The 266,516-nt window shown below is 43.1% G+C and overlaps 2 long non-coding RNA genes across 2 annotated transcripts; one reads left to right on the top strand and one right to left on the bottom strand.

Moving 5' to 3' along the window:
• Positions 1-35,754: 35,754 nt before the first annotated feature.
• Positions 35,755-53,973, top strand: LOC115468011. Its single transcript, XR_003941802.1, has 3 exons — positions 35,755-35,855; positions 36,804-36,813; positions 53,963-53,973. It is a non-coding gene; the product is annotated as an uncharacterized LOC115468011 (long non-coding RNA).
• LOC115468010 lies at positions 46,803-225,078 on the bottom strand. The gene is made up of 4 exons (XR_003941801.1): positions 224,917-225,078; positions 116,390-116,445; positions 60,778-60,870; positions 46,803-47,216 (listed from the first exon to the last, which is right to left on the bottom strand). It is a non-coding gene; the product is annotated as an uncharacterized LOC115468010 (long non-coding RNA).
• Positions 225,079-266,516: the final 41,438 nt, after the last annotated feature.

The following is a 266,516-nucleotide window of genomic DNA, read 5'->3' as shown; positions in this document are numbered from 1 at the left end:
AATGTAACATCAGGAGCGCTAGGGAGGTAAAATTCCTAGATATAATGAATGATTGCTTCTTCGAGCAACTGGTCCAAGAACGGACAAGAGGGGAGCCGATTTAGATCTAGTCCTTAGTGGAATGCAGAGCATGGTATGAGAGGTAATGGTTTAATGATCCGTTGGGAAACAGTGATCATAACATAAAGAAGGCTAAAAGGGAATATGAAAAAAACTTGCCGCTTAGACAAAAACTCATAGTAACAACTTTTTCAGGTACACCAGAAGCAGAAAGCTTGTGAGAGAATCTGTGGTACCGTTTGATCATGAAGGACCAAAAGGGGAATTAAGGCAGGACAAGGCCATAGCAGAGATATTGAATGAATTATTTGCTTTGATCTTTAAGGAAGAAGATGTAAGAGATATACCTTACAAGAAATGGTTTTCACGGGTGAAGATGCGGAGGAACTGAAAGAAATCTTGATGAGCCTGGAAGACGTACTGAGCTAAATCAACAAGTTAAATAGTGATAAATTACCTGGACTGGATGGCATACACCCCCCCCAGGGTACTGAAAGAACTAAAACATGAAATTGCTGATCTGCTATTAGTGATCTGTAACCTGTCGTTAAAATCATCTGTAGTACCTGAAGATTGGAGAGTGGCCAATATAATGCTAATTTTTAAAAAGGGTTCCATGAGTGATCCAGAAAATTACAGACTGGTAAGCCTGACTTCAGTGCTGGGGAAAATAGTAGAAACTATTATAAAAATAAAATTATGGAACACATAGACAAATAGGGTTTAATGAGACAGAGTGGGTGAGTGCATGGGTTCAGCCAAGGGAAGTCTTGCCTCACCAATTTGCTTCATTTCTTTGAAGGCATGAATAAACATGTCGATAAAGGTGAGCCAGTTGATGTAGATTTTCAGAAAGCTTTTGACAAATTTCATCATGAGAGACTCCTGAAAAAAATAAAAAGTCATGGGATAGGAGGCAATGTCCTCCTGTGGAATAGGAATTGGCTATTGGACAGAAAGCAGAGGGTAGGATTAAATGGCCATTTCTCTCAATGGAGGAGGGTGAACAGTAGAGTGCCACAGGGATCTGTACTGGGACTGGGAATTTTCTCATAATAAGGGTTTTCTTCAGTCAAAGCAGGTACCCCAGAGTGGAAGAAACAAGTCTTATCCTCTCAATGCATCACGTGGTCTCCTCCTTCCAGATCATTTATAAATATTTTAAATAGCACAAGACGTGTTTCTTCCACTCTGGGGTACCTGCTTTGACTGAAGAAAACCCTTATTATGAGAAAATTCCTCACCTACCTGTGGTTAAGATCATATGGACAAATATTTGTGTGCATCGTGGGGTGAGATGTCCAGCAAAGGACTAAAAAAAGAGAAGGCAAAATCATGTCAGGCAGACAACAAGATGGAGGGTGCCATGCTAATGCCAGATCAACAGTTATTGCAACATACTGAAGCCATCGGCTATGAGCTCGAACCACACTTTGCACTGCTCACCAGTGTTGAGGCACTTCTGGTGGACACTAATTGGTGAACAAGAGAGCTGGAACAATGAGTGTCCACTCTGAGGCTGTCATAGCTGTGCTAGAAAAACAAGTTTGTGACTACACAGAGAAACTTGATGACCTTTAGAACCTGTCACATAGGAGTATCCTGCGGATTGTTGGCCTTCCTGAGCAGATTGCAGAGTGGTCTTTGTCTTCAATTCTTGAGTGCTGGCTCTCCACAAAATGTGCACAGTCTGATAGCATGGGACCATTGTGCCTCTAGAGAGCACATTGTATTGGCCACATGCAGGAAGGTAGGAGGAGGCCTAGAGTGGTAATTATTAAAAAAACACAGTGGCCTAGTGGTTAGGGTGGTGGACTTTGGTCCTGGGGAACTGAGGAACTGAGTTTGATTCCCACTTCAGGCACAGGCAGCTCCTTGTGACTCTGGGAAAGTCACTTAACCCTCCATTGCCCCATGTAAGCTGCATTGAGCCTGCCATGAGTGGGAAAGAGCGGGGTACATATGTAACAAAAATAAAAAATGTGCACAAAGTGGGGATACTGTGGGGATACCTCCAGAAATGGGATACCCTCCAATATGAAGCGTAACCTATCAAAATCTTCCAAGATTATTCAGTATCTTTGCAGGAGAGGCAGCGGATGTTTGCCCCTTTATGCTCCGTTCTCCATAAGAAGAACGTTCGTTTCATGTTGCTATATCCTGCCACTCTCAAAATCTACATTAATTAGTGGCTGGCTTGTGATTCTTTTGGAGTAGCCCAGGATTATGTTAACCAGCTTCAAGAACCACTCCGGAGGCTGTTTGATATTTCCATGCTCTATACTTTGAACACTATGAGGTCAATTTTCAGACCATGGAAGTTAGACTGGCTAATTCCAGCAGTCAATACTGAGTCCAAATATTCAATGCTGGACCATTTTCGGTGACTAGCATTGAATATCTGGTTTTTTTTGGCCAGTTTCAAGACGCCAGCTAAGTCGATATCAGATTTAGCCAGTTATCTTGAAACCGACCAAAGATATTCTACGTTTTCATGTGGCCAAATATGGCCACCAAACTCCCTTTAAAAATTGGTGGATAGTCAGTTTTATCACGTGATATAACCAGCTAGCCACTAGCCACTACCGGGGATATTCAGTGGAGGATAGCCGGTTATCAGCGGATAGCCGTATAAGCGCTATTTAACTGGTCAGCAGCCTTTCTGGCCAGTTAAATAGTGCTCAGTACTGGGTTGTATGACTTCAGTGCTCATACTTTAAACTGTTATATGCTTTCTTTTTTAAAATTTTAATTTATAAATTTGTAACAGAGCTCACGGGTGTTAACTATTTTTAAGACTGTGGGTGCAGAGCAGAGAATTCTTATTGGGTTTATGGCCCTACCCGATTTGATAGATCCTTCTATCCTGGGTTGCTTCAAAGACTCCTTCCTTACTCTGATAAGTTTCTGATAGTGATAGGACCTATAAATCTTGTGATGGACCCAAAGGTTAATAACAAATCTCCACAGCAGGGTTCTGGGAGGGCCAGCCATTGAATCCTCCCTTCTTTCACAATGGGTCTGGACCTTGTTGATACCTGGCATCTTTTGCATCTGTCTGACTTTGACTACATGCAAACGCCTTTACAGTACTATGTAAGCCACATTGAGCCTGCAAAGGTGGGAAAATGTGAGATACAAATGTAACAAATAAATAAAATAATACGTTTTCTCACCTAGGCTATGTCCTGATTAAGCGTGAATTGTTTGAGTTGGTTAGCTCTGTTGTGGTGGGACTCAAGGCTGTATCAGACCAAGCAAAAGTCTGGATTGTACTTGAGGCTCCCTCCCACTGCGGGGAGTTCCCTCTGCCGCATCTGGCCTTTGCAAAAGGAAGTTGCTTCAGACAGGGCCGGACACGGCAGACTGGGAAGAGACCCAGAGTGCCTGTGTGAATCGCGAATGGCCTGAAAATGTAAGCTGCAAGCACTGCAGCGGAGGCGGGGCAAGGAGAAGGAAGTGGCAGCAATCTTGGACTTGCAGGAAGGAAGGTAGTGAGCGATGCTGGATTTAGGGAAGGCAGAGGTGTGCTGGTGTGAGAGGAAGGGGCTGCAGGGAAAGGGAGACCCATTTGGGGGGGGGGGGGTGGAGACCCATGTGGGAGGGGATATGGACTGGAGACTTCTGTGTCCAGGGGGGTACCACGGAAACCCATGTGATGGGGGGATGTGTGGCTGGAGAGGGATGCCGCAAACCGAAACATTTTGGGAACCCCTGGGTTAAATACATAGGGGCTGATATTCAGCTGGCGGGAGGCAGCCTGCATAAGTGCCATGGTCAGCGCTGACTCCAAATATTCAATGCCAGGCCGTTTCTGGTGACTGGCATTGAATATCCAGGTTTTTTTGGCTGGCTCTAACTTGACTGGTTAAGTGAATATTCAGCACTGGCCGATTAAGTTAATGGCAGAGAAAGATAGAACTGCATAAATAGCTGGGCAGTGCTGAATATTCATGGCTATCTGCTGAGAATATTCAGCAGAGATAACCAGTTATCTCCTGCTAAATATTAGCAGTTAGCAGCCTGATACTATTGTGTAACTTTATAAAATACAGGGTTAAGTGAATTATTTGATTGCTGGCTGCCAGTGAATGAATTATTTTTTTTTAATATCAGCCTGAAAGAAAATAAACAATGCTGATTTTCAAAGCTGGCTAGAAGCAGCTACATTAGAATTACACCTGCCCTGCAAGCTCCCAGTGTTTTAGTGAAATCTCCTTCTGATTTTATGCTGGATACTCCCTCACTTTCAGTTCTGGAAAAAAATGGCAAATCTATTAATCTCCTGCAAATTCCTGAAACATTTCCAGCACAGTTCTGAAAAATTCACTCACTGGATCACAAAAGAGCGAACATTTAAAATGGACAAATTCTGCTCTTTATACAAGTGACACAATTGACCATAAAAGGAAAAGAATTTTTAAAAAAACTAGTACAACATTCAGTACTGAAAATTCTATGCACTATCCCACCTCTTTCGCTTTCTTTTTATCCCCTTGTGCTATTTATATTTCCTTGGCAGGTTTTGGATACCTTTTTATTTTGGAGGATAATAATCAGCCAGTGGTGATCAGCATTTTGCTGACTGCCGGTCACGGTTAAATCCAGACGTTCAATGCCAAGCCATGTCTGGGCTTCGGTATTGAATATCCATTTAACTGGATATGAGTTACCGCATAAAAATAGGTCTGACTTTTAGGTGATCCTATTTATGTGGTTACATTGGCAGTTAAGTGCTGATAATCGGCACTTAACTGGCCAAGAGCTGACTCCGCCTCTGGAATGCCCCAAAGTTGCCAGTTTTCATTTCAACACTATTCGGTTATTTTCAGTGGCACTAACCAATTAAGTGGTGCTGAAAATTCATGGTTATCCCTGAACAGGCAATTTAAGCGGCCTGGAGCCATTTTCTGGCCAGTAAAAATCACTTTAAATCAGACCTGCCAAGTCTCTCGCTGTAACCTGCTTTCACAGGTCATTTCCCACCGAGTGGCCTCCCATCTAGCCACAGTCATAATGCACCATCTCCTGCTTCTGCTGATCCCACACCCCACAGGAGATGATGTTTTATGCAGGCGTTTCCTGCTGCCGCTGAACAGTGAAACAACCCTTGTAGCCACTGGCCATGAATCAGCTGGCCAGAGTTGTGAGTGGAGCTGGGTAGAGCAATGGGCAGGGGAGGGCGGGGCTGAGGCTGGACTGAGGTAGGCTGAGGTGGGCCCTATATCTCATGTTGAGTGGATCGTCCCCCTTGATAGCTCTGTTAAATATTGTGTAAATATAGAAAAAAAAGCCGGGTAGACAGAATACCAATGGTGACATATTGTCCCGACTACATGAATCAGAGGCTGGGGGAGATGGTGGTGCTGAATCCTGGATAGTGGAGGCAAACGAGATTCAGCAGCGGTTCCAAGCCCAAAGCCAAAACATCCATGCTGGAGCCAATAGCCCTCCTGTGAGAGAACCAGAGTCTGAAGTTACGGACCAAGAAAGGGCTGGGTGTCGTCGTCGATAACACACTGAAACCTTCTGCTCAGTGTGCTGCTGCGGCTAGGAAAGCGAATAGAATATTGGGTATTATTAGGAAAGGTATGGAAAACAGGTGTGAGGATGTTATAATGCCGTTGTATAGCTCCATGGTGCGACCGCACCTTGAGTATTGTGTTCAATTCTAGTCACCGCATCTCAAGAAAGATATAGTAGAATTGGAAAAGGTGCAGCGAAGGGCCACTAAAATGATAGCGGGGATGGGACGACTTCCCTATGAAGAAAGACTAAGGAGGCTAGGGCTATTCAGCTTGGAGAAGAGACAGCTGAGGGGAGACATTATAGAGGTATAAAATAATGAGTGGAATGGAACAGGTGGATGTGAAGCGTCTGTTCACGCTTTCCAAAAATACTAGGACTAGGGGGCATGCGATTAAACTACAGTGTAGTAAATTTAAAGCAAATCGGAGAAAATCTTTCTTCACCCAACGTGTAATTAAACTCTGGAATTCATTGCTGGAAAATGTGGTGAAGGCGGTTAGCTTAGCAGAGTTTAAAAAGGGGTTGGACAGTTTCCTAAAGGACACGTCCATAAACCGCTACTAAACGGACTTGGAAAAATCCAAAATCCCAGGAATAACATGTATAGAATGTTTGTATGTTTGGGAAGCTTGCCAGGTGCCCTTGGCCTGGATTGGCCGCTGTCGTGGACAAGATGCTGGCTCGATGGACCCTTGGTCTTTTCCCAGTATGACATTACTTATGTACTTATGAAGTGTTCTACCTGTCTGACCTCACTGTGAGAGCTACAGAGAACAGATTGCACCTTAAACCCCATAATCAAAGCTCTTTTGAGTGCCAGGACAGAAAATTTTGAGACTTGGTCCGAAGACAGCAAAAAGTTTTGGAAAATGCGAGAGAGACTGAAGTTGGAAGATGGCCTCTTATACAGAGTGATTAAGAACCCCAGAGACCAAGAGCTAATTGATCAGTTAGTAGTCCCAGAGTGTTTGAAAGCAGAAATCTTGTCCACCTACCTGATGAGATGGGACACAGAGCTGAGGAGGCAGTGACAAGAGCCATCCAAAGAAATATTATTGGTTGCAAATTCATGATGATGTCCGAAAGAGGGGACGAGACTGTAAACACTGTCTCTTGGCAAGAGATGTGGCACCCAGAGAGAAGGTCCCTCTAAATTGTTTCAATACTTCATACCCATTAGAAGTCCTTGCACTAGATTTCATAGTTCTGGAACCAGAAGATAGTGGGGCTGAAACTGTTCTGATTATAACCGACATGTTCACCCGGTATACTGTGGCAATCCCTACTAGAGACCAGACTGCATTGACTGCCGCCAGAGCCCTAGTCGAACACTGGATAGTCCACTATGGTGCCCCAAAATGACTACACTCAGACCAGGGCCGGGCTTTCGAATTGGAGGTGGTCAAGAACCTCTGCCAGTTATATGGGATAAGAAAGAGCCAAACAACGCCCTATCACCTTCAAGGTAATGGGCAGTGTGAGCGCTTCAATTGAACCCTATATGAGATGCTGAGAACGCTACCACCCTCCAAGAAGAGACATTGGGGTGACTACCTATCTGAACTGATGCTTGCCTACAATAGTCAGGTTCACCAGTCGACAGGCACTCCATTCTACCTCATGTTTGGGAGAGATCCACGAATGTTCTCAGATGTGTTTGCTAGAGAAGAGGATGGCACCGCAACGAACTTGGATGACTGGGTCAAACAACATCATGACAAGATGGCCTTGTCATGGGAAATCGCCAGGCAGGTGGCTGAGAAGAAGGGACAGATCTGGAAGAGGTGCTACGACTGGAGTTCAAAGGGGGCCCTACTAAAGAAAGGAGACAGGGTTGCTGCGAGTCCAGAGGTTTGCCGGCCGCCACAAGATTCAGTACCTGTGGGATGACAGAATATACGTAATAGACCAGGTGAATGAGCCTGGGGAAAGTAGCCTGAAAGTGGTCCCTGAGGAAGGTGGTCCTGTCAAAGTAGTGCACAGAAACCATGTGAAGGTGTTACCCGATGCCATGTGTGATTTAGGGTCCACTTTGGGGTTACCTGATATCAGATATTGGAGATAGTGAAAATGGTGATGATGAAAATGACAGTGTACTGTATTTATTGTTGGGAGAGCCTGGTACTTACGTTGCCAGGGAAGTTACAGTCCCAAACAGGGAAGTGCCAGATTTAGGGATGGAGCCTGATGTAGAAGGGGAAGTAGAACCTGAAGTAATAAGAGAGGAGGCTAGTGTTGGCCCTCAGGAATACCTGTATCCCCCAGGAGGTCCTCCCAATCAAATAAAGGGTACCCTTCCAGCTATCTGTCAGATAATTACTACCTGTATTGAGACAGGCAGAGTAATGGGGGAAGAAGTGTTACTGTGGTGGGCCTAACCTAAAAACTGTGAATGTGATGTATGATGAAGTGTTAGGAGAAATGTTGGGGAAACATTTGTGTACCCCAGGAGCAGTGTAAATATAGAAAAAAAAAAGAAGCCTTTACCTTGTCTCCCCCCTTTCTCCCTGAGAGGGGGGGGGGCATCTTGCAGAGGACAGGAAGGTACAGAGGTCTCAGGGCAGCCCAGCAACAGCACTGACACCTTTTTGTTAAGATGTTTAAAGTGTGTAAAATGCTCCAGCACTGTTATAAAACAAATAACTCAGGGCCCATAGATGCCAGAGGTGTGCTCTGACTTTCTTTGTTGAAGTTTTAACCATAAAATGTTACAAATTGTGAGTTCCCTGGTTAGGGTTTTAAAAAATGCTTTCACACACACTCTGAAGCAGTAAGAGGGTGGGTTGAAGAGTCAGACAAAGGATGAGTGAAATCTGTTACAAGGCTCCCGATTTGCTGTCTGAGGCCCCAGAGCAAGCTGGGAACTAGAGGAGGGACATTGTGGAAGACAGCCAATAGGAGCCAGGATCTACAAAAGGGCACGAATTTGGACCAATGAGGTGGCAGGAGGCAGTCTGACCCATAGATTGGCGCAAATTTCAAGCCAATCCAGGGGACAGGAGGGGTGGAACAAAGAACTAGTTTTGCAGTCCAGAGGCAGCCTGAGAAGAAGGAAGACAAGCCCAGGAAAAGAATGGAGGCTTCAAGCATGTCTGAGGGAAAAAAAATCGATCCAGGCAGGAGTGTGCAAGCTCAGGGACAGAGGAGGCATGCTGCAGGCTGATGAAGAGGGAGAAAACTGGTGAGTCCTATAAAGGGGCCGGGGACTGAAGCAGACAGGAACAGAAGAGGAGGAGAAGGGGTCTGGAGCATGCTGGGGCAAAAGAGGAGCTGTAGCAGGACCCACAGAGGCCATTCTTCAGACAGAGAGAGAGAAGCAGAGGAGGAAGAAGGGAACACACTGGGAAGCTGAGACGTGTTGGGAGCAGTGTAGAACTGAATAGAATACCAGGAAGTCCACCCAGTGCATCTGTGTGTGTGTGTTTGCCTGCCCACAGAGAAGAGAGAGCCGGCCGTGTGACCGCCTGTCCCGTAAAGAAGAGACCTATCCAGAAAGGGAAGAAGCCCCACAAAGAGAAGAGAGACACCCCCCCGCACTGAGTGCCCAGACTCCAAAGGAACTTTTTTTTTGAGTACCTGCCAGAGAGTGTCTGCTCAGGAGAATCCAGACAGAAGCCTGCCCTGGGGAAAAAAGCTGGCCAGCCTATGACTCGAGTCCTGTGAGTGCCTGCCTTTAGGAGATTTAGTTTAGCAGTCCATCATGTGATTAGAGGGTGGTTGTATAGCAGAACAAAAGAAAAGGGGTCATGTTTTGGGAGGGTTAGATAGAAATTTCCCCTGCTTATTTTTATTTGAATTTAGTTAGCTCACAAGGTCCTTTGCCAAAGAAAATACTAATTGAGGTCAGCACACACACTGAGCACATGGAGTCAGGGTTTTTCTTTTTTGGTTTTTTTTTGAGTCAGAGCAGTAGGTATCCTGGAGTTCCTGAGCCGGTGAGCTGACCTCACCAACCGAGGAGACGTGGATGTGGTACCCAACACAAGAGGTACCAAGGTACCCAACGCAAGAGAGCTGCGATGCTAGTGAAGATTTGATATACCGGTAACATTATTGTGTGCACACAAACTGAAAAATATATATCAGATCTGAGTACACTAATTAGAGCTGTGTACATGTTTGGGATGTTTTATGGTATTGCAGATGTGGGGTTGGGGTCTTGGTAACTGTAATTGTAGTTTTGAATATGTTATTGCCTTTATTTCCTTTGTAACTTATCACAAAGCATGTAACACCTTGCACTAGTTTTATTTAATACCATCAAATTGGTACCAACTTTAAGGAACATATCCCAGTGTTTCTATTTACTTTACCCTTTAATAAAATCTTTAATATTTCTTTTCTTGTTAAATCCCTTGGTTGTGTGGAGTTTATTTGAGAACCCTATTTGAAACTGTGACATTTCTATATATTTATTTCTTTAATTATTGTGTATTTACCTGCTCCATGACTAGGGGGTTTACAATTGTCCCCTTTGTCTTCTGAGACCCCTCTTCCCATCATTGCTTTTAAACTTTAGCTGTATGCAGTCTTCCACCACTGTGTACGTTTCTGACAACATTCTCCTAGCAGTGTCCTAAATTACTTGCTTGCTGAGTGGTAGGTGTGCCTGAATATGAGGCATTTTCAAAATGTATGAAATAACAATCAGAAGGCTTTGTGGGCTGTCTCAGTGATGTTATTGTTCTAACTGCTTAGTGAATGTGAAAACATCTTTCCAGCATCACTGCTACTTTCAGATGAGGGTGCCACCCTCCAAGTCGGGTAGAGATGAGATTTATGTTTTTGGCAAGACACTTAATCCTGTGATAAAGTGCAAGAACAGGCAAGAAACTGAATAAGGGAATCATGACTGAGGCCTCAGAGCTGGAGGCAAGAGAGCACAAACATTGAAAGTGGAGTAGGACTGTCATTAAACACAAAGCCAACCGAGGCCGCTCTAGCCACGTCATTAATGACGTTGGCTGAGATCCCAGAAGTTAATGACTTATGTTTAGGTTTGTTAAGATGCTAATTGACAGCTGCTGACTGAGAGATTTGCTTTGATTACCTTATTGTGGGCATGAAAATCTTTCTTACCTTTGGAAAGGAAGTAGCTGTTCTGGGGGACCATTCTGTTGCTTTTTCATCTACTTCAGCTCAACTAAATAACTCTAGTGCAATTCTGAAGGTCTGAGTTTCCATAGCTGCCTTGGGTATAACGCACACCCTCCCTTCAAGGCTCTGATTTGTTAAAATCTCCTGAGTAATATTTTATTTTTGTTGTTGGAAGCTCCAGTATATTCATCTCCTGGGATTCAGTACAAGGTAAGGATCAGCAACCCCTGCCCTATGTGTAACCAAGAACACCACAACTTTCAGTTAAAAAACCTAAAAGCCTGACAAAGCCATGTTTCACCCACACAAGGGTTGTGACAGGGGCATACAGAAGCTGTTAACAAATGCATAAACACACATGTTAGTAAAAATATGAACTGAACTGAATTAATATGGTATTTGTTAATTTATTTATTTATGCACTTATACCCTATTGGTAGGTTCAATGTGGCTTACAGGTGTTCAGAGTAAATGGTTACAATATGTATAGAACACTGTTGCAATTTATATAGAGCAATGAGGTTTACATTGGTCTTGAATTTGACACATTGTATGTGTTTTAGAGTTGTCTCTGATAAATGTGTGAGGTTTTTGAGGTTCTAGGGCTATCTGGAACCCCTTGGGGTCATGCCTCTATGTTGCATATTGCTGGGCTCTGAGTCTGAGGATCTAAGTTAAAATACACAAAGAAGTGAGCTACTGCACAACCGTGAAGATCATTTAAAAAAAACCTACACAAATGTATATACAATATCACAAATTAATATAGGGGAAACAAACTCTAAACTTTACACTGGTATTTGTTTTTATCATTGGTCATAAAAACCCATAAGAACATAGGAATAGCCATACTGGGTCAGACCACAATGGTCCATCAAGCCCAGTATCCTGCTTCCAACACTGGCCAATCCAGGTCATAAGTAATTGACAACCCAAAGAGCAGCAAGATTATATTTATGCTATTACCCATTATTGTCTTACATATCTCTAAATAAACCCAACTATGATACTTAAGATTCAGGCTCATGATCCATCTGATGGACAATATTAGGTAACAAAATAAAGAAAAGAGTTTTGTTACCTAATATTGTCCATTTTTATGACCAATTATAATAACAAATACCAAGGGTTTTTCGGAGGCCTCCCCCTATGTTTAGTACAATATTTTGTGCTATTTGTAAATGCATTTGTGAGTGTGTGTTTTTTTTTAATTCTTGAGAGTGTTCTAGCAGGCTTCTGGGATCCCTGGATAGAACCATCAGCACAGACCCAAGGATAAGCCATTAGGAGGTCATAGCAATTTATGAGCAGCTTTGTATAAATGGAAGACTTCCTGCAGGGTGCTAGAGAATGCATACCAGATACTTGCCTTGTGCACATCTGCCAGAGTTAGCTGGCATTTGTTGCACTGAAAGTGACCCTACTGTTAATTATTTATAGTGTGATTTACCACTGCTATTTACTTGCTGGGGGGTAGAGTGATTTAGTTTCATGAGCATTGAGCTCCACACTAAAGAACTCTACATTGCTCTTAGAGATTTCCTTTCCAGGCTGGCATAAGCCCGAGCTGGCGTGCTGCCTCCCATTATAATCTATTAGTACACTTTGGACACTTTTACAACTTTGTTCTGCCTGCACAGAAATAGGACATTTCAGCTACAAGAAATCTTCTTTAACAGAATGGAGGCGAAGCCTAATGGTTAGAGCTGTGTGGACTAAGAACCAGCAAAGGCCAGGTGACCCCTTGTGACCTCGGGCAAGTCATGCAACCCTCCATCACCTCAGGGGTAAAATGGGTCGATGCTCAAAATGTAACGTCAGCCCTAGCGGTGATAAGCGCTGTGTCAGCAATCGTTGTCTAGGGTTGGTCCCCGTTTCATATTAATAAAGTATGTCCAGCAATAATTTTGACTTCCAGCAATCCTGACACGCTGGACTAGCACCATCGTTAGAGAGGGCAGAATGGGCAGAAGGTTTTAGTGCACAGGGGCTAAACAACCCTATAAAACGTAAAAACTGTTCAGTATATTTCAAGCGTTTAAATGCTGATATAATCCTTATTCAAGAAACTCACCTTAATAGATCAGATTGTATGAAATTGCAAGATAAATGTTTTTCTATTGCTGGTTTCTCACCTGCCTTTCATAAACGTAATGGAGCAGCAATTTTAATCCGCAAGTCCTTGCAATTTTCTATTGAAAATGAAGGCAGATGGATAATACTTATGTTATCTCTACAAAATTCAAATCTCTTGATAGTTAACTTGTATGCTCCAAATGTGAATTCACCTCTGTTTTTTCATAATGTAATTTCAGAGATTATCTCATGTGGTTCTAATAATATTGTAAAAGGTGGTGATTTTAATCAAGTTCAAGACCTTATCCTAGACAGGAAATCTAACTGTCCCCATAGATCTACCAAATCTTTAGCAAAGATTAAGATTTAAAATCTACTCTAGGATTAGTTGATCCGTGGCTCCTTTTTCACCCCAGGGAGCGTGATTACACTTTTTACTCAGCTCCACACAGTAGCTATTCTAGAATTGGTCTCATTTCCTCCTCGCTCGTGTCCTTTACAAATAACGCTGAAATTCTTAGCAAAATCTTGTCTGATCATTCTCCTATATCTTTCTCCCTTGATGATATAATGGTTAATCACCATAAGCTATCATGGAGATTCAACTCCAAAATGCTACAAGATGATAAATTTGTTCAATACATCAAAACCAAAATTCTAGAATACTATAAATTTAACCCTATTGGAGACTATAAAGCTCTCATATGGTGGGATGCATTCAAAGCCAATATAAGAGGACACATTATTAGCTTTTCGGCTGGGAAAAATCGTGAACGTAAAAAGGGTCTGTCAGACAAAATCTCTAATATTAAAAACTTAGAAAACAGATTTCTGGTTGATAATGACCCAGCCACTCTCTTCACTTTACAAACAATGAAATATGACCTTAATACGGCTTTTTTTAAGGAAGCTCTAGAACTGATACACCTTCAAAAATCTACCATATTTGCAGAAAATAATAAAGTCACCTTTTAGCTCAATATCTTAAAGCTAGACTGAATAGGACTAGAATATCTCAAATCATTGATTCTACAGACATCACACACACTAGTGACAACGATATTGCTCAACAATTCCAAAACTATTATAAGCAACTTTATAATTCGGAAATCCATTTTTCAAAGACTCCTTCCAACAGTTTGTAAAAGATTCTCAACATCCTCTGGTCACCTCTTCCCAGAACTCTATGCTGGATAAACCTTTCTCTCTGCAAGAAATATTGGATGCTATTAAATCTCTTCTCAAAGGGAAAGCTCCCGGAAAAGATGACTTTACTACCGAATTTTACCAAGTATTTGCAGATCTACTGATTCCTAAGTTGAATATTATTTATAAATCTTTAATCTCTGAAAGTCATCAAACCGGTTTCCTTTTTCAATCCACTATAATTGTTATTCCGAAATCTGATAGAGATTCAACTAAAGTTGCCAACTATCGTCCTATTTCATTAATTAATATAGATAACAAAATATATGCAAAAATCCTAGCTCTATGCTTACAAAATGTTCTCCCTGATATAATACATAGAGATCAGAATGGTTTTATTTTTATTTATTTATTACATTTGTACCCCGTGCTTTTCCACACATGGCAGGCTCAATGCGGCTTACATAATAACAATATGAAGAATTAAAAAGTCGTAAAAAAGAATATACAATTTGTAGTAAACGCAATATTAATGGGGTTAATGGGTAAGTAAATTGAACATAGGAGGAATTGGGTGCAGAAGGAAATGAGCGTTAGAAGGTAGGTGTAGGAAGATTTTACTCCTAATAGGCTCCCTAATGATAACTCAAGACTCTTCTGGAATATTCCCGCATATGCCGAAAATATCAAGGAACCTTTTGTTGCCTTTTCACTTGATGCAGAAAAGACATTTGATAGAATTGAATGGCCTTATCTTTTCCATGTATTACACTGGTCTAATTTTAGCCCTCTTTCTATTAAGATGGTTCAACTTCTCTATAGTAACCCAGTAGCTTCAATTGCAGTTAACGGTACTTTATCACAATTCTTCAATCTCAATAGAGGTACCAAACAGGGATGCCCATTATCTCCTTTGTTTTTAATATTGCTTTGAAACCCCTAACTCTCGCTATTAGAGCTAATTCCAGCATAGTTGGAATCTTCCCTGATATCGAAGTATATAAAATCTCCATATACGCTGACGATATATTAGTGTATACCACACCAAATTCTCTCCCATCACTGCTGAAGGTAATAGATTCTTTTTTTCCACTTTCAGGATACAAAATCAACTGGACCAAATCAGCAGTTATGCCTTTGAACTCCTTTGTCAAAACATCAAATATCACATTTACCATTCACCTGGGAACCCAACAAAATTAAATACCTCAGTACATGGTATTCCAACTCAATTCACAAGTCAATGTCTCAGATCAGGGATCACATTGAGGGGCATTTTCAAAAGAAACGTCCAAGTTGAGATTTGGACGTCTTTGCAAAATGTCCAAATCCAGGGGCGGGGAAACCCGTATTTTCGAAAAAAAGATGTACGTCCATCTTTCATTTTGAAAATACCGTCAGAGACATCCAAATCCTTAAATTTGGATGTCCCTAGATTTGTACGTCCCTAGACATGGACATTTCTGACTTTCGGCGATTTTCGAAACCAAAGATGTCCATGTCAAAAACGTCCAAATGCAAGCCATTTGGACATGGGAGGAGCCAGCATTTCTAGTGCACTGGTCCCCCTGACATGCCAGGACACCAACCGGGCACCCTAGGGGCACTGCATGGACTTCATAAATTGCTCCCAGGAACATAGCTCCCTTACCTTGTGTGCTGAGCCCCACAAAACCCACTACCCACAAGTGTACACCACTACCATAGCCCTTACGGGTGAAGGGAGCACCTATATGTGGGTTTGTGGTGGGTTTTGGAGAGCTCGCTGTTTCCTCCACAAATGTAACAGGTCTGGGCCTGGGTCCGCCCGTCTGGAGTGCACTGCAGTACCCACTAAAACTGCTCCCGGGACCTGCATGCGCTGTCATGGACCTGAGTATCACATCTGTGGCTGGCATAGAGACTGGCACAAAATATTTTAAAGATGTTTTTTGATGATGGAGGGGGGTTAGTGACCACTGGGGGAGTAACGGGAGGTCATCCCGATTCCCTCCGGTGGTCATCTGGTTATTTCAGGCACCCTTTTGTGCCTTATTTGTAAAAAAAAAAACACATCCAGGTGAAAACGTCCAAGTGTTCGTCAGGGACGTCCTTGCTTTTTTCGATTATGGGTCAAAGATGTCCAAGTGTTAGGCACACCCAAGTCCCACCTTCGCTATGCCTCCGACACGCCCCCTTGAAATTTGGACGTCCTTGCGACGGACTGCAGTTGGAGACATCCAAAATCAGGTTTTGATTATACTGATTTGGACATCTTTGGGAGAAGGACGTCCATCTTCTGTTTTATGTTGAAAGAGGGATGTCCTTCTCTTTCGAAAATAAGCCCCATTCTCTCTTTAACCACTTCTATTCTAAATACATGGTCCCCTCTATATATCACTTGGTGGGGCAGAAATGAAGCTATTAAGATGGTTCTAGTTCCCAAATTGAATTACATCTTCAGTATGACCCCCCTTCCTTTTACAAACTCCATATACAAAAGTATTGATTCCTTATTGAACAAGTTTAGGTGGAAGCAAAAACCTCCCCGTATAACCCTCAAAAAAACTCAAATTAGCTAAAGATAAAGGAGGTCTTAACATCCCTGATTTCAAAAATTACCATATGGCCTTTAGATTGGCACAATCTCTATTTTGGCTCCAAAAGGATGCATCTCTAGATACTCCTAGATGGATCTCATTTGAAGCCTCTCTGATTCATCATCTTCTCCCTTTTATGGATAAGTATCCTTATACTAGATCCTTTTATTAAAGGCTTCAGCATGTGTTAAATGAGTTTAAAACAGGTCTTAACCATAAACTGATACTTTAGAAGATACGCCAATATGGTATAACTCAATTTTAATTTTACTCCATTATCTCACTATGAATATGAGTGGAAAAAAGGGTATACGGTCTTTATCTCAATTATATTTATCTAGTAATTTACTGTCTATGTGAGCTATCTCATTATTATACCACATCTCTATTATAGACTCTGAGTTATGGAAACGTATCTCCTCTTACATCTCCTCATTCCAAGCATCCAACTCTCTTTCTCCAACCTCTTCTACATTTTTATCCCTTTGTCAAAGCATAATCTTGGGGAAAAAAGCCTCAACGATCTACAAAAAACTACAAGAAGCGAACAATACAAATGAAACTCCAACAGAACTAGCCTGGGAACGTGAACTTGACATATCATCATCAATTTTGATTGGTGTGCTTTCTGGACTAAAACTCTTCGCCCTACAAAGTCTGCAGCCATATCTCAATCCTCCTTTTTTATTATGCATCATGCTTATTGGACCCCTTCACATTTGGCTAAGATTACCAAGAAATCATCCTCCTCGAATTGCTGGTCATGTCTTGCTAATAATGGTGACTTGTCTCATATGATTTTCCATTGTAAAAATGTAAGAGCTTATTGGAATCTAATATGGTCTCGTATTCTCCTTATATTCCATTTACCTATGAACCTCACCATCACTTATAAAATTGTAATCTTGCGTTCATCTCACCTGACATTAATCTCCCAATCTCTGAAATGAAACTATTTGATTCAATGTTAGCTGTAGCTACTCATCTTATAATTTGTAATTGGAAAAATAACTCTAATTTATGCTTTAATGAATGGTGGAGCTATATATGTATAATCAGAAAATATGAAACATTATTAGCCTATAAACTTTAGGGTCAAAATGGCATCTAAGATCTGGGCTCCTCTTCACTCTTTTTGTCTTCAAACTCAAATTGAGTATCAAGGTTGAATTTTGAATTTCTATATAGTCTTCTCTTTTCCAAGATACTATACAGGGTGATGTGTTTGTACATGCTGATTATTATTGAAGCCATTGTTAACTGTTTATCTTCTTACACGTTAAGTTGTGATCTACTTTATTTGTAATTGATAAATCTCCTAATAAAAATATGCAAACAAAAGAAATAAACTGGTGGCAAGCAGCTTCAATACTTACATTTATGCAGATGACGTAACCATATGCACCCCCTTTGTAAACAACATTATGGATGCAATAGGAGACACCAAACGAGTGCTTGATCTGATGGAAACTTGGGCCACAACATTTAAACTAAAACTCAACAAAGAAAAGAGAACATTTATGACAATAACCAGCCCATTCAAACCAACACACAACCAAACCAAATACTCTTTAGACACCAACACCAAAGTGTTGGGAATAACACTTGACAAACACCTAACGTTAGAACCACAAATGTCAGCCCTAACATCAAAAATATTCAGATCGCTATGGCAACTACAACGACTAACACCTATCGCATCTTGATCCAAAGCTATGTTATATCCCAGATAGATTACTGTAACGTAGTCTATGCAGGCTGCAAAGCATACAGCCTCAGAAAACAAACAATACAAAACACCGCCACATGTCTGATCTACGGCGAATCTAAATTGACCATGCCACACCACTATTGCAGTCCTTACATTGGCTACCAATAAGAGTGAGAGTGATTTTCAAAATATGCTCTTTCATATAGCGATTGTCCACGGCAATGCACCCAGCTATATGATGTTACTAGTTGAGCTACCACCACCAAATCTCAAGGAGAAGTTGAGAGGCCAACTGTCTACCTCCCGAGCTGTAAAGGGGTCATCTATAAATCGGTCTACACTGCAGGCTTACCATACAGCGCGGTGAAATGGTGGAATACACTGTCCAACGACATACGACATGACAACAACTACGAAAATTTCCATTAAATACTGAAAACATTCCTATACAAGAAATTCTTGCTAACAGATAAACATAGAATCATATTTGCAAGGCACACCGACATTCATTTATTCAATTTTCTCATTCACTGCATATGGGCCACACCTCCAGCAGTACACCCCATTTGATACCTCCCCCTTCTTGTAATTTTAACTATACAGATCTCTGCCTCACTATGTATTGTTGATCTGTAGTTCAGCATCTGCTGTAATTTATGTAAGTCACATAGAACTGAGTACACAACTTGGATAATGTGGGGTACAAATCCAATAAACTGAAATGGAATTGAACTGAATTCTTTTACATCACTAGGACATATTAATTTACAGACATCTCTTGAGGTATTTATTTGATTTTTGTATGTATTGTTTTCTGTTCTCTTTTCTTTCATTATACAATATCATTATAAATGATATGGTAATCGGAATGATGAATGAGGTGATCAAATTTGCAGATGATACAAAACTATTCAAGGTTGTTAAAACACGTGTAGACTGTGAAATATTGCATGAAGAGCTTAGGAAATTGGAAGACTGGGCATCCAAATGGCAGATGAAATGTAATGTGGACAAATGCTAGGTGATGCATATTGGAAAGAATAATCTGAATCATAGTTACCTGATGCTAGGGTTCACCTTGGGGTCAGGGCTCAAGAAAAAGAACTGGATGTCGTTGTAGATAATACGTTGAAATCTTCTGTCCAGTGTGTGGTGGTGGCCAAAAAAGCAAACAGGATGCTACGATTAGGAAAGGGATGGTGATAAGAATGAAAATACTATAATGCCTTTGTATCATTCCATGGTGCATCTGCACCTTAAGTATTGTGTTCAGTTCTGATCACTGTATCTCAAAAAGATATAGCGGAATTAGAAAAGATTCAAAGAGAGCAACCAAAATGATAAAGGGGATGGAACTCCTCTCATATGAGGAAAGGATAAAGAGGTTAGGGCTCGTCTGCTTAGAAAAGAGACGGATAGAGGAGATATGATTGAGATCTACAAAATTCTGTGTGGTGTAGAATGAGTAGAAGTAAATCGATTTTTTTACTCGTTCCAAAAGTACAAAGACTAGGGGACACTCAAGGAAGTTACATGAAATACTTTTAAAATAGGTAGGCGGAAATATTTTTTTTCCTCAATGAATAGTTAGGATCTGGAACTCTTTGCCAGAGGAGGATGTGTTAACAGCTGTTAGCGTAGCTGGTTTAAAAAAAGGTTGGACAAATTCCTGGAGGAAAAGTCCATAGTCAGCTATTGGGACAGACCATGGAAGCAACGTCATGCTCTGATAGTTGTAGTATGGGAGTGTTGCCACTATTTGGGTTTCCTGCCAGGTACTTGTGACCTGGCTTGGCCACTGTTTGGAAAACAGGATACTGGGCTAGATGGACCACTGGTCTGACCCATTGTGGCTACTCTTATGTTCTTATGAATCTAAGATAGAAATATTATTTTGTTTATCATTTACCTGAACTATTTGTTTACTATCTATACATCATGATTATGTTGAAACTTATAATTGTGATATTGGTATTGGGGTTTTAATATATTTCTGAGGTAGACTCTTTATTAATATCTGTTAGCATAGAAATTTGGTATTTTAACCTATTGTGTAATTATTCCTTTTAATTATCATTAATTATTGTCATACTTTAGGATCAACCTATCTGTTGGGGAAAAATACTTGAAAATCTCTGAAACCCTTGTTGCAAAGACATTAAAGACATTATAATTACAGTTCTACTTCTGATTTCAAGCTTGTGTTAAGATGGGAGAAGCTGATGACCATATTGAGGAGAATTATTATTTTCTCTTCTAGTTATAGCACTTCAACAAGAAAACATTGTGCAATGTGGCAGAGCTTGAGAGGAAAATACTGAATTAGAGGAAAGGCATAAAAGATTGCTCTAAGACTAGAACTTGAACTTGGCACACAATGAGCTTAAAGCATTACAGACATCTAAAATTGAGAAATCTGTAACATTTAGTAAACAAAAATATTATGAACAAGGAGGTAAAAGTGAATTGTCAGATGGAGCTCTGTGATGTTCACAATGCTATTTGATTACTTAGATTTTGACATCAATTCTGCCTTAATTACTCTTCTTCTTTGTATTCTGAATATGGATGTGGATAAGCACAGTATCAAACCCTTATTCACACTCTTATCTCCTCTCACATAGGCTATTGCAACTTGTTTCTAACAGGTCTCCCACTAAGCCATCTCTCTCCCTTCATTCTGTTCAAAATTCTGCTGCAGGAGTTATATTCCACCAGTGCCACTATGCTCATATCAGCGGCGTAGCCAGACTGCCAATTTGGGTGGGCCTGAACCCAAAGTGGGTGGGCACAAAATTTTCTCTCTACCCCCCTCCCCCAGCAAAATTTAGTCACACTTTTCAGTGAGCTTTCAGAGGCCAAAACCTCCTGCCTCAGGTCAGTATAATGCTGTTACGATATCCTCTCTTGACCTAAGGAAGGAAGTATTGGTCTCTGAAACTTTAGTAACACAGGTACCATATTACTTTATCCTAAATTAAAAATAAATTATTTTCTTACCTTTGTTGTATGGCCATTTACTTTTTCTCATTGTGTTGCTCCCAGTCTCTAGATTCTGCTTCCTTCGTCTTTCTCTTGCCAGGGTTTCCTGTCCGTTCATCACCTATGGCTTTCATCTTTTCCTCACCCTTGTTCTCCACATGCCCCTTCCTCTTATTCTCCAGTCTTTCCCTACTCTGTCCTCTCCCTCTTCCATCCAGCAGCTCCCTCTTTCTATCCCCATCCTTCCAGTGTCTCCCCTCTTTCTTTTGCATCCAGCGTCTCCTTTTTCTCCCTACCCTTCCATCCAGTGTCTTCCCTCTTTCTCTCCTTATCCTTCCACTCATCTACCCTCTCTCCTGATCCTTCCATCTAGTGTCTCTATCTCCCCTCTCCTTCTATCCAGTGGTCTTATCGCTCTAAACCCTTTTCTGTTCAGTCTCCTCCCTCTCTCCACATCCTTCTAGTTTCTCCCCTTTCTCTCTGCATCCTATCATCCATCTCCCCTCTTTCCTCTCCCTATCCTCCCATGTCCAGCAGCTCTCTTCCCTCTAGTCCCTTCTTCCTCTTCCTTCCTTGTCCAGCAGCTCTCCAGCCCCTTCCTCCTCTCTCCCTCCCATGTCCAGTAGCTCTCTCCCTTCCCGCCAGTCCCTCCCATGTCCCAGCAGCTCTCCCTTCCCGTCAGTCCCTTCTTCCTCTCCCTCCCATGTCCAGCAGCTCTCTCCCTCCCCTCCAGTCCCTTCTTCCTCTCCCTCCCATGTCCAGTAGCTCTCTCCCATCCAATCCCCTCCTCCTCTCCATCCCATGTCCAGCAGCTCTCTCCCTTCTCTCCATTCCCTTCTTCCTCTCCCTCCCATGTCCAGTAGCTCTCTCCCTTCCTCCTCTCCCTCCCATGTCCCAGCAGCTCAGCCATTTTCCCTCCAGCCCGCCCATCCACAACCTTCCCGCTGCCCTTTTGTCCCGCGGAGGCAGCGTTTCCTTCCTGCCCTGTCTTTTCCCCAAGCTCCGCTGCATCGCCCCAAGTGGAATCCTTCTTCTTTTCGGCCGTCACGCTGCGCTGACGTTCACACAGGCAGCTTCGCTCCTCCCCCACCGCGTTCATCCGGCCCTAACAGGAAGTGCATCAGAGAGGGCCAGAATGGACGCGGGGGAGGAGCGAAGCTGCCTGTGTGAACGGCAGCGCAGCGTGACGGCCGAAAAGAAGAAGGATTCCATTTGCAGGGACGATGCAGCGGAGCTTGGGGAAAAGACAGGGTAGGAAGGAAACGCTGAACGCTGCCTCCGCGGGACAAAAGGGCAGCGACAGCGTGCGAAGGATGGGCAGGCCTGGAGGGAAAATGGGTGGGCCTGGGCCCGTCCAGGCCCACCCGTGGCTATGCCCCTGGCTCATATTAGCCCTCTCCTCAAGTCACTTCATTGGCTCCCTATTCATTTCCTCATACAGTTCAAACTCCTCTTATTGACTTACAAGCAGGGGCTTAGCTAGGTGTGGCCACGGGGGCATGGGCCCCCTCAGATTTAGTCTGGGCCCCCTCCACTTTCGACCCTCCCTCGCCACTTTCAACCTCTTAAAGGAATGTGCAGGACGTGCTGGACGTTAGGATTCACAGCACAGATTAGCGAAGTGAGCAAATGGGCCAGAGACTGGCGCTGAAGAAGACTAAGGCTGGCGGGGGTTGGGGATCCCCGTCAGCAAAGGTACCTTGCAACCACGGTGGGGGGGGGGGTCGAAAATGGTGGGAGAGGTTGGCAGGAGGGGGGTCGAATGTGGTGGGGGAGGTCAGTGGCTGGGGGAGGCGGGCTAAAATGTGCCCCCCCCACCTTGGACTCTGGACCCCCCTCCCGCTGAGGTCTGGCTACACCCCTGCTTACAAGTGCATTCACTCTGCAGCTCCTCAGTACCTCTCCACTCTTATCTCTTCCTACACTCCTTCCCGGGAATTCTGTTCATTGGATAAGTCTCTCTTATATGTATTCTTCTCCTCTACTGCAAACTCCAGACTCCATTCCTTTTATCTTGCTGCACCATACACCTGGAATAGACTTCTTGAGCCAGTACATCAAGCTCTATCTCTGGCCATTTTCAAATCTAGGCTAAAAGTCCACCTTTTTGAGGCTGCTTTTATCTCCTAACCTCTATTCACTTGTTCAGTACCCATGTCTGTTTTATCATTCTCACCTTAAGTAATTCCCTTATCCCTTGTTTGTCTTGCCTGTCTGTCCTGATTAGTTTGTAAGCTCTGTCAAACAGGAACTGTCTCTTCACGTTCAAGTGTACAGTGCTGCATACATCTAGTAGCACTATAGGAATGATAAGTAGTAGTAGTAATAGTCTTTGGGATTCTGTAATCTTGCTACTTTTTGGGATTCCTGAATCTTGATATTATTTGGGATCTTCAGTTTGGAGAAAAGATGGCTGAGGGGAGATATGATAGAGGTCTATAAAATACTGAATGGAATGGAACGGGTAGACATGAATTGCTTGTTTACCTCTTTCCAAAATACTAGGACTAGGGGGCACGCAATGAAGCTACAAAGTAGTAAATTTAAACAAATCAGAGAAAATATTTCTTCACTCAACGTGTAATTAAACTCTCGAATTCATTGCCAGAGAATGTGGCAAAAGCAGTTAGCTTAGCGGGGTTAAAAAAAGGTTTGGATAGCTTCCTAAAAGAACAGTTCATGAGCCATTATTAAGATGGACTTGGGAATAATCCACTGCTTATTTCTAGGATAAGCAGCATAAAATGTATTGTACTGTTTGGGATCTTGCCAAGTACTTGTAACCTAGATTGCCCACTGTTGGAAACAGGATGCTGGGCTTGATGGACTTCAGTCCTGTCCCAGTATGGCAACCCTTATGAACGTATGTACCTTGGAAGTCTTCTCTCTTACAAGCACTCAGCCCTGGAATTCCTTCACACATAAGCTTCAGACTTCTCATTCAACATACAAGGTCTGTCCAGGGCCACACTTCTTCCCTGGAACTCCACCTGGTACTATAGCCTAAGCCATATCACCTTATGAGGATTCTTGCCCTCAGGATCTCTCCTGGAGACCTCTTGCCTTGGGGCCACCCTGATCCGCTCTGCTCCAGGGCATTTAACAACTTCCACGTCTGATCCCCGCCCCTCTGACGCAGCCTGTGAGATGACAGGTTTAGTGCCACCTCCTGTAAACTGTAGGGTTGCCAAATAGTTCCAGATTCACCCTACAGGGTTGATCCAGTCCTGGGCTTACCCCAATGCATGCAGGGACTTGTAGCCTAGCTTCTCTTACAGATTCCAATGGGGAAACCAGAACCACAAATCCCTGCATATAATGGAGTAAGGCCAGGAGTGGATCAACCTTGTTGAGTGAATTGGGATCTAGTTGGCAACCCTAGTAAGGTGGCTAAACTGGAACTTCAGTAAGAGAGTGTTCCTAGGGGCACCTGCCGCTGTACTACTCACTCCTTCACAGTGCTTTCAGATAAGCTATCTGGATAGAAGCTAAATATGTCACCAGCACACCAATCTAGATATTCAGTTATCTGGATACTGTCACTGAATGGTGGCCAATGTTTAAATAATAAGCTGACCACCATGAGCTTAGTACCAGGGGGTATATTTTTCAAAAAGTCTATGCTATACCTAAACTTATGTTTCTTTCTTTTATACCTCGTAAGTCTTGACTCATTGCTGTTCTTTCAAGTGGAGTATCATCTATTCCACAGTCCAGTCACTTTCTCTCCCACATATTCTATTGTCGTGCAGACTTGATGTTTGGTTGAACAGATACAACTTTCCCTTTCCATTCTGACTTTGAGTGACTCATTAAAATGGGTGGGTATTGTTTGTAGTTTTCTATGTGGTCTAGCACTTCTATCAGACCATTTGTCTGTAGATATCTTTTCTTGTGAGTCACTGGGATTACAACTCACAGCTCAGCGGCGGCCAGTAGGCCCAAGGGATACCAACTCATGCACTTACTTGGAATAACAATAATAGAGAAAATATGCATGATGACTTCAAAGCTAGATGAATTCTTTCCATTCCTGTCTGACCAGCCTTAGAGGATCCTGACACAGCTTTTTTTCTCCCCATTAGTTTACTGATTATTTGTTAGTTCTTTTTACATGTGTAGTCACTGCTCAGTGAAAAGAAACATCAAAGCTCAAGGTGTTTTTCTCTAATTGCTCTCATGTCCTTTGACCTTGTGTACTTAGTGAGAAGTAATTAAAAATAGGAAGGTAATAAAATCACGAAGGCAACATTCACATTTCAAAACTAACTGAACAACAAAATAACAATTGTTTGAAATTTGTAACAAATTTTTCACTTGATTATGGTTAGGTTCAGCATAGAACTCCATGTCGAGGGGATAAGCTTAACCACTGCATAGAGTAGCTGGAGATTCTCTGTTGATTGTTTTTTTTTGGGGGGGGGGGGGGATAAATGAGTTTAAAACTCAAAAGGACATCTCCATGCATGCAATGGAGAAAAAGCATTCTAGCTCAATCAACTGATTCAGCCTATACCCCTTGAGATATTGTCTAGGGTCTCCCTAATTATGGTACAGTCTAAGCCAGTGGTTCTGAAATCTGATCCTGAAAGCACCCCAGCCAGTCAGGTTTTCAGGATTACTACTACTACTATTTAACATTTCTAAAGCACTACCAGGGTTGCGCAGCACTGTACAATTAACAAAGAAGGATAGTCCCTGCTCAAAGGAGCTTACAATCTAAAGGACAAAAAGTGCAGAATGATATTCTGAAAACCTGATATCCACAATGAATATTCATTGTGGGTATCCTGAAAACCTGACTAGCCTCCAGGACCAGGTTTGGGAACCATTGGTCTAAGATATGATTGTGTGTGTTTTAGAATTTCTATAACTATACAAACATGATCATGATACAAAGCTGCCTAATGCCTGTGAGATAGGGAAAGGGGTGCCTTCTTTTAACTTTGACATTTGAAATCTTGTATACCATGATGCTACTGGAGGTAGAAGCTGTTTCACAGTTTAGATGGGATGTGAGTTCTTCAATGAAATGGTTAGGGGGTGTTTTCATAATTTAGTAGGGACATGTATCTAGTAAGCAGTGAGCAGAAGAAATTTTTCTAATCACTTGGGCTAGTCTCAGAGGAAAGTTGAGCAAATTTTGTCTAGGTCCAGTCCACAGGTGTTTCCTCTAGGGGTGGATCTAGTTCGTCGTCTATGAAGGTGTCAAGGTTGGTGTCTTCCTGAGGTTGATTTTTTCTTAAGTTGATTATCTTTTCTTTGAAATATTTGGCTAGTTCCTCTGCTGGTGGGAGGTCTTCACTCATTGTTGTCACTTTTGATGTCTAGTAGATTGTTTACAAACTTGTATAGTTTACAAACAAGTTTACTTGTACAAGTTTACAAACTTGTATAGTTTCTTTGTGTCTTTATAGTCGGAAATTATTTGTTCTTTATAGAATTTTCTTTTGGCTTGTCTTATTTTGTGTTTGTACCTCTTTTGGGTTTCCTTCCATGTGGTTATTGAATATTCATTTTTATTTTTTCTCCATGCTCTTGTTCTTGTCTCCTGCATTGTGTTTTTAGTTCTTCCAATTCTTCATTGTACCATGGGATTGTGTTGCATTTTTGTGAGGTTTTGGTTCGCATGGGTTCTATTTTATCTAGGATGGTAGTGCATCTTTTGTCCCATTCCATGAGAAATTCTATGGAGGTGATTGGTGATGACCATTAATTTTCATACATGGATTGCCAGAATGCTGTTGAGTCAACTTTCCCTCTTGTTTTGTATGAGGTTCGGCTTTGTGTTTGGCGAGCTCCCTTCTCTTTCCAGTAGAGGGTTATATTTAGTCTGAGGTGATCAGACCAAGGAGTTTCTGTCCATTTTTGGTTCTTTTTGGAAGATCTGGTCTGTTGAGAATTTGTACGCTAGTAGGTCTAGTGTGTGACCTTTTACATGGGTTGAGTACACTTGTACCCATTGGAATTCCTATAGTTGAAGAAATTCATTGAACTCTCTTGTGCAGTTTGTCTTTTGATCTTCTAGATATAGGTTATTGTCTCCTATTAGTAACACATTTGGGTTTGCTATACATGTGTTTTATATAAAGTCCATAAGGTTTGTCTGGGCTTTTCTCCAGTTTCCCGGGGGTCTGCAGAATATGATGCAGCACGGATGGTTAAGTAGAGACTTGTCTTTTATCCTGATCAGAGGTGATTTCAATTTGCAGTGTCAAGGATTCAGCAGTGGTTTCTGTTGGAAGAGGGATCTGTTTATTAATGCAATGCCGCCTCCCTCTTTCCCTTTCTGGTCCAGTATAGAATTTTATATCCTGGAGGACAGAGGTCCAAGATTACAGGGTCTTCTTTGTTGTGAATCCATGTTTCGTTAAGGAAAACTAGTCCGAGGTCTTCCTCCATAATCCAGTCCTTTATAGTTTTTGTTTTGTTCACAGCTGATTTGGTGTTTATGTATCCCACTCAAATTAGTAGGTAGTTTTCTTCTATTGTGATTTTGGGAATTTTTACCAGTTATCATCTGTTTGTCTTGAGTTGGTTTGGTCCCTTTTTTTTGTCATCTGCTGTGTTTGGTTTGTGGATGAATCTCTTCTTTTGATTGATCATTTTTTTACATGATGGAAGGTGGTGTGTCTGGGTGTGTGGTGTATGTTGCATAGTATGGGTATAATGTTGTGGCATCTGGAGGTAGAGCTCCTGTTGTGGTAGTTACTGTTAAGATTTAGAGACCTAGGAGGAGTTTTATGGTGTGCATTGTGTCTTCTTTTTGTGTAGTATAGATTTTTTTTTTTGGGGGGGGGGGGGTTAGTGGTATGAATTACTTTGATTTTTTCTGTATATCATGAAGTATGTCAGACCAATTAGTTTACAATCTTATCAGTCATGTAGTTTGGTTTCTGTAGACTGTAGCTATTGCATACAATTATCAGTTTTGGGTTCTTTGTAAAGTGATGGTATTGACACTTTCATTTTTGCTTGGAGAGAGATGTATCTAGTCAAGCCAAAATTTATGTCAGATTTAGCACCCTAGACATGCAAGTTAGGTTCTTCTACAGTTACTTACCACCTTTCTGGTCCTGTTGACTGTGTCCTGTGTTTTGTTGTCAGGTGTCCCATTGCTGGTCTTGCTACGGCTCTGGTCTGGTGGCCGTGTCTAGGAGTAGTGATGCATGGGAGTAACCTGTCTTCCTGTCCTTTTGTTTGGCACAGGGGAGGAGTCTGTATTGGTGCTAACCACTCATGTGGATTCAGAACTGAAGGCAGCATATTCCGGGCTAAGGTTCCGGTGTGTTGTGCTATGGTTCAACAGATGTGCTGTAGGTACGTTGTGTTGATCTGGTCTTTAGTCTAGCATGTCTAGCTGGTGTTCTCTCCTTTGGGTGATGTTGGTTGTTGTACATTGGAAGTTCCACATGCCCAGGAAGTCCATTAGGTCTTGGGTGTTCCTATCATTCTGACAGTCTAGGTGTAAATTAGTGTCACCAAGAATAACCATGCTGTCATTGTAAGTACAGGTGTTTTTGATAAACTTCACAAAATCATCCTGTGCATTTGTCCAGTTTCCAGATGGGTGATAGAATAGGGTAAAGCAGATATTTCCCTGGAGTGAGTGGTCATTGAGTTTACAAGTCATGATTTCCAGATAAAGGGTTATGAGGTCAGATGTGCATTCAAGGTTGAAGAAAGATTTGTAGATAATGGCAATTCCACCCCCTCTCTTAGCGGTCCAGGTTTTGTGTGAGATTTTGTGTCCTGGTGGGCATATGTCTCTGATAACCAGGTCATCGGGCAATCTTATCCATGTTTCGGTTATGTAGGCCCAGCCAGTTGTTCCTCCTCTAGCCAGTCTCTGATGGTTTCTGTTTTGTTTACTGTGGACCTTGCTTTGATGTATCCAATGGGTATTGGTTGTGTGGAATTGGTATGCTGTTTCACGCATTCTATTCAGACTAGCTGATATTTTGGACCCATTATTATCATGTCTAGTGAGCTTTTCAGTTGGTAGTGGTTGTTCTGTGTTGGGTATTAGCAAGGAGGCCTAACACTGTTGTTTTTCATGGACAGGCTCTTGTGTTATCAGAATTGGTATATTTTGTCCGCTGCTGAAGACATCTGTCTGCAGGGCCAGTGTTAGACATGCTGGGGCTCAGGGCAGAAATTAAGGAAGGGGCCCCCAATCCCCTATCTTCCCTGCCCCCTCCCTTAATTTCCCTACCCATCATTACTACCATATATAAAGCAACCTTATATGACTTCTTCACAACCAAAACACAGACAGACCTTCACCAAATATGGAACAAAGGATCACAGATTAGAAATATGAACACCAAAAGAACTGGGAACCCCAAGAAGTTAAACTCAGCAAGTACTTCAACACTAGAGAAATAAAAGTAGAAATGCATTTCATTTTCTTCTGATTGCAATCAGTGGCATAACCATGAATGGGGGCAGAGAACTTAGCCCCCTCCCAAAAAAAAATTTACATCTCTCTTGCTGTGGCTGGTGGGGCTCCCCAAGCCTCACCAGTTGATGATCACCTCCTTCCCCTCCTCAGGTTCAGTGACAAAAACTCTTGAAGCTCTGTAGCTAGCAGCAGTATTCCCCCCCCCCCCCCCCCAACATGTTCATCTTTCACATATTCATGAAATCTGAACATGCATGGTGGTGTGGTGGGGAAGGTAGCGGTGATTTGGGGATACTGCCCTCAACTGCAGAGCTTGGAGATTTCTGGCTGCCAGATTGGAAGAGGACGTTTCAGTTGGTGGGCTTGGAGATCCCTGCCAACTCAAGTATTTATATTTTGCATTCTGATGGGGAGAAACTTTGGTGCCCACCCATTTTGGGCTCAAGCCCCCTCTCTCCCCCAAATCAGCCATCTGGCTACGCCACAAAATACAATACAAAAAACAGCTGTGATGCACATATCCCAAAGTTAACATATTCCAGTTAATAAATTCAAAATAAAACATCTTTTTCTACCTTTGTTCTCTGGTCATTTTGTGTTTCCATCTTAGTCCCAGTTTATCTTTTTCTGCTTTCTTGTCTGTCTTCTGCTAATTCTCTTTCCAGTGTCTGCTGTCCATTTTTATTTTCTCCTTTCTTGTTCCATTCCCTCACTACACCTGTCTCTAATATATTGATTTTTCTCTTTCAGCTATTTCTTCCCTTTTTTCCTTTTCTGCCTCTGTCCACTCAAATTTCACTCTCTCTAGCTCACCCTTCTTCTTTTTAATTTTCAGCTACCTAACAATTTGCCATCTCCTCTCAGTTCCTAGCTCTCTCATTTTCTCACTCTTTCCCCATCCTTCTGTTTCCTTCCATCTACTTCCTATTATCACATTTCTACCTCTGTACTGACTATTCACCTCTCACTCATCTTCTTTCCACCTCCCTTTGACTTCTACCACATGGTTCCACCATTTCCAGAATCTCCTCTCCCTCTCTCCACTTTTGTAGCCTACCCCAGTCTCATTGCCTGATATCTCCCTGCCCCTTTTCCAGTGTCCCTAAGCATCTTTCCCTCCTGCCCCTCCCCATGGTCCATCTCTCCTCCTCTCTCTCTCCCCCACTACACGGTCCAACATTATTCCCTCTCTTTTATGTTCTTCTTCCCTCCCCTCTTGATGTTGCATCTCTTTCCTCCCCCAGTCCCATTGTTCAGCATCTATCCCTTCCTTCGACCCCTAGATTCAACATTTCTCCTTCTCTTCCCTCCCTCCTATCCCCAGTTCCAGCTTCTTTCTCTTTCTTTCAGAATACCCTCCCATTCAGCATCTCTCATTCCTTCCACACCAACCCGGGTCCACCATCTCCCACTTTCTCTTTGCAACTGCCCTCCAATCTAGTATCTCTCCCCCCCTTCACACCACCCCCAGGTCTATCATCTTTTCCTTTCTCTTCCCAACTGCCCTCCCATCCAGTATCTCTGTCCCCTCCCTCCATACCCTGGGTCCAACGCCAAGCTTCAAAAAGGTGGCAGAACTGACCACACGACCACCGGAAGGAATCGGGGATGACCTCCCCGTACTCCCCCAGTGGCCACCAACCCCCTCCTAGCATAAAAAACAGGTTACAAATACTTTTTTGCCAGCCTCTATGCCAGCCTCAAATGCCGTACCCACCTCCATGACAGCAGAATGTGTTCTGTCCTCCGACAGCCTTTGCCTGCTTGTGATGTGGCTCTGGGGTGAGTGTGGCACCGTTTCTGTTATTTGCACTGCAGAGTCACATCAGCAATGCATTGTGGTGGGTGTAGGGTACTGGGCTCTACTCCCATGGAGCTTTTCCCCCCTGCTAACTGGGATCAGAGTGTGCCCTGTTTTGTTTCTGGTAGTCCATGAGGTAGTGGCCATTTTTGTAAGCCAGTTGTAGATCCCTTGCATGTGTCACCCATGTTAGAAACGTTATTACCTTGAATATGGCTGGAAGAGGGCATTGTACACTATTCTGCCAGCTCTGACCTACTGCTAATCTCAGTACCAGGGAGACTATTTGCCAGTGGGGCACAACCTCTGATCTGCAGTTAACTGTGAATAAACGTGCTTATTCAAATAAAGGACTTGTTCAGAGAGATTAGTCTTCAGGTATGAACTGGTGTGCCAAAGCTATACAGCAGCAATAAGTCCTAGAGGCTGTATGCAGGTCCCTGGAGCAGTTTTAGTGGGTGCAGTACATTTGTGGGTAGTGGGTTTTGGGGGGGTTGGGGGGCTCAGCTCCCAAAGTAAGGGAGCTATGCACGTGGGAGCTTTTCTGAAGTCCACCGCAGTGACCCCTAGGGAGCCCGGTTGGTGTCCTGGCATGTCAGGGGGGCCAGTGCACTAAAAATGCTGGCTCCTCCCACGGCCAAATGCCTTGAATTTGGCTGGGGTTTGAGATGGTCGACATAACTTTCCATTATCGCTAAAAAACGAAGCCGGCCATCTCAAACCCCGGCCAAATCCAATGCATTTGGCTGGCCAGAACCGTATTATCGAAATAAAAGATGTCCGGCCATCTTTTTTGAAATACGGGTCTGGCCAGCTGTTTGCGGTGCCGCCAAAATACATCGCCGGCCATCTATTTCGCCGGCGCCATTCGATTATTCCCCTCCACGTTACTCATATTCTTGTGTTATTATTATCAATTGTATTTCTATTCAGCCTTGGCAATAGCCAGGGCAGAGCAATGTAAGCCACATTGAACCTGCAAATAGGTGGGAAAATGTGGGATACAAATGCAATAAATAAATAAATAAGTTCCGTGGAATAACAGACAAGGTTAAAAGTCAAAATACAGTATTACAGACTTGAGGAGTCATAAGAGAAAGGAATGGCCAAAATACAATCTAGTATCTGTAGCAGTGAAAAACTATTCTCAAATAACATTTAAAGTTATTCAATGGAGACTGCATCAGTGAGAAGTGATCAGATAGAAGAGAGGTAGCTAGCATATAAAAACAATACCTGCAGCAGTGAAAAATTGCCATTTAGTAACAGTCATGGCTAAAAGATAAAATGAGTCTGCCCAAACAAAACTGAGCAGGTCAGGAGCGGCACTGGGGAGGAGCCCCAGGTTATGCGGGTGCTGGCAAATTCAGTGCTGTTTCCTGCATAGCTAAGCAGCTTCATTTAGGACAGCTCTCCTAAATAAGACCACTTAGCTATGTGGGTGCCATCTCTGAATATCAGGCCAGCATCCACCCTGCAAGTACCCCTGCCCCCAACCATGAAGGTAAGCCCCCAGGCTTGGCTACACCCCTGGTGGTTCAGCAGAGTTGTTAGGGGCAGGAGCAAATCCCCCTTGCTCCTGCCCCTTGCAGTGCCTCTGCATAATGGCTGCCGTGACCTCTCCTGGCAGCCATTTTACAGAGCACCGTAAGGGGCAGGAATGAGGGGGCTGCGCTCTGGCCCCAACAACCCTGCTGGACCTCCAGAGATGTATGGTTGGGGGGGGCAAGGGTCTAGCTGGGGACTCTTAAAGCAGGCTTGGGGGAGGGAAGGAGGGAAAGAGGAGACATTGGAATGGGGGGGGGGGGTGAGACAGTGCTCAGGTGCTTTTTTTTTTTTTTTTTAATAAAAACAAAACAAAAAGTTATGTTGCTCCTGCCTGATATTCAACCGGGGCCATATAACCCTTATGCGGCTCCAGCTGAATATTGGTCAGGCCTGCATAACCTCTGGGCCTACTTGCCCCAAATTATCCCCTGATATTCAGTGCTGGTGCCCGGACATGGACTGGCACTGAATATCGGGAGACAGTTTAGCCGGCGACAATCAGCCTGCTGAAAATTGGGGGAAATGGAATAAAGAAGGAGGGTAGGACAGGGTGCAGAGTGGAGAAGTAGCCTAATGGTTAGTGCAGCTCTCTGTGACCTGGGGCGTCAGTTGATCATCTATTGCTCCAGGTGCAAAAACTTAGATTGTGAGCCCACTTGGGACAGAGGAAGTACCTGCATATAATGTGTACAGCACTGCATATGTCTAGTAGCACTATAGAAATTATTAGTAGTAGAGTCAAGACAAGCATGATGGATAAAGTTAGGAAACCCTTTAGCTGTCCTAACTGTATGCCCTTGCTTAACCAGTTAGCAGATTGAATATCATTACTAAGTGCCAGTTCTAGAGTACCCCAACATTAACTAGACATGGTCACATGCAATATTTATCAGCACTACCTGCTTAAGTGGCGGATAGCCAGCTCATCTGGGTTTAACGGGGCAGGAGCCTCTCCTGGCCTGTTAAACTCTTTTGAGTATCAGTCTCTTGCATTTTTAATGTGATTTCTAATAGAATAAGAAATTACTAAAAATGTTCTCCTCAGAGACCCAACACAACCTCTGAGAATGAAGGGCTGCCAAACCAGAAACCCAATTCAAGCGTAGTGAAGTGAGAGAATAGGCCTCTTGTAATAACTCCCTGTACCTATGACTCAAAAAGGAGTAAAGATTAAGATTTTGTTTGTCTAATATGATGAGCTCAGTTTGTGCTTTGGTACCTACTGCTATGTGAATGACAATTGAACACCTCTCAGTTTTAAATACTGTGTTGCCCTTAGAGACTTTGTTGAAATATTGTTCCTCTCTGTGGGTTCATTTCCACATCTATATGACTAGATTTATGTATCCCTGACTCACATCCTAACAAAACAGGTAACCCCATTGAAACCCCAGTCAAGCATATTTCAATTAATAAAGTTTCTGTGGATAAGTTTTGGGCTTTTGGAACCCAGAAAGTTCATGTAAACATGGGACCTTTAACTTGTAAGCCATTCTCTGCAACTTCCAAGGCACATTTTCTCAGTTTATTCATGGAAAATTGTTGTCTTAAGAGAGAGAGAAAGAGAGAGACAGAGAGAAGGAAGTATGGTTTACTCTATGAAACACTAGCTGTGCTTCCCACCCATTAGATAAATTGTTGATACCTTTGTAATGATGCCAAAAATCAGAATCCAACTTTTTTTTTCATAGAGAGGGTCTTTACTAGGAAGAAACAGTGCAGAAAAATACATTTGTTGGAACCTATGGAAATACTTGAAAGTCACCATGTGAAATGGAACCCAAAGTCTCCTTTTTTGTTTAGAGAAACTCACTTTAAAAGATAAGAGCATAAGTATTACCATACTGGGACAGACTGAAGGTCCATCAAGCCCAGCATCCTGTTTCCATCAGTTGCCACTTCAGGTTACAAGTACCTGGCAAAATCCCAAAACAGTACATCTTATGCTGCTTATCCTAGAGTGCACCAACCTGCCTAAGATAAGCGTTGTGTGTATTTTTTGAATTAAGAATGTTGTACAAGCTTATAGTCATGAATTAATGATAGAAATAGGATGGTGGAGGCTGAGTCAATGATTAAGCTATGAACACGAGTTAGTTATTCACCTATTGAGTGAGAAAATATTACCGTGTTGAATATATGAGACTCTACCTCACTTTACAACAACTACTTAGTCTCTACGTTCATTATATTTGCATTCATACACTTTGTGTATATTTTGTTTGCGATTTTTTATCCTAGAAATAAGCAGTGGATTTTCCCCAAGTCCACTTTAATAATGGCTTGGACTTTTCTTTAGGAAGCTATCCAAACTTTTTTAAACCTCACTAAGCGAACTGCATTGACTACATTCTCTGACAAAGAATTCCAAGTTTAATTACAAGTTGAGTAAAGAAATATTTTATCTGATTCATTTGAAATGTATTACTTTGTAGTACTTTGTAGTTTCATTGAATGCCCCCTAGTCCTGGTATTATTGGAAAGAGTAAACAAGCAATTCACGTCTACCTGTTCCATTCCACTCATTATTTTATAGACCACTATCATATCTTGCCTCAGCCCTCTTTTCTCCAAGCTGAAGAGCCCTAGCCACTTTAGCCTTTCCTCATAGGGAAGTCATTCCATCTCCTTTATTATTTTCATTGCCCTTCTCTGTACCTTTTCTAATTCCACTATATCTTTTTTGAGATGCAGTAACCAGAATTGAACACAATATTAGAGGTGCGGTCGCACCATGGAGAGATACAAAGGCATTATAACGTCCTCATTTTTGTTTTTTATTCCTTTCCTAATAATACCTAACATTCTATTTGCTTTCTTTGCCGCTGCAACACATTGAGCAGAGGGTTTCAATGTACCATCAACGATGACACCTAGATCCATTTCCTCGTCGGTGACTCCTATTGGGAAACCTTGCATTATGTAGCTATAGTTGGGGTTCCTCTTTCCCACATGCATCACTTTACACTTGTTCACATTAACATCATCTGCCATTTGCATGCCCAGTCTCTCAGTCTTGTAATGTCCTCTTGTAATTTTTCACAATCTTCTTGCGATTTAAGAACCTTGAATAACTTTGTGTCATCAGAAAATTTAATTACCTCATTAGTTACTCCCATCTCTAGATCATTTATAAATATGTTAAAAAGCAGCAATCTCAGCACAGACCCCTGGGGAACCCCACTATCTACTCTTCTAAAGAGGTATTAGGGAGGAGGTATTGTTCCTACCCTCCTGCCTCCTACTTTTTAAGGTACAGGAGGGGGGGGGGTCACTAGACCACCAGCAAGATTTTTGCTGGGGGGTGTCAGAGTCCACTGGATCACCAGGGATTTATTGCATGGAGGGCCGGGGGTGGCGGGGTCCACCAGACCACAATGGATTTGTGGTTGGGGGTGCAGGGATGGTGGGAAGGGGTGCCAGGGTGTTGGGTCCATCAAACCACCAGGGATTTGTGCTTGGGCAAGCTGTCAGATGCATCTCACAACTTCGAGCCAGAAACAGCGACCGATGCACAAAAAGGGACCATGCATTCATTTGCATGCAATCCCCTTTGTGCATCAGTCGCTGTTTGCGACTCAGTAAGTTTTACCATGGCACCCATAATTAATGGGTGCCTCTGTGCCTAAGGTGCTTAAATAGGTAAGTGCTACTTTTTCACACATAGATGTGGACAAAGGGGCATCCAGTCTCAATTACCTAGTTATAGAATTGCCCTTCACATGCATATAAAATGGATCCTACAAAATAGCAGGAGGCACAAGAACAGCAAAGGTGGTCCAGGAAGGAGGAACAACCAATGATGCAAGCAACATACTTTTACTGAAGAAGGAGCCAACTTGACCAAATTGGGTCCATCTTCAATAAAAGTAACTACTTGGTCTCTTAATCAGGTGGCCTGTTATAAGATTACCCTCACATGTTTAGTCAATGCTGTTGACTATATGTGTAGCTGTGCTGAATTTTTTTATTAATGTAAATGCCAGCACCAGCATTTAAGGGAATGTGATGGCCACCATTGCTGAATATTGGCCCAAATGTTTTCTAAACAGGAGGCTTTCCTGAACCTTTGGGAAGATATTTTATCTCTTTGTACCTGAGTTTCTCAGACTGTGAAAACTGGATTCAAAGGAATGGCATAGAAAGCTTTGCTGGGAAGGTTTACATAAATCAATTCCCATGACAAAGGCTGTGATTTCAGTACAGTCAATATTTCAATTGGAAGTGGTCTCTGGTGATTATTTTTTAGAAAGTGAGTGGGGGAGAAGTGCAGGGCCTATGAGATGCCATGAATGAATTCTGCAAAGGAAAATGAGATGGCCTTAGGCCAATGACAAAACACTGTTTTGAGACTTTTCTTTTTCGTTACTTTCCAATGTATGTGGACATTTTACTTTTTTGTTCCTTTCCAGAGTATATATTTTTATGCTTGCAAGAGGTTAAATAGTTGATCTATGCCCATGAACTCAAATCCTTGTCCAGAGGAAAATCCATTCTTGCAGCAGATTGTGAAAAGCATACATAAACTTCTCTGAAAGTAATTCTGGATATAGCTTTACCTCATAAAAAGCGATCCATGCGTAATAGGACACATTTCATGCTAAACACAAAACAATTTCTTTCAGTGTGACCCCCATGCCCGTAACTTGCATGGTTTGTGCAATTTTTCAGTGACAGATGTGGTAAATTAAGGACAAAACATCTGGTCTTGGGATTGTGTGTTTGTGTGTGTGTGCACGTTGATTTCATCTCTGGATAGGAGAAGAGCCTGTTGTTGAGTTCCCTTGTTTTCCCTTTCTTTGAAACACTTATGAGAAAGCTTATTAGCTTCTGTAACTGGAAATTTACATGACTAAGGCTTCCCTGCCTCTGCTCCTACCCTCCCTTCTCTTCTCCTGTCCCCTGTGAGTTAGCTGTAAAGGCTGCTAACAGTTTTCCTACCTTCTCTTCTACCTCAAGCAGTGAAAATAATGCCCACTAGGTTTCCCTCAGGGTACAGAGCATGCCAGAGCTTTCCAAGAATCTTTGCTCTTTGCCGGGAAGGGAATTCCAAAAGGAAACAGGAACCGTCAATGCCAACTACTCAGACAATATCCTCCTGGAGCAGCTTGGCTTTTAATGAATGTCTCCATTCAAAAAGACATTTTCCCATTGCATCCTGACAAAACAGAATTTGTCATCATCCTGTAAGCATTAAATCCTTACAGTATTTAAAATTTGGTTCTTCAGCACTAAAATGTAATTATTTTGAAGGCTTTAAATAGTAAGCTGAGTATTATAGGCGCTCATGGTCATGGCACCAGCGGCGTAGCAAGGGGGGGGGGGGGGGGGAATGCAAAGGGAGCGATTGCTCCCTGAAATGGATTTTGGATGGAAATGGCGCCTATGTGGATTTTAGAAATATGGTACTGTTTTTCGTGGTTTCCAAATATTTCCCTGATATGACTTCCACTAGTCCACTTGTTCGATTGCTTCAAAAACTGTCACAGCATCATGGCTGTGTCTTTGCCTTCTCCCATACACCCTGCATAGCTTTAGCACTTCCCTCTCATCTGGCCCCTCAGCCTCCCACTTGCACCAGTTTTACAAAAGTCTGTTCCCCCTAATGCCAAAACCTGGTTATGCCTCTGCATGGCATTGCAAACAAACAGCTCCAGGTTTCAAATTAAGCAGAGAAGGCACATGCCTAAGGGTCCTGCAGTGAAAGAGGCACCCCCTCCACAATTCCCATCATCCTCTGTACCAATACAGAACAACCTATGCAACAGAATCTTATTAGACCCATCCCATTAAAAGTGCATTGGAAGACTGAAAGATGCTGAGAACATGTGGAGAGTGATGAAGATAAAATGAACGTACTAAACAAATACTTCGGTGATCAGAGAAGAAAATCCTAGAGAAGGACTGTGGTCGGCTGCTGAGGGTATATCTGGGAATGGAGTGGATATTGCATCGTTTACAGAAGAAAGCGTTTATAAACAACTGGAAAATTTGAAAGTGGACAAAGCAATGGAGTCAGATGGGCTATATCCAAGGATACTGAGGGAGCTCAGAGAAATCCTAGCAGGATCTCTTAAGGATTTGTATAACAGATCTTTAGAGATGGGAGACGTTCTGCGGGATTGGCGATGAGCGGGAACAGGGAAGAAGTGGGAAACTACAGGCCAGTAAGCCTCATGGTTATGGCAGAAAAAATAATGGAGTCACAGTTGAAGGCAAGGATAGTTAGCTTTCTATAATCCAACGGGTTGCAGGATCTGAGGCAATATGGCTTTTCCAAAGGAAAATCCTGCCAAAGAATCTGTCTGATTTCTTTGACTGAGTAATCAAACAAGTGGATGAAGGACATGCACTAGATGTAATCTATTTGGATTTCAACAAAGCCTTTGATATGGTTCTACAACCTTTCTGTGGTTTTTGCAACTACATTCAAGGTGGTTTACATAGTATATACAGGTACTTATTTGTACCTGGGGTAATGGAGGGTTGAGTGACTTGCACAGAGTCACAAGAAGCTGCAATGAGAATCAAACCCAGTTCTCTATGAACAAAGTCCACTACACTAACCACTAGGCTACTCCTCCATGCCAAAGGAAAGAGATGTAAGTAGTGGAGTGTCTCAGGGTTGGTACTTGGGTCTAGTCTATTCTATTCTATCCTATGACTTTTATACCACTTTTAACAAAACTTCAAAGCAGTTCACAGCAAGAATAAATATCTCATTCAGATATAATATATAAGTTCTATATATAGTTAGTTCTTTAAAAAAAAGATCTAATATTATAAGGAGTGCAAATATGATTTTAAAATGTTCTGAAAAAGATATAATTAGATATTAATTGTATAGACACTAGTAAACTATTCCATATTTTTGAGCCCTGAAATACAAAAGAATGTTCCTAGCCAGATTTCAATTTCATTTTTCTTATGGAAGGAATGTCAAGGGTCAGATTTTTTGAACTCCTCAGATGTCCCCTAAGACCTGAAGATGATATTAAATTTCCTGCCATAACAGAATTCATGCCGTAAACACATTTATAAATCTGACAAGCTATTTTAAAATGTATTCGAGATTCTAATCTTAACCAATGTAAATTGTCCAAAAGAGGATTGACTTCACTGAATTTTCCTAAACCAAATATCAATCGAGTGATTCTGTTTAATAAATTTGTAAGAGACATTGTTGAAGGGTTAGAGGGGAAAGTTTGCCTTTTTGTGGATGACACAAAGATAGCAAATAGAGTAGAAATCCCGGAGGGAGTAGAAACCATGAGAAGAGATTTCCAAAAATTAGAAGAATTGTCAAAGGTCTGACAGTTCAAATTTAATGCTCTTGGGGTGCAGAAATCCAAAGGAGATGCACCAGATAGGTGGAGAAAGATTGATAAACACAGCTCAGGAGAGGGACCTTAGGGTGATAGTGTCTGAGGATCTCAAGGTGACAAACAATGCAACAAGGTGGTGGCCAGAAGGATGCTAGGCTGCATAGAGGGGGTATAACCAGCAGAAGAAAGGAGGTGTTGATGCCCCTCTAAAAGTTGTTGGTGAGGACACACATGGAGTATTGAGTTTTTGAGGCTGCATCTTGCTAAGGACATAAAAAGTCTTGAAGCAGTTCAGAGAAAAGAGACCATAATGGTATGTGGATTGCATTACGAGACGTATGAGGAGAGACTTGAGGACCTGAACATGTATACCCTGGAGAAAAGGAGAGACAGGGTTGATATGGTACAGGCATACAAATATTTGAAAGGTATTAATTTACAAATAAACCTTTTCCAGAGACCGGAAATTGGTAGAACTAGAGGACATGAATTAAGGTTGCAGGGGGTGCCAACTCAGGAATAATGTCAGGAAGCACTTTTTCACGGAGAGGTTGGTACATACCTAGAATGCCCTCCCGCGGGAGGTGGTAGAGATGAAAATGGTAACAGAATTCAAAAATGCTTGGGATAAACATAAAGGAATCCTGTATAGAAGGCATGGAACCAAATAAGCTTAGTGGTAATTAGATGGCAACACCAGTAATTGGGAAGTGAAGCCAGTGCTAGGCAGACTTCTAAGATCTGTGCCCTGATCGTGGTTGGACAGATTCATCTTCTGTAACTGGAGAACAAGACCAGTGCCAGGCAGAGGTCTACGGTCTGCACCTGATAATGGCAAGGAGAAATCAGCATCAAGTATTACATCATACCTTATGCTATGAGTTTATCTTGTTGGGCAGACTGGATGGACTGTACAGGTCTGTATCTGCTGCTATCTACTATGTTACTATAAGCCATAAAGGGGAAGGAGGGCCAGTTGCCATGAGTCTGCTGCTATACCTTTAGGAGGGTGGACCTGGGATGTGCCACTCAGATTTAGCAGTGCTCGGGAGAAATAGCTACAGATCCTGAGGAAGAGGCATCCCTATCACTGCTGCATATCTTTGGAGGGGAATTCTCTCATCTCTGGAGGGGTTATCCTCTCCCCACTCCTGTTCCTAGAAGCACTTATGAGGAAAAATGATTCCACAAAAAGGGTAGGAACCAAAACCCAAATATATAGGATCCGATTTTCAGACTGCAGAAAGTTGCCAGGATGCCTCCTGCGGTCAGCATTGAGCCTGGATATTCAGTGCTGGGCCATTTCCAGTGACTGGCATTGAATATCCCGGTGTTTTTTGGCTGGTTTAAATTTAACCAGCTAATATTCAGCACTGCTTGGTTATGTTTAAACCTTTCAAAGATATACCTACTATTTTAGCAGACTAATTTGGCCACCAAACTTAACTGGCAATGCGCTGAATATCGACGGATGGCTGGTTATATCAAGTGATACAACCAGCTATCTGCTAAGCACTAACCGGCAATATTCAGCAGGAGATAGCCAGCTATCTCCTGCTGAATATTGCCAGATAGCTGGTTAAGTGCCGTTTAACCAGCCTGGAGCGGTTTCTGGCTGGTTAAATGGTTTTAAATATCGGACAGATAATGCAAATACAGGGGAAAAAAAAGTTTACCTTGTGTCCCCTCTTTGGGTGGTTGCCAGCATTGGGGAAGTCCCAGGGGAGGGATTCAAGATGGAAGAGGGAAGTGGAGCATCGTTAGGCAGGCTGCTGGCTCTGGGAGGAACCAGCAGTGAAGATAGGGAGACAGGACAGCAACACCCGCGAACCCAGAAGTGCTGCAGATCATGACTTACGGCTACACTCTGGGCCATGGGAAAGGGAAGAGGCAGGCAGAGCAGCCGAGTTAGCCACCACACTCACTGGTGATATGGCAAAGAGGGGGTACGCTGGGAAGAGAGCCACAGCACCCAGAAGAGGGCCACTGGTGCAAGGCCAGTTGCAGGGAGAGGAGCAGAGGCAGCCAAAAAGGAGGACTGGTGTGAAATCAGAGTCAATTGGAGGAGAAGAAAGGAAGAGCAATCCCAGAAGTGGGCAATACCTAGAGGGAGTATGCCAGAGAGTTGCAGGAGAGAGAAAGAAAGAGAGAGAGAGAGAAAGAGAGAGAGACAGCTGGGCTACAGAGAAGGCACAAGCAGAGAAAGGCACAACAGCAGCAGAGACAAGCCCGGGCAAGCCCAGAAGAGGAGAGAGGGAGCTGCAGATTGAATCCCCTGGAGGGGGAAGGGAGAGAGAGAGAGAGAGCCCTTGTGAACAAAGGTGAGTCCTGAGGAAGTGGGGCAGGGCAGAAAATATCTGGGCAGAGCTGCAGAGCCCTGGACAGTACTGGACGGTGGTTGAGCTGAGAAGAAAAGGACAGAAAACAGGCTCTGGCAAGGGATGCAATGGTCAGAAGTATGAGGAGAGCACCTGGTAACAGAACACTCACAAGGCCGTGCTGGTGAGCACTGAGAATGGCTGGGCAGAAAGTAGTACTGTACTGTGGAGCTGTACTATGCTGGGAATAGGCCAAATCTGTACTGGGAACAGTGCAGAGTTGTACTGGGAGCATTGTTGGGCAGTAAAAAGCAGTGCAGTCCCGAGCAGAGCTTAAGAGAGCTGGGAAAGAGCAAGAAGCTGGAAGGGAGCTGCATGGCTGGAGCCCCAAAACAGTGAGAAGCTGAGTGTCTGTCAGCATGAGTGCTTGTCCTGAGAAGATGAAGCCTGCTGTGCAAATGCCTGCACCTGATGGCCCACTGTGAGTGTCCACCTGCACCTAATGGGAAAGAGATCCTATATCTGAGTGGATTTAGTGTGAGGGCCTACCATTTCAAGTGCCTGTCTTGAACAAAAGAGCCTGCCCTGAGAAGAAGCAGTCTAGTCTTAGCTTCTATACCTGTGAGGGGTATCTTTTACTAAAGCTTAGCTCGAGTTACCTGCAGCAGGGCCCATTGTATTCCTATGGACCCTGCTGCAGATAATTCAAGCTAAACTTTATTAAAAGACCCCCCTAAGTGTCTATCTGCACCAGAAGAAGCCTACCAATTTAAGTGCCTGTCCTGAAGAGAAAAGCCTGCAATCATGAATGTCTGAGAAGGAAATCTGAAGTGAGTGCTCTCATCAGAAAGCATGCCTCTGTGAGTGCCTTCAACTAGAGGCCTGCCTCTAGGAAGGTTAGTTTAACTGCCTGTCAGTTCAAGTAGTGGGTATAAAACAGGTGGAAAAAGAAAACAAGAAAGGGGATATGTGCTGGGAGAGTTAGATAGAAATTCCCTTTGCTTATCCTTTAATTTAAATTCAGTTAGTTCACAAGGCTCTGTTGCCAAGGAAGATACTGACAAAGGTTAAGATGCATAGACCGAGGATAGGGAGTCAAGGTTTTCCCTTTTTGAGTTTTGTTTGAGTCAGGCTTGTAGGTAACCTGGAGTTCTTGAGTCAGTGAGCTGACACTGACACCTGAGGAGATGTGGATGTGGAGACGCCAAAAGTACCCACTACAAGACAGCTGCAACGCTAGAAAAGACTTATTATTACAGCAATATCATTGTGTGCACATGAATTTATTTCAATAAGAAAACCTCAGATCTGAGTATACTAACTACCAGGGCCGCCAACAGACATAGCCAGGCCCGGGTTAGAGCCGGACTGCCACAGCCCCCCACTCGCGCCGCCGCCCTCCCCATACTCACTTTGCTGCCCCCACACTCGTACTGCCATAGCTGCCCACCCCCTTACCTTTCTGTCTTTGCCTCCAAGGGGGAGGGGGCCCAGACCTGGCACCGGCAAGCCACTTTTTGCGTGCCTACTCCCATGATCTATCCTCTCCTGCTCCTGTCTGAACCCGGAGTCAGAACCCGGATGATTGCATTAATGCAATATCGCGCTAATGCAATCATCTGGGTCCTGGGCGACACACAGAAGCAGGGGAGGACAGACCCAGAAGCAGGCGGCAAGAAGAAGCTTGCCGGCGCTGGGCCCGGGACTCCCCTTGGAGGTCAGGCCCAGGGAATTTTGCCCCCCTTGCCCAACTCTCGGTGGTCCTCCTAACTACTGGTACACACCCGCTGTAAAATATTTACCTGAGGGAAGTCAGGATGTGTGTGAATCCGCTAAAACCTATAAAGTAAAATTAAGATTTGAGAACAAATTTTGTGTTATTACAGAAGTTAAATTGAAATGTCGGTAACTTTAATTGCAAAACTTAAGCATCTTACTGCCTTTGTAATTTATTACAAAGTATTTAACACCTTGTGCCATTCTCTTTAGTACCATCTAACTTTAACAATTGGTACCAACTTAAAGAAGCATATCCAAGTGTTTCCATTTATTATTACTACGTAATAAAATATCTAAAAAAAAGTTTTTCTCAAATCCTTTGGTTGCATGGAGTTTATTTGGGAACCCTACTAGAAACCGTGACATTTCTATCAAACTATTTATTTATTGTAATTTTTTACTCCGCCACTAGGGGGTGACAATATCAACAGACTACAGTCTTGATCAAAGTAATGAACATTTATTCCATACCACAATATCAATATTTTATTTCATCTATGAACTTTTATCAGAGTAGGATTGAAATTTGGATATTTGGATATGCAATATTCTTAAGATAAATATTTCCTACTTTATTTATGATTAGTTAACCTGATAATAGCTTCTAAAATGTTCCATTTATGTGCAGTGTGAGTATAGAACAAACGGGAGAAAATATTCCTTCTCTCAACATATAATTAAACTCTGGAGTTTGTTGCCAGAGAATGTGGCAAAAGCAGTTACCTTGGCAGGGTTTAAAAGAGATTTGGATAATTTCCTAAAACAAATGTCTGTAAGCCATTATGAAGATTAACTTGGGAAAATCCACAACTTTTTTATAGGATAAGCAGCATAAAATCTGTTTACTCTTTGGTATATTGTCAGGTACTTGTGACCTGGACTGGTCACTGTTGGAAATAGGATACTGGGCTTGATGGACCTTTGGTCTGTTCCAGTATGGCAAGGCTTATATACTTACGATATAACTGAGAAATAACTGATGTTATGTCATGTTAAATACCCAGGCTAATATGACTCCTTTAGACTTAAAAATCTCAATCAATATACTTTGGAAGAAAGGCAGGAGAGGGGACATATGATAGAGACATTTAAATACCTACAGAGCCTAAATGCACAGGAGGCGATTCTCTTTCAGCAGAAAGGAAGCTCTGGAATGAAGGGGCATAGGATTAAGGTGAAAGGGGATAGACTCTGAAGTAATCTGAGGAAATACTTCCTCATGGATAGGGTGGTGAATTCATCGAACGGCCTCCTTGTGGAAGTGCTGGAGACGAAAACAATGTCTGAATTCAAAAGAGTTTGGAACAAGTACAGAGGATCTCTAAGAGAGTGAGAGTAAATGGCATAGATGAGCAGACTGGATAGGCCATGTGGTCTTTATCTGCCTACATTTTTCTATGTTCCTCTGTTTCTATGATAACCAGAGCTGATATTGTGATGTCATAATGACTCATTCCACCAATGTCTAAGAGCCAACCACTTCAGTGATGTCACAGTGGCTCAATTGCCCTATACTTGGCTCATATTTATTACATATAGAAGTGATTTCAATTTCTAGAGATATTTCTTTTTTTCTTTAATTAGGAGGGGAAATTATCAGTATGGGCTACTGTTATATGTGTTATTTTACTTTTAACCTGGGTTATTAGTAACTAGGTCCCATTGTTTCAAATGGGACCTTTGCTAAAATAGTATGAGTCCATGGAAAATAACATGTCTTAATAGTAGCCCATATTGATAAGTATACTCCTTAGTTATCCGAGCACTGATCTAAATATTGACCTGCTCTTGGATAACTGCCGGCAGCCATACATGACTGAAATATTCAAAGCTGGTGCCCAGATTAGGCCCTGCATCGACAATCAAGGTCTAATTTAGCACATCAGTGGCTTTAAAATTGCTGATTGTTATGAGTTGAATATCAAGGAGTAAATTTGTACCTGAGGCAATGGAAGGTTGAGTAACTTGCCCAAGATTACTAAGAGCAGCAGTGGTATTTGAGACTGACTTCCTTGGTTCTCAGCCTGTTCCTCTACCATTAGTCTACTCCTGATTTTGAACATGTAATTCTTGAATATTGACCCCTATGAAATTTTAAGACCCTAATATTTAATTTGAAAAATGAGTAATTTTGTTTGTTGTGCAAACTGAAAACGAGTCCAGTCTAAGTCTTTTCCTTTAAGATCATACCATATTCACTTCTTCTTACAAAAAGGCTAAAGTTTTACAAAACAAGTAGTCCCGGTAAATAGCAGAGGGGTAAAGCATAGAGAGACTCTGAGGCCCTGGTAGTTAGTATACTCAGATCTGAGGTTTTCTTATTGAAATAAATTCATGTGCACACAATGATATTGCTGTTATATTGAGTCTGTGTGTCTAACGCCACAAGCACAAAGATAGCATGGGCCCAGACAGAGATGGGGCCGTGCCATCAATTAAAGCATTACTGAGTTTAGCACACCAGCTGTTTATTAATCAAATTCATGTTTTACAGATAGTGGTCTCCTGTCATTTATAGGTCATTTCATATTTGTTAAGAATTCATTGCATGCTTTCTAGCTCACATTGCAACAGTTTTGATTAATCCCTCTATACTGTAAGGAAGTGGATAAGCATGAGCATGTTAATGCAGCACCATTAGAAATTCATGTGTCTTATCAACAATCAGTGGGCATGCAGGATACTACCCTGAGAAGCTATAACATGAAGACCTTTCCCCCAGCAGTACATCCCTTCACTCTTTTTTCCCTGTTGGTGGTCTCAACCTCCTTAGTCTGAGACCCCAGTTTCAGTCAGGGCAGCTCTTTGTTCCAGATGCTGACAAATCCATTTCCAGATGTGAAGCATGCTGGCATTTCCTCCTGGAAGACAAATTAAAATACCATTTATGAGAAGAAAAAAAACGGATGAAAAAAAAAGTAAGGCGGAACAATCAATAACATGCAGTAAATGGAAGAGATGTCAGTGGGTGTAAGAAAAGTACATTAGTCCAGTTTGGCTGCTTTTGTTACCATTGTTTGACTCCAACATTGGTGGCTGGCATTGCAGTCTCTTTGGGGACAATACTCAAAAGGTTTTATGAGGGCAAGCATGCATTTATCTGCATAAAAATGCCATTTGAATATACATAGAGACTTCATTTTCAAATTTCTGTGTGTACCTGTCCATACTTTGGACTTGTTTTCATGCAGACGGGAAGTACACAGACTCCCATTGTTTGGGCCAGTTACATTTTCAAAAGGTGTTTTCCTTGGAACATGAGATATAGTCCCAGGGAGAGTATGAAACTTGTCCTTCCCATGTAATAAAGCATAGAGCTCTAGCAGCTATAGTGGTCCCTAAGTAAACTGGACTCTTTGCTGGTTGTAATTTCTTTTACTAGACCAATCTCCATATCATGAGCCCCTTACTGCTCTCCAGCCCCTTAATTTGTTTTTTAAATCAGAAGCTCCTCTATAGTCTGAAGCTGCACCCCTCCCTATCCCCCTGGACATCCATAGACCCCCTCTTCATTCCTGGGACTTACCTGGGGGAGCTCCGTGGTGCTAGTAGGATGGGGCTGGAGCAATCCTTTTTTCGCTCCTGCCCCATCACTTCTTGGTCTAAAAATGGCAACATCCCTAGTTTGGGGGTTTTGGGAGGTCTGAGCCTGGGGAAGGGAGGGAGGAGTGGAGCTTCAGACTATGGAGGGGCTTCTAATTTAAAGATGAATTTAGGGGGAGTCAGAGATCAGAGGGGGGTCATGGTAAGCGGATTGGGGTGATCCAACATGGGGGGACCATTGGAACTAGGGTGTGTGGATAAACAGTGCAGAGCGATTGGGGGAGCATGGAAAGTGGGGCATTGGCTCATCAACCCAGAAGGTATTCAGGAGTCGGCCAATATTCAGTGTCAGCATCTACATAACTTCTCCCTGACTCTGTTCATGAACGTCTCTCCGGCTTGGTTTTGACTTGGCTAGTTGGTGCCAACATTCAGCTGCACTGCCTGGTTAAGTGCTGCTGAATACCAGTGATCGGCCTATGAAGCATGATTTTAAATGGGCAGAAGCCTCGCCTGCCTGCTTAAATCACTTTGAAATCAGGCCCTACATATTACTCTACTATGCTCATTTTCAAAGCATATAGATGTGTCAAAAGGCCAAAACGGATGTCCATGTACTTCAAATGTCAAAATCCTGATTTTGTAAAGGCAAAATAAGGACGTCCAACACTGCAGTATATCCAAATAGCATGGGGTGGTGGTGGGGGGGGTGGGGGGGGGGGGGGGGGGGGGTTCTGGGTATGTTTCGGATGGGACTAGCAATTACTGAAGGAGAAGAAACATCCATGTCTAAAAAGAAGGATGTCTTTATTTAAACCTGTTTCAGGAATACCCAGGTTACAGAAAGGAGCTCTGATTGAGCAGTTATTCAGTGGAGGTATTAAACCAAGCAAATCAGAGGGAAACAGCAACACAAATAATTGTGGAACGGCGACAGTGCATAGAGCCACAGATGGAACAGTAAGGCAGAGCCAGAATTCAGAGGAAGCAATTTATTGTAAGACCCGATATAGCCCATGTTTCGGCAAATGCCTGGTTTAAGGGTCTGCATAAATAAAAATACAACAATTAAAAAACAATACACTAAAATAAAATTGCATGCTATACACATACAAACACCAGAGCTGAGTTACAGCACAGTATGTCTTCTCCACTGTGACACCTCCTTAATCCCCCAGTGGTTGTTGTCCCCCTTCCTGTCCCCTGAAAGTGAAACCAGCAGAACATACCAGGCTCCATGACAGCTTCAGGTATTATTTATTTATTTGGATTTTGCTCATACCTTTTCACTAGTAGCGCAAGGTGAGTTACATTCAGGTACAGTGGGTATTTCTCTGTCCCTGGAGGGCTCACAATCTAAGTTTGTACCTGAGGCAATGGAGAGTTAAGTCAGTGACTTGCCCAAATTCATAAGGAGCAGCAGTGGGATTTGAACTGGCCACCTCTGACTGTCAAGATGGGTACCCTAACCATTAGGCCACTCCTCCACTCTTCCTTAACAGAATAGGAAGCAGATCTGAGGGGTAGGCTAGTGGTTAATGCAGTGGACTATAAACCAAGGGACCCAGATTTAAATCCAACTTTAACTCTTTTTTTGTTTTTAATTGTGAGCCCTCCAGAAACAGAATACCTACTGACCTTCTGCTCTGCATGGATGTCTATGTGGCCATTTTCTAAGAATGCTGCTATACAGACATCCATACGCCTTGTTTTCTTCCATTCAAACTTTAAGCATTTTAGTTTGTAAAATGGATGTTCATGGTGGATGTTTTTAGTGCATGGACGTCCATCTCACTTATTTTTGAACAGGCTATATATCCTGTTCGAAAATACATATGAGATGAAAGTCCATTTTGGATGTTCTGACTTGGCCGTCCTTTCAAAATGCCTTTCTATGCATATTAAAATAAGTGGATTGTAGTAGTGACAGGGTGAAACAGAGAGAACTGACTGCCATACTTTTCTCCACCCTGTGTCATCCATACTTTTTCCCAATTATTTTCCCATAGTTTGTCCACAACCATATTTCTCTTAAACTTGATGGAGTTTAATAGTTTATAAAATTGGAAGTCTGCAGTGACTAGAATCCACTCACCATACAGCTCTTCCATAACTCAGAAACAAACGCTCATAATAACCAGATTGTTTTTAATCCCTAATATTAAAGGTTCAATGGCAATGTTAATTAACCAGGGAGAAAGAGGGCATCCCTGCCTAGTCCCCTTAAAGAGGTATATTAGTGTCAAGAGAAGCACATTGACAAGGGGGACAAGCAACAGGACATGGATATTCAACTTGTCTTCCTGAAGCAGCGAGTTTCTAGCATAAAACAAGGCGCTCTTGTAGAAGAATGAGGAATCTAAGAGTGACTTAACTTTGACCATGTTTTATATAGAAGGAGATCAGACGTTGAGCACGGGGAAACCGGAAGAATCCTGGAGTCTGCTGAAAACCGGTAAATAGTGAATGGTGAAGGAATCAGCAGCAGTGGGGAGAAGTGAAAGCCATAAACAGAAGCGGAAAAGAACTTAAGAAGGATCTGTTCTTTTGCAGCTAAGTGAAGTGGTGCACCACTTGTGGGATGGTTGTGTTAAATATTCCCTGCTTGCTTAAATACAGTGGTCGGGTTCAAATAGTTAGAATTAGATTATATATTTTTGTAGTACTGTAGTTTTGAGAGATTCGGACACTTTTTCTCACAGATATTCATTATTTGATCATAAGGTTTTTTGGAGGAACTAATGATTTTTCTCCATAACGGGAGTTTTTTTCATTGGTTTGTTTTTTACCCTATATAGAATAACATATGGACCAATGATATAACTTTGCTCCTGATACAGTGGGGACATAATCAACAAGGGAGGAATCGTTCAGGAATGAACAGTCTCACTAGGAAGCTTTGAGGTCCTTGTATTTGTAAAAAAAGGTTCTTTATGTATCTATGAGTGAAATGGTCCAAATACAAACTGGCTTTTGAGAAAGTCTAGTGGTAATGGTACCAGTTTGATCCCATTTTTGAATAGTATGAAAACATTACTCCCATTCCATGTTATCAAAAGCCTTCTTCACATTCAGTGACATTGCTAACTCCAAGTCCTCCTGGTGTAAGGCAATTTGAAGGAGGTCACACAAAAACCATATGTTATCAGTAGAGGATCTCCCAATCATAAACCCAGTTTGCTCCTCTCCAAACCTTTGACAGCACCCTACTCAGCACTGTGGCCAGAATATATCTTACAGTCTGTATTAATCAATGAGATTGGGTGATACCATTTTGTACCATTTTGGACTCATACTTCTAATACCACTAGAGCATTAAAATAATACGCCAACTTCCCAATAACATCCTGTAGAACTCCATGGAAAACCCATCATGGCCAAGTGATTTATGTGGTAGAAAAGTTTGCATAGCATAGAGGATCGTCTGTGCTATTTTGGGCACTTCAAGTGTCTCCCTCTGTCTCTTGTCCAATCTAAGGTGAGGAATTTCACTCAAACATCAGGTAATTATGTCCTGAACTCCTCTTGTGTTCACAGTGTGCAATGCATATAATAACTGATAAATGTTGATAATATCTCTTCATGAGTGAAAACTTGTTGACTTTGCTCTATTGTTAAAGCAGGGATCCTCCCTTACACCCATAGAGTTAAAAATGTAAAATAGTAACACAGGAGATGTATGATAGGAGAGAGATTGATCAGCAGAGCTCAGCAGAGGAACCCTGGGGTGATGGTGTTTAAGGATCTTAAGGTAACAAAACAATGCGACAAGGCAGTGGCCATGGCAACTCTAGTAATTGGGAAACAAGGCTAGTGCTAGGTAGACTTCTACAGTCTGTGCCCTGATCATGGCTGGACAGATTTGGATGAACTGAAGTGGGTCTTTGATGACAACTTCAGTATTTGGAGAACAAGGTCAGTGCTGGGCAGATTTCAACAGTCTGTGCCCTGAAAATGGCAAGGACAAATCAAGATCCAGTATACATATGTAATATCACATTATACTTTATACTATGAGTTTATCTTGTTGGGCAGTCTGGATGGACCTTACAGGTCTTTATCTGCGATCATCTACTATGTTATTGTGTTACTATGTTATGCTTAGCTTGCTCAATTGCCCTCTTCATAGTAATATGCCTTTTGCTGGAAGACAGAATTACTAGATTGCGTACTATAAAGCTGGTTGTATTGACACCTGAAGTTTTAAGTGTACTTGGAATTCTTTTATGAATATCGTCTCAGCCTCCAGTTACTGGAGTTGGCCCTGCTGCTGTTTGTGGAACCCTGCATAAATGCAATTACGGTACCTCTAATTGTAGCTTTGAAGGCATATTGCTAAGGGGATATTGGCAGCCACACTCACTCAAATAAGCTTGTATTACTTTTTCCATATACTGCTGAAACCCCTGCACTTTGAGCAGACCACAGTTAAAATTCCACCGTCATGAGTAATCCAACTCCACAAAGCTACTTAGCATGCAAGAAATTGTGGCATGGTCTGAAATCACAATTGAGTAAATCTCAGACAACTACATTGAATAATAATTGCTTGGTGACCAGAAAGAAATCCATTTGTGAATATGTGTTATGAGGTGGTGAATAAAAAGTGTAATCCTTCTCACTGGGATGATAAATTCTCTAGACATCCTCTAAACCCATAGCTCCCATTATTGCAAAACTTGTCTGGCTTAGAGGCTTTCAATGGTGATCCTGACTTCTTGTTCAGTAAAATGCCTAAGATCATATTGAAATCACTTCCCACCACTAGTGGTGTGTCTTCTTGTTTGATTATTATCTCTACCAGAGTCTTAAAAAAGGAGATGCTCTGCTATTGGGGCATAGATTTTGAACAACCCAAAGCTCTGGCCTCTTAGGACTATTATGATATAAATCCATCTGCTTTCCTTGTCAGCACACTGGGAGACAACCGTATATTATAAAACTTATGTATCAGTACTGCCATGCTACATTTTTTCACCATGTCATACCACCTAGCCATTCAGAGTCTTTGAAATTTAAATATGCCTCTTATATATAGATTGCACATGCATAAGCTAATATTTTCATGTTCTTGATTGGATTGTTCAATCCCCTAATGTTCTAGGACAGGACTTTTAAATCAAAAGCTGTACCTGTCTCTTTAACCTGTCTTCAAAAGCATTATTCTGAGGTTTAGCTTCTTCAGGATTCTGGTGTGAGCAAGGAAGGGCTTTTTAGTATCCCATGGGTGACCTCTTACTAGACCCACATTCTGGAAACTATAAGCCTGATACAACCTGTTAACAATAACCTTAGCAACATGCTGCTTAAAAAAATACAATTATTACCCTGTGCCTAGTGAGCATGCCCAATCAAGCTCCATGTTCACCATCCTCCTTCCTTTTACCCTAACCGGTGTCCTGAAGTTCCTGGCAGTGTGGCTGCCAAATCTATTACATGTTACATTTTACCAAGCTGCGGGAAAAAGGGCCCTGCGCTGGTGGCGGGGGACGTTTTTCCCGTACACAAGGGACCTTTTTACCACTGCGGGAAAAAAAGCCCCCAGTACACATGGTCATGTGACCGGAGCCCTTACTGACACCCATTGAAGTGGCAGTAAGGGCTCCCGCGCTAACCCAGCAGTAACCAGGCAGTGTGTGTAATCGAGGGCCCGTTTACTAAACTGTGGTAAAAAGTGGCCTGTGCTAGTGTGGGTGCATGAAATTGGTGTGAGCTGGGCCATTTGTTACCACAGCGGGTAAAAAGGCCTTTTATAAATGGGGCAGTAAATGGTCGTGTGCTAATATTAAAAGTATCACGTGGCTATTTACTGCCTGAGCCCTTACCACCACCTATTTATTTGAAAATAAGGACTCACGTGCTACTCATGTGGTAAACAGGCAGCGTACGGCAATATGGCTGTGCTGCCAATTACTGCCAGGAATGCCCCCATGGTTGAAAATATAAAATTATTTTCTATGCAGGAAACAGCGCATGCCAACTTTGGAATTACTGCTGGATGCCCATTCTACCCCGGTGGTAGTGCGCAGTAGCCCTACAGTGGCTTAATAAAAGGGCCCCTAAGCCTTTTCTAAAATAACATCAAAACTGCTGACCTGATGTCTCAATTATCATCTCTACATTTTATGTAAAATGGGGTCTATATCTGCAAAGTTTGTGGAGTGAAATGTACACATCTGTATTCACCACTGTGCACAGTTATAAACCCTCATTACCCTCATTACCCAAAGGAAATGTCTTTGTAGGGGTGTGCACAGACATTTTTGTCTATTTTTGTTTGATTTCTCAACAAAACAAAACAAAAAGCAATCAATGGGATTTTTAAAAAAATACTTAAGGATTGACAATCTTATTTGCAATATTCAACAAAACAAAAAACCTACTCTGAGTATAGTACTAACTACGCAGAACTATTGATATTTAAATTTCTTTCTTATATTGCTACTGGAATGTTTTTCTTTTCTTTTCTTGATGCTTTCCTGTTAGCGGACTTTAATATTGAAAATTTCAATAAAGAAAAAGAAAAAAAACTATTGATACTCTGCTGAGGGAAAAGCTGAGCTTATTCACCATTTTTGCTCAATGCTCCCACTGCAATTTGTTCTGAGTCTCCTCTCTGTACTTCAGCCTTACTACAGTATATGTAATGAATTTACTGGGTCTGCTCTTGAAATTCATTATATGGGTCCAGCTATTTGGTGGCTCTCCAGGCCTTGATTTTGCCCAGTCTTTCTTGCTATCTGCTCTTTCCCCTCCTTCTCTAATTTCTTATTCTGTTTGTATTTTTCTACCCTTCTGAGGGAGCATGGTTAGAACTCAATTGCTCTTGCTTTCTGAGCTCATAATAACATAATAGATGACAGCAGATAAAGACTTAATGAGACCTTTTACTAAGCCGCATAAGCGTCTACGCACACCCGCCAAAATGGAGTTACCGCCTGGCTACCATGTGCCTCTTGTGGTAACTTCATTTTTCGTACGCGTCCGATACGTGCATCTGAAAAATGCATTTTATTTTCGGACACGCGTATTGGGCGTATGCCAAGTGGCATTTGACGCTCGTAGGTCATTACTACCCAGTTACTGTGTGAGACTTTACTGCTAGGTCAATGGCTGGCGGTAAGGTCTCAGACCCAAAATGGATGCACGGCAATTTTCATTTTGCCGCATGTCCATTTTCTGAAAAAATTTTAAAAAGGCATTTTTTACAGGTGCGCTGAAAGATGATTCTGCACATGCCCAAAACACGCGTCTACACTACTGCAGGCCATTTTTCAGTGCACCTTTGTAAAAGGGCACCTAAATGGCCTTCTAGTTTGCCCTGTAAGGTGATAAGGGTTGTGAAGTCCACCCAGGGATTTCTTTTTCTCTTCCTTGCCAGAAGTCCATGGCTGTTTTTCTTACTGCTCAACTTTATTTGATATCTTTTGTGCTTGGGTTAATACCAGCTGCCTGATTGATTTTTTCTACCTCTCCGTCTTGTGTATACTTGGTCACAGACTTACAGAATTATTTTCTCCTGCAAAAAAGTGCAGAGTGATACATTTTAATGCTATGCACCTACAGAGACCATTTCAACCTAGTCAGTTCCTGTTCATCTGCAGTGTTTTACAGCTTTGCTATAAATCTGTTTCTAATTGTAGATTGTCTTCATGCCAAAAATGCTAGCAAGCAATAATGTGCTGGAAAGAGATGCTTGGGGCTGTAAGATGCCCCTTTCTCAATTACTTTATGAAAACAAAACATGCATCCATAAGTGGAACACGGCAGGAAAGAGCCCCTTGGCAAGACATTATTTGGTAGTTAAGGGCCACAGGGCACCATTTATTGATGTTACAACTAAGGGCCAGTGGGATACAATATCTAAGCCAGAGCTGTCATGGGGACCCCACAGTCAGGTTTTCAGGATATGCACAATGAATATGCAAGAGAAAATTTGCATATAAAGAGACCTCTAGTGTATTTACCAGTCAAAAGGAGTGCTATTGTCAATACTTACAGAACCTTCCAAGACCTGGAAAGTATCTAAAAGAGTAGGAGTTTGGACCAAAAATGGAAGGAATTATGATCTTATAAATAGCAAAGCCTTGGACAAAGTTATTGTTTTTGGCTGGCTAAGTCACTATACCACAGAGGTTTGTTGTTTCTGGCTTATTAAAGCCATTACACTACCATGTTTTTGAGTAAGGAGTGGAAGGCCAGAGGAGGCCTTTGAAGTAGAAAGAAAAGGAACTCCTCTGAGGTTCTGAAGAGAGTGTAAGGAGTCAGAAGATTCCAAGGACCAATGCAAAGTGAACCACGGAAGGAAAGACTACCGAGACCCGTCCAAATGCCAGAGTTGTCACAGTGACCATGAGGTTTAGCCTGTGGTTCTCAAATGTGTATTCTGCAGTCATGCCATTTATAAGTCTTAGAATTCCTTGGACACGCTGCCAGTCAATAGCCAGAGGACCCAGGAGGAAACAAGATTCAAAGCATGGCCCTTGGACTAAGTCACCAGCTACTGGTGTAGAAAGCTCAGTGGAGCTGAGTGCCAATCAGTGTTCATCTGTGCTGTTGGGCACTAAAAGCAGAGTAAATCAAGGTGCTACTCTAAGGAGTGCTGAGACCCAATCAGCTGCTGTGAAAGGGGTGAGTATTGGGGAGGGGGATGCCTTTCCCCCAAAATTCATTTGTGCCCTGGGTCTGCTAGGAGTTGGGAGCTGAAGGAGATCCACCACCAGCACTTTCCCCCATATGTGAAAATGGCAGTAGATGAAGAAGCAGAAACCTTCAATTAAGGTCTTCTATATGACCAAGCACAGAAGAGGAAGATGTTCCAAAGGTCCAGGGTCAGGGAAGGGTTACCATTCAATGCATATATGAAGAGATGTCAGGAGAGGTCCCACCACTTGAAAGGTGGTTATTATCCATGTCACCACTCACCTAGGCCAACTGTGTTGAAGAGTGCGAAAGTTAGAGAATGCCTGGATTAGAGACTGTTTCTCTGTCTAGTACATGTCTGTGGTTCATCAAGAAGGACAAGAGCACAGATTGCCTGTTTTGGAGACCAAGCTAGATTTTGTCTGCTTAGCCTTGGGGTTGCTTGTTGATGAACCTTCCTTGGGAGTATCCTCAAGATGGTCTTGAACCCTGAATTGAATGGGGTGGCCAAAGCAGTAGACCATGTTTTCACTTGGAAAAATAACAGGATGAGTGTAGAAGCAAAGCTGAACCAGGATAGAGCCTTTTATGCCCAGGAAGATGAAGAACAAGCCTAGTCCCAAATTGAACACTATATCCAATGGTCAGTGTGGAGATATGGCATGTCTTCTATCCCTACGTTATTTTGCCAGTAATGAGTGAGGTAGGACACAAATGAATAGAGTGAGTCCATGATGAAACTTACGAATGAATGCACTCTGACCTTACAAACTGATTATATTATTGGGACCGTTCCTTAGTGAAGACTATCATACAGGCACAATATTAGTAGTAGCAGGTGGAAAGATCCTTCAGAAAGTCCACAGTGATAGTGGTGGCAGACTTGGAAGGGAATAAGAGAGTTTACCTTGTAAGCCACACACTACTGGGTAGAAACACAGCAAAATAAAAAAAAGCCTGATCTAGCTTGTTATTGATCATGTGGAGGGTAATCCTATAAAGTACATGTTGACTGTTATATACTGATTATCAATGCGCGCTGCGTACGACTGGTAGCGATATGCAAATGATTTATAGTAGTAGTAGTAAATTATTAAAATAATGTCATATACATGTATATGTGTGCATAAATGCAAAACTTCTGCCTAAGCACTATTTTGTAAATACACATGTATCTTACAAAGCATACATTTAATAGGTACACATCTACTATATGTAATCTGTAACATATCATTAAAATCATCTATAGTACCTGAAAATTGGAGGGTGGTCAATGTAATACCAGTTTTCAAAAAGAGTTCCTGGGATGACCAAAGAAATTACAGATTAGTGAGCGTGATGTGTGTGCTGTGTAAAACGTTAGAGAAACTATTATAAACAAACAGTGGCGTTCTTAGGTTGGCTGGCACTTAGGGCAGATTGCTGCTGCTTGTCCCCCTGGCACATCAACCCCCCCCCCCCCCCCCGCTGCATCACCCCCCTCAGTGCATCACATCCCCCCCATGCATCACCTTTCCCGGCGCATCACCTCCTGGGGTGCTGGGAGCAGTCGCGTGGCTGTTGGCTCCGCCAGTTCCCTGCCCTGGTTTGGAAGCAGGGAACCAGCGGGGCTGACAGCCATGCTGCTGCTCCCTGTACCCCACTGCAGCGTGCACATGGGGCAGACCGTCCCCACTGCCCTGCCCTCATTACGCCACTGGTTGTTTATAATAGTTTCTCTAACATTTTACCCAGCACACACCTGCATAGCTAGGCAGGCCAAAGTTAGGACAGCTTCTGAGCTGTCCTAAATCTGGCCACTTATCTATGCGGTTGCTGGCACTGAATATTACTAGCAGTCATATAACCCTAGGCTCTTCCCTAACACTGCCCCCTTTTTTGACAGTGGTCAGAGGTGATATTGACTGACACTGCACACTTTAGTGCCACTGAATATCAGGGGGCAGGCTGTAACAAGTGATTTATGCGGCAGGAGCCTCTCCTACTGTCTTAAATCGCTTTGAATATAAGCTCCTTTGTCTTTGAGGAAGAAAGAAAGTAGATCATTTTGGGGAATGAAGGAAGAATGAGGAAAGCATTGGAAAGCTAAAAGTTTCTTTAAGAACATCCAACAAATTTGAAATCTTATGATTTTCTACCTTGGTGTGGTTTTTTTCTTCAACTGTGCACCTTTTACTACTTTTACAACCTTTCAATATCCATTAAGAAAACCTTGAAACACATGAAATATGATTATAAGAAAACAAAGGCAATGTCATCATTAGTCTTAGGAATGTACAAAAAAAATAATCAAACTAGAATAGACCACATATGGGGAGGGAATCCAACCCATTCTACCAGAAGAAGTTGGACTAACTAAGAAAATGAAACAAGATAATTGCAGTGTAACTGACCTAACCTTTCCAATTATTTAATTAACTTTCTGTAAGCATTTATGGTTCAGAATACTCTTTTGGACTAGACTGTGAATTTTGTTGGAAAAGGTACAGAGAAGGTCGAAAAAAATGATAAAGGGGATGGGATGACTTCCCTATGAGGAAAGGGTAAAGCGGCTAGGGTTATTCAGGTTGGAGAAAAGACAACTGAGTGGCGTGGAACAGGTAGATGTGAATTGCTTGTTTACTCTTTCCAAAAAAACTAGGACAATGAAGCTACAAAGTAGTAAATTAAAAATGAATCAGACAAAATATTTCTTAACTCAATGTGTAATTAAACTCTGGTATTCATTGCCAGAGAATATAGTAAAAGCAGTTAGTTTTTATTAAAATGGACTTGGGAAATCCACTGCTTATTTCTAGGATAGGCAGCATTATACTGTTTTGGGATCTTGCCAGGTACTTGTAACCTGGCCACTGTTGGAAACAGGATGCTGGGCTTGATGGACTTTCAGTCTGTCCCAGTATGGCAATACTTATGTACTTAGATTAAGAGACCCCTTGGCCAATGGCCTCCCAGTGACAACTGGTTCCATCTCAGGACCCCTGATACCAGCAGTTATATTCCTAGTTGTGTTGTGAGCTGCAGCCCCTGAAATGTGTGCAACCAATCTCACTTCAGGCTAGAGGCCCTGAATGGAATCCGGAGACCAAAGGAGTTACACATAAACTGGAGCTACTGCATGCTAATCCCTCATGCATATTGATTGTGGATATCCTTTAAATCTGATTGGTTAAAGGTCCATCGGAGAGTTTTGAGAAGCCCTTATCTTGGCCACTAGAAGTACTGAGGATGATTTCCTCATAGCAAGTCATTAAAAAGATCAATCTGTTCATTTTGTGGCCACTAACATGACTTTATTTAGATGATTTGCAAGTGGTTGTGTTGAAGGTTGGTGCAGCAGTAGATGTGAGTCTATTAGAGCAATGGATGCACTGAGTTCATTCACCGGCTTCAAATTATTGTGTAACCTTTTCATATTAATGTATGACCATTTGATGAAACACATCCCTTGAAACATAATATTAAGAATCTGGATAATACAGCAGTGGCAGAGCATATTGAAATAGTTGGGTCAGTGCATTAAGATTGTGCAATTTGTTGATATACCACTGCCATTAAACACTGAAAGCTCAACCTTTCCCCTTCTCTCCCTCACATAGGTATCCCCATTTGTTCTAACTAGACAGTTGGCCTGCTGGTCTTTTCAGGAATTGGCACAGGACAAACATTGGATTGGAGTGGAATGGGAGTTCACCAGAAGTCTGATTCTAAATATTTATTTTATACAAGCTGTGGACATCTGGATATAACAGCAAACACATGTTGGGGGATGGGGAACAGATGCATTGTGTAAAGAGAAAGAACTCAAAGAAATATATACGGGATGGCTTTGTGAACTGACCGAGGTCTGCTTGGCACAAATGCACAACTCACATAATAAATGTAGTTATAAGTCATAACATTATTCAACCAATCAAATGACTGAGTGGCATATGCTAAAATTAAGGGCCCTCAAGTGATAATTTGGGAAAGAACACTGGGAAATGTTAGGGAGATCAGGAAATGGATACAACTAGGCCCTTGCTTTTTGGGGGGACTCCTTGCATGACAGGGGCTGCTTTGAGATTCATTAATTGAAGAGATTTTCACTCTACACACAGTAATCCCCTCTTCTAATGAGTGCAGCAGGTCACCTCACCATAACTACCCTATCTGCCTATCAGGTTACTGCCCAGGTGTGGTATGCAAGCTGAGACAGGCCTAGGCTAAAATGTGCTCAGGAATTAGAAGCTGCACCTGTTAGACCAAGGTCTGATCTGGAACTTTACCAGCAGGAACTCAAGTGGAATCAGTGTGTGAACTCACACAGACAGAGGCACAGACAGGAACCTGCAAATAAGAAGAAATAATTTGGTAACAGAACTGGAGACAGATCTAGGCTGCAAGTTTTGAACTGGAGTTAGCAGGCAAACCAGGACCCCAGACCTGAATCTGGATTCAGAAAGCAGGTAACAAGGCTGGAATAATGATTGGAAGTGAACTGGAACAGCAGGCCTGCAACTTGAGGTCAGAAGCAGGTAATAGACTGAAGCAGAAAGACTTGACAGCAAGGATTTCTCAAACCAGAGGCTTGACAGCAAGTTAAGGTGGTCAGCCACTGGATTTTTGCCTAAACCCTAGCCAATCCCTTATGGCTAGAGGTGTAGCTTTGGAAGCTCCCTGAAACAGTCTTATTCTCAGCTGTTTCTACTTACTTCAGGTTCCTGGCTGATCTTAAGGCTAAGTATTCCATCCTGAACTCTGGGAATGACCCAATTTTATGTCCCCTTTGGATACTGCCCTGACACTGCCTCCGCCCAAACCGTCTTTGTTGTCACATGTCATGAAAACTGTCACATCCCACTGAGCATGAACCTGGCGTGAACACAGTGGAGCCAAATTAGTTTCGCTTTGCTCATTCTGTCTGCAGTAAGTGACAGGGAGGTAACTCAGATACTGTGGGTTGGTATCTTCCCTCTCCTCTACCTTACCAAATTTTTCATATAATGGGGTAAAAACCTGTGGGGGTCAAATATTTAAATCAGCATATTTTTTTTAATTGTGGCAACAGTGTTTATATATATATCCAAAGAAATTCTGTGAACAGCACTTAAAGTTACATGCCCAATTGTATACACAATTTAATTGAGTAACAAGCAGTGGCGTAGCTATGGGGGCCCATGGGGGCCTGGGCCCCCCAAATTGGCTCTGGGGTTCCCGGTTTGGCTGGTGGGGGGTCCCTAACCTCCGCCAGCTAAAGCAAACATAGTAGATGACGGCAGGAAAAAGACCTGCACGGTCCATCCAGTCTGCCCAACAAGATAAACTCATATGTGCTACTTTTTGTCCCGTGACTGAAACAGAACAGAGCGCAGGCACTGTGAGACCAGTGCGGGACAAACGCTTTAGCTGGCGGGTTGGGGACCCCCACCAGCCAAGATACCTTTTCATTGGTGGTGAGGGGGTGGCAGGAGGGTGGCAGCAGGGATGCGATAGTGGCCGCGGGGGATGGGAGGGCGGCGGCAGAGAGGTGGGCCAAAATGTTGGGTGCAGATCCCAACACTACGCGCTAGTTTATAAATATCATCCAACTCGCAATTCTGCTCAGCACACATTTTTATCACGCCCCATATTCAGGCACCATTTACTGAATTTAGTCCATAATGTATAGTCAACTCTGCTATCTGCACTGAGTGTAGATAGAGATTGCTGATTTCCACCAGCTCTACAGATAGTGGCAATATATAGCCACTATCACTATAGCTAAGCACAGTGATTCCCAAACCAGCCAATCAGCTTTTCAGGATATTCGCAATGAATATTCATGAGAGAGATTTGCATGCACTGCCTCTACTGCAATAATAAAGCATAATGGGAGAATGGAAGGAAGAGATTAGGCACCAGGATCAACAACAGAAATATTTGCACAGGTTAATGGCAAAAATTGGCCTATGTATTATTCTCTATCTAATATCTCTATTGCAAACTACAAAGTACCACACAGTCTTTTGTTAAGAGGTAAGAGACTTCAGATAACCTGGTGCAAATTCATTCTGTATTGAAAAGCACCGCTCCGCTCTGCCGCTGGTCATTGATTTACCCAGTGTGGTTACAGGTGGGCATCCTCATCAGTCTAAAATCCTCTTTATGTTGCTAATTCGCATACACTTTTTAAATTTTAATTGCAGCTATTAGCACTTATCCTTTTGGGCGTTTTCTAGTAGGTTCGCTCTAAGCAAGCTCCTGTTTCGCATTCGCTTCATTAGGAGCTGAACCCCCGCTATTGTTGCCCTCTCGCAGTGTCTGCAGTTTTATCGCTCTCCACCACTGTACTATTCACAAAATGGCGCCTAGCAGCCATATTTTACAGGTAGGGGTACACAATTATTTATTTACTTAGACTTGCTCACACCTTTTTCAGTAGTAGCTCAAGGTGAGTTACATTCAGGTATACTAGGTATACATAGGCCTCTGGAAATCCCTAGGCCCCATGGATACATTACTGTAAGCCGGGAGGGGGTTGAGGGGAACTACAGGAAAGTAGTGTCTGTCAGGGGTAAGAGGGGCTCATCGGTAGGAGTTCTGCTCAGATAGTGTATCTTCTGTGGGTTGTGTTCAGGGGAACTGTCTTTGATGAGGAGACAGGAGAAACAGAGTTTGCTTTGGCCCCATTAATATGGCACCCAGGAGCATCAGGCTACATGTTAGTGATCGAATGCTCCTGGGCAGGAAAAATGATGCCAGCTTATTGCTGGCTATGCCAAATCCTACACTTGCTAAATTGTCCTTAACTTAGTAACTGTATTGACGAAACCACAGCTGAACCATCATTGGGGACTTTCACATGAGCAACATACTCATGGCTCGCCTCTTTTCGTCATCAGTTCAGAACTAATAGTGGTTTTGTTACTTTCCAGCCTATTTAAATTGTATTTATTGCTATAATAATTTATATTACTCTTTATCACTTAAATCGTACTGACAAGTCAAATTTGCTGAAGTAAATACTTATCATTATCAGACCAACTGTCGACATGGGCCATGTTTTGGTTACTGCATCAGGGAGCAGCCCTATGAATATAAAGCAAAAATCACTTCAGAAGATGGTGGTATCATTTTCTGGGAATAACACAGTTTGTAGTATTCACCACAGCTACATCATTCAATATCTCTAATAATGAGATTTTGCATGCATTTAAATGCATCTCATTATTATTAAGATACCAAGAAAAAAACAAACAAAATCACTAACTACCATCCAGTAGCCTCTATCCCTGTGGTGGTCAAAGATGGAACGCATGGTAACCAAACAACTTACAGATTACATAAACAAATTCTCAATATTACACGAATCACAGTCAGGCTTTCACCCCCTCCACAGTATCAAATTCAAACATCATCACCGTGGAAAGCAGACTGTGGAGTACTGCAAGGATCACCGCTATCACCGATCCTGTTCAACTTAATGATGACCCCACTTGTCAAATCCTTATCCAACCATGGCCTTAACCCTTTTATATATGCAGACGATGTCACAATTCCTTACAAAACCAAACTGACAGAAATCACCAATGAAATCAAGCTGCCTGCCCTGAACTTTGACTGTTATTGGATGTTCTCGTTCTCCATCTGCCCTCTGCTTTCCTGGTCCCTGTTCGGGTCAGCTTGGCACCCCGCTGTTCCTGAAGTCCCGTTGACCGCCTGCAGGGGGCTCAACCCTTGGTGAACGGCGGTCGCCGCGGGTGAAGACTTGGGGTTGCACGGCTGTTCTTTAAGGTCCCTCGGGGCCTTACGGGACCTAAGGGCTCACCGTCCTTGCACACAAGACACCTACTAGATATGCCTCCGAGTTGGCAACCCATCTCTAGCAGTGATGACATATTAATTTCCTCCACTCTCGGGGAGTGTAGCCATCTCTCCCTACCAAGCAGAAGGAAAACTGAAGAAGGAAGTGCCATTTCATCAACCCTCCTCGAGGGCAGCAAAATTTAACTGTGCCGCTGCAAAAAGAAATCATCAGCTGTAGTGGAAACATTTCTGTTCATGTTTAAAGCAGTTTAATCTTCTACGGATTCTCAAGCCAGCTGTGGCTGAAAGATCATTACAAAATATGTATGCAAAAAAAAAAATAAAACACAAAGGCTCCTTCTTATCCATTCAGTCGAATACGGCTTCAGTCACTCTATGGATCAGTGTTCTCCATGCCTTCCGATCTCTCGCAGCTTTTTTCAGTTCTGCTACATTCATTCCAGTATCTTTCTTGATAGTATATACCCAGTGAATTCTTGGGAAGCCTTTTTTTCTTTTGACACTAGCCATTCCAAGAATGATGTCTTTTTCAAGGGACTTGCTTCGCATGATGTGACTGTGAAGAAACAGTGTGTTTTAAGCCTGTAAAATGTATTAGGTGTGTTTCTTTGCTGTAAAGCTGTTATAGAGAACTGAATGTTCTTTTTCTTTAACACAAGCAGGAAGCAAGCAGCAGTATACCTTTAAAACTTGTTGACTGGGCTCTGATTGGCCTGGAGTTTGAAATTACCTAGCAGTTGTTCCTGGTTGTTGCTTTAGTTTCAGCCCAGGAGAAGAGAGAGAGAGAGAGAGAGAGAGAGCTCTTTGCTGAAGCCCTGTAAAAACCAGTTATATTTGATAACTGGTGAACAGCTATGTCCTGATCTCCCCAGGTACTTTCTAGGAAATATGCAAATGTTTAGTTAGTTTTCTAATTGATCCATTTTTCAGTTACTTGTTACTGTTTGCTAATTGCAGCTTTTTGTCCACTGTTCCAAGTTCTGAGAATAATACATTTGTTTGTTTGTTCTACCTGTCTGGACTGATAAATAATCCTGGTGGTTTGTGTGTTGGGTCTGTGAGTTTTTTCTGGGAACTGTGGGACCACTGGGAGTGTGGCTTCAGTAACCTAGAAATCAATGGGGATAATTTGAGAGTGGGAGACTCAACCCAGAGGCGGTTGTGACCCAATCGGTGGGAGGAGGGTGCTAGTGTAGAGCATGAGCGGCAGGTGCAGGTGGACCTGAGCTGTGCTAAGGATAGACCTTCTAAGTGGCTGCAGGGCAACCCCAGGTGGGTAGCTAGGCATTTCATGACAGTGACCAAATAGGAGAACTTTTGTTTTGCTACCTTGTCCTACAGTGAGATTTTTTGTTTGATACATTCCAGAACTGCTTGGTTTGTTATTATGGCTGTCCATGAGATGCTAGCAAAAAAGGCTACCAAATTGCTTTCATACAAGTAGCTTGTCTGCATGTATGAAAGCCATCTATAGCATGTGCAGAGCAGCCACGCTTTACGATTGGCTGTTCTGCACATGCTCAGCTGACCAACTGGCTTCCCCCCATCACATGCAAATGAACTGTTCACAAAAGCAGTGAGCAGCTCATTTGCATGTAATTCGCTTTGGGATCCCTCTGCATTTCAAAAATCGGTAAATTTTACCAAGATGGAAATACAGAGAGATTCTTTACGATGACCTTAGTGCATCTGGCTCTCAGTCCACTAACTGGTTAAGTGAGTGGACAAAGGCTGTCCTAACTTTATCTGCCAAGATAACTGCACACCAGTCTGAATAGAGATGGTATGCAAATAGCTTCCGAGTTGGTGCACTAACTCAGGTAGTCAATTCTGGAGGCCGCACATGCCCTAGCACTGAATCTCTGGAGTTAATTCAGCCTGCAGCTGTGAATGGTTTACAGGCTACTTACTGCCATGGGCTGAATATCAACCCAATGGTCTTCCTTTACCCAAACTCTATTCTAAACCCATGATTACAAAATGACATAAAGCCATTGATATATTACATCTGATCGCAATCTCATTGGGAACCTGGTGCACTAGAGATGCAAATGGGAAAAGAAAAATAGGGTGAGAGAAATCACAGGAGAAGCAAAAAATAGAAATGAACTAGAATAGAAGAGGGAAGAAACAAAATCAAAGAAAGACAATACAGAGCAAAGGAAAAAGAAGAAAAAAACAAATAGGAAAAGATGAAAGAAAGAAAGAATTTGAAAAAGAGGAATAAAAGGTGAAAAAAGGCAATAAGGGAAAATAAGAATGAAAGAGAGAGAAAGAGAAAATAAAATTCAGGGAAGAAAAAGATGTATTATGTTTTAATTGCATATCCTATCTTCCCAAGTGTGCGTGGCTCAGTTAAACTCGGCTGTTTGCTTATTAGCAAATCATTACTATTCTGTATTCAAGTGCACTGGTTGGTATCCTGCCATCTTTGTTCTCCTTTTTCTATTTACTTTCATTTTTAAATAGCTATTTGATCTCCTTTCTGGGACACCTTCACCCCAACTGTAATCTCCCTTGGTTTCCAATGTGCTGCCCATGGAATGTTATCCTCCAAGGGCATTGCCAACTCCATTGACCTACACCCCAGGCTTCAGCTCCTAGATTCAAGACTCACTCGGCAACCACTTCAAGCGTTTGCATATAGCAATCAGGCATCAATTCAGATCGAGACACAAACCTTCTCCATTCAACTCTCCCTGCCCTATTCTTAGCACCATTTCATTATTTAGCATTGAAAGGAAAATGTTAAAAAAAAAAAATCCCAGCTTCGAAATGCCCAGACAATAACAGGGAAGAAAAATAAGTGGGGTACAAAGTTTCATGGCAGGGTACTGATGAGGCCAGGAGGTGCTGACAAAGCATTTCTCATTTTCTCAGTCTCTCTGTCTGCACATTCCATCTGCTGGCATGTCGTAGATCTGGCACAGGATATCTGGTCACAATCACACCCTTCCTGGCTTGCATGAAGGCTTTTGCTCCCTCCTCCTCCCTCCATTGTTTCTATGTCTGGCACAAAATAGGAAAAAGCAACAACCGAGCATAGTGAGGTCTATTCACTATGGACCCCTGCCATAGTCATAAAATGAGCAAAGCCTGACTATAAGAGCCTTCAATCAACAATAGAAGCCATATAATCTAGTGGTCAGAGCACTGTGTTGCCATCCATTCAGGACTCAAGACAACACTCTTGAACTGACTATGACCTAAGGCAACTCCCTTTATCTCCTTATTCCTTAGTAGGTCTAAATGCAGTTGGATAATATTACTGTTCCTCCCAACTTTGTCATTGCCACAGTAGATATATTAAATACCCAAATCACGAGAGAAACAGCAACACAACCAAGTCACAGAAGAATAGTGTGTAGTGGCCTAAATGGATGACTTCATATTGTTTCACTTAAGGAAACAATTATATACGACCCCTGATTCAGCAATCAGCAAAAACACAGGTCTTATTGGGTCTTTTAATAACTTTGCTTCCTCCAGTTTGAGGCTCTGCTGTCTTCCTTATCCCATCTGGGCCCATTGTACTATATTCTTGTGTCCATAGTAGATATATAGTGGAATTAGAAAAGGTACAGAGAAGGGTGACGAAAATGATAAAGAGAATAGGATGACTTCCCTATGAGGAAAGGCTAAAGTGGCTTGGGCTCTTCAGCTTAGAGAAGAGGTGTCTGAGGGGAGATATGGTAGAGGTCTATAAAATAATGAGTGGAATGGAATGGGTAGAGGTGAATCGCTTATTTACTCTTTCCAAAAAATACTAGGACTAGGGGGCACGCAATGAATCTACAAAGTAGTACATTTAAAACAAATCGGAGAAAATATTTCTTCACTCTGATCATACCTCCTGTCAATGTGTAATTAAACTCTGGATTCTTTGCCAGATAGTGTAGTAAAAGCAGTTTGCTTAGTGAGGTTTAAAAAAAGGTTTGCATGGCTTCCTAAAAGAAAAGTCCATAAGCCATTATTAAAATTACTTGGGGAAAATCCATTGCTATTTCTAGGATAAGCAGCATAAAATGTATTCAACTTTTTCAGGATCTTGTTAGGGTACTTGTGACCTGGATTGGCCCCTGTTGGAAACAGGATGCTGGGCTTGATGGATCTTTGGTCTGTCCAGTATGGCAATACTTATGTACTTATGTATATCTCCATGATACTATCAAACGTCCAGTTGGCTCCACTTCCCAATATACAAGGTAGTCTTTCAAAAGTAAATGTGTGGGACCAGATGTCACAGTCTAAGAGAAAAGTGGGGAAATGAGAAATAGTTTGAGAAGTGAGACAACCAGAAGCAGACAGAGCTAGTAGTAGTTCACACTGTGCTCAGAACTAGTAGCTCTGAGCTCAGAGAAACATAAAATATGATATGTGAGGGGTAGTTTTATAAGGCTTTTCTGCTGGAAATGTTGTCTATAGTGTATACCCTTGGCTCCCAATTGGAAGTGCTGTTGGCATATCATCACAAATATTTACAAGAGATGATGCTGGAGATAGATTATGCCTGTTTGGTTACTCTGTAGATGGAGGAACTACAAGTAGAGCTCCAAGGTGCAAAATTGAAATTGTGTGTAGTAGGAGTGAGGGAAGTTACTGATAATGTACGATTGTGAGAATTACAATACAAATTTGTGATGAGATTGTCCCCGGGATTCTATATAGAGCAACTTAAGTTGTATGCACAAATCCAGTCATATTCTGGAGCAGTGGCGTAGCCAGAAAACCAATTTTGGGTGGGCCTGAGCCCAAAGTGGGTGGCACAAAAGTTTCTCTTCCTCGCCCTACCTTCACCTCAAAATATAAATACTTTAGCTGATGAGGATCCTCAACTCTGTCAGCTGAAGACTTCCTCTGAAAGTGGCCAGAACTTCCATTTACCAAGCTTGGCAGGCAGTAGCAACATCCCTAAGCGACCGAAGCTGGCACCCCTTGCATCCTTAGTTGTCAGTAACTCATAGATGCTGTTGTCAACTGCAGAGCTTGGTAGAAGCAAGTTCTGACTGCCTTTGGAGGAGGTCCTCAGCTGGGATGCTTGGGGAGCCCCACCAGCTATAAAGCAAGGGTAAGGGCCAGTGTTAGACATGCTCTGGCCCAGGTCAGAAAATAAAGGAGGGCACTCTCTCCAATCCCCCTCTTCCCTGCCTCCCTTCCGATTTCTGTACCTGCCATTACTATCACACTGACAGACCCTCACCAAAACAAACAAGGGATCACAAGTTAGAAATAAAAATATTTACACAAAAATTGAAGTGAGAACCCAAGAAGTTAAACTTAACATGTACTACAACCCTGGAGAAATAAAAACCAAAAGTGCATTTCCTTTCTACTGAACACAATGCAAAGACATTTATTTATTTATTTATTGCATTTGTATCCCACATTTTCCCACCTTTTTGTGGGCTCAGTGTGGCTTACAATACATTATGAATCATGGAAATACAATTTGTTACAACTCGGTTATGGATTACATTGTGATGAGTTATTTGAGTCAAAGTCAAAGTATCGTTAAGGAATATAATAATGGAAAAAGCACTGAAAATTGGAAGGAAACAAGGGAGACAAAAAGGGGCAATATATAATAACAGGAAAACATTTGGTATACATTTTCTGTGAGTAAAGGTATGAGTGTGGTGAGATTTCGGGGGATGAGAGTTCAGAAGTGGCTGTATTGATGCATTACTGAACAGTGAGTGTGGGCTTTATGTGTTTTGGTTCTTTCCGTAAATTTTCTCAAAAAGATGGGTCTTCAGTATTTTGCGGAAGGTGGTTTGCTCGTAGATCGTTTAGGTTGCGCGGCAGTGTGTTCCAGAACTGCGTGCTCATGTAAGAAAAGGTTGATGCGTGCAGCGCCTTGTATTTCAAGCCCTTGCAATTAGGGAAGTGGAGGTTGAGGAAAGTTCGGAATGATCTTTTAGCGATTCTGGGTGGTAAGTCTATTAACTCAGACATGTAGGCTGGGCTTCACAAAGCTAACATATTCCATTTAAACATTCAAATAAAATGCTTTTTCTACCTTTGATGCTGGACATTTTATTTTTTCCATTATGTTGCTTCTAATTTCCTGTCTGTCGTCTACTAATTCTCCTTCAAGTGACTGCTGTCCATTTGTCTTTTCTCCTCTCTACTGTCTATTCCCTCACTACATCTACCTCTGACATACTGATCATTCCTTTTTAGCTCTTTCCTCTTTTTTTTTATTTTTTGCCTGTCAACTCAAATTTTACTCTCTTTCCTTCTTTTTACTTTACAGCTGCCTATCAGATCGCCATCTTCTTCTCTCACCACTACCTCTCCATTACCCAACTCACTCCTTCTCCAGCCATTCCCTTCATCTTTAATCTACTCCCCATTACTAAATTTCTATCCTCTGTAATCACTATCCTCTCATCCATTTTCTTGCCACCTTCTTCCACATGGTTCCACCATTCCCAGCATCTTCCTCCATCCACCCTTCTAGCTCAGTATTACTCCCTCTTTCTTCCCTCCCTGCTCTCGTAGCCCAACATCTCCCTGTCCTTTCTCTTCTCTCCTCCCTGTCCCCCATGGTCCAGCATTTCTCCCCTCTCTTCCTTCACTCCCATTGTCTGGCATCTCTCCATCATCTCATTGCTCCTGGATCCAATATCCCTCCCTCTCCCCTCTCCTATGAATCTCCCCTGCCTCTCATCCAACCCCATGTCCTACATCTCCCCCATTATCCACATCCTTCTTTCCCCCTCCTTGTACCCCAGATCCAATATCTGTCTTCCCCCGCCATCCCATGCAGCATTCTCTTCCTTCCTCCACATGTCCAACATTTCTGCCTCTCTCCCACTGTCCACCATCTCTGTCTCCCCCCTCCCTTGTGCCCCAGAGGTCAATATCTCTTTCTCCTCCTCCCATACAGCATCTCTCCCTTCCTCCCATCCACTGTCATGTCCATCATTTCTCCCTTTCTTCTCTGGGCACCATCTCTCCCTCCCTCTACCCCCATATACAAGATTTCTTCCTTTATTGCCCCCCTCTACCCCTTTGTCTCTCTCTCCCTTCCTCCCCTCCACCCTCATGCACCATCTATCCCTCCCTTCACCTCTGTGTCCAACATTTCTCCCTGTGTTCTCCCTCCCCCTCCGTGCAACATTTCTCCTTCTCCATCCACCCCATTATCTCTTGTCCCTATCCCCCTCTCCCTCCAGGCAGCATTTCTCCCTCTCCTCCGCTATATACAACTGATTTCTCCCTCTGCTCCGCTGCCTGCCCGGTACCTTGGCTGAGCCCAAACTTTTAGCTATGCGCACTTCTTCCCGGGCTCCACTTCGCTGCACGATCGTTGCTCCCTGCATTCTTCTTCTCGCAAGTCACGTTGCACGCAGCGCTGCCATTCATACAGGCAGCTGCGCACTCTCCTTTGCCGCGTCCATCCGGTCCTCTGATGCACTTCCTGTTAGGACCGGATAGATGCGGTAGGGGGGAGCGCAGCTGCATGTGTGAATGGCAGCGCTGCGTGCAGCGTGACAGGCGAGAAGAAGAATGCAGAGCGATGCAGCGAAGCGGAGCTGGGGAGAAAAGGCAGCCAGCGAAGAAGAAGTGGATGGGCGGGCCTTAGGCAAAGTGGGTGGGCCTGGGCCCATCCAGGCCCACCGTGGCTACCCCTGTTCTGGAGTGGAGGAGTAGCCTAGTGGTTAGTGCAGTGGACTTTGATTCTGGGGAACTGAGTTCAATTCCCACTGCAGCTCCTTGGGACTCTGGGCAAGTCACCTCACGCTCCATTGCCCCTGGTACAAAATAAGTACCTGAATATATGTAAACCGCTTTGAATGTAGTTGCAAAAACCTCAGAAAGGTGGTATATCAAGTCCCATTTCCATTTCCCTTAATTAATTAACAAGCCAATCAGTGCCAATAATTGCCACTTAACAAGAGAGATCCTGAGAGGATTCAAACAGAAAAGAGAATCGCTCAAATATGAAGAGGAGTTCATCCTGATTTTTCAGGATTATTCAATGGCGCTTCAGGAGAGGCACCAGAAATTCATCAGGTTTGCTCCACATGTCACACTAAAGGACTGTGTTTCATGTTATTATACCCTATTCCTAAAAATCAACACTGAGGGCCAGAGGCATACTTTTGATTCCTCTACAGCAGCACAGCACTATCATAATGGAATATCATCACCTTTGTGACTGGTAAAAAACAAGACCTGCGAGTCTTCAGTGCCACAGGGTATAAAATTGTTTGTGGGTGCTGACTGGGGATCTTTGTAACTGCAGAGGCAGGAGGTAGCGGGACCCCTTGCTTAGTTTGTGACTTCATTCTGTCCTTACAGAGTATAGGGCAGAAACCAGGGGTTGTAGGGGAGGATGGGGGGGGGGAGACGGAGTGGTCTAAGCACAATAAAGGGAAGGAATGTTCTGGATGGGTTGATGGTGATGTTTTGCGTTTGTGTTATGGGACTGGGAAGATTTGAGTTGAAACATTTTTGGAGTGGCTCCCCCAATGGATGTGGCTATGTAGTGTGGGCACAGAGAATATCCTATAGACTGGGTGAGGGCTGGGCGCCCAGACCAACAGTCAAAGAGGTGCGATATAAATATCATCTTCTCCTGTGGATGTGGGATGCTGACCCCATGTAACAGAATAAGTTGGAATTTAGGGGGTATTACCGCCCCCATGAAAAGGACAAAATCCTAATGAAATTGAGGAGGCATGGGGCTGGCATCGCATGTCTCCAGGAGATGTGGTTAACTGAAGCAGAGCATATGAAGGTCAAAAAATTATGGGTAGGGGAGATTTATTTTGTATCCTCATCTTGGGGGTCATCACTCAAGAAAAATCTGGTTGTAGTTGTAGATAATACACTGAAATCTTCTGCTCAGTGTGCGTCGGCAGCCAAAAAGCAAACAGGATGCTACGAATTATTAGGAAAGGGATGGTGAATAAGAATAATATAATGCCTTTGTATTGCTCCATGGTGAGTCCGCACCTTGAGTATTGCGTTCAGTTCTGGTCGCCGTATCTCAAAAAAAGATATAGCGGAATTAGAAAAGATTCAAAGAAGAGCGACCAAAATGATAAAGGGGATGGAACTTCTCTCATATTTGGAAAGGCTAAAGAGGTTAGGACTCTTCAGCTTGGAAAGAGATGTATGAGGAGAGATATAATTGAGGTCTACAAAATCCTGAGTGGTGTAGAACGTGTAGAAGTAAATCTATTTTTTACTCATTCCAAAAGTACAAAGACTAGGGGGCACTTGAGGAAAGTTACATGGAATACTTTTAAAACAAATAGGAGGAAATATTTTTCTAATCTCTGGAACTCTTTGCCGGAGGATGTAGTAACAGCGGTTAGCGTATCTGGGTTTAAAAAAGGTATGGACAAATTCCTGGAGGAACAGTTCATAGTCTTCTATTGAGATAGACATGGGGAAGCAACTGTTTGCCATGGGATTTATAGCATGGGATGTTGCCATGATTTGGGTTTCTACTAAGTACTTGTGACCTGGCTTGGCCACTGTTTGGAAAACAGGATACTGTGCTAGATGGACCTTTGGTTTGACCAGTATGGCTACTCTTATGTTCTTTATGTGTTCTTAATGTTATATATGTAGCTCCTCTATCAGTGGGGTGAGGATTTGTCCTAGAGAATGTTCAGAAATAGTAGAAAAAAAATCATAATTTTACAGGTTCTAATGGATGGAGGAAAGCAGATGCCCCAAGACCTTTACTAGTCTGCAGCAGTGCGAGCACCTCTTTTGGGCATGCACCAAGCCAGTTGATACCGCATCCTGGAAAAAGGACCTTTTTTAAGGGGCTGGAAAATGGATGTGCAGCAAAATAAAAACCAGCACGCGTACATTTTTGGCCTCAGACCTTACTACCACCCATTGACTTAGTTCTCACTCACTACCCGGGTGGCAGGCATGCAGCACATGCCCACTGTAAGTGCCACACAATAGAAAATATTTTCTACCGTGTGCTTTTGGTGCGCTCCAAATTCAGAATTACCACCCGGGCATGCAGTAGCTGGGTGGTAATGCCAATTTGGCACACGCTGGATGCGTGTAGGCCCTTATGCACACTTTGTAAAAGAGTCCCTTAAAAAGGAATTACAGCACACTAAAATCCTCCAAAGAACTCAGAGTTCACTGCAGGCGAAATCTCAAAAATCAGGCACTTATAGCAAAAATAGAAAGTTATGTTAAAGAAAGTTTAAATTGTTTTTCCTCTACTTATTGTCCTATACATTATGCATAGATTCTATAAATGGTGCTGAGATTTCAGCATCAAACTTTTGACACGGATTGAAGATGTGCATGCAAATCAATTGTTTAATGAGCCTTTACTGGTGAGGGTTTTTCAAGCACATAATTTAGGATATATGCTGTTTATATTGACAGAGGTAAAACAATATCAGTGCTCAGTTATTATTCCCAATCTCCAGTTGTTGATAGGTGGCTCCAGTACAAGATGATAATAAATAGTAGATTGTTATACCCTTTAGTCCTGTATATATGGCAAAGTGTGGTTGTTTAGCAGAAACACAAACTGACATCCATCTCCTTTCTTTTGGGATTTAGTAGGGGTGGACAGGTTCCCCATTCCTGTCCACTAAAACAAGCCAGCAACTGTTTCAGTTGTTTCTTGTCCCTGATCCTTCTTGAATCCTTGCTCATCTTGCAAGTGCCTTTAATAGCCAACTTATGAAAGTATGAACCGGTACTTGCAAGGTCAGAGGCAGAGACAGACCTGAAACAAAGTGGGATAGCAGGGAGTGGGCTTAAATACTCGAGAGAGTGTTCTACTGCCACTAGAACAGTGAAAATACTGAAGACATTTTGGCCTATGTTGTCCTCTCTACTTCATTTTATCCAGTTCCCAATAGTGGCTTACACTAAGGAGAGGAATTTGGGTGAATGTTTGATGAAGAAAAAGTCTACACTGCAATAACAAGAACACAACCTTCTACGAGTATTTAGTAGTAAGGATTACTAAATAGCCCCTGATGTATCCCTGCTGGGCGAACACGGCCTGCGTTGGGCAGTATTTATTATCTGCAACTATATTAATAAAGATTGTGATTTCCACTAATGATCTGCTATGTAAAGATTACATACATAATGGCCATGAATGGACACATAAAATGATACATGTCATGCAAAAACACACATGTACAACAATAGAAATTAGAAATGCTTGGAGTGCACTTAAAAGAATGTGATGCATATGCATAAAATGAATTAAAACACTACTAGTATAATGAAACTGAAACAGTGTTTTATATCTGGTCATTGGCAATAAAGATTTTATCTACTCAGCTTTTGGTGTCCCGCCTGGATTGGTTGCCCCACGTCCCTTCCCTACTCCTTGGAGAACATCTTCCTTTGCACGGGACACTTCTTGATGCGTTTGGCATTTCTGTTCTTCTTCTTTTGCCATGGTCTTTCTTCTACCAGACACCTCTCTTTTTTCATGCGCTGCAGTTTTTAAAGACCTTGTGGCACAGATTTTTTTGCGGTGACTTCCCCACCACTCTACTGACAATTCTGCCTCCTAGACGGGTAGATATTAAGGTGATTTGTTGTCAACCTCTGTGTTATAGTATTCTCACTGCCAAGTTTTTCTGCTTCACTCTATTACCTGCTTCTGACCCCAAGTTGCAGGCCTGCTGTTCTGATTTGACTCTGCTGCCTGTTTTAGCCTTATGAGTTACCTGCTAACTCCAGTTCAAAACCTGCAGCTTGGATCTGATTCCAATTCTATTCCCATACCACTTCTTCCCATATGCAAGTTCCAGTGTGCACCTCTGTCTACATGAGTTCAAGATCTGAGTCTAGTTGGGTTCTGGCTTTTACTATCAGCAATTTCCATGCACTCAATAGCAATAATGCATGTTAGTTTAAGTTACCGTGGGATATATTTATTTTATTTATTTATTTGTTACATTTGTATCCCACATTTTCCCACCTATTTGTAGGCTCAATGTGGATAGTACCGGAGAGGCCTTTGCAGGCTCCGGTGTGAACAAATATAGGGTGATGTTGTGGTAAGATCAAGTTCATGTGGCACAGCCACATTAGGGAAGAGTTGTGTTATGTCCATTACGTGCTTTAGTTTGGTTGTGTTGCAGAGATTAGACATTTAAGTTGGGTCGGTAGGGTATGCCTTTTTAAACAGGTTGGTTTTTAGTGATTTCCGGAATTTTAGGTGGTCGTACGTCATTTTCAAGGCTTTTGGTAATGCATTCCACCGTTGTGTGCTTATGTAGGAAAAACTAGATGCGTAAGTTGTTTTATATTTAAGTCCTTTGCAGCTTGGGTAGTGCAGATTTAGATAAGATCGTGTTGATTCGGATGTATTTCTAATTGGTAAGTTGATCATTTCTGTCATGTAACTCGGGCTTCTCCGTAGATGATTATGTGAACCAGGATGCAGATTTGAAGGCGATGCATTCTTTGATTGGGAGCCAGTGTAGTTTTTCACAGAAGGGTTTTGTGCTTTCAAATCGCGTTTTTCCAATATAAGCCTAGCTGCCGTGTTTTGAGTGGTCTGAAGTTTCTTTAAGGTTTGTTTTTACATCCCGCATAAATTCCATTGCAGTAGTCTAAGTGGCTTAGTACCATTGATTGTATCAGGTTGTGAAATGTTTCCCTCTGGAAGAATTGCTTCACGCGTTTGAGTTTCCACATTGAGTGGAACATTTTCTTTGTTGTGAATGCCACTTGGCTCTCTAGTGTTAAGTTACAGTCCATTGTAACGCCGAGGATTTTCAAGCTGTCTGAGATAGGAAGGGTGTGATCTGGGGTGCTGATACTTGTGGGGATGTCCGCGCTGTGTTGGGATGAGAGGATGAGACAATGAGTTTTTTTTTTATTGAGTTTTAGTTGAAATGCATTTGCCCATGGCTTCAGGTTCCTGTCTTGTGTGCAAGGACGGTGAGCCCTTAGGTCCCGTAAGGCCCCAAGGGACCTTAAAGAACAGCCGTGCAACCCCAAGTCTTCACCCGCGGCGACCGCCGTTCACCAAGGGTTGAGCCCCCAGCTGCAGGCGGTCAACGGGACTTCAGGAACCGCGGGGTGCCAAGCTGACCCGACAGGGACCAGGAAAGCAGAGGGCAGATGGAGAACGAGAACATCCAATAACAGTCAAAGTTCAGGGCAGCAGCAGACAACGAAGGAAAGGTATGGAAAACAGGTGTGAGGATGTTATAATGCCATTGTATCGCTCCATGGTGCGACCGCACCTTGAGTATTGTTCAATTCTGGTCGCCTCTCAAGAAAGATATAGTAGAATTGGAAAAGGTGCAGCGAAGGGCGACTAAAATGATAGCGGGGATGGGACGACTTCCCTATGAAGAAAGACTAAGGAGGCTAGGGCTATACAGCTTGGAGAAGAGACGGCTGAGGGGAGACATGATAGAGGTATATAAAATAATGAGTGGAGTGGAACAGGTGGATGTGAAGCTTCTGTTCACACTTTCCAAAAATACTAGGACTAGGGGCATGCGATGAAAACTACAGTGTAGTATTTAAAACAAATCGGAGAACATTTTTCTTCACCCACGTGTAATTAAACTCTGGAATCGTTGCCGGAGAAAGTGGTGAAGGCGGTTAGCTTAGCAGAGTTTAAAAAGGGTGGAACGGTTTCCTAAAGGACAATTCCATAAACCGCTACTAACGGACTTGGAAAGATCCAAGATTCCAGGAATACAGGTGTGGAATGTTGTACGTTTGGGAAGCTTGCCAGGTGCCCTTGGCCTGGATTGGCCGCTGTCGTGGACAGGATGCTGGGCTCGATGGACCCTTGGTCTTTTCCAGTGTGGCATTACTTATGTACTTATGTAAGATCCGACAAGAGGTCGAGGCAGGCAGTGAGCAGGGAAAAACCCAGGAACAATCCAGAGGTCAAAACCAGAGGAACACGAAACACAGAGGAACATAGGAACAAAATGGAAACGTGGCCTCGGGAACGAACCTGAAGCAAAGTTCTAACTCATTCTCTTCCTTAAGTACTGTTCAGCATCAGCCGCCCCGCCCCCGCAGGTATAGCCGACCAACCCGAACCTGGCTATTGACAAAGCCCCTTCTGATTGGCTCTGTCTTGCCCAATCCAGCACCTCAGAAGCGGAGCTCCGGACCCCACGCCCGGAGAGACGAGGACGCCGGCCATCGCGCCTCGGCACCGCCTCCTCCCGCAGCGCAAACACCGCCCCCACAGCCAGCGACCGCGGAGACCGGCGGCCGCAATCGACGGCCTCTGGCCTCGGCCCCGGATTGGCGGCCATCACCGCGGCCAGGCCCCGGCTCCCCACTGTGGCTTCCAGATCATCGACCCTCGCCAAAGTTGGACGCCGGCTCCCGTCCCCCGCGGCGGAGGAGCCGGAGGGAGCTGCGGACGTGGACAGTAGGTAAAGACAATGAATACTTCAGAACCGACAGGTCCAGACCTTGCGTAAAATTTTCCATGGTAAAGGTAGGGGCTGCTTCTATGCATCACTGGAAAACGTCTGTGTATCGCTTTGCATGCACATTTGTATGGTAATTAGCTCATTCTAATAGCTTTGCATACAATTTCATTAGCTGCTACCGTGACAGGAAAAGAGCTCATAGAACCCTTTGTGTATGTCTCCTGAACTCCATGCTCGCTAAACCAGCTAGAAACCAGTGTAAAACCCATAATGCTGGCTCATTAGGTTTTGTGCATTTGGCCCTGAATACAACCTGGTTAAGAGCTGGCTATGCCCATACACTATTACCAGACTGCCCTAACCAAGTTGGTGAGTGCTTTGGTGGACAGAGGGAATAATCAGCAGTATTCAGTGCACCCAAGGCAAGATGATGCTGAGGCAAGATGCTGCTTCCCCCCCCCCCCCCCCCCCGGGCCAACTTCTGGTGTCTTCCCTTTTCTTCCTCGCCCCCATTCCCCGATTTACCCTCTTTTTACATTTTTTAAAAAGATGCAGTGGCAGTGATTTCCATACACTGCCCTGCTGGCTGGCACTGGCCTCTTTCTACTGCAGCCTCCTCTGGGGAAACAGGAAGTTACAACAGAGAGGCAGCCACAGTAAAGGGAAGAGGGGGGTGCCAACAGCAGGGCATCATATGGGAATCTCTGCCGCCACCGTCTTTTAAAAAACTTAAAAAGAAAGTAAAAATCAGGGAACGGGATAGAGGAAGGAAAGGGGGAGATGCCACTCCTGAAACAGTGTTTGCCTGAGGCGCCGCCTCAGATGGCCTAATGCTTGAGCCATTCCTGGAAGTACTATCCAGTTAACTGCTGCTGAATATCCTAGGAATAGCCAGTTCAGTGAGGTTTACCAGGTAGAAGCATCTCCTGCCTGTTTGAACCCTTTTGACTAGCAACCCCTATGTGTTTATTAGGTATGCAGAAAAAGGCAGCCAATCAGACTTAGCAGCAAGTTTCCTTCCCAGTGGCGTAGGAAGGGGGGGGGTGGGGGCGGTCCGCCCCGGGTGCACGCCGCTGTGGGGGTGTCGGCTCGCTGGTTCCCTGCTCTTTCTGCCCTGGAACAGGCTACTTCCGGTTCAGAGGCAAAGAAAGCAGGGAAGCAGCTGAGCCGACGCAGCTGCCCAGTGACGTGCACTGGGGGCGGATCGGCCCTCCCGCCTGCCCTCCGCTGCAAGGTAAGGGGCGTTTCACGGGGGGGAGGGTGCGTTTCGGGGGGGGGGGGGCGCTCCGGAGGGGGGGTGCGCCGTGCCCGCAGGTGTTGGCACCCTCGTCTACGGCACTGTGCCTTCCTTCTTGTCCTGCTAGTTTGACAACTGTTATGGAGTACTAAAAATCCATAAGAATCACTTGGCATGTTGTTTATATTTGCTGTGGACAGCGATTAACTTATTGTGGCAGCTGTGGCTTCCAATTGACAATTGATATCTAGTGTTGGCAGGTTCACAACTCAGTTGATAATGGACTTTTTGATCCTAAACCTAGATTCTCCTTGTGAGAGTAGCAGACTCCATGACACAGGCCCTATCACCAGAAACATGACCGTGTCGAGTCAGATTAGGGAATTGTTATTAAAGATTTCCAGCCACTTTCATCACATCCACTGTTGTTCATTGTCTGTTTGCTGTGGGTGGAGTATGGACTCTTGCTTGCTTGGTACTAAAATCCCTACAAGAAGCTGCATAGGGGTTCAATGAGTTCATTCCCCAGAGATCTCACAGTCTAAATGGGTACTAGAGATTGCAGAGACTCAAACTGAAGGCAGGCTTTCTTCATTAACTGTGAAATATAACAGTATTCAGGTGGCAGTGATTAGCATTTTTTTTAACACTGGCTGCTGCCAGCTGAATTAGACCTGGATATGAGTGGTCACTGGGAAGTACCTAGATACTGCCAGTATTTAATATAAAGGCTGTCCTAAGTTTATTTAGATTTGCTCACACCTTTTTCAGTAGTAGATCAAGGTGAGTTACATTCAGGTATACTGGGTATTTCCCTGTCCCTGGAGGGCTCACAATCTAAGTTTGTACTAAGGCAACAGAGGGTTAAGTAACTTGCCCAAGATCACAAGGAGCAGCAATGGGGATTTGAATTGGCCACCTCTGGATGTCAAGACCAGTGCTCTAACCAGTAGGCCACTCATCCACTCCTTGTTGTTGTTGACATTGGTAGCTATCTAGGTACTATTGCTGATTATCACTGGCTCAGCTCCAGCTCCACCCACGGACCCAACTCCACCCACAGACCACCCGGGCACTAACCAGAGAGCAGAGCGCAAACTCTCCAATTAAATGTATTGAATATCTGCTCCCGGCCCAATCAACATGGCTCGTGGGCAGGAGCCTTCCAGCCCTGTTAAACTGTGCTAAATAGTAACCCCAACTTTTATTCTCATTACATAAATGGGACCTGTGGTAAAATACTATGAGTTAGTGGTAAAATAATATATGTTAACGGTAGCCCACATTGATAACTACACCTCTTAGATTACAAGCTCTCTAGGGAAAGGAAAATACCTACTGTACCTGAGTATAACTCATTTTAAGCTGCAAGTGAAAAAGGTGTGAGCTAAATCCAAAAAAGTGTAATATGGAAAAGGACTGACTGTTTCTTTATTTGAGAATAAGAAGTGGTCTTAATTACAGCATGGGAGATTTAGATCAGATTTTAGAAAAATCTTTCTAAATGTAAGGTGGTCAAGCACTGGAAACTGTTAACTTGGACGATGGTAGATTCTACAATTGATGTTTTCAACAGTAGGTTCAACGAGCATTTGTCTGGAATGATACAGATAGAGGAATCTTCCTTGAAATTATTTTGAATTTATGAATCACTCTGTGAAGCTTCCCTCACTCATGACTGATGAAAAGTGGCGTTTGGGCAGCCAACCATTGTGTGCTTTTGTTTATGGAACAATTAAAACCAGGCTAAAATAATAAGAAATCAGGTAGCACGGGGCCCTGTTATCAATGGGACTAATTTGGGTTGAATTAAATCCTGTCTGTGCCAATCAGGCTGGATAAGATCTCAGCTGATTGTATCAAGTCTACCTCTAGACTTCTTTCTTTCTTTCTTTTTTCTTTCTTTCTTCTTTCTTTCTTTCTTTCTTTCTTCTTTCTTTCTTTTCTTTCTTTCTTGCTTTCTTCTTTCTCTCTCTGCCTTCCTTTTTGACTTGATCTTATTAGTCTCTGTTTTGAACTTTATTGAGTAGGATGTTTTCCATTTTATACCTATAAAAATAATCTTAGCTAATAAAGCTCTTTTAGGGAAATTCTCTAGAATGGCACTTCAGTTTATGTGCTCCAATGCCATACACATAACCCTGGATTCCATACAGTGCGCTTAGATTTAGAAATCAGCGTGGATTCTATAACACTGCGTGTAACATAATGACTTTAACAAGCTAATAAGCTCTGATAACAGCACTTAACAAGCAATAATCAGCACTAATTGGCACTGATTAGAATTTAGGCACATAACTCACTAAGCATATTCTGTAATGATATGTGCCAAACTTCTAATGTGCAGAGGCAAAAATGGGCATGGTTATAGGCGGGGAAATGGGTGTTTCATGGGCATTCCAAACTTTGGGCACCTAGTTATAGAATATGGCCCAGTGCGCCTAAATTTACGTGCTGAGATTTACACCAGGTTTTCATTGGTGCAAATGCATGCACGCAGATATCGATGCTGAAATATAAACTAAGCATATTCTATAATCGGAGCCTAAATCTAGGTGCCGATTTAAAATACACTTAGTTGGCACTGATTCACCACCAATTTTTTAGGTGCCATATATAGAATCTCCTCCATAGCGCCAGTTTATATAATGGATTCTTTGTACCAAGATTCTATTATAGAATACTAATGTATGTTGGCATTGGTGTGCTCATATTTAGGTGCGTTCTCTTGCACCATGTTATAGGCAGGTGTAAGTTGGTGTACGTACACCAGTGACATGCATAATTTATAGCAGCACCATCAATTGGGAGGTATATCCATGGCCCGCCCATTATCTATATGTTCCCCCTTGCAGCTAGGCACTATGGCACTTAGGCACTACTTTTATAGCATAGCACCTACTGCACATAGGTTGCCTATCAATCAATGGTGCTTTTGATGCATGTAAGTGGCGTATACCTCTGGGCTCCAGTTTATATAATTAGCCCATTTGTCTTTCCCAAATTGTCTTTCTGTCTGTGTGTTCTGCTTCTCCTCTTCCATCTTTATTTTTCTATTTCATTCTTTCTGTGAGCTCCTGACCCTAATTGCTCTCTCTATATATACACATCCCCTACCCCAAATTTTTCAATTGTCAAATGTTTGCTGTTTCTTGGAATCCAGGTAGTGTTAAGTTTGTGATTGTATAAACAATCTTGAAAGGTCACATTCCCTCCTCCTCTTCCATTTGCCTGCAAAGGAATAAAATAAAAAAAAACAAGACTCTCAAATTAACAACCAAACTGATGTAAACATGGCCTTTAAGAAAACCATATGAGGGAAACCCTCTATTATTCCTCAACCTCAAAACACCGAGAGCTTTGTGTCTTGTTTACATTTCTTGATGTGACAAAAAAAAAAAAAGAAAGATAAATTGTATGTTTTGTTTGATTTGAAAGATGCAGAGAAAAGACTTCAGGCATACAGGGTAGGGTAAGGTAAAAATCCAGGCTTCTTACTCCAGGGTATACAGTGGGAACAGGGAGAGTTAACTTTCAAGGCCCTACGTCTGTGGGGTGTTGTCTTCCTCCTCTGGCTGAACTAATTCGTTCATACCTTAGGCACACTGCAGTTTCATTGTCCACATGTCTTTGAATAAAAATACAACTGTGGTGATTTCTTCAAAGTAAAATGCCACCATACAAGAGTGGAACACGAAACAAAATCTTCTAATTTTTCTTAACTGATTTCCAATTCTAGCCATCTCCTCCTTGATCTTCTACTCCTTCTGGTTCCCTTTTCTTGGGATCTGTAATGCATAATCCCTGTTTCTCCTTCCTCACTGGAGTTCTCTCATACTCCTATTCTCAATTGCAAGCAACTTCCAGCCCAGTGAACCATCACTATGAGATCCAGGTGCCCTCCTTTGGCTCAGGCTGCTCACCAACAATAGAGGACTCCTCCCAGGATTTCCATCTTTGTCTCTGGCACACTTCAGCTTAGCAACCGCTTACTCCATGAGTCCTAGTTGCCCTCAGTAGACCCTTAACTCCTCCTTATCAGAGTTATATACTACTGCATTACATCACTGCAGTACTTCTCATTTGGAAATGTCATACACCATATTTCTTCCAGCATGCAGATCTTGTGGTGGATCAAATGCCAATCAAAGGTTATGGGCACACCCTTCCTTCTGGGAATACAGAGAGAGAAAAAAAAACACGGAGGAACCTTAGCCAATACACCACAGGGACAGCAATAGGATAGCAGGAAGTGACACCTCTGTATATATATGTGTGTCCGTCAGCTCTTTGTTTGAAATCCAGGACTTTTGAGTTTTGTGTGGGTGCACTCCACTTTAGATAATATATCAAATCACACTATGTGATGATCACTACTGCCAAGTGGGCATTCACTTTTCCCAATTTGTGAACACCAGATCCAGTTTTACCCTTTCTCTTGTGGTTCTGTCACCATTTGTCTGAGCAGAGCATTTGAAAGCCAGCCTCAATCTCTTGACTTCTTTCAATTATGCAGATGGGACTTTCCAATCTGCATCTGGCAGGTTGAAATATCCCAGCAACAGCACCTTCCCTTTCATTTCTAACTTGTGGATATCTATGAAAATATCTTTGTCAAAGCTTCTCTGTTTTTGTCAGATGATGATCCATATTGCTTCTTTTATCCCCCCAGGGCCCCCTGCATTTCGATCACTTTAATATTGTGTCAAACCATGGAGCAACTGCCATCTGCATGTGCAGTTTTGGTAGCTTTATCTCAAGAAATCAAAATGGAACTAGAAAAAGGTAATAAATCATTAAGGGATGGAACAGCTCCTGTTTGGAGAAAGGTTAAAGAAGTTAGGGTTCTTCAGTTTACAGAACATAACTGAAAGGAGACATAAATAAGTTCTATAAAATCACGAGTGAGGTGGAGTGGATAAGTAGAGAAAATTGTTCATCATTTGAAATGGTAATAGATAACACTTTTATAATTAATTGAGGAAGTACAAGTTCACCCAACACATGACTATGTTGTGGAATTGTTGCCAGAAGACGGTGAAAGAAGTTAACATAGGTAGGTTTAAAAAGGGGTTAAATAAGTTTCTGGAGAAAAGGTCCCCTCTGAAAAAGATTTAATTAGCCAGATAGTCTTGGGAAAGGTTGATTCTTTGGGATATTGCTAGGTGCATTTGACTTGGATTGGTTAGAAACAGGATACTGAACTTGATCGACCTTTGGTCTGACCCAATATGGTATATTATTGTTCTTGTGTTAAACAAGAGGTTGAATTCAATTGGCCACCCACCTTGATCAATTATGAAGTACACTAAGTATGTTGTAATGAGATCTTGTAACAGTATTCTCTATTATGTCATAACACTAGAAAATCAAGGAAACTGCAACCTTACTGTTGTATAAAGGTTCATCTATTAGAACTATCTTGGCACCTCAATTCCATCTCAGAACACCATCTGCTGTACTGTGTATGAGGAGAAACCTTGGTGCTGTGAGATTGGCGGTGTACCACTAGCTTCACTCCCCATGGTGACATAATCACTAATGGCGTCCCTGATTTAAATATGCCAAGTTCTGAGACATGCTACCTCAGCTGTGCTGCTAAAGGGGCTGCCTAAGGGGTGAGACCTGCCCCTAATGTACCTTTTGGGACACTTGTGGGATAACTTTTAATCTTACTTTTTAATTTCATCATTTTTTATTTTAAGCTTTAGCCATCTTGTTAATTTTCTGTTTAGATACTGCTATGAGGTTTGAAACTTTTATAATTTTGGGACTTTTTTCAGTTGCTCTAACATGTACTAAATCAGGTAGTTTTAGCATAGATGACCATATTTTTAGATCATTATATTTAATTCCTACTCATTGTTTTTATACAGGACCACGGTGTACAACTAACCTAATTGACTGTGGTGTATTAGTCCAAAACAAATCAGTTCCTACTATCTTAGGGCTTGGTAAGTATAGGAATAATATAATTATTAAGAGAAGTAAAGTTGTAAGACCTAGAACATTAATTCATATTAAATCTTCTCTTCAGATCTCTGAGACCCCTTCTACTCCCATGCCCTGCACCATTTTTAATGTTAGAAAAGTTGGAAACAAATTGGTCATCATATGAGATTTAGTAGAAGACTCTTAACTATGGAATGTTTTTTGTTACTGAGACTTGGCTCACTATCCATAAAGGTCCCAGACTAAACCTTCTATGTCCACTGGGATACAAAATTTCTTATTATTCTAAAACACCTCAAAAAGGTGGAGGGATACTAGTATACTTTAAGCCTGGTTATCAGTTAGGATACTTCAGAGTCATTCAGAAGAAGGAATAGAATATATTTCCTTAGGTCTGAGCTCTGTTGAAAGTCACGAGCAAATTGGTTGTCTACTGATTTGTGATTCACCAGAAACCTCTAGAAATTCACTACATCTAGTTTTGGAAATTATTCATCAACACTGTTTACATTTCATTACCAATCTTGCTTAGGTGATGTTAATTTACATTTGAAGGTCCCCATGATATGAATACAAATTATTTTAAAGATTTTATGTTATCTATAAACATGTATTGGTACCAACTCTTGCTACTCTTAAGCTGGCCTTGCCTTCAGTGCTCTATTTCAGTGCTTCTCAACCCAATCATTGAGGCACACGTAGGCCCGTCAGGTTTTCAGGATATCCACAGTGAATGTGCATGAGGTAGATTTACATACATGGAGACAGTGCATGCAAATCTATCTCATGCATATTCATTGTGGATATCCTGAAAACCTGATGGGACAGGAGAGCCTCAAGGACAGGGTTGAGAAGCACTGGTCTATCTGTCTCCTCCACACTGAATTTATTACTTTAATTGATGATTTTATAGCAACTCATAATTTAGTCTGATAACTATATGAATGAATTCACTTTTCATTTAAAAATACAGCCTACTAAATCTATAAAACACAACAGGGGAAATGGACAGGGAAAACCTTGATAAAGAGCTTTTCAACTAAGCTAGTCATATTTTTCATCTGTAGATTGTAGTTCTATACAAGATATAGAGGGGCATAATCGAACGTGAACGCCCATCTCCATGGGCGTCTATCTCCTAGAACGGGTACATGAAGGGGCGGGGGCAAACCGTATTTGGAAGAAAATGGGCGGTCCATCTTTTTTCCGATCCTACGGTTTGTGCCAGCCAAATGCATCGGATTTGTACGGATTTGAGCTGGGTGGTATGTTTCCAGTAATAATGGAAACCGAAGGCGCCCAGTTCAAAAATGACCAAATCCAAGGCATTGGGTCATGGGAGGGGCCAGGATTCGTAGTGCACTGGTCCCCCTCACATGCCAGGACACCAACCGGGCACCTAGGGGGCACTTGTAACAATTAAAAAAATTAAGTTAACTACATCTAAAAGTCCATAGCTCCCTTCCCTTGGGTGCTGAGCCCCCCAAATCCCCCCCAAAACCCACTCCCTACAACTCTACACCATCACCATAGCACTTTTGGCTGAAGGGGGGCACCTAGATGTGGGTACAGTGGGTTTTGGGGGCGGTTTGGAGGGCTCCCATTTACCACCACAAGTGTAATAGGTAGGGGGATGACCTGGGTCCACCTGGCTGAAGTCCATTGCACCCACTAACAACTGCTCCAGGGACCTGCATACTGCTGTGATAGAGCTGGATATGACATTTGAGGCTGGCATACAGGCTGGAAAAAATTTTTTTTACCAAAAAAGTGACCCCAAATTCGCGCTAAAAACACCTTTCTTTTTCGATTATCGGCCAAGGACGCCCATCTCTCCTCGGCCGATAAACACACCCCAGTCCCGCCTTCATCATGCCTCCGACATGCCCCCGTCAACTTTGGCCGTTTCCGCGACAGATTGCAGTTGAAGACGCCCAAAATCGGCTTTCGATTACACTGATTTGGGCGCCCATGGGAGAAAGACGCCCATCTCCCGATTTGGGTCGAAATCTGGGCGCCCATCACTTTCAAAAATAAGGCGGATAATCTCCTTTTCAAACAAAACATTATATCAAAACTCTCACAAAAAAAGTTTTTTAATTGGATCCCCAGACGGTGAGCTCAATCAAAGATCACAGTGTTGGCCAATCACCATATTCCTCATAGGTCCATTTTTTATCTCAGAAAATCGCTTAAGGGTCTTTTACAAAGCTGCAGTAAGCACTAATGTGCCACTGGCATGTTAAAAAATAAAATGTATTTTATCCCATGGGGGTGTGTGTGTGTTTGGAGTGGAGAGCAGGCATGTCTGTGTATGAAACTCCATTGACTCCCAATTAAAGAACGAGTCAACTTTAAGGCCATCAACATTAATCCACAAGATTATCCATGGAGTATCACCAAGTTACATCATCAATCTATTAAACCTTCCGACCAGAAACATGTCAACATCTTCACGATCATACCTTAAACTGCACCTTCCCAACTGCAAGGACTAAAGTCAAACCTACCATGTATCTAACTTTCCCTACCTGGGATCCCAACTCTGGAATGCTCTGCCCAGATAGCATTCGTCAATTAGTGAATATCTCCTTTAGGAAACTATTGAAAACCCATCTATTCAAAACAGGTTTACCCGAATGCAATCCATCTATTCCCGGTTCAACTAATCATTAACAACAACGACTCAGAAAATATCTCCTACCAACCTTCTATCCTCCATGCTCTTACCAACTTCTCCTTTATCACCCACTTCCTTACCTACCCTTATCCTTTCTCTCACATCTCTCTATTCCATTTACTTCTTGTTCATTTGTCCTATCACATACCTCCTGTGTTGATTCTGATACTACAGATTGTATTTTCTTGTTACTATGTAAGCCGCATCGAGCCTGCGATGAGCGGGAAAGCGCGGGATACAAATGTAATAAATAAATAATCAGTTAACTCAGCCATATTGCCGCACCCTAGCTAATTAGTGTTGGGAACCTTACTGCCAACAAGTGGGTGCTGGTAAGGGCCCACATGGTAATGGCCAAATGCTAATAACAACATTGATGCAGAAATAGAAAATCAGTCATTTCCTGGGCATGGCAAAATTGTCCTTAGTGCTTGGGAAAGGCTCATGTTAGGGTGAGGAAAGACCACTTTTTGCCGCAGGTAAAAAGGCCCCTTAATTAAAAAAAAATTCTGCCAAAATTATTATTGTGTGTACTTATTTATTAACTATTTTTCACATTTATAGATTGCTTAAGTGATTTACTGTAAAAACATACAAAATAAAATACACAAATCACCAATAAAATGCATACATCATTATTCATTGCAGCAAAAAACTGTACCCATACATGCAAGATTTCTATAAATGCCTCCACAAATAATGCAGTCTCAATAGCCATTTAAACTGCAAAATTCCAGCACATAGGGGCCCTAGGTTCTACACACATGCAGTACACATGCACTGGTTTTAATTTTGCCACACATCCAGTTTCAACCACAAAAAAAGCCTTTTTTTCAGGCACGCTGAAAAGTTGACCTGTGCACATCCAAAACACATGCCTACACCAGCGCAGGCCACTTTTAGGCGCGCCTCAGCAAAGGGTCCCTTAGTGAGTTGTGTACGTAAATTGTAATTATTGCCAATTATTGCTCATTATTGCTTGTTAAGTGCTGTTAAAAGTGTCGATGGGCTTATTAAGCCAATTAACTTGCGTGCCTAGTTATAGAATAGAATGCGCCTGGATTTTGGTGTGAATCTCTAGGCACACTATAAAGAATCCCCAGGTAAACGCTAGACACCCATAGGTGCTAGTGCACCTATACCATGGCTTAGTAAACAGGGCCCTAAGTATATTCTGAAAAGTGATATGTGCAAATTCTAATGCGTGGATCACAAAAGGGGCATGGCCTTGTGTGAGTCATGGGTGTTCCTGAAAATTACATGCACTGTTACAGAAGATGCCTGATCCACACCTAAATAAGGCGTGGGCATTTGCACCAGGTTTCAGTTGGCATAAATGGTTACGCCTAAATTTTAGTCATGGGAACGGCCACCACATATATTCTATAAACTATGCCTAACTTTAGGTGGGGTTTATAGAATAGCGCTAAGCGTGTTTTTTCAGCACTGACTTTCTTTTGGTGCCACATATAGAATCTGGTCCTTAGTGTGCTTAGTTGATGAAACAGCCCCTTTAGAACGAACAAGAGCTAGAATATTCCCATCCCCCATTATACTTCTGCTCTATTGTTTCAGAAATGTTAATGTAGAAAATCTGAAAGGGTTTGATGCAAAATACGCCTTGAGGCGGATAGATTAATATGGAAAGATAATATCAGCAATACAAGATTAAGATTTTATTAGCAAAAAAATTATCTTATTACACTATTAAAATAAAAATCACTCAAGGGAGAAATGAGTCCTGCAACTTATTTTTACAAAAAACAAACACTGTTCACAAAAGTACTCAGTATTCAATATCTGGCTCAACTGCTGTTGAATTATGTGAATTTTTTCAGGAAAATATTAAGATCATTGAAGACCAACTATTATTTCTTGGGAGAAGATCTGGAAACAAAAATGTTTCTATCCATAATGATTCCACTGATATCCCAGGCCATTGTTTTTGGATTCATTTTAATCCTGTCAATGTGGAATATAACATGACATAACATAACAGTCCATTCTTATATTTTGCAATTACCTCAATGAAGTTCTATGTGGACTACAGACAAAAGAATGGTTCAGAATAACCAGTAAGTGCATGATAAAAATAAAAGTAAAAACTGTACATTATTAATTACAAAGAAAATAAAATAAAAAATATCTAATGATTCAACAGAAATTTCTGAAACAAAAAAGTCTTCAAATCTGTTTTAAAATGAGTGTAATTCATGGAGGGGCATAATCGAACGTGGGCTTCTATGTCCGAAAACGGGTATGTGAAGAGGCGGGACAGACCGTATTATCGAAAAAGATGGGCGTCCATCTTTCGTTTCGAAAATATGGTTTGGATGGACCAAATGCCATGGATCTGGTCCCTTCTGCGATGGTTTTTTTTTTTTTTGTGATAATGGAAACTAAAAATGCCCAGCTCAGAAACATCTCAATCCAAGCCATTTGGTCGTGGGAGGGACAAATGTACAACACTACCATAGCTCTTAGGGGTGAAGGGGTACAGTGGGTTTTAGAGGCCTCCCATTTACCACCACAAGTGTTACGGGTGGGGGGGGGGGGGGCTGGGTCTGCCTGCCTGAAGTGCACTGCAGTACCCACTAAAAGTGCTCCAGGGACAGGACTTGTTGCTGGTGTATAACCTTGGCACAGCAGTTGACACCTGAAGACTAATCTCGCTGAAAACGTCCTTTATTTGAATAAGCACCTTTACTCACAGTTAACTGCAGATCAGAGGTTGTGCCCCACTGGCAACGAGTCTCGCTGGTACTGAGATTAGCAGTAGGTCCGAGCTGGCAGAATGGTGTACAATGCCCTCTTTCAGCAACATTCAAGGTAAGAACTAAGTGCTGTAATGTGGCTAACACATGAAAGGGATCTAAAAGTGTCTTACACAAATGGCCACTACCTCATGGACTACCGGAAACAAAACAGGGCACACTCTGACCCAGTAAGCAGAGGGAAAAGCACCATGGGAGTAGAGCCTACCAACTACCAACATCGTGAGCATCTAACACAAGCTAGTGGAATCACAGAGCCCAATACCCTACACCCACCACAATTCATTGCTGATGTGACTCTGCAGTGCCCTTAACAGAAAAGGTGTCACACTCACCTGAGACCCACATCAGAACCAGGGAAAGGCTGTCAGAGGATAGAACACATTCTGCTGTCATGGAGGTGGGTACGGCATTTGAGGCTGGCATACAGGCTGGCAAAAAAAAGTTTGTAAAGTGTTTTTTTTTTTGGTGGGAGGGGGTTAGTGACCACTGGGGGAGTCAGGGGAGGTCATCCCAATTCCCTTCGGTGGTCATCTGGTCAGTTGGGGCACTTTTTTGGGACTTGGACCTGAAAAAATAGGGTCCAAATAAAGCGGACCAAATTCTCGTCAAAAACGCCCTTCTTGTTTTGATTATCAGCTAAAGACGCCCATCTCTCCTCGGCCGATAACCACGCCCCAGTCCCACCTTCGCCACGCCTCCAACATGCCCCAGTGATCTTTGTTTGTCTCCATGACGGACTGCAGTTGAGGATGCCAAAAATCGGGTTTCGATTATACTGATTTGGGTGCCCACGGGAAACGGACGCCCATCTCCCAATTTGGGTCGCAATATGGGCATCTTTCTCTTTCGATTATAAGGCGGATAGTAGATCACAAGGACAGAGGTAATTTGTTCCAATGAATTGCGCCCTGATAGGAAAATAATCGGTTAAACAATGTTTTAAATCTTATCCCTTTAGGATTATGGTAAGCAATAAAATAAAATAATAAAGTCACGAAGTGAATATAGAGCATTAGTGTTTCTACCAGGGGCATAGCTAAGTGGGTTCATGGGGGCATGGGCCACCACAGATTACACCCTGGCCCCCTCTACATTTGAACCCCTGCCGCCGCCGCCGCCGCCCGCCCTGCCACCAGATCAGGTACCTTGTTTGCTGGCGTGGGTCCCCAATCCCCGCCAGCCAAAGAGTCTTCTTCAGCACCGGTCAACTCCGGCGCTTTCGTGGTGTGATCATCTGTTTCTGATGCCTTATGTCCTGCACCGTGCACGTAGCCCCTTGCAGGATGTAAGGCGTCAGAAACAGATGATCACACCACGAAGGTGCCGGAGTCAACCGGCGCTGAAGAAGACTCTTCAGCTGGTGGGGATTGGGGACCCCTGCCAGCAAACAAGGTACCTGATGTGGCGGCGGGGTAGGGGGCGGGCAGTGGTGGCGGGGGGGTTGCAGTCCAAAGTGACAGGGGGTCGGCGGCAAAACAGTGCCCCCCCACCTCGGGCTCTGGCCTCCCCCTCCCGCCAAGGTCTGTCTACGCCCCTGGCTTAAACATGTAATACTCTTATACATATAGAGGGTCTTTTACAAAGGCACACTAGCAGTTTTAGAGTGCGCTAATTATTATCATCTGCTAAACACTTATAGGCATATATGAGTGTCTCTAGCATTTAGCACATGCTTATTTTTAGCACGTGCTAAAAACATTAGCACGCCTTTGTAAAAGTGCCCCATAATTTAGAGCCTGACCATTTCAAAGTTTAAAAAACAAACAATAAAATTTAAAACAGATCCATAGGAAGCCAATGTAATTGGGAAAGATAAGTAGATTTAGAAAGAGAAAAGACCAGATGAAGAGCTTTGTTTTGAATAGTTTGGCAATCCAAAAAATAATATTACAATAATCAAACACTGACAATAATAAAGACTGAGTCAACAATCTAACCCCTCCTGTTTATAAAGCCGTGCTAGCGGCTGCCACGTGGCATTGCCAACACAGTCCATTCAAAGTGAAGAGGCTGTGTCAGCAGTACTGAACTGCCAGCCGCTAGCGCCGCTTTGTAAACAGGGGCCTATAAGTACATTCCTTAAAAAATGTATGGATCTGTCTCATCTTTCTCATCTGAAAGAATGATTTTTTTTAACCAAATTATTTAACTACGATTCCAGAGAAAATGTCTGATCTAAAATAACACCAAGTATTTTATAGATGATAACGTGTATTCAGTACTCTCTATTTTAAGAGACTTAACTGAGTCACTACCTTGTCTTCCTATCAGTAAAAATTTTGTTTTTTCCTTGTATAACTTTAACTGATAGTTTCATATCCAAGTCTCAATAACATTGTTGCACCATACCTAAAGGTATAGACGACTGCAAAAAAAAAAATAAAAAAGTAATAATGACTGTTGACTGATTACATTAAAACATTTTTTCTAAGGTTTTTTGTATCTTGACACTTGCCTTGCTGCCATGTTAAGACTTCTGCCATCTGAAGGTATAAACTGGCTGCTGTCTTTTTTCAATCAGATTTTGAAGGAAGGCTGCTTCCCTAAGGAATTAGAAACAATTATTTTGACACCTATTATAAAGGATACAACAAAATCAACTGACTTCTGCTCCAATTATCAACCAACTACCAGATCTCCTTCTTGGCAAACGTTTCAGGGCCCTGTTTAATAAGGTAAGCTAGCATTTTTAGCACATGCTAAAAATTAGCACGCACTAACACTAAAGACACCCATTGGAATGTATGGGTGCAGTGGCGTGGCCTGGGTGGGCCAGGGCCCACCCACTTTGGACTCAGGCCCACCCAAAATTGTGACATTCTTGCTGTGGCTGGTGGGGATCCCCAGACCTTGCCAGCTGAATATTTTTTCTCCTTGGGCAGCCCTCACTCTTCCAAATGTCAGCTAACAGCACTTGCCTTGAGCTGATGCTGAGACCGGCCCGGCCCCTCTGCACATGCTCAGTTTTTGCACATACAAAAGCACTGAGCATGCACGGCCTGCTGGTAGCAGCATCAGTTTGAGGCAAGTGCTGCTGGCTGCCGGCTGCCGTTTGGAAGAGTGCTGGCTCCTCGAGAAGCAGAAGGAAATCTTCAACTGGCAGGATTTGGGGATCCCCATCAGCTCAAGTATTTAATATTTGGGGTTTGTGGGCAGGGAGGGGTGGAGAGAGGAGCAAACCAGAGGGGGATGGGGATGAATTCTATGTCCACCCACCTTGGGCTCAGGCCCACCCAAAATTGTCCATCTGGCTACACCCCTGTTTGGGTGTCTCTAGCATTATTGTGTGCTAAAAATGCTAGTGTGCCTACAGCCTGGCTTAGTAAACAGGGCCGTCAGAGTCTTTAGTCTGCCACCAACTTCAAGAATGTTTAGACCAATTTGCTAGATCCCATTCTGTCAGGATTTAGTTCTGAAACATGCTTTTTGGCCTTGATGATAGAATTGAGATCATTACTAGATAAAGGAACTCTTGCTCTGCTGATCTAAATTTATCAGCTGCTTTTGATTTAGTCAACCATAACTTACTGCTGGGGAAATTAGAGGATATTGGCATTGTTCATTCAGTTATATCATGGTTTTCTGCATTTTTGATGAATAATCACAGTTATGTGGTAAAAAGGCATAGGAAATCTCTCTTATTTGGGTCCCTGATCCAGGGGTGCCCCAGGGTACTCCATTTTCCCCATTCACTGTTTTTTTTTTTCAGCTCCTTGGGAAATAAACTTGAATCTTTGGGTTTGCTCTACTATATTTAAGCAGATGATGTGCAAATTATTTTTCCTGTGGTTTCATCACTTGTGGAAACTTATCAGTTTATGATACATTCTTTTCAACACATCTCTAAATGAATGACAAATCGTTTACGTATGTTAAATTCATAGAAAACAACAATTCTTCGTGCATTTATTGGTCCTATATTAGAAGGCAAATCTATTTCACTTCTGGATAAATTTTGAAGTTTGGCAATTTGGATAGACTCTCAGTTAAATGGACAAGCCCAAGTCTGCTGTTTGGTGTCATTTGGTATCTGCTGTTTGGTATTTTGTGTTTTTCTCTAGACAACTTGCAGAAGCTGGTACATGCTTTTATTATTTTTTTTTTTTCATGACAGGATTATTGCAACTGTCTTTATTTGGGTCTTTCTAAATCTCTACAATCAAGGCTACAACTCTTGCAAAATACTGCAGCCAAGATTATTATGTTTGATCTAGTCTCCCCAGTTCTTAAAGATCTATATTGGTTGCCGTTGGCTGCCCATATAGAATTCAAAGTATTTGTCTTGTCTTCAGTATATTGTATGTGGGCTGTGCTTCATATCTCATGCTTTCACTAAGGGTCTGACCAAATATAATCTGTCAACATTCAGTACATTCATATAAGTTGCTTCTCAAACTCACTTTTTTTTCATTTTGAAATTATTCATTATTGCTTGTTCTCATTGATGGAATGCTCTACCTTTAGAAGTTAGAGATCAACAAAACCATCATATTTTTATTTTTTTTTACATTTGTATCCCGCGCTTTCCCACTCATGGCAGGCTCAATGCGGTGGGCAATGGAGGGTTAAGTAACTTGCCCAGAGTCACAAGGAGCTACCTGTGCCAGGAATTGAACTCAGCTCCTCAGGACCAAAGTCCACCACCCTAACCACTAGGCCACTCCTCCACTTTCCTCTGGAGTCTTTCATGAGGTACTTTGTCAAACGCCTTCTGAAAATCCAGATACACAATATCAACCGGCTCACCTTTATCCTTAGATTTTGGAGATTGCTAAAGACAAGGTTAATTTCGAAATATTTTCATTAAAATTGTCTTGTGTTTTGGACTCAGTGTATCCTTATTAGGTTTGTTTTTATTTATAATATTTGTATTACAATTTCATCATTATTCAGTTATGTTTCAAAATGGTAAATCTGTCCATTCTTTCTTTTTTAAAGACTGTAAACAACAGAATGACACAGGGACAAAGTTTGTCCCCATCCCAGTGGGTTCTCTCTCCGTTCCCACCCTTTCCCCACAGGTTCTTCCATCCCTCCCCATTCCCTCAGGCTATGTCTCTGTGCCTGCCCAATCCACGTGGGCCCTGTCTCCATCCCTGCCCCATCCCCACCCCATCTCCATGGATTCTGTCCTCATCTGCAGAAGCCTCGAACACTTATGATTTTATAAATCTTTTTATTAAAGTATATAAAGGAACAATATGCTGTGCAACTGTTGTTTCTAAATCACAAATAGAAAACAATAGTAAAAATGAGCAACTTATCTTCTTAGAAGATGTGCAGGTAGCAGGAATGTACAGAATCCTCCATGCAAATTTTGCTAGTTGTGGCCAACATGTTTGCTTGTTTTTCCCCAAAAAAATCAAAATATCATCATCTGTATCACTCAAGCAAGTCCATTAACAGTCTTCAAAGTAGAAAATGACACAGGGACAAAGTTTGTCCCCATCCTCATGGGATCTGTCTCCAGGGGAGATCCGGGAAATTATAGACTGGTGAGGCTTACGTCAGTGCCGGGCAAAATGGTAGAGACTAAATTACAGAGCATATTCAAAAGCATGGATTAATGAGACAAAGCCAACATGATTTAGTGAAGGGAAATCTTGCCTCACCAATCTATTACATTTCTTTGAAGGGGTGAACAAACATGTGGATAAAGGTGAGCCGGTTGATATTGTGTATCTAGATTTTCAGAAGGCGTTTGACAAAGTACCTCATGAAAGACTCCAGAGGAAATTGGAGAGTCATGGGATAGGAGGTAGTATCTATTGTGGATTAAAAACTGGTTAAAAGATAGAAAACAGAGTAGGGTTAAATAGTCAGTATTCTCAATGGAGAAGTGTAGTTAGTGGGGATCCCCAGGGGTCTGTGCTGGGACCACTGCTTTTTAACATATTTATAAATGACCTAGAGATGGGGGTAGCTAGTGAGGTAATTAAATTTGCTGACAACATAAAGTTATTCAAAGTAGTTAAATCACGGGAGGATTGTGAAAAGTTACAAGAGGACCTTACTAGACTGGGAGACTGGGTGTCTAAATGGCAGATGACATTTAATGTAAGCAAGTGCAAAGTGATGCATGTGGGAAAGAGGAACCCAAATTATAGCTACATCGTGCAAGGTTCCACGTTAGGAGTCACGGACCAAGAAAGGGATCTAGGTGTCGTCGTTGATGATATGTTGAAACCTTTTGCTCAGTGAGATGCAGCAGCTAAGAAAGTAAATGTTAGGTATTATTAGGAAAGGAATGGAAACCAAAAGTGAATACGTTAATACCTTTGTACTGGTCCATGGTGCGACTGCACCTCGAATATTGTGTTCAATTCTGGTCACCGCATCTCAAAAAACATATAGTGGAATTAGAAATAGTACAGAGAAGGGCGACGAAAATGATAAAGGAGATGGGATGACTTCCCTATGAGAAAAGGCTGAAGCATCTAGGGCTCCAGCTTGGAGAAAAGATGGCTGAGGGGAGATATGATAGAGGTCTATAAAATAATGAGTGGAGTGGAACGGGTAGAAGTGAAGCATCTGTTTACGCTTTCCAAAAATACTAGGACTAGGGGGCATGCAATGAAGCTACAAAGTAGTAAATTTAAAACAAATCGGAGAAAAGTTTTCTTCACTCAACATGTAATTCAACTCTGGAATTCGTTGCCAGAAAATGTGTTAAGGCGATTAGCTTAGCAGAGTTTTAAAAAGGTTTGGACAGCTTCCTAAAGGAAAAGTCCATAGACCATTATTAAATTGGGGAAAATATTTCTGGGATAAGCAGCATAAAATGTTTTGTTCTTTTTTTGGGATCTTGCCAGGTATTTGTGACCTGGATTGACCACTGTTGGAAACAGGATGCTGGGCTTGATGGACCTTTGGTCTGTCTCAGTATGGCAATATGTTTGTACTTATATGTACTTATTCCCGCCCCATCCCCGCAGACTCTGTCCCCGCTCCATCCCCATGGGCTCCGTCCCCATCCCCATCCCCACAGTTACCGCGGGTCCCTGTCCCCATGTCATTCTCTACTGTAAACCTTCCTGAGCTATAAGGAGATAACAGTATATTAAAATAGGTTTATTATTGTTTTTTATTTTATTATTATTACCTCTCTCACTGTGTCTATGAAGCACAAAAATGCAATTTTGGCCAATTCACAAAGATAGTGGTGCACTACACTGTGACCATCCAGACCCTTTATTCAGCCAACCCCTCAGGTCTTTCAAGTGTAACCCTGTAATGGTGAAGAAATAATTAGGAAAAGTTTGTGATTCTGTTGTCATTTTTATAACTGGTAGACTTTTACTGTAATTATAATTAATCATTTATTATCTCTTTGATGTGGCAATACACAGTTTTGCCACATTGCGGCACCAAACAATTTAAAATAAGCATCACTGTGTGCCTATCTCTGCTCAGGGGCTCTCAGGTCCTATTTGCTTAGCTAACTAGTTAAAGATTCACATGCCAGCCTTAAGCATTCACAGGAGAGTATGGGGAGGAAAAGGAGATGTCTGCATTCATTTCTAACTGAAAATTCACTAGTACCATAAATATGTTTGCAAATGGTATTCCAGGGCTAAATAGAAAAATAGTTTTCTTCTTAAAGAAGATATACAGTAAATCTCCAAAACCACCTTTTTAATCTCAGTCTGTTTACAGTGCTATTAATTTATTTTCACATGACCTTTTGATTGGAACATCCTAACCCTGTGTGCGGAAATTGTTAGGTGATGTCTTGAAAGGAAAGAATACAGAATAGGTTTAATAACTTCTTCAGTGAATCAAGTGTTGTGGTTGACTTGTTATTCCACTTTGATATATAAAAATGTATTTATTTATTTAATATAACTGAGATCCTACCTATCAAGTGCTGTACTAGGCAAATAACAATAAATCATTAACAAATAAAACTATGACAATAAAGCAAAATACATATTGTGCAAAAACTAGGATACCGGTAAACACAACAGCCACTGAAACAGCAGGAATTAAAGGAAACATGCCTTTACCTGCTTTCAGGAAAAAAAAAAAAAACAGAACATCTGAGTAGGTCCAAGATCAAAAGGTAAAGTATTCAACAAATCTTCCTTCCTTCCTTATCCGATTAGTCGAGTACAGCTCTCGGTCACTCTATGGATCAGTGTTCTCCATGTCTTCTGATCTCTCACAACTTCTTTCAGTTCTGCTATGTTCATTCCAGTATCTTCCTTGATAGTAACTATCCAGCGAATTCTTGGGCGGCCTCTTTTTATTTTGCCACTAACCATTCCAAGCATGATGTCTTTTTCAAGGGACTTGCTTCACATGATGTGACCAAAATAGGAGAGCTTTTGTTTTGGTACCGTGGCCTCCAGTGAGATTTTTGGTTTGATACATTCCAGAAGTGCTTGGTTTATTATTTTGGCTGTCCATGGGTTGCATAACAGTTGTCTCCAGCACCACAATTCAAATCATCAATTTTTTTGCCTGTCTGCCTTTCTCAATGTCCAAGATTCGCAGCCATACGTTGCTATTGGGAAGATAATTGCACTGACCAATCTATATTTGGTTGCCAGGCTGATGTCCTTGCTCTTCCAGATGTTGTTCATGCTGACCATACATAGTAACGTGGTAACATAGTAGATGATGACAGATAAAGACCTGTACGGTCCATCCAGTCTGCCCAACAATATAAACTGATATGTGCTGCTTTATATGTATACCTGACCTTGATTTATCCTTGCCATTTTCGGGGCATACACGGTAGAAATCTGCCCAGTACTTGCCCCGCCTCTCAACCACCGGTGCTGCCACCCAATCTCTGATAAGCTTCTGAGGATCCATTCCTTCTGAACAGGATTCCTTTATGTTTATCCCATGCATTTTTTAATTCCGTTACTGTTTTCATCTCCACCACATCCCATGGAAGGGCATTCCAAGTATCCACCACTCTCTCCGTAAAAAATACTTCCTGACATTTTTCTTGAGTCTGCCCCCCTTCAACCTCATTTCATTTCCTCTAGTTCTACCGCCTTCCCATCTCCAGAAAAGATTTATTTGCGGATTAATACCATTGCACTTCTTGCAAGTGTCAACAAATCTTTTCTAGTCTAATCTAATCTATGGATTTCTAGACTGCAAAATCCAAATGGTCCTATGTGGTTTATGATATTACTAGCCATTGAGCCCGTTAAAACGGGCTGGTGGGTCGCCGCCCCCCTCCCCCCGAGTTCGCCACCCCCGCCGCCCCTCCACCCGGCCGTCTCTTCGCTATTCAACTTACATCTCTGCAGCAAGCAGAGATCAGGTGAGCTCCCGTCGGCCTTCCTTCTCTGCCTGTGTCCCGCCCTCGTGTGACGTAATGTCAGCGAGGGCGGGACACAGGCAGGGAAGGAAGGCCAACGGCAGCTCAGCTGATCTGCCTGCTGCGGAGATGTAAGTTGAATAGCGAAGAGACGACCGGGTGGAGGGGTGGTGGCAGCGGCGACTCTGGGGGGGGGTACCAGTGGTGGCGACCTCGGGGGGGGGGTAGCGATGGCGACCTCGGCAGTTCCCTCCCCTTCGCGCAGTTTCCCTCTCTGTCCCCCCCCCCATCATCACATATTGATGCGGGGGCGGGACAGACAGGGAAGTCTCTACTACGCATTTGCGAGTGAGTACGGTCACTCGCCGTTTATATGTTTGATAGGACTATCATATAGAACTTAGACCAAAAACCAGTAATAGTCAAAATAAAAGATACGGTGAATTCAATTATAGTTTAGTAATTACACAGACAAAACTTTCTCAAAAAGATACGTTTTCAATCTTTTCCTAGAACAATAATATGAAGAGTCCAACCTAAACGCCAAAGGCAAATCATTCCAAACTTAGACAGAAAAAATAGAAGCTTCCCCATGTTTACTGTATCTTAATCCAACAGGAGAAGAATAAAAAAGGTTAAAAAAAATTCTTAGAATCATGTATGTTATTAAAGGAAGGTGAAGACAATTTCAATTGGTTAACCAAAGAATCAGGAGCAGAACCATGAATTGCCTTATGGATAAAACAAATAACTTAAACTTCAAACTATATAAAGCGGAAAGGTCCCACTTAACTTTCTTTCTGAGAAGTTCTAAGAGAAGAGAACATTTCTCTGGTAAGTGAACATTATTTTGCTTTGGGAACTTAAAGATTGGGGTTTAAAGGAGGAATTGTAGGTTAGTGATAGGCAGAATAAAAATATAAAAAAGCAAACTTTATCAACTAATCTCCATACTTCCCCCCCCCCCCCCCTAGTTTTAAAACTTGAACTTTGTACTACAGCATTCACAGATAGCCTCTAGCAGGCAATGCAGGACCTAGTTTAGTCTTCGTCCTGCCCAACCCTACCCAACATTTATAGTCAGTTATTGTAATTAGGATAACAAGTGAGGAGTTTTAATTACATTTCATTACTTTCTAAGAAGAAAACACTAAATAAATCATACAATATACCATATAAACTAAAGGCATTTTTATAATAGGCTAATATCCTTAATACCTTAGCAAGCTTTAAATTATTGAAAAACTCAAAAATACTAAGATGGTGTCAGTAGTCTAGCAGCAAGAGGGGTGCTATCCAGTCTTTTGCATTGAGTGTCACATGTATGATTATCTCCCAGTTGGTGAGATGTCATACAGTGGTGGAAATAAGTATTTGATCCCTTGCTGATTTTGTAAGTTTGCCCACTGACAAAGACATGAGCAGCCCATAATTGAAGGGTAGGTTATTGGTAACAGTGAGAGATAGCACATCACAAATTAAATCCGGAAAATCACATTGTGGAAAGTATATGAATTTATTTGCATTCTGCAGAGGGAAATAAGTATTTAATCCCTCTGGCAAACAAGACCTAATACTTGGTGGCAAAACCCTTGTTGGCAAGCACAGCGGTCAGACGTCTTCTGTAGTTGATGATGAGGTTTGCACACATGTCAGGAGGAATTTTGGTCCACTCCTCTTTGCAGATCATCTCTAAATCATTAAGAGTTCTGGGCTGTCGCTTGGCAACTCGCAGCTTCAGCTCCCTCCATAAGTTTTCAATGGGATTAAGGTCTGGTGACTGGCTAGGCCACTCCATGACCCTAATGTGCTTCTTCCTGAGCCACTCCTTTGTTGCCTTGGCTGTATGTTTTGGGTCATTGTCGTGCTGGAAGACCCAGCCACGACCCATTTTTAAGGCCCTGGCGGAGGGAAGGAGGTTGTCACTCAGAATTGTACGGTACATGGCCCCATCCATTCTCCCATTGATGCGGTGAAGTAGTCCTGTGCCCTTAGCAGAGAAACACCCCCAAAACATAACATTTCCACCTCCATGCTTGACAGTGGGGACGGTGTTCTTTGGGTCATAGGCAGCATTTCTCTTCCTCCAAACACGGCGAGTTGAGTTCATGCCAAAGAGCTCAATTTTTGTCTCATCTGACCACAGCACCTTCTCCCAATCACTCTCGGCATCATCCAGGTGTTCACTGGCAAACTTCAGACGGGCCGTCACATGTGCCTTCCGGAGCAGGGGGACCTTGCGGGCACTGCAGGATTGCAATCCGTTATGTCGTAATGTGTTACCAATGGTTTTCGTGGTGACAGTGGTCCCAGCTGCCTTGAGATCATTGACAAGTTCCCCCCTTGTAGTTGTAGGCTGATTTCTAACCTTCCTCATGATCAAGGATACCCCACGAGGTGAGATTTTGCGTGGAGCCCCAGATCTTTGTCGATTGACAGTCATTTTGTACTTCTTCCATTTTCTTACTATGGCACCAACAGTTGTCTCCTTCTCGCCCAGCGTCTTACTGATGGTTTTGTAGCCCATTCCAGCCTTGTGCAGGTGTATGATCTTGTCCCTGACATCCTTAGACAGCTCCTTGCTCTTGGCCATTTTGTAGAGGTTAGAGTCTGACTGATTCACTGAGTCTGTGGACAGGTGTCTTTCATACAGGTGACCATTGCCGACAGCTGTCTGTCATGCAGGTAACGAGTTGATTTGGAGCATCTACCTGGTCTGTAGGGGCCAGATCTCTTACTGGTTGGTGGGGGATCAAATACTTATTTCCCTCTGCAGAATGCAAATAAATTCATATACTTTCCACAATGTGATTTTCCGGATTTAATTTGTGATGTGCTATCTCTCACTGTTACCAATAACCTACCCTTCAATTATGGGCTGCTCATGTCTTTGTCAGTGGGCAAACTTACAAAATCAGCAAGGGATCAAATACTTATTTCCACCACTGTATGTGTGTGTCCGATGCAAAGAGCTCCTAGATCTCAGAGAACGGGTCTGTTCTCTTGAGTCTAGAGTAGCGGAGCTGAGAGAGACAGAGAGGTACATAGAGGAGACCTACAGGGATGTTGTAGTGAAGTCCCACCTTTAGTCTGGCAGCCCTTGTGCTGCCTTGGAGGAGGGAGTTCTCCTAGAAGGAGAGCATTATCCTGGTGAAGTAGAAAGTACTCCTGTAGCCAGGACCTGCCCACCAGGGGATGTATTATCTTCTCGCACCGAGGATATGTCTCCAAGTGCTGACCGGGAGGGAAAGGTTAGGAGAGCTGTTGTAGTTGGTGATTCGATCATTAGGCATATAGATAGCTGGGTGGCTGGTGGACGTGAGGATCACCTGGTGACTTGCCTGCCTGGTGCGAAGGTGGCGGACCTCACACGTCACCTAGGCAGGATCTAAATAGTGCTGGGGAGACCTGGCTGTCTTGGTACATGTGGGAACCAATGAAATAGGAAAATATGGGAGGGAGGTTCTGGAAGCCAAATTTAGGCTCTTAGGTAGAAAGCTGAAGTCCAGTTCCTCCAGGGTAGCATTTTCAGAGATGCTCTGCATTCAACGCACAGGAACCAAAAGGCAAGTAGAACTCCACAGTCTCAATGCAGCACGGGGAAGTCTTCTGGCTCAGCTGGAAGCAGCATCAGCAATTCTTACATGTGTTGGAATGTAATTGTATTTTACATGCATTGCCTGTCACCTATTATTTCTCTGTGATTACTCTGTGACCTCTGATGTGAATTACTTAGAGAGGTCACACAGCTATGCAACTTCCTGTGGGGGTTAGATGCAGCACATGCAGCACATGGAGCACATGGAGCTCATGATCTCTCCTAACCTGAGAGGATCTATGGTGGTGTGAGCATCCATTACCATCTAAGCACATGGAAGGAGCTGATAATACAAATGTATAGTAATATGTATATATAAGCCTGTCTGATTATAATCTAACTACAAACTGTGAGTAAACAGATGTTTTGTTACTTCAACTTTAAAGTGACTCAGCAGTGAATTATTCTGGGGTGTATGAGAGAGAGATGAAGAAAGAAATTAACATTTCTAAAGCTGAAGCTGTGTGTACTAAAATCTGCTAATTATTTACTACAAATAATCCAACAAAAGGGTTATGGGCCCAGGGTCCAGGAATTGAAAAAGAAGAGAAATATTACCAGGCAGAAAAAAAGGCCACATTTTTCTCTTAAGTTTTAAAGGAAAGATTCAGTCTGTCTCTCTCTCCCCCCCACACAGCAGACAGAAGGCTAAGAAAATGGCTGAGGGAAGAAATTCACCATTGTTCTATTCTCTCAAGGTGCCTAAATTAACTGAGTTTAATTATCAGCAGTGGGAACTAAGATTCATATGTCTCCTTCGAGCAAAAAGATTAGATATATGCTTAGACCAAGACAGAACAGCTGAAAATATGGCTGAATGGGACAATGCAAACTATTATGTGAAGTGCATGCTTTTGGAAGCTCTCTCAGAGAAACAAGCCATATTAGTGGAGGGAAAAGATACACCAAAGGACATTTTATATAAACTGAGAACTATGTATGCAACTACATATGCAAAGCAGCAACCAATTTGGCTGGCAGAGTTGAATGAAACCAAATTAAGGGATAAAAGTAAATGTAATGATCACATTATGCATCTTATGTCTTCATTTCAAAAGCTAGAACTTTCTGGAATTCCCATGTGTGATGCATTGAAAAGAGCATTTCTTTTTACCTCACTATCAAAGAAGTTTGATGTTTTTAGGTCTGTAAATGAGGCCATTGAAGGGCAATCTTTTGAACAGGCAACATCAAAACTAAGGCAGGAATGCATAATAAATGATTCTGAGGAGATGTGTTCTCAAAGCAAGTCAGAGAGAAATGAAACAAATTTCTTGGCAAAGAACAGAGGAAGGCGGAGCTATGGGAAAACTCCACCCAAGGGCAAGCTGATTTGCTACTCAAGTGGAAAGGAGGGACATGTATCTAAATGGTGTAAGGAAACACAAAACACTCCCTCTAGCTCACCTAAGCCAATGGAACTAAAGAATTTTCAAACCAGGAAATGTATGAAGGACAAAGATAAACACAAGGGCTTTCTAATGGCAGAAAAATCTTTGACTATGGTAAATAATAATTCAAATGAAAGTACTTGGATTTTGGATTCGGGGAGCACATGCCATTTAACCAATTGTAAGAATTTCTTTCAGGAAATGTGTCCAGAGGAAGGTATTCTTAAAACTGCAAACGCAGGGACTGCTAAGATCCAAGCAAAAGGTATTGGATTCTTAAAATGCAAAGTATCTAATGAAGTTAAAGAAATTCCTGTAAGTGATGTCTTGTATATTCCCCAAGCAGTTTGCAATATGCTTAGTGTATCTACATTAGATAAGAAGGGATTTGTGATTCATTTTGAAAACAGTAAGTGCACAATCTCTAAAAATGATGAAGTGTATGCTGAAGCTTTTATGCATAATGATGTTTATAAGCTGAACATTTCAGGTGAAGCCTCACATATGGCGCAAGTAAGGAAGAATGATGGTAAATGTAGTCCGGAAATCTGGCACCGCCGCCTGGGACATCGTGATTCTAAGGTGATCCAGGATCTTTACAGTAAGCAACTGGCCACCGGCATTCAGATAAGTGCAGATGCTGGTAAAATGGAGAAATGCATAGACTATGTCACTCAAAAGGGTGTGAGACCCTCATTTCCTGCATACACAGGAAATAGGAGTAATAAAGTGCTGGACTTAATACACAGTGACTTATGTGGACCGTTTAATATCCCATCATTGGGAAATAACAGATTTGTGCTAATATTATTGGATGATTTCTCTAGATACTGTGTGGTCTATTTGCTGAAAGAAAAAAGTCAAGTCACAGACATGCTGAAGAAATACGTAGCCATGGTGAGCAATAAATTTGAAAGAAAACCAAAGGTTCTTCAGACCGACAATGGTGGTGAGTTCACTTCACAAAGCATGCGCACATTTCTAGAACAAGAAGGCATTCAGCATATCACAACAGTAGCTTATACACCAGAGCAAAATTCTGTTGCAGAGAGAAAATTTAGGTCACTTGTGGAAATGACCAGATGTATGCTGTCAGATAGCAATCTCCCTAAAAGACTATGGGGGGAAGCCATTCTCACAGCAGTGTACCTACAAAACAGAATGCCAACTAAAGGCGCTGAGCGCACACCACATGAGACATGGCATGGTAGGAAGCCAAACCTGTCACACATAAGAACATTTGGAAGTACAGCATATGCTCATATACCAAAGCAAAGAAGGCATAAGCTGGATTCCACAACAGAAAGGGGCATTTTAGTTGGCTATGCTCCAGGACACAAAGGATATAGAATTTTGAATCTGAAAACTGGCATTGTTGGCATAAGACATGTTACATATTTTGATGAAAACAAAAGGGTTGATAAAGGCTGGATTATCCCAGATGAGCCTTATCATCCAGAATATGAAACTAGAACCATAATAGACATGCCAGTGTATATAAATGCCATACCAAGGCAGATGTCTGAAAGCAACTCATCTGTATCTAACGAGGAACAGGCAGAGGAAGCAGACACAGAAAGGATCATTGAAGAAGACAGTACAGTTGGAGAAGGGGAATCAATTGGAGAAGGACTCTCAGATATAGAGGATGCAGAAAGGTCAGACCAACCTGTTGTCAGACGCTCATCCAGGGAAAACAAAGGTGTTCCACCCCCAAGACTGTCTTACCTAACAAAAGTCAGCAGAAGCTCAAGAGCCCTTAACATGGGATGAGATTGAGAAAATGTCAGCAGAAGAAGCTGCTGAATGGCATAAAGCTGCACAAGAAGAAATTGATGCATTGGATAAAAATAATACTTGGATTCTTACAAAATTACCTCCTGGCAAGAAAGCTATAGGATGCAAATGGGTATTCAAGTTAAAAAGGAATGCACAAGGAAAAGTGGAAAGGTATAAAGCCAGATTAGTGGCAAAGGGATATCTTCAAAAATATGGAGAAGATTTTGATGAAGTGTTTGCACCTGTAGTGAAACACACGACAATAAGAACACTTCTGAGCATTGCAGTCTCAAAAGGCATGCAAGTCAACCACATTGATGTGAAAACAGCGTTTCTTCATGGAGAAATAACTGAAGACTTGTACATGGAACAGCCAACAGGTTTCATAAATACAAAACAAAGACAGCTAGTGTGTAAATTAAACAAAGGTCTTTATGGATTAAAGCAAAGTGCAGAATGTTGGAATGATAAATTGCATGAAATATTGACAAATTTAGGATTTAAGCAAGGTGAAGCAGATAAATGCTTGTACACTAGGTGCAGAAATGGACAATATGCATACATTTTAGCTTTTGTTGATGATCTGCTCATTGCAAGCAAAAGTGAGCAAGAGTACAAGGACATTGTAAAGTGTTTAAACCACAATGTTGAGATAAAAGAACTTGGTAATGTGTCATACTATCTTGGTATAGAAATTGAGAAACAAAATGATGGTTCTTATCTTCTAAGCCAGAAGCAGAAAATAAATGAGCTTATTGAAAGTTTAGGTATGCAAGATGCCCAAGTTGTAAGCACTCCCATGATCACTGATTTTCTGAAGGATGAAACAGTAAGAGAACCTTTACCAGATAACATCCAATATAGATCAGCCATAGGTAAGCTTTTATATCTAGCTACCACATACAGGGCTGATATAGCAAATGCAGTAGGAATTTTGAGCAGAAGGGTCAGCTCACCTACCAAATCAGATTGGACTGCAGTTAAAAGGATGGTAAGGTATTTAAAGGGTACCATTGATTGTAAATTAAAGATTTCAGCCAATAGTAATCCAAAACTAATATGTTACTGTGATTCAGATTGGGCAGGGGATCATTCTGATTATAAATCCACAAGTGGATATGTGTTTATGTATGGAAATGTACAAATTTCATGGGCCAGTCATAAACAAAGTATTGTGAGTTTGTCTTCTACAGAAGCTGAATATGTGGCAGTATCGGAAGCGTGCAGAGAACTGATGTGGATTGAAAAACTTTTGCTGGATTTCGGAATAGCTGAAAAGAGACCAATCCAGATAATGGAAGATAATCAGAGCTGCATCCGACTGTCACAGAATGACAAGGTTCAGTCACGTACCAAGCACATCGCAACGAAATACCACAACGTGCGAGAGTTGGCGAAAGAAGGGGTCATCAGTCTACACTATTGTCACACCAGTGAGATGACAGCTGACATCATGACCAAACCGTTACCCAGAGAACATTTTGTGAATCTGCGTATAAAGCTTGGACTTTGTATGAATAAATAATTGCATGACAGTTATGCATGAGAAGGGGTTTGTTGGAATGTAATTGTATTTTACATGCATTGCCTGTCACCTATTATTTCTCTGTGATTACTCTGTGACCTCTGATGTGAATTACTTAGAGAGGTCACACAGCTATGCAACTTCCTGTGGGGGTTAGATGCAGCACATGCAGCACATGGAGCACATGGAGCTCATGATCTCTCCTAACCTGAGAGGATCTATGGTGGTGTGAGCATCCATTACCATCTAAGCACATGGAAGGAGCTGATAATACAAATGTATAGTAATATGTATATATAAGCCTGTCTGATTATAATCTAACTACAAACTGTGAGTAAACAGATGTTTTGTTACTTCAACTTTAAAGTGACTCAGCAGTGAATTATTCTGGGGTGTATGAGAGAGAGATGAAGAAAGAAATTAACATTTCTAAAGCTGAAGCTGTGTGTACTAAAATCTGCTAATTATTTACTACAAATAATCCAACAACATGCTGCCAGTAACCCTTTAAACTAGCATAGTTGAAGAGCGAAGGCTTCCGGGTAAGCCAGCAGCAGCGGTAGTGATTCTTATATGCTGCTGGCAACCCTTTTGAATGGAAGCAGCTGCAGAGGGAAGACAGACGTGGGAGCCTAGCTTGCTTCATCATTGGCAAGGGTGCATCACTGCTGGGTGGGCCTGAGCCCAAACTACGCCCCTGCTGCTGAGTACGACGCTGGCAGCCTTCATCGCTTCACTGGCTGGCAGGCAGGCAGGCAGTGGAGAAGGAGGATGGGCTGAAGGAAGGAGGATGGGCTGGGGAAGAAGAATCGCTGGACATGGATGAGAGGGGATGGCAGGGGAGAGAGGAGAATTGCTGGATTTTGATTGGAGGGCAGGGGAGAGGAGAATCACTGCACATCGATGGGAGGGAAGAGCAGGTAAGAGAGAATTGCTGGACATGGAGGGGAGAGAGGAGAATCGCTGGACATGGATGGGAGGGGAGGGCAGGGAAGAGAGAATTCCTGGACATGGATGGAAGAGGTGGGCAGGGAAGAGAGAATTGCTGGACATGGATGGGAGAGGAGGGCAGGGGAGCGAGGAGAATTGCTGGACATGGATGGGAGGGGAGGGCAGGGGAGACAGGAGACATGCTGGACATGGATGGAGGGGAGGGAAGAGGAAGGAGATGCACATGGATGGGAGGGAAGGGCAGGGAAGAGAGGAAAACTGCTGGAAATGGATGGAGAGGAGAGCAGAAGATAGAGGAGAATTGCTGGACATGGATGGATGGAGGGGTTGGTGGGGAGAGAGAAGAAATGCTGGACTTGGATGGAGGAGAGGGGAAAGATAGAATTATTGCTTTATATGGATACAGGGGAGGGAAGAGAGAGGAGAAATGCTGAACATGGATGGAGGAGAGGAGAGAGGAGAAGTGCTGGACATGGATGGAGGGGAGGAAAGAAAAAAAAAGAAGATGCACATGGATGGAGATGAGGGAAACAGGAAATTGAAACAAAGTAGGCAGGACTCGCAGAGGGAAGCTCCGACGCTGCCAGCCTCTCTCAATCGCTGCACCATTTGTGCTGCTGAGTCTGTAAAAAAAAAAACAGTAAGCAGGAGAGAGAGAGGAAGGGTGCAGGACTCACCGGGGAAAAAAAGGTGCCGGTGCGCCGTACCGGTGTGTACCGGCACAAAAAAAGCCCTGGTTATAGATAACATGCTAACATTTTCTGCTTAGTGTATGGCGGCGGCCAAAAAAGCAAACAGGATGATAGGAAATACTACTACTTACTACTTATCATTTCTAAAGCGCTACTAGACGTATTGTTAGGAAAGGGATGGCGAATAAGACTGAAAATACTATCATGCCTTTGTATCGCTCCATGGTGCATCTGCACCTTGAGTAATGCATTCAGTTCTGGTCGCTGTATCTTAAAAAATATATAGCAGAATTAGAAAAAGTTCAAAGAAGAGTGACCAAAATGATAAAGGGGATGGAACTTCTCTCGTATGAGGAAAGGCTAAAGAGGTTAGGGCTCTTCAGCTTGGAAAAGAGATGGATTAGGGGAGATATGATTGAGGTGAGAGGTCTACAAAATCCTAAGTGGACCACTGGTGTGACTCAGTATATCTACTCTTATGTTCTTATGTTCTACAAGGGAAATATGTTCTTATCCTGTATATAGGAAATATTTAAATCCTTTTTACTGTTAGCCACATTGAACCTCACGGTATATGTGGACCTCAAGACTATTTTGTATTGTATTGTTAGAGCTATGGGTTGAAAGAGAAGAAAGACTGTACATTCCACAAAGACTCTATAGCAGAGGTGGGCAACCTTGGTCCTCAAGGGCCGTAACCAGTCGAGTTTTCAGAATTTCCCCAATGAATATGCATGAGATCTATTTGCATGTACTATCTCCATTGTATGAAAATAGGTTTCATTCATATTCATTGAGGAAATACTGATAACCTGACTGGGTTGCAGCCCTCGAGGACCAAGGTTGCCCACTGCTGCTCTATTGCTTCAGGTACAGGTCAAAATTCAGAGGGAAATGTCTAGACATTTCCCTTAGCTGTGGCTATTCAGATAGTGCTGCTGAACATCCTTATAGTCCTTCTAGTATTATCCAGGCAGTGCTGGGGTTATCTGTGGGCAGGGCAGAGGTGGAGTTTGCTGTTATCTGGTTAGCAGTGATATATTAGTCTGCTAACTGGACAAGTCTCTAGATAAAGTTAGGACAGGAAACTGGCTGTCCAAAGTTTATCTAGACAGCTGACTGAGGTGCCAATGCACAAAGCTTACCATGGTTGCAACGTTTGCTTTAGACCAGTTGTAGCCAGCCTAAAACAAATGTTAAGTAGCATCTAATGCACAACGGGGTTTTGCGTGGCTTTATCTGTGTGCCGTAGCAGCTACTGAGAATATGGACAAAATGTCCAGGCCAAAAAATAGGATATTTTTGTCTAGACCTGTTTCAAGAACAACTAAGTGCTCAAAGATGTCCAAACTGACCAGATCACCATTGTAGGGATGAAGGCATGATCCCTCTTAATCCCCCACTAGTCTCGGACCCCTTCCCTTCCCACTCCCCTAAGAAGTGTAAGTGACAGCACATATCAGGCTTAATGACAGTAGCAGACAGCTTTCCTCTTAGAGCAGCAGGCAGGTCCCTGGAGCAGTCTAGTGGTTTGTGCAGTGGACTGTAGAGAAAGTCAGGGCCGCCAAGAGACTATGCTGGGCATGGGGCAGGGCTGCTGTTGCTGCTTCCCCCCGATCGTCATCCCCCCCAAGATTTTTGCTCCCACCCCCCTCCCCCCAGGATTGACACTGCCGCAACTGAGGTACCTTGGGGCTCTTCACTCCATGCCTGCCCTGCCCCTGCTTTTTTCTCTCCTTGCACATGCTCGGTTTCAAAATCTCCTCTCCAGCGATCTCTTCTCTTCCCCTGCCCTCCCCTCCTCTCTATGTCCAGCGATCTGTTCTCTTCCCCCTGCCCTCCCCTCGCCTCCATGTCCAGCGATTCTCCCTGCCCTCCCTCAGCTCCCCGACAGCCCTCCTCTCCATTCCTTCCTGCCCCCCCAAGCGTTTAACCCTTTTACTTTCCATGGCAGCGATGTCAGTAAAGAAGAAGGCACTGCAGGCTCGCCTCCAGCTTCTCCCTTCCCTCTTCACACAGTGTCCTGCCCTCGCGGAAACAGGAAATGCATCATCGGCGAAGGCGGGACACTGTGTGAAGAGGAAAGGGAGAAACTGGAGCCAGAGGCGAGCCTGCAGAGCCTTCTTCCTCACTGACATCGATGCCATGGAAGGTAAAACACACACACGCGTGCGCGCGCGCATGCAGGGGGGGGGGGGGCTGCCAGTCAGGGAGCTGAGTCGGGAGGTCGGAGCCCTGTGCCTGTGGGGGCAGCAGGGGAAGGTCACGGTTGGGCTGGGAAGGCTTAGCCTCCCCAAGCCTCCTATACAGGGCGCCTATGAATCTGCCCTACCCTTCCCTACCCCCCCCCCCCCCCCACCAGTAGCCTAGCGTCAGCCAAGCCCTGCCTCCTACCTATCCCCCATAGTCTGGCATCTCTCCTGCCCTTCCCAATATCTCTACCCCTCCCCTTCCTGATGCACACATCCTTGGTACTACAGAATCCACCCGCATCATCCAGAAAGAAACCCACCAGAATTTATATTTAATGTTGGTGGATTTCTGGGTGGGAGTGAGCTCTACAATGCCCAGGTTAAAAAAAAAAAAGTTTTATATTTAAATACTTTTTTTTAAACCTGGGTAGTGCAGAGCTGACCCCCACCCAGTAGCCCACCAGCAATACACATATTAAAACTCTTTTTTGTTGTTACCTGGCCTTGAGCTTACTATAGAAGTCTACTGCTCCCAATGATTCTGCATGTAGGAGTCCGGTTTCTAGGAGCACATTGTTCAGTACTCACACACTGTGTCTTCCTGGTATGGGGGAAGACCCGAGCCGTGGCAGACCAGTGTGCACAGGCGGGCCATGAGGGGAGACTGGCGCTGTGTACGTGGGCCATGGGGGAGATGAGCAGTATTCGCAGGCTGCAGGGAGAGATAGGTGGGGTGTACGTGGACTGCGGGGAAAGAGTGGCGCTATGTGCGCCGGCTGCAGGGGCAGAGAGGCACTATGTGTATGGGCCACGAGGGGAGACATTGGTGCTGTGTGTGCAGGCTACAGCTACCAGCATGCAGTAGCAGCAGTCTTGATGACAGAGGTAAATACAGATGCGTACCAGAGCAAGTCCCAATGCCTGATTTTCCGAGCGCTGCAGCAAGAATCTAAAAGGCAGGCAGGAGAGCTTTTCTTTGCTTGCTGCCTCTGTGATGGAGGCTTCCACATGGCTGCATGCTGTTGTGCAGCCTAACCGGCACCTAAGAAGATAGGTATCGATTGGTGGGCCTGTGATTGGGTGGGCCTGGGCCCACCCAGGCCCACCCGTATCTATGCCCCTGCTACATGTATTACAGTACAGAATAGATTCAATTTTCTTATAATGTATACATAGAGCTAAAACTATTGGAAAAAGGGATACATAAAATGTCCACTGAGGAATGGAGAAGAGAATAAAAAAATAGGATTCCCATGATTAATGGGTTAAATCCTCCGTGGAAAGTATCATTTTTTCTCTAATGATACACTTCCTTTCCTAGTTCTGTTTGATCTCTTCAGTTTTTCTCTTTCTCTCTCTGTCTTTTCCTTTCGGTCTGTCTCTTATACTTTTGAGGGAAAACCCAGTTCAAGCATCTTGAAAGATGCTGCCCCACAGGGATCCAATTGAAATACTTAGTTAAATAATAGAACAAGATATTTCTTCTTGTACAGTGCCTGTCTAGACCTTTCCATGCCTGCACTACAACAGTCAATTGACCATTCTCAGTCGAGAGTGGAATGCAGAGAAGTGCCAAAGAAATCTAAGCCAAAGGAAACCCGAGTTGGACAGATTTCCCTCTAGAGCTGTTGCTGCTGCTTCCCATACTTATCAGAGCATTAGAATAACAGGTTTCTTTGGTCTGAAGAAAACCCCATCCTTTTGAAGATTTGTGTTTCTCTAAATGATGGTATGGCAGCCCAGCCAGAGGGTTTTTGAAACTTTATAATTAGCATATTGCATATCCCTTCCCAGTCTTTTAATTTTGAGCTGTTAATGTGCAACTTCCGAAATGACAGGTTTTCATAATGTGTATACATACATGCATAATATATGAGAAGGTGAAACCCACACATCTTGGCAGAGTTATAGGATTTCAACTTGGTTAGACTAACGGTCAATGTCTTGCTAAGTTTTTGAGCTATCTACCATGAGGAAGAGTTGGGGACAGGGAGGAAACATATATGAATAAAGCCTAGATTGATGGTCCCAAAAATTGTCTTTGGATATCCCCAGCCATTCAGGTTTTCAGGACAGCCAAAAAGAACATGTGTGAGATATTTTTGCATATATTGTCTCTAATATATGCAAATGTTTTCACAAATAATCATTATGGATACCTTGAAAACCCAATTAGCTGTAGTTTCCCAATGACAGGCTTGGAAACAACCATGTGTCTCTTACATTGACATGTATATTACTTTGAAAGACATGCGAAATGTAAAGGCCATTTCTTTTGTCATTTCATATTGTTTCTAACTAAGAATCACAGAAATAAACCCTGAAATATCAGGTTTATTTCCAGTGTTAAACTTCACCTCCCCCCCTTCCCCAGCTAGCCTTAAACATGTGACCCTTAGATTAGAGGCAGCTGCCTTCCAGGAGGAGCTACTCTGCCTTTTGAAAGTCTGCTATAGCCAGTCCATTCCTAGCTGTGTCTTGTATTTCTGGTAATATTATTTCTTGTTTCCTGACTGGCCCATCAGGAACCTGCTCAGGGCAGGTTTGGCATGTTGCTCCATCTAGGGGCTTGTTTCCTGTTACTCCAGTGTTGTTGTTCCGAGGATTGTACCTGGAAAAGCAGTATATGACATATTGCACATTAGACTAGAGCAAGACAAAAACTAGGATACCTTGAACAATCATTATTTTTGTCTTCTAGTATATATAATGCATATTATTAAATGCAAAATGTGTGAAGAAGTATGTTATGTTGGTGAGGCAGGCCAGATGGTAAAGACAAGAATCAACCTACAGACACCATATCAAACACCACAGTGCTAACCAGGGTAACACCTCTTTAGAACAACATTTTGCAAGACTAGAGCAGTGCATTAATAATTTTTGGTGAGAATACTAAAAGTAAATGTGATACTTCTGTGTTTTTGCACTGTTCAGATATCTTTTAATAAATAAAGTTTTTTAAATATTCAGGAGCGTAAAACCAGTGGAAATGACCAATTGAACAGTATAGTAACCAATGATGTGATAATGACTTTATTGATTGTTTTCAGTACTGGCTCGACATGGGCTGTGTTTTGGCTGAATGACCTACTTCAGGTGTCTGACATGATAATGAATAATGGCAGATATAGTCACTGTGATATATTGGTAAATTCAAACCAACAGAGCACTGCTATGGTCATAAATTCAACGAATAACAGATATTCAAAGTCATAAAATTGCAGTGCTCAAATTCGCATTGGCGTTATTAGAGAAGTACATTCATTTGAAATGACAAGGGAAATGGAAAATACATTTTCCTCATTGTTTCATATCATTTCTAAGCCAAAAGGACAAGAAAAAAACTGAAAATAAGTTTATTTCCAGTGTCATTAAATTTCAACCTTTTCTCTCAGATACTAGCCAGCCTTGAATCTGTGAAACTTTCAGATTGGAAAGCAGCTGCCTTCCAGGAAAAGGTATTCTGCCTCTTTAGAGTTTGCTATTCCCAGTCAATGCATAGTTGGATTTCTGTTCATCTTAGTTCCTGTTTCCTGATTGGTTCTTTGCTTTTGCTAAACCTTGTATACCCCTTTGTGCTGGATGTACTTGGAGGTACAATGATATTAAGACTTACCTTAAGCAATCCTCATTCTTTTCTTATTGTAGTCTAGAATTCAGGCCTCAGAGTTCCTGCAAGGGACAGAATGAAGCAGCCAAAGTAAGGTTACTGAAAGATTAACAGGTTCCATACTTCAATAAAGACTGCTTTTCCCTCTTGGTTCAGGGTTCCTGCACCTTGTTCCAGACAGAGGCATCACAGAGTAAATATATCATTTCTTCTTAACTTAGGCTCTTGTAATGTCTCTCTTATACACTTCACAGGGTTAGTTAACGTTTACTTTCTTAACTCTGAGGTTCAAGGAAACTTCTCCTACCTGACTGAAGCTTGACCTGCTGGCAATTACAGGATTTTGGGAGTCTTCTGCACTCAGGTTCCATTTCGCTCTCTCTTGGAAACCTCTGTATCGGGGCTTCTTGCTCAGGGAATTTAATCTTTTCCTTGCCTGAGCCTCACCCCTCTGATATAGCAGGTTTAGCACCACCTGCTATAAGGGAGTGTTTCTAGGGACGCCTGTCACTATGTCACTTCCTCACATACCCTACCCCTCAGCTCAACCATACTAGGTTGAGTGCTTGCCAATACCTGGGTCACCCTATCTAGGGATTGGAGGGAAGCACTCACTAGGGTATCTGGGGCTCTCACTGACACCTGGGGACTACCAATCTGTCCTTAGGACAAACCCAGAAACCTATCCTGAACAGGCACTGTGCCCATCACTTCCATATGGACAGGGTACAGTAAGCACAGTAGGCACTGGGCCCCATCACACCAATGACCTTGCATCATTAGGACTCAACCATCCATCCCCTGTGGACCTGTGTCTTCAGGTGCTCGACTCAGTGGACAGAGTAACTTTCCACAGTGATGCCTGTCCTTCTCTCCATAGCACTGCCATCATCTCCATGAAGAACCTCATTCCACAAGTCAACAGTCTTAACTGTTGCCCCCACCTCTGGGGTGTCAGATTGTCCATCCTCCTCAGTATCAGTAAGGTTATACTCTTCCTGATCTGACACTATCAGCCTCAAAATCATCATCTGCTCTTGGGATTTCAACTCACAGTGCTTTTGAGGCAGCACGAACTCTGGGCTAGCAATCTGTACCAGTTGCCTTTCCTTCCTCTTCCTTCTGGCCTCTCTCAATTGTTCCTCCAGACTCTTCTTATACTCCAGCAACATAGCCTTTGTTTGAAACTCCTTTTTAAGCTGGGCCTTCAAACTCTCCACTTCTTGTACAGTTTGAGATGAAACTTCAACATAAAACTCATAGGTTTCCCACTCTCTGAGAACTTCACCATCATGTCCATTAGCTGCTTCATGGTGGCTTCCTCATAGACCTATAGCAACTCACTTAATACTCCCACATTCATGGCGACTGTTCTTCAGAACCCAAGGGCACTGGACTGGTCCTCCTCACTACTGGTCAGGCTACTCTCTATTCAGTGTGACCCTTCTGATACTGGTTGCCCCCTTGCCACACTCTTGATTCTCCACTGAACCAAATCTGAAACTGCTTGGAGTAGAGCCCCCTGGTGTATATCGTTCATTCCCAGGGCATTTTGCACCAGAGCCCTCTCAAGCTCTTGGTTGACCATCTGTAAGGCATCGGCAAAGGCTCTTTGTGATTCCTAATTCTTTCTCCAGTTGTCTCTTAAAATCTTCCATTTGGAGAGACATCTCCCTGGTGTGAGTCAGGATATGAGCCCTTTGCATTCACTGCTTTTCTTTTGCTTGCCTCTTGACTTCTCTAAGTTGGTTATCTAGCCGAACCCTTGTCTGAGTAGTTTTCTTGAGCTGGGTAGCCATATATCAATATTAAGTAAGCTAATTCTATAAGAATATTTATGCACATGTATCCTTATTGAATACTGCTATGGCTCATGTAAATCCAATTTTAAGATTATTGCTCTGACCCACAAGATCAACCACTCCAACACACCTTTATATCTTGCACAACATCTGGTCCCTTACACTCCTCCCAGGTCCCTACACTCTTCCTCCTCAAACTTGCTGTAAACACTGTCTCGGTTTGGCTCATGGATCACAGATTAATTCTCAAAAAGCAAAAAAACAGTTGCCTGTTGGTTCACAGGAGGTCATGCTGCTCCTTGCTCCCTGTTAAATCTTTTCAATACTTCTATTACACCTGTTGCATCATTCCATTACCTTGGAGTAATTTTGGATTCTCACTTGTCTTTCTCTGCCCACATTTCTCAGGTCTGCAAATCAGGTTTTTTTTTTTTTTTGGTCTTAGACAGTTACGTTCTGTCTGGCGATATTTTGATCATGACTCCTTCCATGGCCTTACCTTGTCACTGCTCACTACCCGACTCGATTACTGTAATATCATCTATCTCGGTTGCAATTGTTCACTCTTGAAAACGCTACAATCTCTCCAAAATACTGCTTTGAGACTCCTCTGTCATGCCTGTTGCCATAATCATAGTTCCTCCTTATTCAGGTCCCATCACTGGCTCCCCATCGAGCAGTGTATTAGTTTAAAACTTCTTTTCATCACTTTTAAGGCTTTCAGGATCGGCTTACCTCTCTGCTCTCACCATTCCATACTCCCCCTGCCACACTTTTCTCACTAAATGACCATAGACTTGTCCTTCCTAGCCCTAAGTGTGCCACTCTGGAATCTACCAGACATCAAACATTCTTCTTTGTAACCCCGGCCCTATGGAACTATTTGCCTCTCACTATTTGCTCTGAACTATCCCTGAAACAAATTTAAGACTTTGGTTAAAACATGGCTCTTTCTTACCATCAAACTGGGTGTTGTGTCAATTTTATTTTCACACTCTTCCTCTTGTTACCTCCTTTTCTCTCTTCCTTCCCTTCTGTTGTTGTAATGTCAATTAATGTTATCATGTGTGCAAGTTTCTCTTGTTCTTTCCTATCGACCATTCTAGATCCTTACTTTACTTTGACTACTGTTTTATGACTATGAACTATAACCTCAGTGAGGGAGGGAGCTCATTTTCAAAAGAGAAAAACATCCAAAAAGTGACATAAATCTGCATTTGGTACTTAGTTGTTACTTGTATGGACAAGATGGCCGCTGACTAACGGGCTGGCGATCCATCGGCTCCCAATCACCTCTCGGAGCTCACCCGTTGTCTAGCAGGGCACTGGCCCGAATCTGATCTTTGGGGTCTGTGAAGATCTGGGGCTCCTCTTACCACCTGTCTTGGAGCAAGCTGTGTCAGGGGGCCGCTGGCGATCTTCCAGTTTTCGGTGCCAGTGGACGGCCTGTTCACTTTGCCAGAGCGGTTGTGGGTGCCAGGTCGGGCGGGGTGCTCGATTAGGCTGGTGATTTCTGTCTTCGGGCTCCCTTGGTTCGTCCGTGCCGCCGGTTTCCTCCGCTCTGCGGGACTGGCCTGCCGTGCTCTGCCTGAGCCCTGTCGCTGCCGGGCAGACCGTTGACTGCTGGGTGCTGCGCTGTTGCCTTTCCCCTGCTCGTCATCTCATCCATCGGGGAGTCTGCTGCCTTTGTATCCTCCTGCCCGCCTGTCGGATTTGTACCCTGGTTCTTCTCTTTGGCTGGCCTGATGGAGGGCAGTGGAGGAGGTCTCTGGCTTGGAAAGCCTCGACGGTTGGTGCTGCGGAGGACTACCGTTTGGTCCGCCATCTTGACTCCTGCGCCACTGACTCCATCGCAGAGGAAACCTGCCTCCAGCGTCGTCCTGCCTCTTCATGCTGCTGCTGTTTCTTCAGATCGTCATTCGTCTTGCTGGACCTGTTCTTGTTAGGCTGGATTTCCATCATCTCTCTTGGCCCACCTGGACTTCTGCTGCCCATCTTTGTCTCCCTTACCTTTCCCTTTCCCTTCTCATTCTGCTCTCCCGCCCTATTGAAATGTAAATGTATTTAATTTATTTTATTGGTTCATTGTAAGCCGCTTTGGGGCTGCAAACCTGTGGCAAAAGGCGAGGTATAAATGTCCTAAAATAAATAAAATAAATAAATTTGGACATTTTTCTCACAAAAACGTCCAATTTGGTATTTTTTAAACCAATTTTTAGATGTTTTTCTTTGAAGTCTGTCAGAATTGTATTCAAATTACAAAGGGGCGTGTTATAGGTGGGATCTGGGCGTTCCTATCACTTGGACATTTTTCTGCCCTAATGGAACAAAACAAAAACTTCCAGGGCTATAAGTTGGACATTTTGGTCTAGACCTGTTTTATTAATGAATAAGCCACACAAAAGTGCCCTAAATGGACCAGATGACCACTGGAAGGAATCAGGGTTAACCTCCTCTTCGTCCTTTAGTGGTCACTAACACCCTCCCCCTCCCCCCCAAAAAAATGATTAAAAACATTGCTTACCAGCCTCTATGCCAGCCTCAGATATTATACTCAGGTCCTTTAGAGTAGCATACAGGTCCCTTGGATAGTGTAGTGTTGGGTGCAGTGCATTGCAGACACGTGGACCCAGGCCCCTATCTCCTCCTACCTGTTACACTTGTGGTAGAAACTATGAGCCCTCCAAAACGCACCAGAAACCCACTGTACCCATATATAGGTGCCACATTCACCCATAAGGGTTATTGTAGTGGTGTACAGTTCAGGGTAGTGGGTTTGGGGGGTTGGAGGGCCCAGCAGACAAGGTAAGGGAGCAACGGTGAGATGTGTACTAGGAGCATTTATTTGAAGTCCTGCACTGCCCCTTAGGGTGCCCATTGCTCTCCTAGGATGTCTGTGTGGCCAGTCTGCTAAGAATGCTGGTTCCTCCTACATCCCAATAGCTTGATTCTGTACGTTTTCACTTGGACTTTTTTGTTTTCGAAAATGGACCAAAAAAATAAATGCACAGAGCACAAAAACATCTAGCAAATAGCCATTTTCAAAAAAAAAAAAAAAAGATAGACTTTTTCTGTTTTGAAAATGGCTATATTCCCACTTGAAGTTTGGACTGTTAGACTTAGACATCATATTAGTACATAAGTACATAAGTAATGCCCAGCATCCTGTCCACGACAGCGGCCAATCCAGGGCAAGGGCACCTGGCAAGCTTCCCAAACGTACAAACATTCTATACATGTTATTCCTGGAATTGTGGATTTTTCCCCAGTCCATTTAGTAGCGGTTTATGGACTTGTCCTTTAGAAAACCGTCCAACCCCCTTTTAAACTCTGCTAAGCTAACCGCCTTCACCACTTTCTCCGGCAACGAATTCCAGAGTTTAATTATACGTTGGGTTAAGAAAAATGTTCTCCGATTTGTTTTAAATTTACTACACTGTAGTTTCATCGCATGCCCCCTAGTCCTAGTATTTTTGGAAAGCGTGAATAGACGCTTCACATCCACCTGTTCCACTCCACTCATTATTTTATATACCTCTATCATATCTCCCCTCAGCCGTCTCTTCTCCAAGCTGAATAGCCCTAGCCTCCTTAATCTTTCTTCATAGGGAAGTCGTCCCATCCCCGCTATCATTTTAGTCGCCCTTCGCTGCACCTTTTCCAATTCTACTATATCTTTCTTGAGATGCAGCGACCAGAATTGAACACAATACTCAAGGAGCGGTCGCACCATGGAGCGATACAACGGCATTATAACATCCTCACACCTGTTTTCCATACCTTTCCTAATAATACCCAACATTCTATTCACTTTCCTAGTCGCAGCAGCACACTGAGCAGAAGGTTTCAGTGTACTATCGACGACGACACCCAGATCCCTTTCTTGGTCCGTAACTCCTAACGTGGAACCTTGCATGACGTAGCTATAATTCGGGTTCTTTTTTCCCACATGCATCACCTTGCACTTGCTCACATTAAACGTCATCTGCCATTTAGCCGCCCAGTCTCCCAGTCTCGTAAGGTCCCCTTGTAATTTTTCACAATCCTGTCACGATTTAACAACTTTGAATAACTTTGTGTCATCAGCAAATTTAATTACCTCGCTAGTTACTCCCATCTCTAAATCATTTATAAATATATTAACAAGCAGCGGTCCTAGCACAGACCCCTGAGGAATTCCACTAACTACCCTTCTCCATTGTGAATACTGCCCATTTAACCCCGCTCTCTGTTTCCTATCCTTCAACCAGTTTTTAATCCACAATAGGACATTTCCTCCTATCCCATGACCCTCCAATTTCCTCTGTAGCCTTTCATGAGGTATCTTGTCAAATGCCTTTTGAAAATCCAGATACACAATATCAACCGGTTCCCCTTTGTCCACATGTTTGTTTACTCCTTCAAAGAATTGAAGTAAATTGGTCAGGCAAGATTTCCCCACACAAAAGCCGTGCTGACTCGGTCTTAGTAATCCATGTCCTCAGATGTGCTCTATAATTTTGTTTTTAATAATAGCCTTTACCATTTTCCCCGGCACTGACTCAGACTCACCGGTCTATAATTTCCCGGATCTCCCCTGGAGCCTTTTTTAAAAATCGGCATTACATTGGCCACCCTCCAATCTTCCGGTACCACGCTTGATTTTAAGGATAAGTTGCATATCACTAGCAGTAGCTCCGCAAGCTCATTTTTCAGTTCTATCAGTACTCTAGGATGAATACCATCCGGTCCAGGAGATTTGCTACTCTTCAGTTTGCTGAACTGCCCCATTACATCCTCCAGGTTTACCGTGAAGTCAATAAGTTTCTACGACTCGTCCGCTTGAAATACCATTTCCGACACTGGTATCCCACCCAAATCTTCCTCGGTGAAGACTGAAACAAAGAATTTATTCAGTTTCTCCGCTACGTCTTTGTCTTCCTTGATCGCCCCTTTTACCCCTCGGTCATCCAGCGGCCCAACCGATTCTTTTGCCGGCTTCCTGCTTTTAATATACTGAAAAAAAATTTTACTATGTTTTTTTTGCCTCTAATGCTATCTTTTTTTCGTAATCCCTCATGGCCTTCTTTATCTGCGCCTTGCATTTGCTTTGACACTCCTTATGCTGCTTCTTGTTATTTTCAGACGGTTCCTTCTTCCATTTTCTGAAGGCGTTTCTTTTAGCCCTAATAGCTTCCTTCACCTCACTTTTCAACCAGGCCGGCTGTCTTTTGGACTTCTGTCTTTCTTTTCTAATTCGCGGAATATGTTTGGCCTGGGCCTCCAGGATGGTATTTTTGAACAGCATCCACGCCTGTTGTACAGTTTTTACTCTCTCAGTTGCCCCCATAAGTTTTTATTTTTACCGTTCTTCTCATTTTATCATAGTCTCCTTTTTTAAAGTTAAACGCTAACGTATTTCTGTGTACAGTTACTTCAAGGTCGATATCAAAACTGATCATATTATGATCACTGTTATCAAGCGGCCCCAGTACCATAACGTTCCTCACCAGATCATGCGCTCCACTAAAGGCCAAGTCTAGAATTTTTCCTTCTCTCGTCGGCTCCTGCACCAGCTGCTCCATAAAGCTGTCCTTGATTTCATCAAGGAATTGTACCTCTGTAGCGTGTCCCGATGTTACATTTACCCAGTCTATATTTGGATAATTGAAGTCACCCATTATTATCACATTGCCCATTTTGTTCGCGTCTCTGATTTCTTTTATCATTTCTGCGTCTACCTGCTCATCCTGGCGAGGCGGACGGTAGTACACTCCTATCACCGTTTTTTTCCCTTTTATACATGAAATTTCAACCCACAATGATTCAAAGGTGTGATTTGTGTCCTGCTGAATTTGTAATCTATCTGAGTCAAGGCTCTCGTTAATATACAATGCAACTCCTCCACCAGTCCGGTCCACCCTATCACTACGATATACTTTGTACCCCGGTATGACAGTGTCCCACTGGTTATCCTCCTTCCACATCACTCACTCCCTCTCAGGCAGTTACTGATGATGTTTGGTTAAGTACTGCTGAATATCAGTGAATAGATAGGCCCAAACGCTCAAGCCAAATGATAACAACCAAGGATCTGGGGACTGTGTTAGCTGTGAAACCACTCTCCAATGCTATATTAAAACACATCACTACACATCTGCTTTGCAATAAACCCTTTCTACTAGACCAGATGACTGCTTTAGCAATGGGTAGAGAAAAGGTGGGGGAGGGGGCAGGAGGGCTAGTACAAAATACTTTAAAAGAAATAAAGGGTGTCTTTTAGTAAGGCACACTACCGTTTTTAGCTCATGATAATCATTAGTGTGTGCTAAACACTAGAGAAGCCCATAGGAATATATGGGTATCTCTAGTGTCTAGCGCATTCTTATTTTTAGGCTGCTAAAAAAACTAGTGCATCTTCGTAAAAGGGCCCAATGTTAAGTAGGAGAGACATAGATACTAAATATCTAATTTTTACCGAGACCAGTGGTAAACAATCAAATATCAGAGATTTAACAGTTTTTAAGATAGTATAAGCAATGCACAAGGTTTAGAGCAAGATAAAAGTCCCAGAAATGTCTCAAGAAATGATACAAAACAAAACTTTTCTGGCTGCCCAGCCCTGATAATTGATTAGCCCTGCTTCACTCATAGGAAGGCTCCCTGGGAACCTGTGGCAATTTTATTATTGCACTATGCCATGGGGCCTGATTAACCAAGAGTTTTGTCTTCTTTTCATCCTATGGGGAACATTTTTATAAATCAAACCAATAATAGGGTAGCAATATGGCTGATCCAGGAGAATGCAGAATTCTCTAACTGATTTTATAAATATACTGGAAGAAATCAACATGTAGGGCACTCGATGAAAGCATGGTTGTATCCATTTGAATCATCATTTGGTTAGAGTATTTGTACTGGAAAGTAACTAATTCTTATGCTGTCTCTTTTCTAATTGCATTGCATAAATAGCCTCTCCCTAGGAAAGGGAAATGTTTGTGAAATGAGCTCAAGGAGCAGCATCTCCCTTTCAAAAAAAAAAAAGAGAAGAAGAAGCAATTAAAAAGCTGATAGCTTGTGAGGAAATTGTTTTAATCGAAAGCATCCGAAAATTTGAACTCCCCCAGGGCTTTGTGGCAAGCATGGTAAACAGAATGCAATGGGAATGTTATTTAGGCTGCTATTGAAACTCACACTTCCTGGCTTTCATCGACTAAAGAAGCCACTTCTTTACCACAGCAGCAGCCAGGAGCCAAGACCCAAAGATTGGTTCAGGGGATGTCATAAATAAAAAATCAGAAAATGGATATAAGGCAAAGATGAAGGGAGGGGACAGGAAGAGAGAGGGAGACAGAGGCCATATTCCACCTTTAGCTAAATTTATTTATGTACCTTCAGGAAAAGAATAGATTTTGCTTCATCTGCTGTGTTTGTGAACTCCCTCCATACCTTTAGCCAGTGATTTATAAAAGAGTTCAGCAGTGAGCATTTGAACAGTGAAACTGAAAGATTATTGATGGGATGTGTGTGATGTATTATTATTATTTTTGATGTATTATTATTATTTATTGCATTTGTATCCCACATTTTCCCACCTATTTGCAGGCTCAAAGTGGCTTACAATATTTCATGGATAAGGGAAATGAGAAAAGAATATATATTTGGTGTTACAGAAGGATTTTGGGTTGTAAGGAAATACATAATAATAATAAAGCAGAAGGCATTATTAGACATTTCTGGATGTAAGTGGGGTATTTCACATGTGTTGATCTTTGTGGTATGTTTTGTCAAAGAGATGGGTCTTCAGTAGTTTGTGGAAGTTGGTCAGTTCATAGATCGCTCTTAGGTTGCATGGCAACGCGTTCCAGAATTGCGTGCTCATGTAGGAAAAGGTTGATGCGTGCATTAGTTTGTATTTTAGACCTTGAAACTCATGAAACCAGATGGGGGCTGAAGGATGCATAGGCAGCTGTCTCTAGTGTCAAATACCAGAGCCTGCTTCCACTTGCATTAGATAGGAAATCCACAAGGTAGAGGAACAAAAACACCAGTACAAAATGTCACAGAAAAAAACAAGGGAGTAGGGTATCCAATGGTACGTCCAACAGAAAACCAGGAAACATGGAATTCATTGTGGTAGAAAATTTACTATGGTGAGTGCACCTCTACGACTCAACACAATGCTGTGTTTTGGTGTTTCTACCTGTGTCAGGAGTCTGTAGAGAGTGCAGCCTCAAGTGTGTTTAGTATTCAACAGGAGACTTCTTTAGACATTGCAAAATACAGCACTTACCCCCCTTTTACTAAGTCGTGCTAGCAGCTGCTGCATGCAGTAATGACACAGCCCATTCAAAGTGAATGGGCTGTGTCGGTATTACCGCACCGACAGCTCTTAGTGCAGCTTAGTAAACAAGGGGGTTAGTTTGTTAGGCAATAGTAGGAAATTTGATCATATTACACTGCTATATTTGAAATATCATTGGCTATCAGTTCTTTAAAGAATAAGATTTAAGACTCACAAGGCATATTACTTATTATAGCCAGGGTATTTAAATTCATAAACCACTCCTGGTTGGGTTCTGAGGTCTTTACTGGACCATAGATTAATAGTTCCTTTACTATAAAGAGCTAGATTAAATTCAACTAGGACTCGAGCTTTTTAAAATTTAGCTCCTTCTTTATGGAATCCCCTGCCCCCTCTCCAGCCACCCAGCGATTCTCCTTTTTCCCTTGCCCCCCCTCCAGCCACCCAGCGAATCTCCTCTTTCCCCTGCCCCCCTCCAGCCACCCAGTGATCCTCCTGTCTCCCCTGCTCCCACTCCAGCCAGCCAGCGATTGTCCTATCTCCCCTGCCCCCCTCCAGCCACCCAGCGATTCTCTTTCCCCTTACAGCACCATACTGCCCAAGTCTCTGCCCTTCTGCCAACTGCCCAACCTCCACTGCCGTGCACAGCTCAGCATGCACGCCCACTGAAAGGTAGAGCCAATCGCCGCCGTGTGCCCACCCTCCCAAATGTGGTTGGTCAGTGCTGCGTGTGACGTACCTGGAGGTACGCTGACGTCACTTCAGGAGATGGATACAGCTTTAGAGAGAGCACGAATGCTTCAATGCTTCACTTTCTCAGCTTCAGAACGTTGGATGTGCATTTTATTATATAGGAGATATATATATATATATATATATACCCACACACACAGCTTGGGAAGGGACACTGCAGCCTTTGTTCACACATTGCCCCATCAAAGAAAAATGCAAGCTCCCATCCCATCCTATCCCTCATACCATTCTCCTCTCTCTCTCTCTCTCTCTCTCACTCACTCACACACACACTCACATACACACATATACTGCCCCACCACCAAACAGATACATTAAAGGTAGTGGCAATTCAAACTTAATCAAGTGCGGCAACAGACTTAAGTGAAACTTGGACTACTGACCTAGTGGTGAAAGTATTTCCAAACGTGTACCAAATGCATTAGGCTATCCAGCTCCCAATAATAGACTCCCTGCTTACCACGTTATTTCCATAGGTAGTTTATAAATATGTATTGAATTAACAGATTTGAAAACTCCCGATTAGTAAAACAGCAATATAGCAAAAGGTCACTCACTGCAGTCACCCTTAAAGGGCTGCATCAGGGGTATAAAATACTAGGTATTTCTGGGATGCCCACTTCATTGAGTCCGCCCCCCCCCCCCCCCCCCCCCATCTTGTTAAAGCTAGTAATCTAATGTTCATGCTGTGATTGTTTCAATAAAAGACCTTGTTAAAATTTTAAAAAGTAAGTTTTTTTGACATCTAGAACTTTCACTTTTGCATAAACCCTCTCCTCTCATGTCTTTATATTGATCCAGACCATCGTGCGATCACTAGATGCCACTACAACATTCAATTTAATTCAAATCAATTCTTGTATACCACTAATATCCCCTTTCCAGGGTTCAGTGTGGTTTACAATATAGGTGAGACAAAAGCAGATAGTGTTAGTGTGAGGTATGAGAAAATTGGATATCATTGATGTAATGTATGAGATCAAAAATATTATAAGAAAGGATAGAGGGTGGTACTAGGAGGTCGAAGGCATAATGGATTATTATGAAGCTGCCTTTGGGAAGAAAAAGGTTTTTAGCCTCTTCCTGAAGCTAAGGTTGCTGTTTTCCGTTCTGATGGAAATAGGTAGAGAGTTCCATATTTTAACTCCAAGTACGGGGAATACAGAACTGTAAATCTTTTGAAATGGTGATGCTAGCATCAGTTGTTCTTTCAGTCTGTTAGACTGGACCAGATGTAGCGAAGCGGTCTTAGCAGTTTCGAGGTGAAACCCTGTAGGATATGAAAAACTAAACAAGCAGCTTTGAACCTGAGTCTTTCTGCAATGGGGAGCCAGTTTACTGCTTCCATAGGGATGGATTTGAGTAGATATTTGGGGCATTGATCCAGGGAGCAGTTAGCTCGGTAGCATTTCAACAGGAGTGATCTTACATCCTCAACTGTTAGTGGTTAAAAAGATTCCCAGTTTTGGTCAGTTTTGAGTCCTTGGATTGTAGGATCTCTGGTGATTAAGGCTGAACTATGGGTTGGACTATTTTCCTCAGAGTAGTTCTAGATAGTTCGGACCTAATTTGGGGGATCTTATTGGAGAAATGATCAGCTAGGTCTTGGGCAGTGGGACATATTTTCTGTGAATGTTCATCATCATTTTGGAAGTTAGTTTTTTAACTAATGAGAAGTTTTTTGTTGTCAAGATCATCGTGACCTATTAGGCTGCTATAGTACTGGCGTTTTGAGTCAGCTACCTTCTTTTTGTAGCATCAGAATGCTGACTTCCATTTAGATTTATCAGTAGTGTCTTTGTTCTTTCTCCATTGCTTTTCAAGGTGTCAACATTCCCTTTTTAGGATGGATAGTTCTTCTGTAAACCATGATTTCTGAATGTTTTCACCTTTTTAGTGGAAAATGGAGCAACACTCTCCCCATTCATAAGCACCAGATCCAATATGGCTGCATCCTGCATTACCAACTGCTGGAACAGTTGTATTTTTAGAGAATCCAGGATCTTTCTGCTTCTAGATGACCCCACAACAGGGACACCACAATCAATGTCTAGCATATTAAAATCATCTATTAGTAATACTTTCCCTTTCATAGATATAGTGTGAATGTTCTCAATTAAATCTCTATCTTTCTATGAAGGAGGTCTACATATCACACCAATGTAAGTAGATTTTCCATTTCCTCTTTTCAGATTAAACCACAGTGCCTCTTCCTTACCACATAAGTCCTACAACTCTGTCACTTTAATTTTATCTTTAACATATTATGCCACTCCTCCCTTTTCCTACTCTCTACTTCCTGAGAATATTATAGCCTGGTATAACTACATCTTAGTATGGTTCTCTGTGAACCATGTCATCATGAACACTGCTAAATCCAAGGCAGCCTCTTCTATCAGAGCCTCTAGATCCAAAACCTTATTTCCCATACTAGCCTGCTTATAATTGAAAGAGAAAAACGCCTATATAGTGACCCAAATCGGGACATAGACGTTTATCTCACAAAAACGAATAAAGCGGTATAATCGGAAGCCGAATTTGGACGTTTTCAACTGCACTCCGTCGCGGATGTGGACAAAGTTGATGGGGGTGTGTCGAAGGCGTGGTGAAGGTGGAACTGGGGCGTGGTTATCGGCCGATCAGAGATGGGCGCCTTTCGCCAATAATGGAAAAAAAATATGCGTTTTTAGCGAGAATTTAGGGCACTTTTCCTGGACCCTGTTTTTCCACAAATAAGGCCCCAAAAAGTGCCCTAAATGACCAGATGACCACTGGAGGGAATCAGGGATGTCCTCCCCTGACTCCCCCAGTGGTCACAAACCCCCTCCCACCACAAAATATGCCGTTTCACAACTTTTTATTTCACCCTCAAATGTCATACCCACCTCCCTGGCAGCAGTATGCAGGTCACTGGAGCAGTTATTAGGGGGTGCAGTGTACTTCAGGCAGATGGACCCAGGCCCATCCCCCCCACCTGTTACACTTGTGCTGGTAAATGGGAGCCCTCCAAACCCCCCCCCCCCAAACCCACTGTACCCACATGTAGGTGCCCCCCTTCACCCCTTAGGGCTATAGTAATGGTGTAGACTTGTGGGCAGTGGGTTTTGAAGGGGATTTGGGGGGCTCAACACACAAGGGAAGGGTGCTATGCACCTGGGAGCTCTTTTACCTTTTTGTTTGGTTTTGTAAAAGTGCCCCCTAGGGTGCCCGGTTGGTGTCCTGGCATGTGAGGGGGACCAGAGCACTATGAATCCTGGCCCCTCCCACGAACAAATGCCTTGGATTTATTCGTTTTTGAGCTGGGCGCTTTCATTTTCCATTATCGCTGAAAAACAAAAACGCCCAGCTCACAAATTGTCGAATAAAACATGGACGTCTATTTTTTGCGAAAATACGGTTCGGTTCGCCCCTTCACGGACCCGTTCTTGGAGATAAACGCCCATGGAGATAGACGTTTTCATTCAATTATGCCCCTCTAGGTGTGTTAGTACAATCACATTTCAAGATGCTGTCCTTCATTTCTTTAGAAGGTGTCCAAATTCAGTCCTCGAGGACTGGAATCCAGTCAGGTTTTCAGGATTTCCCCAACGATTAAGAATGAGATCTATTTGCATGCATTGCCTCCATTGTATGCAAATATATCTCATGCATATTCATAGTGGAAATCTTGAAAAGCAGACCTGGTGAAGGCTGATGTTTGACATCCCCACTCTAGAGGTATTTAGTGTTAGGACTATTCAGAGAAGAGATGGGGGGGGGGGGGGGAATATATGATCAAAATCCTGAGTGGAGTACAATGGGTAAATGTGAATCAAGTGTTTACTCTTTCAAAAAGTACAAAGACTAGGGGACACTCAATAAAGTTCCATGTTAAAACTTTTAAAACAAATAGGAGAAAATATTTTTTCATTCACCAAATAGTTAAACTGGGGAACTTGTTGCCAAAGGATGAAGTAACCGCATTTACTGTATATGAATTCATAAAGGTTTGGACAATTTCCTGGAGGAAAAGATCATAATCTGCTATTAAGATAAGATAATATAACAATTTCAGATTTATAGTCTGCCATACCTTACATTTCTTAGCAATCACAAGAAGCTGGCAACCAGGGAATACAAAAAAAGAATATAATCATAAAACCATCACTAATCTATGATAATCCATTGCCAATTTTTGTTACCCAATACATATTGTTGAAAGAGGAATGTTTTGTTCTGTCTAAACATTTTAAAGGTCAATGAAATAGCTAAGGGAAACATTTCGCAACCTGATACAATCAATGGTACCAAGCCACGTAGACTACTGCAATGGAATTTATGCGGGATGCAAAGAACAAACCTTAAAGAAATTTCAGACCACTCAAAACACTGCAGCCAGGTTTATATTTGGAAAAACACGATTTGAAAGCACAAAACCCCTCTGCGAAAAACTACACTGGCTCCCAATCAAAGAATGTATTGCTTTCAAAATATGCACCCTGGTTCACAAAATTATCTTCGGTGAAGCCCCGGGATACATGACAGACCTCATTGACCTACCAACCAGAAACACATCCGAATCAACACAAACATATCTAAATCTGCACTACCCAAGCTGCAAAGGACTTAAATACAAATCAACTTACGCATCCAGTTTTTCCTACATAAGCACACAACTGTGGAACGCACTACCAAAAGCCTTGAAAAAAACGCACGACCAGAAATCACTAAAAACCAACCTGTTTAAAAAGGCATACCCTACCGACCCAACTTAAATGCCTGATCTCTGCAACACAACAAAACTAAAGTACGTAATGGACATAACACAACTCTTCCGCTTTACGATTCCCTAATGTGACTGTTCCACATGAACTTTATCTTACCATAACAACACTTTGTATTTGTTCACACCCGAGTCTGCAAACGCCTCTCCGGTACTATGTAAGCCACATTGAGCCTGCAAATAGGTGGGAAAATGTGGGATACAAATGTAACAAATAAATAAATAAAAGAGTGGAGATCTGCTTATTAAATTTTGCTTCCTGATACACCAAACGTTTCTCAGACAGTTTCAATCTCTTTATGCCTTTAGAAGTTGGAAAAAGAAAAAAAATTGGTCTCCTATAAGACTTAAATTAATTAGAAAATAAATTATGGTCATACCTGTAATGAGGAGCTAATCCATTTACCCCCAAATTCTATAAAGTGTGCCTACTAATTTGGTACTTAACAACCAATTAGCAGCACTAAATGCCTTTAATTAGAATTTATGCATACAACTTTCTAGGCGTATTGTTCAACATGCTGTGCATAAATTCTAATGCGTACAGCCAAAAAGGGGATGTGGCCATGGGCGTGGAATGGGCAGATTGGAATGGCCAATCTATGCCTAGGTTAGGCGAGGTATTTAGACCTGGTTTTAGGTGGCCTAAATGGGAGCACCTAAATTTTAGCCGCAAGAGCAATTGAGCATATTGTATAAACTACGCCTAATTTTAGATGTAGTTTATAGAATCACTCTAAGCGCATGGTTTTTCTGCGCTGCTTTTTAAGGCACCATTTATAGAATTTGGACCTTGGGGCCCTGTTTACTAAGGCACACAAGTGTTTTTAGCATGCACTAACTGCTAGAGACACGACTTTTGCATTTAGTGCATTCTAAAAATGCTAGCATGCCCTTAGCGCCGCTTAGTAAAGAGGGCCCTTACAATCTTGAATAAAAACATGCCAATTTAAATAAAAATCTTTGTCTCTGCTGGAAGCCAGTGTAGTTTAATGTAAAAATGAGAAACTTTATCATATCTTTTTAATAAAAAGATAACTCTCATAGCCGTGTTTTGAATAGACTTAAACTTTTTCAAAACCAGTTTAGGACAACCTAAATAAATTATATTGTGATAGTCTAGTTGACTTAATAGAAGAGCTTGTAGCTTTTCCTCAAATAATTTATGAAATACACAAACTTTCTCAGTAATATGAAAAATTTCTTAATTAAATGATTAACCTGATGTTCTAATGATAAAGTACTATGCAGATAAATTCCCAGTATTCTAATAACCAATTCAAGCTTCAATATTTAAAGAGACATTAGGGTTAGGATGATCATCAAGATATAGGGGTCCTTTTACTAAGGTGCGCTGACAAGTGGTCTGCGCTAGTGTAGGCGCATGTTTTGGACGCATGCAGATCCATTTTTCAGCTCACTTGTAAAAAGTGCCTTTTCTGGGGGGACCAAAAATGGACGTGCGGCAAAATTTAAATTGACGTGTGTCCAATTTGGGTCTGAGTCCTTACCTTCACCCATTCACTTAGCGCGTAGTGGACATGTGTAAAAAATGAAATTACCATCCGGGCCACATGGTAGCCAGGCGGTAATTCCAAATTGACACACGTTGGGCGCATAGGCACCTATGTGGCTTAGTAAAAGGGCACCATAAAAATGTTGTTTTCTCGATATCCAATTTCAATTTATGAACAGGCAACCAATCTTCCACCAAATTAATGGCCTTTTTGATATTCAAAGTCTCTAACTGAATAGAATGTGTAAAAGGAATCAGAATGGTGATATTGTCTGCATAACTATAAGATAAACAACATGTTCCTGACACATCAAACCCAAAGAATACATAAACACGTTGAACAATATGGGCAATACAGATGAGCCCTACGAAACACCACAGAAGTAATACCATTGCTCTGAAAGACAGCTTGACATCTTGACTGTATGACTGCTTAGCAAGGAACCCATGAAACTATTCGTAGACTTGGCCTGTTATTCCTATGTTCTCAAGTGTATCTAACAAAATATCATGATTCACAAGATCCAACACACTTGAGAGATCAAATTGAAGGACAATAGCAGTTTTATCCTTGCGGCCATGCGGCAAGTAAAGCACTTGCCGGCGGCCATTTCGGGGGGAGCCGTGCGGCCATTGAGGTGGCGGTAAGGGCTCCCGCACTAACCCGGCGGTAACCGGACAGCATACGGCACTGCCCAATTAGTACATATGTACATAAGTAATGCCATACTGGGAAAAGACCAAGGGTCCATCGAGCCCAGCATCCTGTCCACGACAGCGGCCAATCCAGGCCAAGGGCACCTGGCAAGCTTCCCAAACGTACAAACATTCTATACATGTTATTCCTGGAATTTTGGATTTTTCCAAGTCGGTTTAGTAGCGGTTTATGGACTTGTCCTTTAGGAAACCGTCCAACCCCTTTTTAAACTCTGCTAAGCTAACCGCCTTCACCACTTTCTCCGGCAACGAATTCCAGAGTTTAATTACATGTTGGGTGAAGAAAATTTTTCTCCGATTTGTTTTAAATTTACTACACTGTAGTTTCATCGCATTCCCCCTAGTCCTAGTATTTTTGGAAAGCGTGAACAGACGCTTCACATCCACCTGTTCCACTCCACTCATTATTTTATATACCTCTATCATGTCTCCCCTCAGCCGTCTCTTCTCCAAGCTGAATAGCCCTAGCCTCCTTAGTCTTTCTTCATAGGGAAGTCGTCCCATCCCCGCTATCATTTTAGTCGCCCTTCGCTGCACCTTTTCCAATTCTACTATATCTTTCTTGAGATGTGGCGACCAGAATTGAACACAATACTCAAGGTGCGGTCGCACCATGGAGCGATACAACAGCATTATAACATCCTCACACCTGTTTTCCATACCTTTCCTAATAATACCCAACATTCTATTCGCTTTCTTAGCCACAGCAGCACACTGAGCAGAAGGTTTCAGTGTGTTATCGACGACGACACCCAGATCCCTTTCTTGGTCCGTAACTCCTAACGTGGAACCTTGCATGACGTAGCACTTGCTCACATTAAACATCATCTGCCATTTAGCCGCCCAGTCTCCCAGTCTCGTAAGGTCCTCTTGTAATTTTTCGCAATCCTGTCGCGAGTTAACGACTTTGAATAACTTTGTGTCATCAGCAAATTTAATTACCTCGCTAGTTACTCCCATCTCTAAATCATTTATAAATATATTAACAAGCAGCGGACCCCTGAGGAACCCCACTAACTACCCTTCTCCATTGTGAATACTGCCCATTTAACCCCACTCTCTGTTTCCTATCCTTCAACCAGTTTTTAATCCACAATAGGACATTTCCTCCTATCCCATGACCCTCCAATTTCCTCTGTAGCCTTTCATGAGGTACCTTGTCAAACGCCTTTTGAAAATCCAGATACACAATATCAACCGACTCCCCTTTGTCCACATGTTTGTTCACTCCTTCAAAGAATTGAAGTAAATTGGTCAGGCAAGATTTCCCCACACAAAGCCGTGCTGACTTGGTCTCAGTAATCCATGTCCTCGGATGTGCTCTGTAATTTTGTTTTTAACAATAGCCTCTACCATTTTCCCCGGCACCGACGTCAGACTCACCGGTCTATAATTTCCCGGATCTCCCCTGGAGCCTTTTTTAAAAATGGGCGTTACATTGGCCACCCTCCAATCTTCCGGTACCACGCTCGATTTTAAGGATAAGTTGCATATCACTAGCAGTAGCTCCACAAGCTCGTTTTCAGTTCTATCAGTACTCTAGGATAAATACCATCCAGTCCAGGAGATTTGCTACTCTTCAGTTTGCCGAACTGCCCCATTAAGTCCTCCAGGTTTACCATGAAGTCAGTAAGTTTCTCTGATTCGTCCACTTGAAATACCATTTCCGACACCGGTATCCCTCCCAAATATTCCTCAGTGAAGACCAAAGCAAAGAATTCATTCAATCTCTCCGCTACGTCTTTGTCTTCCTTGATCGCCCCTTTTACCCCTCGGTCATCCAGCGGCCCAACCGATTCTTTTGCCGGCTTCCTGCTTTTAATATACCGAAAAAAATTTTTACTATGTTTTTTTGCCTCTAATGCTATCTTTTTTTCGTACTCCCTCTTGGCCTTCTTAATCTGTGCCTTGCATTTGCTTTGACACTCCTTATGCTGTTTCTTGTTATTTTCAGATGGTTCCTTCTTCCATTTTCTGAAGGCGTTTCTTTTAGCCCTAATAGCTTCCTTCACCTCACTTTTCAACCAGGCTGGGTGTCTTTTGGACTTCCGTCTTTCTTTTCTAATTCGCGGAATATGTATGGCCTGGGCCTCCAGGATGGTATTTTTGAACAGCGTCCACGCCTGTTGTACAGTTTTTACTCTCTCAGTTGCCCCCCTAAGTTTTTTTTTTACCGTTCTTCTCATTTTATCATAGTCTCCTTTTTTAAAGTTAAACGCTAACGTATTTGACTTTCTGTGTACAGTTACTTCAAGGTCAATGTCAAAACTGATCATATTATGGTCACTGTTATCAAGCGGCCCCAGTACCATAACGTCCCTCACCAGATCATGCGCTCCACGAAGGACCAAGTCTAGAATTTTTCCTTCTCTCGTCGGCTCCTGCACCAGCTGCTCCATAAAGCTGTCCTTGATTTCATCAAGGAATTGTATCTCTGTAGCATGTCCCGATGTTACATTTACCCAGTCTATATTTGGATAATTGAAGTCACCCATTATTATCACATTGCCCATTTTGTTCGCATCTCTGATTTCTTTTATCATTTCTGTGTCTACCTGCTCATCCTGGCGAGGCGGACGGTAGTACACTCCTATCACCAATTTTTTTCCTTTTATACATGGAATTTCAACCCACAATGATTCGAAGGTGTGATTTGTGTCCTGCTGAATTTGTAATCTATCTGAGTCAAGGCTCTCGTTAATATACAATGCTACCCCTCCACCAGTCCGGTCCACCCTATCATTACGATATACTTTGTACCCCGGTATGACAGTGTCCCACTGGTTATCCTCCTTCCACCAGGTCTCAGTAATGCCTATTATATCCAATTTTTCATTTAGTGCAATATATTCCAACTCTCCTATCTTATTTCTTAGACTCCTAGCATTTGCATATAGACATTTCAGAGTATGTTTGTTGTTCTTATTTGCATGATGCTTAGTACCTGACACTATTGATTTGACATCTTTTGTCTGATCTTTAGTTGTATTTAAGGGCACCTGGCCTACCACGGTCTGTTGTGCAACCTCACTATCCAGAAACCCTATCTTCCCTGTTTGTGAGGTATCTTTGCAAGATACCTTTTCCCGAACCATGCGCTTTTGAGCGATTGTCGGCCTTCCCCCCATTTCTAGTTTAAAAGCTGCTCTATCTCCTTTTTAAATGCCGACGCCAGCAGCCTGCCGGGTACACACTGTCACTACAAAAATAAATATATTTTCATAGCACCAAATATGACAGCACGCTGGGGGTGGGAAGTACCGCTGGGTAGCCCGGCGGTACTTCCTTTGTAGCGAGCTGTAAGCCCGCATTGGGCTTAGCACTGCTTTGTAAAAGGGGCCTTAAGGATTTTACGTGTTTAGCCCAAAAGAGAACCTACTACTGTATCCATAATATGCTCAGATCTAAAGTCAGATTGAGATACATGCAAAATGATGTAATGTTGAAGATAATCAGTAAACTGAGATGTAACTAATCCCTCTAATAGTTTGACAAAAAAGGTATGGATGGATGCTGTAATTAGACGGTAAGTCGTGCTTCTTTTATATTCTTCAAAATAGGAATAACTAACAATATGAGGAAAGGCTAAAGCGGCTAGGGCTCTTCAGCTTGGAGAAAAGGTGGCTGAGGGGAGATATGATAGAGGTTTATAAAATAATGAGTGGAGTTGAACCGGTAGATGTGAAGTGTCTGTTCACGCTTTCCAAAAATACTAGAACTAGGGGGCATGCGATGAAGCTACAATTAAAACAAATCAGAGAAAATGTTTCTTCACTCAACGTGTAATTAAACTCTGGAATTCATTGCCAGAGAATGTGGTAAAGGTGGTTAGCTTAGCGGAGTTTTAAAAAGGTTTGGACGGATTCCTAAAGGAAAAGTCCATAAACTTATTAAATGGACTTAGGGAAAATCCACTATTTCTGAGATAAGCAGTATAAAATGTTTTGTACTTTTTTGGGATCTCGCCAGGTATTTGTGATCTGGTTTGGCCACTGTTGGAAACAGGATGCTGGGCTTGATGGACCTTTGGTCTTTCCCAGTATGGCAATACTTCTGAACTTATGTACTTATAACCAAAATGTGAGAAATAGTAAACCCAATAATAACATAAAGCTCAGAGCTTGACTGAAAAATATATACTGATCCTCATGCATATAGAAACATAAAAATCAAATGGAGGAAAAATACCTCAATAACTGGAAAGCAGCAATGATTTCTTTTTGCTTAAATCACTGGTTCCATGTTCATCATCGGTCATAAAAAAAAACCTCCACTGAGAATTTTACTTGATTACAAAAGCTATTTTAATATTCATAAATTAAATTCAATGACACCAAAAAATTAATCCAAAAGGAAGTAATCAATCACTTATCTGTTTAATAATCCCAATGGAACCCGTTTCACCCAGCACATTGTCTTCTTTAGGGGTTTCTGAATTTCCAAGTTTGTTTCATATAACAAGATAAGTGTTTTAACTTCAGATTTTCATTTCCTTAAAACCTATATTCAATGGGTATAAACAGTATCAAAGTTGCTGCTATACTGGAATTCAAACATAAGCCACTGTGAACAGCAGTCTGCTGCTTTCTAGTTATTGAGGTTTTTTTGCTCCATTTGATTTTTATGATTCCATATGCATGAGGATCAGTACATATTTTTAAACCCTGAGATTTATGTTAATAACAATAATTTCCCCAAGTTCTGAGGGAAAAAGACTCTGAGACAATAAAAACTGTAGCCATTTAAAAAGATGGAAATGAAAATTCTGTGAAGTCAATTTCATAAGGACGGATGGACAACTGTCCAATTGATGATAAAATTTAGTGTATTTGACAAATAATTTGTTAAACATATCCCACTTCAAAATAGAGAAGGTTATCCAAAGCCTATCTACAGGGATAGACTCCTGCTAGTATGATAGATTTTCAGACATATAATAAGTATTTTGATTATCAAACTGTGAATTAGTTTCAATATTTTTTTTATTGATGACAATCATAATACAAAACATTCAAATTATGGCCTAAATAGAAATGCCAGCAGCAAAACATCCATAATCGAACTAAAGGATAACATCCGTCATCAAACAATTTAACATTTTTCACCCCACCCCCTATCCCTCCCTCCCTCCCTTCCCCAGTGTTCTTAATTTTTTTTTGTCATTTTTATTAATGATGCTCCAAAAATATTACTATACATAATCAAGATACACTAGCTTCCAGTGGTAATATAGTCAACACCATAATAACCTAGAATAGATTATCATTAATCTGTTTTCTCCCCTCCCGCCTCTCCCCCTTTCCACCTCCTTCAATATACATCTAGTAATTTGACAGTTTTATTACAGTCACTCATCACTTACCACACCTTAACCGCAATCTTATTAACCAGATCCTATGCTTCATTTTCTCCTCTTCCCCTCTCCCCCTCCCTCCTGTTAGCATGGGTCAGACTTAACTCAATCTATCTTCCCCACTTCCCAAGGCAACCCATTGAGCACTTGGCTTCTTGCTCTCGGTGAAATCATGTTTATATATTGTCTCCAGACAGTCAAAAACCGCGCTTGCCGTTTTGGCGTCACTCTCGCCCCTCTCGCCTCCCATAACATCAATTGGTGCATCTTATTCCGCCAGTACCAGTAAGAGGGGGGTGTGCCCGATATCCAATGATTCATAATATATTTTTCCCCACTATACAGGATTTGCTCAGGAACACTCTTTCTCCCTGAGTCCCTACACCCCATTGTTCAGGTACACTCAGCAGCATTCTGTCAAATGTAATGAAAACCTGTGAGCCTAGGACCTCCCTTGCGAATTTACCTATTCTCCACCAGAATGCCTTTATGGGCTTACACTGCCATATGCAGTGTGCTAAGTTAGCACTGCCCTGCCCACATTTTAGGCACTCATCCGTCCCTGTCACCCGTGCATGAAATGCCCTCCTGGGAGAGAGGTAAGCCCTATGTAATATTCTGTATTGACACTCTTGCAACTCTGCACTGTATATCACCCTCTGTATGCCCCTCAATTGCGTTCAGAAATAGGCCTATGAATTTCAGTTTCCCACTTCATCGCCACTTCTGTCACCTGCTTCTCCGGTTGCCCTTTCTCTCGTTCTCTAAAAAACCAAGATATGGATACCTGTCCCAACGCATCCCCCTCCAAGAACTCCCGCAACTTAATCTCAAATCTATGGGTCAGCCCTTCTTTGGGGATACTATGTATGTAATGAGAAAGCTGGTGATAAGCCAGGATCCCTAAAGACTCCCCTGAGTATTTACTTTGAAAGTCAGCTAAGGAAATTACAGTGTCATCGTCCTTAAGAAAACTGCCCAATAGCTCCACACCTTGGCCATGTAGCTTGCGAAACACTGCATTATTACTTCCCGGTGTGAAATCCCTATTCCCGACCAGAGGGAGGAGTCGACTAGCCGCTGGGTCCTGGCCCCACCGTTGTGCCAATTCCCGCCATGTATGCCATAATGGTCCCAGCAACATGCTATCTCTAATTTTTTCAGGCATTTGTCCTTTTCTCCTAACATGTATTAAATAATTCAGGTGCCAAGGATAAAAGTATGCCCTTTCTAGACCTACATCTGTCTACGTGTGTGTATCAAGGATCCAATCTCTCAAGTGCCGCAAGAGACATGCCTGATTATATGTCCTCATATCTGGGATGCCTAACCCTCCCTGCCTCCAATTCCCAATAAGGTATTGCCACTTCATCCTAGGTTTCCTACCAGCCCAGCAATATTTCACTACTAATCTCCGCAATGCCACCAGCTCCCGCCTTCCCAGGCGTAACGGTAGCGCCTGCAGTACATAAAGCCAACGTGGGAATACTATCATTCGAAATAGCTGTATCCGACCCATAAGTGACACAGGTAGCCCTGACCAACGGGATAATTGTTCCTGAGTGTCCTTTAGCAACTTGGCGATATTCAGGTGATATATTTGCCTGGTATCCATAGGGAGCTGTATTCCCAGATACCTAAAGGAACCCCTTGCCCACCGTATAGGGAATCTATCTCCCCACTCCCCCTCAAGTTCTACATTGCTAGCTAGAGCTTCAGATTTCATAAGGTTCAGTCGGAACCCTGAGAAGTCCCCATATTCCTCCAAACTTTCCATAAGATGCGGCAGAGATCGCTTTGGATCAGTGATTAATACCAACAGATCATCTGCAAAAGCTGCTGTTTTAAAGCTATGGTCACGTATCATAACTCCCTGAATATCTGTATTGTGTTGGATTTCTCTGAGGAGGGGGTCCAATGCCAATATAAAGAGTAGTGGCGATAATGGACACCCCTGTCTCATGCCTCTCTTTATCGGGAACCAGGCGGACCTTAAACCATTGGCAAATATCTGAGCCTGCGGGTCCGTGTACAAAGTTCTGACTGCCCTTGCATATAATCCTGTGATCCCATAAGCCTTCAACACTGCAAACAAATAGTTCCAATCTACTCGGTCAAATGCCTTTTCGGCATCAAAACTAATAAGAAGAGCTGGGTTCCTATCATGTCTTATTTTCTCCAGAGCAACCCAGATTCTACGCATATTCTTAGCTATTACTCTCCCTCACGTAAACCCCACTTGTGAATCTATTATTAGAGATGGTAGAAATCTGGCTAGCCGATTTGCTATTATCTTTGCAAATAGTTTTAATGCAGTATTCAGCAACGATATCGGCCTATACGAGTCTGGTTTATCTGCTGGCTTACCTGGTTTCGGCAATAAGCTAATTTGCGCTCTATTGAGATATCTGGGCATCTGTCCCTGTTGTATGGTGTCATTAAACACTACAGTCAATATGGGGCTGATCTCACTATTCAGAAGCTTGTAAAATTCGTTCCGCAGACCATCCGGCCCTGGTGCCTTCCCCAATTTGCTCCATCTAATTACTAGGTCTACCTCCTCTTCTGTAATTGGTGCATTTAACACCTCTGCATCCTCTTCTGAGATCTGTGGCAGTTGTACACTATGAAGATAAGTCTCGCTTGGTCTCACTAGGTCTTTTTGTTTTGCATACAGGTGACCAAAAAAGTCCCCCAATATTTTAACTGTACTTTCATCCGTAGTTACCCGCTTTCCCATGCTATCCTCCATTACAAGTATTTTTTTGGCATTGAGTCGCCTATGAGCAATCCTGGCTAGGAATCTACCACTTTTATTAGCAAACCTATATAGCTGATACTTATAGTATATGTTCGTTTTCTGCGCCTTCTCATGTAAAAGTTCATTTAGGGCCTGTTGCGCCTCCAGTAATTGTCTTTTGAATCGCAACTCATGATGTACCCCATATTTCTTCCGCAGCTCTACTACCTGTCTTTCCAGCCTCATCACCTCCCTATTTCTGACCCGTTTTTTAAAAGCTAGATAAGATATTATATCTCCCCGAAGCACTGCCTTCGCCGTTTCCCAAAAGAGCACAGGGTCTATCCTATGTTGTGCATTGGTACTACTATAATCCCTCCATTTCTCCACCAGGAAAGGCAGGAACTGGGGATCACGGTAGAGATAGGCTAGAAAACGCCATGCCCCCATCTGAAATCCTCCTTCTCCTACCGTAATCTGTACTCTCACCCAAGCGTGATCAGAGATCATAATGGGGCCTATCTGTGCCTCCTCCACTTTTGTTAGTAGCTCCCTTGAGATCCAAATATAGTCTATTCTAGACAATGTTTGATGTGCTCTGGAGAAGTGTGAGAAATCCTTGTCTGTCGGATGTAGTGTTCTCCACACATCCACCAGTTCTAATATGTCACAGATTCTAGAGTTACCTTTCTCCCTTCTAGCCAGATCCCTCCCAGTTGGGTGCAGGGGCATAGCTACAGGTGGGCCTGGGTGGGCCCGGGCCCACCCGATCTCGGCTCAGGCTCACCCAGTTTTACAGCAGCTGAGCAGCCACAGCCTTAGTTTCTGCCCAATCTGCTGTCGGCCCGCTCAGCCACTCCCACCTGGTTTTCTCAGCAATCGCACTGGCAGCTCCTCCTCCTCGGCCAGACGCCGGGCCGCATGTAATCTCGCGCGAAAGTCTTGCGGAGTTGCAACCGGCACCACGCACGCATGCGCGCTGGCGCCACGCACGCCACCACACTACCGTCTCCGCCCCCCGCCTGGCCGGGGCCCACAATGTGCAGTTGCGCAAAGCACGATGGCGCTACGTCACGTCACACATAACGCCGCATGGGAAAGGTCGCGGTCGCGGCTCCAAGTCCACCCTGTGCCCTGTCCTGCCGGCTGGGTCTATGCACAGTCACAGCAGCAGCACTCCCCCGCTGCCCCACACAGCTACGGGAGCCAGGTAATAAATACATATGTATTTTAAAATATTTTTTAACGTGTCATGTTTTGATTTGCGTTTTTGTCTGAAAATACTTGCTGGTGGTGGTGGGCTTCTGGGTGGGGTAAGCACTTCACTGCCTAAGGCAAAAAAGGTATATTTAATTATTAAAATATACCTTTTTTTGGCCCTAGGTAGTGAAGAGCCCACCACCAGCGAGCATTTTGATTACTCTTGTAACCAAAATAATGGCTCTGGTGGTGGGCTTCTGGGTGCCCACCCATATTAGCTCTGGAACCACCCAAAAAGTCAAGTCTGGCTACGCCACTGGTTGGGTGAGACCTATCCCATGCCAGGTCCAATACATCATTCAGATCTCCTCCCACCACTATGGGAATATCACCCAGTATGTGGATTTTACGTGTGATTTGATTAACAAACTTCTTATCATAGGTATTGGGTGCATAGATGTTGCATAGCAGAAGTGGCTGCCTCTCCACAACCACTGAGGCTAGAACATACCTTCCCCCTCTATCGACCACCACCTTCTTGACCTCTACATTCAGGTTTTTCCGTATCAATATCACCACTCCTCCCTTTTTTCCGACTGCTGGCGCACCATATAGCTCCCCTACCCACCAGGTTTTCAATTTCTCATGTTCATCCTTTGTAAGATGCGTTTCCTGCAAAAATGCTATAGACACTTTTTTATCATTCAACACTTCCAATATTTTTTGCCTCTTAATCGGGGAGTGAATGCCTCCCACATTCCATGTTATGCACTGCAAAGTAGTCATGTCACTCCTCTCTCTGTTCTGTGTTTTGATTGTGAGACTTTATAAACACTCTTTTTCCTTGTGTGCAGAGAGAGCGTCCCAGCCTCCGCCCCCTCCGCCCCCAAGGATTCCTCCGTCGCTCTCCTTTGGGTCACCCCTAGGTTCCCTTTCACACTTCTCCCTTTCCCACCCCATGCATACAGGAATGTCCCCATCCCATCCCCCCACTCTCCCTCCCGTCCACCCCCCTCCCCCCACCCACCATCTCTCCCTCCCCCTCTATACCCACCATCTGTTGCCCCTTGCCTGTTGGCATACTTCCAGCTTTCCAAGGCTAAGGCACCTCCTGGGTCTATGACTATCCCCACCCACCCAACCCATCTCCAGGACTTTTTCTCACCAAACCTCTTGTGTTAAATCAAGATCCACGATATTGTCCCTTCTGTTCATGTCCATCGTGGGTACACTCAGTTCTCCTCAGGCTAGCCGCCATGCCAGCCCCTCTCTGTTCATTTGGTAGGTTGTGGCCCAACTAATTCCATGTCTCCTGATGCTAACAACAACATTTATCCACTTTACTTGGAACTACAACTTCATAGCCCTGCAGGCCACCGGCTCTCCCTCTGTAAGGTACTCAAAACTGCTTTTTCCCCAAAGCTTTGTAATGGTGTCTCCATCGTATGGGCTCCGTGCCCTCATGCTGCTCTCAGGTATTGTGTGTCTCATTACATCAATTTGGGCTGGCTGAGTAGCGGAGACCCAACCTGTATCTGAGCCCGGGCAGCTCGGAACATGACAAGTCAAAGGTCCAAGTGATCACAATCCACATCAGCCATGCCCATTGCTCCTCTGTCTTGTACCGGTTAGCATCTGTTTGCTATGCCAAGTATCCTTACGGTTGCCAGCAGCTGGGCCCACTGCAGACTGCAAATTCTCTAAAAACAGACAATAGGGGTTGGCAGTGACCCAGAGGGCGGTGTTCCTTATTATGAACCAGTCAAACTTTATTGTAACTTGCAACTTGGGTATCGATACTCCTTAAACCCAAACATATCAGTAACTTACGTTTATAGGCACCAGTCAAACTCCGCTGGGGCTGTTAACTTATGAACGATACTCTGGGAGCTCAAACTCCTTCTCGGTCTCAGCTCTCACGCCCCTCAGCCAGCATTCAGTCTACATACTTAGTGCTTCTACTTTCTTGAAGTATACTGCTTGTCCGTTTTCCAGCAGTTTGAGCTTAGCTGGGTAAAGGAGGCTGAATCTGTACTTGAGCCCAAAACGTTTTGTGCACAGCGGTGCAAAGCCTTTTCGCGCTGCAGACACTGCAGTTGAATAGTCCTGAAAACAGAGGATTTTTTTGCCTTTATATTCCAGCTGCTTGCCTGCCCACAGTTCTTGTAAGATAAGTATTTTGTGGGCATAGTTCAGGATCTTAAAAATCACCACTCGGGATCTTCCTGTGTCCTCCCTCCTTGTGCCAAGTCTATGTGCTCATTCCACCCTTAGCGCCGCCGCCAACTCCGCGTTGCCAAGCGCCTCTGGGAGCCATTTTTCCAGGAATACACAAAGGTTCCGCTCAGGCAAAGTTTCAGGCAGCCCTACGAGGCGTAAATTGTTCCTTCTTGAACGATTTTCAAGGTCGTCGAGCTTTGCCTCCACCTCCGCTAGCTACGCCTGTATTCTGGGTTGTTCCTCTGAGACCTTTTGTATATCCTCCTCCGCCTGCCCAACTCGCTGCTGCACCGCCTAAAGTTCATTAAACAGTTACGTGTGCCTCTCCGTCAGCCCTTCTAATTTGTCCAATATTAGCTGCAGTTTATTACCCACCGCTTGCTCTACCGCGGACTTCACTTCTTCCGTGATCTCGGCCGCCCACGATGGACTAGGCGATGGCGATGCTGGAGCGGCCCTGTCCACCATTTTGTTCTCCGCAGCGCGGGCTTTGTCTTTCAAGTCTTTACGGGCCGTTTTTGCAGCCATCCGCGTCTCCTCAGCCGCCACCAACAGCCAGTTCATGAGCAATATGCCTCCGCTGGTTTATTCTTCTGTTTTTGGGTGGGTGCGCGATTCTACGAGCGCAGATTTAAATAGGTGCCCCGGAGCAGCTCTGTTTCACGTCCTCACTGCTCCATGCCTCCACCGGAAGTCCAAACTGTGAATTAATAGACATTATTTTAGTTCAAAAGTAGTCAGCTAATTAAAAAAAGGTAGGTTTTTTATCACCTGAGGCACCCAAGTATGAACAGGTGTCTGTTAAGTCATTAAGGGGCTCTTTTATTATCCAGTTCATTTTCAAAAGTGATCGCCGGCGATCTTCCGACACAAATCTGGAAATCGCCGGCGATCTCCTGATCCTGGCCAAATCGGTATTATCGAAAGCCGATTTTGGCCGGCCACAACTGCTTTTTCATCGCTGCGCCAGCCAACCTTCAAGGGGGCGTGTTGGTATGGTAGTGAAGGCGGGACAGGGGGCAGGGCGGGGGCATGGGTACGAGATGGCCGGCTTCGCCTTATAATGGAAAAAAAGTGGCCGGTTCGAACGAGCATTTCGCCAGGTGGACTTGGTTCATTCATTTTTAGGACCAAGTCTCAAAAAAATGCCCCAATTGACCAAATGACCACTAGAGGGAAGCGGGGATCACCTCCCCTTACTCCCCCAGTGGTCACCAACCCCCTCCCACCCCAAAAAAAATAAAATAAAACATTTTTTGCCAGCCTGTATGCCAGCCTGAAATGTCATACCCAGCTCCTTGACAGCAGTATGCAGGTCCCTGGAACAGTATTTAGTGGGTGCAGTGCACTTCAGGCAGGTGGACCCAGGCCCATCCCCCCCACCTACTACAGTTGTGGTGATAAATATTGAGCCCTTCAAAACACCTCAAAACCCACTGTACCCACATCTAGGTGCCCCCCTTCACCCCTTAGGGCTATGGTAATGGTGTAGAGTTGTTGCGAGTGGGTTTTGGGGGCAAATTGGGGGGCTCAGCACACAAGATAAGGGAGCTATACTCCTGGCACCTATTTTTTGTTTTTTTTAAAAATATATTTAGAAGTGCCCCCTAGGGTGCCCGGTTGGTATCCTGGGATGTCAGGGGGACCAGTGCACTAGAAATGCTGGTTCCTCCCACGACCAAATGGCTTGCATTTTGCCAGGTTTGAGATGGCCGGGCCCGGTTTCCATTATGACTGGAAAACAAAGCCGGCCATCTCATGTAAACCCGGCGATCGATTTACATAGTAACATAGTAGATGACGGCAGAAAAAGACCTGTACAGTCCATCCAGTCTGCCCAACAAGATAAACTCATATGTGTATCCTTACCTTGATTTGTACCTGCCTTTTTCAGGGCATAGACCGTACAAGTCTGCCCAGCAGTATTTCCCGCCTCCCAACCACCAGTCCCGCCTCCCATCACCGGCTCTGGCACAGACCGTATAAGTCTGCCCTCCTCTATCCTCGCCTCCCAACCACCACCCCCTCTTCCCCCCACCTGCTCCGCCACCCAATTTCAGCTAAGCTTCTGAGGATCCATTCCTTCTGCACAGGATTCCTCTATGCATATCACACGCATGTTTGAATTCTGTTACCGTTTTCATCTCCCGCGGGAGGGCATTCCAAGCGTCCACCACCCTCTCTGTGAAAAAATACTTCCTGACATCTTTCCTGAGTCTGCTTCCCTTCAATCTCATTTCATGTCCTCTCGTTCTACCGCCTTCCCATTTCCGGAAAAGATTTGTTTGCGGATTAATACCTTTCAAATATTTGAACGTCTATATCATATCACCCCTGTTCCTCCTTTCCTCCAGGGCATACATGTTCAGGTCAGCAAGTCTCTCTTCATACGTCTTGGAACGCAAATCCCATACCATTCTCGTAGCTTTTCTTTGCACCGCTTCCATTTTTTAAACATCCTTCGCAAGGTACGGCCTCCAAAACTGAACACAATACTCCAGGTGGGGCCTCACCAACGGCTTGTACAGGGGCATCAACACTTCCTTTCTTCTGCTGATCACACCTCTCTCTATACAGCCTAGCAACCTTCTCGCTACGGCCATCGCCTTGTCACACTGTTTCGTCGCCTTCAGATCCTCGGATACTATCACCCCAAGATCCCTCTCCCCCTCAATACTTATCAGACTCTCACAGCCTAACACATAAGTCTCTCGTGGGTTTCTACTCCCTAAATGCATCACTTTGCATTTCTTCGCATTGAATTTTAATTGCCAAACCTTAGACTATTCTTCTAGCTTCCTCAGATCCTGTTTCATGCTTTACACTCCCTCCCGGGTGTCCACTCTGTTGCAAATCTTAGTATCATCCGCAAATAAGCAAACTTTACCTTCTAACCCTTCGGCAATGTCACTCACAAATATATTGAACAGAATCGGCCCCAGCACCGATCCCTGAGGCACTCCACTACTCACCTTTCCCTCCTCCGAGCGAACTCCATTCACCACCACCCTCTGGCGTCTGTCCATCAACCAGTTCCTAATCCAGTTCACCACTTCGGGACCTAGCTTCAGCCCATCGAGTTTATTTAAGAGCCTCCTGTGGGGTACCGTGTCAAAAGCTTTGCTAAAATCTAAGTAGATTACCTCTATAGCACGTCGATGATTCAATTCTCCAGTTACCCAATCAAAGAATTCAATGAGATTCGTTTGGCACGATTTCCCTTTGGTAAAACCATGTTGTCTCGGATCTTGCAACTTATTGGCTTCCAGGAAATTCACTATCCTTTCCTTCAACATCGTTTCCATCACTTTTCCAATAACCGAAGTGAGGCTTACCGGCCTATAGTTTCCAGCTTCTTCCCTATCACCACTTTTGTGAAGAGGGACCACCTCCGCCGTTTTCCAATCCCTCGGAACCACTCCCGTCTCCAAGGATTTATTAAACAAATCTTTAAGAGGACCCGCCAGAATCTCTCTGAGCTCCCTCAATATTCTGGGGTGGATCCCATCTGGTCCCATGGCTTTGTCCACCTTTAGCTTTCCAAGTTGTTGATACACACTCTCTTCCGTGAACGGTGCTATATCCATTCCATTCTCAGGTGTACTTTTGCCAGTCCCTCGCGGTCCTTCCCCAGGATTTTCTTCAGTGAAAACAGAACAAAAGTATCTATTTAGCAAATTGGCTTTTTCTTCATCATTATCTACATAGCGGTTCGCAGTATCTTTTAGTCTCACAATTCCCTTTTTAGTCATTCTCCTTTCACTAATATACCTGAAGACATTTTTGTCGCCCCTCCTTACATTTCTAGCCATTTGTTCTTCCGCTTGTGCCTTCGCCAGACGTACCTCTCTCTTGGCTTCTTTCAGTTTCATCCGGTATTCCTCCCCGTGTTCCTGTTCTTGAGATTTTCTATATTTCTGGAACGCTAATTCTTTAGCCTTTATTTTGTCAGCCATTTGCTTGGAGAACCATATCGGTTTCCTTTTTCTCTTGCTTTTATTTACTCTCCTTACATAAAGGTCTGTGGCCCTATTTATTACTTCTTTCAGCCTGGACCACTGCCCTTCCACTTCTCGTACGTCCTCCCAGCCCATCAGCTCCTTCCTCAGGTATTCCCCCATTTTAGTAAAGTCAGCACGCTTGAAATCCAGGACTTTGAGTTTAGAGTTGCCGCCCTCCACTTCAGCCGTCATATCAAACCAAACCGTTTGATGGTCACTGCTTCCCAGGTGTGCACCCACTCGGACATTTGACACACTATCCCCATTTGTGAGCACCAGATCCAGCGTTGCTCCCTCCCTTGTGGGTTCTGTCACTATTTGTCTGAGCAGAGCACTTTGGAAAGCATCCACGATCTCTCTACTTCTTTCCGATTTGGCAGACAGAACCTTCCAATCTACAACCGGCAGATTGAAATCTCCCATCAAGAGAACCTCTTTTTTCTTTCCTAATTTTTGAATATCTGCGATCAGATCTTTATCTAGTTCCTCTAATTGTGTCGGGGGTCTGTAGACAACATCCACGTGGACAGAGGTTCTATCATCTCTTTTTAAGGTGATCCATATTGCTTCTTCCTTTCCCCAGGTCCCTGTCATTTCAGTCGCTGTGATATCATTCCTCACATACAGAGCTACTCCTCCACCTTTACGACCCTCTCTATCCTTCCTAAATAGATTTAGCCGGCCCCAACCGTATTTCGAAAATACGGTTTGCTCCGCCCCTTTGCGGAGCCGGCCCTGAAGATGGATGGCCATCGATTTGGCCGGCATCATTCGATTATGCCCTTCCACGCAGCTCGGGAGCCAGGTGGTAGTTCCGGCTTCCAGCACATACGGTTTCTGGTGCTAGAAATTTTTTTAAAAATTTCTAGCGCCAGGAGCATGCTGGTTACCACCGGGTTAACACCAGAGCCCTCACCACCTCCTACAATGGAAGCTCCCTCCCTACCCATTTTCAAATCTCTGCTTAAAACTCACCTCTTCAATGCCGCGTTCGGCACCTAACCTCTCATGAAATACAGTATTACCTACCAGACGGACTCTACACTTGTCTTTAGATTGTACACCTGTCTTTTTAGATTGTAAGCTCCTTGAGCAGGGACTGTCCTTCCATGTTAAATTGTACAGCGCTGCGTAACCCTAGTAGTGCTTTAGAAATGTTAAGTAGTAGTAGTAGCAGTAAGGGCTTCCCTAGCAAATGACCACATACTAATGTGTTTTGTTAGTGCACAGCCATTTAATGGCCCTTTAAAGAAAATTACCTTTTACCCACGGCTGTAAAAGATGGCCTCGGTACGCAGCAATCCCATGTGCTGATGCCACCACAAACCTTTTATTGCCATTTGGTAAAAGGATCCCTAACTAATTTAAATAAGTTTTGGGTGTTTGAAACATCAGTACTTACTAATATAGAATAATATTCTCTCCATTTTGATTTACACAAAACCTTGTGATCATGAATAGCACTTCTCCAGTTAGTTTTATTTGTCAGTCTTATTTTTATGCAAAAAGCATTCCAATTTTGTACAATTTCTTTTAGCTGCTACTAGTTCAGCATCAAACAATTTATTGGTACGTCATCCTAAAGGGCAAATCTCATTAATAAGAGGATCTTCATCTGATGTCAGCCAAATTTTGTTTAAAAAGAAATAGCCTGGCTGATTATCCTTAATTCACTCCCTAATGATCTGAGTCTTGTTCCCCACTGAATGGATATTTGTATATGCCCAGGGGAATAAGGATAAGGATAATAGGGGCATCAACAACAGTATTCTGAGGCACCACTTTTAAATTATGTCTGATATGCATGGTTTTTTGTGATGACGAAGAAATGTATATAGATAGATAGGTAGAAAGATAGATAGATAGATATAGATAAGTAACTGGTCTGTGGCCAATTTCAGTTTCAATCCTATTTAAAAACTGTTATGAACAGTCCAATAACTCCCAAGTATGATGAAATCCTTGTATATAAATTTTGAATATTTAAAATTCAATTGAATTACAGGAATCTGATTACCACAAATTACTTAATAAAAATTAATACCCCATCCATTCAAACAAACAAAAAAAAATACCAGCTTTAAGCATTCCATAGTAAGTAAACCTCTAGTCTATCAGCAACAAATAAATTATCATAATAATATACAAACTTGCCATATGGCGCACTCAGTGGTGAACAAAGGAGCAGGGTGTGCCTCTTTGGCATGCCCCTTTGGTGCAACACCTGAGACATAAATAGGTGGGAAAATGTGAGATACAAATGTAACAAATAACAAATAATGTCTCAGAAGCTAGTGAGATTTTATATTGAGAGGATAGTGACATCATCAACTGTCAACATGATCATGAATGCTACTTCTGCCACAGTTGGTATTACAAAGCAAAGTCTTTCTCTCATATAGAAGTAGCACAGTGGAGACTGATGGGTAACAGCAAAACACCTCAGAAGCTATTGAGATTTTATGTCAAGAGATAGTGATATCATCAACTATTGCCATGGTCATGATCGCTGCATCTCTCACAGTTGGTATTACAAAGCAAAGTCTCTCTCTCAGACGGAAGTAGCACAGTGAAGACTGGTGGGTAATAGCAAAATGCCTCAGAAGCTAGATAGACATGGCGGGGAAAGCCATTACTTATCCCTGTGGATAGTAGCACTACCTGGATTGGCCACTCTTGGGAGGAGGATACTGAGCTGGATGGACCATTAATTGAGATCCATTATGGCTATTTCTATGTTCCTATGTTTTAACTGCGCCTGCCTAGCTATGTTGGTGCTGGCCTTGAATAATAGCCAGCACCTGCATAACTTCTGAGTACCAGGCTGAAGTGTTCTAATCCACTCATTTACACCTCTCTGCCCCACTGAAGAGCAACAGACATCCCTTTCTGATCATCACTCCTACCCTCAGAACTGCAACTGACTCCCTCTTCTCCCTCCCATCCCCCTGAAACAGCAACAGACGCCCCTTATGATCCCCTTCCCTCCCTCAGAACAGCAACAGATCCCATCTTCCAATCCTCCTCTAAAACCTCCCAGAACTGCAACAGACTCCCCTTCTGATCCCCCTTCCTCACTCCACCCCCAAGAGCAGCAACAGATCCCCCTTCCAACCACCCAGAACTGCAACAGAACCCTCCTTCCAATCCTCCTTCCCTCCCTCTCACTTCATTTGGGAACTGACTAACACAGGATCATTATGGGTGCGGAGTCAGGGAGGAGCCGGCAGTTATGTTGATGCCGGTAATATTCAGTGCCAGTGCCTGCATATCTATGCAGGAATATAAGAAAACATAAAAAGCAGTCCTAACTATGTTGCTTAGCTATGTGGGTGCTGACACTGAATATTGGCCAGCACTCACATAATTTCCAGGTACAGTCCTGAAGTATTTTAAGCCTCACCCCTCCCACCCACTGTAACAAGCGCCTCCTCTTATCCCCCCTCCCTCTCTCTCTCCAACCCCTTGGAATAGCAATAGACCCTGTTTATTGATCCCTCTCCCTCCCACCCTCCAGAACAGCAACAGACTCTCTTCCAATACAACCCCCTCACTTTCTGGGAGCAGCAACAGCCCCAACCCTTCTAATCCCCCTCCCTGCCTCTCACCCCTTCAGACCAGCAATTGACCCCTCTTCAAGAATCCCCCAGGCCTACCTTCTTGATCCCTGATGGTCTAGCAATAGAAAGGGCAGGAGTAATGCTCACTTGCTCCTGCCCATCATAACTTCCCCTTCAAAATAGCTGTTGTGACCTTTAACAGCAGTCTTATGGAACTTCAGTAGTACTACAAGGCTGTCACTAAGGTCATGGCATCAATTTTGAAGTGGAAGCTGTGATGGGCAGGAGCGAGTGGGTATCCCTCCTGCCCTTTCAACCACTAGACTACCAGGAGCTGAGAAGGTAGGCCCAGGGAGACCTATACAGGTAGAAGGGGGAATCCATGGGGGGGGGGGGTCAGTTGCTGTCCAGGGGTTTGGGAGGGAGTGAGGGAGATCAGAAAAGGAGTTCTGAAGCTGTTACAGAATAGAAGGAAGGGAGGGGGATCGGAATCGGGAGGGGAGTGCTTGAGACAGTGGCGTAGCCAGACCTGAGATTTTGGGTGGGCCCAGAGCTAATATGGGTGGGCACGCACTGTCTATATAAGTTTGAGTAGCGTCTCTTGGGATCCTACAAAATAATGCCTAAGAATTCACTTGATGATGGATTTCTAAGTAGTCTGCCCAACAGCTGCCCTGCATCAGTATAACCACATACATACTTAATGGAAAAATTGATATTTTTAAATATAATTACATTATCCCACAATCTCTCCACTGCAAAATGCTATACACAAACTTGTGCAAAAACACACTCATATCCTTACTAAACCATAACAGCACTAATTCCAAGGACAGGACGAGCTACAACCTTATGCTTGAAAAGGCAGAACTAATTACACTAGGCTCTAAAACACCAATACACTACTTCGTGGAAAAACAAAAAAGCAAAACAAAAAGGGCAGCAAATACTACATGCTAGCAGAATACTGCACCTTGATCACACATGAAAAACACATGACACAACAGACATGACACAAGGAACTAGAAATCAAAAAATATGAAGGCAAAATACTGAACTGGAAAGTTAACTCAAGAAGTCAGACTCAGCATGCAGCAATACCAGAAAAATTGAAACTTACATGCTAAATATCACAGATTCACATTTCCAAAAGCTGACATATTCCAATTAATAAATTCTGAATAAAATACTTTTTTCTACCTTTGTTGTCTGATCATTTAGTTTTTCTATTTGCTTTGGTCCCAGTGTCTTCTGTTTTATGCAGTGTCTTCTTTCCATCTGATATTTTTTCTCTCACCATGTCCACCATCCTCCTGTGTCCTATCTACCATCTGTAGCCCTGTCCCTATCCTTCCTCGAGTTTCAGTATCTGCCCTCAATGTGTTCCAAACCAGCCCTTAAACTCAGCAGTTTTCCCTCCATCCATATCCAGCATTTCTCCTTACTCCCCTCCATCCATGTGCTTCTACTTCCTCTGTCTTCCCTCCCCTCCATCCTTGTCCAACATTTTTCCTTCTCTTCCCTGTCCTCCACTCCATCCATGTCCAGCATTTCTCCTCTCTTCCCTCCCCTCCATCCATACGCATCTCCTCCCTGACTTCTCTCCCTTCCCTCCATCCATCCAGCAACTCTCCATTCTCCCCTGCTCTCTCCTCCATCCACCCATATCCAGCAAATGTCCTCTGTCCCCTGCATTCATCCATCCATGTTCAGCAATTCTCCTCTCTCCTCTGCCCTCCCCTCCATCCATCCATACCCAGCAAATTTCCTCTCTCCCCTTTCCCCTCCATCCATCCATGTCCAGCAATTCTCCTCCTTCCCCTGCCCTCCGCTCCGTCCAGCAATTCTCCTCTCTCCTCTGCCCTCCCCTCCATCCATCCATCTCCAGCCAATTTCCTCTCTCCCCTTTTCCCTCCATCTAGCCATGTCCAGCAATTCTCCTCCTTCCCCTGCCCTCCGCTCCATCCAGCAACTCTCCATTCTCCCCTGCCCTCTCCTCCATCCAACCATACCCAGCAAATTTCCTCTCTCCCCTTTTCCCTCCATCCATCCATGTCCAGGAATTCTCCTCCTTCCCCTGCCCTCCGCTCCGTCCAGCAACTCTCCATTCTCCCCTGCCCTCTCCTCCATCCATCCATCTCCAGCCAATTTCCTCTCTCCCCTTTTCCCTCCATCTAGCCATGTCCAGCAATTCTCCTCCTTCCCCTTCCCCTGCCCTCCGCTCCGTCCAGCAACTCTCCATTCTCCACTGCCCTCTCCTCCATCCATCCATCTCCAGCCAATTTCCTCTCTCCCCTTTTCCCTCCACCTAGCCATGTCCAACAATTCTCCTCCTTCCCCTTCCCCTGCCCTCCGCTCCGTCCAGCAACTCTCCATTCTCCCCTGCCCTCTCCTCCATCCATCTATCTCCAGCCAATTTCCTCTCTCCCTTTTTCCCTCCATCTAGCCATGTCCAGCAATTCTCCTCCTTCCCCTTCCCTCCGCTCCATCCAGCAACTCTCCATTCTCCCCTGCCTTCTCCTCCATCCATCTCCAGCAAATTTCCTCTCTCCCTTGCCCCCTCCATCAATCCCTGTTTTCCGGCAATTCTCCTCTCTTCCCTGCCCATCCTGTTTATTTCAATCCCCTTCCCCATTCTATCTGGCATCTCCCCTGCCCCCCCCTCAAAAGAACGACAACGTGGATGCAGCAGCTCACAGGTTTGCTTGCCCTGTGTTTTGAGCGAACGGCGATGGCTGCGCGGAGGAGTGGAAACCAAATCGCTTCTTTCTGGCTGGCTCACTTCCACTCCCGAAGTTGCAGCGTAAAAGCAGCAAGCAGCGAGCCAGTCTCGACTCCGTCCTTCGCTTCCTGCCCTCTCTCTGTGCCATCCCGCCTTCCTCTGATGTCATTTCCTTTCAGGCGGGCGAGACGCTGAGAGGGCAGGAAGCGAAGGACGCGGAGTCGAGACTGGCTCGCTGCTTGCTACTTTTACGCCCGCTGGCTGCTGCGGGCAAAAAAACGAAGTCATCGTCGTCATGGTAGGTGAGGGTCCCAAAAGACTGGGCGGGCCCAGGCCGAGATTGGGTGGGCCTGGGCCCACCCAGGCCCACCCGTAGCTACGCCCCTGGCTTGAGACCTGCCAAACATCCTTATGCAGGTCCAGGCCAGTTATCAGCTGGGACCTGTATAACTCTGTCTCGCTCAATTCTGTTCTTCTCTGTCCTATGTTTAATGGAGTTTCTGCTTCTTCTCTCCTCCCCATCACCTTCCTTTCTCACTGTGTGAACCACTCTGATGGCCTGTGCCCTAGGGCAGTATAGCAAAAGTTAAATAAGCTTGAAATAAACTTCCTTCCTATCCAGTCAGGCTCGGATATTCAATATTGCTGCCTGCACATGGCCCAGTATTGAATGTGCAAGTCTAACTTAGCCAGCGATGATAAACATTTAAAAAACACTCACTATCACCAGCTGAATATTGACCAGATAACTTTTAAGAAGCTTAGGATCTAAGAGACAGCAAGAGAAATTAAACAGCCAAAAATTATTTAAAATATAGTAAACTTATCCATAGAGCTTTTTCCACCAAACCACAGGAGACAAAGAGATTTTAGTACATATTTTTTGTATCGGTCTTGGGACAGAACACTCTGTCTTAAAGCAACAATGCTAGCAGTAATGATGTAGATAATTCATTTGGCAGTTAAACAATCATTAAGTTTCATCTTGTTCATTCTGAATTTTGTTTTGTGCCTGTGGAGACATTAATATTTTAAATGCTTTGAAAGCTTTTTTTATTTGACTCTTCTCCAGTATTATGGATCTTATTTATTTATTTGGACTTGGCTCATACCTTTTTCAGTAGTAAAGTAAGTTACATTCAGGTGCACTAGGAGTACACTAGGAGAGTTTATAACTAAGGGGCCAATGCATAAAGCCATAGTGTGGTCGGTCTACTATATAAGGGAATTTATCCCTTATATAGTAAAGAGACCCCACTCAGGGCTTTGAGCTGCTATTTTGCAGATGACAGTACTCGAAGGCAGGAGCGAGTGGGCATTGTTCCTGCCTCTTTCCATGTACAGGGTCAGGAGGCTTGGGTTGGGGTCACAGAGTAAGGTGGGCCCAGGGTGGTTTTGTTTATAGGAGTGGGGGGGGGGGGGGGAGGATGGAGAAGACCCTAGACCGCCAAAGAGTTTGTGAGGCAGGGGGATCTTTTTTTTTTTTTACATTGGGGGAGTGAGGGGTGCCGAGTTAGGTCAGAGGAGGTGGTCAGGGTCAGTGCCGCTAGACACAAGGGATATTTTTGGGGGTGGCAGGAAGAGGTGGCAGCTTGGTAGTTGGGGTAAGCATGCTGCAGCATGTGGAGGTTATTTTCCTAAATATCAAATTTCTTGTCAGTGCTGTGGCTATTTTTTGGGCTAATTTCACAGTAGAGTGAAGACTTTACTGTGAATCTTTAAGCATTGACCTCTAATTTTATACCTGAGGTAATGGAGAGTTAAATGACTTCCGCAGGATCACAAGGAGCAGCAGCAGGAATTGAATCAGGGCCTCCCCTGTTTTCTTTTAGAGCCCTGTACAAGCACCATACTGATACACATAAGATCTGGGATACAGCATGGGCGGCAGTATAGTGAACCCAGAATTTTAAAATCCATGGATATAACTATGATTAGGAATGTACTTTTATTATTCCCCAAAAAAGTGTTAAAATTTACGAGAGTACAGATTTATAAAAGAAAAAGCATTAGAGGCCTTAATGCCAGAAACTTTCCTGAAAGCAGGTGAACAGTAACCACGTAAATGCCAAATAACTTTCTGTAAATATGTGCATATCTCACATAATACATATTATACTATCGGTACACATGGACAGCATCTGGGCAGAGCATAGGTGGGACTCACACTTGTGTCAGTAACTTATAGAATTATGTATAGCTCTATGGCTGGAATAAGTACTCGCATCTGACTTATACATTTGTATATTTATTTATTTATTTATTGGGATTTATTAACCACCTTTATGGAGAGATTCACCCAAGACGGTGTACATCAGGTACAGTTTAACATAAAACTTACAATCATGTTAACAGTATAACAATAGTAAAATGACCAAGTATAAACATAAATACAATAAGGGCCTCTTTTACTAAGAAGTGCTAACATTTTTAGTGCATGCTAATAATTAGGGCAAGCTAAATGTTACAGACGTCCATAGGAATATATGGATGTCTCTAACGTTTAGTGCATCCTAAATATTAACGCATGCTAGAAACACTATCATGCCTTAGTAAAAGACTCCCTGTATGAGGTAAACTGGAAAACAGCAAATTGAAACCTAATAATCGGACTACCATTGAACAGGATCAAAAATATACACATTTAACAACACTGAAATTCAAATAACCGAGATATAGTACAATGTTAGCATAATACTAATGAAACATCTAATAAGCATGCATTAGAACATTCAACTAACATAGATATGATGCTAATGGTTTTCCACAATACAGCCTACCATATAGCAGAGGGGCCAAGTTCAGATATATGATGGGAACAAAATGCATGGTACAGAGTCAGTTGGGATAATTTGATGGTTAGCTAAACTCAAGGCAAGTTCTTTGTACAGTTAAACAAGATATAAGAAACTGATCTATGTTACAGTGTGTGTATCAAGCTAGTCCAGGTGCAGAATGGGTGTATAGTCAGTCACCCTATGTATTAAAGCCTTGGGAGAAGAGCCAGGCTTCTACCTTTCTACCTGCTTCCTGAAGTAGAGGTAGTCTCGAGTTATATATCTGGTTATGCTAATATTCTGTAAAGAAAAGTGGGCGACTGTATATAGGCAACACTGTGATAGAACTGGCCTTTGTCTGTTTGGATTCAGTTGCTGATTCTCAATTCTCATTCTTAATTCTAGGCTGTGTCTGCGTATTTATTAGAGCTTTATCCTGGGTTATTATCTGCCTACTATTTTGGTGCAGTTCTGCAGTACCCTTCATAATTCTGCTGCTAGATTTCTTTGTAAAGCCAAGCATTTTGACCATGTTACTCCTCTCTTCATCAAGTTGTATTGGTTACCTATCTCTTATAGATGCTGGTTCTAAGTTCTCTGTTTCACTCATAAAGCACTTCACCTCAGATCCCCATCTTATCTCTCCTCTGCTACAGTTCTTTATACCTCATCACGCTCGTTACGTTCATTGGACTCCCACCAATTAATTCTTCCTTCCTCTAAGTTAGCTCATTGTTTATTTATTTAGATTTTGCTCACACCTTTTCAGGGTCCTTTTACCAAGATGCGGTAAAAGGGGGCCTGCACTGGCATCAGCATGTGTTTTTAATGTGCGCTGAGGCCCCCTTTTACTGCTGCAAGTAAAAGGCTGTCTTTTTTTTTTTTTTTTAAAGAAATGGCAATGCGGCAAGTGAATCATTTGCTGCATGGCCATTTCGTGGGGGAGCACTTACTGCCACCCATTGAGGTGGCGCTGAGGACTCCTGCACTAACCCAGCAGTAACCAGGCAGCACACGGCACTACCTGATTAACACCGGAAGTGGCACAGCTAGGGGTGGGAACTACCACTGGGCTGTTGCAGTAGCCCGGTAGTAGTTCCAGATTAGCGAGCAGTAAGCGCATGTTGGGCTTACCACTGCTTCATAAAAGACCCCCTATGAGTCTGTTCGTTCATCTGCCTGTTTCTTTTTGTCAATGAGAAAAGAAGAAGTCTGCCCCCCAAAGCACAACCCAAGAACAAAGAAAAACAATTGGGGGAGACCAATTTAATTCCAACCAGAGGAAACAATTTATTGATAATACTAAAAATATGTAAGGTATAAAGGCTGATAAGTCCAAAATATCAAGAAGACTGAATGGACTTGACACCCTTTTGAAGACCCACTTCTTTGATCAAGCTTTTGGTGTTGTCCCTAAGTCTTCCTGAGGGACTGTAATGTTGCAATGGTCACATATCTTCAGTATGTAGTGTTTGTGTTATGATTCTGCCGGTTTGGCTGAGGGGGGGGGGGGGGGGACGTCTCTTCTGATTGGCTGCCAGGGGTTGTGCTGACGTCAGGGGATAGTACTTTAGCCTGCAGCTGAAGAGTTTCTCTGCTTTTGCGTTACTTACTTGGTGGTAACAGGAAAGCCTGATAGCTTTCTCTCAGAATGTGCTCTAGGTTCTGACAGGGATCTGTGTTGTATTAGAGTATTCTTTTCCTTCCCTCTGGGTTAGCTGCTGCTGTGTGTGTGTGTGTGTAGCACTGTAAGCAGGGTCAGTTGCTCATTTGTTTAGTGGGGGCTGGGCATTGCTCAGCCTCCGGGGCTCTGGGCTGAGTGAGAGTGTTCTCCTTTGTTTGTTTGTTTTAAGGATTTCTCTTCCCAGTATCCCGGCCTGCTGGCTCAGTGAGTTTAACCCTTTGTGTACTGTGTGTATTGTATTTCTGCCTCTGCCAGTGTGTTTGTTGGATGGGCCCCGCTCCCTCTCGGGAGGGGAAGCATTCTCTCTGATTGTTTGTTGATTTATGGCACTCTCTCTGTGCTGGCTGTACAAGCTTAACCCTTTGTGTTCTGTGTGCCTCTGTCTACAGTGGGTTTGAGGCAAAGGCTTTCTGCCTTCCTTTTGTGTCTGGTTCCTCTGGCTTCTGCCTGGGGCTCCTACCCTGGTGGGGGGGAGGGGGTTGCTGTGTTAGTTCCCCTGTCCTGCGCTAGTCCCCTGGGTGGGCGTGGCCTACTCTGGTCCTTTGTTTCCCCCTCTGCCCTATTGCTGGTGTTCAGCGCGTGTCTGGCATCTTGGGGCCCTCTGGGTTCTTTCACCCCTCCCTGTGTGTGATTGGGTTCCAGTTCAGCCGTGAGGCTCGCACGAGTGGCTCTGTGTGCGTGGGTTCCGGTTCGGCCACGAGGCCCGCCTGTATGCCTATTTCCCTTCTTCCTGAGGGACTGTGGGGAGGGGTAGCTTAAGGGGTATTGTGTAGCTGGGGTGTGCGGTGGTGGGTCGGTCTCTCCTTGGCCTGGGTCGGCGCCCTGCTGGCCTCGGCCAGGGCCCAAGGGCTCACGACCAACCCAATGGATTACAGTTTGCCTCTGTCTTTCTTCTGGTTTGATTGGCCTACTCCTTTCTTATATTATATTTGTCATTCTTTTCCAAATTTAATAAAAATTTTTATTGTAAGCTGCTATGATATGGGCGCATTATTAGCGGGATAGCAAGTATTTTAACAAACATGAACATACCAGCAGATTAGAACTCTGCAACTGCCTTTATTTCAGAATATCGAAGCACTCCTCAGCGCATTCATACCAGACACTACATGTTCCCACATCCCCTTCAATAAAGCCCTAGCTGTAAGGAGGGAATCTATATATGGTGCCTTAAAAACTGGTGCTGAAAAACCACGTGGTTAGCGTGATTCTATAAACTACGCCTAAAGTTATGTGTAGTTTATAGAATACACTCACATACTGTTCTTGTGACTAAACGTTAGGTGCACCCATGTAGGCCACATAAAACCAAGCCTAAATACTTGCATCTGAGATTAGGAGTATTCTATAATGGTGTGCATAGTGTTTTTGAAATGCCCACAACCCACCTATTCCATGCCCATGGCCATGCTCCCTTTTTGACTGCACACATTAGAATTTACACGCACTGCATTATAGAATATGCCTAGAAAGTTGTGAGCATTAATTGTAATTAAATCTAATTAGTGCCACTAATTGGTTGTTAAGTACTAATTATCAGCACTGATTGGTTTGTTAATCAAGTTGTGCTTGCAATTTGGCCATGCGGTTAAATTAGTATGCACAACTTAAGGCGCCATATATAGGCTTCGGGGGTACGTCATTATCTAATTGCTGCAAGAACACGGCAAACTCCTATTCCTCTAAGTCTCTCAGCTGTTAAGTGCTCCATTTTCAGACATTACAATGAAAAAAAAAAATGTAACCTCTTCCATAAGCCCTGCCTGATACATGATCCTTCAATTAACTCCTTTGAGGATATGTTTTACGGATTTGGGGGAGAGCTAGCAGAACAATGCTATTAGCTCCAAATTTGTCTAGACAAACACATCCTGCTTTTTGTTCCCCAGTAATCATAATTTGTGGCGTGGAATGCATCAACTGTGCTAAAGACTTCAAGAAGAGATTCCCTAATGCCGCCTACTGTTAGTTAACATGTTACCGTACATCGCTTGTCTCTGTGAAGTGCCTCTAATTATATATGATATGTAACTTGGAAAAAATGAGATTCATGGCTCCCTTAGGGATGTTTGGTCTGAGATTCCCAGGCTACATTTACTCTATTCAATCAGTAAATCACCAGCAATGTAGAAGCATGACAGCAGATAAGGAATATAACAAAGTCCATCTTGTCTGCACAACTTACTTCCTCACTGCCACAGACCCCAGCTGATTTCTGACTTTCACTCCACTCCTTTGCAATTAAGTCTACTCTGTATATCCTAAGCTTTCTTGAACTCTGCAGTTTACTTCCACCAACTCTCTTGGGAGGCTGATCCATGTTCCACTAACCCTTCTCTGAAGAAATATTTTTTTAATATCAATCCTGAGTTTTCAGTGTCTCATATTATGCCCACAAAATAGCCAGTTTTGGCTTGGGGGTGCTAACCGGGCATTTTCATCAGCACTGTCTGGTTAATTGCTACTGAAAATTCCTGGCTAGCCCCAGGCAGGCAATTTAAATGGCCAGGAGTCAATTTTGTTTATTTATAATTTTGTTATATTTTTTTAAAAATTATTTTTATCTTACCTTGAGGCCAGCTGCATTAGGCAGTAACAGGCACCTAATGTAGCTAAAAATGATGCACTGCAGGACATGCTCAGATGTCCAGTGGTAAGTGTCAAATGTGCATGTGCTAACCATGTCCTAAATGGGGTTTCTTTTTCCATTTTTTTTGTTTGAGGGGGCAGAGAGTGGGCATTCCTATGCTAGTCAGTTAGGGGGCCTTTTAATAAGTCACAGTAGGCCTAATGTGGGCCTACCGCATGCTAAAAGGGCACTACTGCAGGACACACTGAGGCATCCTATGGTAGTTTCCCATTTAGTGGATGCTAATCCCGCGATGGAAAATATTTTTATTTTTCACCATGGGAGGCATGCTCATGAGTGGAGAGTAGGCGTGCCTTCACTAATCAGGTAGGAAATGGTAAGGACTCCCCATGGAAGTGGCCATGTGGCAAGTATAGACTTACCATACAGTCATTTCCTTTTTCTTCACAAAATAGGCCTCAGCGCGTAGCAAATCCATGAGCCGAGGACACTGCAGAGCCCCTTTTGTCGCAGTGTAGTAAAAGGGCCCCTTAACCAACTATGTTTTCATTGCCTCTGTATACCCAGAAATTCAATGCTGGTGCCTGGATGTGGCTTGACATTGAATTTCCAGGAATAACACTGGCAGTGGTCAGAAAAACGCTGATCACCACCAGCCAATATTGAGCCCATAGGGGTTGATATTCAGTGGGACTTATCTGTGTAGGAATGACTCCTTCCTGGTCATTCCTGGATTTTCAGTAGTATTATCCAGATGATACTACTGAATATTGTCAGCATTCGTTGTCTAGGTATGGTCCCAGGTCCAATCCGTAGAGGCAGTGGGTTTCGAAGAATGCATAATCCACACGGGTTTGGATATATATATTTTTTTTTTTTTTGCATATATAGGCTCACAGCACTTAGTACAGATACATTTTGCAATGCTGTAACTGTGTATGTGTTTAGATGGGAATCAATGAGAGAAAAGTAAGGATAGGGGTGTTGCACATACGATGTTCCGCCTCCTAATATTTGTGTATGTACATACAGCTGAGCCCAAGTAGATCTTTATCACCAGTGTATGCATATGGTTCCATTGTGATACCACCACATATTCCTCTTGGGGATATAATGGGTGTAAACGGTATGGTCTGAACACATTTAAAACACTTTAAAATATTTATAGCATTTTCAAGTGCATATATAAAAAAAGATAAATTATTTTGAAGCCAAGTTTATTATACTGAGACTATCTGGATAGTGCCTTGGTGGACGGGGGGGCGGGGGGGGGGGGGTAGAGGCAAAGGCAGAGCTAGGAGTTACACATTCAGCAGCGGTATTCAGTCTGCTAACCAAGGCACTATTTGTTTACAGTTAGGATAGCAAAAACACAGTATGTTACATGCACATAGGAGAGTCTCTCTTAGGACCAACCCATGCTTTGCCTCCATGTATACCCCCTTGCATTCTGTAAGTTAAGCAGGTATTTGTAGAATAGTTCACACCCAGCAATTACCCCCTAGATAATTACCATCTAACTAATAATTTCCCCCTAACTAATTCCCCCTCCACCCCCCAGCAAGGACAATTCCCCTCCATAACGTTTATAAGGCAAATATGCTTCTAACACAGGGTATATCTCAAGAAAAAAGAATATTACCTACATGTAACCAATTATGATACAAATGCATAGTGGAAGCAGAAAGTGCTTAATCACTGGCAGACCAAATAAAGAAAACTTGTGATTATAAACCAACAGATCAAAAAACTTTTATACCTATGTAGTGAAAAACACTAATTATGCTGACAAACAATGCAAGTACACCCACGAGAGGAACCTAAAAATGTGTGCACATAAGCCACAAATCAGTCAAAAATGCCAGTAATAAACCTGTAATTATACAAGTGAATAAAAGAAGCAAAAACTACAATAATGAAAACGATCCAACCATTAATAGTATTTTACAATAGTATTTCATGTAATAAAACTGCAGATGATATAGCAAAAAAAGGGAGGATTCACTTGCATCATGAAGCACTAAATTGAACAGCCCAGGAGCCAAAATACTCAGTGATGTCAATATTAATGAACGTACTCTTGCCTTCAGATATCGGGGAAAATTAGTGGATGGGTGGGTAGGATCTACTAGGGGGAATTCTGCAGGTGGGAATTGGTTAGGGGGAAATTAACCTAGATGGTAATTATCCAGGAGGTAATTGGTGCGTGGGAATTATCCAGGGGAAATTGTCCAAATGGGAACTCTACGCATACCATTTAGGTGCCCTGCTAGTGTTTACACAGGAATGTTTGTACATATGCACATAAGGGAATTCTATATATGGTGCCTAGTGTTATGAGCGATTTCTGAGCCAACAAATTGGTGCCAAAAAGCACCAAAATAGAACTACACTTATGTGTCCAGCTATAGAATAGCACCTAAGTGTTTCTGTTCAGATCTGAAAAGGGGGATGTACCAATGGGAGGGACATGGGCAGGTCAGGGGTGTTTCCTTAAATGCGCGCAGTGTTCTAGAATTCAGGGGACCCATGCCCAAATTGTGTGCCAGGATTTGCACCTGGTTTCAGTTGGTGTAAATGCTTGTTCCCAAAGTTGGGCATGGATTCCGGCGTTACACAAGATTCTATAAAGGGTGCCCATCCCTGATTGCCTTTATAGAATACTGTTCAGTGCTGATTTTTTTAGTGCCATTACTGAATCTAGCCCAAAGTGTGTGTAAATATGAAAACCTAGGTTATAGAATTAGCCTTTGTGATGGCGTGACTTGGCAAGGTGGAATGGAACCTTTAGAAAACACACCAGAGAACAGAGTAAGGTAAAAAAGGAAAACTTTATTACAATGTACAAAGGAAATAAACAAGCCTGTTTACTCACAGGCTCAATACCCTTCATGGAAGTCTCTCAAGCACAATCTCATTTTCAATAGCCCTTCTCTGGCATGGGTACTCTCTTCCATAAACAATATCTTCATTACTCATAACCATAGTACAGCAACAAGGGATTCTGAGCCTACCTTGGCAGTCTTCTCTCTTACAAGCACTCAACCCTGGAATTTCTTCAAGCTTAGGCTTCAGACTTCTCAATCAGCATACATGGTCTCAGCTAGGGCTACCCTTCTTCCCTCGAACTCCGCCAGGTACTATAGCCTATGCCAGATCACCTTGTGGTGATCTTTGCCCTCAGGACCTCTGCAGGAGACTTTCTGTCCTCAGGACCCTCTTCCTCTACACTATCTAAGGTCATTCAATTCCATTCTAGCCTGAGCCCCACCCTTCTGACTCAGCTTCTCAGTTTCTGGCCTGAGCCCCACCCTTCTGACTCAGCTTCTCAGATGGCTGTTTAGCACCACCTGCTGTATGGAGGCCTAACTGTACCACCATTGAGGGAGTGGTCTTGGGGATACCTGTTGTCATACCACTCACTCCTTCACAGCCTTCTAGTTCTGAAAGTCACTGCTGCTACTACTACTACTACTACTATTTAACATTTCTAAAGTGCTGCAAGGGTTACGCAGCGCTGAACAATTTAACAAAGAAGGACAGTCCCTGCTCAAAGGAGCTTACAATCTAAAGGACAAAAAATGCAGTCAATCAAATTGGGGCACTCTGGATTTCATGGGTAGAGGTCCAATGGTTAGGTGCCGAAAGCGACATTGAAGAGGTGGGCTTTAAGCAAGGATTTGAAGATGGGCAGGGAGGGGGCTTGGCGTATGGGCTCAGGGAGTTTATTCCAAGCATAGGGTGAGGCGAGGCAGCAAGAGTGGAGCCTGGAGTTGGCGGTGGTGGAGAAGGGTACTGAGAGGAGGGATTTGTCCTGTAAGCGGAGGTTACGGGTAGGGGCGTAGGGGGAGATGAGGGTAGAGAGGTAATGGGGGGCTGCAGATTGAGTGCATTTGTAGGTTAGTAGGAGAAGCTTGAATTGTATGCGGTACCTGATCGGAAGCCAGTGAAATGACTTGAGGAGAGGGGTGATATGAGCATATCGGTCTAGGCGGAAGATAAGACGGGCAGCAGAGTTCTGAACGGATTGAAGGGAGGATAGATGATTAAGAGGGAGGCCAGTGAGGTGTAGGTTGCAGTAGTCAAGGCGAGAGGTGATGAGAGAGTGGATGAGAGTTCGAGTTGGCAAATAAGCTCCAAGTTTTATTTGCCAACCCTAAATCCTGTCCTTCACTTTTAAGGGTCATAGAAATACTAAGGTTAAAATTAAGGATTTTGTTGTTAATGGGCATTAAAGGCTAAATTTAAAGCATGTTAGATGGGGAAGGGGGACGTAATGCTTTTAAGTTAAATGAAGTGTAGTCTCATTTGCTGCATGAGAATCGCTAGCACGGCTTTGTAAATGAAGCCCAAAATTTGTATAAACATAACAGGAAACATTTCCTTCAGAACCAAACAACCCATGGAAATAATAAAAATATATATATAAAAGTATATATATATATATATATATATATATATATATATATATAAAAGTATATATATATATATAAAAGTAAAATTTAAAAAAAAACCTCCAAAAGTGGAAACAAATACTTTGCTATAGTTAGAAAAAAAAACAAGAGAAATTAAAATATGGTTACAGAGAAATTAAAAATGAATTTATATAAATACTAGTATAACATTTCACCAGGAGAAAGGAGAGAAAGACAATGCTGGGTGAGGTGGAGATGGTGAAAGTGAGCAGAGAGGAAAAATACTGTATAGGAGGAGGAGAGAGATAGATAGAGAGGGGTAGTGCTAAATGGTGGAAGAGAGACTGGCAGGGGCAATGCTGTGTGGTGCAGGAGGGAGGAAAGACAAGAGTAAAGCTGCATGCAAGGAGGAGACAGACAGAGAAGAGATATTGGATGGGGGGAAATACAGAGGCAATACTGCAAGGAGAGAGAGAGAAAGATCAGGTGAGTCATGCATAAAATTCTGATTGATTTTGATGCAGTATGTCAAAAACAATGTTTATGTTACAGATAGAGCAATTGTAAAGGCTACATTTCACAACCAGGTCTGTCTCCCATGTACGAGGTACAATATCAATTTGGTTGTGTCTCATGCATTGGACCCTAAGCCCATTGCGGATAATTCACCATTTTGACCAGTTATTGAGCTAATTACAACTTGCAAATAAACTGTCACTAGGATTAAGTGCACCTGTCTACAACGCAATTTGGAAGCAACATTAAAGCAGGTTGTTTCTACACTGACAATGCTTAAATCTATCTCATAAAATCTGGAACACTTGAAGTTACTCGCTGACAGTGCAAAAGACCGCATACTTACCAAGCAACTCTTGCTTGTAATTGAGGACTTCTTTCGGATGTAATTTAAGGCAGTTGCACCTTTTGGTGATGTGACAAGACTCGTTTCATCTGATTAGACACCAACATTGCATCTAGTAGTTGTTGTTCATGTGAATCTGGCAAAAAATCTTTTAATCCTTGGTGATGAAGCTGAACTATGTCATTTTCTTTACAGCCATTTCCCTTTGCATGAACTCCACTATATGATTGCCCTTATGGATCCCCACCCAAAGCATAATACTAACCTCTTGGAATCTGAAAAATGACAGGCTGCCATGGAGAGCATCCATAAGATCGTCCTGTCACTGATTTGATGGAGAACTCCTCAACTGTTGATGAAGAAATCAAACCACCTTCTTCTAAAAAACTGAAGCTAGGTGATGATCATTTTCTTGGCGACTTGTTTGTTATTTCTGTAGAGCCAGAATCTGATGAGTTGGATTTGTATTTGGCTTCCACAGATTCATCAGACAAAGCTGATGTCTGGCCAAAACTTTCATCTGTTGCCAAAATTATCTTGGCAATTCCAGCCACACAAACATCTTCTGAACGTATGTTCTCATTAGCTGGTCATACAATTGAGGATTGGTGGACTCAGTTAAACATGGAGATAGTGAATAATTTACTGTTTCTTCATGGATTGAAAAAATGAACCATATTATTATTATTATTATGTCATTATCAATATTAAATATTGTTTCACTTTCAATATTAAATATTTGTATTTGTCTTTTAGACTATAGGCCTAAATTGTTTATTTACAATGCCTGTTAGGCCCATAAAATTTAATAAAATCTTTCTTTCAGCTTTGAGCGGGGAGATGTGAGGAATAAAATTAAGACTGTGGGGATGGTGAGGGATGGGGGATGGGGATGGAGAATGCAGGAACAGTGAGGGAATGAGGGTAGCCTCTGTCACCTGGGGGAAACAAAGATCAAAGACATGGGTGTGTGTAGCAAGTCTTTGGAGGGTGAGGGGAAGGGGGCACAGGGGGAGGACCAGCTGCTAGTGATTTGCCCTTGGTCAAAGTTTTGATAGATTTCTGAGTGCTGAAGTAGATATGTGTCATTGCAGGACCCTGGGTCCGAGCAGACATATCCATTATCTCCACATAGGCATCACACACCATTTACATGTTCATAAAGTGATAGGATTTCCTATTCCTATAAGTGTCCTCCTGTTCAAATCCCACTGCTGATTCTTGTGATCTTGGGAAGTCACTTAACCCTCCATTGCCTCAGGTACAAACTTAGATTGTGAGCCCTCCTGGGACAGAGAAATATCCAGAGTACCTGAATGTAACTCACCTTGAGCTACTACTGAAAAAGGTGTGAGCAAAATCTAAATAAATAAATAAATAAATTTAGGTCGACCTTGGAGATGGTCATCCTTAGAGATGGCCGTTCCCGGTTTTCGGAGATAATGGAAACTGAGAACGCCCATCTATAAATGACCAAATCCAAGCCATTTGGTCGTGGGAGGGGCCAGCATCCGTAGTGCACTGGTCCCCCTCACATGCCAGGACACCAACCGGGCACCCTAGCGGGCACTGCAGTGGACTTCACAAATTGCTCCCAGGTGCATAGTTCCCCCACCTTGGGTGCGGAGCCCCCAACCCCCCCCTCGAAACCCACTCCCCACAACTGTACACCACTACCATAGCCCTTAGGGGTGAAGGGGGGCACCTACATGTGGGTACAATGGGTTTCTGGTGGGTTTTGAAGGGCTCACATTTACCACCACGTGTAACAGGTAGGGGGGGTGGGCCTGGGTCCGCCTGGCTGAAGTGCACTGCACCCACTAAAACTGCTCCAGGAACCTGCATACTGCTGTCAGGGAGCTGGGTATCACATTTGAGGCTGGCATAGAGGCTGGCAAAAAATATTTAAAATGTTTTTTTTTAGGGAGGGAGGGGGTTAGTGACCACTGGGGGAGTAAGGGGAGGTCATCCCCGATTCCCTCCGGTAGTCATCTGGTCAGTTCGGGCACCTTTTTGAGGCTTGGTCATAAGAAAAAATGGACCAAGTAAAGTCGCCCAAGTGCTCGTCAGGGATGCCCTTCTTTTTTCCATTATCGGTCAAGGATGCCCATGTGTTAGGCACGCCACAGTCCCGCCTTCGCTATGCTTCCAACACGCCGCATTGAACTTTGGTCGTCCCCACGACGGAAAGCAGTTGAGGACGCCCAAAATTGGCTTTTGATTATGCTGATTTGGGCGACCCTGGGAGAAGGACACCCATCTCCTGATTTGTGTCAAAAGATGGGCGCCCTTCTCTTTCAAAAATAAGCCTGCTAGCATTCTTGTCTTATTTACCATCCGTTTCCTAATAATTCCTAGCACCCTGTTTGCTTTTTTGGCCGCCACTGAACACCAAACAGAATATTTCAGTAAAGGGAGGGAGGTGTGGGTATTTGAGTAAGGAACAGAGCAAAGGGGGAAATGAGCCTAAGAGACAGCAAGGGATGGGTGGGGGTGGGGGCTAGCAGGTGTGGTGAGGGGGTTTAGAAGGTGAAATAGAGGAGAGACGAGGTAAGAAATATGGGGGGGGGGGGGAGACAAAGGTTTCAGATTGGGACAGACAAAACAACAAACAAACCAATCAGCAACTCTTCACACCAGGGGCATAGCCAGACCTTGCGGTGGGAGGGGGCCCAGAGTCCGAGGTGGGGGGTACATTTTAGTCTGCCACCTCACTGCCTCACCCCCCCCCCCCACTGCCTCACTGCTACCCCCTCTGCACCCCACAGCAGCAAATACCTTTGCTGGTGGGGGTCCCCAACCCCCGCCAGCTGAAGCCTTCTTCAGCGCCAGTCTCTGGTGCTGCCACATTCGCTGCCCTACTCTTTCTTCCTCCTGACATCCTGTGCACTTAAAGGAATGTGCAGGACCTCAGGAGGAAGAAAGAGCACGAGGCAGGGAATGTGGCGTGCCTGAGACCGGCGCTGAAGAAGGCTTCAGCAGGTGGGGGATGTGGACCCCCGTCAGCAAAACCAGGGGCCCAGATGAAATTTGGGAGGCCCAGGCCCCTGTGGCCCCACCTAGCTATGCCACTGCTCCACACTCCTTGACACCAGGACCAGATCCACCTTTCCACTCTCCAACTCAGGAAAAGCACATATGGGTCCAAAGACAGGTTGTGACTTCACTTGTTTGCATTTATAGCAGGTCTAAATTGGGACATTTTCATTTCCACCTCAGGACATCACCCTGATATCCTTTATGCTAGAAGATGCCCATTCCATACCACCACCCATAACATGCTCCCAAAATGCCCCTTCTCTAAACATATTTTTCTGAGCAGCTTGCCTCTTGGACATTTTCTGAGCATGTGTTTTGATTATGGCAATTTGGGCCAATTCACCAGAATGCCCATCTGGCCCTTTTCAGACATTTGTCTGTTTTGAAAATGAGCAGCATAGTGACTTTTGTAGCATGAGTTGCTTGAGCAAGTTGTTTTTTATGAATTATGTTTCCCTTTCTAGCAATTCTTGGACAAAATTGGTGCTGTTTGAAAACCAAGCAAGCAAACCGCATAAGCTTTCTAGTTTTTTTCCAGTATGGACCCGAATTCCCAGCTTATCAACCAATTTACCCAGTGCATGCTTTTGCAGCTCTGTTTACAACCCTCAAACCCTCTAAAAGTTGGGATTCTTGTCTTATTATGAACAGCTGCTTCAATTTTCATCATGGTAGGACAGAATGTAAGGGGGAAACCACTCATTTTATTGCTTCTGGTGGATTTATATGGGAAGATGACAGTTAAGAGCTCTGCCTGGTTTGACCTGCAACCAGCATTCAAGGCCTTTTTTAAAACTTGACACAGCTTCAAAAAGTGTTGGATCAGATTCTAGCCTCATGATGTGGTTAAACAGAAAGAGATTTTTTTTTCTTAAGACAGAATTTTTACAGCCCTGAGTTTCATGACACTAACTTTGCCCATCTGTGGATATTGATCAGTAAAAAGTGCCAAAACTAGGCTGCTAGCATTCCTCTTCCATATTCTTTCTGTGTTCCTCTCCAAACACATCACAAAGTAAGAGTGCCAGTCACAGCTGTCTTTAGCATGTGGAGCCAATGCACAAAACCACTTGAAAGCATCTTTATATGCTGTTAAAAGTTTGCATAAGCATGAGACTTTACCTGCTTCAAGACTCAAAATACGCGCGATCAAAAACTATTTTACATGCTAGTTATAATTAGCTGCTAAGTGTAGATTTTGTTCTTCTGCTCATGACATTGTGAAGAAACATGCTGATTGACCATTGTTCAGTGTTACCAAGGACAAGTTGAAATGTCCTTGGTAAGTGGTTGAAATGCAGTTTTAGCTGGGAGCAAAAGTTGAGAAGGACTATATGCTACAGGATAAGTCGTGTGTCATATAATAGTTTATGGTTTATTTGACTTTGGGGCTCATTTTCAAAGCACTTAGAAATGCTAAGTACCATAGTAACCTATGGTACTTTCAGGCTTATTTTTGAAAGAGAAGGGCGCCCATCTTTCGACACAAATCGGGAGATGGGCGTCATCTCAGGGTCGCCCAAATCGGCATAATCAAAAGCCAATTTTGGGCGTCCCCAACTGCTTCCCATCACGGGGACGACCAAAGTTCCCGGGGGCGTGTTGGAGGCGTAGCGAAGGCGGGACTGGGGCGTGCCTAACAGATGGGCGTCCTCGAGAGATAATGGAAGAAAGAAGGGCGTCCCTGACAAGCAATTGGCCGACTTTACTTGGTCCATTTTTTCTTACGACCAAGCCTCAAAAAGGTGTGCGAACTGACCAGATGACCACCGGAGGGAATCGGGGATGACCTCCCCTGACTCCCCCAGTGGTGACTAACTCCCTCCCACCCTGAAAAAACAACTTTAAAAACTTTTGTTGCCAGCCTAAAATGTCATACTCAGGTCCATCGCAGCAGTATGCAGGTCCCTGGGAGGGGAGGTATGCGTGTGTCAGCGGAGGCATAGCGAAGGCGTAGACGTCCTTCTTTCAAACATTTTGGATGTCCTGAACTGCCCTCCCCCACAGAGATGGCCAAGTTTCAAGGAAGTGGAGTGGAGGAGTGGCCTAGTGGTTAGAGCACTGGTATTGCAATCCAGAGGTGGTTGGTTTAAATCCCACTGCTACTACTTATGATCCAAATAAATAAAGGGGGTGTCAGAGGCATAGCAGGCATGGACATCCTACTCACAGAACCATCCAGGCATGGACGTCCTTTTCACAGCAACATCCACATTTTGGACGTCCTCAACTGCCGTCCCTGAGGAGCACTTGGACATTTTCATCTGGTATTTTTCTAAGGTTATAGATGGCAATTTATTTAAGGTTGTAGACGGTTATTATACACGCAGCTTGTCTGCATGTATGAAGCCGTCTTTGGCATGCGCAGAGCAGTCACGAATAATGCTTGGCTGCTCTGCACTGGCTTCCCCTCCTTAGGAAGGAAATCTTGTGCAAATGAGCTAACAGTGAGCAGCTCATTTGCATGCGATTTCCTTCATGCATGCCCATTCCTTTCTGAATCGCTAAGGGATCGGTAAAGGAAGGGCTTTTTCCGTTCAGTTAGTGCATCAGTTACTCCACTGCAGTGCCCCCTAGGGTGCCTGGTTGGTGTCCTGGCATTTCAGGGGGACTAGTGCACTATGAATACTGGCTCCTCCCATGACCAAAGGAAAACTTGGGCGCCCCGTTCAATTATGCCCCTCTTTGTGTGCCAAATACCTTTCCTTTGTAAATTGTAGTACTGTCTGATTAAGTCAAAAAAAATTCGATTTGGTACGATTCGATTCTTTTTTAAAAATGTGTTTTTTTTTATTCGATTTGATTCAATTTAACTTGATTGAAATAGTGAGGCCCACATGCTAATATTATAACACACAGGGTAAAAAAAATTAAAAAAAAAAAACAGGTAGCAGCAATTGAACAAAGTCAAACTTTAGTATGAGCATGCCATGCAGAGTTACATCATGTGAAAAGTGAAGTTCAAGAACTACATCTTCCAATTTTTATTAAGAAAAATCATTTTGTCCACTTTGCCTGGCTTAAGACAACTGCGTCTTGCAGCTATAATTTGTCCATCAGCAGAAAAAAAATTCTTTCTGAGGGCATAGAGGTAGCTGGCGTACAAACAGAAACTTCTGTGCAAGACGGTTCAGTATTGACAATTTCATTTGACTTTGCTGCCAGAAACAAAAAACATCACCGCCAGTTTCCAAAGGATGTTTGTGTTTATAGCAAGCAAGTTCTGCACTGCATCTGATTCAAATATCGCTATCATAGTCTGGTTGTGATGGAAGTCTGGCTTTCTTAGCTGAAACATTTGAATATTCCACTGTTTCCCAGAAACTGTGTTTTTGTCGAGGCACAGCCACATCATGTGTTCCAAACTCTAGAACAGTTGATAATGTCTGAGTGATCTCCACGGCAGTGCTGCTGCTGACTGGCAATGGTACATCAGGGCTTTGCATTTTTATGATGTCTTGAGCTGCAACTGCAATGACATCTGGTACTTCACCATAGGATTCAGGAAGCTGCACAATCTATAGAAATTATCAAATAATGTATCTTGAAATCTGTGGAGTAAACTTTTCTTCAGCTCTTCTTTCAAGCCAGAGATAACTTTCAGGTTTGCTGATTCTGTATCTTCATCATCGATATCAACTTCCTCTCCTGAGTCTTCCCCGTATGTTATATCAATTGAATTAATCAGGTGTTCAACCAGTGGATGAACAACAGACACAGTAACATGCTGTTCTCCAGATGCAATTGTTGTGGTTTCCTCAAAAGCCTGCAAAACACCAACAAGGTTTTGGGCAAGATCATAGTCACGATCGGCAGGTGCACCTTTCTTTGTGATTTTATTGCTGCTGCTCAAAGCTAAGCCAATGGGTTGCTTCAATTCAACTGCACTTCACAACATAATGCAAATACTGTTCCAATGTGTTTTCACATCACCAATCAGCTTCTTCACTGGCATTCCCAGCATTTCTTGAGCAGTTTTCAAGCTTTCTGTAAGTATAGTACTGTGATGGAAAGTGCTGACGATATCACGGAATTTATTGATGATATCAGAGATTGCTGGACGAGACTGCAGCCCATTTTCCACACATAACTGCAGAGTGTGTCTGAAGCAGCAACAGTGAGTGGTACAGATTCCTTTTCAAATAAGTTTCCCTGCTGCTTTTTTCATTGATGCAGCATTATTGGTAACAATTGCAAAAACTTTGCCTTCTAGCTGCCATTTCTTCACTGCACTTTCCACGGCATCTGCTATATTGTCACCTGTATGTCTCTCTCTGGTATGTACTGTGTATCCAGCACAATATTCATTGCATGAAAGTCATCATCTATGCCAGTGCAGTAATTGTAATATAAGCCGCCATGGTTCTACTGGTTCAGAGATCTGTGATAATGCTTGCATATCTCACACTTTGAAGCTGACTCAAAATGTAGATGGACATATCATCATATTTAGCTTCAATCATTCTGCCTAAAGTTTGACCTGATGGCACGGCATGACATCCGTTAAGAAACTGAGAATAGGCCAAAAACCCTTCATCTGTAACAACACTAAATGTTTGCATATCTTTAACAATAAAATACATGAGGGCAGTGTTAATTTTTTTCTTATCTGCTGGGGAAGTGGCTTGTGGAAAAAGCATGAAACCCGGACTTGAGAAGAGGCTGCTCATACTTTAGGCTTTGTGGCCACAAATGTGTCAAACATTTAGGGCTATTTCAGTTGAATATAGAGGGTGAAAGCCAGATTGAAGTGGATCAAGAATAGCTTGAGATGAAAGAAAGTGAAGACAACAGCAGTGAACAGCATGTTGAAGTAACTTGCTTAGGAAAGGGAGGAGGAAAATGGGACGATAATTGGAAGGGCAGATAGGGTCCAATGAAGATGCGTGAATTTTAGAATACTGTAATTTGCAGGCATATCTGCATACTCTGCCCAAACTTGACTCATGAACATGCCCGCTGACAAAGTACGCACCATCAAAACATGGCATGTACTTCTCCTGTAGTCAGTACTCTAAAAGAGGTCATTTACACGTAATTCCATAGTTTATACAATATCCACCTAATTCCACAAACTTGTGTGCACAGTTTACGCTTACTGCTCAAAGTTGCATGCACAAGTTATAGAATACTGTCAGTTAACGTAAGATCATAAACTTTGCCATACTGGGACAGACTGAAGGTCCATCAAGCCCAGCATCTAACAGTGGCCAATCTAGGTCACAAATACCTGACAAAATCCTAGAACAGTAAAACAGTCTTTATACTGTTTATCCTTGAAATAAGCAATGAATTTTCCCCAAGTCCATCTTAATAATGGCTTGTGGACTTTTTTCTCTTTTAGAAAAGTATACAAACCTTTTGAAAACCCTGCTAAGCTAACTGCTTTTACCACATTTTTTGCCAATGAATTCAAGTTTAATTACACGTTGAATGAAGAAACATTTTCTCCTATTCGTTTTCAGTTTACTACTTAGTAGCTTCATTGCATACCCCCTAGTCCTAGTGTTTTTGGAAAGAGTAAACAAGCAACTCACATGCACCTGTTCCACTCCACTCCGTATTTTATAGACAAACAGTAACCCCAGACCTCACAATGGGAATCAAACCCACATCCCCTGTATTCAGGGAGCACAGCCCTAACCCCTACGCCAAAAACACACCTGTGTACAGTAATATAATAACTAGATGCTGATTGGTTGTACAATTATATAACTAGCTGCTGATTGGTGCTAAAGACCAATTATTGACAATAATTGTTGTGAATTGGTACTAAATAACAGTTTTGTGCACTAATAGCAACATTAGCACATATCCCCTGTTGTTTATATTAAGCAGATATCTCTCCCAAATACAAATATTAAGGTCCCATTGGCATATTATGCAATAATATCCATGGTTTGAGGAATTTCCAATGATAGCTTACAAAAGGGGTAAAACAATAGGTGAATTATTGACACTGCAGAGATATTACCAACCCAGTAATCCTCTAACCAGGGGACAACAAGATATTTGCGGGCACTGTCAATGGTGCTCATTAGCACTTACGGGTTGAGATTGCCCAGTCCCAGGTAGATTGTATAAGCTTAAGGCAAAAAGTCAGGCCAATTGTGATAGCAGTAGCGTTATATATGCATTAACACGCCCATGTAATTTAATATACATCGGGAGAAGTGGTCGTCCAATAAAGGTGCGACTAAATGAATGCAACTCCAGGATTAATACTGAAAATTTGCAAGCCTCGTTGGTCATACATTGGCAACAATGTTCTCATAATTGGCAAGACATTAAATGACGAATCATAGACACGGTAGCGACAGGATGGGAGGGTGGCCAAACAGACAGATTGTTAAACTACCATGAACAATTCTGGATTTACACCAGTGGCATAGCCACAGGTGGGCCTGGGTGGGCCGGGGCCCATCCACTTAGGGCTCAGGCCCACACAACAGCAGCACATATTTAGTGCTAGCTAGTGGGGATCCCAAGCTCCGCCTATTGAAGACCTCCCCCTGATGGTGCTGAAAACACTGCTCTCACTTCAGCAGTCTAAGCTTCCTAAGCTGCTGATACTGGCCTCATTGCATGGGGGAGGGGGGGGAGGGAGAACACTTGGTGCCCACCCACTTCTTGACTAGGCCCACCCAAAATCTGCTGTCTGGCTACGCCCCTGATTTACACATTGAATACAGTTAATCCTAATGGACTAGTTGCGGAATTAGAGTGGTCTACTCTTATCTAAGGCCCCTAAACCTTTAAACTTGGATGTTCGATTACAGTTCTAGCTTCCTGATTGGTTCATGTCAGTTTGGGTTTGTTCTTTAAATAGTGAACTAGGACGCCTAGACGCCATCTTAAAGGATTTACAATCCCTGATCAGTCGGCATGGTAGCACAGCAGTAGCAAGAGGTAAAATGAGTCTAAATAAAATGTCCTTGCTCCGCCCATAAATTGATATAAGACTTGTGTATTATGAGTAAGTAAAAGAAATGTATTATGCTTTCACCTAGGGGGTATCCTTGAAAAAAACGTTTTTGACGGTGAAAAATGACTCATTTCAGAAAAATATCCCTCTGAGGCCGACACCTTCTATGCTGAAAAAGCTAAGTAAAATCTATTACCCTAACGGGAAATTCTTTATAAGCAAATTAAGGCAAACATTAGAAAAAGATGAAGCATTGAAATAATTCCTGAATCTAGGAAAATTAATTAAATGGGCAGTGATGAGTAGGGGTATTTTTAGGCACAACCATAAATTGGTATGCTTAATCCCCCAAACTGAGGCCTGAAGAAAATTCATAGTGAACATAACTATAATAAAGGATATATAAGTGAACTATTAAGCAAGCAGATTAACTTAGATCGTACTATAACATTAGCACATAGCCATTAATATAGATCGTGACAAATTTTCTTAGGACCTAAGAGCCAGACGTAAAATCTGGGAGCCAGATTTGGACCAACTGTATTTTATGCATTTATGCATACTTATGGATCACCCAAGGTGATATACCACAAACAACTTATTACAGCATCAGTTTAAACATAGAATTTTTTCTTAATGTATGAAGCAATAGTAAACACAGTGATGTAAAAAAGGTTTTCTCCCCCTCCTGATTTTCTCTATTATTGGCATATATGTTGCACTGAGTGGCACATTTAATATTAAACAAAGGGGAAATGGGTAAGCACAACATTGAAACAGAAGGAAACTGTTGTGAGAATGCACTAATATCTACACATTACTCTTCTATCATGCCACATTTATCCCCGGACCCCCAACAAACATAAAACAAGCAGCAAGAGTACTATAGAGGTATGAAGGCAAATCAAAAAATGAAATCCTTAAGTCAGACCCTGCATGCAGAGCAAAACTAGAGACATAGGGACTGGAATGAAAAATATCAGAAATGTGTATTTCCACATGGCATGGACTTCCAAAAGGCTCCATAAGCTGCTGCCTTGCCAGCCAATGAGAGCTGCTTGCCTTCCCAGCCAATGAGATGCTGCTTTCATTCCCAGGCAAAGCAAAGCAGCATCTCATTGGCCAGAAAGTAGAGTTTTGTCTGCCTTGTTAAGAAGAGAGAGAAGAGATTGCCTGCCCTGTTCATGGGTATGTTTTTGTGCCAGCTACAAACCTTAGGCGCCATGTCCTATTTTTTTTAGTTGCCATAGCCACCTGGTGCCCAGGGTTTTTCAAGATGCAGTGGTACCTATATGTCTTTATAAATCAGACTGCAAATAGGTGCCTTTTTGCCTTCTCAATACAGGTGACCAGTTATAAAACTACCCTGATAAATGAATTTTTTTACAGATGCAAATCTTCCAAAATTGTCTCCTTTACTTCTTGTTTAACTCTTCTAGCTGGTGTCTTCTAACAGCTCAAGCTTTCAATCTGAAACCCAGGGAAGAAATGAATACATAATGATGGTGCTTTATGCTTTAAGTTTCCTGCTGACACCATGATCCATTGGATTTTGAAGATGTTAAGACTGGACTTGTTGGACTGCTTGTCATAAAATTTCAACATGATAGGTCAAATGACTCCTGCTTCTTCTTTCTTCTTCCCAAGGTAGCTTTGATGTGTCTGGTCAAGAGAAAAGGCTTTTTTTCCCTGGCCCACCAGATGTAAAAATTAACGGAAACAAATGATTTTTGTCTCATTCTGATCTCAAAGTCATTTAGGTAACTGAAAGGGAAACAAATTGTAAATGCCCTTATTTACCACATTTTACAGTTCATTTTGAAATGAATCCACATCCTGATTGTTTTCTGTTTAGAAATGAGTCTAGTCAACTTACATGCACATGTGACTTATTTTGTATGGATTTCTATTCCATCTCAGGATATTAATGACATCTTCAGTAACTCAGACTCTGTTCTCATGGATTACTGATATATCAATAAAACACCTCAAAGGAACTATTGCAAGAAACTCCAATTTTAACAAGCACATAATGGTTACAACCAGAGTTGGCCAGGGATCGCAGAGAAGCAGTAGTGGTAAGACAAGCTCCCATCACTCTGCAGGTAAAAGAAGGTGGTGGCTGTCAGGAACATTTTGGTGAGCCAGGGCTTGTATCTCCCCCTCCTCCCACCATTCTAATGCCTATGCCAGTGGTTCCCAAACCTGGTCCTGGGGGCTTGCCAACCAGTCAGGTTTTCAGGATATCCACAATGAATATTCATGAAAGAGATAATATGCATGCAGTGGAGGCACTGCATGCAAATCTCTCTCATGAATATACATTGTGGATATCATGAAAACCTGACTGGCTGGGGTGTTTCCAGGACCAAATTTGGGAACCACTGCCCTATGCAATAAATAGCAACAACAAAGCAATTTATTATTACATTGACACAAAAAAGCTTTTGTACTGTGGCAGCAATTGTTGCTGAAACATGGCCATGTCCAGTCTTTTTCTTAAACTGGTTCTTTTTATATTCCATTCCTTTATTTGCATACATTATATTTTCATGCTTGCCTAAGTTGATTTCTATAACTATTCAATAGTTCTTTGATAGTTTGTTAAATGCTATTAAGATTTTAGCATCTAATATTTGTTTCTGTTGATTTCTGCCAATATTTTCTCTTTTTTTTTTTTTCCGTTTTGTGATGATATTGTCTCTAGTTTATCTACGGACAGTGGGGATATTTTTAGTTGTGCCCAATGTGTAGCCAGGATTGATATTTGGGACATGCATTTAATAAACTGCCTTTCTGGGAACAACCAAAGTGCTTTTCATTTATTATATGCAGGTATTTTGTCTGTCCCTAGTGGGCTCATAAGCTAAATTTTTGTATCTGGGGCAATGGAGGGTTAAGTGGTTTGACCAGGATCATAAGGAGCCACAGGGGGAATTGAACCCAGTTTTTCAGGTTCTCAGCCCAGTGGGCTAATCATTAGACTACACCTCTACACGGGTGGCAGCTGTGCACCAGAGATGCTGACACCCCCTCCAGTTTCACTGACCCATGCCAATGCTATTGACTTGGTGAGCCTGAATCCAAAACGGTGAGGCCAGTCCACAGTTCACCCAGGCCCACCCACACCCCTATCACATTCACACCAACAAGTTCCTATGTTTACTAAACTCTATACACTCTTTCATTTTAAACTCTCCCTTTTGCTTCTTTTTCTATGAACAAACCCAGTGTGCTCAGGTTTCACTGAAAGGGACAACAAGTGAATCGGGATTCAGCAACATTACTTTTATGTGCTGCTCTTTGAAACAAGATCACCAGCAATGAAAAACACCTTGATATCAGCCAATATGTGATATGGTAGCTCGGCTGAGTGTGTCTTGTGCCAATATTTACACCATTAGGAAAGGTGAGCACATTAAAGCATTTGAGACAAGAGAATCCCTCAGGCCTGTGCAGAGAAAGAGGATATATGCACAGCATCACTCTAACTGTATGCTCTCAGCTGCAGCCAGGGTTCTGCTGAAAGAAAACCCTAAGCCTGGTCCTCTGCTACCAGCGATGAGCAGCATTCAGAATCTCAGCATTGGCTGTAGACTCAACATGTTATGGTATTTATGTAGTGCGTGTGTATCTAGCTGTCCATGATGTCTTTATCTGTACTACTCTACTGTTCTTTTCTGGTATTGGGACGTAGCAGCCCTGTGGGAAAAGATCCCAGTACAGATGTAGCAAGGAATGCACTAAGAGTACTAGTGTCTAGCAGCATATAAATCTGTGATGATATCTATAGTTATGCTGTATCTATTCAGTATTTCTCTATGGTTATATGCTTGCTTCTCTGTCATAGGGTCAGTGCTTTTGAGTATTTTTACTTGCTGTTTGTAATAGTGTATCAGGTAGTCCATAATGGCACATAATTCTAGTTAAACACAATCAATGCTTATCTCTTAAGGGGAGACCTTTCAAAAAAATATACATATGGGCAATGTCTGCATTTGCTCCCAGAGCACAAAGGAAAAATTTCCCTTTCAGAAATGACTTGGGACAAGAATGCACACAAATCTATACCTTCTATATGTGTAGGTGTCTTCTCTGAAAAGTATATACTCCCTGTCCCAACCCCACCTTTAGAGACAAAATGTAGATACAATTTATACATGTATGGGCTACGTGTACAAAACCCAGGGGCATAGGCACAGGTGAACCTGGGCTGGTCTGTGCCTATTCACTTTTGCCTCAGGCCTACCCAGCAGCAATATGCACCATTCTGTTCCTGGCAAAGATCCCCAAGCACCGCCAGCTGAAGAAATCCAGAGACACCCCGATCAGTTAAAGCATGGCTTTCAGCGGCTCAAAGTGCTGCCACTAATCTCAGCACCACAAGCATGTAAATTTACAGCCAGAGCACCGTGCTCATGAACTTGTTTTACTCAAAGCTCGCAACAGCTCTGGCTGGTGCTCACTAGTCTTATATTGACATGGCCTTCCAGGGTCAAAGTATCATTGTGCTGCCCTGAAGGGCTGTCTACAAACCCCACAAGAACAGAGCACTAGGAGTGATTAAGGAATGTGTAACAATTAGCACTGTGGGAACTTAAAGGAATTGCTAACAATAATCAGGCACAACTATACAATAGAAGGGGTCACTGAAAAATGCTACCACATGGGATTTGGCCAAGGGCTAGCCAGGGATGCCATGGACTGATTTTATCTGCTAGTACAATGTTTAACATCTTGGCATGACATTTATTTTCTACCTTTTCATGCTGTTTTCACTCATCCACTGGCTTGTATATTATCACCACTTTCTGTTTTCCTTCCTTTCACACCATGCCTTCCTTGCTTACCTCTTCTTGTCCCTTTCTTTTTCTCTTTCTCTCTTTTCTTCCTTTCACATATGGTCAGTAAGCTCTAAGGGGCTTTTTTACTAAGCTGCGGTAGGCGCTAGCGCATTCCTACCTGTAATGTACTGCACCTAAATTCTAACATGCGCAGGCAAAAAGGGTCATGGTTAAGGTCATGGAAATGAGCATTTTGTGGGTGTTCCAAAATCTACATGCGTTGTTATAAAATATGGGCTAGTGCACATAAATCTAGTGCACAGGGATTTACACCAGCTTTTCATTGGTGTAAATGGTAGCAGGTAAATTCAGTCGCATGAACTACACCTAAGAGCATTCTAAATACTACATGTAGATTTACATGCAGTATTTAGAATATGCTTAGGTGTGATTATCTACTGCGCGTTAATTTTAGGCGCCATATATAGAATCTGGCCCATTGAGTTAGTGTTTGGTGCCAAAATCCAGGTGTATTGTATAACAATATGCGTAACTTAATTGGCTTAACAAGCTAATCAGCTTTGATGACACATCTTAACAAGCAATAATGAGCACTAATTGGCAATAATTAGAATTTACATGCACAATTCGCTAAGCATATTCTATAACGCACTACCCCTAATTTCTAATGTGTGCAACCAAAAAGGGGCATGGTTATGGGCATTCTGTTGGTGTTCCAAAATTTACACACACTGTTATAGAATATGCCCCATATGCCTAAATCTATGCGCCAGCATTTACTCCACATTTCCCTTGGTGCAAATGGATGCATGTAGTTTTAAGCTCTGTGATATCAGCTAAGCATATTCTATACAAGCAACAAAGCCCGTTTCGTGAAAAATGAAACGGGCCCTAGGAAGGCTCTCGTCTAAGCGATTTCTCCTCTCTCCCCTGCCCTCCCTTCCATGTCCACCGATTCTCCCCTCCCATCAATGTCCAGCGATTCTCCTCTGCCCTCCCCTCCCATCCAATCCATGTCCAGCGATTCTCCTCTGCCCTCCCCTCCCATCGGTGTCCCGCGATTCTGCCCTCCCCTCCATGTCCAGCGATTCTCCCCTCCCATCGCATCCAATCCATGTCCAGCGATTCTCCTCTGCCCTGCCTTCCCCTCTCATCCATGTCCAACGATCCTCCCCTCTCATTACCACCTTAATATGAGCTTGCTTCAAATGAGCCATTTGTCAGACTTAGTGGATGTTTGGCGAGTATTGCACCCCTCAAACAGAGACTATACCCATTGCTCGACAGCGCATTCGACCCAATCACGTATAGACTATTTCTTAATTTTGAGACAGCTGTTTGGGGAGGTATCTAGGGCCAAAATAGGACCATATGCTATTTCAGATCATGCATGGGTGTGGATGGAATGGAGGGCAATTAATACAGACACCTGGTTTAGGCGTTGGATGTTTCCTCTGGATTTATATAAAGATGTGGTATTTCGAGAAAAACTTTTGAAGGTTTGGAAGAATTATGCATCTCAAAATGTGGAACATAAGGGATATCCTATACTGTTTTGGGAAGCGGCCAAAGCGGTGCTGAGGGGAGAAATTATAAGCTACTCGCATCATTTTAAGAAAGTACGTGATAGAGAAATACTGAGGTTGAACTCAAGGCTTTGTCGAGCCCGACAGCAATTTGGTTTAACTCATGCGGAGGCTCATAAACAAAGGATGTTAGACCTGCAGACGTCTCTGAATGAGCTTTTGCATGGTTGTGCACTGAAGTCTCAGATATACTACCATTATCAGCTACATCGTTACGGCAATAAGGCGGGAAGAGTATTAGTTAGGCTCATTCACCCTAAAGGGGGTGAGCGTAGAGTTCTCACACTTAGAGATGGCAGGGGGGATCATTTACATTCAGATGAGGATATTTATAAGGCCTTTCAGGAATACTAACATAACCTTTACTCTTCTCCCCCAGATGTGGGTCTATCTAGTCGGTTGTATTTAGGAAATTTGATGTTACCTTTGCTTACGCAGCCTGCTTCAGCATGCTTGAATGCCCCGATTCAAGAAGATAAGGTCGCTTTGGTAATAGCTGGGAGCCCCTTACAGAAAACCCCAGGACCAGATGGTTTCCAAGCTGAATTTTACAAATTACTGGGTGCAGAAATTGTAGCCACGATTACGAGGTTTTTGAATAAAATTGTAGATTTGGAGCATATGCCACCTACTCTCGCTTCGGAGCAAATCATAGTTTTACCTAAACCTGGTACAGATGTGGTGGAACTGGCCTCATATCAGTCCATATCCCTACTAAACTACGAGGCTAAAGTGTTGGTGAAGGTAATGGCTAATAGAATGGCGCATTTTTTGCCTGGTTTAGTTCATGAATCCCAAGTTGGCTTTGTTGGAGGTAGATCAGTGGCTAAAAATCTGAGAAAAATTCTGACTTCCTTAGAAGTGGGTCGACAGTGCTGCAGTCGTTGCTTGTTAGCTTTGACACGGAGAAGGCCTTCTACTGGGTTCACTGGGACTTTCTTTTTGCCTCTTTTGGAAGCATATGGGTTTTTGCGGCATTTTGTATCAACTGTTAAAGCACTGTACTCTAATCCAAGGGCCAAGATTCTGGTTAATGGTTTGGAATCTGAGCACTTTGCTATACAGACAGGAACGAGACAAGTGTCCTTTGTCGCAATTTCTTTTTGTACTAGCTTTGGACCCTCTTATTTGGAATATTATGGGTAATCCCTTGATTTGGGGAATTCAGATAAGCCCTCAGTGCTTTAAAGTTGTTGCTTATGCGGACGACCTTTTGGTACATCTTACAAGCCCATAGGCTTCTCTCCAGGTGTTGCTTGAGACATTTCGGGAGTATTGGGATTATGCTGGCCTTCGATTAAATCTAGCTAAGTCGGAGGCTTTGGCTTCGTCTGGACAATTGTGTGCGGCCTGGGGACAGAATTTTCCTTTAAAATGGGCGGATAATTCTTTTAAATACTTAGGTATCTGGTTGGCTATGGATGTGTTGTCATTGTATAGACTTAATATTTCAGCTTTGATAGAAGACACCAAGAAGAGCTTGGAAGGGTGGATGGCCCTTCCTTTGTCATTGATGGGCAAGATGAACCTGATAAGGATGGTCTTGTTTCCTAGGTGGTTATACATGTTACAGACACTACCTTTAAGAGTTAGGCAACAAGATTTAAAACGGGTTAATAGGATTTTTAGCCATTTTTGCTGGGCAGGTAAGAAACCGAAGATTAGACAGGCCTTGCTGATGGGCAGTTGGAATCAGGGAGGAGTGGGGTTTCCTAACTTGCAATTGTATAATCAGGCTTGCCTTCTACGACACTTGGGAGATTGGTTTGGTCACTTGCAGAAATATATGCCTATAGACTTAGAATGGTCGAATTATGATCCTTATGATTTTTTTCTCTGTCTTACATCTCAAGCCCAATCAGGTACCCGAACACCTCAGAGATAGTGTGTTGCTAAATCCTGTGCAGGAGGTGTGGAGGGTGCTGGTGAAAAAACCGGGGGGGGGGGGGGGGGGGGGAAACCTGTGTGTGTCAGACCAGCTTAATGTTAGAGGAAATATTCTATTTCCATCTGGGATGGATAATTCTACATTTGCCAACTGGGAATTGAAGGGTGTCACAAAGCTGGAGCAGCTGGTGGTTGAAGAGGGAGATCTAATCTCGTTTGAAGAGTTACAACTTTGGGTGGGGGCTACATAGGGGAATCATTTTGCATACGCCCAGATTAAACACTATATAGCATCATTGGATAAATTGATGCTGGGCAATCATTTGGGGACCCGTGTTCGAGACTTTTTTCAGGAGACTTTAAATGAAGAGCTTACAATCTCGGGTCTTCATAGGTCATTGGTTAAAAGGACACCTTGTAAAGATCATGATGTTATTAAAGATAGTTGGACTCGGGATGTTAGAGTCTCTTTAGAGGATTGGGATGTGGCAGCTTCTTTGAGGGGTATTCATGCCCTAAGAGAAAGTGGATACAGAGTGATCTTACGTGCCTATATGACCAAAGCTCAGCTGTTGCATATGGGAGGGTAGGGAGGTTCAGCATGTTCCAAGTACAGGCAGCATCCTCATTCATTTTATCATGCCATGTGGGTATGCCCCAGGGTTTGGAACTTTTGAGCTCAAGTTAGGAGATTTTTAATTCAATTAGTGGGCTATACAATTAACGGGTCAGAGGATCAATTCTTGTTGGATAAACCCAAAGCTTTTCGTCCCCTGCCCAAATACGCTAGTATGTTGTGTCGTAAATTAAGTTTGGTAGCCTGGAAAACTGTACTGCAGTATTGGACCTCATAGGAATCTCCAGCTTTTTGGCACTGGAGGAATCAGACACACCTCTTGGTCATGTGGGAGGCCAAGATGGCGAGGGGATCCCCTAGACGTAAGAAGCAATTTTTTCAACTATGAAAATCTTACCTACAGTTTCTCAGTACTCGGAATCGCAGCCTAATTGTGAACACAATGTAAAGGATGGTTCTCTATGAGGCAAATGTCACGAGCCCATCTGGTGTTGAAAGTCCCAGCATAGAAATATTGGGGGGATAATAGGGAGGGTAGGGATGGGGGGAAGGTATAACAGGGGGGGGTAGAGGGGAGGGGAGAAGTAAATAAGGGAAATTGAATTTGTTAAACGAGGAAGGATCAAGGCCTTTCTAGGTTTGAACCTTCCTAGGTGCTACAGATTAAGGATAGGGTTAATTGAAAGGAGCTGAATGTAGAATGTTGTGATTGGAACCAGCAGTCAGATCATTCAATAGAATGGTAAACTGGGTGAGTTTGGACTTAGTCTTGGAAGGAGGGAAGGATAATTGTAGTAGTTGGGCACAATGTATGGTAATAATAATGGATAAACTTAAAATAGTTATAAAGGTGTTTCTGTTTATGCTTTTGGTGGAAAGGGAAGTTAGAGGATTGGAAGGGGAGGGAGGCACTGGGGTTTAAAATGAAAAGTGGATGACGACCTTGTTGTAAATGGATTATCCGCAGGTTTTGTTGACAGTTTATTGTACTTGTTGGATGCTGGTTGCATATTATGCTATGTCATCAATAAAAATTGTTGGAAACTAAAGTACTTTCTCACTTTCTCATAAGAAGAAAAATTTTTATTGTCATTATGAAGCATTTTCCCCTGGACTTGTGCAGACATTTTATTTTGGTCGTAAATATTCTGGCAGAGGCGTTATTCCCAGATATTCAGTGCAGATCATGTCCCAATTTGGCACTGAATATCCATTTTTTTGTGGAGCCAACAAATGCATAGCTGGTTGAGTCAATATTCAACACTTAACGGGTCATGGGTTACCGCATAAAGGGATCCTTTTACTAAGGTGGACCAAAAAATGGCCTGCGCTGGTGTAGGTGCATGTTTTGGATGTGCGCAGGATCATTTTCCAGTGTGCCTGGGAAAAAGGTATTTTTGTGGTAAAAAAATGGATGTGGGCAAAATTAAAAGCAGTGCACGTCCATTCTCAGGCTGAGGCCTTACCGCCACCCATTGACTTAGTGCTAAGGTCTCATGCATTAACTGGGTGGTCATCCTCAGCACATATACACTGCCAATTACCACACGGTTACTGCTATGTGGTAGAAAATAGAAAATATTTTCTGCCACACATATTGGGCAGGCGTAAAAAAATGGAATTACTGCCCAGGACATGCGGTAGCTGAGTGGTAGTTCCAAATTGATGCGCGTTGGACATGTGAGGGCACCTACACACCTTAGTAAAAGGGCCCCAGAGATAAGACTGGTCAGTTAAGTCAATGTCAATATCTCTCTATATAAAACGCACCTCCAACGTTCTAATGAAGCCTCTCTTAGCAAAGTGAAGGGGGTGAGATCGCATTGTGTCTACCCCACCCACGCGTCAAACGTGATGACGTCGAGGGCGGAGCAATGACACAACCAATCGCATCGCTCGGCAGCGAAGCGTCAGGGAAGGAGGCGGCGCTCTCGACGTCTAGCCTTCCCTTCGCTGTGTTCCGCCTTCTTCTGACGTCAAGGATGACGTCAAAAGAAGGCGGAACACAGCGAAGGGAAACCTAGACGTCGAGAGCGCCGCCTCCTTCCCTGACGCTTCGCTGCCGGAACCGCCACGGAGGTACATTTTACAAGAAGAAAAAAAAAACGCATGTTGGGGGGACAGAAGAGGGTGGCCAGTAAAGTACAACAATGGGAGCGGGAGGGCAGGGAAGAAACGACAGCATGGATTCCAAGGGGGGGGGGGGGAGAAGAGGGCGGGCCAGGCTGGGACATGGGAGAGAGAGGAGCATGGATGCGAGGGGGGGACATGGAAGGGAGAGAGGGGACTTGCTGGAAAAGGATGAATGGAGGCGGCAGGGGACAGAGGAGCATGGATGGCCATGGATTGGGAGGGGAGGGCTCAGGGAGAGAGGGGAATTGCTGGAAAGGGATGAATGGAGGGAGCAGGGGACAGAGGAGCATGGATGGGCATGGATTGGGAGGGCAGGGCTCAGGGAGAGAGGGGAATTGCTGGAAAGGGATGAATGGAGGGGACAGATGGACATGGATGCATATGGATTGCAGGGCAGGCCTCAAGGAGAGAGGGGAATTGCTGGATAGGGATGAATGGAGGGGCCAGGTGACAAAGGAGCATGGATGGGCATGGATTGGAAGGGCAGGACTCAGGAAGAGGGGAATTGCTGGATAGGGATGAATGGAGGGCACAGATGGGCATGGATGCATATGGATTGCAGGGCAGGCCTCAGGCAGAGAGGGGAATTGCTGGATAGGGATGAATGGAGGGGCCAGGTGACAGAGGAGCATGGATTGGAAGGGCAGGACTCAGGGAGAGGGGAATTGCTGGATAGGGATGAATGGAGGGGACAGATGGGCATGGATGCATATGGATTGCAGGGCAGGCCTCAGGTAGAGAGGGGAATTGCTGGATAGGGATGAATGGAGGGGCCAGGTGACAGAGGAGCATGGATTGGAAGGGCAGGACTCAGGAAGAGGGGAATTGCTGGATAGGGATGAATGGAGGGCACAGATGGGCATGGATGCATATGGATTGCAGGGCAGGCCTCAGGCAGAGAGGGGAATTGCTGGATAGGGATGAATGGAGGGGCCAGGTGACAGAGGAGCATGGATTGGAAGGGCAGGACTCAGGGAGAGGGGAATTGCTGGATAGGGATAAATGGAGGGGACAGATGGACATGGATGGATATGGATTGCAGGGCAGGCCTCAGGGAGAGAGGGGTATTGCTGGATAGGGATGAATGGAGGGGCCAGGTGACAAAGGAGCATGGATGGCCATGGATTGGAAGGGCAGGACTCAGGGAGAGGGGAATTGCTGGATAGGGACGAATGGAGGGGACAGATGGTCATGGATGCATATGGATTGCAGGGCAGGCCTCAGAGAGAGAGCGGAATTGCTGGATAGGGATGAATGGAGGGGCCAGGTGACAGAGGAGCATCGATTGGACTCACACTTTCACTCTGACTCTCAAACAGTCACTCTCACATACACTCTCCCAAACATACACACTCCGAGGAAAACCTTGCTAGCGCCCATTTCATTTGTGTCAGAAACGGGCCTTTTTTACTAGTTGTCAATATTGTTCTTGATCAATCGCTATTTCCCCTAAAATTAGAGCTCAATGCGATGTACAAATAAAATAAATACTAAATTAAACACAGCACCATTGACATAATAGAAGATTAATAATAGATGTAGTAAATTAGTAACAACGTTCAAAAAGATGAGCTTTCTACTGTCTATGAAATTTCAACTAGTTCATCGCAGTTCTAATAATTAATGGGAGAGAGTTCCATAATGGTATTATAGCAACAGCAAAAATCGTATTAAGTATCCTAAGAAACCATATTTTACCATAAGACAAAGGACTTAAAATAAGCTGTTTAAGCAGCCTAGGAGATGACCAAAAAGGGATATTGAAATCGAGCAAATCAATAAATGCGAAGTGGAACCATAAATAATCTGATGTAGTGAACAGAATGCTTTAAATAAAATACATTCAGCTACCGGAAGCCAATGTAACATCTTCATAAAACTCAAAACACTTGTAAATCTATTCACTTTAAAAATTAATCTTACAGCAGTTTTTATATAAGTTGAAGCTTATTAGATATTTGGAACCGAACCCCAAATACAGCACATTACAATAATCAAGATGGGGCAATATCATCATCTGAACCAAGAGAGCAAATGCAACCCTAATGAAGGACTTAACAAGGATCTGGGGTTCCTAGCCCATTATAAACCATAAAGCTGTATTTCTCTGTTGATCACCCCACCCCTCACCTATCCACACCCATCCTGTTAGAATATCAATGATATACTTTGATGTCCCCATGCATACCTCCCATCCACCCCCATCCTCCCACCCTGTCAGACTGTCATGGTAATGCTTGAATGTTTTCACTTATATACACTGTCAGCTAGCACATTTGCTTATTTCCAATCTGACGAAGAAGGGCAACCTTCGAAAGCTAATCAAGAAATGTATTAAGTATGTGTCCAATAAAAAAGGTATCATCTTATTTTCTTTTCCATGTTTTATTTTGTTTGATTTCTATTGATATCTCTAATGAAAAAAGCTCATATCAACCTCAATTGCCTCAGCTTAAAAAAGGTTCTCTTCCACTTGAGAGCCATAAACCAATGAGGAACCCAGAATCACTCCCATACCCTAGATTCTATTTCAATATGTAAGATCTTATCCTCAGCCAGTTTAAATCATTTTGAATACTGACCTGTTCATTTCTAAAGATGTGAGACAATTTCTGTAAAAAAAAAAAATAAATGGCATCTAATTTTAAGAATATTGTTTTGTATGATGCAAATTTCACTTCAGCTTAATCCTATTCAGATCCAGACATGTGCAGCTTTGGCCACCAGGTGTTACCCTAGAGTCTTGAATGTAATTGAGTTTTTCAATGCTCTTTCATCATCTGAAATCCCAGGTATGGTTATCAAGTGAGAAAGAACATTGGACATTTACTTTTTATCTCACACTGCTTGCTGTTGTGTACCTATGGGTGATCCCGTGTAACATTCAACATGATTTCCCTTATCTAGTTAATTTTCAAACGCTGGCTCTGCAAGTAGGAGGAAATTGGCTTCGTCTTTTTCTTTATTTTTAAAATAAATTTCTTTGACGTTTTGGGTGAAAAAAACATCAGTTTAGAAACTAGTATAACTCATTTTGGGGCTCGTTTTCAAAGCACTTAGATGCCCTTTTTACAGAGCGGTGGTACCGCTCGCTCTTATGGGACTACCACCGGCCGAACGCGGTCACCAGCAGTAGTCCTGCCCTAAGCACACACCATTTCTGGGGAAAAAAGAAAACCCCTGGAAATGGCTTACAGAGCGGTAACTGGTGGTAATCGGGCATCGCCGCACACTGCCCGGTTACCACCAGGTTAGCACGGGAGCCCTTATCGCCACCTCAATGGGTTTTGGTAAGGGCTCCCTGCCACATGGCCTTGCCCATGGGGGCTTTTTACTCACTGCAGTAAAAGGGCCCTGGTGCACGGGAAAAATTGCCCCTGCTGTTAGTGCAGGGCCCTTTTTTCCTCAGTTTTCAAAAACGACCCCTTAGACTTACAAAGTTCCATAGGTTCTTATGGGTTCATTTTTTAAAAAGAAAAATGTTTAAAAAGTGGCATAATCCAGCAAATGGAATCTTTTCTCACCAAAACGTCCAAATTGGTATTTTCAAAACCCATTTTCCAGGTGTTATTCTATGATATTCATCTGCAGTGCATCCAGATCACAAAAGGTTGTGTTTGGGGGGGGGGGGGGGGGGGGGGGGGGGGGGTTAAGGATGGGATTTGGGCGTTCCTAAGACTTGGATGTTTTTTCAACCATAATGGAACAAAATGAAAATGTCCAGGACAAAAATACAACGTTTTGAGCTAGTCCTGTTTTAATAACAACACAAAAAACTGCCCTAAATGACCAGATAACCACTGGAGGTATAAAGGAATGACCCTCCCCTTACTACCCTTAGTGACTCCATTTTGATTCCTGGGTCCTGTCTTTTGCTCCCAAGCCAGCTGGGGCTGATGATCCTGTGGAGGCAGTATTCACAGCCCCTGGGGTGAGGGAGTTGTAGTCATCATGCAATGGTGACACCTAGTGGCTAGACAGGACCCATGATGGCACAGTTCCTGAAGAAACCCTGCTGCACAGACGTTAACTGAGGAATGTTGCTACAATAACTGTATTGACAACCCAATGCTCAGAAGTAAACACAGGCACTAGAGGCCATTAGGGCCAGACTAGCACCTGGATTTACTGATGCACTATGCTCAGAGGCCCACATCATGGGAAACAACGAGCTTGGGAGAGAACAATGCAAATATAGGCAGAGGAATATAAATGAAGGTCATCTCCTATTCCCTCCGATACTCAGCAAACAGCACAGCAAACAAGGGCACCCTTACCGCTGCAAACCCTACACCAGCTCGGAGCTGTCATTAGGGTGTCATCCTGTAACAGCCCATTACTGCAGGCAGATCTGGAGATGGGATTTTTCTTTATCATTCTTAACTCAGTCACAGAAAAGGATATATAATAAATGGTTCTGTAGAACCATAACCGGTTTCATGCCATAATGTGCAATTTTATAACTGGTTACATAGCCTTCAAAAAAAAAAGAGTCAAAGCATGCTAGCACTAACTCCTCCCTGCATCTGGAGGGACCCCTGACTGTTTTCGTACCAGAGAAAAACAAAAGCATCTTTCAGGTAAAAGAAGCCAGAGTGCCTGCACAGAGCACCGAACCACAAGAAAAAGTAACTGCACAACTTGGATCCGGATTTAAACGTGGAGGGGCAGCGGCTTTTGCTCTTCTTCCTGCCGGTCTCCACTCATCAGCGCATGCTCCTTCTCCCCAGGAGCGTGCGCACAAGAGCTGTGCTTGACGCACTACTCTTGAGCGCATGTGCCAGGCACAATCCTCCCCCTGAACTCCCTAATGTTTATTGCTAAAAATGCGCCTATATCTGCATACCATTAGCATTGAGCATTAAGGAGTTGTATTGCCTCGCTGTCATGGTGCTGTTTTTCCGATGCGGTTCTGTATAGCGTCGGAATATTGAGCATCTGGTCTTAAGTGAGTTGAAAGGTGATTAAAAAATGAAAGGGGGGAGGGGAAGTCCTGAGTAGATGCAAATGAAAGCTCATGGTGCTGGATCCTAGCCTTGTTTTGATTTAGCTAGAATCCCAAAGGAGCTGAAGGAAACTGATGGATCCAAGAAAATCCCCTGTCCTGTCTTTAGTGGTCTGGATGCACAGCTGTGTACAGTGTGGTCTCACTACAGGAGAAATGTAGCACAGTAACATAATAAATGATGGAAGATGAAGACCTGTAGGGTCCCAGTCTGCCCAACAAGGTGCCAGAGTTGTTCCTGCTGCCCAGTGCAACTTATATCCCTCTATGCTTTGTTTAAAGTGTGAAGGTCTTTTAAGTTTTGATTTGATTCCATCCTTGTGCTATACAGAGGTCATCTGTGTTTATTTCACAAGTTTTTGAATTCTGTTGCTGTTTTTGCCCCCACCATCTCCACCAGGTGGGTATTCCAGGCATCCACCACCCTCTTCATGAATTGCCCAGTGTATACAGTACAGTCTTTCTATACAGCTGCAGTAATAAAGGAATATCTTCCTGTCTTTGATGGTCCGGAGGTACAGGTATGTGCAGTGCTCTGTACAGCAGTACTAATACAGCTGCCCCCTCCCCCCAAGGTATGCTAAATGAGAGGCCAAGGACTCTAATTCTGTGTATAGGTCTCTAAAACATGATTCCCATCCTGTAAGTGCTCTGATCTGTGGTTCAGCTGAAATAAGGGCCAGCAAAGACGATATCTCTATAGATCACTAACCTTTGCTTAACTTGTGAAACTCTCCCTAGCTCCTGAACTGCAGTCCCTGGCTGGCCTTCACCTTTGCATACTATCGATTAACTCCTGGTACCTTGTCTGGCACCTAGGTCAGTACTGGGATAGGGGGAGGAGGTGTTAATTTTATTTCAACAAGTTAAAATCTCTCTTCTTTTTAACCCTTGGTTTCATCCCAGTTTGGTCTTTCCAGTCAGCATTTTTATGGCAGTGGTATAAATAATTTTCCACTTGAAGGAGAAAGAAAAAGGAGAAAGAGAATGCTTATCTGGTGGTAAAGAAATTTTAATAAATAAAAGATACAGAAGGATAATTGGAAAAACAAGTGCAGTGGCCTTTTAGTGGGCCTTCCCAAAAATTCTCTTAAATCATTACAAGTAACCCAAAATGCAGTTGCTAGAGTAATTACTGGTTGCTCTCGTTATACTCATATTTTGTCAGTTCTCAAAAGGCTGTACTAGCTCCCTACCGAGCAAAGAATTACATTTAAAATCTTACTTTTGGTTCACAAAGGTAGCGTCTTCAGTTCTAGCAACACATTTACGAATGTACCCACCTCCTAGAACACTTTCACAATACAAGGGTTATAATCAATATTAGTAGTTTATACGTATATAAATACAATTCTTCAATTAAACTACTTCAAGCATTGTATTACTATCAAATTATTTAATCTTATTATCAATAACAGCACACACCACTACTAAATCTCATATTCCACATCAAGTCTCTTAAATAGTCCATTATACAGGAACTAGCGTCCAAATAATGGTCCAATCCAAGCTTAAGTCATTTTCTCCAAAGGATGGTATAATTGCTAGCATTTAACTACTGTCAGGCATGGAAATGGAAGCATTCTACACCTCTGCACCTAAATCCTGGGAATGCCCATGCCTCTCCCTTGGCCACACCCCCTTTGGAGTTACATATAAGAGAGGTAAGGTGCTCAGTTTACAAAATCAGTTCCATGCGCAACTGCTAATTAGTGCTTGTTAAGGTCAATTATTGGCACTTATCTCCAATTATGTCCCAATTTCAAAATCTGCACCCTGGTTCATAAAAGTATCTACGTCGAAGCCCCGGGATACATGACAGACCTCATAGACCTACCAACCAGAAACACAACAGGATCAACATGAACATACCTAAATCTCAAATATAAATCAACTCATGCATCCAGCTTTTTCTGCATAAGCACACAACTATGGAACGCATTACCAAAAGCCGTGAAAACAACTTATGATCACCTAAACTTCCGGAAATCATTAAAAACTAACCTGTTCAAAAAGGCATACCCTACTGACCCAAATGCCTGTACCCTGCAACACAATGAAACCAAAGCTCGTAATGGATATATAATAACTCTTCCTCTCTATGATTCCCTAATGTGTCTGTACACACGAACCTTATTCTACCACAATATTACTGTATTTGTTCATACCGGAATTGGCGAACGCCTTTACGGTACTATGTAAGCCACATTGAGCCTGCAAATAGGTGGAAAAATGTGGGATACAAATGTAACAAACAAATAAATAAATTTTGTGCCAACTAACTAATTGTGGAGCCAATGTGGGCTTACTGCTCACTAAACAGGAAGTACTTTAGCTGGTGGTATTTCCCACCCCCAGTGCACCATCATATCTGGTGCTACAAAAATATATTTATTTTAGTAGCGCAGGAGTGTACCCAGTGATAATCAGGCAGTGTCATGAGTTGCCTGATTACCACCAGTTTAGCATAGGAGCCCTTACTGCCACCTCAATGGGTGGCAGTAAGGGCTCCTTCCCACCCCCACCCCCCCGAAATGGCCACGCAGCAAATGCTTTACTTGCCGCATGGTCACTTCCTGCAAAAAAGAAAGACTACCCTTTTACCAGCTGTGGTAAAAAGGGGCCTCAGTGCACATCAAAAACATGTGTCAATGCCAGCGCAGGCCCCTTTTTGCCACAACTTGGTAAAAGGGGCCCTATGTTATATGTGTATATGTGTAGAGGTGAACCACACATAGCACTGAGCATGCTCACTCGGTACTACTTAACCAATGATCTATCCTTTGAGGAGCGCAGTATTTATTTATGCACGGTCTTTTTAAAGACCACTTAACATTTGTCTGCTCAGCTGCAGAGGTCCTATTTTTTGCAGAAAACTTCAATAGAAGACTCCTGAGGCAAGCACTTCTGCGCCGATACACAGTGCCGTGTCGACTCTTATGTATTGCAGCAATAAAACTAGTTTGTTTATCCCATTTTCTGTTCAGCCTGCTTCGTTCTCCCGCTTTTTGGTCTGTTCTATATGTGTAACTGGTCCTATTCTTTAACTGGATGTGCATTTGCACACACAACTTTAGATGCCATTTATAGCATGGGGGGGGAGGGGTTAATGACAGTAACTATTTCAGGAAATTGAGGAAATGGCAAGAGAGAATGAGAGGGAGGACAGGGAGAAAAGAAAGAATAAATGAGAAAGAGAGATGCATTCATTTCATTTATGAAATCAGTTCTAGAATCATTACTGTCGCAGCTAGGCAAGCCAGTACGATTTTTATGCATGCTGGTACTTTCTAGAAGTTCTATGGTTAATTATTCATAAAACAAAAACTACAAGAAAATAGTTTTATTGATGAGCATAGTAGAAGATCAATAAAGAAATGAAACATAAGCCAACCTTACTTTAGGTTGACGATATTTACAGGAAACCACATCAAGCCTCGTGGTCTCTAAGCAGGTTGCATATTAGAAATCAAACCTTCCAGGAATGAATTCTGTGGTCACTTCCATGGGTGACATTTTCACTCCTCTACACCCTGCAGCAACATGAATAACATTCCATTGCTGCCATGGTTGCATTTGTCATCTCTCCTAACCATCAGTCTCTATCCTCATTCCTTACTAGGGCTTTGTAGCTCACCCTCACTCACTCCCAGTATCAAAACACAAAAGGGTTTGTGAGCTAAGGAAGCCACAAATAGACAGCTGAGTATAGGATATAAGGAAAGTTTGTACATGGAGGAGAGCAGGGAGAATTTGGGAACATCTGATCCAACCAAATAGTCTTCATGGTTTTGATCAAACAACTTTCTCTATATTTTTACTGGGTGCTGTCCATGCCAGCAAATTTCAGATTCCACTCTACAAGTCTGGACATGTTTCATTTATTTTTGTATGGAAGACTGTATTTCATATACCTTCATGCTATTTCTGATCTTCCACATGAGCAAGTAGTGTCCACCATAGACAAGGCACAGAATGATCCTTGATAACAATGATTGTTGCTTTCCAAGATCACTCCATAAGATAAGGCTTAGGAGGTTCTCTGTTACTTTCTTGGGCCATAAATCTTATCCACCCTGTTAGCAATTATTATGAGATATGAGTCATAAGAAACAATTATTTTATCATGTAGCACAAGTGAAAAAAGAAACAATTCTGGGAAGTCAAACATATAAGTCTTTCAAGGGATGACGTATAATCTTGTAAATAATATTTCAATCAAATCATTTTTTGGATTTTATGTATTTTACAGCTTGAATTTTCTAAAAATACTTTTAGAGTCCTTTCAAGGGTGAAGTAGTTTTGCAGCCCATGTAATAACAAATTGATCTTTTCATGCAATTTATTTTGGTTTTGGAATGATGACCTGCACAATAAGGAACTATAGGGTATGTGTCACCTGAGGAATAATGCATGACAAAATGCATAGTTGAGATTGTGCCGGAACTCATTGACAGAGGATATGGTAACAGTAGTTGGCATATCTAGGTTTAAAAAGGTTTAGACAAGCTCCTGAAGGAAAAGTTCACAATCTGCTATTAAGATAGTTATGGGGTAAGCCACTACTTATCCCTTGGATCAGTAGAATGGAATCTTGCTACTCTTTGGGATTCTGCCAGGAACTTGTGACCTGTATTGGCTACTGTTGGAAGCAGGATACCGGGCTAGATGGACCATCGGTCTGACCCAGTATGATTGTTCTTATGTTAATATGACACCCCAAGCAGTGCCTCTCCAACTGTTTCTTTAGACAATTAAGGAGGAAAATGAGACTCTGTGGCCGACTTGGGAAAATACAAGTTGATTCGGCAGGGGTCTGGGAAGAGTTGCAGGCCATGGTTGGCCATTTAGATCAGGCTGAGAAGCATGTTGCAGATGTTAAAGAAGATATGGCTACTTTGAAGAAGCAACTCCACTATTGCTAAACTCTTTAATAAGTTTGATGACCTGGAGAATCAGTCTTGAGGGTTAATATCAGAATAATTGGCTGCTGAAGGAAAGAGAGTCAGGTCTGATGGTGGATATATTGAAAAGATACTGTGTGATGTTTTATTGACTGAGGTTTCCATCCGGACTTTGTGATAGAGAGAGTGCACTGCATCCTCAAGTGCATAGCAACTGCCAAATGGCTAGAACTATATTGGCAAAAATATTTAACTATCTTCATAAAGAATTATTGTTCAGATGGGCTAGGAAATAGAGAATGGTGGATTACAATGAACTTAAAGCCCTGATCTTCCTGGACTTTAGCCCAGATGTAGATTAGGAAAGGCAGCCATACAGAAAGGTGAAACAATATTTATATAAGCATGGCATTCAGGTGGTCTTTCTTTCCCTGCAACTCTCAGAATGGTATGAAAAGGATAGTCTATTGTCTTTTCAGAAGTATGGGAGGTGGAGAAATTTCTGCAGATCTATTTCCAGGATGATCCTCCACTTCACTCATACTTCCATCACCTTTACCCTACTCACCATGGCAAAGTGCTTCTTCAGGAGACATGACTCAGTGATCTATTACCACAGATAGAAGTGACTTTCTTACCAGTGCATAGGAGCAACATTATTTTTGTTATTTGGTTCTGAGTTAGCCCAATAAAGGACAATGGAGGCAAGGACCTTACTTAAAACAATCAGAAGTGTCCAGACCCCAAGGTGAGTAGAGGCTTAACTGGTAATGCAGCTCTGGAGAGATGTGATACTGGTCTCAGGAGTGTCCATCACAGGATAGATGGCTGTGCCCCAAATGTTAAAGTCTTACTGTAGTATGTACATGGCTGGTGATGGATGCGTGAGTGTGTGGGGGTGGGGGTGGGGGGATTAAGTGGCTGGGAATGTTCATGGGGGAGAAACTTTGGATTACCCAAATCAGTTCTTAACATGGATGGAGAAGAATTAATCCTGGTGTCATATAGGGCCAATTCTATATGCATTCCTGAAAAAAAGAGCAAAATACAATTCTACAAACGGCACTCCAAGTTGGGTGCTGTTTACAGAATAGCACATAGTGATGGATTCTACGCGGAACTTTTAGGCATGAGGATTTATACCAACTGAAACCTGTTGTAAATACTTGTGCCTAAATTAGGCATGGATACCCCTAATTCCATAATACTGCTCGCATCTTTATTGAATGCACCTGACCCTCCCATCCTCCTCCCATGGCCACGCCCCCTTTTCAGTTACAAGGTAAGAGATTTACGTGCACATTTTTCTAGAAGAAAGTGTAATGAGATGTGTGTAAATCTAAATTGTTGCCAATTAGCACCAATAATTGATTGTTAGCACACTAATCACCACCCCCACTTTATTTCTTTGTTGTCTTATACTTATGTTTCTTACATGCTTACTACTATATTGTGTATTTGTATTTTACTGAACCGGAGCCTGCCTCTTCGGTATTGTGTAAGCCACATTGAGCCTGCAACTGAGATATAAATGTGAGATATAAATGTGTTAAATAAAATAATACGCTTGTTACTCAAATTGCACCTGCAAATTGGACACATGCCCACATTTCTGTGTGCAATTTTGCGCACCATATATAGAAACCAGGGGGAAATGATTGGGTCTGCAGAGTCTTATAAAAGAGGAGTAAAATACTATAAGACAGTTGTTCCTAAACTGTGCACTGCGGCACCCCAGTGCACCGCAGCAAACTCTCAGTGCCTCGGCATATTTCCTTCACCTCTCAAGCTCAGGAAAAAAACACCATCAGCTCCTCACCTCCATCTCCAGAGACCAGCATAGAAGCTGCGCGAAGAAAATAACATCACGGAGCCTAGTTGGAACCCATGCTTATGCTCACACGCTGGGTATGAGGAAGGGGAGATCAGGGGATATGCTGAGCATGGAGGAAGGTAGGAAGGGAGATTAGAGAGACATGTTGGGCAAGGAGAAAGAAAGATCAGGTGGGAGGGAAGATTGAGGAATCTTGCTACTGGACACAAAGGAAGGTGAGATTGGAGTGGTTTTTGCAATTACATTCAAAGCAGTTTACATAGTATACACAGGTAATTATTTGTACCTGGGGCAATGGAGGGTTAAGTGACTTGCCCAGAGTCACAAGGAGATGCAGTGGGAATTGAACCCAGTTCCCCAGGATCAAAGTCTGCTGCATTAACCACTAGGCTACTCCTCCACAGGGAAGGGGAGATTGAGGACATGTTGGGCATGGAGGAATGTGGGAGGGGAAATGGGAGGTCATGCTTGGCACAGAGGAGGGGGAGGGCAGGGTGGGGAGGGGGGGAACCTGAAAGGAAATGTGGCAAATAAGGGCGCTGTGATACAAAATGTTTGGGAACCTTTGCAGTAATACTTGGGGATATTTTCATGTTTCAAGAAACCTACCTGGGTGCTTTGGATAAAGGGAAACTGAGAGCATCCTGGCTAGGTGAAATAATTCATTCTTTCAGGAAATCAAATAGTGCTGGGGGGCTACTTTACTGAGAAAATGTGACCATCTCTGGGGAAACGTTTGGAGTTTCTGGTATATCAGCAGCTTCATAAATTCATTTTTTAAATGATTGCTTACACTTTACACAACATGGTTTTCGCCCTTTACACAGCACTGAAACCTTGCTCCTTTATTTGACATCAGAGGTAAAAGATATATTGAGCAAAGGAGGTCAGGCTGCCTTGTTGCAGTTCGATATTTCAGCAGCCTTTGATGCTATAGATCATTCACTGTCGCAAGTCTATTAATGTCGTGTGAGGTATGTGAGGTTTGATAAGAGGCTTTATAGGTTGTTTATATAATGTTGAGTAAAGATGAAATGTATTTATTTTAGCTTTAGTCTACTGAAGACGCCAATTGAGGCAAAATATGATGTCATGTAAAGACTAACAGCATGCATTCTGAATGACCCGCGAATGATGGTGTATTGGACTCCTTGCTACTAACAGTGCCTGTTTATTCAAATTGGATGCCAGCTAGATATGGATGTAGTGAGAAAAGAAATTGTGACAGTTGGAACATTCACACTGTGAACATTATTTGAGGCTAAGGTTCCAGTGGCATCATTTACTTTTGCAGTCGGCAGTTCTTGAAATAGAGAGGGACTGAAATTGGACATTTGGTCTACAACAGAATGTGTTGTACTTGAAGAACAGGATCTCCCTCTACACACCTTCAAGGTCACTAAGGTCTTCCCAAGGATTTTCCCTAACCACACCCTCTCCAAAGGACATCACACGATGGATACCCGCAAGCAAGCCTTCTCCAGAGTAGCCCCATACTCTGGAATTCACTCCCTAAACGGCTTCACTTAAAACAAACTATCTCTACTTCAGGAAGCAGGTGAAAGCTTGGCTCTTCAACCAGGCCTTTAACAGAAGTAAATGACACCAGATGCATATATTATAGCAGGACATGTTTATCCACTCCTACCCTAGCCAAGATAATGTTCAAGCATTGCAGCTCTCTTTTACTCCCTTAATTTCTTACTCCCGTTACTCTATCCTATCCATCCATATGTTCCATTTTTGCTTACACCCTATGCTGTCTATTAAAATGTCTTATTGTGTATTGTGTTGGCATTGTATTGTTGCTTGAATATTTTTACTGCTCTAATTATCTTGCTTATATTTGACTTATTTTTGCTGTACACTGCCTTGAGTGAATTCCTTCAAAAAGACGGTAAATAAATCCTAATAAATAAATCAATCAGTCAAGACAAGTAGGTAGAGTTGGTCTTTGCCAATCAGTTTGTGGTTCAATAAAGTTTTTGTAATATATTGAGGGGCATAATCGACCAGAAACGCCTATCTCCATGGGCGTTTATCTCCGAGAACGGGTCCGTGAAGGGGCGGAGTGAACCGTATTTTTAAAAAAAATAGACGCCCATGTGTTATTCGCCAAGGTGTGAGCTGGGCGTTTTTGCTTTTCAGCGATAATGGAAAATGAAATCGCCCAGCTCAAAAACGAATAAATCCAAGGCATTTGTTCGTGGGAGGGGCCAGGATTCATAGTGCACTGGTCCCCCTCACATGCCAGGACACCAACCGGGCACCCTAGGGGGCACTTTTACAAAAACAAAAAAAAAGGTAAAAGAGCTCCCAGGTGCATAGCACCCTTCCCTTGTGTGTTGAGCCCCCCAAATCCCCCTCAAAACCTACTGCCCACAAGTCTACACCATTACTATAGCCCTAAGGGGTGAAGGGGGGCACCTACATGTGGGTACATTGAGTTTGGGGGGGTTGGACGACTAAGCATTAAGCAGCACAATTGTAACAGGTAGGGGGGGGATGGGCCTGGGTCCACCTGCCTGACGTCCACTGCACCCCCTAACAACTGCTCCAGGGACCTGCATACTGCTGCTTGGGAGGAGGGTATGACATTTGAGGGTGAAAGTAAAAAGTTGTGAAACATCATTTTTTTGTGGTGGGAGGGGGTTAGTGACCACTGGGGGAGTCAGGGGAGGTCATCCCCGACTCCCTCTGGGGGTCATCTGGTCATTTAGGGCACTTTTTGGGGCCTTATTCGTGAAAAAACAGGGTCCAGGAAAAGTGCCCTAAATTCTAGCTACAAACGTATCCATTATCGGCGAAAGGCGCCCATCTCTGTTCGGGTGATAACCACGCCCCAGTTCCGCCTTCACCACGCCTCCGACACGCCCCCGTCAACTTTGTCCGCATCCGCGACGGAGTGCAGTTGAAAGCGTCCAAAGTTCGGCTTTCGATTATACCGCTTTATTTGTTTTTGTGAGAAAAACGCCCATCTCCCGATTTAGGTCGGAACTTGGGCGTTTTTCTCGTTCGATTATAAGCAGGATTGTGTATTAGGAGAAATAACAGAGTTGTACTTGTATGTTAATGAGTATGCATGAGAGAAATCAGCATACAAAGGATGCAGTGGGCATGCAAATCTTCTCGTTAGAGATATCCTGAAAACCTGGCCTGTTTACAGCCCTTGAGGACTGAACTTGGACAAGCCTGCCTTAATTAAACAAATCTATATGTTATCCCTGTCTCCCCTTTTTCTTTTCTCTTTTGAAATGTCCCCCTACCTCCCAAAACGAGTGCATGTTGTAGATTTTGCTTTAAGCAATATTGCTCGCACATGCTAAGACAGGGGTGGGCTACCTCGGTCCTCGAAGGCCGCAACCCAGTTAGGCTTTCAGGATTTTCCCAATGAATATGCATGAGATCTATTTTCATAAAATGGAGGCAGTGCATGCAAATAGATCTCATACATATTCATTTAGGAAATCCTGAAAACCATACTGGGTTGTGGCCTTTGAGGACCAAGGCTGCCCACCCTTTCACTGAGTTGCTTTTGTTATGGTTGTTTGTTGCATAGCGTTATGCAACCTGACACATAATATCAAGAGAGTCACTGCGATGCCTTATAATCGAAGGTTGACTTGTCATTTGATGATGATAGCTTTTCTTTTTCTTTCTTGTAGGTGACTAGCACAATCTCTTGCCTATCATCATCATTATTATTATTCTTTGTGCTTTTTCCTTGGGGACATTGACAGTGAGGCTGGATAGCAGGTTTGTAATTATGCTGTATTTAGTATGTGAGGGACACAGGTCACAATTGTGTTTCCATTTTTGTTCTTTGGTTGTACTGGACAACTTAGATATGACCCACTTTGGAAAATTTTGAACATTCTGTGCTTGCAATTAAAATGATCTTTTATCTTGTTAAGTCTGAAGCTTTGGCTGTATATGTAAAGAAATAAAAAAATATATATTTCAAGTGAAAAAAGGGGCTGCTCCCAAATACACATGTATTTCCTGCAGCTTTATTCATATTTTACTAAAGAATTCCCAGTCAACATTGAGCCCACGTAGGTCAGCATTTTTTAAACACCGACTGCAGTGGGCAGAATAAGCCCTGAATATTCAATATTGGGCAAATCCGGGCACTGACATTGAACATCTGGTACTAATTTCTTCTGTGCTAAATGCTGGAGTTTATGTGGCCAGGTCCTGACCCCTTCATGATTCTGATCTCCCCTCCCACTCCCCAGAAGAACCTCCCCACAGATTCCCCTCCTTCTGTCCTACCCCCCACCGAAAGAATATCCAGATCTCCCCCACCCCAAATTCCCCTCCCTCCCTCTCATCCCCCCGGAAGAATATTCAGATCCCCCAGGAATCCCCCTGCCTCTTTCCCACTCCCCAGATGAACATCCAGATGCCCCCCAGAACCCCCTCCAGGACTGTTGCAAACTTACCAGCTCAATCCCCAGTGGTCAGTGGTCTAGTGAGAAATGGGCAAGAGCATTGCCCACTCACTCCTGCCCCTCAAAGCTGCTTCTACAAAAGGGCTGCCACAAAACTTCTACCCTGAGGCTGCCACTAGAGGTCGGGGTAGTCATTTTGAAGAGGCAGCCACTATGGACAGGAGCAAGTGGGCATCACTCCTGCCATTTCCTGCAAGACTACCAGGGATCAGGCAATAAGGCCCACTGCAATCCTGTGGAGATCCAGAGGTGCATCTTGATGTTCTTCTATGGGTCTGGGAGGGAGCAAGGGAGGGAAATCTGCGGGGGGGGGGGGGGGGGTGGATGTTCTTCTGGCGGTTGGGGGAGAAATCCAGGGGGTTGGGGTTTGGATGTTCTTCCTGTGGTTGGGAAGGAGGGAGGTGGGAATGGCACACTTCAAGCCAAGACCCAGAAGTTATATCGGCCAGCACCTGCATAGCTAAATGACCACAGTTAGGACTGCTGTTTATGCAGTATCTTCCACTGCCCTCAGAATGTCCCTCTCCGGCCCACTTCAAAAATGGCCAGTCACAGCCAATATTCAGTGGCACTGCCCAGTCCCCAGAGCGCAATTTAAATAGGCAGAAAGGGGGAAAGGGAATGGGACTTGATATACTGCCTTTCTATGATTTTTTTGCAACTACATTCAAAGTGGTTTACATATTATATACAGGTACTTATTTGTACCTGGGGCAATAGAGGGTTAAGTGACTTGCCCAGATTCACAAGGAGCTGTAGTGGGAATCTAACCCAGTTCCCCAGGATCAAAGTCTACTGCACTAACCACTAGGTTACTTCTCCACAGCCTATCCACTTTTGCAAAATATTAATATTCCTTTCCAAACAATGCTTGTAGTTTTAAATATACAAAGCTCCACATTTTATAACATTTCCTTTCCTAATCTTGTTCTCAGGAACGCACATTATCAAAGAACACATGCATTTGAACTCACAGGGACAGTGGGCAATATGCAGAGGTACAGTTTAGGAAGTACAATTGAATTCTTTTTGTATTTATTTATTTATTTGTTACATTTGTATCTCACATTTTCCCACCTATTTGTAGGCTCAATGTGGCTTACATAGTACCGGAGAGGTCTTTGCAGGCTCCGGTGTGAACAAATACAGTGTGATGTTGTAGTAAGATCAAGTTCGTGTAGCACAGCCACATTAGGGAATCGGAGAACGGAAGAGTTGTGCTATGTCCATTACGTGCTTTAGTTTGGTTGTGTTGCAGAGGCTAAATTTAGTATCAAAGAACTGTAAAAATTTGGCAGGACTGGCAAACTGAGAACTGTATAGGGCGGCTCTGTGTATATGTGTCTGTGAGAAAGAGGCAGAGGAAGACTCTATATAAGGGAAAGGAAACGCAGTTTCCACTGCTCTGCAGCTTCTACTCAGTCTGACACTTGAAGTGGTGCAAAGAAAAGTGATAAAAACGGTATGGGATTTGCATTGCAAGACGTACGAGGAGAGACTTACTGACCTGAACATGTATACCCTGGAGGAAAGGAGAAAGAAGGGTGATATGAAACGTTCGAATATTTGAAAGGTATTAATCCGTAAACAAATCTTTTCTGGAGACGGGAAGGGTGTAAAACTAGAGAACTTGAATTGAGGTTGAAGGGGGGCAGACAGGAATAATGTCAGGAAGTATTATTTCACTGAGAGGGTGGTCGATACTTGGAATGCCCTCCCACGGGGGCTTGTGGAGATGAAAACGGTAATGGTATTCAAAAATACATAGGACAAACACAAAGGAATCCTTGTTTAGAAGAAGCTTAGTGGAGATTGGGTGGAAACACTAGTAATTGGGAAATGGCACTGAAAATGGCAAGGACAAATCAAGGCCAGGTGTACATATAAAGTATCACATACAATGAGTTTATCTAGTTGGGCACACTGGATGTATCATACAGGTCTTTATCTGCCATCATCTACTATGTTACTATCAGGCTTATTTTCGAAAGAGAAGGGCGCCCATCTTCCAACACAATTCGGGAGATGGGCGTTCTTCTCGCAGGGTCACCCAAATCAGCATAATCGAAAGCCAATTTTGGGTGTCCTCAACTGCTTTCCGTCACGGGGACAACCAAAGTTCACGGGGGCGTGTCGGCACCGTAGCGAAGGCGGGACTGGGGCATGATTAAGAGATGGGCGTCCTCGGCCGATAATGGAAAAAAGAAGGGCATCCCTAACGAGCACTTGGCCGACTTTGTCCATTTTTTCTTGCAACCAAGTCTCAAAAAGGTGTTTGAACTGACCAGATGATCACCGGAGGGAATCGGGGATGACCTCCCCTTACACCCCCAGTGGTCACCAACCCTCTCCCACCCTAAAAAAAACTGTAAAAAATGTTTTTGCCAGCCTCAAATGTCATACCCAGCTCCATGACAGCAGTACGCAGGTCCCTGGAGCAGTTTTGGTGGGTGCAGTGCACTTCAGCCAGGCCCATCCCCCCCGCCCCCACCTGTTACACTTGTGGTGGTAAATGTGAACCCTCCAAAACCCACCCGAAACCCACTGTACCCACATGTAGCTGCCCCCCTTCACCCCTTAGGGCTATGGTAGTGGTGTACAGTTGTGGGGAGTGGGTTTTGGGGGGACGGTTGGGGTGCTCAGCACCCAAGGTAAGGGAACTATGCACCTGGGAGCAATTTGTGAAGTCCACTGCAGTGTCCCCTAGGGTGCCCAGTTGGTGTCCTGGCATGTGAGGGGGACCAGTGCACTACGAATTCTGGCTCCTCCCACGACCAAAAGGCTTGGATTTGGTCGTTTTTGAGATGGTCGTCCTCAGTTTCCAATATGGCCGAAAACCGGGGACGACCATCTCTAAGGTTGACCTAAATGTTGAGATTTAGGCGTCCCCGACCATATTATCAAAATGAAAGATGGATGCCCATCTTGTTTCGATAATATGGGTTTCCCGACCCCTTCGTGGGGCCATCCTGCGAGGATGCCCTCATAAAAATTTGGGTGCCCCATTCGATTATGTCCCTCCACGAGGCTTGAAATTTGCTTTAATATCTATGAAGAATCTTTGGGCTAAATTTGCATGGACCACCTCCTGCAGACACCAGATACAAGAGAGGTCTTAACCCCTGACTTAAGCGGACGCTTGCTGAAACACGGCCCATGTTGGGTCTTTTTAGTTAAGAACTCTGGATAGTCCCAGTCTTGAAGGCCCCTTTGTGCTGCCCCTCCCAGGATTGCTGCTGCTGCTACTGCCCCCCCTAGGATCACCGCCGCCACTGCCCCCTCAGGATCACCGCTGCCACTGCTGCTGCCCCCCAAGTATTGCCGCTGCTGCTGCAACTGCAACTACCTTGGCTGGCGAGGATCCCAAGACCCCGCCAGCAGAAGACATCTTCCTCCAGCGTTGCTGTTCTTCACTCTGCCGCAAGGCCTGCCCCTGCAGTTGCTTTTTCTCTCACATTGCACATGCTCGGTTTCCCCTGAGGGGAAAAGCTGCTGTGTCAGGAAAGGCGGCAGAGTGAAGAAGAGCAGCACTGAAGGAAGACCTCTTCTGCTGGTGGGGCCTGGGGGAACCCCCGCCAGCCAAACCAGAGGCTCTGTCCCGAAGTCCAGACTCCAAGGAAGGCCCGTCGCTGGAGTTTTCAGGAGCAGGCGAGAGAGAGAGATAGACCCCGGCATCAGGCCCCCCTTAGAGGCCCAAACCAGGGGAATGCCCCCCCCCCCCTCTCTCGGCAGCCCTGCTGAGTCTGGTGGTGAAAGTACTAACATCATGGATATCTTATATTGTGTAAATACCGAAAGGTTTTGAGATCCTAGCAGTTTTCAGCCTAGCACTGGATGCTCGACAGCTGCAAGTCAGTTTCATTTAAACATGTTGTCATCACATATGAACGGGTGTACAAGAGGATGCAATGCTCAGTAAGCAGTGCCACATAATGGGCTGTGCATCAGACAATTCCTTCACACATTCCTGACGTTCTCAAGAGAAAGCTGTCTTCTTGCATTTCCATGGTGTCTGGAAAAAACAGGACCTCTTACATAGTTTCAAAACACTTTGTAATTCAGTTCACAAATGCAGGGGAAAAGCATTCCTGAGAGTTGGAGCAAGTACTGAAAAAGAGGAAGTTCTAGCAGAGTGTGAGCAAATTTAAAAGAAGGAGGGTAAAATAAGGTGTTGGGAAGAATGCAGTGAGCGACTTGGGGAATAGGGGATGAGATGTTTGAACAGGAAGAGGGGAAGACCAGATTGGAGAATGTGGAATGTCAAAATAATAATTTTGAAGGTATTGTCTATGTAGCTTTGTGATCCACCTAGGTGTAGGCAAAATAGAAATTTTTAAATAAATAAATATTGAATTGTAACCAATAGTTGGCGTGGAGTAATAGGGTAACACTATCAAATTGGCTGTTTATGATCCTGGATAAATCACTTAGGGGTCCTTTTACTAAAGTGCGCTGAAAAATGGGCTGCACTAGTGTAGGTGCATGTTTTGGGCATGGGCAGATCCATTTTTCAGCGCGCCTCTAAAAAAATGCCTTTTTAAATTTTTTGCCAATAATGGACATGCGGCAAAATTAAAATTGGCGCTCATCCATTTTGGGTCTGAGATCTTACCGCCAACCATTGACTTAGCGGTAAGGTCTCTTGTGTTAACTGTGTGGTAATCGCCTACGTGCGTCAAGTCAGAGGTATCACTCGATTTTTGGCGCGCATAGTGGATGCACGTAAAAAATGAACTCACCGCACAGGCCACGTGGTAGCCAGGTAGTTTTTTTCATGGTGGGAGGTGGTTAGTGACCACTGGGGGACTCAGGAGAGGTCATCCCCAATTCCCTCCGGTGGTCATCTGGTCAGTTCGGGCACTTTTTTGAGGCTTGGTTGTAAGAAAAAAATGGACCAAGTAAAGTTGCCCAAGTGCTCGTCAGGGACGCTCTTCTTTTTTCCATTATCACTCGAGGACGCCCATCTGTTAGGCATGCCCCAGTCCCACCTTTGCTACGCCTCCAAGATGCTCCTGGGAACTTTGGTCGTCCCCGCGACGGGAAGCAGTTGAGGACCCCCAAAATCAGCTTTCAATTATGCCGATTTGGGCGACCCTGAGAGAAGGACACCCATCTCCCGATTTGTGTTGAAAGATGGGCGCCCTTCTCTTTCGAAAATAAGCCTGATAGTTGCCTACACGGATTAGTAAAAGGGCCCCCTAGGGCCACTTTTATCAAGCTGCGCTAGCAGTTCCCATGCAGCATTGCTGATGGAGCCCATTCAAAGTGCATAGGCATTGTCGGCATTACCACACCAGGAGCCACTAGCACAGCTTGATAAAAGAGACCCTTAACCCTCTATTGTTCCAGGTACAAAAACTTAGATTATGAGCCTACTAGGGGCAGAGGAAATACCTGTATATAAATACATAAACTGTGATTGTATTGTACCACAGAAAGGTAATATATCAAATGCAGTATCATTACCCCTTATTCAGCTACCACAGTTGAATATTGGCAGTACCTGTGCAACTTCCAGCAGGCTGCCCAGTTTTCTAGGTGCCAACACTAAATATCCAAGCACAATTCGGTTGCTGGTAGCCAGCATTTATTTTTAACAAAAGACTGACAACCAGCAGCTGAATATTACCCCCTAGGATCTCTGCTTGCATAAGGCTGGATTATTCACTGTGGGATCTCACAGGGCAACTTTAGGTGACGGGCTAAGGGGGAGATTCTATATAATATGCTTAAAACATTGGCGCTGAAATCAGTACCTACTAAGCATATTCTAGATTTAGGCACCGATTATCCTTATGAGTCCTTCTGTCTGTCCTTCCCTTATCCTTTTTGGTCCTGTCTGTTTGTCCTGATTTAGATTGTAAGCTCTTTTGAGCAGGGACTGTCTTTCTTCTTCATGTTCAATTGTAAAGCGCTGCGTACGACTGGTAGCGCTATAAAAGTGATTTATAGTAGTAGTAGTAGTAGTAGATTATAGAATATGACTAGTTGATATCTCAGCTCCTAATACTGCGCCCATCGATTTACACCAAGAAAAACATGACGTAAATCTCAGTGCATAGATTTAGGTGCAGGGGGCTATGTTCTCTAACTATGCATGTAAGTTTCAGAACGCCCATGAAATGTCCATTTCCTCACATATAATCATGCCCATTTTTGCCTGTGCACATTAAAAGTTTGGCGCACTTTGTTACAGATTATGCTTAGCAAGTTGTGCACGTAAATTCTAATCAGTGCCAATTAGTGTTCATTAAGTGCTGTTATCACCGCTCATTAGCTTGTTAAGGGGGGGGGGGGGGTCACTTACTAAGCAGCAGTAAGCCCAACATGGGCTTGCCACTTCCTAAAACAGAAGCACTCCTGAGCTACCACAGCAGCCCTGCGTTAGTTCCCACCCCCAAGGCAGGTTAGCATGGGAGCCCTTATTGCCGTCTCAATGGATGGCAGTGAGTGCCCCCCCCCCCCCCCCGAAATGGCCATGCGGCAAGTGCTTTTCTTTTAAAAAAAAAAACCTGCCTTTTACCCACTGTAGTAAAAGGGGGCCTCAGCATGCGTCAAAATCCTTTTCTCACAGCTTAATAAAAGGACCCCTAAGCTTGTTAACATGTGTGTTGTTATAGAATCCATGCCAATTTCAGTGTGGACCTGTAGGCACTCTGTATAGAATCCGAGGTAATTCTTATGTGCTCTTGACTTTGGGACATTCTGGGAAAATGAGGTGTTATTATGTACAACAATATCTAGTGATGTTATGCTGCGTAAAAACAGAATAATTGAACAAGGCTGTAAGTCCATCTCATGGTTCTGGTGACTCATTGATTGGTTGTGTGGTTTGCAATGTCACCAAAACTCTTGGTGAAATTACTGTCTGGAAAAGCAATGTCCTCTATCATTTATTCTACATAGCATATCATTTACCAATTATTCTAAAATTCTATCTTTCATCATTTATTTTCAGGCTGGCCAACATTTGAAAGTTATTAAGAAGGACATTACTGAAAAGAAAACAAAGGCATGTCTAAACTTGAAATTATATTGGAGTAGATCCACATTCTGGAAAAACAAAATGTGAGAATGATTTTTTTTTGTCATAAAAGAGAGATTATTCTTCGTGTGTCACAGAGTGCTTGTAACTTTAGCAACTGCACTTACCAAAAAGGAAAAACAGAAAATATTTTAATATTTAAGGGAAGGTAGCCACAAATATAGAAAAATTGTCATCCGTTTCCCTGATGCAATTATGCCATATTTACTTTATAAACAAGTGACCTAGTCTTTCCTTCCCACAGAAATAATGGTTTTTGCTTGTTTATTGGTTTCTGTCTCTATGGTAAAGCGTCTCACACTTTCCCAGTTAAAGCTACTTTACACAACCTAGAAAGAACTCAAGCTAAACTGAATGCAGATGAAAAAGATGTAGATATCTAAGAACTCCAAAAGAGCTTGAAACACAAGCTAGAAAAGTAATAGCACCACACCACATATGACAAAAAACAAAAACCCAAATTACATCTGAATTCATACAAGTGTTTAGAAATAGAGTGAATGGTTGGAATGGTCTTTTCTTGGAAAAAGGCGATATAATATGGAGAGGGATAATAAATGTAAGGGCCCTGGATGGTGCAGAGATGCCAAGTCTCACTCATTAGGAGTGTGTTTACGCTCATTTGAAAGCTTTCTCACTCTCACATTCCTTGAACCCTATTTCTCACTCATCAGTGTTTCAGTACCACTGCACTAATCTTGATCACTGCTTTCATTTTACTAAAGCTTTGCTTGAGTTATCTGCATCAGGGCCCATAGGAATAAAATGGGCTCTGCTGCAGATAATCCGAGCTAAGCTTTAGTAAAAGACCCCCTTAGAGAAGTAAACCAAGTGGTTCAACCAGGAGGAAGAAATCTGAGCACACCTTCCTGCCTACTGTTTCCCTTTTCCCTTTACTGCTCTGAAACTGATGTACATACTAACTACTGGATGGAAAACCATTTTCAGCTGAAAATATTTACCCAAATTGCTCCTCACTTTGTCGTTATTCTTTCAGAGGCTCCAAAGAAAAGGCAATATCATTTGCAAGGCAATACTACACTTAAATCATTCTAGATTTATACTTTGGATGTACCATCTGAAAAATTTCACACTTTCTTTATGTTTATGTTTATTTAAGCTTGATGAATCACCTTTTTTAGCAAATCAAAGTGATTTACAAAAATTAAAAACATATAGAAAATAGAAAAGAACATCAATAAATATATAGAAAAGAAAACAATCAACCCAAAAGAACTAAAAATATAGCTGCATAACTGCTACTTCTCCTTCAGGTATCCTCCGTCAACAAAAGCAGACACACACTAAAAAGTTGGAAAAAAATAGTTTTCAAAGCTACTTTGAAGTTTTTTAACGAAGGCTTTACTCTTATGTACAAGGGAAGACTATTTCACAAAGATGGAGCCAAAAAATAAAATGCACTTTTTCTTGTTATTTTATAATATGCTTGTCTGGGATTAGGCACGACAGGTCTGTGATCGAGCGAGCACAGACAACTCACCAGCGTATAGGGGATAGTGAATAGTGCCAAATAATCAGGCAGACCCTTATGAATCGCTTTATGTGCCAATGTAAGAATCTGAAACTGTATCCTGAAATATACAGGTAGCCAGTGCAATTGTAGCAACAAAGGAGTAATATGATCACAACATCTGGCATGACATAGCAAGCAAGCTGCCGTATTTTGGAGAGTTTGTAAATGTTTATTGCAGAGTTTGGAATACCAGCATAAACCACATTACAATAGTCTAACTGTGAACATACAAAAGCATGAAATAATGTATGTAATCCTGAAAAATTCAGAATACCTCATACAGATCTTATCCTCCAAACAGCAAAATAACCCTGCACAGATGAAATTTGACTGGTATTTAAAACAGTCAACAGGAGTTATAAGTTCGCCAAATAATACAGGTATCAGAGTAGGGACTGAATATTAGCCAGTAAGCCAACACGCAGTTTGGTCTTTAATCTCACGCCTTGATGTGGTAAATTTCACTCTTTGGGATGGTTCACCCTTGGCATCTTTTAGGGAGTGAGTGGTACAAAGCCAGGTTTCCTTAGGAACATTCCCTCACTGAGGTGAAGCCACCTTAAGAATAGGTGTAGTAGCCTGCCTGGCCAGGAGGGTGGGACTCAAGGGGAGAGCAGGGAGTCAAAAACCCTCTGAAAGAATAGGTAGGGTTACTATATTTGCCCTGACAAAAAAGAGGACACCAATAGCCACACCCCCTCCCCTCCCTGCCAATGCCCTTTCCCACCCCCATACCCTCTGTCACGCCCCCTCCCCACCCCTATGCCATACAGTCACCTTGACTTGACCCCACCAAAGAAAGCAATTCCCTTCTATATATTTCCCTCTCCCCAAATCTTTTTCCAGCCACCCTCTACCCACCTTTATTTATAGCTTTCTCACCCCCCTATCCTCTACCCACATTTCACATCACCTCCCCTCCCTTACCTTATTATTCCCTGGTGGTCTAGTTGCCTCTTCGGGGCAGGAAAGGACCTCACTGTTTCCTGCCCAGCGATGCCCCTGCCCACTCGCTGCTGGTGCTGCTTCAAAATGGCTGCCGACACATCAAGCGGTGACCTCACAAGACTTCTGGAAGTCTCGCAAGGCCACTGCTTGAAGTCTCGGCAGCCATTTTGAAGCAGCACTGATAGCAAGTGGGAAACATACTTGTCTTCTTCTTGAGGACACTGTGGGACGTTTTGGCGGGATATTTCAGCCTGCTCATTTCTCCCACATTAATACAAACAAACAAGCTAGTTTAGTTCAGATCAGTCCTACACAAACACTTGATGCTAGCAGAATACTACTACTACTACTTATCATTTCTATAGCGCTACCAGATGCATGCAGTGCTGTTACCTGGCTTTTTTCCACAGTCTTGCTCCCTCCCTCCTGTACACCTCGCCAGGCCTGTGCTAATAAACTATCTTGGGGGATGCTTTCTGCAGCACCGTGGGTGATTCCTATGCCAGTGTCAGATTTTTACATCAGAGGAGGCGGGCCTAGCACAGGAAGCAGTAGTGGCACTGCAAAGAGCCGGGTCCCACGTTTCTCCCATGGTAGTTTATTAGCATGATACCGGTAGAGGTGTGAGACTGTGCTGAGGGCCATGGTGGATGGGAGGGTAGAAGGAGTGGGTCTGGCAGACAATGAAGGTACAGTTCAAGCTGCGGAGTCAGCTTAGCCTGACAACAGCATAGTAACACCCAATCAACTGCTGTTCTGGGCAGATGTAGAGGACGGAGACTAGGGTTTCCAGGTAATGTCAGATGCTGGCTCGCATCTGATTCGGCCCAAACTTCCAGTCCCAGCTCAGCTGTTTTTGGGACTGGAAGTTCGGGCCTAATCAGCTGCAAGCTGTGTCTGACATCGCTTGGAAAGCCTGTAGATGGGGAGAAGCAGAGGGATGGAAAATACTTTTTTTTTTAAATACTCTCCAAATTTGTACTTCATTACTAAGTACAAAAGTACAGCTTACTTGTAATTCGTTACAAGTAAAAAGTATAGCAAAAAGATGTAACTTGTTAAAAGTAAAAGTACTGCCAATGGTACTTAAGTACTGTAACAAAGTACAAGTACTTGATTACTACCCATTTCTGGAGGTAGGCCAAGTTTTTCTTGGAACCTGGTTAACATTGTGACTTTGGAAAGCAGGGCCAAGCTGGGCCCAATTGTGCTATTGAAAGACAGGGCTTGAATGTTGGGAACTTCAGGGCAGGCACAAGGTGGTTGGGTTGTCTTTTCGAGGGGCAGATGAGTACATACCATGGGCCTACAGGACCAGTCCATGGGAAAGCATTTATTTATAGCAGTATTTATATCCCACATTTTCCAAACATGTTTGGTTCGATGTGGCTTACAATTTCGTTAGAGGTGGGGAATTACATAATAAGAGGGTGGATGGGGGAGGAGAGGAATAAGAGAATTAAATTTTGGATAAGTTTTTAGTGAGTTGCATTTTAAGAGGCTTGATGGGTGTGAAGAGGATTGAAAGGGAGGTCTTAGTTTGGGAGAGAGAGGTTGACTTCGAGAGAGATTGAGGAGGGTCAATTAGTGTGCTCATTCTTGTTGTCTGTGGGTAGGAACGTTTTGAAAAGGTAGGTCTTGAGGTGTTTCTGAAAGTTGGTGTGAGGTGTTAAGGACCTTAGTGACTTGGGAAGGGCATTCCATAGCTTGGAACTTTGGTAGAGGAAGTTCGCTGAGTGAACAGACTTGTAGATTAGCTTATGACATAAGAGATAGTGAAGGGTCAGGTAATTCCTCTGCATGAACATCAATGTGAGTGACTTTATATAGCTATTTTCTCCTGAGTTGTGAAGGGAACAGGTCAGCTATTCTTCTGCATGAACATCGATGTTTTTCTTTCCCACTTAACCCTATGTAGTATTTCTTTTTAATGTAAACCGTTCTGTTTTCCAATAGCAATAAGAAACAGTATATAAAATGAATAAATGATGATGATAAATGATGATGTGTGGTTGTATTTATTAAGGGCTCAGGCCTGACCCCCAGTCATGCTGCCACAGGCCCTTTTACTAAGCTGCAGCAAAAAGTGGTCTTATCATGCCCTTGCATGGGTTTTTCCAAAGCGCTAAGACCATTTTTGACACAGCCTTAAAATGTCCAGTTTTCCATTTTTTTTGTATTAATGGCCATGCACTAATGCTGCCATTAGTGCACAGTCATTAAAATAATTATCGTGTTAGCACTTACTGCCACCCATTTTGTAGGTGGTAAGGTCTCACACAGTAATCCTGTGCTAACCAGTTTGTGCACAGTAATGTAGCTGCACTAACTATTTAGTGCAGGAACACTCCCCTGACATGGCCCCTCTCAAAAAATAGAAACATTTTTTAGTGCCTGGATTAGTGCATGCTGAATGGGCACTTACTGCAAGAGGCATGAGCGCGTCCCACACTATGCCATTTTAAGCTGCATTAGGCACTTGTTAGCAGCTTTGTAAAAGGGCCTATAACCAGAAAAATAAATATAGTTTAATCATTGCACCTGTAGAAGAGATGCTTGCTTATGTAGTCTCTTGGAGTGGAGGAGTAGCCTGCTGCTCCTCCATCTTCCTTTGCTCTTCTATGCTGCGGGCACCGGGTTTTCAAAATGGCTGCCGAAACTTCAGCGGCAGTCTTGCGAGACTGCCACCGGAAGCCTCGGCACCCATTTTTTAAGTATGGCGGTGCTACCTGAGGTACAAAAGAGCAAAGGGAGATGGGGGAGGCTGCAGAGGGCAGGAAAAAGTGGGATTCTTTCCTACCCCCTCAGCTACAGAGGATCAAGGTAGGTCTTCTTGGGAGGGCTGTAGTGTAGTGCAGGGTAAGCATGGCAGTTTCTGGTGCTCCTCAAATGTTGGTGCCCCCCTGCCATGCATACCCTGCTTACCATGTTCTGCCGACCCTAAAAGAATATAAAGCAGGCTTGTCCAAGTGCAGTCCTTGAGGGCTGCCAACAGGCCAGGTTTTCAGGTTATCCCTAATGAATATGCCTGAGAAAGATTTGCATTCCCACTACCTCCATTGTATGCAAATCTCTCATGTATATTCATTGAGGATAGCCTGAAAACCTGGCTTGTTTGTGGCCCTCACACACTGAGCTTGAACAAGCCTGACATAGAATAGATGCTAAGTTACCCAGTTCCAGGCTGGAGATTTTAGGACAGTCCTGGATTTCTGCCAACCCCATCTTGGTGTATTATGGAACTTGCAGCACTGATTTAAATGAGCAGGATCAGGCACTACAAATCGCACACTGCTTTGGGATCTAAGTTCAAAGCCAGCACTGGCAAAAAGTCTCCAACCTGGAACCGGGTAACTTGGCAACTCTGATATAGAGGATCATGGATGTTATTAGATAACAAACTGTATAGATCTGTTCCTCTAAACTAGAGATTTGAGGATCAGTGGTGTTCCTAGGGGGGCGGACACCCGGGGCGGTGCCCCGCCCCCCGGGTGCAGCACCTCCCCGATGCAGCGCGGACCCTCCCCGGGTGCACGCCGCTGGGGGGGTGCAGCAGTGCGCACCTGCTCAGAGTTCCCTGACTTCGTGCGTTCGCTGCAGCTCCCTCTGACCCGGAACAGGTTCCTGTTCCAGGGCAGAGGGAGCTGCAGCGAACACGCGAAGTCAGCGAACTCAGAGCAGGCACGCACCACGGCACCCCCCAGCGGCGTGCACCCAGGGCGGACCGCCCCCACCGCCCCCCCCCCCTTGGTACGCCACTGTTGAGGATGATTTTACATGCCACAATGTACGAGTAATATCAGAGATGGTACTTTAAGGAAAAAGGAGCATAAGGAATGTAATAATTTTGTGGTGTCAGTAGATGGCAGCACTACAAGTATATAGAAGATAAATATTGCAGCTGAATTAAGGGTGTATTTTCTTCCTTCTCACTTAACACTAGAGTCTAGACCTACCAATAATTTTCCATATCTAGAATGACCAATGGGATAATTTTAACCCTAATTTAAAATTGCTTCTATGTAAAAGTAGGAGATACAACTTACAGCTACTGACAGAAGCACAAGCAAATTTGTTGTTTTCTGTAATACAAAAATCACTGATAGAGACAACCAAAATTTGGTTTCAGGATCAGGTTTGGCACTGAAAGTGGCCCAGTTTGGGGGTGGTTTTGGTTTAGCATATTTTTAAAGTGTTGGCTGGTTTTTGGTTTTGCATAAAAATTACCATGTGTTTTCAGTTCCTACCTCCCCACCCCCCCTCCCCGCCAACAAGAATACCCTTCCTTCCTTCCCCTTCAAACAGGAATAGCCTTTTAATCTTAGGCTCCCCTGGGTCTACCTTACAATCTCTGGTAGTCTAGGGGTGTAGATGGGGCAGGAGCAATCCCTAATCGCTCTTGCCCATGTCAGCTTCACTCTCAAAACCTGTAGCTGCAATTTTGTGAAACTTTCACAGGAGGTCGTGGCAGCCATTTGTGATTGTAAGCTAAAGGTTGCAGAAGCCATATTGAGAGCAGAGCCAGGCTTAACTTACAATCGCAAAATGACTGCTGCAACCTCTAGCGGCAGCCTCGTGAGAGGTCATGGCAACCATTTTGAAAGTAGAGCCAGCATGAACAGCAGCATCTTGGAATTTCTCCTGCCCTGACTACACCCCTAGACCACCGTGGATTGTAAGGCAGGCCTGGGGTGAGGGAAGGGGGCTTCAGGCAGCTAGGTGGTAAGAGGCAAGTTGAAGGAAGGTCTGGGGGTAAGAAAAGGGGGCAGAGGCCAGATAAGGCTTCATTTATTTTTTGTTTTGGCTTCAACCAAAACAAAGCAGTAAGTTTCTGCTACAGATCTGGTTTCATCAAAGTGATCAAATGTTTTTGGCTGCAGATTCTGTTTTGGCTGAAACTCAAAAAAGCAGTTTTGGTTGCCCTTTTCACATTCATAATTCATTTTTCAAACAATTATAGAAAGTCAAGTGGGAAAAATAAAATATGAACAATTGAACAAACTGAAGTAAAAATCAAAGGTGTTTCTAAAATGAGAGTCATTCTATAAATATCAGTTATTCTGGAATGTATGCCACACAGACACTTCTCAACTTTTCTGGAACACTTTCCACACATGAGCTTCTTGCAGGCTCCACAAAGCTCCAGGATTTTGTTTACATTGTACATTGCAATCTAGCATTTCCATCATTTATAGCTTTTCTCAGGCTTTTCTTGGACGACAGGTACTTCTGGCCTATGCTTTCTCAAGGAGATGTGATTCTGTCAGAACTACAAAGATAACTGAAGGATAAACTTGCTGGTTCAAGTCCTGATTTTTGTCATTTTTGTTTCTTTTCTTTTTTAAAAAAATTCTGAACCCTCCAGGGACAGGAAAATATATACTGTGACTTCCCTCACTCCAGTTAATGGAGAAATGCTCAATTGGAGCACCTTTCTGTAACCTGGACATGCCAAATACCAGCTCTAAATATGTACGTCAATCTTTTTGAACATGGACGTCACTTCTCCTTCTACAATAGGAGCTACACATCTATCTTTTGGCCCCTCCCAAGTCTATCTGGCTACTAAACTTAGCCGGTTAGTCGATGAATATTGATGCTAACCGACTATGTCGTATGACCGGGCTAGCTGCTAAGTGCTAATATCAAGCTGAAATAGCTGGCAATCTTATGCTGAATATTAGCGCTTAACTGACTTAAGGCTATTTAACTGACCACAAGCCGTTCTTGTCCAGTTAAATAGCGCTGAATATTGGGCAGCATGTGACCTATCCTGTCTGCCTATCAACACCAGCTCCTCAGCTTTACAGTCTTTTCCTCTCCCTCAGAGATCGTCTGTGCTTGTCTCAAGTTTTCTTGCTTTCAAATAAAGTCTTTGACAGCACCACTTCCACTGGGAGGCTGTTCCACACATCTACAACCATTTCTGTACAGAAATATTTCCTTAGATTACTCCTGAGTCTGTCCCCTTTCACGTTCATGTTATCACTCCTCATTCCAGAGTTTTGAAAGAGGCCTGAATCCTGTACATGTATACTTTGGAGGTATTAAATGTCTCTATGATACCTCCTCTGTTCTTTCCTTCTCCAGACACATATCTGTTTAGAATTTTAAGTCAGTCCTCATCTGCTTGGACTTAGAGATGGCAACTGTAGTGATCAACTGCTACTGTAGATGTCCATTTATCCATAAAATATCAAATGACAAATTGACCTAATTTCCTCCATATCCTGTGACAAAAACTGATATTTTCAGTAAGTATCCGCAATGTGGATTGATGATTTCAAGGATACTGGAAGTAAGGGGAGGGGGGAGGGAAGAGAAGGAGAAAAGTTATGCATATGATACCTTCTCTTCCTTCTGGCATCCTGTTGTAAAACAAAAAAACATGACCGGTCATGTTTTTTTCTGCTCGTTTTCATTTGCCAATGACTGGAAATGACAGAGGAAATGTTGACTGCCCATCCCTAGTAGTTTCTACATAGTGCAAGCTGTTTTTTTGGCAAATCTAGATTAACATGCCTAGATTTATATAAATTGTTTAAAAAATACATAAGAGAAGATGCTCTGGAGCATATCTCCAGAGGTCGCATAAGCTGAGATATCTGTGCAAACAGGCCTGATTTTAATAAATAATGGCCTCCAAACTCAACTAAAGCTGTGATTAATACTGCTGACAACTACAGAAAAATGTCAACCATAATGGATGCAAAATTGGATACCCAATATTCTGTCCACCCTGGATTAAAACGCCACAAAACTGATCCTCCATCACCGAGAAGATGGAGGCATCAAAGCACAAGGCCATGGTGGCAGTGATGGTCCCACTGATGGTATTGCTACTTGCCCTTTGGAACATGATGTAGGCACATCTGGAAGCCATGAAACAAGTCCAGAGCATTTTGAAAAACTTAACTAGACTGCTTAAAAAATCATTAGAAAAGCTTACCACACTCGAGGAGCAAATGGAAAAGTTTGAGCAAACTGCTCCTGAAATCACAGCAAATATGATCAGTATTCAGCGGTTACAGGCAGACTTTGAGGATATGGCCAGCTGGAACAGGGAAAGCAATATTTGAATTCTTGGGCTGCCTGAGAAGTCAGTAGATGTGGGCATGATAGTACCGCGAGACTGCCACTATAGATTTTGGCAGCCATTTGGAACAGGCAGCCACACGAAGCAGGAGTAAGTGGGTATCATTCCTGCCTGTATGCCCTGCGAGACCATCAGAAACTGGGGGGTCTACAGGGGTAGGGGGGTTCGGGCATGCCTTGAATTTTCTTTGGAGAGAGGGTAGGACAGGAGATTGGGATAGGGGAGGGTTCTGCAGTTAAAAATGCTTTTGTGTGTCCTGGCCGATATTTAGCTGGGACCTGAATAAGTATCTTATGTATGTCCCTGCTGAATATCATAAGTACATAAGTATTGCCATACTGGGAAAGACCAAAGGTCCATCAAGCCCAGCATCCTGTTTCCAACAATGGCCAATCCAGGTCATAAATACCTGGCAAGATCCCAAAAAAGTACAAAACATTTTGTACTGCTTATCCCAGAAATAGTGGATTTTCCCAGTCCATTTAATAATGGTCCATGGACTTTTCCATTAGGAAGCCGTCCAAACCTTTTTTAAACTCTGCTAAGCTAACCGCCTTTACCACATTCTCTGGCAATGAATTCCGGAGTTTAATTACACATTGAGTGGAGAAAACATTTATCTCATTCATTTTAAATTTACTACATTGTAGCTTCATCGCATGCCCCCTAGTCCTAGTATTTTTGGAAAGCGTAAACAGACACTTCACATCTACCCGTTCAACTCCACTCATTATTTTATAGACCTCTATCATATCTCCCCTCAACCACCTTTTCTCCAAGCTGAAGAGCCCTAGCCACTTTAGCCTTTCCTCATAGGGAAGTCGTCCCATCCCCTTTATCATTTTCGTCACCCTTCTCTGCACCTTTTCTAATTCCACTATATCTTTTTTGAGATGCAGTGACCAGAATTGAACATAATATTCGAGGTGCGGTCGCACCACGGAGCGATACAAAGGCATTATAACATCCTCATTTTTGTTTTCCATTCCTTTCCTAATAATACCTAACATTCTATTTGCTTTCTTAGCCGCAGCAGCACACTGAGCAGAAGGTTTCAATGTATCATCAACGACAACACCTAGATCCCTTTCTTGGTCCATGACTCCTAACGTGGAACCTTGCATGACGTAGCTGTAATTCAGGTTCCTCTTTCCCACATGCATCACTTTGCACTTGCTCACATTAAACGTCATCTGCCATTTAGATGCTCAGTCTCCCAGTCTCATAAGGTCCTCTTGTAATTTTTCACAATCCTCCCACGATTTAATGACTTTGAATAACTTTGTGTCATCAGCAAATTTAATTACCTCACTAGTTACTCCCATCTCTAGGTCATTTATAAATATGTTAAAAAGCAGCGGTACGAGGACAGACCCCTGGGGAACCCATTAACTACCCTTCTCCATTGAGAATACTGATCAGTTTTCTATCTTTTAACCAGTTTTTAATCCACAATAGAACACTACCTCCTATATGCTGATGTTACTGACATTGTAGCATTACAACCTAGCGATTTCTGCATGTTAAAATTGTTCAAACTAAAACATAGCAAAAATAACATCATTCATATGATACAATTAACAATGTGTCGGAATTTTGCAGTCAAGCCAACTTCATAGTGCTAAGCTTCCAGTTCTTGAGATGATAGGCAGCCATTATCGCCTTTGCTTCAAAAACGTGTTCATGCAGTGTCTCATTTTGTCCACTACCAGCACCTTGCCCATGATTGTGGTTCCGAACCAAAATGCTTTTAAAGAAATGATCTGTAAATGATCATATTATCAAATACAAATTATTCAAATTATTGTTTACGAAAGTAAGCTGGTACCCTGTTGTTTCTTTTTTTTTTGGGGGGGGGGGGTCAGATAATGGTAGTTTTACAGTGCAGGCAAACACAACAAAGGTGACAAAAAGAATGATGTGGAAAAAACATCCAACGGACTGGAGTTCACAGCAGGAGTTTTATTCAGAAATATGTAATGGATTCGACACAAATCGTGTTTTGGCCATGAGGGCCTGCCTCAGGAGTACCTGTATAGTGTACAAGTCAAACTTCTCTGCATTCTATACTGTCTAAAAAAATGACCTAATATCTGTTGTAGCGAACACTGAAGTGCACACTACTGAATGAGTTTAAAATGTAACAAACACAGGAGCACACTTCTTAACTGAAGTTTTACAGTGCAACATTTTTGAACGCATGAAAATTTCTGGGTGGTCACTCTAAAAAATCTTTAACTTCACCATATCTCTCTATATAAAACGCACCTCCAACATTCTAATGAAGCCTCAAGTTACCCAACATTCTAAATGTGTCATGGTGTAGATCGCTTTTTCTCCATGAGTGTCTGCCACGCCCTCGCGTCAAAACGTGACCCCTTGGGATCTCCTGCTTCTTTTCCAAAACACCTTGACGGAGGGGGGGCCCCTGCCGCACACTCTCATTCTTTCTCACACACACACACTCTCACAAAGACAGCCTCAAACTATGTCACACACACCCACACTTGTACATTCACTCCGTCTCTCTCTCTTACACAGTCACTCTCACACACACACTCTCAAGCATACACACTCCGCTGAAAACCTTGCTAGTGCCCGTTTCATTGGTCTCAGAAACGGGCCTTTTTTACTAGTTTAAAGATAATCTCATTCCACTTGGCACATAAATGTAGATGTTAACAACAAATAAAAATGTAAAACTGTAAAATTTTGCTATGAAATTCCAAGCAGTTGCTGAGAAAACAGCAAAAAACTCCAGGAGATTTTTTTTTTTTTTTTTTTTGCCTCACCCTGTACATACCAGGTGCTGCTGGCTATCCAGACCATTTTTGGACTAGTGACTGGCTACTTTGCCGTAGTTGCTCCCTGGTGTACTTTTGTTTTCTCCTGCTGTGTCTTACATTCCTGTTTCATTCCTCTTTTCCTTCCTTGTTCAGTGTTCCTGTTCTTGATTATACCTGTATTCTCTGATTCTCTATATCTGACTGTCCTAAACTATTGACCCTGAATTTTCTAACCATTAACCAATCCGTCAACTGCTGCTCTTGTGTTAGATGCTTTTGTCAAGGCCTTAACATAATTCTTAAAGCATGGAGGATTTGGAAGATGTGAAAGACAAGTACAAAATGTTAGGTCTTTAATCCCCTTAATCTAATGGAATAGATAAATTTTAGTCTTGCTTTTGCAGCTCTAGATGTACAAAGTACCATATACTCAAATATAAACTGAGAATTTTTTGCCCAAGAAAAGGTTCCTGCAGCTCCCTGTGACCCTGGGCAAGTCACTTAGCCCTCCATTGCCCCAGGTACAAAAAGCACCTTAGATTGTCAGCCCTCTAAGGACACAGAAAGTACCTGCATCATTGTACCTGTGTACAGTGCTGCTTATATCTACTAGTGCTATAGAAATGGCTTATATTCGAGTCCCCATGATGTATAACATTTCGGCCTTCACCTTCCTCCCATGGCTGATGCTGTGGAAAGAAGGAACAGAGTTCCTCACCCAGTGGCATCCATGGATCACCAGTCCAGAGTGGGGAACTCTCCCAGCTCACGCTGACAGCATCATGGTCAGCTGTAGCAGAGGTTTGAGCATCTATGCATGCCAAAAAGTAGGAGATTCCTTAACAAAAACATTACTGGTGACATTAGGACTGTGAAATAGAACTTAATGAGATGGTTAGAAATGATGCCAGGGCGGGGGCCAACATGCATAACAGGAGAAAAATCAGTGCCCAACACCTCAGAGTGTTCAGAGCACAAGAAGAGGCGTCTATTCTCGAGGCTCTTGCTTTATATCTTCGTTTGGTGATGTGATCATGAAGTAAATTGTGATGTCATTAATTTGCCATTTCCCGATGTTTGTGCTACAATAGTCCCATATCTGTGACTAAATATGACTGCTAAGTGCTACCCATTATTTGAGAGGAACAACTAAACAGATTGATACTAATGGTGAAGCTAATCTCCTATAGGTAGTTTACCTTAAGTTACTGTGTTTCCCTCCCTGTCAGCTCTGTTAATCTCTTGCAGGAATGGTTACTGCTGTACTCAGTTAATAATGGACTCAAAAGAGCAACTGCTAGCAGAGAGAGAGAGTGTGTTACCTAATTTTCCCTGTGTTACATTCATTATTCTGGTAACTTTGCTCAGTGCTCAGTACTATTTGCATCAATGATGGGCAGCGTTGTTCAAAGTACTAGGTCAAAGAACTTAAGTAAAAGTAAAAATAAATGTATATTTTAATACTTAGGTAAAAGTAGGAAGTAAAAGGTAAACTGTTTACTTCCAACTTTTACTTAAGTATTAAAAACGCAAATACAAAGAATGCTACTATTGTTAATGTTTTTATCCCAACACCTTTATTGCTCTACAATTCAAAGCAGTTTACTTTTAGAAAAACTAAGGGCCTCTTTTACTAAACTTCGTTAGCGATTCCTAGCGTGGCAAATGAGAGGAGGCCCATAGGAATGAAATGAGCTTCCTCTCATTTGCCACGAGGGAATCGCTAGTGCAGTTTAGTAAAAGAAGCCCTAAGTTTTTAAAAATTGCTGTCACTCCTGCGAATGTATTTGTGAGTCATTATTAAACCAGCACAGCTAAAAAGGAGTTCAACAACTACATAAGTACATAAGTATTGCCATACTGGGAAAGACCAAAGGTCCATCAAGCCCAGCATCCTGTTTCCAATAGTGGCCAATCTAGATCACAAATACCTGGCAAGATCCCAGAAAAGTACAAAACATTTTATACTGCTTACCCCAGAAATAGTGGATTTTCCCCAAGTTCATTTAATAATGGTCTATGGACTTTTCCTTTAGGAAGCCGTCCAAACCTTTTTTTTAAACTCCGCTAAGCTAACCGCCTTTACCACATTCTTTGGCAATGAATTCCAGAGTTTAATTACACGTTGAGTGAAGAAATATTTTCTCCGATTCATTTTAAATTTACTACTGGCAGCAAGTGGGCTATTCAGTCTGATAAAAAGTTCCTTCAAATCAGGCCAGGCTTCAATATTACTGATGTCTTCTGACTGGGTCTGCACATATTGATCAAGGGAATCTCTGTCTGAAACGTTTGACTTCCATATAGCAAAGGATACGTTAAAATCACTGTTATCATTATCTGCATTAGAAGTAGAACTGTCTAATTCATCGCTTGCATCTTCAACTTCATTATCATTGTCATGCTGTCCAGCTGCAAAGAAAGCTTTCTGATGGAAAACTCTGTTTGAATATCTTTGAGAATTGATGCAAGAATGTCAAGGAGCTCATTTTTGAAACAGAAACATGTCCAAAAAGTGGCACAAAGTGGCAAATAGATGTTTTGTTTTGCAAAAATGTCCAAATCTCTATTTTGAAAACCATTTTAAGACTTTTTCTATATGCAGTACATTCAAATCACAAAGGGGGAGGGGTGCAAGTGGTGGGATTTGGGCATTACCAAAACTTGGATGTTTTTCTGCCGTAATAGAACACAACAAAAATGTCCAGAGCTAAAAGTTATTTTGGTCTAGAACTGTTTCAATCATGACTAAGTCACAAAATGGTGCCCTCAATGAACATCTGAATGAACAAATGACCACTGGAGGAGTTAATAAATTACTAGTACCCAGCACTATACAGACATTTCATAACCGTATATATAACTTCAACTCTAAAATAGGCCTCAGCAGCAACTTTTTTCACACCGACCACCCAATCCACTATTCGCCTGCCTCCTCATCGGTCACTCTTTATTAATTTCAAATTAAATTCTTATACTTATATGATGATTCTCAAACAAAATGGTAACTGTATTTATCTCAACTACAGGACCTGCCTCCAACATGGATCGTGTTTCGCCATTGGCTGTGTCAGGGTGTGGTCCTAATGATCTTTAGTTTGGTGTCACTTACTGCTATATCATCCTTGATTACTCCCCCAGTGGTCACTGACCCTATTCCACTCCTCAAAGATGTGAATGAAGCAGTACATGCCAGCCTCTATGATAGCTTCAGATGATATGGCCTGTTCTATTAGAGCAACAAGCAGTTCCCTGGAGTAGCCTAGTGGTTGGTGCAGTGCACTGTGGAGAAGGGAACCAACTGTACCTACATGTAGACACTTGCGGACATAAGGACTGTTGTAGTGGTGTACAGTTGAGTACAGCGGGTTTTGGAGGACTCACATTTTCCACCACAAGGGGGTAACAGTGAGATGTACACCTAGGACCTTTTATCTGAAGTCCATTGCAGCACCCCCTAGGGTGCCCCACTGCTCTGCTGGGACGTCTGTATGGCCAGTATACTAAGAATGCTGGTCCCCCATACATCCCAATGGTTTGATTTTGTGTGTTTTTCCCTTGGACTTTTTTTTTTTTTTTTCAAAAATGGTCCAAAAAGATAGATGCACTGAACAGAAAAATATCTAGCAAATGGCCATTTTCAAAACAAAAATATAGACCTCTTTTCTGGTTTGAAAATTGCTATATTCACCGCTTGATTTTTGGACTTTCTCAGCAAAACATCCAAAATCAGATTTAGACATCATATCAAAAATATCCCTCCAAATGTATAGGAACCCATCAATCTTAAGGCCAGACAAGCAGACATCCTCTTTAAAGACTCTACCAATCCAGTGGACTGCCACCCCAATGTAAAATTTCTATGGGACGATCAGCAGTCTGTTGTAATAGAGACATATGTGTGTTCACCAAAAATTGCTACCATCTTCTGCTTCATCTCTGGTTTAAAGTGACTCATCACTGTTCTGTTTGACTGGAGACCAGTAACCAGTTCAACAACCACAGGCAATTCCACTGTTCTTATAGGCTATATTCATTGAACAGCAAAATTTAAGATGAGATGATCCACTGTTTATGTGACAAAGTTTGCAATAGCATAATCCTGCCCCCAGTTTTTGTGTTTCATTTGATTTACTGAAGAATCACACACAATTTACTGAAGTACACAATATTTACTAGCCATTTCTTTATCACCAGCTAGATTTTCACCATCACAATTTTGATGCCTCATTCGTTAGCAGAAGCAGGAGCAGCAGCAGAGAGAGAGGTAAGCCATTCCTCACTGGAATACACACAGTAAAGTGACTAAAGAGGCAGGAACATTCACCTTAGGCACTATCCACAAATTCCCACACTTGACAAACACCAACCAAATCATCATCGACCACAACCACAAACAGATCTACTCTCTACACCACCCCACTCAACAAATCAAGGAAATGGGTTACACACTATGGCTGGCCTACTACCTGATAATAACCTGGCTAATTTATTATTAGACAGATGTCTTCAGCAGTGGACAAAACATACCAATTCTGATAACACAAAGAGTCTGCCCATGAAAAACAATAGGCCTCCTCGCAACACCTGACACAGAACAACCATTAACCGAAAAGGCACATTAGACAATGATAATAATGGGACCAAACGTCAGTTAGTCCGAATTGACTGCTTGAAACAGCATACTGGTTCTACACTGCCAATACCCATTGAATATATCATCACAAGGTCCATAGTAAACAAAACAGAAACCATCAGAGACTGGCTAGAGGAGGAACAACTGGGCCTACTTTTCATAACCGAAACATGCTACGATGCCGCTACAACCCAATGATCAGGGATATATGCCCACCAGGATATAAAATCTCATACCAAACCCAGGCCACTAAAAGAGGGGGCAGTATCACCATTCTCTACAATCCTTCTTTAACCTCAAACTCACATCTGACCTCATAACCCCCTATCTGGAAATCATGACTTGTAATCTCAATGACCACACACTCCAAGGAAATATCTGCTTTACCTTATTTACAGCCTGGGAAGTGGACACATGCACAAGATGATTTCATGTATTTTATCTCAAACACCTGCACTCACAATGACAGCATGGTTATACTAGGTGACACTAACTTACACTTGGATTGTCAGAATGATAGGGATACCCAAGACCTAATGGATTTCCTGGACACATGGAACTTCCAACATACAACAACCAACATCACCCACAACAAAGGACACAGGCTAAACATGCTAGCCTACATACTGGAAAACTGTCATGAGATGAAAATCAGAGATGCACTATGGTCACCAACACCATGGTCAGAATATTACAAACTAACATTCATCCTGGAGTGGCCAGAATGGGATAGAAAGCAAACTCATAATGCCCATCCCAACTCAGAGAAAACAAGAGGAAAAATCGATGCAGACCAATTCTGGCACAACATAAATCAAAGTGGTGTGTTAGATCAGCACAACAATCAATGGGATTGTTGTGTTGATCTAACACACTTGAATCAATGGGATGAGAAGAGTCATACAACATTGGACAAAATAACACCAGAGAAGTTGAAAAATCACCACAGGAGAATAATCCATCCCTGCTTCAACCAGGAACCATCACAGATGAAAAAAGCATGCAGAAGACTTGAAAGGAAATGGATTTGTCACAAATCCAATGAAAGCAGAGCACAATTGCACAAAATGATCCAAAAATCAAGAAAGCCAAAGTTAAGTATTATGAAGACAAAGTAGAAGGTTATCAACTAAATATAAAAAAAAAAAAATTTGGACTGGTAAATGGTCTGCTGGACACACAGGATCTGACAGCAGACAACAGACAACATCCCTTGGCCCAAGAGCTAGCAAACAACTTTAAACAGAAAATCTCCAACATCAAAAGAGGTCTTCCCCACCCCCATGAACAACATAAGAGGATACCTAGACATGATAAATAAAACAGAAGACCCCATGCAAGCAGATAGAACATGGACAACTTTCACACTTTCCTCCACTGATGTGGTCAGTTCGGGCACTTTTTTGGGACTTGGACCTTCAGGGACCAAGTAAAGTCGGCCAAATGCTCGTCAGGGCCAGCCTTCTTTTTTCCATTATCGGGCGAAGCCGGCCATCTCATACCACACCCCTGTCCCAACTTGTGTACCCTGCCGACACGCCCCCTTGAAGTTTGGCCGGCTCCACAACGGACTGCAGTTGAGGTCGGCCAAAATCGGCTTTCGATTATGCCAATTTGACTGGCCTTGAGAGATGGCCAGCCATCTCCCAATTTGTGTCAGAAAATGGCTGGCCTTCTCTTTCGAAAATAAGCTGGATAGTCAAAAATCTTGTGAATAAATATGCCAAATCACAATGCCCTCTTGACACCTGTCCAAATTTCCTGCTAAAGAATGCCCCCAATACATTCATACACTGCCTAATGAAACATATCATTTCCATGCTTAACCAGGGCCAATTACCAAAGGAAAAGGAGGCATTTAATGCTTTCAAACTACGAGCTCACTCTCAAAGTTTTACTGCTAACTATAGCTTTTTTCTGTCTCGGTGCATAGAGCGCACCAATCTGTTGTTTTGATAGATTAGCGATGTCAAATATTTCAAGTGGATGATTTTAATTAACACGAGAGACTCCTGATACACACCTTTTCCATACTGCACAGCTCTCAATCAGGCTTCCACCCAAGCCACAGCACAGAAACCGTATTAACATCACTGGTGTCAGACCTGAGAAAAGAGATCAGCACAGGTCGCAGGACCATGATCCTCCAAGTCGACATATCATTAGCTTTTGACCTGGTAGACCATGGGCTGTTACTAAACATGCTAGAGTGGAGGAGTGGCCTAGTGGTTAGGGTGGTGGACTTTGCTCCTGGGGACCTGAGGAACTGAGTTCAATTCCCACTTCAGGCACAGGCAGCTCCTTGTGACTCTGGGCAAGTCACTTAACCCTCCATTGCCCCATGTAAGCCGCATTGAGCCTGCCATGAGTGGGAAAGCGCGGGGTACAAATGTAACAAAAAAAAACATAGGAATAGGGGGCAAGGTCCTGTCCTGATTTGAGGGATTCCTGAGCAGCAGATCCTACAAAGTGAAGATTCCAGGATCCCTATCTGTGAAATGGATCCCAGAATGTGGAGTTCCTCAAAGTTCCCCAACATTCTGATGGCCCCCCTTGGGCCACAAGCTAGAAGTGAAAGGCTTTAAAACATACATCTATGCAGATGATGTAACCATATGCATCCTCTTTGCTGATGACATCATGGCTGCACAAAGAGAAATCAAACGTGCACTTAACCTGATGGAAACCTATGCCACAACTTTCAAGATGAAATTCAACAGAGAAAAAACCACGTTCATGGTGATAACCAACCATTCCAAACCAATAGTAAGCAACAAAATTCATATAGAACAAATGGAATACACACTAGATACAAATGTCAAAGTACTAGGAATACTGATTGACTAATACCTGACACTAGAACCACATGTATTCGCATTAACATCAAAAGTATTTAGATCCCTCTGGAAACTACAACAAATAAGAGCATATTTTCCAAAAACTGCTTTCCGAATTGTAGTCCAAAGCTTTGTTTTGTCCCAGTTAGACTACTGCAATGCGGTCTATGCGGGATGCAGAGAATACATACTCAAAAAACTACAAACAGCACAAAATACCTCAGCACATCAGATCTGTGGTGCATCCAAATATGACCATGCAATGCCATTACTGCAATAGCTACACTGGCTACCAATAAGAGCAAGAGTGATCTTCAAAATTTGCACTTTGGTGTATCAGATTGTATACGGCACCGCACTACGTTGCATGATGTCACTAGTCAAACTACCGCAACCTACCCTCAAGGAGAAACTACCTCATCGTACACCATCCCATCTGTAAAGGGGTGGCCTACAAAGCAGCCCACACCGCAAACCTTATTTTCCAACTTCCTTTACTCTCTTACCTATCTATCCTGCTTATAATCGAACGAGAAAAATGCCCAAGTTCCGACCTAAATCGGGAGATGGACGTTTATCTCACAAAAATGAATAATGCGGTATAATTGAAAGCCGAACTTGGACGTTTTCAACTGCACTTCATCGCGGAAGCGTACAAAGTTGACGGGGGCGTGTCGGAGGCATGGTGAAGGCGGGACTGGGGCACGGTTATCACCCGAACAGAGATGGGCGCCTTTCGCCGATAATGGAAAAAAAGTATGCGTTTGTAGCTAGAATTTAGGGCACTTTTCCTGGACCCTGTTTTTTCACGAATAAGGCCCCAAAAAGTGCCCTAATGACCAGATTACCACCAGAGGGAATCGGGGATGACCTCCCCTGACTCCCCCAGTGGTCACTATCCCCCTCCCTCCACAAAAAAATGATGTTTCACAACTTTTTATTTTCACCCTCAAATGTCATACCCACCTCCCTGGCAGCAGTATGCAGGTCCCTGGAGCAGTTGTTAGGGGGTGCAGTGGACTTCAGTCAGGTGGACCCAGGCCCATCCCCCCCTACCTGTTACAATTGTGCTGCTTAATGCTTAGTCGTCCAACCCCCCCAAACCCACTGTACCCACATGTAGGTGCCCCCCTTCACCCCTTAGGGCTATAGTAATGGTGTAGACTTGTGGGCAGTGGGTTTTGAGGGGGATTTGGGGGGCTCAACACACAAGGGAAGGGTGCTATGCACCTGAGAGCTCTTTTACCTTTTTTTTTGTTTTTGTAAAAGTGCCCCCTAGGGTGCCCGGTTGGTGTCCTGGCATGTGAGGGGGACCAGTGCACTACGAATCCTGGCCCCTCCCATGAACAAATGCCTTGGATTTATTCGTTTTTGAGTTGGGCGCTTTCATTTTCCATTATCGCTGAAAAGCAAAAACGCCCAGCTCACAAATTGTCGAATAAAACATGGACGTCTATTTTTTTCGAAAATACGGTTCGGTCCGCCCCTTCACGGGGTAGTAGTAGTAGTAGATAAACGCCCATGGAGATAGACGTTTTCGTTCGATTATGCCCCTCCACGTGTTCCATCTTTGCTTATACCCTGCACTGTCAATTAAAATGTTCTATTATGTATTGTGTTGACATTGTAAGTAGTATACTATTGGGCTCATTTTCAAAAGAGAAAAATGTCTAAAAACTGGCATAAAGCAGCATTTGGACATTTTTCTCACAAAAACGTCCAAATCAGTATTTTCAAAACCTATTTTTAGATGTTTTTCTATGAAGTCCATCAGAAGTACATCCAAATCTCAAGGGAGTGTTTTAGGGGCGAGTTCAGGTTGGAACTTGGGCGTTCGTAAGACTTAGACATTTTGCAGCCATAATGGAACAAAACAAAAATGTCCAGGACTAAAACTTAGACGTTTTGAGATAGACCTGTTTTTTTATAATGAATAAGGCACAAAAAGGTGCCCTAAATAACCATATGACCACTGGAGGGAATCAGGGGTGATATCCCCTTATTCTCCCAGTGGTCACTAACCCCCTCCCACCCCCCAAAAATGTGATGAAAAACATTACTTGCCAACCTTTATGCCAACCTCAGATGTTATACTCAGGTCCATTAGAATAGTATACAGGTCCCTGGAGTAGTCTAGTAGTGGTGCAGTGCACTGCAGACAGGTGGACCCAGGCTCCTACTTCCCCCCCTACCTGTTACAAACTGTGAGCTCTCCAAAACTCACCAGAAACCCACTGTAACCACATATAGATGCCCCCTTCACCCGTAAGGGCTATGGTAGTGGTGTACAGTTGGGGGTAGTGGGTTTTGGGAGGCTCAGCAGGCAAGGTAAGGGATAAATGGTGAGATGTGTTCCTGGGAGCTTTTTATGAAGTCCACTGCAGTGCCCCCTAGGGTGCCCTATTGCTGTCTTGGGATGTCAGGGGGACCAGTGTACTAAAAATGCTGGCTCCTCCTACATCCCAATGGCTTGATTTTGTGCATTTTGCACTTGGATGGGTTTTTATTGAAAATGGACACCCCCCCCCCCCAAAAAAAAAAAATAATAATAATAAAACATCCAAATCACAAAACATCCAAAAAACAAAACATCCAGATTATTTTTGAAAAAAAAGATAGACGTTTTTTCTTTTTTGAAAATGACTTTCTTATTTAGATTTTGGATTTTTTTTTGCAAAATGTTCAAAGTCGGACTTAGACGTCATAACGAAAATGCCCTTCCACGCCATACTTTGTATTGTTATTTGAATATTTTTACTGCTGTAATTGTCTATTGCGCATGTTTGATTTATTCTTATTGTACACCGCCTTGAGTGGATTCCTTCAAAAAGGCGATAAATAAATCCTAATAAATAATTGGCACAATTATTATTTCAGTAAAAGTAACAAATGTTATCTTGTACTTCTTTATGAGTAAAAGTGACAAAACATTTACTTAAGTACAGTAACTAGTTAGCCTGGCTGAAAAACAAAACACATTGGACTAGATTCTGTATATCATGCCTACAAAATTGGTGCCAAAATGAAATTTGCCTAATCGTATTCTATAATGTATGTCTTAATTTAGACATACTTTATAGAATAAGCCTAAATTTCTGTGCGGTATATAAAATACACTCAGCACTGGTCCACGCAACTAAATTAAGTTGCGGGCAGGTACACAAAGTAAAATTTGATATAAATGCTGATGCCTAAATTAGACATGGGCTCGATGTATTCTATAACAGTGTGCTTAGATTTTAGAAATGCCCACGACTTGCCCATTCCATGTCCATGGCCATGCCCACTTTTCAACTATCAGGCTCATTTTCGAAAGAGAAGGACGCCCATTTTTCAACACAAATCGGAAAATGGGCATCCTCACAGGGTCACCCAAATCAGCATAATTGAAAGCTGATTTTGGGCGTCCACAACTGCTTTCCATCGCGGGGATGACCAAAGTTCATGGGGGCATGTCGGAGGCGTAGTGAAGGCAGGACTTGGGCGTGCCTAACACATGGGCATCCTCAAAAAAAAAAAGGCAATCCCTGACGAGCATTTGGACGACTTTACCTGGTCCTGTTTTTCTTACGACCAAGCCACAAAAAGGTGCCCGAACTGACCAGATGACCACCGGAGAGAATCGGGGATCACCTCCCCTTACTCCCCCAGTGGTCACTAACTGCTTCCCCACCCTCAAAAAACATCTTTAAAAATATTTTGTGCCAGCCTGTATGCCAGCCTCAAATGTCATACTCAGGTCCATGACAGCAGTATGCAGGTCCCTGAAGCAGTTTTAGTGGGTGCAGTGCACTTCAGGCAGGCGGACCCAGGCCCATCCCCCCTACCTGTTACACTTGTGGTGGTAAATGTGAGCCCTTCAAAACCCACCCAAAACCCACTGTACCCACATCTAGGTGCCCCTCTTCACCCGTAAGGGCTACGGTAGTGGTGTACAGTTGTGGGTAGTGGGTTCTTTTTGGGGGGGGTTGGGGGGCTCAGCACACAAGGTAAGAGAGCTATGTACCTGGGAGCAATTTCAGAAGTCCACTGCAGTGCCCCCTAGGGTGCCCGATTGGTGTCCTGGCATGTCATGGGGACCAGTGCACTACGAATGCTAGCTCCTCCCATGACCAAAGGGCTTGCATTTGGTCATTTCTGAGATGGGCGTCCTTGGGTTCCATTATCGCCGAAAATCAGGAACTACCAAGTCTAGGGACAACCATCTCTAAGGATGACCTAAATTTCAAGATTTGGGAGTCCCCAATCGTATTATTGAAACAAAAGATGGGCGTCCATCTTGTTTCGATAATACAGGTTTCACCCGCCCCTCCACCGGAACATTTTGCGAGGACGTCCTCAGGAAAACTTGGGCATCCCTTTCGATTATGCCCTTCTATGTGACTTACAATTTATGCACAGCAGTTTATAGAATACACTTAGACAGTTCTGCGTGTAAATTCTAATGCCAATAAGTGTCAATAATTGCTTGTTAATTGGCAATTATTGGTGTTGATTGGCTTGTTAACTAATTAAGTTGCACGCACAAGTATAGAATATGCCTGTATCTGTGTGCACAATGTAAGTTGCACTATATAGAATCCGTGGGATTAGAGCGAATTCTATAAATGATGCTAAAAAATGGGTGATGGAAAAAATCAGGCAAAGTGGTATAGCTAGAACTTAATGGGACATTGGTGGAAAAATTAAAATGGGCTCCCTTATAATGCCATCTGTCCCATGGTAGTAGGGATTGCAAGGGGGGATTCTTTAAGAGCAGTAGTTAACAATCCCTGGAAAAAGCAAACACACATCCTGAAACTGCCATAGTAATCAGAGCTGCCAAGGGCATGGACTTGAGGAAAGAAGTGTTGGTCTCTGAAGACTAATCAAAAATATATTAAAAATTAGTCCAATAAAAAGGTATCATCTTATTTTCTATTTTGTGTTTTATTTGTATTTATTTAATCTTTATTAACATAGCTACCACGTTACTTTATCCTAAATTAATAATAAAATTATTTTGTCTACCTTTGTTATCCAGCCATTTACTTTTTCCAATTGTATTGGTCCCATTCTCTTGTTTCTGCTTTCCTTCGTCTTCTCTTAGCTCTCTTGCCAGGGTTTCCTGTCCATTTATCATTTTTCTCCCTCCTGTTTCACTTTTCTCCAATTTATTTTTCTGCCTCTCTGTCCAGATTTAATTAATTCTTACGATCCAGTCTGTAATTTCCCTATTTTAATTTCATCTACCTATGGCTTTTTATCTTTCTCTCAGCCTTGTTCTCCCATATTTTATTTATTTATTTTATTTTTGTTACATTTGTACCCCGCGCTTTCCCACTCATAGCAGGCTCAATGCGACTTACATGTGGCAATGGAGGGTTAAGTGACTTGCCCAGAGTCACAAGGAGCTGCCTGTGCCTGAAGTAGGAATCAAACTCAGTTCCTCAGTTCCCCAGGACCAAAGTCCACCACCCTAACCACTAGGCCACTCCTCCACTATATCATATGCCCCTTCCTCTTATTCTCCAGTTTGTCGCTAACTTTATCCTCTCCCCCTTTCCATCCAGTATCTCCCCTCTTTCTCTCCCTATCCTTCCATCCAGTGTCTTCAATCTTTCTCTCCCCATCCTTCCAGTATCTCCCCCTCTTACTCTCTGCATCCTTTTATCCAGTGTCTCCTCTCTTTCTCTCACTACCCTTCCATCCAGTGTCTTCCTTCTATCTCCCCCTACCCTTCCATCCAGTGTCTTCCCTTTTTCTCTCCCTACCCTTCTATCCAGTGACTTCCCTTTTTTCTCCTTATCCTTCTATCCAGCATCTTCCTTCTTTCTCTCCCTACACTTCCATCGAGTATCTTCCCTCTTTCTCTCCCCATCCTTCCACCCAACATCTACCCTCTCTCATCTTCCTTCCAGCCACTGTCTCTCTCTATCCTTCCAGAGTCTCTCCCTTTCTGTCTACATCCTTCCATCCAGCATCTTTCTCTTTCTCTCTCTAACCTTCCATCTTTCTCTCCCTACCTTTCCATCCAGTGTCTTCCTTCTTTCTTTCTTTCTTTCTTTCTTTCTTTCTTTCTTTCTTTCTTTCTTTCTTTCTTTCTTTCTTTCTTTCTTTCTCTCCCTACCCATCTATCCAGCACATTCCCTCTTTCTCTCCTCATCCTTCCAGGGACTTCCTTCTGCATCCTCTCATTCAGCTTCTCCCCTCTTTCTATTTCCATCCTTCCAGCATCTTCCCTATTTCTCTCCCTCCCTCCTTCCATCCAGCACCTTCCCTCTTTCTCTCTCCATCCTGCCAGCCATGGTCTCCCCCTTTCTCTCCATCCTTCTACCCAGCATCTTCTTTTTCTCCAGTCCTTTTCCACCACTGTGCCCCCTCTTACTCTCCCCATCTTGTTTCCACTCATCATTTCTTTCTCTCGCTCTCTTTCCCTCTCTCAATCCTTCCAGCATCCGTACTTTTCTATCTATCATTTTTCCTCCTATCTCGTCATTTGGCATCTCCTGTCTCTCTCCATGCACCCCTTCCCTTCCATTCTCCTTCCCCTTTGTATCTTTGGTTTCTTGCCACCACTGCAGCTTCTACCGATGAGCAGCAGTAGCGGCAGCAAAACAACAGAAAGCAAGCATGGAGCCGCAACCCTCAGGCATGTGCTGTTGGCTCTGTCGGTCCACTGCCCCGGAACGGGAAGTTGACATCAGTAGGGGCAGAGGACTGGCAAAGCCATTCATGCATACCTGAAGGCTGTGGCTCCGCACTTGCTTTCTGTTGTTTTGCTGCCGCTGCTGCTCATTTACAGAAGTAGCAGTTGCGGTGCAGTGGTGGCAGTCTGTCTCAGCGCCAGCAGGAGAATTTCCTGCTTTGGCAGTAATGCGGGAGACGTGGCAGGTCTGAGTAATAGAAATAGAAACTGAAATGCAAAATATTAGAGATGCATGTTTCCCAAAGCTGACATATTTTCAGAAATAAAATATTTTTTCTACCTTTGTTGTCTAATCATTGGTTTGGTCCCAGCATATCTTTTCCACTCTTCTCTGTTTGTTTTTTTTTTTTGTCTCATTTCAGTCTCCTGTCTTTCTGACATTTCTTCTCTCTCTTGTTCACTATCCACCGTTCTTCTGTGTTCTTGTTACTCCTGTCCAGCATTTTCCCTTTGTGCCCCTTTTTATATCCTCCCCCATGTTCATCAACTGCCCTCTCAGTGTCCCTATCCTTCCTTCATGTTTAGCATCTCTCCTTTGTGTCTCTATTTTACTCTGTCTAGCATTCCCACTATGTCACTATCTCTCCACGTTTGGCAGCACTACTCCTCTATGTCCCTGTCACTCCCCCAGTGGCGTAGGAAGGAGGGGGCAGGAGGGGCGGTCCGCCCCGGGTGCATGTGCTCGGGGGGTGCCGGCCCCGCTGGTTCCCTGCTCCTTCTGCTCCGGAACAGGTTACTTCCTGTTCCGGGGCAGAGAGAGCAGGGAACCAGCGGGGCCGACGCAGCTCCGAGTGACATGCATTCAGGGCGGATCGGCCCTCCCGCAGGTAAGAATGCGGTCCGGGGGGGGTTGTGCTCCGGGGGGGGGGGGGGGGGTTCGCTCCGGAGGGGGGGGTGCGCCACAGAGGGGGGGGGGTCACGCCGTGCTGCACCTGGGGGGGGTCACGCCGTGCTGCACCTGGGGGGGGGGTGCGCAGCGGCGACCCACCCCGGGTGTCATTAGCCCTCGCTACAGCACTGCACTCCCCATATCCAGCTTCTCCTTTCTTCCTTTCCTCCACCCTACCCCTGGCTCAGCCTCTCTCTTTCCCCCTCTTTTCCCCCTCTCTTCCTCCTCAGAACCAGCATCTTTCCCCCTCTCTTTCTCATCTTTTTGCTCAAGGTCTCTTTCTTGTTCTTTTTTCCTTCTGTCCCCCTCCGACCCAGAAACTCTCCCTCTATTTTTCTCCCTGCTGCTCTGGCATTTTTCCCCCTCTCCTTTGCTCCAGATTCCTCTCTCCTCTCAGATCCAGCATCTTTATACATCTCTCGCCGCCACTGATGCTGCTCCCACCCCCAGTGCAGGTCCAGGATCTCCCTATTCCCTTCCTCCTGGGCAGGTCCAGTTTTTCTCCCATTCATCCCCCCCCACACCCAGCATGGGTCCAGAATCTCTCTAACCCCAATCCCTCCTCCCCCCTACTCATGGGTAGCTCAAGGTCTCTTTCTTGTTCTTTTTGCCTTCTGCTCCCCTATGATCCAGCAACTCTCCTCCTATATCCTCCCTGCTGGTCTGCCATTTTCTTCCCTCTTCTTTGTTCCAGATTCCTCTCTTCTCTCAGATCCAGCATCTCTACATATCTCTCGCCACTGCTGCTGCTGCTGCTCTCACCCCCAATGCAGGTCCAGGATCTCTCTATCCCTTTCCTCCTGGGCAGGTCTAGTTTTCTCCCAATCCCCCCCCCCCCCCACTCCAGCACAGGTCTAGAATCTCTCTAACCCCTATCTCTCCCCTCCCCTACTCATGCGCTTGGAATCTAACTCTCATCCCTCCCCTCCCCTCCCCTCCCCTCCCTCCCCTCCCCTCCCCTCCGCCCTGTGTGGGACATTCTCTCCCATGCAGTCTTGAAAATACGCTGTGTGTTACCAGCAGAAATAACAAATGAAATAGACTGCCTCTGCCCAGCCCTGCACAACACGGCACAGGAAAGGTCCTGGCGGGGCCAGGCAGAGGCAGTCTGTTTCAGTCATTGTCTCTGCTAGTGACACGCAGCATGTTTTGAGAACTGCAGGGGAGATGGTGTGTGAAAGGGGGGGGGGGTAGAAATATGTCAATCCTATGGGGAGGGGGGGTTGTAGAAATGTTGATCCTTTGCGGACATAGATATAGAGGGATTCCAGAGTTGTGGAAGGTGAGGAATGAAGGAGGGTTTATAACGCAGGCAGCCCCTACCATCAGATGGCAATGGCCATTTTGCAGGCTCACTCAGTGGTAGCTATACCGCTGGCTATTCAATAAATGGCATACACCGTTTATAGAAAATGCTTAATGCCAATTCTCTGGGCACCAGACTTATGCCTACTGAAACTGGCACCCAAGCTGGGTGTGCTGACTCACTATCCTATAAGACTGCTCACAACTTTTTGAACACCCTCCCATGGCCACACCCCTCTTTGGGTTGTACGCTATGAGATTTAGGCACCCAGCATTATAGAATAGTGAACAGCCAGATGTGTTTGCAAATCCTAATCAGTGCCAATTAATGTCCATAATTGGTTCTTAACATTCAATTATTGATGGTTAACAGCTCATTAGCCAATTAAGTTCTATGCACATCTTGGAAGTGCGTCCAAATCTGGGTGCCATAGATAGAATCTGGGGGATCGTCTGCCTGGTGATAGGGTGACCACAGTAATTCATCTCTAAATGCCTCCCTTTTATCATAGGATTGTGAATATTTAATAAGATTTGCTTCTCTGTGGATCGCTTTTTCTGTACACTGTACCTTGTCCTGCCAAAGGCTGATGCTATCAGACTGATAATATTACTGGATTATTTCTGTAAGAGTGATGGTGGCAGAACAAACAGAGTGACTTTCCAGTGAGAATGTCCATCTTGAAATGTGGATGATTCACAGAGTACTGCATGTTATAGTTCTTTTGACCCAGCTGGCTTTCATTTCCTTTTGTTCTATTGCCGGGACATTCTGTGCCATTACTACCTCTCATAAGAGCCTTGAGAGGTACGTCTAATGACCAGAACCAGTGAGTATTTTTATTTTCCTTCCATTATTCTGTAGTACAGTTTGAATAGCTCTGCTAGCTCTTTGCAGGATGCAATAGAAACAGAAACTATATATTATCCAAAGAATGTGGTAGGCATGAACTTTGAATACTCATATAATTGTACAATTAAATTGTGTTAAGATGAGCCAATGAAATACTCTTAATTTGTTCTATCAAATAAGATATTTGGGAGGGATGTTTCTATGTAAATGTGCTGTTTTTAATTAATCTTGCTCTTTATTTATGTATGCATTCTTGTATCTCACAATTATCCAAAAACGATTTTTGGTTCAATGTGGCTTACATTTAGTAATGATTAAAGATTACATTTATGTATTACAATTACAAATTTGTGTGTTGCAGTGTTGTTACATAATGGTTAATGAAATTTTGTTATTGCTCATAAATTAATCGTAGAATTTCTTGAAAAGATAGGTCTAGATCTTTTCTGAATTGGAGGTAGTTTGTGAGTACAAACCACCCAGAACACCCCAGTGCACTTTTCACTTTCCTCTTCTCTCTCAGGTCTATTACTCTGCTACTTTCTCCTGCCACCCCCTTCATATGTCTCTCCTCCTTCTTCTTCATCTGTGCAACAGCCCATTCTCCTCCCTGCCGCACAACCAATGTGGCTAATGATAGTACTTTTGCTAAGACACACCAATAAACCAATATGAGTTACAGCTGACATAGGGCAGAGTGAATCATTGTATACAAATCTGTTTTGTGCATAGGTTTGCTGTTTTTAAGATATAATACAGGGTACATCACTTATATGCATATCGGATAAATGCATACTCTGCTTACCTGCAATACGGACTGCTGGTCCCGCTTTTCCACCATAAACTTTAATGCGCATTCACTTTAATTAAGCACACCAGCCATAAGCGCATGCTGTGCTTATATTCTTGCACTTAACTGATCCTATTTATATGTGCCCACTTGACTGGCAGTCTGTTTATATGCACAGTTAGCATATGTGGTATCCTTTCATTGGTGTGTCATCACCATTACTGTCCTATTATTGCATAAATGGTGCTGCACTGGCTGTGTATGTAGCGATACATGTGGTAACTGAGACACAGTTCAGAAAGGGTCACATTGGTTACGTGCAAATTAAACTTCAGTCCCCAAGGCCTTGTAATTAACCGAAGTGCGCTGTATGGGGTGAATTCATTATATAGTGCCGAAAAAAGCACTAGTCTTCAAAATGTGCTTAAAGTTAAGAGTGGTTTGTTGAATAGCACTTACGCACAAGAATTGTGCCTAACTTTAGGTGCAGCCATTTGCACCAACTAAAATGTGATGGAAATACCCATACATAAATGTAGGCACAATATGCCCTTATTATCTAACTACATGCATTACCTAAAGGAAATCCCTGATCTGCCCTTGACCCTCCCTTTTCCACACCCCCTTTTTTTGACATGCGTATAAAATTTACACGCAGATCCTGTACCTAAATGTATGCACAAGCATTTCAATTAAATCTAATTAGTGTCAATAATTGCTTATTAAATTGCCAAATAATAGTGCTAATTAGCCCATTATTCAATTAAATTGTACACGCAAATTGGGCAAACACCCAAACTTTAATAGAATTAGGGGGTGTATGTCTACCTATATATAGATACATAGATTGAAATCCTACCTCTTAATAGGTAAAAGTTTGTGGCTGACAAGGCAGCCCCAGGAATAGGAAATATCATCATCTTCAGCCCCTAAATGGGCCTGGGAACTGGTAGTGGAATCATCTTTGCTCCCAGATGAGAGACAGAGGCCTCTTTGGGCTCTAGTTAGGAGTCTAGGAAGCAGCAGCAGGGAGCAGAATGGGCTGTTGCATGAATTAAGAGACGTATGAAGGGGATGGCAGGAGAGAGAAGCAGAATAATAGACCTGAGAGAGAAGAGGAAAGTGAACAAGCATACTGGGGTGTGCAGGGTGGTATGTACTCACCAAGGAAGAAATGAGTTTGCTACAAAACCAGTTATTGGGATGGGAATTTCACAGTGGGTGCAGTTAATTTAATTTAAAAATTTAGAGCCTGCACTACCTGCAATTCTAAGTTATTATTCCCTACCAAGTAAATTGTTTGCCACAACTTATATCTATATCTATCTATCTATCTATCTATCTATCTATCTATCTATCTATCTATCTATCTATCTATCTATCTATATTTATATATATATATATATATATATATAGACATAGGAATATAATAGGCATCTCGGCGTTTACCACCAGCTGATTTCTATCGCGAGCTAAAAATGCTATTGCAGTTTTGTAAAAGACCCCCTTGTAGAATATGGGCTCAATGTGCAAGTCGCACCTAACTGTGGGTGTGGGACTTACAACTCATAAAAGCTAGTGTAATTCAGGCCAGTGTTTTGTAATACTATCCACCTTATAATTGAAAGAGAAAAACGCCTAGATTTCGACCCAAATCGGGAGATAGACGTTTATCTCACAAAAACGAATAAATCGGTATAATGGAAAGACGAATTTGGACGTTTTCAACTGCACTCCATCGCGGAAGCGTACAAAGTTGATGGGGGCATGTCGGAGGCGTGGCGAAGGTGGAACTGGGGCGTGGTTATCGGCCGAGGAGAGATGGGCGCCTTTCGCCGATAATGGAAAAAAAGTATACGTTTGTAGCTAGAATTTAGGGCACTTTTCCTGGACCCTGTTTTTTCACAAATAAGGCCCCAAAAAGTGCCCTAAATGACCAGATTACCACCAGAGGGAATCAGGGATGACCTCCCCTGACTCCCCCAGTGGTCACTAACCCCCTCCCACCACAAAACATGATGTTTCACAACTTTTTATTTTCACCCTCAAATGTCATACCCACCTCCCTGGCAGCAGTATGCAGGTCCCTGGAGCAGTTGTTAGGGGGTGCAGTGGACTTCAGGCAGGTGGACCCAGGCCCATCCCCCCCCTACCTGTTACAATTGTGCTGCTTAATGCTTAGTCGTCCAACCCCCCCAAACCCACTGTACCCATATGTAGGTGCCCCCCTTCACCCCTTAGGGCTATAGTAATGGTGTAGACTTGTGGGCAGTGGGTTTTGAGGAGGATTTGGGGGGCTCAACACACAAGGGAAGGGTGCTATGCACCTGGGAGCTCTTTTACCTTTTTTTTTGTTTTTGTAAAAGTGTCCCCTAGGGTGCCCGGTTGGTGTCCTGGCATGTGAGGGGGACCAGTGCACTACGAATCCTGGCCCCTCCCACGAACAAATGCCTTGGATTTATTCGTTTTTGAGCTGGGCGCTTTCATTTTCCATTATCACTGAAAAACAAAAACGCCCAGCTCACAAATTGTCGAATAAAACATGGACGTCTATTTTTTTCGAAAATACAGTTCGGTCCGCCCCTTCACGGACCCGTTCTCGGAGATAAACACCCATGGAGATAGATGTTTTCATTCAATTATGCCCCTCCACGCCTACCTTCTTGGACTGTCCCTGACTCACCCATGCCCCTCTCATGGGCACGCCCCCATTTGAGATGTTCACGACAACAGTTAGATGTGATTGTTGTCAGAGAAGCACTCAGATCTTGGATCAGCACATGACCCCTAATTGGTTCCAATCTGTGCCTGTTAACACCACTAATTGATTATCTCCCATTAGCAATAACTATTTGCAGGTGGATGTCTAATGTTAGGCACAGTTTATAAAATAGCATTTAAGTCCTGGGGATCACACATAAATGTAGGCATGTCCATTTGAACCAACAAAAACATGGTGCAAATACCCACATCCATGGGCGTAGACTGGGGGGGGCGAGGGGGGGCAATGCCCCCCCAAACGCAGGGCTGGCAACAGGCAGCTCTCCCTTCACCCCACCCTCTCCCCGTTCCTTCTCCTTCCCCCCCCCCCCCGTGAGCCGGCTCTCCTCCCTCCCTCCGTATCCGTCCCTCACCGACCTGATCTTCGAATCCTTTGCCTGCCCGCTAGGCGCTAGCACTCTCTCCCCTGCTGGTTCGCGCTTTAAAAATGGCCGCCGAGACTTTCAGAGGCGGCCTCGCGAGAAGTCTCGGTGGCCATTTTGAAGCGTGAACCGGCAGTGGAGAGTCAGCGCTAGCGGGCCGGGCAGGTGAAACATTCGAAGGTCGTTGGTGAGGGACGGATCCGGAGGGAGGGAGGAGAACTGGCTCGCTGGGGAGGGGGGGGGAAGGAACGGGGAGAGGGCGGAATGAAGGGAGGGGAGAGAAGGGTCACTGCTGGACTAAGTGGATGGAGGGCAGGGGAAAGGAGGGCCACTGGGTATGGGGGCAGGGGAGAGGAGGGTCACTGCTGGACTGGGTGGATGGAGGGCAGGGGAAAGGAGGGCCACTGGGTATGGGGGCAGGGGAGAGGAGGGTCACTGCTGGACTGGGTGGATGGAGGGCAGGGGAAAGGAGGGCCACTGGGCATGGGGGCAGGGGAGAGGAGGGTCACTACTGGACTAAGTGGATGGAGGGCAGGGGAAAGGAGGGCCACTGGGTATGGGGGCAGGGGAGAGGAGGGTCACTACTGGACTAAGTGGATGGAGGGCAGGGGAAAGGAGGGCCACTGGGTATGGGGGCAGGGGAGAGGAGGGTCACTGCTGGACTGAGTGGATGGAGGGCAGGGGAAAGGAGGGCCACTGGGCATGGGGGCAGGGGAGAGGAGGGTCACTGCTGGACTAAGTGGATGGAGGGCAGGGGAGAGGAGGGTCACTACTGGACTGAGTGGATGGAGGGCAGGGGAAAGGAGGGCCACTGGGTATGGGGACAGGGAAGAGGAGGGTCACTGTTGGACTGGGTGGATGGAGGGCAGGGGAGAGAAAAGAAATGCTGGACATGGATGGAGGGGAGGAAAGAGTGAGGAAGGAGATGAGATGAGGGAAAAGGAAGAGAGGAGAAAAACTGCACATGGATGAAGAAAATAGGCAGAAGCTGAGGACCAGAAATGAAGAAGAAAGGAAGAAAGAAATAAATGGAAAGGAAGCCCTGGAAACGGAGTTAAGAGGACAGATAGCAGCAGAATCAGATACTGCACCAGCATGATCAGAAAAACAGTCACCAGACAACAAAGGTAGAAAAAAGTCATTTTATTTTCATTATAGTGTTTGCAATATGTTCACTTTGAGAATCAGGTGCTCAACATTAAAAGTTTATATTTACTTATTTATACCCCCCTCCCCCCCAGGCTCTCTCCCCGGCTATAGCCAGCTCTGCAATTTGGGGGGGGGGGCGCAGAGGGGGACTGGGGGGAGAGCCTGTTGTTAAACATTTGCCAGCACACCACTGCCTGTCGCCAAACCCGCTGCCTCTCTGATTCAGTGGCTATCCATTGGCAAATGAACACTGGTTATTCCCAAAAAAGCCAGCTCTTGCTCCCTTCCTTCCTCCATATTAGCATAATTTGCATATACATATATGCAAATGAATATGCTAATATGCCCCACCCCTTCCTTTGCCCCCCCAAATGAAACAGTCAAACTACGCCTATGCCCACATCTGTATTTAAGCACAAAGTTCCCTTATTCTATAATTGTGCATGGAACCAAAACCCATGCCCACGATCTGCCCTTGACCCTCTCATTTCCACGCCCTCTTTTTCAGGATGTGTGTAAAATGTAGGTGTGGGTCACATGTCTAAATGTATATGCATACTTCTTAATTGATTCCAATTAGTGCCAATAACAGCTTGTTAAAAAGCCAATTATTGGTGCTAATTGGCTAACTATTCAATTAAATGAACGCACAACTTGGACATGTGCTCAAATTTGTCCATGAATCTCAAAGCGCTCTTTATAGAATTAGGGGGTTAGGGGTCCTTTTACAAAATTGTAGCAAAAAGTGCCCTGTGGTAGTGGCAGGTAAAAACCCCTAAAAAAGATATGGCCACGTGGTAAGATTATTCTTACCAGGTGGCCATGCAGGGGGCAACACTTACTGCCACCTCAAGGACTCCCACAGTAACCCCGCGGTCATGGAGCTGCCCAATTACCACCAGGTTAGCACCATGCTAAAAATTTCAGAATTATTTTCCCTAGCACCGGAAATGGTGCGCACTTGAGGAGGAACTACTGCCACTTTGTGCCACTTTTTGGTCTTTTTCTCTTTTGAAAATGAGCCTTTTAATAGATTAAAATGCAACAAACAAATACAACAATTACAAAAACAAGACCCAGCATACACCTCTTTTTGGAGTGTCCTTATACATAGTTCAGAAAAGGCTCTGCATTCAATAAAAAAATGTCCTATGAAACTGTGAATATTTCCGTGTGCACATCCGTTTTCAAACGTAGACATCCTATGTAAAATCTGCCTTTTTGTTTTTGAGCAGAGTAGTAGTAGCCTAAGAACTTGGCAGCTGCTTATGTCCCTGGATAAGTCTTTTAGGGGTCCTTTTACCAAGCTGCGGTAAAAGTGGGCCTGCAGTAGTGTCAGCATGTATTTTTGATGAACGTTGAGGCCCCCTTTTTCCGCAGTGGGTAAAAGACTGTCTTTTTTTTTAAAGAAATATTCATGTGGCAGGTGAACCACTTGCTGCGTGGCCATGTTTTTTTGGGGGGAGCACTTACCACCGCCCATTGAGATGGCGGTAAGGGCTCCTGTGCTAACCTGAAGGTAACCGGGCAGCGCTCGGCACTGCCCGATTACTGCCGGGCAAAGCTTTTTTGAGGGGGTACTTGGGGATACTGAGTACCAGCACCTTTTACATTGTCTGCTAAAATTGACCCATTGTCCCCAAGTTTTAATGAAAGAGCTCAGGCTCTACACACCAATTCTGCCTTGTCATAGTTTTGGTGACTGGTTGCAGGGGGCTTGGCTGTTGTGGGATGAGACCCTCAGTAATCACCCCACCCCTGAAGGGTGGCCTAGCATTTGAGTACCGGCACCTTTTTTGCTAGAAAAAATGCACTGCTGCCAGGTAAAAAACAGAGCTTGTAGCACTGGAAGTGGTGCGCGCTAGGGACGGGAACTACCGCTGGGCTGCTGCAGTAGCCCAGCAGTAGTTCCAGATTAGCAAGTGGTAAGCCCACGTTGATCTTACTGCTGCTTTGTAAAAGACCCCCCTCAACCCTCTATTTTCCCAGGTACAAAAACTTAGATTATGAGCCCACCAGGGACAAAGTGCCTGTATATAGTATGTAAAATGCTTTAGTTGTACCACAGAAAGGCTGTACTACTACTACTACTTATCATTTCTATAGCCCTACTAGACGTACACAGTGCTGTATGAATGCAATCTTTAAAAAAAAAGCCTTCATACGTCAATGAAGGAGGGCAATTTCAGACAGCTGATTAACATAAGTAAAACACTCTCCCCCCCCCCCCCCCCCCCCATAGATTGCCTTGAAAAATGCACCGTACAAGATTATTCTCAGTTTAAATTCTGGCCAGCTTTGTGATATGCTATGTGTCTTGATTCCCTTTTATTGTGAGCAGATGTTAGTAAGTGGTCCGTATCTTTTTTCATGCTTTATTGCTTGTCAATATTTCTATTTCTAGTCTAAATGCTTGGTAATTGCATATTTAAACATCATTTAGAATGTTTGATTGCACTTGTACAATGGTATCATTAGAGCAGGTGTGTCTGCAGGCTATAGCCCCACATCAGTGCAAGGAAACTGGTCACCCAGTGGCAGACCAGTGGCACCCTTCTCCTCCACCACTAACTCCAGACTCTGTTCCTTTTATCTTGCTGCACCATATGCCTGGAATAGACTTCCTGAGCCGGTACATCAAGCTCCATCTGTGGACGTCTTCAAATCTAGGCTAAAAACCCACCTTTTTGATGCTGCTTTTAACTCCTAACCCTTACTCACTTGTTCAGTATCCTTATTTTATCATCCCCACCTTAGTAATTCCCTTATCTCTTATTTGTCCTATTTGTCTGTCCTAATTAGATTGTAAGCTCTGTCGAGCAGGGACTGTCTCTTCATGTTCAAGTGCACAGCGTTGCGTACGTCTAGTAGAGCTATAGAAATGATAAGTAGTAGTAGTAATCCCCAGTGCCTAGGGCAGTGGCGTTCCTAGGGGGACTGACACCCGGGGTGGATCACCGATGCGCCACCATCCCCCGGGTGCAGGCCCCCCCCGGCGAAAGAACCCCCGATCCCCCGGCGAAAGAACCCGCCCCCCCGGGTGCACGCCGCTGGGGGGGGGGGTGCCGCGCACCTGCCAGCTCTTCGTTTTCATGCTCCCTCTGCCCCGGAACAGGAAGTAACCTGTTCCGGGGCAAAGGGAGCATGAAAACGAAGAGCCGACAGGCGCGCGGCACCCCCCCCCAGCGGCGTGCACCCGGGGCGGACCGCCCCCCCTTGGTATGCCACTGGCCTAGGGTCCAATTACATTCCTCCCATCCCCCCCCCCACACACACACACAAAACACATAGCACACCACACCACAAAGACCCTGTACTTTTGTTTTTTGACCTTCCAGCTCAGGCTGGTGCCTGAGTGCCATGGCCTTGTCCCACCCCCCTCCTCCAGTTGGTATCCCACTCTGTATATTGTGATAGCATAGATGCCAGGCTGGAGATTTTGGGACACTCCTGGTTTTGAACGTATATCCCAAAGCAGTGTGAGATTTGTAGTGCATGATTCTGCCCATTGAAATCAGTGATGCAAGTCCCATAATGCACCAGTATAGGGTGGTCTGAAACCCAGGAATGGCCTAAAATCTCCAACCTGGAACTGAATAAGTTGGCATCTCTGTGATATCCTGAAAAAAAGCTGCATTATAGCCAGCACACCATTATGAATGTAACTTTATATTTGTGGACTGTTCTAGCTGCAGACCTTCTAGTCTGGCAAACTAATAAGCTGATGAGAAACAGCTGGTTTGAATCTTGACTGGGAATCTTCCAATCCCTACATGTGGTGTCATACTGACAATTCTTAACACAGTTAAAAGCACCACCTTCTAACAATTTCTGCTTTGTCTCAGAATTGTATTTGTTTAGCAGAAAGTATTATTAAAATATTAATAATAAGTTTTTTATATGGCATCTTCTTCAGTCTGAAGAAGAGTCCCTATTAGTCCTAAAAACTTGCATCTTCATATATTCATCAGTCTTACAAAGCTTTATCTCTAACAAACTACTGTGCTTGTTTCTTTGCAATTGCATAATACATTCTGGGCAATAGATTTTGGTACAGCATTAAATAAATTCAAGTTACATAATTAAATACATATATTTTATTTTTGGCAGGTTAACAAAGCACTTTTTTTAGTCTTTTTCTAATACTAGAAACCTTAAAATCCCCTGGTAAATTTTTAAGCCCCAGATGAGTTAAAACTCAGGACATGGTATATCGTGTGATCTTTTGGTCCAGAAGATGACCAATTCTGTCTATGTCAGTCTCTTGGTCAGTGGAACTGTATGTCTCCAGAATATGCCACATCTTGTAGTCCCTTGGTCCATGGTAAAGAACAGCTTGTGGTATCCTGGAGAAGAGATACAGTATGTGTTGCAGTCTCATCTGACTGTGAAAATCAGAGCCATAGTAATACAGTCTATCTCACTTTCTACACATCTCTTGTCATGCACAGTGATTTGGATTTAGCTCGAGGTCACTCATGCTTAACTACTTTATCTTTACCCAGACAGCGTATGGTTGTTCCTAAAGCAATAGAGGGTTAAATAAGTGACAATCCCAGTATCACAAGGAGCAGCAGTGGGATTTCAGCCCTGTCTTCCTTGGGTCTCAACACACTTCAGCTTCTTGTCCATGGGCTGTACAAATTCACAGTATACAAGCACAAAGAAGAGGCTTCTGTCGTCTGCAGCAAACAGAAAACACAGGCTCCAAAGCAGACACAGAATCCAGACGAGTCTTTATTCAAAAGGACCCGACGTGGCCTCATTTTGCCAAAGAGGCTGCATCAGGGGTATAATAAAATACTAACAAATAAAACATAGAAAAATAAATGAAACAAGGCATAAAAGCATATCAAATAAAACCAAGCATTAAAAAAAATGTCCAAAATGCTATAAAACCTTGAAAAACATAACATATACTGTAGTCATAAATGAATAGAACTTACAAAATGGCATGTACAAAATCAATATTAATAAAATAAAATTAGAGATGGAAAACATTCACAAACTGAACACACAGATCACCTCCCATATGGGTAGTGTCCACTGATAGATATTGATTCTGTCTTGTTTCTTTCCTCAAAAGTGTCCTTCAAATTTCTACTATGTCTGTAAGCCACCATTTAATTTTAGCAGCAATTTTGATTTAAAAAATAGTGTTTTGAGGAGGGCATACCATGAAGAGAATCACATCTACTATCAGATTTTTGTTTTATGATTATGTTTATTACCATGATTGTTGAAGGTCTACCATTTTTAAGGACAAGTTTCAATTTTTATCATTTTTAAGTGTAGACTTGTGTCCCACATTAATCGACTGCTCTTTTTACCTTTTTTATAAAAGGTTTTTAGTTTGAGTTATTTTTAAGTGAGCAGTCACCTTTGACCTTACAATTGTACTACATGTTTCAAGATGGGTGATTCTGTTCCGAAGAAGGTGCTGTTACACTTCTGTTTAGACCTGCTGACAGTGAGTATTCCTTTTATCAGGTTTATGCTGCTTTCCTTTTATAAGGCATACATGCTTGCCTTTTATAATTCTGCTACCATTTGTTTCTACAGGCAGTTTTGGATGCCCAAATACCAGAGGAAGTACTGTCTGTGTCCTTGGCTAGGTATCTGCTTTTTTTCATTAGCTATGCATTGATTTTATTTTTTTATTAGCTATGCACTGATTTTTTTCAGTTATGTCTACACTCAGACTTTTGCTATTTTGCACAGTTGTCCCTTTTAACATTCATAGATCCAGCCATGTTTTATGCTGCAGTCTGTATTTGTTTCTTGTTTGTGAATGTTTTCCATCTCTAATATTTTTTATTACTATTGATTTTCTGCATGTGATTTTGTAAGTTCTATTCATTAATGACTACAGTATATGTATATGTTATGTTTTTCAAGGTTTTATAGCACTTTGGATATTGTTTTATGCTTGGTTTTATTTGACCTGCTTTTATGCCTTGTTTCATTTAATTTTCTATGTTTTGTTTGTTAGTATTTTATTATACCCCTGATGCATCCTCTTTGGTGAAACATGGTCAGGTTGGGTCCTTTTGAATAAAGACTCTTCTGAATTCTGTGTCTGCTTTGGAGCCTGCAGTTTCACAGTAATACACATATCTGCCTGTAACTAATTGCTCAATTCTGAAATGACTCAGATGTACCAAGAAACGATATTGGCCAGGAATGAGATTGAGCTTTGTAATTCAGTAGAATACACAACTACCAATCCAGTGTATGTTCCCTTTTCCCCAGGTAGCATTTGAAAGGATTGCTAATATTCTTTATAAAAATAGAGTAAAATAACAATTAGATTGACTACTGACAAAAAAAAGATTAAAATATGGTATCCTTTGGAAATCCACCATTCTCCCTTAATGTAAATGGGATAACTATGGATTTCTAGTGGTCAGAATTATATAGAACTATAACAAAATGGCACCCTTTGGAAGATCGCAAGACTTGATGGATTAGACACTCATACATACGTTTGTGCATGTTTAATTGCTCCCTTATAAATCATGGAATCTGGAATCAAGTGAATGATCAAAGAACTCATTGCAGAGACACTGGTTTCAACCAATCAAAGATCTGTCCATTTTGGGCTTAGTGGCTTAAGAACATGCTGCATAGCGTCATCTGATTTAACTTGACTGCTGCTAAATTTTGTGCATGGGAAGTTTTTGTACAGTGTGGGGGAGGGGAAGTGGGATGAGGAAAGTTAGAAGGGGATTTGTTTATTAATCTTTATCCCCCAGATTCTTTATAGGTCACCCCAATTTGGGTTCCCAAATTGGGGTGTGAACCCCAGATCTGTGCATAAACAAATTTATCAGTTAGTTGTGGTAATTAATTGGCAGTAATTAGGAGTTATGCGTGGATATGCCCTATACACACCTACATTTTATATTGTGCAACTCCAAAGGGAGCGTGGCCATGGGAGGGGCATGGGCAGGTCAGAGGTGTCCCCAGAAATCTGGTGTGATGTTAAAGAACACCTGCATTTGCATGCCTGCCATCCGTTAGACGCCAGTATTTACACCAGCCCTTGGCAAGTGTAAATGCTTGTGCCCAAAGTTAGGCATGAAATGTCACTAAGCTAGAATTCGATAAAGGATGCTCCACACAGAGTACCCTTTACAGAATACTAGCTTAGTGCAGGTCATCCTGGCAACTATGTTGGGATATATCAAAAAAGTCGGAAATGTCCCCAGAAACTTAGTCTCCAGAAATATGTTTCACGCCATGTGGAGGCTCCGGCGCATCAGATACTTCCTTACTAGAGATTTGTTCCGCACTCTTGTCCACTGGCTTGTCCTCTCCCACTTGGACTATTGTAGTGGAATTTATGCGGGCTGCCAGGCCTCTCTGTTGAAAAAGTTCCAGACAGTTCAGAACACTGCCGCGAGACTCATCCTAAGAGAACGACGCTTTGCACATGCTGAACCCTTACGTTTCAAATTACACTGGCTGCCTGTACAAGAGCGTGTTGCCTTTAAGCTCTGCTCCTTGACCCATAAAATCATCTATGGGGCTGCCCAGATTACATGCACCCCTTGATCGACCTTCCGCCCAGAAATGCCAATCCTGCTGCTCGTTACTATCTCCATCTGCACTTCCCGAACTGTAAGGGTGTCAGGTACAAGAGGATCTTCGCCTCGTCCTTTCGCTATTGGAGTCCTAAGCACTGGAATGCACTCCTGCAACACCTTAAAACCCAAGCGGACCACTCCCTCTTCAAGAAGTTGTTAAAGACCTATTTCTTTGCCAAGACCTACTCCCCACTTTTCACCATTGACTGATGCACTCTCCTTGACCCTTCCCTGCTTGATCCACCTTGTTAGATGTTTTTCATCCTGTCTCCTCCTTGTATACTTTTCTAAGTTTCCTATTTTGTGATTTTATTTAACTTTTTGTAAGCCACATTATGCCTGCATGTGTGGGAAAATGTGGGATATAAGCAAACCGAAAGGTTGCCTGAACAAATAACATGTAATTAGTGTCTACAGAAGGAAAAACGGCCTCAAAGAGCTCAAGGATATGGTATATCTAAAGAGCTGAACCGGATCTAAAAGATCCTCTCTTCATCATTGGCCCGTAAAAAAACATTCTGGAATGGAGTGTTGGCCACGGAACTAAAAATCGTGGCAAATCATACAGTCTTTCATTTTTGAATAATCTCCATCTATGGTTAAACTTCAGGCTAAGCAATCGTTGAATGTGCTTAAATACAAAGAAGGCACTTATCTTATGGCTGGTGACTACAGGCTTATCATGTGCCTGTGTCTGTTAAACGAATCCGTGTGCAACTGGTGCACTGTCTGCTGCAGCGGCAGTTTAAATCTTCATGCCCCGAGCCGACGGTGGCCAGCGTTTCGTAGTGCTGCATCAGGGTTTGGAGGCTAGGATACTGCTACGAACAGATGAAACGATACAATTTTAGTACAGTGTATTACTCACATTCTTTTAACTTTATCTCATGACTTCAAAGTTACCTCTGTGCTGTCAGACGGCGACCAAAGACAAGTGCTGTACGGCGTCGTTTACGACAACTCTTGCCTGATCGCTCTGTCCTTTAAATACTTACAACTATGTTGGGGTGCCATTTATTGAAACAACCCCAATATGTTCACTTAGAAATCTTTACTCGGTGGCCGTGCTTCAAAAATTAAGCCCCGCTTTAAAACCCTGATTCAGCTAAATGATTGCCCTCTTTTCGAACAGCTGTCTACACTGCCAAGGGCAGATTCTTGGGAAAAAGGAGCTGCTGACTTTTCCCGGAACCCAACCAATTTGGCTGTCCCTGAGGACGCATCTATTGGTGTGTGTTTTAAGAATGAGCTGGACGCTGCACGTTTTAACCCCTTTATGAGTGCTATGAGGACATCCTTTCTTAGTTATATTCTGATTGTTCTTCATTTCTTTTCTTTTGTTACTCCAATCTGTGACAGCTCTAGTACTGAAGTGCCACAGACTAGGTAGGTTTTTAAAATATCCAAAATAAAGACATACTGTAAGTATTTATAAAATTATAAGCAAAAGCTAGTATATAACACTGTTCTGCTCTATTATTTATCAAGTTTCGCCATTAGTATAAATTTGTGTAGATATGACAAATGTGCATATACAGATGTTTATTTAAGAAGTGCTATTTGGGTTTTAGACATGCATAAATCTCTAAATCATGATGTTACTAAGCTGTGATATGCATGTCTAAGACTGAAAAATGTGTGCATTGAAACAGAGGTTCATAAGCTGGCAACGAGCTCTGGAATTCTTTGCCGGAAAAGGTGGTAACAGCAGTTAGCGTATCTGGGTTTAAAAAAGGTTTGGACAAATTCCTGGAGGAAAATTCCATAGTCTGCTATTGAGACAGACATGGGAAGCAACTGCTTGCCCTGGGATTTGTAATATAGAGTGTTGCCATGATTTGGGTTTCTGCCAGGTACTTGTGACCTGGCTTGGCCACTGTTTGGAAAACAGGATACTGGGTTAGATGGACCATTGGTCTGACCCAGTATGGCTACTCTTATGTTCTTTTGTAAGCTGGTAATCGCAGCAGCATGGAAGCAGCCAGCACTGCCCAGAGTTCTTCAGAAATTTGACTAGCAGGCTCTTTTTCAAAAGAGAAAAACGTCTAAAAAGTGACATAAGTCTGCATTTGGACGTTTTTTTCACAAAAACATCCAAATCAGTATTTTCGAAACCTTGTTTTAGACGTTTTTCTATGAAGTCTGTCAGAAGTACGTCCAAATCTCAAGGGGGCGTTTCAGGGGTGTGTTCAGGGTGGGACTTGGGCGTTCCTAACACTTAGATGTTTTTCAGCCATACTAGAACAAAAGAAAAACGTCCAGGACTAAAACTTAGATGTTTCGAGCTAGATCTGTTTTTATTACGAATAATAAAGGTGCCCTAAATGACCAGATGACCGCTGGAGGGAATCAGGAATGACCGCTCCTTAGTCCTCCAGTGGTCACTAAACCCCTCCCACCCCCCAAAAATGTGATGAAAAACATTACTTGCCAGCCTCTGTGTCACATTCAGATGTTATACTCAGGTCCATCAGAATTGCACGCAGGTCCCTGGAGTACTCTAGCAGTGGGTACATTGCACTGCAGACAGGTGGACCCAGCCTCTTAGGCAGCTCTCCCTACCTGTTACAATTGTGGAGGAAACTTTAAGCCCTCCAAAACTCACCAGAAACCCACTGTACCCACATATAGGTGCCCCCTTCACCTGTATGGGCTATGGTAGTGGTGTACAGTTAGGGGTAGTGGGTTTTGGGGGGCTCAGCAGACAAAGTAAGGGAACAATGGTCAGGTGTGTACCTGGGAACATTTTATAAAGTCCACTGTAGTGCCCCCTAGGGTGCCCTATTGCTGTCCTGGGATGTCAGGGGGACCAGTCCAATAAAAATGCTGCCTCCTCCTACATCCCAATGACTTGATTACTACTACTATTTAGCATTTCTATAGCGCTACAAGGCATACGCAGCGCTGCACAAACATAGAAGAAAGACAGTCCCTGCTCAAAGAGCTTACAATCTAATAGACAAAAAATAAAGTAAGCAAATCAAATCAATTATTGTGTACAGGAAGGAGGAGGGTAGGTGGAGGCAGGTGGTTACAAGTCAAAAGCAATGTTAAAGAGGTGGGCTTTCAGTCTAGATTTAAAGGTGGCCAAGGAAGGGGCAAGACGTAGGGGCTCAGGAAGTTTATTCCAGGCGTAGGGTGCAGCGAGACAGAAGGCGCGAAGTCTGGAGTTGGCAGTAGTGGAGAAGGGAACAGATAAAAAGGATTTATCCATGGAGCGGAGTGCACGGGAAGGGGTGTAGGGAAGGACGAGTGTGGAGAGATACTGGGGAGCAGCAGAGTGAGTACATTTATAGGTTAGTAGAAGAAGTTTGAACAGGATGCGAAAACGGATAGGGAGCCAGTGAAGTGACTTGAGTAGAGGGGTAGTTTGAGTAAAGCGACCCTGGCGGAAGATGAGACGGGCAGCAGAGTTTTGAACCGATTGGAGAGGGGAGAGGTGACTAAGTGGGAGGCCAGCAAGAAGCAGATTGCAGTAGTCTAAACGAGAGGTGACAAGGGTGTGGCTGAGGGTTTTGGTAAAGTGCTCGGAAAGAAAGGGGCGGATTTTACGGATGTTGTAAAGAAAGAAACGACAGGTCTTGGCGGTCTGCTGGATGTGAGCAGAGAAGGAGAGAGAAGAGTCAAAGATGACCCCAAGGTTTCGAGCCGAGGAGACAGGGAGAATGAGAGAGCCATCAACAGAAATAGAAAACGGGGGGGAATGGGGAGGTGGGTTTGGGGGGAAAAATGAGAAGTTCGGTTTTGGTCATGTTTAATTTCAGGTGGCGTTGAGACATCCAGATAGCAATGTCAGACAAGCACGCTGAAACTTTGGTTTGGATGCAAGGTGAGATATCAGGGGTAGAAAGGTAGATTTTGTACATTTTGCACTTAGATGGTTTATTTTTCCAAAATGGACCAAAAAAAATGTCCAAATCACAAAACGTCCAAAATACAAAATGTCCATAGTATTTTCAAAAAATAGATAGACATTTTTCTTTTTCGAAAATGACCTTCTTTCCTGTTCAGAATTTGGATGTTTTGTGTAAAACGTCCAAATTCAGATTTAGACATCATATCAAAAATGTCCCTCCACGTATACCAGATGAACCAACTAACTGCACAATTAATGAGTTTTCATAAAGTTTGGGACCGATACATTGCTTTGAAAAACACCTTGGCTGATGTATAAGTTAACTTTGCTTAAGTTTAATTGGGGAGTTTCCCTATCATAACCATGTCAATCAAGTCTAATTATATATAGGGGGGAGGGAAGGTTTGAGTTGCAGAGGTTATTGTTTCTGCTGGCTATAAATAAGCCTATTGTTAGTTCGTTACTTGCATATATAGTGTGTGCTTTGTATAACTGAAAAACTTTAATAAACAGAAATTAAAAAAAAAAGACTGAAAAATGTGCCTCTGGCAAGGGAGCATAGTCTGGGTATGTTTTGAGTAGGACTGAGGCTGGCCTAAATAAAAAAACATGTGTTCCCTGTTTCGGAAGGGGAATGTATGTCTATTTCCAAAAAGATTGGCGTTGGGATTTACACCTGCTACCTAGGACATCTAGGTTTCAGAATAGTGCTGCTACTGAGTAGTGTTCCAGTGGAGGAATTAGTAGAAGTCGTCCTCTTATTCCCCTAGTGGTTGGTCCTCCCATCCCCACCCAGAGGTGGAACTGTCATGGGATACTGGTCTGTGTGACAGCTTCGAGAAAATAACATCTATCCCACTGATATTCAGTACGATTTAATCAGTCAGAAATGGCCACTGACGGGTTAAATAGCTTTTTCTGCGGCTAACCATAAATATTCAGTGGGAGGTAACCAATTATCTCCCGCTAAATATGCGCAGTTAGCGCCTACCTCTAAACTAATCCGGTTAGGCACAGATATTCAGCCCTTAACCAAGTAAGTGTTTAGCAACCCAAAAAATACTAGATATTCAATGCCGGTCACTGGAAACAGTCCGACATTGAATATCCGGGTTTAAAACCAATGGCGGCCAGTCAAAGTGCTGCCCATCAGCAGCTGAATATTGGGCTCTATGTGTATAAAATGGCTGACATAAATGTTTATGTTCTGGCACATAAACATTTATGCTGATGTTTCATACCATAAATCTCAATTACACCACAGTTCACAATACCCATGCTAAAAGTGTCTTTGCCCAGATTTCTCTCAACAGCAGGCTTATTAGTAGACTGAAAGACCTCAGCGGCGACTCATTTCACAAGAGCTAACTTGCTCTTGATCTCTTCATCGGTCTGTAGTTAAACTTTCATCTCAACTTTAGTATCAATCCTAATTTATATAATTTTTATAAGTTTTTAGAAAACATTTAATCTTTAAATAATAATATTTAGATATGTACTTGGTTGCATAAAAAGTACTTAGGGCCCTGTTTACTAAGCCATGCTAGAGATGCACTAGCGTTTTTAGCACGCGCTAAGCATTAGCGAATGCTAACAGTGTAGATGTCTATAATATTCCTATGGGCGTCTACACGGTTAGTGCACGCTAATTTTTAGCACATGATAAAAATGCTAGCACATCTTAGTAAACATGCCCCTTAGTTTTTCAGCAATACATTGATTAGTTAAAATTAAGTTTAAGCATGTTATGAACGGATGGCAGTGGACTGAACCCTGATGCAGCAAGGAAGTGAAACATGCCGCATGTCAGCAAACGATCCACAATTAATATATTGCTGAAAAGCTAAGCTCTATTATACAGTCAAGTACATATTTAAAGATTAAATGTTTTCTGAAAAGTTATAAAAATTATATAAAGTTAGATTGATATTAAAGCTGAGATTAAAGTTTTGCTACAGACTGATGAAGAGGCAGGCGAATCAAGAGCAAGTTAGCTCTTGTGAAATGAGTCGCCACTGAGTCTTTCAATCTACTAATAAAGCCTGCTGTTGAGAGAAATTTGGGCAAAGACACTTTTAGTGCTGGGTATTGTGAGCTGTGGTATATTTGAATTACCCCCACTATTATTTCATTTGGTCCTACAACAGTGATTTATCATACCATGAATCTGGCATAGAAACCTTCATATGCCTGTTTTGCCCCATCAATATTTTAGATGTTTTTGTTTCTAAAATGGAGGCTCCTGCTGCCTGTAATCAGCGCATAAATATCCATTTCTCCATGTATTTAGAATACGCTGTATATTATTAAATCCTGTTCTAAAGTACTTCTAAAGAACTTGAGAGGTCTCGACCTGGATATCTAAATTCCAATTTGTACACTAATAGGTGTAATGCACTTTTTTTTTGTTACATTTGTACCCCGCGCTTTCCCACTCATGGCAGATGGCATTCTTAGCCTGAAACTCCTCACAGGCGTGTGGTTCCTGAGCCTGCTGGACTGCATGAGACTGGTGTGTCTTGGCCAACTGTGGCCAGAGTTTCGGGTCCTGCTTCAGGGTCCATAAACTCTGGCCACAGTTGGCCATGGATAGCAACCAGACTGTATGACTGCAAAGATAAGTTCCAAGAGTCTGAACACTTCATAGAACTTTGAGTGATTTAGACTTAATATAGAGTGAATAAATTATGAATTACTGGAGGTTTTTATGCCAATGATGCGAGTGAGTACTCCATAAGTGTACGACAGTGTAAACTGCGAAGTTCGGAGTTACATCACGACATATGAGGCTTTTCCTCCAGTTTAATAAAAACTAAAAAATGTATATATGTATCAAAACACGCTGTTTAAAGAAGAAAGGATTCTGGTATATGATTAGCTTGCACAGTATAAATATCCTTTATTGTGCTCTACTTTAGTTTTAGATCCCTGTATAGTTGCACAGGCCCTGGTAGTGCCAATAGTTTTGCAATGACAAGAGATAGAAAATCCCAATATGTTGTTTGAAATCATTCTGGGAACCGGGGAGAGGATAGAGAGGATGGTGAACATACTCTATGCCTGAGGCAAATCACATTTGCATGTGATTTGGACTTAGATCAGGGTCCTCCCTTACAGGCTTGATAAAATTCAAGACCCACCATTTAGAGCATAGGAGTGGGGCCTTGGATTTTACCACCTGATTTTCTGTCCTGTCTCTAACCTCTCAGTCTTGTTGCTTTAATTGTAACCAGCGGGGAACCTGCCAGCAGGCTGTGAGATAAAGCTTAGAACTTAGATTCATGGGAGTAGGACAATTTTGCAGTATCTGGGGTCATAGGGACAACTGGAGTTAAAAATATGCTGAGCAAATATTGACAGCAAGATCAGATTCTCTGAATCAGTTTTTCCTCTCAGAATGGAAATATTGGCAAGCAGGAGGAAAATCAGTTGATTCCTGTTAACACAGCTTCACACCTTCTAGTGCTGAGGGGCTGGATGTGGACAAAAGTCCAGCTCTGCATCTGACAGCCCTGCTGCTAGTATTAGAGAGCTGCAAGCTTCATTTCTGTGCATCCTCTGTTCATGGAAAATTGGACTCAGAAAATGTTTTTTCATATTCTCTTTTTCTTTTGTGAATTTAGCTCCTATGAAAGGTGCATTTAAAAAGTTCACAAGCTAGTGACATCACAGTGTAGTTTGTACATTACATACCGTGAGGGCATCAGACAAATTGTAGTATAGCTTGAAGCTGTCCTTAATAAATTTATCTATTTATTGATAAAACACTTACATGCCACTTTACTGAACAAAGCTTTCAAGATGGTTTACAAATAACAACATAAGCAACGAAATAATCTAACAATAAGCATCTGGTAAAATGTAACTGAACCTCACCCAGTGGGGCATCCACCTATCTGACTCCCTAACCCCCTATTGCAATACTCACCCCCTCAGCTAATCCCCACAATAAATATGCCTCAATTTCTTGTGAGAAAAACTTCAGATTCATCTCTGGCTATAACACCCCAGAAGATGAGTTCCACAATTTAAGGTCACTGTAGAAAAAGCTCAACTTCAGAGAACATTTTTTCTTATCAGACTAACAGAGTTTGCAGAAAGCAATCAATTTTAGTTATTTACCCAGAATTTTCTCAGTTCTTACAAGCTTAAACATATCATAAAAGAGAGAGGTGCTGTCTTCTATTTCAGCCCCACTGAAACCTGCCCTTTTAGAAAAGACAAGAAACCAAGGATGTCACAGGCCTTCTTTCCTTGTTACTTAGGGGTCAGTTCTGTAACTGGGCACTGATAAATAAGTGCACTACCTACATCTACCATTGAACTGTATGTGTCCCTGACTGTCAAGATATGCAGATAACTTAGAATATTCTGCCCCTTCTCTACCTAGATTCTATCAATGTGTGTAGAAATGGAGAAGCACAGCAACACGGAGAGGATCAAAGCACAGAAGCCACCATTCTCTCAGAGAATGCTGACCTGGAGTGCTACAAGGCATAATATCTTGGGACATTGCATCAGTTATTACCCTTAAAATGGGATCAAAGTGATTGGCATTTGTCTTTTTAGATGACCCCTGATGCAGGTGCTTTGCGCCAAAATACAGCCTGTGTCAGATCCATGAATTAAAGTATAGTCCCTATTTTGAAGGCTCCTGGTACACCTATAGAAACGGAGAAAATATTATGACAGATAAAAACCATGTGGCTGATCCAGTCTACCCATCCATATCCTTTCCTCTCCCTTAGAGATCCTGTGTACTTGTCCCAAGCTCTCTTGAATTCAGATACAGTCTTCATCTCTGCCACTTCCACTGGGAGGTCATTTTACACATCCACCACCCTTTCTGTAAAGAAGTATTTCTTTCAGTTGCTCCTTAGGTTACTCCTGCCCACCTGTAAAATGCGTCCATATTTACAGAGTTTCACTTAGGTGGAATTTTGGCATCTATGCACATATGTACACATATGCACTTATATGCTATTAATCTAATGAGATATGCACATAATTGGTGCATAACTTTAAGCACATATTTAATACAATTGTCCCGTTGATGGTTTCTCCATTTAATGAAGTTCCAGTCACTGATAAAGTTGCATTGAGCTCTCTTTGGAATTCATTTATTATCATTATCATGTTGCAACAGTCTATTTGAGTATTTCACAAAATACTCAAATTTGATGCATTGCAAATGTAAATGTTTCATTGATAACAGTGACCATAATATGATCAGTTTTGACATCGACCTTGAAGTAACTGTACACAGAAAGTCAAATACGTTAGCGTTTAACTTTAAAAAAGTAGACTATGATAAAATGAGAAGAACGGTAAAAAAAAAACTTAGGGGGGCAACTGAGAGAGTAAAAACTGTACAACAGGCGTGGACGTTGTTCAAAAATACCATCCTGGAGGCCCAGGCCATACATATTCCGCAAATTAGAAAAGAAAGACAGAAGTCCAAAAGACACCCAGCCTGGTTGAAAAGTGAGGTGAAGGAAGCTATTAGGGCTAAAAGAAACGCCTTCAGAAAATGGAAGAAGGAACCGTCTGAAAATAACAAGAAACAGCATAAGGAGTGTCAAAGCAAATGCAAGGCGCAGATTAAGAAGGCCAAGAGGGAGTATGAAAAAAAGATAGCATTAGAGGCAAAAAAACATAGTAAAAATTTTTTTCGGTATATTAAAAGCAGGAAGCCGGCAAAAGAATCGGTTGGGCCGCCGGATGACCGATGGGTAAAAGGGGCGATCAAGGGGCGTAGCGGAGAGACTGAATGAATTCTTTGCTTCGGTCTTCACCGAGGAAGATTTGGGTGGGATACCGGTGTCGGAAATGGTATTTCAAGCGGACGAGTCGGAGAAACTTACTGACTTCACGGTAAACCTGGAGGACGTAATGGGGCAGTTCGGCAAACTGAAGAGTAGCAAATCTCCTGGACCGGATGGTATTCATCCTAGAGTACTGATAGAACTGAAAAACGAGCTTGCGGAGCTACTGCTAGTGATATGCAACTTATCCTTAAAATCGAGCGTGGTACCGGAAGATTGGAGGGTGGCCAATGTAACGCCCATTTTTTAAAAAGGCTCCAGGGGAGATCCGGGAAATTATAGACCGGTGAGTCTGACGTCGGTGCCTGGGAAAATGGTAGAGGCTATTATTAAAAACAAAATTACAGAGCACATCCGAGGACATGGATTACTGAGACCAAGTCAGCATGGCTTTTGTGTGGGGAAATCTTGCCTGACCAATTTACTTCAATTCTTTGAAGGAGTGAACAAACATGTGGACAAAGGGGAGTCGGTTGATATTGTGTATCTGGATTTTCAAAAGGCGTTTGACAAGGTACCTCATGAAAGGCTACAGAGGAAATTGGAGGGTCATGGGATAGGAGGAAATGACCTATTGTGGATTAAAACTGGTTGAAGGATAGGAAACAGAGAGTGGGGTTAAATGGGCAGTATTCACAATGGAGAAGGGTAGTTAGTGGGGTTCCTCAGGGGTCCGTGCTAGGACCGCTGCTTTTTAATATATTTATAAATGATTTAGAGATGGGAGTAACTAGCGAGGTAATTAAATTTGCTGATGACACAAAGTTATTCAAAGTCAAATCACGACAGGATTGTGAAAAATTACGAGACTGGGAGACTGGGCGGCTAAATGGCAGATGATGTTTAATGTGAGCAAGTGCAAGGTGATGCATGTGGGAAAAAAGAACCCGAATTATAGCTACGTCATGCAAGGTTCCACGTTAGGAGTTACGGACCAAGAAAGGGATCTGGGTGTCGTCGTCGATAACACACTGAAACCTTCTGCTCAGTGTGCTGCTGCGGCTAAGAAAGCGAATAGAATGTTGGGTATTATTAGGAAAGGTATGGAAAACAGGTGTGAGGATGTTATAATGCCGTTGTATCGCTCCATGGTGCGACCGCACCTTGAGTATTGTGTTCAATTCTGGTCGCCGCATCTCAAGAAAGATATAGTAGAATTGGAAAAGGTGCAGCGAAGGGCGACTAAAATGATAGCGGGGATGGGACGACTTCCCTATGAAGAAAGACTAAGGAGGCTAGGGCTATACAGCTTGGAGAAGAGACGGCTGAGGGGAGACATGATAGAGGTGTCCTGTTCTGTTTCTGTTGGTGAGCTCTCAGGTTCCCTAAGGCCCCGCAAGGCCCCAGAGGACAGCCGAGCACCCCAAATCTTCACCCGCGGCGACCGCCGTTCACCAAGGGTTGAGCCCTCAGCTGCAGGCGGCCAGCAGGACTGCTGGAACCGCGGGGTGACGGCTGACCTGGATGGTAGTCAGAACGCAGTCTTTAAGGGAGGACTAGCAGAGGCGGCTAGCTCTCCGAGAGGGAACAGTCACTGGAGGATAGCTGGCAAGGGCGGCCAGCACGTAGCACAGACTATGGGAGAGGGCTAGCCGGACGGCTAGCAAAAGTCGCAGTCTCTGAAAGAGGGCTAGCAGGAACAGCTAGCTGAAGAAGACACAGTCTCTGAAGGTGGCTAGCAGGGACAGCTAGCTGAAGAAGACCCAGTCTCCGAAGGGAGCTAGCAGGACGGCTAGCAGAAGTTACTGTCTCCGCAGGAGGGCTAGCAGGACGGCTAGCGGGAGGCACAACACTGAAGGAAAGGCTAGCAGGACGGCTAGCTGAAACGGAACACAGTCTCTGGAGGTGGCTAGCAGGACGGCTAGCAGAAGTCACTGTCTCCGCCGGAGGGCTAGCAGGACGGCTAGCTGAAGAGGAACACAGTCTCTGGAGGTGGCTAGCAGGACGGCTAGCAGAAGTCACTGTCTCCGCAGGAGGGCTAGCAGGACGGCTAGCAGGAGATACAACGCTGTCTCTGGAGGTGGCTAGCAGGACGGCTAGCAGAAGTCACTGTCTCC

This window comes from Microcaecilia unicolor, chromosome 4 (genome assembly GCF_901765095.1).
Source record: "Microcaecilia unicolor chromosome 4, aMicUni1.1, whole genome shotgun sequence".
Lineage (NCBI taxonomy): Eukaryota > Metazoa > Chordata > Amphibia > Gymnophiona > Siphonopidae > Microcaecilia > Microcaecilia unicolor.
Note: the sequence above shows the minus strand (reverse complement) of the source record. Positions and strands in the feature narration are given on the sequence as shown.